Genomic DNA, 288,358 nt, shown 5'->3' with positions numbered 1-288,358 from the left:
ACCTGAATCCATTTTTAATTTTAGCAATTATTTAACAGGTGTCATTATAAATGATACTGAAAATCTCTTATTTAAAAAGAAGACAGAGAAAAGAAGACAACTTATTTTATGTAAGGCATATGAAATTGCCTGGCCATTGTTGCAAATAAGAACCTAGTCTGTACTAGGGTTGGGATAAGAATCTTGCTGTTGCCTCTGGAATTTGGAAAAAGTGATTAAGGGCAGTATAAACAGCTGAATTGTCACTTGATTTTTTTTATATAATATTTTTATTAGATTTTCAAATTATCACTTGATAGGTGTTTCTACAAATCCACAGGCTCCTTAATTAATCTAACCAAACAGTGGACAAATTGATTTACTTTAGAAATCCCTCCTCCAAGGGAATTCTGGGAATTGTAGCTTCCTGTGGGAAATAGGGGTCTCCTGAAAACTCTCAGCACCCTTAATTCCCAGCTGTTTAAAGTAGTATGATACTGATGTAAAGCTATATTGCAGATGGGGCCACAATCTGTAGAACTCTGACAAGCCTTCACTCTGTTAGTGCCCCCATTACAAGCAGTTGAGCTTACTCCCAAGTAACATGCTTAGGGTTGCATGGCATGAATATTATGCTTGCCATCTTTCTGTCCAGTCTTTTAAGTTCCCAAGCCCGTAACTTTGAGTGGAGATTATAAAATGTTGACATTCTGCGCTGTATATTGTGAAAAATCCCTTGAGAAAAGAAACTAAAATTTTAGAGGGGCAGAGGTAGATATTACAATAGATATTGCAGCAAAGTGTAGAGCTCTTCTTGGTGGTTAGAGTATGAGTTGGTGCACTGGGTCAGCCAAAGGTCTTTTTGATAGCTAGATTTATCTTATTTCTGAATAGCATGGTAGTCAGTTATAGCAATTACCCTTGAATCTTCCTGTCTGGCTGTATTTTAAAATAAATAAATAAGTTTTCATATCCAGCTTATGTATTGGTGTTTCACCCCAGAATTCCCTGATTAGCAAGATGCTATTTTGTAAAAGCAAGAGTCCTTTCACATTTACATGTCCCATCAATAAACCCAATCATTGTTTCCCTTAAAGATTTTTTCAAATAATTCTAGGGAAATAAATCAAGGTGGTTCAAGTTTAAGAGGATTTTCTGATGTATGAATAGCACATCAAGCATCGTATATTAGTGGTACTATTGTTTTCCACAGCTCCTTGGCCACATCAAGATTGATATCTCTAAACATTTGACTGTAATGTAAGAATTATGGGATATTATGCCTATTAAGACTGTCGCATGGAATTTCTCATCTGATGCTTTAGTGGTCTGTGGGGAAGACTTAGGGGTTCACTGCTATAGTGACTTTTAAAATATGCTACACACATGAAGCAGGATTAAATGACTAGTGGAAGAATGCTGTGACATAAGTTTAAAGCCGTCTTTTCAAAATGATTTGGCTAAATCAGCAGTGGCTGATTTGTTGAGTGCAGGCATCATCCTCAGCTCTTAACATTAAGTGTTCTGGATTTTGTTTTGTTTTTAATCATGTAAACCTACCACAACCACCATTGCAATATCAAGTAAGACAGTGCAGCAATGTTTTCACCATGTGATGAGCTGCTAGGTTGAAGTGCCCCTGAGTTCTTCACTGGACTTGGCATTGCCAAGCTGTAGTACAATGTATCTTTGTAGCAACTAATTTTATTTGGGGGTCAAATCCTGTCATGCAGATCATCTGATTCCCACTGGATGCAGACATAAGGGCTTACAGGGTCCCCCACTCCCATTTACTAACCGATACCAACTGTAAGAATCAAATGTTGGCTACAAGTCAAATAGCCAGCTGCCCAGCTGAGCATATGCTGGTTTCTTCGTAGATCCTGATATTTTTTGTCAACTTTCAAATCAAAAGGTTTCAAAGTTGCCACACAAATATCCCCAGAGTTTTTCATTTGATAAAAGGGCTATTTCAAGTTCTTGGGGAGTATTCCACTAAGTCTTACTACGAGTAGACCCATTAAAATTAATGAATATGGCTAAGCTCAATTTATTTCAGTGGGTCAACTCTGTGTTAGGGACACGGGTGGCACTGTGGTCTAAACCACTGAGCCTCTTGGGCTTGCCGATCAGAAGGTCAGCGGTTCGAATCCCCCCGATTGGGTGAGCTCCCATTGCTCAGTCCCAGCTCCTGCCAACCTAGCAGTTCGAAAGCATGCCAAAAAGTGCAAGTAGATAAATAGGTACCACTCCGGTGGGAAGGTAAACGCTGTTTCCGTGCGCTGCTCTGGTTTCAGTGTTCCGTTGAGCCAAAAGCAGCTTAGTCATGCTGGCCACATGACCTGGGAAAAGGCTCCCTCGGCCTGTAAAGCGGAGACGAGCGCCACAACCCCAGAGTCGTCTGCGACTGGACTTAACTGTCAGGGGTCCTTTACCTTTACTCTGTGTAAAGCTCTGGTGTTGTGGTGGTAGTTACTTATTTGGGACATTTAATGGCTGTCTGTACACACACACACACACACACACACACTATATTAATGATTTGCTCGCAAGGTCCACATCATCTTAAATTATATTTACATATTGTGGCTACCAGTCTTCAACAGAACAGAAGTCAGAATAAGATCTATCAAGTAAGACAAGAGACCACATAATACCGATCTTGAAATACCTACATTGGCTCCCAGTACGTTTGTGAGCACAATTCAAAGTGTTGGTGCTGACCTTTAAAGCCCTAAATGGCCTCTGTCCAGTATACCTGAAGGAGCGTCTCCACCCCCATCGTTCTGCCCGGACACTGAGATCCAGCGCCGAGGGCCTTCTGGCAGTTCCCTCGCTGCGAGAAGCAAAGCTACAGGGAACCAGGCAGAGGGCCTTCTCAGTGGTGGCACCCGCCCTGTGGAACGCCCTCCCATCAGAGGTCAGAGAGATAAACAACTACCTGACATTTAGAAAATACCTAAAGGCAGCCCTGTTTAGGGAAGTTTTTAATCTGTGATATTTGATGTATTTTAATGTTTGCTGGAAGCCGCCCAGAGTGACAGGGGAAGCCCAGCCAGATGGGCGGGGTATAAGTAATAAGTTGTTGTTGTTGTTGTTGTTGTTGTTGTTGTTATTGTTGTTGTTGTTTTGTGTTTTTTTGTTGTTAGAGGAAAAATAAAATGAAAGTGAGGATAGAAGGTGACAGCATTTTACAAGAAACAGCAGCAAAAGACTTAGACCAGTGAGCAGGCCTGACCTATAAGCCTCTATCTATCGAGTTCAGACAGAAATATGTTTTCTTCTGTGACCTATCACTGTTAAGAGGCTTCATTGCTGCAAGCCTAGCTAATACTTCCATGGCAGACCTTAGAACTGGCTCAAGGTTTAACTGCCCACCCAGTACTTTCATGTTCAAGGCTCACTTGAAACATTGGTGTGCTAATGGGCTTCAAAATTTAGGAACAAACTTATCAAGCAAATGTTTTCCTCTCTTTTTACCTTGAAAACTGCAGAACCAGGGAGGAAAGACTAGCATTATCCTGTCCTGATATTCTGAGCATTGGTAGAAAAAAATGATTTCAAATGGAATGGGGTATTGTGTTTGTTTGTTTTGGCGTAAAGGGAATCAACATGTTTATCTTCCGTTTAATTGCTTTTCAGTAATAGACAATGAACTGGTTTGCATTTAGATACAATTCAATATGGAAATAAACAGTCCCAAACCCAAGTACCCCACATATTTTAGCAGTTGTGGTCAAAAAGCTTAGATCTTATGAATAAATTGCATTAACTCTGCAAACTACTGACTAAATTATTTAAAAGAACAACATTTGAAGCAGTACTTAATTAGACATTGGTGCGTTCAAAAGGGCAATGTGCTCCAATAAATGAATGTCTCATATTCTATTGCAATTATTAATTTGAACTTGATTATCACAGGTTTATTCATGGAACCAATTATTATTGAATTTTTAGATATATATTTTTTATTTAAAAAAATCCAGAAAAGGAAATTTCTGGAGAAGAATGAAATCAAGACTAAGCTTAATTTGAATTAATAGCAGGCAACTCTAATTAGATTCTGCTAAAGCTGGCCAGTATGGGGTGGGGAGGAGAGAATTCAAAAGAGCTAACTCATCAGGAAGATTTTTGCTAAATACTCAATCATGTCCTTTTCAAGAGGAAATCTTATTAGTTTTTGCATTTAAAATAAGCAATAATCCTGAAAGGAAACATTTAAAAGCCAATTGATCTACTAAATATGTTATGGTTTCAGCGTAAGAAAATAATGAAAACAATAATTTCATGTATTTTAGTTCATAGACTACAATATTTGAAAGACTGTATTGGTCAAACGATCTGTTTCATTGTCAACAAATTACATTCTGTTCTGTATTCTTGAAGCCCTTCTCCCTTTTTCCTAATCGGTACTAATCAAACTTCCTTTTCACAAGAACTATTGTCTTCAGACCCAGTAAAAAATAGGGGGGAAAGTTATAGAGGTTCATTAACAACCTAAGTGCTCAGTCATTTCCTCACTGAAGTTGGCTGCTGAATTATATCCCAGTAAATTATATCTGCTCACCAGTTTTTCTATAGTTCAGTCTTTTATCTGTTGCTGACCAACTGCAATTTGAAGCTCTACTGAACATATATTGACAAAGGTAGAGTTAAGCAGATTTCTTGGAAGTTAAGAAAAGGCAGTGTGAAAGATTGATTTTTGTTGCTTCCTTCCTGTCCTGCAGAACTACTGGCAGGGAAAATACTAAATGCCTAATGTAATGATAATAGGTTTCTGAGTGTACTGTAGATTGGTGGAGGAAAACCAGTGGCCCTCCAGAAGTTGTTGGACTCCAATTCCCATTTGTCCCAGCCAGCATGGCCAATGGTTAGGGATTGTAAGAAATGAAGTCCAGCAACATCTGGGGGTTTCACCAGGATGCTTCACAGCACTGAATTAAGAAAGTTAAGCCTGTAATTCAGTGTCAACTGGATTACTAAAAGAGACAGCACTCTCTCTTCATTTTCCAGTAAAATAAAAAAAATTCCTTCAGTAGCACCTTAAAGACCAACTAAGTTTTTATTTTGGTATGAGCTTTCGTGTGCATGCACACTTCTTCAGATACCATTTTCCAGGCAACACAGAGTGGGGACATCACAGTTCAGGCCAACATGAAAAGCCTAAGTCCAAACACAAGGTTCAGAGGTCAACAGTGGCAAGGTTGGGCTAGGGGTGGTGCCCTGATCCCCTGCTTATTGGTGGTGGTGGACCATCATATAGTTCTTTTCCTAATTGCCCTTTCAGACTTAAAGATCTTGGCCACCATGGAATACAGTCAAGTTTGAACTCATAACTGGCATCTAGGTATTCACCCTGTCATGATTTATCAGAAGTTTGACAATGCACACACATACCAACAGAGGCCTTCCATAGTACCGGCAGGGTCCTTTCCCCGCCTCTCTCCGTAACCCCAACCTCAACCCCAACACCTGCTGACATTATATTTAAAAGAAGCATTCTATAATAGCATTTGACTGTGTCAACCACAGCAAACTATGGTAAGTTCTTAAAGAAATGGGAGTGCCTGATCACCTCATCTGTCTCCTGAGAAATCTCTATGTGGGACAAGAAGCTGCAGTTAAAACTGGATATGGAAAAACTGATTGGTTCAAAATTGGGAAAGGCGTACGACAAGGCTGTATATTGTCTCCCTGCTAATTTAAGTTATATGCAGAATTCATCATGTGAAAGGATGCACTGGATGAATTAAAGAACCTTTTAATGAGGGTGAAAGAGGAGAGCGCAAAATGTGGTCTGAAGCTCAACATCAAAAAAACCAAGATCATGGCCACTGGTCCCATCACCCCCTGGCAAATAGAAGGGGAAGAAATGGAGGCAGTGAGAGATTTTACTTTATTGGGATCCATGATCTCTGCAGATGGTGACAGCAGTCACGAAATTAAAGGACGCCTGCTTCTTGGGAGAAAAGCAATGACAAACCTAGACAGCATCTTAAAAAGCAGAGACATCACCTTGCCGACAAAGGTCCGTATAGTTAAAGCTATGGTTTTCCCAGTAGTGATGTATGGAAGTGAGAGCTGGACCATAAAGAAGGCTGATCACCGAAGAAATGATGCTTTTGAATTATGGTGCTGGAGGAGACTCATGAGAGTCCCAAGGACTGCAAGAAGATCAAACCTATCCATTCTTAAGGAAATCAGCCCTAAGTGCTCACTGCAAGGACAGATCCTGAAGCTGAGGCTCCAATACTTTGGCCACCTCATGAGAAGAGAAGACTCCCTGGAAAAGACCCTGATGTTGGGAAAGACAAGAGAAGGGGACAACAGAGGAGGAGATGGTTGGACAGTGTTCTCGAAGCCACCAACATGAGTCTGACCAAACTGCGGGTGGCCAGTGCCTAACGTGCTCTGGTCCATGGGGTCATGAAGAGTCAGACACGACTAAACGACTAAACAACAACATAGTAGCCACACGCTTGGTTATAGCTTGTGGGTAGTGCCGACAACAGTTTCTCGGGATTTCAAATATGCCTGTGGGCCTGAAGAGATTGGCGACTCCTGGTTTATGCAATGACCAAAGGAGAAAATATCCAAATTAGCAGTTCATAGTGCAGCACAAGAATCCACATAGCTACTGAAAACAATGGAGAAATACTAAGAGCAGCTGAGGAAAAAGCAAGCTGAGACCTGTGGCAAACTGTTAGCTAATAAATCATGGATTGAAGACCGACCTGAGGCAGCAAATATTTAGTGCCCTTCCAATAAGTCCAGGCTAGACACCAACCTCAGGAAGCTTACTTATTGGATAATGGTGCCCAGATGAAGTGGTCTTGATCTCCTGGGATGACTGAAGAGCAGTTGCTACCTACAGACACAGTTTCTGATTCTAATGTCAGGAGCATTTTACAAGTGAATGGAAGGGGGTGAAAAAAGAACTTTAACTGGGAAAAAGTGGTGGATCTGAGTAGTTAGAGGATGGTAATGTGGTTCCCAAAATAAATGAAATATTGCTAGGCAAACTTGAATGGACTGCATTCCAATTAAGATAGTTTGAATAGCAATCTTTCTACATTCCCAGAACAAACAGATAACAAGATACCAAATGCTTTTTCATGCAAAACCATTTGCAGTCGTTTGCGGTCATCAACAGCTATCAGTCAGTCAATCACCCATTTCCACCACCCTTCTGAGTGATCCCCCCTCCCCATCCCCACCCCTCCCCACCCCTTCTCTACATAAGTGCCTGGAAACTTCCATTTCACTGTATCTGAAGAAGTGTGCATGCACACGAAAGCTCATACCAAAATAAAAACTTAGTTGGTCTTTAAGGTGCTACTGAAGGAATTTTTTTTATTTTACTTCGATCCAGACCAACACGGCTACCTACCTGTAACAAGATACCAAACGTATTACAAGGAAACTATGCAAAATCTTCTGTTTCTGATTATCTTCGAAAAAGGTGTGGAACAGATTTGGGGAAGAAGAAGAAAAACAGCCAGCTTATTTTCATCCATTGAGTGTGCTCTTCTATGGTATTAAAATGACAATACTTCTCCAATACTGACTTGCAATGTGGCATTTAAATTTAAACAGGAAATCCAGCAGTAAAATGTACCTCAGAATCCACAGTGGAAACCTCTAAGAGGGACATGGAGAAAACACAAGAGATCACTGTCAAATTGAACAAATGTGATATGTGAAGATTCCCCAGTTTCCATACCATTCAATCTGCCACTTAGACATATTTTATTAGCTATAGTACTACCACACATGCCTGGCTTCTTTAGTGTAAATCCCTGTGAAGTGGGGCAGGGGAGACTTTGACTAAAGGTATGCTTAGTCAAAGTCTTGGTGGCCTTAAACAAGTCAAAATGTCCTGCCTATTACACAGTCACTAAACTGCTTGCTTCTAAAAGCAGTCATTTGGTTGTAAAATATAAGTGCAAATTTTGCAAGTGTACTTTTAGGCAGATGAAAAGATTATTTTCTCAAAACAGCAGCCTTTCCTTGTCCCGCTCCCAAATCAGGTCACAATCCTCATCCCATAGAGCACTGCAAACTCTTTCAAAATTTTACCAGGTTAAAAAAAAGCAATTGGTTATTTTTATTTTATTTTTGCATTATTTCCTTCTGAAGAATCTCCCATGTCATGCCTGGTCAGCCCTCAGAGGGAAGATCAAAGTATTACACTCATGTAATAGTGTAAAAAAGGTAAAGGGGCCCCTGACCATCAGGTCCAGTCGTGTCCGACTCTGGGGTTGCGGCGCTAATCTCGCTCTATAGGCCGAGGGAGCTGGCGTTTGTCCGCAGACAGCTTCCGGGTCATGTAGCCAGCATGACAAAGCTGCTTCTGGTGAACCAGAGCAGCGCACGGAAACGCCGTTTACCTTCCCGCCGGAGCGGTCCCTATTTATCTACTTGCACTTTGATGCGCTTTCGAACTGCTAGGTGGGCAGGAGCTGGGACCGAGCAACAGGAGCTTACCCCGTTGCAGGGATTCGAACTGCCGACCTTCTGATCAGCAAGCCCTAGATTCTGTGGTTTAACCCACAGCGCCACCTGGGTCCTCAATGTAATAGTGTACTCAGCAGCAATTCTAACTCCACTTTCATAGGATAAAGTCTCATTGAAATCTGTAGGAGTAAACATGGTTAGGATTGCTGCTTTAGACTTTAGCCCTGTTCAGGCATTATTATATTGTATCTCTGAAGAAGATGTGGTTACAATTCTCCCTGCGATCAGGATGCCCAATCGTGAGAATTGAAACCATGTTTGGCCGAAAAGGCTTACAATCCCCCCTGAAACCCTGTAGGAAGGGCAGGGGTATCTGAGGTTGTCAGTACACATGACAGCATATCCCCTTCCACAAATGCAGTTTAAAAACATCTGATTAGGGTTTTTTATTGTTACTTTAATGGGAAACACATAATCAAACATCACAACAATCCTTCATACAGCACATTCATTCTGGCCAAGTTTTTCTGTTTTCTTTTATATCATGCAAAACAAATTCACTGAGTTGACAGGGACCTCTATGTGACAATTGTTTGAATACTAGGAAATGATTTCTGGTTGTTTGATGACAATGAATGTAATCAGCTGAATTAAATAGGACAAAAAGAATCTTCCATTCCATGCCCTGCATAGCTTTGCTGTTTTCATATGCTGTATCTATCTAGTGTGTGGAATTATAAAAAGGATTTAATCTTCTTTAAAAAAAAAAGTTTCCTATTGCCTGGTTATTGCTAGCATTTGATTAGAAAATACTTCTGAATGCAGGTGTTGTACCTTGCATTTTAAATTAAGATTCCTAATGTAAAATGAATTTAGATTTTACCAATCATCATTATTTGGAATTATATTAAAGACATTTAAAACGATTATTTTAAAAGTGGAGTTGGTTTTTTTTTTTAAAAAAGGACAGAAATGTATGTAAAACCTCCCAAAAGAACACGATACTTTAGGTAAATTTACATAAAGTTAATGCCTCATGCAATATGCATGAGTTCCATGGCATATTGCTGTACCACGTTTACTAAGTGCCTAGTCTGTCATCTTACGGGGGGGGGGGAGGAATACGGTACTCACTTTTTGTTTCATAAAGAAACAAATGGATCCTGGATTTCTTTGGATGTACCCTGCTATGACAACTGCGGAACTCCCTCTCTTTGACAGTTTGATCATCTCAATCATTGGTAACCTTTTGACACCAGCTAAAAGTGCTTTTGAGGGATAATGGGAGCCATGCTGGACATCAGAATGTCATGGAGTTCAGTAGCAGACAGTAGAGGCGGGTGGCAATGCTTATCCCATACCTGCCAAGTCTCTCGCGAAGAAATCCGGGATCAGCAGCCGCGCGACACCGGAAGTTGCATAGACGCATGTCCAGAAGTGCGTAGACGCACTTCCGGTACTGGCGCCGGCCATTTTCAGTGCCCATAGATGGGCAAAGCAATGCCGTAAGTTGCGTCTACGCACTTCCATAGACACGACTTCCGGCGTCAGCCATTTTCTGGTGCCCATAGATGGGCAAAGCAACACCAGAAAAATGGCCGCCAACAGGAGCCAAAATAAGGGAGATTAACGGGAGAGGAGCTCAAACGGGAGACCAGCGGGAAAGGATTTTAAAAAATGGGGGTTTCCTGGGAAATACGGGGTACTTGGCAGCTATGGCTTATCCAACAGGATCACCGCTGAAGGAGAGCAAGGCAGTAGGAAGGTCCGTGCTGTGCAAAGGCACTGGTGGAGCCAATATGGCATTCCTGTCAGTGTGTTTGCACAACGGCTACGTCCCTGCCGCCTTACTCCTCCCAGCTAAGTGCCCCCCCCCAACTCATCTGCTACCGGTGGAGTTATTATGTGCTTTGCTTTGCTGTATATAATGTTCTAATTCCAGTTCTAGGTTTAATTGTCATCGTTGGGTATGTTTAGCCTGGAGTGGAAACAATGAAGAGGCAGTACGAGAGCTATCCTCAAATATCTGGAGGGCTGTCACATAGATGGTGGAGCATATTTGTTCTTTTGCTTCCAGGGGTGGGACCTGAGCCCAGGGCTTCTAATAACAAGAAAGGGGTTTCCGTTACACATCAGGAAGAACTTCCTGACATTATGAGCTTTTCAGCAGTGGAACAGACTGCCTCAGATGACGGTGGAGTCAGGTTTTTACATGGAGGCTAATTGCCCACATAGGAGATTTTCTGCATCATCCACTGGTTGGCCTTTGATATCTCCTCCAGCTCTATGATTCTTAGTACACATGCAAAATTGTGTGCTGCTGTTGTGAATTGTATTGTTTCATTGTGATATTGCAGTATTTCTTTTATGCTTTGATTATTGAAAATTGTGGATTTATTTTTATTTAAAAAATGAATTTGTTTACCAGTCATTGTTTAGGGAAGTTTTTTAATGTTTGATGTTTTACTGTATTTTTAATATTTTGTTGGAAGCCTCCTAGAGTGGCTGGGGAGGCCCAGCCAGATGCACGGGGTATACATAATAACTTCTTCCTTCCTTCCTTCCTTCCTTCCTTCCTTCCTTCCTTCCTTCCTTCCTTCTTCCTCCTCCTCTTTTTCTTCTTTGAAATGCTGCATTTTCAGATTTGATGTTGATTGAGAACTATGCTGGACACAATCTATTGTAGCAACTCAACATTAAAATATAATAAAATAGACAGTTGACTTAAGTTTAGATGTCAAAGCATTGGCTAACAAAATAGATCTGTGTCTAATAATTAAGAGGAGAGAGAATCAGGAAGCAACAATATCAATTACTAAAGTAATTGTGTTTTCCATTTCCACACAGATCTTTGTTCCCAAAGAAGAAAAAAGCCACAGCATGCGATGGACTCCTGACAAAATCTCCAATACATCCATTTGACCATTGATGACTTTCTACCCCCTTTTCCAAGGTGAGAAGCCCCCTTAACAGCAGGGGATCTTTCTCCTCAGGTCCTCTTCAAACCAAGTAGTTCAACCGGCAAAGAAGGGGAAGTAACTTATAAAGGAAAATAACTTCTAAAGATTTATTTTCCCCACCAAAGAATAAGAAAGGGACAGCTTAGAACAATATGCTGAATGAAACTGAGAAAGAAATATTTGTGTTTTGTAGTATAAAGTGATTGATTTTCACTGTCAGTAGAATGTTTAGACCATCTGTCCATTGATTCTAGTCATTAATCATGAAGCTGGTCATAAAATCCATGTATCTGCACATTCAGTATATGACAATCTGCAGGCAGAGGCTTTATTGTGGGGTTTAACAACAGCAGCATGTTTTTGCAGATGAATCCTGAATGTGGCAGCTATTATTTTCCTATTTTAAAATCGTAGAGTTGGAGGGGAAGCTGTGGGCCAACTAGTTCAACCCCCCCCCCCATGATTCTATGATTCAGTTCTATGATTCTATGATTCTTTACTTGAGGCAGGAGATCTAGAGGTAGAACAACCCTGTGAAAGGAAGCAGGCGCTGTTGCATCTCCAGAGGTTCTTTAAAAGGTGGAGCACCTGGAAGTGGAGCTGCATATCAGAAAACTAACAGGAAACAAACTGTCACAGACTGCGCAGGTCAGTAAATCACACAGTTCCAATTTGGAGTTAACTCTTTGTTAGCAAAACCATTATTTCTACAGACTTGGTGTCGGGCTTAATAAGCACAGCAACTCACTCTCTGTGGGCCTTACTCCATGAAATCAGTTGCCAAGACTAAAGGACCCCACCTCCCCAACAGCTGTCTATGACGTCTCCGCCTCTCCTGGGCTTTTCCCAAGCAATCGGAGACTGTGACTGTGTGTAGCCAGTCTCTCCTCTGCCCTCTTCATGCCTCTCCTGGTTCTGGGAGATGGTGGGGAAGATTTTCACTAGCCTGACTCATCTCTGCCTCTTGACCTCCCTCCTCCAACTTGCCAGCTTCTGATTCTGGACTTCTCTCTGCCACAGACTCTCCCAGCTCACTAATCACCTCCTCTTCCCAGTCTTCTCCTCAGACGACTCATCATCATCCCACCACCCATCATCTGAGCCTTCTTCCTTTGGTTCCTTGCACCTTTCCTCTGTGTCCAACCAGTCCATGACACAAACCTGACTTCCTCCCTCTCAGGAGAAGGGGGGACATGGCAACAGAACTCTGTGGCCCATAACTACTTCATATACTAACGAGTATTGTTAGGTTTCACTGCAAATCTCTCATATATGAGGTGCTGCAGAGTTCTGTGCCAGGTCCGGTGTTTAACATCATTAAAAACTGCTAAGGCAAAGGGGTAAAGGTAAAGGTAAAGGGACCCCTGACCATTAGGTCCAGTCGTGACCGACTCTGGGGTTGCGCACTCATCTCACATTATTGGCCGAGGGAGCCGGTGTATAGTTTCCAGGTCATGTGGCCAGCATGACAAAGCCGCTTCTGGCAAACCAGAGCAGCACATGGAAACACCGTTTACCTTCCCGCTGTAGCAGTTCCTATTTATCTACTTGCATTTTGACGTGCTTTCGAACTGCTAGGTTGGCAGGAGCTGGGACCAAGCAACGGGAGCTCACCCCATCACAGGGATTCAAACCGCCGACCTTCTGGTCAGCAAGCCCTAGGCTCAGTGGTTTAACCACAACGCAAAGGGGTAGAGGGATGCTAATCAAATTAGCAGGTGACACCAGACTGGATGAAGTAGTTAATAGAGAGAAACAGAGTTCAATATGATCTTGACAGAATGAAGAGCTGGGCCAAAACTATCAAAATGAATTTCAGCAGAGATGGACAAATCAGATGGACAAATACAGGATGATAGTAGGGTTGTTAAAATGATCTTGGGGTTTTAGTAGACCAAAACTAAATGTGAGTCAGCAGTATGATGCAACATCCAAATAGGCTAATGCGATTCCAGACTACTACAACAGGTGCATAATGCCCAGGTCTCTAGAACTAATGGTGCCACTCTATTTTGCTTTGGTGTGCTGTCCCCAGTTCTGGCACCATCTATTAGAGGTGCTTTTTAGGGTGGGAGTGAGACTGGACTAACATGAAGATTCTACGGTTTAAATATGACAGCACTGTATGCAACATTTTTTTCCCAAAAAAACCCCCACACATACACATTTTATATGTGTTTTGTTTTCACAGGCTAGTACTCCAAGAAGGAAGGAAATGACTACGGAACCTGCCCATCCTTATTTGTCTAGTTTTCCATGACTGCTTTTCCATGACTGTTTTCCACAAAGCAGTTATAAAGTTTCTTCTCAAAATAGTTTCTACACAAACAAGAATGAGTAGACTTGTCCAGCAACTCCGTTTATGGTTCTTATTAATAACCTTTCGGTAACACACTTCAGAATCATTATGTCATGCCAGTTTAGAAAACCAGCACGCTAGTTCCGGTTTTGGCATTTGATGAAAGAAAGCCTGTGAATAGTTTCAAATCTAAGTCACGATATGTGAGGATTTTCTTAAAGCAAACTCCAGAAGATCAGCACATAACTGTGAATGGGAACAAAAGGCACCAAATTGCTGCTGTATATCGGAGGGGGGTACCCAAAGCTCTGTTTAGACACGCTCAATATCATTCAGGTGATGAGCAAGGGTGTGGGTGAGCATGCTAAGTCCACTCTCTGGTCACTGTTACTGCCACCCTCCATAAACTGGAAGGATGACTTCTGAATTGAGGAGTTTTGCAGTTCTAAATCATACAGGAAGCCTATTCAAGTAGAGCAGGCTCTCCACTGTGGACAATTCCTAGCAACTTGTGGAGGCCAGTGAAAATGGTAATGTGGGGTGGGCAGAGCTACTACTATCTTTGTCCACACTTGATTCCAATTGCAAGGGGCATTTAAGCACCCAAATAGGACTCAAGTGCAGAGGCGTAGCAAGCCCAGGTGGCACCTGGTGCGGATTTTTCTTTTGTCACACACACACACCCATGCTGATTTGCCGAGGCCCTCCTGCAGGATGCAGCCACTCTCTTGCTACCTTCCACACTCTTGCTTCCTGGAGGAGGAAGGGGAGGAGAAGTTTCAGCTTCATTCGTTTGTTTTTCCCCCCGTCCCGTTTGCTTCTTTCCCCTTTGCTGCTAGCAAGCAAGCAAGCAAGCAGGTGATCTGGACATGGGATTTTGGGGCGATTTGCAAGAGAGGCAGAAACCTTTCCCTCCGCAGTTTTTGCGGAGCCTTCGCAACTGGACCAAAGTGCATGGGGCGTGGGGGGGGGGGAGGTGAGAGGGAGAGAGAGCTTTGCTCGGGGGTGCCATTGAATCAATTCCTTGAACTGCCCCGTGTGGGGGGCGCTGACAACAGTCCCGTGCAGTGCCGTGCACGCGCCATTGCTGTTAGTGTGGAGCAAAGAGGGCACCATCTCAGAGGGGGGAAGAGGAGGAGGTGCAATGTGGGTAATAAGGGGAGGTGGGGTGGGGTGGGGTAGGGGTCTGAGACTTGAGTGCATGTCCTCTTCGGTCGCTTGCATCCTCCACAGGGCCCCGGTCAGGCTGGCAGCCATGGCGGCACTCACCATGGCTTCTTCAGGGCGGCTCCAGGCTTGGCCACTCAGTGAGGCCGCACCAAAGGGAGGGAGGGCTGGCAGGGATGGAGGGACAGAGGGGGGAGCGGCTACGCAATGGATGCAGCACCCTGGCTCTAAAACGCTTTTCGCCCTCCCTGGCCCCTCTAGCAACTCGGCCTGCTCCCGGCGTGCGCACACAGCGCTCCGGCTCCTCCGCCCAGCAGGAAGCTTTGACCGGCGTATCTGCTGGGGGGGAGCACCATGTGTGCATGCGGGAGCCGAGTTGCTAGAGAGGGGAGGAACAAGGAAGGAAAGCAAGCCAGCTGCTGCGAGTGAACTTTTTAACCAGGCGCCGAGGCGAGGCTAGGCTCGGGGGCTTGGGGGGGCGCAAAGACTGTCACTCTCCCTTCAGGGTGTCACCCAGTGCGACCCACTCTTATTGCCCCCTCATACATTGAAAGCAAAGCAGTTATGGCTTCTCTCAAAGAATCCTGGGTACTGTCGTTTGTTAAGCTTGCTGAGAGTTGTTAGGAGATTCCTATCCCCCACACAGATGTACTATTCCACAAGTGATTTAACAGTCAATTCCTCTTCCTAGGGAACTCTGGTAATTCCTCTGTGAGACAAATAAAATGTCTCCTAAAAACACTCGGCACCCTTTACAAACAAGAGTTCCGAAGATTCTGGGGGAAGCCATGACGATTTAAAGTGGTGTGATGCTGCTTTCAATGTGTAATGCACAAAAGGCCTTAATCTCTGATGACCTTTTATACCAAAAGGTCAATGTGACACGGCCCAAATCTGGGACACTATCTTCCAGGTTCAAAATCCTGCACAAGTCATGTGACTTGTTTGAAACTGCAAACCAGGGGAAAGTGGTGGGTTTTCAGACACAGCACCCCAAAATGCAAGTTCTGAGTTGCCTTGGAAGATTGTGGACACAGAAAAAGATGTTTTTTTCTGGGCACTGTTCCAAAAAAATGTGCTTTTGGGAGCAGTGCGCAAGATCACCGCAGACCTGGAAAAACAACAATAGGGGGACAAGATCTCTTCCCCCTCCCCCGAAATCACGAGAGTAAAGCACCCAGAATGGCTGCCATGCTCTCATGGGGGGAAACAGGATGTTGATGGGTATGGGGTGATCACAATTTCTTGAAGGTTGAGAGACTGAAAAAATATTTTTAATTTATTCTCTCTACTTATAATCTTGTAACTCTCCATCAAATCTCCCTCAGACTATATAGCCATAACTATTTAAGTATTTATTCATATGAAAATTGATCCACTTCACTTAACTGTATTAATCACCTTGTTCTGCATCTTTTTTTTTTAATCAGGCTGCCATTTCTTTTTAAAGAACAGCAGTCCAAATTACACACATTATTCTAAATGCCATCACACCACAGACTCGGATAATAATATTGTACTGCAGTACTGGCCTTATTTCTGACACTTCTTTTAATTCATTAACAGTGGCAAATGGGCTAATCTGTGCAAGCAACGAGGGATAGACAAATCTGTCCGTTTTTGGTTTCTCTTGGCTTCCCCTTTTTAAAACTTTAAATTCACCACTTTTCTGTATCAGTTTGCAGGAAACATCCTCACGAAAAAAATCTTCAGCATTTTTAGTGTGCATTACTGGTTAAACCACTGAGCCTAGGGCTTGCCGATCAGAAGGTCGGCGGTTCGAATCCCTGTGATGGGGTGAGCTCCCGTTGCTTGGTCCCAGCTCCTGCCAACCTAGCAGTTTGAAAGCATGAAACATGGAGGGAGAGGAGGGTTGCGATTCTGTATTTCAATCCCCAGCTCTGTGCAAAGTAACCAAAAGGGTAGGGGTACAGCCAAGAAGACCCATTGATGATATATTCTGGGACATGATTTATGATGAAATTAAAAAAAATGATTAGACACACATTCTTTAAAAAACCCGAATTATTGTTATTAGGAATTTTCACAACAGACATCCCAAAGGGTAACAAGAGAGTCTTTTTATACACAATCATGGCCGCCAGGATCATGATAGCAAAACACTGGAATAGTAATATAATACCAACAAAGGAAGAATGGCTGTTAAAACTAAGTGAATACCTAGAATTGGCTAAACTTATAGACTCAATAAGAAATCATTCAAAGGAGAGAATAAGGAGAGAATGGGATGTTTTTATAAAATATATGAAAAATGGAGATTCCCAGACCATTACTTGGTTTAGCATAGATTAAAATCCCACTGGCAACCAGAATGTTTCTCCACAGACTTACCAACTGAATACAGAGATTTAGGAAAAGGAATTATCAAGTAACATTCATGGGTAGAGAGAAGTCATGTTAGGAATCAAGGAGTCAAGCTAGGAGTTGCAAAAAGACGGCTCGTACTCTCTACAAAGAATTGTATTTGAAAAGGCTTGTTTTTGAGACTTTTTTCATCTCTTTTTCTTTTTACTTTTTCGTTGCTGATATGCTTTTTTTACTTCTTTTTTAATATTCTGATTATTTGATGTGTGTGTGTATGTATGTATATGTAAAATCAAACTAAAAATTAAAAAAAAAGATGTTAATAAACATTCTTAGCATTGGTTCATTCATTTCAGTGGGTCCACTCTGAGTACAGCTTTGCTGAAAACAACCCTTGGCGTTTTCACTGATATTTGTAGATAAAATTATCTTTCTTCCAAAGTTTGCTGCTTTGCAGTTATTAATGTTGAATCCCATCTGCCATGCTGTTGTCCATTCATCACAATCTGCCTTCAGTTGTAACATTTGGTGTTGCCTGAAAATATGTGTGCATATTTATCATGTCTTCATAATGAGATAATTTATGGTCACCTCCCTGTGTGGGACAGGCTCAACACAGTCAGATCTAAAGCACCTGCTAGTGAACTAAGGTAGGGGTTTTGCACTAGATGATTTGTAGCATAATTTCCAAATCCACAATTCCATGAATATTTTTTCACTCACTAATTTTTCTCATCAGTTCCAACTACCCAGTCAATGGACTAGCGTTTATTCTTTAAGTTGCTTGAGATTCAGAATAGGTAAAAGGAAGTGCTTCACACCAGACATCATGAAACTATGACATTTCATACAAGATGTAGTGATGGCCACCTGCTTGGATGTCTTTAAAAAGGGAATAACAAATTCATGGAGGTGTCATAGACTGGCTGGATGCAGAGGAGTGGTAGGAGACATCAGCTGGGGAACCCCCAAGGGAATCCCCAGGAGAAGGAGGCTTGGAGCCAGGAGATTGGTGGTGGGATGACCAGGGTGGGATGAGTGGCCAGAGGGAGGAGGAGAAGAAGCATGGGAGGAGAAGGTTTCAGAAGCAGAAGAGGCAACAGGATTTAGTGAACAGGAAGAGGCTGAGACAGAGAACAGTTTAGACTCCAAGGCAGAAGCAGGAGCTAGAAAGGAGTGGGGCCAGGAGACAGAAAGACAAGCTGCTGAAAAAGACAGAGAGTCTCTCCCTCCAGCTGTGACCAGCTCCTCCCCATCTCCTAGAACTAGCAGAAGACTGTAAACGGGCAGAACACAAGGTGGTTGCATGCAGACGCAGCCTGAGGCTGCTTGGGAAAGGCCCTGGAGAGGAGGAGTCCTAGTGGGCACTGGGAAGGTGGGGACCTTTAGTCCTCACAACTGCTTTATCCGGACAAGACCTCCTAAAAAGATTTGCTGGGACCACTAGGCCTAAGCTGTGGTTGTTTCATTGAATAAAAAGTTAACCTCACTGTCTTGGGGGATCTTTTGATTTATTGCTGACCTATGTCTTCAGCAACTGACAGGAGGATAATTAAGGCAACCCATAGCCTCTAGACATGATGTTATCTATATATTATCTCCATTGTCAGAAACAGTGTGCCCCTAAATACCAGTTGCAAAGAAACACAAGAGGGGATAAGTGCTGTGATGCCCAGGTTCTTCCTGTTGGCCTCCCATGGGCATCTGCTTGGTCACTGGGAACACAATGTTGGACTAGCTAAGTTTTTGAGCCTTCCTTCCAGTCACCATTTGCCTCAATTCTATGCCAATTTACTTCAGCAGTCTGCTTTGTGTCATATGTTTTGACCTCCTAAATAATTGTTGTTGCAAGATTATAACAGCGGCACTTCTAGCTCCCAATAGGCATTTTAGAATTTTCTTAATTAGGTTTAACTATATTCAGAAACCTTGCTACTAGCTAACAATGACTTTTTAACATGTAAACAATTCTTGAAGTTTTCAGGCTTACATTCAACTGACTGACAAGACACAGAAGCATGCAAATTAGACAGGAAATCTGACATCACAAAGATCATAACATAGTTTCTCATTCCTTAGGAGCCTCTGGATATCAAATATTATTAATTGTCCCACATCCTCTGACACTGTCGTAGCCCGACATGAAACTCTCATCTTTTGAGGCTTAACCGTATTAATTCCATTATCTTTGGATTATATCTTTCCCATCTATTAACACTAAATTATTGTAAGGGTGGGGGGAGATGAGGCTTGATATGGATAATAAAGTAATATTAGTCTAGAGAACTTATGCAGCTCAAGGCCAGTTCTCATCACCATTATTTAAAGCAGGCTTCCTCAACCTCGGCCCTCCAGATGTTTTTGGCCTACAACTCCCATGATCCCTAGCTAGCAGGACCAGTGGTGAGGGATGCTGGAAATTGTAGTCTCAAAACATCTGGAGGGCTGAGGTTGAGGAAGCCTGATTTAAAGTGATTATCTGAAGTTATAACATGAGGACATGGTTGTGTGAAAGGGTTGCCATGGAACAGTTTTCATAGATCATTGATCAATGGAGGCACATTGCTTATCCACTCCATTATACCAATAAATGTGTTCATGCAAAATGGGTCTCAATGTATGCACAGACGCACAATGCAAATAGAAAAGAAGAATTTATGATAGATGCTGAACACGCCGGAATCACAGTGAGAAAGTACCAAATGATTTATATAAACATCTGGCATTTGACTGACTGGGCAGGTTTCCCATCAACTGCAGCCTTTCTATACTCAAAATGTAGCATTAATGGCAGCTCTGGCCAATCAACAACTGCAACTGAAGCAGTCCTTGAACATGCCAAGCAGAAAAGCGATCTAGCACTCTGCAGAATGAGCCAGCCCAGAACTTCTGTGCGGCTGACACTCAACGATAAAAATTACAATAATGTGTAGTCACATCGCACAACATGGTCAGTACCATTTAAAGGTAATGCTCATGTGAGCAGAGAGCGGTGCAGCACTGGCTATCCCTACCCCAGATATTGTGCACACTAACTTTCCCCATCTAGGCATTGGGAAAGCTGGTATGTGTGATATCGGGATGGAGCTAATCAGTGAATTTTGCTCCCAACTCAAATTGTGTTACTTCAAAATAGGCTACTGGCTCTTCAGTTTCAGTCAAAGCATTGACACAATTACCCATTGGGGTAAGGCAAGAAGCAGAGTGTAGTGCTCAGTAAGTCTGTATAAATATGTAGGGGAGAGGTACATGTCAGGATTGTAATTATAATCTTATTCTGGGACAGGGATCACCTGACATCCCTATCCTGACATCTCTGATTTAGAGGAAGCATTCAATTCCACAGGGAATTTCCTGAGCTAAGTTCTAATGGCCTTCACAGAGTAGACTGGATTTTCCACCTGACCCATTTGTTGATTTACTGCCAGTGCACCTTCTCACTCTACAATATAAAAGAAGACTTGTGTAATGAGAAGACATGTTATTACCAATCTAGAGTCTTCCCATTGTTCCATACAGTATTTCCCTTGCTAAATCAAATCATGTCCAGTTTTACCCAGTCTACACTGATGTGTTGAATAGATTATCGTAATATAGAGCAGTATAGTGTAGTTTATATGGTACAGTGGAAGCTCAGTCTAAAAAGTTCATGAATGCCAATTGAAGGTTGAAATGGCCTTCATTGACTTTTTTATTTTATTTTGGCCAGTTTGCTGTCCAGCCAAAGATGCAAGCCTGTGAATCTTGTTCACATAGCTCCTAAATGTCTGCAGCAGTAAATATCTACTGCTCCTCCTGACTGGTGGATTGAATAAGTGGAGGACCTGGGCACACAGAAGGATGCTAATATCATCATAATGCACTTATAAAATGGATTCTGGAACCTCTTGACCCTGTTAAGGCAATTACAATGTTTGATGGAGCAATCTGATTAGAGAACTGGTGATATTAGTGTTGACCAAAGACACGGTCAATATCTCCCACTTTACTTGGAGTATCCTGCTTTCATTGGCTATATTGGGCTTTTGAAAACAGATACATTACAGCAATTTCAATATGATTAAAATGTGCCAACGAAATACTGAGGTCACTATTGTCTTCATTGCTTGCTTTGTTTATTTGCTCTGTCATTCAGAACAAGCCAGCAGGAAAGCCAACAATTATTTTTGGTATATCATTATAATTACTGGAGCAGAAAGCAAATAAAGGCAGAGTTGTTGCCAAAAGTATTGTGACTAAAACCATTTTCATGCATTACTCACTTGTAGGGCACTCATGGGTACAACAGGTGCCCCTTTGCCCATGCTAAACACAGCTGCCATGTCCCATGGAATGTCTTGAGGGACCAAGGTGCAATTTACAGGCGGTACAAACCTTCACCAAAGCACTCAGAAATGAGGACAGGGTTGTTTCAAAACACAGAAATATGCAGGAGTTAAAAGCTCTACGAATCTAGAAGAGAAGCATGGTCTGGGTTCCAAAATTACAAATAATATGTAAAACAGGGGATTTAGAAAAAAGACTTTTTATTTTAGGAATAATATTTGCATTTACTAAAGAAGCTATGCATCTGTGAAAAGGTAAAGGTAAAGGGACCCCTGCTCATTAGGTCCAGTCGTGACCGACTCTGGGGCTGTGGCACTCATCCCGCATTATTGGCTTCCTGGTCATGTGGCAAGCCTGACAAAGCCGCTTCTGGTGAACCAGAGCAGCACACGGAAACGCTGTTTACCTTTCCGCTTGGAGCGGTGCCTATTTATCTACTTGCACTTTGACGTGCTTTTGAACTGCTAGGTTGGCAGGAGCAGGGACCGAGCAATGGGAGCTCACCCTGTTGCAGGGATTCGAACCACCGACCTTCTGATCAGCAAGCCCTAGGCTCTGTGGTTTAACCCACAGTGCCACCTGCATCCCGCATCTGTGTATGTAGACCAAATTCTTAACGTGATGTTTTTACAAAAAGTAAATATCTGGTAAATCTCAAACCGAACTGCTTTGTTAACATTACAGAAACCAATTGTACCAGATTACTCATTCCTGCCACACAAATAAAATTAAAATCCCCTACCTATTTCTGGTAAGCCTATCTGATAATTAACCACCCAAATCCAGGTGGGCATTGGGCTGTTGAAAAGTGACGTTTCATACATACTAGAGCATTTGGAGTATATTAAAAATGTTTTCTTTTCGAAAAGAAGAAAGAAAGCTTTAACAGCAGTACCTTCAGCTGTGTTAATCTAATTTTTTTTGCCTCTTGCTGCAACAAAATCCAGGATGGCAAACTCAACATCTCCAGAAGCAAGGAGAAAACTAAGAGTGCGAGCTAATCTTCTACACAATTTAAAAGCCTGTGGTTGTGTACATACCATACATTTAAAGCACATTCTTGCCACCCACCCGCAAAAATCCTGGGAACTGAGAGCTATGATTCCCAGCAACATTAACAAACTACAGCTCCCAGGATTCCCACCTTAGGGAACTTCCCTTCTTGGACTATATTTTGATTCAGCTTATTTTCTTCGGTTGTATGCAGATCCTCTATGTTGTTATATTTGAATAATTGTAACTTTCCCCACCGCAATTATGATTTCTTAAGCCTTCTTTAAGGGTGTGCTGGAGAAGATACTCACTTACCCTACTGACCTCTTTTTCCCTCTTTGCTGTCATAGCTCTTGCACAAAACCTCCAATGTATCGCTGAGCCGAAATGAATTCTAGCCGACACCAGGGAATTTAACAAGAACTCAAGAGACGTAAGGAAGTTTCTCAACACTGGATTAAGCTTTGAAGCAATTTATAGGTTCTTCATGGAAGACTATGTAACCAGACATAACATGATGGTGTAATGCTGTCTCAGGAATCGCCGTGTTTAAGAAGGGCCTGTTTATAAGCCTGAAGACACTTAATAAATTGGAATGATTTGGCAGCCTTTTTCAAAGGTGAGTCTGTAAAGGATATAAAACGATATCCGTGCGTTGTTCATGGTTCCGGTGTCTTGGAAAGGATCACTCATTTTCTTCACTTCTGATTATATATTCCCTTTGAACATCTGGAATTCTACTATCGTATGGTGAATTAATCTTCCCTTGCTATCCATCAGATCCCATTATCTCTGCCATGCCATGTATGTCTGCCCTCGTGTTTTCTGAACCCGTTTCTTGTTTATTTCATCCTGCCTGTAAGTCTGCTTCTGGTAAACTGGCATATGGCCATCCCTAGCTATAATCCCTTTCCAGAAGGTAATGCATTTACTCTACATCTGGAAGAAGGTTTAGGGCCTTTTTAGAAATGATATTAGAACATGGACAAGATGGATGTTAATTAGGTGCACTGGTTTCACTGTCTTGTAAAAACATAATAAAAAAATAATCTTGAGGAAGGAAGATGGGCAATTTCTCCCACTGGATGGCTTCTATTTATTTGTGTATGTCTCAGTCCAGAGACAATTAACTTTCCAGTCGGGTAAATAGCATCAAGCAGCAACAATGGGGCATTGCGGGTTCTCCTTCATGGAGAGCATGTGTTGCGGTGGGGCCTAGAAAACTACCCCTGAGTTGCTGGGGTGGGGGCTTTGAGTGGCTACTGTTCTGATTGGACCCAGGCTGTTGTTGGGGGGGGGGAGCATGTTGCCATTTCAGAGGGACAGCCCAGGAATATAAAAGGCAGGCACGTGGTTTATTCCTTTTCTTTGGCTGCGTACTTCGGATCACCCACCCTCCCTCCCTATGTTTAGGACTCTGTGTTGACCTTGCTGTGCCTGTCATGGGGTCGTCTGCTTGGCAGGGGCCCGGTAGGAATTTTGCCATCTGGCTGATTGGCTGGTGCCATCTGGTTTTTGCCTACTGCATAGCAAATAGTCACAACTTGTAAGGTTGGCGGTTAGGCATTGGTTATTTTGTTGGTTGTATGAGGGGTCTTGTTGACTGTGTTGGCCCCTCAAGTTAATGCCTGTGTGTAGGGGAAATTCCGTTCAGGAATACAGGGGCTCGATATGCAATGTCCGTAACTGTGAAGCCCCTGGGAGCCTGAAGGGAGAGGGGAGGGCTAGCACACCCGGCTCCCTGTCTCTCCCTGTAGAATTAAGGCTTGCTGACTTAAGGCTAGTTCTGTCCTTAGGGGACAGTTGGTGGAACCAATCCCTACGCAACCACTCACATATTTTGTATTTTAATAAAGCTGTGGCCAAATTCATGCCAAAAACCCAAAACAAAAATTCTGTCTGTGGTGTGAATTATTTGAGGGGTGGTTTGGGGACCTCGACACGCAAATGCACGAGCTATTTCAAATGGTCAATGGTACTCTGTCAATGTTTTCAGTAGAGTACATTCAATAGAAAGCCTTTGTGACTGGTCATTTTTCTCCTGTAACAATAATCAATAGCTGTACTTACTGGAAACACATGCTCAGTTCTCCTTTTCACAAAATGGAATATACATTGCATTTCCTAACAAAAGTCTTTCTCCCCACTCTCCCACACCCTTCCAATATATCTTGTTTTGATCTCTGTAGCTCAGCTGCATTAGCCACTGTATGGAAGCAGCCCCTGTAAGAACAGGAACAGTGTGTCTTGTTGACAGGCTAGACCCAAGCTCAGCATTAGCACCAGATCACCAGTGCCCATTCTTCAGTCCTGAGGCTAATGAATCATCATCATCCTACAGGCAATAGGCTAATAGGTTTGGCCTTGTTAACCAGGTGTCTATGGAAAGCTCACAAGCAGGATCTGGACACAACTGCACTCTTCCAACCTGTGAATCCCAGAAACACAAGGATGCAGCCATTGGGGTTAATAGCCACCTATAGCCTAATCTTCCCATGAATCTGTCTTTTAAAGCTATTCAGGTTGTTGTGGGTGTTATTAATGTTTAAAGAAGATAAGTGCCATTTAAATACGGTAAGCATGTGCCATTCTCAGCTGACATGTATTTGGTATATGAATACAAAATACAAAATATGAAGTTGGCTAGAAATCCCAGGTTGCCTCTGATATTTAGGGGGGATTCTTTAAGTCAACAGGGGATTACAGAAGGACCAACGAGGTGGTGGAAACACCCTCAAGATAGATAGCCATCTTCATTATTTCCTTCTCACATGAAGCCTAAAACCTGTTTATTCTCCAGGTACTCTTGCTCCTCTTAAGGTCTCTTCCCTTCTTTCTTTCTTTTAAATGTGGTGTAATGCATTTATATGTTTTATAGAAGCCGTGTGAGTGCGGGAGGTATGTTGTTTCTTTTTTCCTAAGGTCCCTCAAGTGCCAACTAGCAAGTGTTGAAGAAGCTGTAGAGATAAAAATGAAAAATATGTCTATTTTTGTGGCAGCAGAGCCAAAATGAATAGACACCAAATGTTCTGTTTGCTCTCTGTAATAAGCCTCGTCTCACTCTTTCTCCCCACCTCAAAATCTCCCAGTTCACTGACCCAATTCCTATCACACAGTCTTCTTTTACTTTTAGAAGTGAAAGCCATTCAATGCATTAAATTGCTAAAGATAGTTTCTCCTAAATCCTGTGATTTTACAGGATTTAGTGGTGCTGGTTGGGGAATGGAAGGATTAATAGTTACTGTGGGGGAAGAAGGAAGCATTTACTTCCTCACCACTATCCCCATGATGGAACCATGTAAAGAAATAACTAGCTCTCAGTTGTGCAGTCCTATGCATGTACGCTTGTAAGTTCTATTTTCTTGGTACAGTGGTACCTCAGGTTAAGAACTTAATTCGTTCTTTACCTGAAACCGTTCTTAACCTGAGGTACCACTTTAGCTAATGGGGCCTCCCGCTGCTACTGCGCTGCCGCCGCACAATTTCTATTCTATCCTGAAGCAAAGTTCTTAACCCGAGGTACTGTTTCTGGGTTAGTGGAGTCTGTAACCTGAAGTGTTGGTAACCCAAGGTACGGTAGCATTACATACAGTATCTTTCGGCACCAGGCAAAAAACATTTCTCTTTAACTAGGAGTTTGACTGATTAGCATTCTATGGCTTTTAAAATGTGTTTGTGGGAGGAAAGTAATTGGTTTGTTTTTGTTTTATTGTGATATTCTCATTTTGTATTTTTCTGTTGTGAACTGTCCTGGAATCTTCAATTGAAGGGTCATATACACATTTAATAATAATAAGGGTCAGGTCAGGCTATGTAGGTTCTGGACTAGTTTCTGTCTGCTGCAATGGACTAGGGCAGGCATCCCCAAACTTTGGCCCTCCAGATTTTTTGGACTACAGTTCCCATCTTCCCCAACCACTGGTCCTGTTATCTATGGGATCATGGGAATTGTAGGCCAAAACATCTGGAGGGCTGCAGTTTGGGGATGCCTGGACTAGGGTTAAAAGGTAAAGGTAAAGGGACCCCTGACCATTAGGTCCAGTCGTGACCGACTCTGGGGTTGCGCGCTCATCTCGCATTATTGGCCGAGGGAGCCGGCGTATAGCTTCCAGGTCATGTGGCCAGCATGACAAAGCCGCTTCTGGCAAACCAGAGCAGCACATGGAAACGCCGTTTACCTTCCTGCTGTAGCGGTTCCTATTTATCTACTTGCATTTTGACGTGCTTTCGAACTGCTAGGTTGGCAGGAGCTGGGACCAAGCAACGGGAGCTCACCCCGTCACAGGGATTCGAACCGCCGACCTTCTGATCAGCAAGCCCTAGGCTCAGTGGTTTAACCACAGCGCCACCTGGGTCCTAGGGTTAGGGATAATAAATTGAAACTGGAGCCTGATAAGTTCGGGCAGGTATATAATATGGAACTGCTCCTTGATTCCACCTTATCATTGGACATTGATTCCACCTTATCATTGGACATCCAGGTTTCTGGAAGTGGTACAGAGTGCCTTTCCCCACCTCTGTCTGTTTTCTCTAGCCAAGATCATTGTTGGGCAGGATAGCCTGGCAGCAGTTAGGCATTGAACTGTTTTGATACCCTTGATAATTTCCTACTCTATGCAGGGCTAAGAAACTGCACCTAGTACAAAATATGGCTAATACCAAATGCAGAGCATATTTTGTGAGCTTTTTCTGTTAAAGCATATTCCTCTTTGAGGGAAATTGTCCATGGCACTGTAAGAAAGGATGCAAAACTGTTCACAGGTGACATTTTGGGGGGAAGAAGGGCAGGTAGGTTCTCATTGTTGAAGCAGCCTGAATGATGCGCTCTCACATCAGGATTCACAATGGCCACTGCAAGTATCCCAAAGTGCCTCTAAATGCAGATATTGTTCCTTCTTTTCAATGAGATACACACTAGGGCTTGTATCCCATGCAAAGGGCTATCCATTGGTTGCTCATTCTCTCTGTGTTCAACCAGCAGTAGATTGAATAAGTGATGGCCTCAGACAGATGCAATAAATGTGCAAAAGAATGGAAGGATGGAGGATAGTTTTTTTATGAATATGCCTCCACTTCAAATGACAGCATTCACCAAGACAATTTAAACTTGACTCATGAAAATTCTGTGCCACACTAATTTCTAATTCTTGTCATATAAAAGACATTGTAAAGCAATTGGTAGTTCATGGTCCTTTAAATAGAGCAGTTTTGAAATAGGTTATTACTTTTGGGAGGAAATATATAATCTCCCGTGTGTGTGTGTGTGTGTGTGTGTGTGTGTCCCATTAGAGTTCTTCCCACTATCTGATCAGGGCAACATGTTCTGTCAACAGCTCTGCAATAAAATCCAGCAGTGGCAAACAGTGTTCAAAGCATACTAATCAGCACGGTATATAAATAAGTGTGTGCAGCACTCCACTTTCTGGCAGCTCATTGTCCAAACATTTTACTGACATACTAAGTGCTTTTTGAAGAAGGGGGCTGTGGGGAGACAAAGCTTCTCCAGCAGCAGAAAATATCAAAGGGGCCTCATAGTAAAATGATAAGATTGTGGTTTATCTTTTGTGGTGTGCTTTTTGCAACTCCTAGCTCCGCTGATGTTATCAGGTAATTGCTCAATTTGTACAGCTTCTCTCTTGCCACAGTCAGAATTCAAAGCTTTGTTGTAATTCCTAGCATTCCCAACACAGCTTATGGTAGAAGCATCCATTCTTCTGGATATGAGACAGTATTTTCCCCGTGCTTTGTTTTCATTTATTGCATCTTCTTCTTCTTTCTTCTTTGGCGATCACTCATAGCCGAGTAAGATTGTCTTCCATAAACACGGTTTTAACAATGGGTCCATAAGTGACTGTGGAGGCCAATTCTGGATCGACACGTCCTTCCACAGTGGGGACATTGGTTTCCGGGCGGGAGTTGATCACGGTGTGGATTTGCCAAGCGTGCCTTCCTCTTAGCACATTTCTCCCTTGCGTCTTGAGATCGAGTTTCTTCAAAGCCCATGACACCTTTGATATTAATTTGCATAGTATTTATTGCATAGAAATGTGTCTGTGTGTGGAATCAGATGTAGAAAGACACCCTATACTGAATCAGATCATTGGTCCATCTACTTCAGTGCCATCTTCATTAGGGCTGGTGAGACTGTGGTCCTCCAGCTGTGGTTGCACTTTAACTCCTACCAACCCTGAGCATTGGCAATGCAGGCTGGAGCTGAGGGAGTCCATATTGACGGCCATAGCTTCTGCATCTCTGGTCTACACTGTTAACGGAAATCTGAGGGCTTCCTTGGACAAAATAAGACTCCAGCCAAGAATATCAGAGCAAAACAGCAGCCAGTAGGCCTGGTCTTTATTAAAGAAAAATACTGTCACGACAGGGCCCCACCTGCAACAAGGTGAAGCAAGACGGAGACCCAGAACAAAAGAGAACCTCCACTTTTATCAGTTTTCCCATCACCAAGAAACACCCCAAAAATACATCATTCCTACATCACAGCTACGTAATCAATACCTCACAAAAAGGGAGGGTTCAAGGTAGAAATCTGAGCACCTTTGACACCTCTCCTAGTCCTCCTCTCACCCCTCCCAGGTGTGAATTCCTAAACACAAAGAGAAATTAACAGTTTCCTAAGAGTTGATCACTGTCTTTTGTTTGGAGTCTTCCATTGTGAATGAGATGGCTAGCAGTCTGGCACCATTGATGGGGAAATGTCCAGTTGGCAGAGCCTCCTGCCTACGTGTCATAAGGCTTAGAGGATTATGGCTCCCAACTCCCCCTTTCGATAGTCATGTGGAAATATGTGTGTGTGTGATTCAGTGGGGTGGGGGGAAATTCCTACAACAACACTGACTGCTGTGGCTCTTTCGAGTTTGAGACATGGGTCTTTCCAAACTCTAGGGGGTTGAGTAGGTGCTTATTACTGAGATCCTTCTTGAAAGCAGATCTTTTCAGAGGTCCACTGGACCTATTTCAGACTTGAACAAGAAAATTCAAGCTTCTCAGAAAGAACCAAACACATATTGTGCTACCATGATTTCTATTTTTTCAAACCAGGGCAATTTGAAAGGGTATGGAAACTTTTCATTTCCTGGTTGCCCAAGACTAATTCTAAGGCTAGCTATCACATCAGCATCATCAGCATCATCAGCATCATCATTCAAACAAAGGTGATTAGGTGTAGAGAAGATGTCTCATGCAGGAAGAAATTTTAAATTTTATTATTGAACTATTTTATTTTAATATGGTTCAATTATAAAAGAGCAATACATTAACTGATATTTCATTAACTTTTCAATCACTGCCAAAGCAAGTTTAGCTTACAAAAGAGGGGTAGCCAATGTGGTACCTTCCAGATGTTGTTGATTCCAACTCCCATCAGGTCCAGCCAGCATGGCCAATAATAAGAGCTTATAAGAGTTGGAGGCCAACAACATCTGGAAGGTATCACATTGGTTATTCTTGTGGCAGAGGAAAAGCAATTCCCAAGTAAAATTTGGCTACCAAATTTCTACCTGGAACAACAGAAAATTTTGAGGTAGGGCAAAAGTTTTCATTTGGTACTTCCTAGGTTCCTGTAAAGTTCTTCTAGTACAGTAGCAAACACTAAAGTGATGTTTTAAATATGGCCAAATTAAATAAAGCATTCTTGGCTATTCAGTCTTATGTATTTAATACCAAAGGCCAGTATTAAGACCTTGCTGATGATAAAAGGTATCTCTGCACATCATTTAATACTGAAACAGAACATAAATTGAGCGAGGGAGATAGTTGAAATTTATTTATAGGAAGCTGAAGATATATTTTACTGCATGAGTAAACTAGGATAGTTCTAATGGTTTCCATAACAAGAAGCAGCAATGACCTATGTATGTGCGTATAAGCTGCAAATTTGTAATATATTTATCTGAGTCTTGCAGGAGGGTTTATCTGTATCACTAGTTCAAAAGCACTCTTTGTTGTTCAGGACCAAAGTGTTTCTCTGCCCGTGATGCAACAGTAGGTTAGGTAAAGGAAAACATAGCTGAATGAGCATTCTGCGGTCAAATGAGTTGAATGAACATTAGAATGAAAATGCAAAGCTTTATGAAGGCATTAACCCATGCAAAGGTTAATCTTTATTTTTCTTTCTACCCTCTTTATTTTCATAACTGAAGAGAGCTGTAATCCCAAACACAGAGATTTCCTCCGCTACATTTTTACTGGTGGAAATATTAACAAATAATCAGTTTGAAATCATTTCTGAATACTTCAGGTTGCCATTATGATTAGCAGAAACAGAAGCAATGAATGCCTCCTCAACCAATACATCCTTGTGCATTTTGTAATCACAAAATGAATGGACAGTTGTCACCCACATCTTGAAGGCAATAAGACTAATTGTCTTGACAATTTCTTACCAGTATGAGAGGTTTATAATCCATTGCTGTGAAAAACCATGGGGGCGGGGGAATTAATGGCAATTCTAGTTAAATCCTTAGCACCAAACCCACTCATTTCTGCATAACAGCATTTTATCTGCATGATGAGTCAATGATCAAGCTGTCCTGGGTAAACCTCCCTTACCTGGATTGCTTGGTCATCTGTGCAATCCTGCTGTGTGGTAGCATGTATAGTGCAATTATCATTTCATAGGACCAAAGGAAGTTAACTTACACCCAGGGTGGATCTATGCACAAGGGGGTGAGGGACAAAAGAAAAAAAACACTATGGAAAATTGCTTAGAAATCCCCCCCCCTCTGGCACTATCTAGTGTTGCATGTTTATAACACATTCAAAACACTGTTTCTTGACTAACGTAGCTAAGTCCCAAGTCGAGCTACTGGTCCATCTAGATCCATATTGTCCACACTGACTAGCAATTTTCCAGGGATTAAGTAAAGAACCTCTTCCAGCCTGTACCTAGGACCTTTTGCATGCAAAGCAGATGTTCTGAGTTGGGGCCCCTCTCCAATTTACATATCCACCCAATGGTTCAGTTGGAATATTTGCACCAGGTTGTGTAAGCCATCATTCCCGAACCTGGACTAGAACTCTATGCTAGCTGGGACCAGTGCTTTTTTCCTTAAAAAAATGTTTAGGGGTACTCTAATTTTCCTACTCATATTGAAATACTGCCCCTCAATGAGGCCAGATTCACAAAATGTTTAGGGCTATGCGTACCCCTACATCCCCCCAGAAAAAAGCACTGGCTGGGACTGATGGGAATTATAGTCCAAACATCTGGAGGGCGCCAGGTTCGGGAAGGCTGGTGTAAACACTAGAGCCTGTTCCCAGCCGGACGCTTGCAGTTCTCTTAACTCTATATGCAGCTTCTTAAATTATGAGAAAAAGTTCACCTTTTAAGAGAAACGTAGGTGAGAAATGTATTCTCACTGTAAAGTCTACCTGCATATGCTCTGACAGCTGTATATTACAGGAAACATAACAGTGGCACCTGGCCATAAGTGGCAGTAATTATTTAACAACCCATTGCTAAACTTGGCAGTAAATGTGAATGTAGATGTACTGTTTATTTCCATAATTAACAACTGGGTGATAGATGTTTTAAAAGAGCAGTTATGGGGGAGCACAATTTGGATTGGGATCATGGTGTGGTCCAGTGTGATAGGAACTTTAACTCCCCCCCCCCCCACTCCAACATCAATCCAAAACACACGCCGCTATTTGCACTTTGTCAAACCAAAGAGCAGTGCAAATAAAATAATTTTATGTTGTTATCAGAACAGAGCCAGCGATGCCATTTTATCTTCTTTCATGGGTGGAACAGAAGAAATGAAATACATAGTAGAGAAACTCCTATTTTCACAGTCATCATTATCTGTTAAGAAGCCAACTTTTTTTTATGTCTCATGACATTTGTAACGGAACACAGCCTTTGTGCTTACTGGTTTTTTCCTCTTAATGAGACTAGAATCCATTCATTTACTACTTCTTCATTCTTCTTTTGTGGTTTTCACTTTTATTTCTATTGTAAACAGATGGATTCGCTACAAGGGATTTTCTTTCTTTCTTTTATCTGAACCTTGCTTCCGTTTAGAAGCAGATTTCCATTACCAGGAAAGCACTGTGCCCTAAGCCAGGTTCAGCCCCTTGAGGGAAGCAGCACTATAAAACGACAGGAAGTGTTAATGGCTTCACTAAAGGTGAAACGTATCCTGCTAGTAGAATCTTCCATTGTTACACAACGCAGATAGTCTTTCAGAAGTCAATGGGAGGTGTAATACACAGAGATTTCTCTTCATCCTCATTATGTTTTTATTGACTTTTTTTTCCCAATGCAGCCTTGAAAAGGAGGCTCAGTTTTGAAAGGGAAAAAGATGCCCCACTTCGCCCCACTTCCACTGAATAGCCAGTCAGTGCACTAAAAAAAGAGAGAAAAGCGGTCTTCCTTTGCATAAATAATTTAATTCCAGCGACTGTGGTAGCAACCACTCAGAATGCAAATGGCTAATTCCAGACCCTTATGCTCTCTGATTTCAATATTAAGGCTATTAAGATGTTACAGTAAGCAAACTGCAAGTAATACTCAGTTCCAAAAACCCCATACTGAACTGTATTTACCACTCTTCACCAAGAAACACTCACATCTTTTGCCTTGTCAAACCAACATCTCAATTTTTTTCAAACGGAAAATGAAACTGCCTTAAACCTGAAAGTTGTATAAAACTAAATGTGTTGCTATGTCCAGCGATTTGAATGTCCATGTGACTAGAATTCAGAATGAACCACCCCACCACCAACCCTTCCTACTTAGAATTCCACTACTCAAAAGAAGAAAACAAGACAGTTTAAGAAAAAACACAGGGGGTATAATATCTATGAATCAAAATCGAATGTCCGAAACCCTGCCAGTTCAATGCCTCACCTGCCTTGAAAATAGTATTTCACCAACAGCGCTGCATACCGATAAGAAAATAAGAAGAGTCTGTTGGGTTTGACGAGTCCACCATCCTGTCCCCAAAGCGGCCAATTAGATGCCTATGGAAGAGCCACAAGCAGGACCAGAGAACATCAGAATTCTTTGCACTTGTGATTGGCAGCAGCTGGCATTTAGGGAAATGCTGCCTGGAGGTGGAACACAGCCTTGCCCTCCATGAATTTGCCTCACCCTCTTTTAAAGCCATCCAAGTTGGTAGCCATCACTACTTCTTAAAGGTAAAGGTAAAGGGGCCCCTGACCATCAGGTCCAGTCGTGTCCGACTCTGGGGTTGCGGCGCTCATCTCGCTCTATAGGCCGAGGGAGCCGGCGTTTGTCCACAGACAGCTTCCAGGTCATGTAGCCAGCATGACAAAGCTGCTTCTGGCGAACCAGAGCAGCACACGGAAACGCTGTTTACCTTCCCGCCGGAGCGGTCCCTATTTATCTACTTGAACTTTGAGGTGCTTTCGAACTGCTAGGTGGGCAGGAGCTGGGACCGAACAACGGGAGCTCACCCCATTGCAGGGTTTCGAACCGCCGACCTTCTGATCAGCAAGCCCTAGACTCTGTGGTTTAACCCACAGCGCCACCTGGGTCCCTGGGCCATCCAAGTTGGTAGCCATCACTACTTCTTAACGCTCCCTTAAATCATATTCCTTATTGCCCTCCATTCTACAGGCTGAACATGGGCTGGCAGACATGATGGAAGCGTTATGTTCACTTTGCTTCCCTTTTCCCATTCTTTTTCCCTTTGTAGCCCTGGATATATGTCAGTAGAACCGAATATACAAGTGTCTTCACCCAGGTCAGAGAAGGGGGATCTGTGCCCTCCCCCGGCTGTTCTTGAACTCCCATCAATTTCATGCAGCATGACTAATGGTCAGGGGAGATGGGAGATGAAGTCCAGCAATATCTGGAGGGCCACTGGTTTGGTTGGGGGGGGTGGCATTTTTATGAGCCACAAAGCTTGGATACTATAGATCTATTCACCTGGCAAACACCTAAATAAACCCTTTTCATGCATTGGAAGTAGGACTGCCAATTTTGCAAACACTTACCACACGTCCCGTTGAACAGGACATATGTAAAGGACCATGTACCTATCTACAGTTGCATTATTTATTTATTATTATGTATTAAATTTGTATACACACATGCACTCTATACAGTCCTACTGTTGCATGTCTGAAAAGGACTGTGGTGATCAGGGAATCAGAATTGCGTCTGCTATCCCCATTCGTGGCAGCTCTAAACAGGCTACATGTATTGAGCTGTATGTATGTAGTAGGGTTAATAAATCTTAATTGATTAGATTTAGTTGATCAGTTCATTAAGTTTGCATTAATTGCACAGGATACATGTGACTCATTCTGAAGTCAAAGTGAACTCAAACACTTAACCATTTTTCTTTTTTTAAAAAAGTATCCTCGTCTAAAGAAAAGTGCATAATGCATTTTATAAGATAGTCAAATCCTGATTTAAATAAGTGCTTTATTCCTCCAACACACATTCATACTCATTGGGAGGTTCAAAGAAATCTGTAAACACTTGGCACATGGATGTTGTTATACTGAAAAACAAATCACTTTCCTACATTTCCCCTCTCTTTTTAATCCTGCTCGTTCAAAGTAAAATGCAGTTCAAAACAGGAAGATTGTGATTGATTGAAAAACATGTTCTGGATGTTTCTGGAATTCAAAGCTCAGAAAACAATCACCATTTTGTCTCTGTTTTAAATTCTCATCCCTTGTTCTATGCAGTGATATTCCAAGACCCAACCATTGGGGACCCTATAGTCATGGAAAATTAATCACAATGTGCATGGAGTTGTTTAGCAATTCGGGTGATGAAATGCCCTATAATGCAACCTGTCAAGTGGCTACCTGGATGGTAGCTTGGGCTGTTCCAGCAACACCTGTAGTATGTGATTGATAAATAGCTCTGCGAGGGAAACAGCCAAGCAACTCTGGCAAGTCAAGGTCCATGCCTGCTTGATTGTCTCTATGGCCAAGCATTGTACACCAACTGTATGCATCGCACTATTGAGGCAGTGTCCTGATCCCGCTTGACCTCCAGCTTCTCTGCAGGGTGGCCAGGGCTCAGGTAGTTCTCTTCCTTCCTCCTCCTGGCTCAGTGCCACACCCCTCCTAACAACAATCCACACAATCCAAAGGGAGCTCTCTTTTCTTCTACAAAGGAATGTCTCCTCTACCCAACGTAAAACTGGGATAAACTAATTCACATTTTCCAGAACACTGTTGCATTATTTTTTTATTATGTTGTTGTTTTGATGCTTTGCTAAAGATGCCCAACAATGTCCAATGTTCTTTTCCTGGCTCTTATGATTGTACTTGTACATAGGTATAATTAATGTAAAACCATTCTTCTAAAGAATATAGATAGAAACACAAGGGATGCGCATATTTCACCATGGTTTAAATCATGCATGGGGGACCTGTAGGACCTCCTATCATCCTTGACTATTGTCTATGCTGGCTAGGGATGATGGGAGCTGGGTGCCCACCCCACCCAGGGTGCCAGGCTAGGGAAGATTGCTCTGACCCCCTACATCACACCGGTTCTCCTGTTTTGCAATGAATACCTTTCTACCAATACCAAACATCAAAATCCACTTTTCTTTATCCATGAAACAATCACACTAGAGCTTAGATAAGGTCTGATCTGGGATACTTTTTATAAACAACAACAAACAACAACAACAACAACAACAGGGGATCTGAGTTGAAAGAATTAAAGAATTGCTGCTGTAAGAAACAAAAAGCACTGTACTAAACCTTTGGTGCTGAATGAGCCTGCTGGAAGTCAACAACATCTGGGAGGCCACAGCTTCTTCATTCCAAATCTGTTCCTCCATGGGCAGATTGCTGTGATCCCATGCTGCACGTTGAGAATGGGACAAAGAAAGGTGTAGAAATGCCTCAATCTGCCCATGGAGGAGGAAAGCAGCTCTCAATCTCCCACAGCTGATGAGTGAGAAGCTGATGAGCAGTAGAGGAAATGGGGTCAAGGAGTGGGTAGGAATTGCCGGCAGGCTGAAGGTTCTCCACTCCTGCCTTAAAGCTAAGGGTAGCTTTCTTCTTCTTTCTAAGCAGAAGGAATGGTCTTTACAAATCAATCCCTTGAGGTTAACTCATTTCACATCTCTCATATATCATCACTAGAGAAAGTCTCTATTTATAGCATAGCAGGTATTGAGGGGTGGGGGGACAGCACACCACCTGTAGCACTGAGTGGGCACCAAGAAAATCAATTCACCCACCCACAGGTTCGATGGATTCCTTGGTGTGTCATGATTCTCTGATTAGCGTAGGCAGTTTCTACAGTCTGATAGCGATCACAGCATTATTTACCAATATGGTGCTACCTGATTAACAAAGCATCCTTACATACATTTATACCTAAGACATTCTGCCTCTTCTTTCCTAAAATTTCAAGGCAGCTAATGAATTCCGAATACAGTATTGTCACCACTAATTAAATATTAGAAAGCTAATGACAATTAGGAAACAAAAAGAGGATAAGAAACATTAGCCACCTTAAGAAAAGCACCCTAAAAACTAAGGTCAAGCAAAACCATTTTAAAAAGAACTCTAGCAACATTATCAAGTAACAGCAACAGAAAATCAATCAGGGGGCGGAGCTGATATGAGCCAAAAGTTCCTATGAGGCATGACTGCTACTGTAAAGGGAAAAGAGTATAGAGAACCTCCCCCTATCATCAGAAGCAGTTCCTCCCCAAGCAGCAATGGCAGCGAGGACGCTGAGGAAAGCAGTCAGGAAGTGGGGAGAGAGGGCCATGGCTCTGGCAGCACGGGAGAGCCCCTGCGACACAGGAGGGAGGAAGAGAGAGGGGGGAAAGGGGGAGAAGGAAAACATGGAGCATAGACCCTTTCCTCCGGTTCCGGAATTACGCAGGAGAAGGCGGGGCAGGAGGTTTGCTGTCCCAAGACTCTTATGCTGGAAGAAGTCAAGGGGTGGTCCAGTGCCGGATTCTGCATAGGACTGAGCAGACATGTTGTACATACCCAGCTCACTGTAAATAGCCTGCACTAATAAAAAGCTGCTTAAAGACAAGCATGCGGGGCGTCGTTACTCTAGAGTAGTCGCAAGAACCCCTGACAGCTACATAGGAAGATAGAATGCTGCCTTACACTGAGTTTGAACATTGATCCAACTAGTTCAGTATTGTCTGTCCTGGGCTTCAGATAAGGGTCTCTCAGTCCCCTCCAGAGATGCAGGTGTTTGAATTTGGGACCGTTGACATGCATATCAGATGCTCTAAGCTACAGTGCTTCCTTCAATTGGTTTGGGTTTGACAGGGAGAAAAGAGTTGAATTGTCAAATTTATATTACATTAACATCTCATTTTAAGAAGGAGTGTGGGGTCACAGTGTCACCTGGCATTTGAAATGAACATTTCTACTTCAGTTTTCTATTTCTATGCAACTTTTGGAGACATCATGAATGTGGGTGGGTGCTTCTGGATCTCCTTAATTGGACAGATTCAAAGTGTGGGCAGAGACTGAACAGGGAGCGGGAAAAGAGGGGGACATATTATTTCACTTTGTCTTGTGTGCCTATTTCTAAAAATAAAAATAAAAATATTTATAGTTTTGATGAAACCAAAAGGGTAGGAGCAAAATATATATTTATAGTTTTGATGAAACCAAAAGGGTAGGAGCAAAATATGTGTGTGAATCTTTTCCACAGTGGTGCATTTCTTATGAGCAAGATGCATGCACAGACGCTTGTGTTAAAAAATAGAGCACCACATGTCACCTCGCCATTTCTGTTTACACAATGCAGTTATATATATGCCTGAACATCAGTGAGGCAGAGGCAGTGAAAACTGGCTTTAATATTAGGTGAAGAGCTTACATATGTGACTAAAAGCAGCCTTAGAACTATCGTATTTCTACCAAACAACAGCAATAACAATTTATTCCATTTGTTTCCTCTCCTTCTTCCAAGCGTTGTGGGCCGCGTTGGTTCTTTCCCAACCACTGCCCTATTTTATTCTCACATGAGCTCTGTGAAGTAGGTTAGACTGCAAAAGAATGACTAGTCCATTCCACCGTGAGCATTGTGGTTGAGTAAGGATTTGAACCTGGGCCTCCCTGGTCCGACACTTTAATTCAGATTTAGGGGCATCTTTGGGCTACCAGAGGGACACAGGTGGCGCTGTGGGTTAAACCACAGAGCCTAGGGCTTGCTGATCAGAAGGTCGGCGGTTCGAATCCCTGCAACGGGGTGAGCTCCCGTTGCTCGATCCCAGCTCCTGCCAACCTAGCAGTTTGAAAGCACATCAAACTGCAAGTAGATAAATAGGTACCACTCCAAGCCGGAAGGTAAACAGCGTTTCCATGTGCTGCTCTGGTTCACCAAAGTGGCTTTGTCATGCTGGCCACATGACCTGGAAGCTGTACGCCGGCTCCCTCGGCCAATAACACGAGATGAGCGCTGCAACCCCAGAGTCGATCATGACTGGACCTAATCGTCAGGGGTCCCTTTACCTTTACCTTTGGGCTACCAGATGTTGCTGAACAGCAACTCCCATTATCACTGTCCATTGGCCATGCATGCTAGGGCTGATCCGAGTTGTCATTCAGCAGCATCTGCATGCTCCTGAAATGCTTTTCTTCCCCAATCTCAGGCCCTCTGGATGTTGTTGGGACTACAGCTCCCATCATCCTTGGCCACTGGCCATGCTGGCTGAGGCTGATGGAAGCTGGAGTCCCACACCTTCTGGCAGGCACCAGGCTAGGGAAGATTGCCCTGACCCCCTACATCACACTGGTTCTCCACTCTTGCAACCAATACCTTTTTACCAATACCAGACATCAAAATCCACTTTTCCTTCCCCATTAAACAATCACACTAAATCTTAGATAAGGGCTGGTCTGGGATACTTTTTGTACACACACAAAACAAAAAACAACAACAGAAAGAATTTCTTTCAGAGTTGAAAGAATTAAAGAATTACTGCTGTAAAAAAACAGAACCTGTTTTTCCAACCATCAGTTTATACTTAACTGTTTCCAGAGTTGCATTTTTCCCAGTCACATTTTTTTATTTAGTTATTGATTCAGATTGTTTTAATTACATAAAAAATCATTATGCTTTCGACTGAAACCCCTGCCATTTCCTGCTGTGCTGTGGCTTCACCACACACTCCCGGGTTGGTCTGGCGCTCTCTGCATGTTTTTGTCCCATGTCAGCCACCATTCCCTTCCTCCGGTTTGATGGCAAAAGATCAAACCAGCTAAGCAAGAAAGGAGAACTCTTGCATCTCAATGCAATTACATGATGGAGAATGGTGAAGGCTCGTTTATCAGCACTAAATACTTCATAAATACTTTCTGCAGTCAGAGGCATTCATTTGTTGGCTAACAACAAAAATCCAGCCTGTCAGTTTTACTGCCTGTTAATAGAAAAGATAATAGAAACAAAATGGAAGGAACATTATCAGCTGCTTTTGACAGATGTTTTAGCATATTTTAACAAACTGAGTTGATATTTCATCGTGGGTTGCTTTAAGGAAACCCAGCTGAGATTATTCACCACTGGGAAAGCTCATACAGTAGATTCCACCCAGCCACCCCTTCATCAGAAGAAAGATATGAAATCCACAGATGGCAAAACTCCATATAAAAGGCCTTCCAGGTGGCTTCAAGAAATTTATCTTTTCAATGAGAATCCCAAAAGACACTGAGAATCTGGCTTACCAGTTAGTCAGCTCAAAGTTATTATTTATTTTTCATCTATGCTCTCTTAAGGTGAGATCAAATAAATATGAGAATGATGCCCAGGGCTTTGACGAGAACAAACAGGAAGACGATTCTGCCTCAATAAACAATGGAATGGGGGATCAGAATATCTTAGAATCACAGAATTGTAGAGTTGGAAGGGAACACAAGGGTCATCTAGTCCAACCCCTTGCAGTGGAGTAATCTTTTGCCCAACATAGGGCTCAGACACACAACACTGGGGTTAAGCATCTCATGCTCTACCAACTGATTACTCTGCATATTATGGGGCATCACCATAATATCTGTTATTGTGTGCTTCTAGTTTCTTTTTTTGTTATGAGTTTGTGGGTGCCAGATGTCTATAATTCCTGGATCCTGCAAGTGTTAGAATTTAATCAAGGCTTGAGGTGTTAAGCTAGTTGCCAGACTTCTAACCCCTGGATCCAGCAAGTGTTAAAAACTAATCAAAGAAAGGGGCTCTGTGGGAGACACAAATGGGTGAGGACCCTCCCTCAGCTCACAGTGAGAAGGAATAAAGCCAGAGTTCAGAGCTAGGAGTTAGGTGAGCTAGAAGCTGGAGACAAAAGTGGCAGGCTGGGAAAGCGAGATCTCTGTTTGAATCCAAGGCTGTGACTATGGGAGAAACAAGACCCTTTTGGGGTGTTAATGCTGTGAATTCCTCCATCGCAGGCTCAGGTTGAATATATGAGCAAATAAACCTGACAATCTCTGCAGAGACACCACAATCTCTGCTGTTTCTCATTTCCATAAGGAAACACGGACCCTCAATGGACATCTGGAACCCCTGGAATCTCACACCGCTCAGAGATTAGAGTGGCGTAACTCAGTGTGTTGTGTCTAAATAGGGCAGATGCGGATCCATGCATTCATTATCAATTTGACGGATGGTTATGCATTTGCAAACATCTGCTCTGTGCTGCTTAGCTGTGTTGTTGAATGCGCAACATGATATGCATGCTGTGATGTTTCTGTGTTATGGATCAGCCATTGCAGACATCACCTTTTGTGGGAGCAGTGGTCTGACAATGCAATGCAAAAATACTGGAGGTGAAAGGAAATGGGGGGGGGAGAAGGAGAGGCATACATCTTTCCTTTTATTTCCATATTTCCTTTTACCTCCAGTATTTTATGTATGCAACAACAGTGGCAAGAATTCTTTTAGCCCCAAAGCAGCATGATCAAGTATTCCAAAAGGGCTGGAATAAAAAAAAAAAAGATATTTGAAAGATTACTGTAAGCAATTAACATCACTAGCAGGGTTGTCTGAAGACTTGTAATGAGAAATTTTCTCCCTTTCTATATTTATTTAAATTTTAAGGTATTTTGTAAGGAATGTAACTAGAATTGGAAAATGCACAAAATGGAATGGAAACAAAGGTAAGCATTTGCTGAAACGACTGAACTAATTTAGTGGTTGGATGTTCTTGAGATCCTGCAGGAGTTTGGTTCTACTTAGTATGCAAAAAAATAGGGTTAACACTCAAAACCAGGATTGCATTTCCCTTACTTGACAAGCATGAGAATAAATGTTCTTTCTTCTGGTCACCCACCTCCAACAATGCCTGTACTTCTTCATCAGTTTTTTAGTTCATTCACCCCACTAATTTGCCTCAAGATCGCATATGTTTTTGGTGATTTTGTCCAGCATCCGTTCCCTTGCCACACCTCCATGGTCCATGAAGTATGGATGATGCTGTTCTTCCCATGATATACAGTATGGATAGATTCAGGCCCTCCACCATAGTTTTGGATGAGCTTTATTCCTTCCAGGCTGAAATTTGGGGGAATAGAGTCAAATACCAGAATAGAAGTCATTTTTTCCTTTGCATCCTACAGCCCTCTAGCTTTGGTCATCATGTCTTTTCCTATTTTCTGGATATGGCAAGCCTATACTTAAATTTCTTAGGAGTAACCCCACTTAACTTAATGGGAGTAGAGGCTTGCACTGCTAGGGAAACTATTGCAATAGGCAATTGTGTATTGTATTTCTTTGAAATATTTGCAATTGTAAGAGTTTTATTTATAAGATAGGCCTCTCCATATGGTCTTCCTCAAAGTCAGTTTTGAAGCAGATTATCTAAGTCACTCTTGCCCATTCCTAAATTAATGAGACTGCAGAGAGAGCTTTACTAATTTCAATAACATTGAATGTCTTGAGGCTTTCCATTGCTCAGCAAAGTGGCTTCATGTCAGCACATCTGTATAGATGTCAATCTCCCCTGAAGGAAACTGACTCTAGCCGGTTGCTGCCATTCGCTGCCTTGTTTGTGTGACACAACTTGCGCCTTTGTTGGGTTAGCAAAGTCTGTTTGCCTTCAAATATTAATATCCTGGCTGGCTGACTTCAGTCACTTCATAAGCTTTGAAAGTGGTCCAGCAACGGCTTCCTGGATTGCTTCAAAACAATTCAACTTTAATTTAAGACAGAACATTAGCATTACCAATGAACTCCAAAATAATGTCTTAAAGCTCTCAGCAGGTGGAGATTTGGGTGTTTCCACTTCATTCAGTGCTTCAAATGATATCAGCAGTGAGAGGAATATCCTGTCAACAGAGTCCTCTTACAGAATGCCAGTTCCAGCTGGAGTGTTCAAACGTGAAGCTCATTAAAGAGTTTAACGATCAGGATGAATGTCATACCCATTAATCTCCCCCTGAAATAGACAAAGTAAATAGCAATGAGTGAGTTAAATCTGATTTCCTCAGGAAGCTGGATGGTTGATAAAGATTAACGCTAGCTTTAATAGCGCTAAATAAAAAGAGGACCATTCCCTTTATTAATGAAGGCTGCAAGCTGGCATGAAGTTCAGTTTCCTTTTCCTTTTTTCTTTCCCGTGGCATTGGCCATTCTGGGTCACCCTAGAGCAGGGGTGTCAAACTCAAATTCATCGGGGGCCGCATCAGCAGTTTGGTCACCCTCAAAGGGCCGGTTGTATCTGTAGGACTATGTGTCCACTCTTTATTATCATAAATTATTGTCACTGCATTCAATTATTACTGTTTTTTTGTAATAATGTAAGTAATAACTAGCTCTGAAAGCAGAAACATAGTCAGAATAATGGCAAGTAGATATTCAAATGTACAATTATTGTACAATTTATTGAAAAATGATTTTTGGTAACTGCACTGGGTGGTGGAGGCTCGCTAGGGTTTCATGCAGGACCTTTGCAGAGCTACTGGTACCTGGAGATGCTGGGGTCCTTCTGCATGCAGGACAAATGTTCTGCCAGTCAGCCACCACCCTTCACCAAAGGGACTGGCTGAGGTTGACTCACTGGAGCTGCTCTCCTGGTTCCAGGGTTTAAGGGCCAGAAGTATAAAGTATCCTATGTTTCTGAGGAGAGGGAGAGGGAGGGGAGGGGAGGGGAGGGAGGAAGGAAGGAAGAAAAGAGGGAGTGGGAGGGAGAGAGGAAGGAAGGAAAGAGGGGAGAGAAAGAAGAGTAGGAAATAAGGAAGGGAATAAAGAAGGAAAGAAAAAGAAAGAGGGAGAAAAGACGGAAAGGGAGAAAGAAGGAAGGAAGTAGAGAGGGAAAGAAAGAATAAGAATGAGGGAGAGGAAGAAAGATGGGAAGGACGGACGGACGGACGGACGGAAGGAAGGAAGGAAGGAAGAAAGAAAGAAAGAAAAGAGGGAGCAGGAGGGAGAGAGGAAGGAAAGAGGGGGAGAGAAAGAAGAGTAGGAAAGAAGGAAGGGAATAAAGAAGGAAAGAAAAAGAAAGAGGGAGAGAAGACAGAGATAAAGAAGGAAGGAAGGAGAGGGAAAGAAAGAATAAGAACGAGAGAGAGGAAGAAAGAAAGGGAAGGGGGGGTCGCCGCCTTGATTCAGCGCCAGCGCGAAGGGACCCAGGGGCAAAAAGCATTTCCCGTGCAGCGTGAGGCAGCAGGTGTCCGTTTTAGCACACGTGCGTAAAGCCTCAGAATTGCACGTTTATGAGGCTGAGCCGCTGCTGAGCTCACGTTCATGAGGCTGAGCCGCGGCAGGAGGAGGAGGAGGTGAGGCAAGAGGAGGAGGAGGAGGCTTGTCGGGTCGGTGCCCGGCAGTGCCGTACGGAGAGTGCCGAGCCTCTGGGACGCAGCACTGCTCTGTAGCACTTTGAATCCTCCTCCTCCTCCACGCGGCGTTGCTGGGTGCTTTGTCTGTGATTCAGCAGCAGCAGCAGCAGCCATTTCCAGGCGCCGAGCCGTGGCAGGAGGAGGACCCGCTGCTGGGTCCCGCTGGCTGGGGCGCTCGGCGGGCCACATTACGAGGTCTGGTGGGCCGGATTTGGCCCCCGGGCCTTGAGTTTGACACCCGTGCCTTAGAGGCAAACGATTGAAAGGTTACTGTCAAAAAGGAGTGAGAAGAGATTCTGAAGGCAACATGGCTTATTCATGGGACTGGAGAAATTGAAAGATGGTCTCTTGAGGCTGTTAAGAGCATCAAAGGAATACACTAGAAAATATACTTGGCCTGTCTTCCTCAATGTGGTGAAATTATTTCATTTGTACCATCAACACCCAGTGCCTCTAACATCAACTTAGAAAATTCTATTTATTTATTTATTTCATAAAATTTATATACTGCTTGATTGTTAAAAACCTCAAAGAGGTTTAAAAAAACCTCCAAGGGGTTAATAATAATAATAATAATAGTACAGTCGTACCTCGGAAGTTGAACGCAATCCATTCCGGAAGTCCCTTCAACTTCCAAAACATTAGAAAACCAAGGCACGGCTTCCGATTGGCTGCAGAAAGCTCCTGCAGCCAATCGGAAGCCATGGAAGCCATGTCGGACATTTGGGTTCCGAAGAACATTCGCAAACCAGAACACTCACTTCCGGGTTTGCAACGTTTGGAAGCCAAAATGTTGAAGTTGCAAGGCATTTGTCAACCAATGTATAACTGTAATAATAATTTTAATATTTATACCCAACCCATCTTGCTGGATTTCCCCAGCCACTCTATGAATAGAGGGTTGCTTCAGATAATCATCATGCACGAGCTGAGGAAGATGTGGATGGTGGTGGAGGCAAAGCTGGTGCACTCATCCTGACAACCCCCCCCTTCCATGTTTTAATCCTAATGTGCATGCCTGAAAAGTACCCAGAATGTGCAACATCTCCACCTCCACACCATTACACACTGCTGAATTGTCTTCTCCACTTACTACATTAATTTACTCTGCAAATAGCTGACCTTGCCTTAGTTTTAATTATCTCTGTAGTTTATACCTCAACCCTTCATCCCATGCATCGTCTATGTTCTAAATAAACAAAGGAAGAAGTTACTATGAGAACTTTATAAGGCTATTTATAAACCATCTGTACATATAAAGTTATTTCTTTAACTTATGTTTAAGCCTATATTTACCACTGCAAAAGCGGTGGCTAAAAATCAAGGCTGGTTACTTCAACAAGTACAAGGAGAGGAGATCACCACCTGGGATATTGTCATGCCTGAAGATGAAGAACCAAATAACTATCAGGCCACAAGTGTTGGCTATAAATGAGTCTATTTGAAAGGAAGAAGTATTTGCTGAAAGGAAAGCATCTGGCTTAGGGATGGGGAACCAGTGGCCCTGCAGATGGTGGTGAAGTCCAACTCCATCGCCCCCAGCCATCATGGTCATTGCTCAGGGATGGTGGGAGCTGGAGAACAGCAACATTTGGAGAGTTTACAGATTCCCCATGCCTGTTCTAGCTAGAAAGAAGGAGCTGGTTTGAAGCATCAGGTGCTATTTCATTCACTATTGCGATCAGCAACCTGGGCCTGCCTAAGGGAAAGGGTCCCATGCAGACAAAATTTGCAGGTTACACCAGTGCAGGAGGGTATTGCAAAAAGATTGTGAAATTATGCAGGTCACATTTCTTATTCTCACAAAAGCAAATTATTGACAGATACTAATGTAATGAAAGAAGTCTGCTCATTATTTCTGTTTGTAATCTTTATTAGTTTTATTAGCACTAATTGCATTTGTGATAAATGCGAAGCAATATTCCTCACCCACATTAAAGCAGCCAGGCTTTTGATTGGTATTCTGTGCGATAGCAGCTTCATTGTGATAAATGAACCAGTCAACAACAAATCAACAACACAATACACCATAAAAGGCCTTTATTAACTATGGGAGAGTGGATTCTACCCCCCCCACACACACACACTTAATGCTATTCAAGAAGCATTGGATTTTCACCTTGGGCAAACATTTCGGGTCATAGAAAAAGCTTTTATTGCCTCTGCAGACCTTTTAGTATCACTTGCTTCCCACTAAATCAAAACCTTGCTCCTAATTGGTAAACCTTATAGACAATGATGCGTTTCCAGTGGGTTGCCGTTAGCAGTCGTTCATCTATCAAAGCAGACAGAGAGGCGGAACAATTCCTATCAAATACCTGCCTACTTTCTCACTTGTGAATCCACTTTCGGAGTTATTTACTCAGCACTTTAGTAGTAAACGTATGAGCTGGCCTGAAGGGAAAATGAGAGCTTTGCAGAATGTCAATTTTATTGCAGAGGAGGAGGAAGAGAGGAAGATAGCTATACTAGTAGCATCAAAGTTTTCGATCTGAGAGATGACAATACACATTTTTCTTTCTTTCTGAAGTCTTTATACAGTTCCCACACACATAACTCCTCCTCTACCTCTACGTTCTTAGAACATTGGGCCAACTTACCTAAGCTGCTTTTAATATTGTGTTTTAATTGTTGTGCCCCATTCCTGGACTTTGGGGTGAAGGGCAAGGCAGTAAACTGAAACAACAGCAACAACTCCTCTTGTGTAACAAATGTACTGTGTCTTCCAAAAAGATTTAGGCTACATTTTTTTACAACCACTCACCTGAGAGTAAGCCTGGCTGAATTCAGTGGGACGTACTTCTGGGGGTAAAAACTACAACCCAAGAGGCCTGGAATTAAAGGTTGAAAAATGTCATTTAGCAGAATGAGAAAAAGCTGGGTATTATAGCTAGAAGTTATCCTGGATTGCATAATTTCATTATTTTGAATAATTGTTATATACCTAATTGGCAGACAGAGAAGCGGAAAACACTTTCCCCCCTCCTTTATCTCTTTCCTTGTCTTGTTTTCTCTGTGCCTTTTAATTCTTGTCAATTTTATTTCTATGTACATTTTGGTTTTTGAAGTTTTATATTTTGGATAAATGAAAATACACGCAGGAAGGTGATGGGCAGGAGATGAAGGACCCTGCGTGAGAGGCAGGGTAGAGAAGACCTCTCAGGGTGGGAGGCCAAGGGAAGAGGGGGAAGGTCCCAGGGGAGAGCAGGGAGAGTTCATTCTTCTGTGTGTGGTTAAAGCAGGGGTCAGCAAACTTTTTCAGCAGGGGGCCGGTCCACTGTCCCTCAGACCTTGTGGATGGCTGGACTATATTTTGGAAAAAATATATGAACAAATTCCTATGCCCCACAAATAACCCAGAGATGCATTTTAAATAAAAGGTCACATTCTAATGTAAAAACACCAGAGAGGCCCCACAAATAACCCAAAGATGCATTTTAAATAAAATGACACATTCTACTCATGTAAAAATATGCTGATTCCCAGACCATTCGCGGGCCGGATTTAGAAGGTGATTGGGCTGCATCCGGCCCCCGGGCCTTAGTTTGGGGACCCCTGGGTTAAAGTATAACTATTATATTATTATTCTCTCTCCCCCTTTTTCTTTTTCTTCTTTTCTTTTTTGGCTTTTTACCCATTTTTCTCTCTTAGACTAGTCTAGCTTTTATTGTAGAAGCAGCTTTGTCATGCTGGCCACATGACCTGGAAGCTGCCTGCGGACAAATGCTGGCTCCCTCGGCCTATAGAGCGAGATGAGCGCTGCAACCCCAGAGTCGGACACGACTGGACCTGATGGTCAGGGGTCCCTTTACCCTTTACCTTTATGTTGAAAACTTTCAATAAAACATGATTATGAAATGAACTACATAGGATTGCATGGCACACTGACTTTTGAACTTTTAAAAGGAGATTAGACAAATTCTTAGAGACTAATGCTATGGATGGCTACTAACGAGGATGACTATGTTCTACCTACATTCCCAGCAGCAGTATGCTTTTGTATACCAGTTGCTGAGAATACTGTCGCATTCAGGTCCTGTTTGTAGGCTTCCTGTAGGCATTTTGGACTAGATGGGCCTTTCGCCTGATCCAGCAGAGCTCTTCATATACTCTTTGTAAACAATATTTCCTTCTATATATATAATAGAGTAACTGCCATTATTATCACTTCGAGTCCCAAGCCTAGACATTTTCCACTCTTCAACATTTTTCTTAAGTTTCTTTAACCTGAGGGAAAATAATTCTCAAGTGCTATGGCAAGCTTAAGGGTTTCTTATCGTTTCCTTTGTATTTTCTTTGGAAACTCTAAGGCTTATACTGGTTGAGTTTTAATTTTGCTCTTTGGTTTTTCCTCAAGGACAGGCTCATTTCTTTCTCAGCTCCCCACTGCTTCCATGTGCTCTGGGGGTAACCCCAAATGGTGTCCTTTTAAATTCCCTTTGATCCTTTCTCTTTATATCTCTCTCATTTCATTATATTAAGCCATCTTTCTTCTCACTGGCTTCAGGTAAAAGAAATGGCAATAAAAATATCACACTAAAGTATACGTGTAGAACCCCCAGTGGGACATTCCAGCTACAAATAAATGTTATTTTCCACGCTGTGCAAATAAATGTGTCAAAGTGGAAACAAATCATTAATTCCCACTGTAGGGCTATTGATTTAAGTAGCAACAGCATTATCATCTTCTCGGACCAAAAAAAAGGGAACAAGTCAGTCAGTAGCAATTGACAGATCCATTGGGCAATAATACTCTCACAAAAATAGACCATTTGACTCACATTGCAAAACACACTGAGCAGGGCAGAGGTTGACTATTGCATTCAGTATCAGAAAGCAAAAGACTGCAATGTCCTAAAGGTGTGGCATCACTATGGGTGTTCAGAATTGGTGCACAGACTGGAAATATGTTCCGCTGAAATCATATTCCCCATAACTGCAGCATATTCCCTGTTTCAAACAGAGGAAGTATTTTCCCAGCTACCGTGTTTCTCCAAAAATAAGACACCGTCTTATATTTATTTTTCCTAAAAACAAAAACACGGTGGCTTATTTTCAGGGGATGTCTTTTTTTTATTATTAAGTATGGTACAGTTTAACCTACAAGGTTAAACTGCCTATCACTATGGCTTATTTTCGGGGTATGGCTTATTTTCGGGGTATGGCTTATTTTTGGAGAAACACGGTAGGTGCCCCATGTGGCTGCTGCAGTTATGTGTCCATTGCATCCAAAATAATCTGCAACATGGAGGGTCCTCCCCACACGGTCTCATAAACTAGACAAATACTGTAAGTATTCTCCATCCACACATGACCAAGTCCCATTTAAGCAGTCAGCATAGCTCCAAGTGGAGTCCCTAAAACGGTTAGATGGCGCCTTGTGTGCCTCCTTCCAGCAACACCTACAGCCAAGCTTTGGACCACATCAGCAAAGCCAAGAGCGGGGTCTTGTCGTCTGGGCAGCATCTCCATACACACTGCCCAGGTTTGTGCCAGCAGAAACAACAAGGGAGGCAGCAGCTAAAACTTACAGGTCTCTGCAACCACAGCAGGCATTGTAATTCTCTAGCAATTTGATTTCACCCCCAAAGGCACACTCCATTGTGTCTTCAGACAGAAACCAACAACAACAAAAACACCCCAAACAGAGTTATTATATGTCAACATAATAAGAAGAAACTAATTCAACACACTCCAAAAGGAACTAATTCATGTTCATCCCTTTACAAAACAAACTAGTTTGGTTCATATTCAGCTCACCTTTCAATTCATGTTCGCCCAAATTTTATATCTATTTAACATCTATCTATCTATCATCTATCTATCTGTCTATCTATCTATATCTATAATCTATCTATCTATCTATCATCTATCATTTATAAAATCAGCATCCACAATGCTACAAGCCACTTTAAGGCAATGAACTCGAAAATAAATTAGAAATCATTTGAAGTTCTATTCTCAAATAAACTGAATTAACATTTGATTCATTGAGTATGGGACTAGTTTCATAGTACAATTCAGAATTTTAAAATCTAATTTAGTGAACTTTGTTAAACTAAACTAGTTCGTTCAAAGCACTGGTTAGATCCAAAGGGATTCTTAGGGCTGGGTTCAACTAACCTAGCATGCTAGCAGAAGGACCCCCACTAGCTCAATGGGGCTTCCCCCTCTTCTCTCCCACATGCCCAACTCAGCTCCCCAAATTGGCTCTGGGGGGTTGGGAAAAACCCCAGAACAAGTTGCAGGGGGAGGAGAAGGGAGGTTGTTTCATCTGGCAAGTATAAATGCTTGCACTGATGGAATGATTGTATTAGTACCTCATTGATTTCATTACATTGGGCCTTTCAACCAAGCAACTGTTCTATATTCAAAAGATGCAGCCAGTCTTCCACTGGGCTATGTTATTGTTGATTTAATTCTGCTGATAATGGTGGGACACTTTGATGTTCAGCTTAATTGTTTTTTCTTGCGACTCCCACCCAGCCAGGGGAGGCAGGGGGCAGAGAAGGGTTAGGAATCTCTTTAAGGACCAGGGTGTCTCACCAAGGTTAAAAAGGCAAGTTAAGATATTGTTCTACAGGCAAGGTTCCCGACATTAAAACACCAGTTGACATTTAAGGGGAGGGAACACCAAAGAAAACAGGAGGATCAGTGCTAAACCTGAGTCTTGTTATAATAAGCAATGAAGAAAGAAGATTAATTGTGCTGCCACAAGATTACTGAAGATTAATGCTAACACCATCACATTTGGGCCTTCCAAAGAACTGGATTATGACAAAGATTATGCAGAATTTCCATTCCTGATTATTTGTTCTTTTATTTATTTAAGATAATGCTGCTGCAATATTGCAAATGTTGGCTCAACTGTAGATGGATTCTGAATTTGTAAAAAAAAAGAATGTATTTTTATATGCATCAGTAATGCTGTATTTTTACTTTTGTACAAATAGCTGCTTTATTCCAACAGCTGTAAACCACAGAGCAACTGACATTTTTTAACTTAGACAGAGGGTTTTTACAAACAATTAAGCTGGATAATTCTAGATTAGCTTTAATTAAATCACTGTCTTTGCTTAATACCCTTTGTGATTCTTTGTAAATGAGTTTTAGATAATCTTGAGATGCAACAGTTAATCTTTCCTCCTGATTACCTCCTTATAATGCCCTAATTAAATCTGCCTGTTGACACTTTTTCACCTACTTCTACAACTGGTAACTCTGTGAATTTAGGTCATCTGCAACCTCTTGGCTGGTGCTCTCATTTACACTGCTTAAAAAAGAAACATTCATAAATATGGCAAAAAAATATGACCGTTTAGTAGCAAATCAAATGTTTAAATTGAACCTTCCCTTGGAGTAGAAGCCTATTGTTTAAAGATCTCTCAATGCAATTTGGCCGTTAGCTACCTATGTTGATGAGATGGACTGAATAAGTTTGTTAACAAGGAAGAGTCTCATAGCACCTTATAGTTTAACACATTTTAAATGGGCTACAACCCACTTCATCAAAAGCATGAAATGTTATCTCAATTTACAGGCAAATGTGTGTGTGTGACACACACACACAGAGAGAGAGAGAGTAGTTGGGAAGGTAAGCAGTAATTTCAGAAGGAAAGGAAATGCAGAAATTATTGATATCATTATAATTCGACCAGAGAGAGCTTTATTGTGGTCCATAGACCCAAAATTGTAATTTTAAATTAACCGTGGTCGCTTCACAAAATAGTTTGCTTGTGATAACACAGACATCCTGGCATTGGTCAGCTAGGTATCACATGAGATTAAAAACAAAATTTCAAACGATGGGTGGTACCACTGAACCTTTAGATTAGGGACGTCCAACTCCCAACAGACTGCGATCTACTCACAGAAAAACTGGCAGTGATCTACCCCTGGAAGGGGGGGGGGGTTCAGGTCAAAGTTGTTGAGCTTTTTATAGGAAAGAATGTCATGTTATGGAAAGGGAGATTTCAGAATTGAGGAAAGGGGAAAAGTCACTCACCAACAGATCACTAAGGAATCAATCTGCACCACAGTGAAAACTCAGTTTTCTGTTTCAGTGATCATGTGAAAATGGAGGGCGGGGCAAGGGGGTGGGTCTGGATGCTGTTATGCCACCGCAAAGGAAAAGGATCGACCAGAACATCCCAGGGATCGACCAGTCAAACGCGATTGACCTGTTGGACATCCCTGCTTTAGATGAATAGTACAGTTTTCCGTTGAAATTCTGTTGTTCTAGAACAGGTATGGAGAGTGTTTGGCTCTTAGGCATTGCTGAGCTACAACTTCCATCAGCCTCGGCAAGCATGGCCAACAGCCAGGGGTTGTGGGAGCTGCAGTTCAGCAACATCATTATTATTTATTAAATATGTATCTTGGAAGGCTAAAGGTTCCCCATGCCTGTTCTAGAATAACTACTTCAAGATTAATTACAGAGTGTCCAGGGAAGTTGAAATGTTCTCCTATTACTTTTAAAATAGTGCCATGTCTGATATCAAACTGTCAGACTGACAGTCAAACAAACTTAATTGACAAAAGGCTGTTTACACTCAAATACTGTCACAGGTCTTCTCAAATACCTTTTCCTGACAAATTCTGTTCAAGGGACACAGAAGGTTATTAATTAAACAAACTTGAGCAGTTTAATTAGGTATTCTCCATGTAATTTAATCTGACTTCACATTTCCTAAATGGAAAATGTGCTTGATGTCCCTTCAGCATCAGTGGAGGATGCCTTACATCTTCCCTGTCGCAGACATTCTATTAACTCTGCGGTTATGAATTGTCTTGTTGACAAATATAAAATCCTGCTGCAATTCTGTTGCATTTATATGGACAGAGGGATGGAAGGAAACAGCAGAAGAGGAGTCTGCTCAGAATTTCTACCCATAACATTCAGCAAGTCAAACATAACAAAAATCCATGATTACCACTACAACTGATCCTTGGATACATTGCTCCTAACCTTAGCCATGCTAGAAGGTCCAAGGACACAGTTAAAACTAAAGTAGTGTAGCTCAAGGCAGGACAATAACCCAGTCAGGCATCTATGATGAGCTCAGCCAAGGAGTGAATGTCCCTGTCAACAGAAGAACTAGGAGAGGTGACACTGCCTGAGCTAGGGAGAGAGCCCACAAGGGTAGAAATTCCGACACATTCATGTTCAGGTTTGTCAGCTATGTGAGCCTTGAAGGATCAAATTGCCAGGGTTCACAATTAACAAAGACTTCATCCTGCTTTTCTTTTACCTATATTCTGCAGAACATCAGAGGGCCTGCATCTGTGAGCTGACATCTGTCTCCAGCAGCCAATGTCTTAGTCCATTTGTTGCCCCCTCTGACCCCTCCTTCTGGAGCTAAGAACCTACACTATACAGCTGAAAGAGACCAGAGAGGACTGCCATAAAGCTGTCCACATGGACCTAACATACTTTAACCTTTGTAGATTGTACATTCTTCAGTCTAGTGTATATGTTTGTCAGTCTAGTTAAGTTCAGCGGAAGCTGCTCCCATAGTCTATTATCCCATGGGGGGGGGGTACCTGTTCTGGTACTGTAACATAAATAGATGAATAAAAACCAACTGATTCCACTTCACATCTGTATTAGGTTCTCTAAGCGCTACCTTAAATGATCTATAACCACCATACCTGTGCCTTAAGTACAGGAGGATTTTTAACACACAAATTGCCAGCATATGAAAGACTGATTCTGACTGGGACCCTACTGTAAGGAGTAGTAGACTTTAACCCAGGCAAAGGCAAACTCGGCCCTCCAGCTGTTTTGGGACTACAATTCCCATCAACCCTGACCACTGGTCCTGTTAGCTAGGGATGTTGGGAGTTGTAGTCCCAAAACATTTGGAGGGCTGAGTTTGCCTATGCCTGTTTTAACCCTTTGGCTCCTACTATGGTCCCAATCCAGGTCAGTTTGCATAGGGGGGAAAGCCTCCATTTTGCTTCAGTGGAAGATTTCTCCGTTATGTGAATTGCTATCCCAGTGGTCCTGTTACATAGCAGGGAGCAAAAGCCCATATTCCCCTTGCTATGATCCCAAAGCAAACAGCATTCCCACAAAGGCAATCTGTGGGTGTTTTTTTTAAGAAATACCTGCAACAACAATCCTGCACTTAAGGCCACAGCTACAAGCTAACATGCATGGTTTGGCCCTTATCTTCCTCTGCCATTCCATAGAAAACAGAGAGTAGCATTCACTTTTGCAAATTCAGAGGCTGTCAGATAGGGGTGGCATTTTCACTTCTTTTTGACATTTCAATAGGTCATCTTTGTCAAAATGTTCTTCTAGGAGCTTTCAGCCCAAGAGTTCTTACTTCCCTTCTACTAGATTAACATGTAGTATTTATCTCTCATGTTGACAGAAATGCTAGGGGAGTCTTGTCCTAGCACATCAGGTGCATAAACAGGGTGACATTTTGAGGTGGACTTTTGCGTCTTAAATACTATCTGTTTGGCATTCTTTATTTGCCTTTATGGTACTGACAGGAGACAGTAATTATTGTATCAGTGAACTTGACTCCTTACTGTTCCTTCCTCTTAGATTGAATAAAAATGTTTAAAACTAAAAAAGAGACTGTCGTCATATTCACGGTGGTTTCAACTCATCTTCTCAACTGAGCTCTCAGTGAACATAGTGAGGAACCAATCACCTGAGCGGGCCACTCACTGCTTTAGCCTTCTCCATGCTTTTTAGCTGTTTGCAAAGTTTTCAGGTAGTGAAAAGACCAAGGTTAAGGATGATGAGCTAGAAGAGCAGAGATGGAGGGAGCTGCTAATTTCAGCACTCTCAGTTTCTCACTTTTCCCAATCTTATATTCAGTTCTTCACATTTCTGCAGCAATGTACTATAAAAAAAAACCTTCCTGAAAATTCATATGTATTTTAGTGCCGTTTGACTTACACACATATTTTTGCAAGCTGTATCCCCTAATATAATGCACCTTTAAGGTTATTTGGACTAATATATTCATTTTTACTCTCTCTCTCACACACATATGCATTTTTGTAAATACTGGTTAGTTGGGGAACTGCATCGCAAAATTCAAAGAAGTGTGAATTTTGAAGGTTGGCCAAGATTTGGTTCTCATCTTGTTTCAGAAACTTCAGATAAAGTGGTTTTCGTCTTTCAATGCAAACTGAATTGAATTTCTCTCTCGTCCCTAGGAAGGGGATATCAGGTCATTAACTTAAGGTCAAATCACACAATATTCTTGAGAGAAATGCCTAGCACTTGAAGTGCTAGTCTCATTCTGTATTCATTCACAGTGGACTTTGCCTTCTGTTCACTTCATTAATGGAATTTTTTCCCCAACAAGCATATTTGAAAAAGAAAGCCTTTGCCTGAATAATAATACTTACTACATCCCTTCCCTGTAAGTATACATGTTTTCATTAGCGTCTTGAATTTGCTTCAGTTACAGATGTGAATGGGTACATTGATCTCTCCTGTCAAATTAGAAAGAAACAGCAAGGCCCTGTTACAATTACACAACATCCATTTACTGCAATGGAATGTGAATGGGAGTGACTATATAGAGGCAATCGTATTCATAACCACCTATGAAGATTATTTGAATGCAAGGTAGTCTGCTGTTAGTCAAGGCAGCCGGGAGAGCAGTGACACTGGCTGGCTGGCTTAAGATATTCAATACATAGCATACTAGGAAAAATCGAGGCAGTTAGGTCCCAAGCATAATTGACAACTATTCTTTCCTAGAGCATCTGGAAGGAGAGATAGGATAGGGATTGTTTCATTTTTGTTGCTTTAAAGCATTCTCGCATGACATTCCCTGCCCTTGATATATCCCATCCCTTCTATTAGCGATGAAATTGCACCACACACTGCTTGCTCCCCTTGACTGGGTTTCAGCAGATATTTTATTCAAAAGACATTTTCTCATTACCTATTCCCTTGTCTCCCCACCCCACCCAAAAATGTCAATTTGTTTTCATTTGGCTTACATCAGGGAAGCTTGTGTTCAAAGGGGACTTCCATCCTCATTCTCCTTGATTCTTTTCAGCATTTTAATGTTGGAATTTGAAGGGTGCCTCCCATAGGAATGATGTGAAGTGGTTAGAAAAGGCACTGGCTTCTTCCACGTGCCTTTCAGTAGAGGCTGTTTGTGAGTATTTTTTGGGACAGCAATCAAAATATTATCTTCATCCACCAAGCTAACATTGTAGAGTTCAACTGTTGTCAACACTTCTCTTCCGGGCTTTCTTTCTTTCTTTCTTTCTTTCTTTCTTTCTTTCTTTCTTTCTTTCTTTCTTTCTTTCATCTTGGAAGTCCACACTCTTTTAGAAACTGTAAAGCACATAATAGCACTTGGTGATCCTGGAATATATTTGGTCTGCCTGGCTTCAGACCACTGGAAGACCAACCAACATGGTGGTCTTTGCACTGCTCAACAAGGTAATTATTTTTTTAAAAAGAAACTCAGTTTAGTCATGCCATGCCATATCCATTTGCTAGTGACACAGAGGCAGCCTTCTTTCGTTGGTGGCACCTGTGTTATGGAATGCCCTCCCCACTGAAACACAAGAGGACCCAACTGTACTGACAATCCCACAGGTGTTTTTTTTTTTTTGAAGCCACACCTGCTCACATAGGCATACCCTTGATTTCTCAGTATCCTGTTTTAATTACAGTGGTAGTTCCGGTTATGGACGGGATCCGTATCCCAAAAAGTCTGCAACTGGCGGTGCCCTTCTGCACATGCACGCTGCACACAGACCACTTCTGCGCATGTGCACGCAGCAAAACCCGGAAGTATACACTTCCGGGTTTGCCGCATTCACAACCCAAAGTTTACGTATCCAGAGGGATACGTAAGCAGAGGTATGACTGTACTGTGTTTTAATAGGACTGCTTTATTGCATATTTTAATAATGGATTTTTATATTTTAATTTTTAATGGCATTGTGTATTTAATTGTAGGACTTTATATTTTAATGCTTGCATAGGTGGTTTTTATAGCTTCAAACTGCTTGGAAGGCTATTTTGGTATTAAGCAGATGATCATCACCACCATCACTTTTAATTTGTACACCATCTTTCTATCTTACAATACCCAAGGCAGTTTACAAGCTGAAGAAACAAATGATGTACACCTTATAACAATCTAATCCAGGGGTAGGCAACCTAAGACCCGTGGGCCGGATGCGGCCCAATCGCCTTCTCAATCCGGCCCACGGACGGTCCAGGGATCAGCGTGTTTTTACATGAGTAGAATGTGTGCTTTTCTTTAAAATGCATCTCTGGGTTATTTGTGGGGCATAGAAATTCGTTCACCCCCCCCCCCAAAAAAAATATAGTCCGGCCCACCACATGGTCTGAAAAAGGTTGCTGAGCCCTGATCTAATCCAATACAAAAATATGATAATAAAACATAACCATATCTATATTTTCTATCACAGGGGTTCTTTCTGTTTTTTTGGGTTTTTTGTAGTAGGTACCCACAGACTCTTGGGAAAGACGATGGGCAAGATCCAACATTGCTGCTCCTTTAATAGATGGAGTATGGCACCCAAAGAAGCAACTCTCCAGAAGCACAACTCTTCTTCTGAGAACAAAAGTGCCTTCCACATGGAGCAACAACATTAGATCCTAACCAATGATCCTAGCATTCTATTCTTCACCTTATTAAAATTTCTCTCAGTGGCCAGAACAGGGCAGCCATCAGCTTTCCCTCTCTCTCTCTCTCTCTCTCTCTCTCTCTCTCTCTCTTCCCTGCAACTACAATCATACGTTTACAATTAAGTTATTTGAAATAGCTGGCGGAAGCTTATCAATGGCAAGACAGTATTTTAGAAAACTGCAGTGGAATACACTTAAGAGGCTGAATTTGTGCGTGCCAATCTGATACAAGAAAACCCTCCTGTTCTCAGATGGAAGATGGAGTGCAATTGCCAATGACACAGCTTGGAAAGAGATCCTGTAGAAAGTGATAAGGGCTATTTGCGTTGGAAGCAAAGGCATATTCCCAGCTCTGCTCACCAATTCAAATTAGAGCTTCCCATGAAACCTTTCTCTTGAAAGGTTCCAGGCTGATGGTCCTGAAATGTTACAGAGCAATTATATTTATAATATACAAAGAAATCACTGGTGGACTCTGAACACTAAACTCTGGCAAGGGGTAGAGATCTGTGCCCTGGCTCACTATGAAGAACGATACCAAGGGCATTTTGAACCCTGGTAGGGCACATGCATTGTGTCAAATGGTCCCAACTTTAAACCCTGACATCTTCTGTTAAAATGTTACCTAGTAAAAGGATTGGCAAGGCAGCTCCTTGCAGTTCGTGCTAACAAGGAGACTAACAATGGAAGTGACTGGGGCTTAAATATGATTATTATAGTTATGTAAAAGGGTAAAGGTAAAGGGACCCCTGACCATTAGGTCCAGTCGTGACTGACTCTAGGGTTGCGGCGCTCATCTCGCGTTATTGGCCGAGAGAGCTGGCGTACAGCTTCCAGGTCATTTGGCCAGCATGATAGGTAGCGGTACCTATTTACCTACTTGCACTTTGATGTGCTTTCGAACTGCTAGGTGGGCAGGAGCTGGGACCGAGCAACGGGAGCTCACCCTGTCACAGGGATTTGAACTGCCGACCTTCTGATCGGCAAGCTCTGTGGTTTAAGCCAAATCACTCTTCCCCCTCCCCCATTAGTTACAATGCTGGTAAAGTTCTATACAAATCATGATTCAATTAAAAGATGGGATGAACAGTCAAAAATGTGAGCCTCCTTGCTACCTTAGTCAAATAAAACAGACTTAATTTCACCATTTACATCCCCCTTTAAGTAGAGCCCAAGTCAAACTGGAGCTCACACAACTTTATTTCTACCACTTTCCTTTTCCCTCCCCTAAGAGGAAAAATGGTTTTACTCGGCAATAAGCAATGTCTGGAGCATCTTTTTTTCTACTAGGGTTGATAGGACTTTCCTATAAGCTCTGCTGGCCCACTGCCAACCATTTCTCCCCTGCTTTCCCTTTACAACCAATGTTTATTTGAAATCAATTCAAAGTCTCGTGGAGTCTTCTCCTTGGCAGCAAATGACCCACGTCCCATCATTTCCTGTTGGAATCATTAAGTTTCTGGCAGTGATTAGATTCTTCAGATGCCCACTACTTCATCCCATTTCTCCAGGTAAAGCATCATTCTTTAATTGGGAAAGAGGAAGGAGAAGCAGTGGCTGAAGAGTATCAAACACAATGCAATTTATTTGGGTGGTGATGAGGGGCAAGCAACATCCTTAGCCTTGGTCATTTGAATCCCGTATTGGGACTAGCCAACCATGCTAGCTAGCATCATACGATCCCAGAGAGAGGCCCACATTAGTAGGAAACAAACCCTAGGTATAACAAATTACCTGACAGTTCTCTGTTAGATATCACTGCACAACAATTTCCAGAACATGAAAGTTTGGGGTGCTATTGAAACAATAACATCAGTTCGGACGATATGGCACCACATGTCCAAAAATTTGGATCACGACAAAATGACTGTGGGGAAACCCATATTTAAAAATCGGGAATGAAACTGCTGTATGGAAGAGGTCGGTGAATTTGAGTATATTAACGTTAGACCAGCTGATAAACAATGAGGATGAATTTTGTACATATTCCGTTTGAAGAGACAAATACAGATTACCTACAAATGCTCAATGGCAATATTTCCAGATAAAAACTTGGCAACCACCATCTATGGACAGCAGCTTTTACAGCCTCAGATACCGCAGAGATATTGAAGCAGTTGATTAATTCTTACGCAACAACAACAACAAAACACCGACCATCAACACGTATAAATCTTTGCTACTAGCCAACTAGCAAAGGGAGAAATGGAATAAAGAATTAGAGATCTCGATTTCGACCACATAGTGAGAAACTGTTTTAAGTTTCTATAACAAGAGTGTCTCTGGACCTTAAATTGAGGCTCATATGACAAATATATATATATATTTAAAATATACCAGACCCCGTTACGTTTGTTTAAAAAAGGGTTGTCTAAGGTATCTAATGGTTGGATATGCAATAGGAATGCTTCTCTAAAACATATGAGTTTTCATTGTCCTATATTGAAAGATTTTTGGCAGAAGGTAACTGAAACTATCAACAGAACTGTATGGAATAATCTTACATTTAGAGAGCAAAATATCCTTTTGAATTATATACCCAGCACATGGAATCCTGCAAAAGGACAATATGAGTGGACTCTCTGTGCTCTTTCCACAGCAAAAAGACTGACACTGATGAATTGGAAAAATAAAAATGCGGCTCCCTTCCATGATTGGATTGAAGACTTATACAAACTCACAACATTTAATAACTTGCATATAAATGCAGACATGCCATGGACAATGATCCAATGATATTTGGAATCCATTCTTACAAATACCCTAATAGGTTAAGATCCGGTGAATTACAATAACAACTTTGTAAAGTATACAGTTTTGGGTGGTCCCCCCTTTACTTTCCCTTCTACATGGGTGCTGTTTCATTTTCCCCCTTTTCTTTCTTTCTTTATGTCTCACCATGTTCAGTGCACATATAAGTATGTACTTTTTAACTTTCAATAAAGACGTAAAAAGGGAAAAGAACATGAAAGTTTACAGCTTTTCTTCTTTTATGTTTGATGTTGATGTCCTATTTGTATCTTTGCAAGGGATGAAATCCCTGCTTCATTGTTCCTTACAATTTGCACATTGTGCTTGTAAAACCTCCTTAAACATGAAAAACAGAATGGAGTGAAGAGGCTCACAGACTTCAGGCCATTTGAGACACTACCTAGCATCAAAGTCTCCCTCTTTAGGTCCCTAGGATCCTCAGAACCCCAGGTGGTCTCAGAGACTGCTTGGTAGGACCCTTACCTAGGGCTTGGAAATCCCCTCTTCATCACAGAATCCCTTCTTAATTCCCTAGGGCTGCTCAACAACTTCCGGGTTTTCCTAAAAAAAAAGAAAGAAAGAAAAGATGTCCTGGTTTTTTACTTTTTGAAATATGGCAACCCTAAATTTCCTACCTAAACCAAAAGAGAATCGCTAAGAGTTTACTAAAACTCTTTTCTCTCTGGCTCTAATTGCAGCCAGTCAAGTTTCGTTCCTAGTCTTTTCCTTTCCCCTCTTCTAGCATCTTTTGCATCCCAGTCCTGAATTTCCAAGTGCCTCTTCTCCAACACTCCTGCATCTTGCCTTTTATATAGTCACTCTGGGCATCTGATTCATGATTCACATCTGCTACCATCCAGCTGCTCCTTCTCCAGCTCACCTGTGTTTTCATTTGAATGAACTGGGAGAGGAATGCTATGGAATGTAGCCAGAACCACAGCTCCTGCATCTTAGTGACACCCAGCAACAAACCTGCAGATTTTTACCTCAGAAGCCTTTTTTCATGCACTATTCTTGTGCACACAAAATGACAATCACAGAAGGGAGAGTTCCGAGGCATGTTGCCAGTTCCTGTCTCCCTGGCCCTTTGTTACATCCTTTAATTTTCCCCAGCCATCAACAAAATTCAAAGCCTCCTGTACCTGTGAAGAATCCCCACACAATCCAAAACTTGTCCTCAATCACGCAGGAATCCTCCTCTCCCCTTCATACTTCCAGCCTCCAATTCGTGGAGGGCTTTAAAAGATGGAAGAAGTGATGTGTCAAGAGATGGAAGGGTTTTGCAGGATGTTATCACCCACCCCTTGTGTGATTGGGCAAGCAGAACGCCCAAATAGGGCAACACTGAACATGCAACAGGAAGCCATTTTCAATCCTTGCTCTCCAAGGAGTGTAGCAGCATAATGCATGGCTCTTAAATGCCTATTTTGTTCACACACAGCATTCTTTTAAGATGTAAACTTTTAAAAGACATCTCCAGTTTTCACCTAAAAGATGCAAAGTGTGGTTTCCCTTATACTCTGCAATTTGCAACATTATTGTGAGTAGGAATGAACTTATATGATGTACTAGCGAAATATTGCCCCGTTCTGGAAAAATATTGCCATAGAGCTTGGAATTCCAGAATAAAATTATAGTTCAGGGGAAGGGGAATCTGACTTCAGGTATTTTCTTACCTAGCAGCAGAAAATTTGAAACACATTGGAAGTGGTACTGTTTTTTTCTTCTATTAAAATCAGTGGAGACTGCGCTTCTTCACTGCTATATACTGCATGCAACAACCTAGGTTTATTGCGATAAGGTTAATTCTAAAAGAAAAGCCGGTCATCCCCCCTCCCCTTATAGTCAAAGTCATTTACTATCAAGAGATCTCAGATGTGATACTGTTAGCAGGCCGCCAACAAAATCACCCCTGTACAAAGAGACTTGCTAATTACTGTCTTCAGTGAGAAAGGTAAATATGGAAATCTAGTCTCATAAATAGAAAGGAAGCAGAAAAAATATGAAGCCATTGCCCACTTTAAAGATTCCAAGGGCATTTCACGCCACTCCCCAGAGTTCTCAGCTGTAGATTTTGCTACACATTCCCCAGTTCCCAAAACAATGAGAAGTCCAGTGGCAGTATGGCAAGGTTTAGCTGTGTTTTGAATACAGAACGCTGGAGATTTATGTTGTGTGCATAGTATTTGTTAGTAGATGTACAAGCTGGTCCACTGGAAGCAAAACAGATGTTTATTAAACAGGCAGCAAAACCACTGATCCTGCATCAGATTCCTAGAGAGCCTCTATTTGCACCGGCCAAACCTGCACTCGGAATTAGCTAATCCAGGCTAAACCTCTTCACTCAATGGCAGCCTCTCTCTGAATTAAAGCTACAACCTACCTCTAAAATTTTGGTTTCCTCCTGCCTTTAGCTGGCAGGTGTCTCCTTCACAAACTGTGCAGCGCATTGTTTTCCAAAACCTGAAGTGCGTATTGTAGCAATCACCATTGTTCTTTTGTCTAAGTGCAACAAAAGAACTCATGCACTTAAACAAAAAAAGAAGATAAATAATCCCATTCAGATCAAACTACCATTAAAATAAAATAAAAATGCCAGCCAGCCAGCCAACCAACCAACCAACCAACCTCCCTTTTTTCTTTTCTTTTTGGATTCTAAAGTGTGTAATTTAAAATGAAGAGGCTTCCCCCCACAAATTATGTTTGAATTCCCCCCCCAGACTACAGAACATTTTGAGAACAGTTTCTCTCTCCTGATTGCTACTCTTTGTCCTATCAATCATTATTATAGTCCTGTTACAATAATTAGGGTTTTTAATCAATTTTTGAACTGTGCTGTTCAGTAGACTGTGAAGTATAGCTTGTGTGTGTCAGGAGAGAGGTTTGTCTGGAAATTACTAGGCATAATGCCTTTTGCAAATGGTGGATATGTTTGCTGAACAGAAAGAGTGAGATCACCTCCTTATCAGACTTTACCACCTTCGTATTGGGCTTTTGAATACTTTTGGAGAATGACACTACAATAATTATGAGCAAACACTGGACGAACAAACACAAATTAATGCTCAGCCAGAAATGGTAGCGTAACACTAACAGAAATTCTCTTGGCATTTCAGAATGGAACTATCCCCCAGTAAATGGGGTTTCTCTTAAACAAATGGAATAAAATTTCATTTTTATAAAGTCTGTTGTTATTTGATAATGCGACCTTCCTCTGTAAAACACAACACGTTGACTGCAAATCATCACAAAGGCTGAATTGACTTCAGCAAATATTCTTTCAAAAAGCTTTGTTGTTGTCTTTTGTACATTTGCGGTGCTCAACTCCAAGGCAGCAAGCCCACTACAACAAGTTTGCCTCACACTTCACAAAGTCAGCCATGATCTAACAGTTACCCAATATGGCTTCACAGTTGTCCTTTCAGATACAAAGGTGATGGCAAGCTATCAGTGGAACCAAAGCTCTAACCTGGTCAGTAAAAGTCACCCATAATAAGTTGGCATCTTTGTTTGCAGTAGTGCCCACTTTGAGAGGTTTAGACACCTGTAGGCCTCAAAGTCTGTAGCACCTCTATGTCGAGACAAAAATGGTGACACAGCTTCTCTGGAAAATTTCCCCATTACTCCAAACTATTAATTCCTATCATAGGAGCCAACTCCAGGGGGGGTGCTTGGGCACCCACAATAATATAATTGTGGGGGCCAAGCACTCACAAAATCAATGAGAAAATCCGGCAGGCGACAGCAGCGCTGCCTTCAGGAGAGAAACAGTCACGAGCTCAGTAGAGCAAAGAATTTATTTGTTTTGTTATTGGTATGCTGAAATATTGTGTTTAAAAAGAAGTTTAAAAAATTATGTTAAAAAAACAAGAGAGAAACAGTTCAGCTCCACCCTCCGCTGCCAGAGAGTGAGACACCCTTTTGCGGGGTGAGGGTTCGGACGCAGAGGCAGAATCTGAGCACCCTCCCCACAGAAAAGGGTGTCTAGCTGGCTGTGGAGAGGAAGAGGAAGAAGAGCTGCTGGCTGCTGCAACTTCCATGTTGTGGCGATGGGCAGCCACAATCCTGAGGACGAGAGGGCACCTATGAATATTACTGATGGATGAATAGAATAGAATAGAATAGATCTTTATTGTCATTGTCCCCTTGTGGGAACAATGAAATTCCTCGATTGCTGTATCAACTCAGTTAAGACACTCCACATGAATTAAAATACCAATAAGCACAATATGAAAGGCTGGACTAGATGAATCCCAAGCCGGAAGAAATATCAACAATCTCAGATATGCAGATGACACAACCTTGATTGCAGAAAGTGAGGAGGAATTAAAGAACCTTTTAATGAGGGTGAAAGAGGAGAGCGCAAAATATGGTCTGAAGCTCAACATCAAGATCATGGCCACTGGTCCCATCACCACCTGGCAAATAGAAAGGGAAGAAATGGAGGCAGTGAGAGATTTTACTTTCTTGGGCTCCTTGATCACTACAGATGGTGACAGCAGTCACGAAATTAAAAGACGCCTGCTTCTTGGGAGAAAAGCAATGACAAACCTAGACAGCATCTTAAAAAGCAGAGACATCACCTTGCCAACAAAGGTCCGTATAGTTAAAGCTATGGTTTTCCCAGTAGTGATGTATGAAAGTGAGAGCTGGACCATAAAGATGGCTGATCGCCGAAGAATTGATGCTTTTGAATTATGGTGCTGGAGGAGACTCTTGAGAGTCCCATGAACTGCAAGAAGATCAAACCTATCAATTCTGAAGGAAATCAGCCCTGAGTGCTCACTGGAAGGACAGATCCTGAAGCTGAGGCTCCAATACTTTGGCCACCTCATGAGAAGAGAAGACTCCCTGGATAAGACCCTGATGTTGGGAAAGATTGAGGGCACAAGGAGAAGGGGACGACAGAGGACGAGATGGTTGGACCAGCGTTTCTCAACCGCTGTTCCGCGGCACACTAGTGTGCCGCGAGATGCTGGCTGGTGTGCCGCGACGTGCGGCGACGAGAAGGGTGATTTGCATTGTCACGTGCCTGGCGGCCGCCAATAATCTCCACTGACCCGCCGGAAAGGAAGCCGGCCGGGTCACGACGCGGGGCGAGCACAGCTCTCAACAGCCACCACCACGGCCTCGGACGTGAGAGGCGGCCGGCGGGTGCTGCTGCTGCTGTTTGTGTCGCTCTCGCTGCTCTTGCTGGCGGCGCCCGGGGCTTGGTCGGCGCGAGGCCGCGGGCCGACAAGCAGAACAGCCTCCGGAGGGCAGCCAGCAGCGTCTACGAGGGAGTGAGCGGCCTCTTCGGCGAGGAGCACGTGCGCGCCCTGCAGAAGGTGAGGCGCCTGGCCTGGACTGAGGAGGGGCAGGCCCGTTGCTCCCGGGGGGTCGCGCGGGTTCCAATGGATATTTTTACAGGACACATCTTTATGGCAATATTTCTCCTCCTCTTTCCCAAAGCTCAGTGCAAACGACTGGAGGGTGGTTTTACTTTATATATAGTCAATATAGGCACAGAGTTAAATTTTTTAACTTTTTTAATGGTGGTGTGCCTCGTGATTTTTTTCATGGAATAAGTGTGCCTTGGCCCAAAAAAGGTTGAGAAACGCTGGGTTGGACAGTGTTCTTGAAGCTACGAACATGAGTTTGACCAAACTGCAGGAGGCAGTGGAAGACAGTAGTGCCTGGCGTGCTCTGGTCCATGGGGTCACGAAGAGTCAGACACGACTAAACGACTAAACAACAACAACAACATGTTCACAGACTTTTTGGAGACTCCATGAAAATGAACATGTTCTATTAAACCTTAATTGCATTTTTTTAAAGCAATATTGTTTTCCCATGTCCCATGTTTACTTCAATGCTAATCATGTACATTGTCACTGCTGGAATAATTGTTTTCTCATCTATTGTTTATGCCAGGGTGGGTGGGAAGTGAAAGGGAAATAAGCAAATTTAGTCACCAAGATTGTAGCCTATGGCAGTTCTGGTGAAGGAGGGGCCAAATAGTACTTGGTCCTCACCAGCCTGATGGAAGGGCGTCATCTACTTCCCAGGTGTACACATATGATCATAGAATTGTAGAGTTGGAAGGAACCCCAAGAGTCATCTCGTCCAATCCCTTGCAATGCAGGAATCTCAGCTAAAGCATCCAAGTAGAACAGCTGCTGATGAATAGACTTCTAGAAGGGATGGAACTAAATGCAGTTGATTCTGGCCAGGCTGAGTGAAGCCATTTATGCTAACATCTCTCTCTCTCTCTCTCTCTCTCTCTCTCTCTCTCTCTCTCTCTTTAAAATAAAGCAGTTTGTTGCCTACTGAGTGTTTCAGTCTCTCTGCAGTCCCCACTACAACAACAGAGGATGTCCTTTGGAAAGGAGATCATCATGCCTTATAGCTATGCCAATGTTATGGCTACACAATCTGCAGAATGAGTGTTGTGTTGTGTACAACACAATGCTTTGAGCTAACAGATGGCCTAGCATATGCTGCTACTGAATTTGAGTATAGCACAGCAGTTGGTTGACTATTTTTAACCAAAGTGATTGAAATATGAAACAAATATTCAGGTCTTTAATCTATAGTCTACTCCTTAATAGAAGGTATGGGGAAATATGTTTAAATTTGGTTTTGCTATAATCAGTTGTTTATTCTGATTCCATCTAATGAGGGTAACACAATATGTTGGGTCTCCGATTATTACAGCTGGCGTTTAAATAATACGGGTCTTTTTGTGTTAAAGAATCCGTATATTGCCTCTGGTTCTTTTTCACTATTTTTATCTCAACATTATGGGAGTCTTCGGATATTCACTTCTCTGAAAACTCACATCAAAGCTCACTGTGACAAACTAGATCACCTACTATATTTTGGCAAAGCAGATGTCTGCATGCTGCTTTCTTGAAAATCTGTGCACATGCCCAACTCATAGAGTCCTCCACTTCTAAGAGGAAGAATCACAATGAAAAATTTGTAACACTACAAATACTACAAGCAAAAAACAGGTGCCCCACCCTTAATTTATCAGAAATGTTAATAATAAAGATGTATGTTGCATTAATCACAGCAGTGCTTTTAGCACTGTGCACAAACTTGGCTGAAATGGTACCTTATCAGATGAATGAGACAAATCTCTGCCTATCTTCAGGTGAGAAGAGTTAGGCACATAAGCAAGGTACCCAATTGTCATGCCACAATGCTAATGCAAAGCTGTTGGGGGGCCTCCATCCCTCAAATATTGTCAAAAGGGGGATGAGCTCTTGCCTCTGTAGAAATGCAAAAAAAGGATGCTGAGTTTAATTGAGGCATGATATGTGGACTGCCTGGCTATTCATTCCCAAGAGGAGATTAATGACCAAGTTAAAGGTGTTGCTTGCAATAGAGATGGCACAGGGTTCCAGAGAATCAGTTAAGCAATCACAACCTACTGTTAATGTGGCTGGGTTGTGCTGTGAACACCACTTATTTAAAGCATAAGGGCATTCCTTGATCTACTGCCAGAAGGTTCTCATTGCTCACACAAACACACACAGAGTTCCTGGGGCATGTAGAGAGTTCCACTTGGTAACAACAGGATCAACAGGAAGTTGCCTCCCAGCAGCTGGCAATCAGACACGTTAATGAACCTTCTGGCAACAGGAAAGCCCAGAGTTGCATACAGAAATCATGATTAATGATTTCTGACAGATGGATTCTCCATCAATCCATTGAATTCATTTTAAAGTTTTTTAAGCAAGTGACACCTCAACACATCTCATGGCGATGAAATCCATAATTAATTTTACACCGTGGTCACATGCACACCATACACTTAAAGCGCATTTATAACAGTCACAGCTTCCACCAAAGAATCCTGGGAACTTCAGTTTACCCCTCATTCTTAACAAGCTACAATTCCCAGGATTCTTTGGGAGAAGCCATGTAGTAGTTACCTGCCTGTTAGGAATCTCTTGCTAATCAGGGTTGGTTTTTTATGAGTTCAAGTATTGTGAGAGAGAAACCCTTCTTTTCCCACTTTCTCAATGTCCTTTATCATATTCTAAACCTCTATAAAGAACCCCCCACCTTCCTAATAATTTCCAGCACAGAATTTGCCTTCACATCATTTTCATTGACCGATCCACAATGACCAAGATGTCTTTCCTGGATACATGTAGATAGCCGTGTTGGTCTGCCGTAGTCAAAACAAAATAAAAAAATTCCTTCCAGTAGCACCTTAGAGACCAACTAAGTTTGTTATTGGTATGAGCTTTCATGTGCATGCACGAAAACTGAAGAAGTGTGCGTGCACACGAAAGCTCATGCCAATGGCAAACTTTGTTGGTCTCTAAGGTGCTACTGGAAGGATTTTTTTATTTTGTTTCCTGGATAGTTCAGATCTTAGATCAGGCATCCCCAAACTGCGGCCCTCCAGATGTTTTGGCCTACAACTCCCATGAGCCCTAGCTAACAGGACCAGTGGTCGGGGAAGATGGGAATTGTAGTCCAAAACATCTGGAGGGCCGAAGTTTGGGGATGCCTGCCTTAGATACAACTGACATCTTCAGTGCTTTAGAAAAACCTTCACAACTAGAAGACTGCCAAACATGACTACTTCCTTGCGGAATAAAAAGGTTCTTGATATATAAGCGACTCCTTGAGTATTTGTTGTTAATTAAACCTGCTGGCAAAAAGGTAAATGCCAACAATTCTGAACAAATTAAACACTCAAGTGAATGAATAATTATGAGGACAGGCAAGCAAACAAACCAAAGTGTTTTTGTTTTTTTAAAAAATCTCTCTCTCTCTCTCTCTCTCACACGCACACACACACACACACACACACACACACAATAATATCAAATATATTTGAGCTTTCAAACTGGCATAAAGACCCAGATGAAAAGCATTTAACATGGCCAATGTTAGTCCATTGACGAATTAAGCAAGTGTTAAGGCAAAGGACAGCACTTTCCCCCTTTTATTTTAGCCCTCCAAAGTCAGCAAACTTGAAACAAATCACACTCGTATAAGGTCACAAAGTATTGACAACCACATATTACTGGCACTGAGACGGCAAAAGCTTTGAGAAGAATATGTGTGGTGTTAATGACTTGCCCTTTCTGTCATGCTCAGGGTCATTTGGATTAAGCCAACCCCTTCTCAGTCAGAACTACTGATTGCTGTTTATGCTAATATAACACAGGATGATGATAGTGAGACAGCTAAAGGTTGAGCATAGCTTGGTTATAGAGAAATTGGGTGGTGGTCAGAAACCAAAGTCTAATGCAGCATGATAAATACAGTAGCAAAAATATTGATTTAGTATGGCTGATCACAGGCAGAACTATTGTGTATTCTATTCATAACCTGCACTGATAAAATAACCCTAATTATTTTCAAATTATTCACAGCTCATGTTGATCTTGCACTTATTAAAGGCAATTTTATGCATTTCTTAGTGAGAACAATTGCATGCTTACATTAATTTGGCGGATGTTTTATGCAGATGTCTCAACCATTTTGTTACAAAGTAATCCTACTGAGACAAGTGTGTTTTGAATTTTAGTCATATTGGTATTTCCACTAAGTCATCAGTGGCTTTCATAAATTCACTGCAGAGTTTTGTCCCAACATAATTTGGGGTCTAGAATCACTTTCTTGCAAGCTTTTTCCCCTCCTGGGGAATGATAGCTGTCAGTAAAGATTTGGTTCTATGCTTTGTCTTTGGCTATAGATACATGGAGCCCTAAACGGTATGGGAACATGGTATCTTAAGAGAATGCCTTCTAAATGTAAGGTCTTCAGTACAAGATGTGCATTATAGCCACATAGAATCTTTGCTTGCTTGCCCTCTTTTATGAGGGATAAAGCTGACATCTATCTGGGGCAGGTCTTTTTCAGCACTGATACCTTCTTTTGACTACAGTTTCTGCTCAGCTCCTGTGCCAGATTCAAACTTGGTTAGATAACTCTGGGGAAAGTTGTGCATGGTGCCACCTTTAGGACAGCAAATTATTTCTGCAGTAAGTGTTGGTTTGCTCACAGCCAATCCCATGTAAGTTAGTCACCTGCATAGAGTAATAGCTGGAAAATAGTAAGACGGAGCCTTACAGGGAAGTTATATGAACAAAATAGAGCTTTCAATATATGCATCTCATTCATTCGCCTTCCTTTTGAATAATGATACAGATAACATATTTTGTTGGATCTTTTCACTCGTGTTGAAAGAGCAAGCATTCAAATTAAAGGCTAGAAGATGGATCAAATAAAGAAACAAGGAAGACAAAGATGTTGCATGCATTTTCTCCAGATATTAATGAGTTTTGTTGTAAATTCCAGACCAATGATAACTCAGTCTTGCTGGCACCATATGCTCCCCATCACTTAATACAGAACATACAACCACAGCACAAAGGGGAACTTGAATTCCTGCATTTGTGGGAGTTGAAGGAGAATATGCTTTAGTATTTGCTGGAATTGTGCCTTCTCTAGGAGGATGTAAACCAGAAAAAGGAAAGAACAGTTTTGCATTAAGGCGAGAAACAATAGATTGCATTGTATTAATTTTATTGTATACTTCAGGAAATTTCAGAATACCACGGCAACCACTACCATACCATACTAATAGAAAATGCATTGCATTTCAAATTTGTCATTATAATGAAGTTTTGAAAAAGAACTCATTTTGTCCCCTTAGATTATTATACACATTATTACTATTCCTTCCTAAGCTCAAGATAATATTCAGTGCATCCAGACACCTCGTATGCATGATTGCAAAAGCATTTTTTAAAAGATAGTAATGCTCTCTTCTTTCTCTCTCTCTCTCTCTCTCTCTCTCTCTCTCTCTCTCTCTCTCTCTCTCTCTCACACACACACACACACACACACACACACATTTTACATATATATAATGTGGCTTAAGATTACTCTGATAAATCAAAGCATGTATAGTGCCAAAGTCTGAGCTTCTCTCCACTTCTTGGGCAAGCGCATATATTGCTCTTGGGTCAGTGATATGTACTTAATAAAAGGAAAATACTGCAAATAGTTGTGGGGATGAGATACGGTCTTCAGGAGCAAAGCAAGACATTTGTGCAACTTCTTAATTTGCACTGCAATTGGCTTCCCATGAAAAACTCAATACCTTTCACAGACAGAAAGGGGGAGACTCCTGTGTGCCAGTAGGCAGCTGATTTTTGCTTATCCAGTGGAACTTCCCCTCCTTCTCTCACATTACTCCCCCACCCAAGTATATGCAAAGTATATGTAAAGTATGGAGGGAGTTAAAGAGAGAGAGAGAGAAAAGTTCCGTTGCAAAAGGAGAAGTCGTTCTATGAGAGCAATGACTTCGTTGGATACAACCCTGTTTGAAAGGAGTAGTTAATGAATGTTGGTCAATGTAATAAGAAAAGGTAAAGGGACCCCTGACCATTAGGTCCAGTCGTGACCGATTCTGGGGTTGTGCGCTCATCTCGCATTATTGGCCAAGGGAGCCGGCATACAGCTTCCAGGTCATGTAGCCAGCATGACTAAGCCACTTCTGGTGAACCAGAGCAGCACACGCTGTAGCGGTCCCTATTTATCTACCAGCACTTTGACATGCTTTCAAACAGCTAGGTTGGCAGGAGCTGGGACCGAGCAACGGGAGCTCACCCCGTCGCAGGGATTCGAACCGCCGACCTTCTGATCAGCAAGCCCTAGGCTCAGTGGTTTAACCCACAGCGACACCTGTGTCCCTGGTCAATGTAATATTAAGGCTTAAAAGGACTGAGAGCCAGTGCGCTGAGGATGCTGCAATCCCATTTTCTTGAGGGAATGTTTGGCACTAGAGTAGTGCCAGTGGTCCCTGCTGCCTTTTCACACTGACTTCCTCCTGGTAGACTGACTGACTAAGATATGCAGTAGGCTAAGTGCTACTTCTTAGCTGATGTCAAAACATATTTATATGTGCTTTATGTACTAATGGGACTTCTGCATCAGTCACCTAAGTGCTTAATAGCTCTAATGTGGTTGCTTAATGTACTTTACTGAGAAGACAAACCAAGCACCCAAGCCACTTGCTTTCATCCCATCCAAGAGACTCTTGTACAAGTCTACTCAAAGTACCCTTTGAGTTCACGGGAGCATATTCCCAGGTGGGTGTGTATAGGTTAGAAGCCCAAATTGGCCAGAGAATGAGCTGCTTGCAGTGAGATTTGTTCCCTCTTCCTAACAATAAATAAACAAAAAAATTCCAACATTAAGCTGCCCCGAGAGAGGAAAAAGTAAAGGGAAGAGCTCCACACTAAGAGGAAGCCAGCCTGTCTGCAGACTATGGCTAGAGGACCAACGGGAAGTCAAGCTGTGTCTATCACAGAAAGATTATCGGTTTGGAGGATAATCCAAACCCCTAGTAAGACCTAATATCTGTTGACCTTCATTTCTTTGTTCTGGCATGGTGAAGCTGGCCTCATTTGACCACCGTTTCTCTCTGCTCATTTCTGGGTTGAGCAGAGCAAGTCTCATAAGGGAGATTCATCACTGCATCCATGCTGCATAGCTGCCAAGTTTTCCCTTTTCTCGTGAGGAAGCCTATTCAGCATAAGGGAAAATCCCTTAAAAAAAGGGATAACTTGGCAGCTATGTCCATGCTGGCCTTCTTGGTATGTCAACTCCAGGCTGGTACAGCTGATGAACCAGAGGACTGAGCTCTTAGAGGAATTTATGGGCTTCAGATGTAAAGCTGCTCGGATTACAACCCATATAAAACATTCCAGGACTTTCCACTACTCCTGTGGTGGAAGCTTAGGAATAGCTCAAAAACTCCATGATGGCAGACCCCAACCCCCAGTGGTGTACCTCTCTCTGGCAAAGGTCAGTGGGGGAAAAATCTATGCAGCATCCTAGCCAACAACAATGGGTGTTGGCTGGGACTGTGCTCTTAAAACTAAGTTCTCAGGTTTGCAAACTATTGAGTCTTTCAGTATCATTGTTTTTGAATTTACAGTGGTACCTCTAGTTACGAACTTAATTCGTTCCGGAGGGCCATTCTTAACCTGAAACTGTTCTTAACTAGAGGCGTGCTTTCGCTAATGGGGCCTCTTGCTGCCACTGCGGCGCCGGCACACGATTTCTGTTCTCAACCCAAGGTAACTCTTCCATGTTAGCAGAGTATGTTACCTGAAGCGTTTGTATCCTGAGGTGTTTGTAACTCAAGGTACCACTGCAGTTGCTGAGAGGCCACTTTTGGAGACACCTCCCCCCCTTTTTTTTTTTACAAAAATAAATAAATAAAGCTGAATAAGAAATACAATACCTAAGTAAAATTTTTATGATTTTGGCTCTCTTTGTAAAATCCAGCTCCTTTGTACTTCTCCGTGGACTGTCTTTGATGTCTCTATCATTGACACATGGCAAGCCACAGAATCAATTTTCTGAAATGGCCTACTAGGGTAGGTACTCATACTGAGCAGTATTCTGACACGCTGTGTACAGTCCCTTTCTAAACAGCCATCACAACATTCTGACTGGCAGACAAAATGATGATATGCTTGATAGATTATGACAGTAGCCTGGAAGGGGGTGGGGAGAAACCAAACCAAAAACCTATATATGCATTCATGCCATCAGCACAGAAAACTGCTTGCTATGCCTGACTTGTAGCACCCAGTCATCAAATGAAATTTTTGAGTGATTGATTATCGTTTGAAGATTGCTGATGAGCTCTACACTCTGAAAAATATGCTTGCAGATAATTGGCTTTATTTGTGATCCGTGTAGGATGCTGAGTCATTAATGAGACAGATTCTACTAGCAACTTAATTTGATCAAATGTTATGAGTGACATACACTGTCCTTCCAAATATTTCATCCAGATAAAGTTAGCCCTCTTCCATCACTGGTGGCTTTCCTGAATATGTCAGAGCTAGACCAGGTATCAGCAGATTTCAAAATATGTGACCGTTGTTTACCAGATGACCTTTTCGCCTCACTGTATCAAAATGTACCACTAAGTACAAAGACTTTATTAAAGTCTGGGGGGATGGTGTTGTGCAATCTTATGTGTGTCTACACTTACACAGAACTATTCCCTGCTGGATTCAATAGTGGCATAAAGTGAGACTCCATAAAATACAAAACATGACCCTAAAATTATAAACTTGATCGACCAAAAACCAGGTAGGGGGTTGAAAAGTTCACACGGCATGAATTAAAGAGATCAAGCTTCATACAGCTTACCCAGGTGATGGAATCACTGAAAAACAAGGTTTTCTGCTTCCACTTAATTCAAAAGTGAGCAATTTGTGGCCTGCAGCCTAATTCAATGCAGGTAACGAGGAGAGAGAAAATGGTGTAGCAATGTCCTGGTATCTCTATTCCACCAAGGGAATGCAGCCACAACAAGGGGGGGGGACCAGCTGTCCACTCCTGGTATAAATTATACTTCGCACTGTTCCAGTGTCAGATTAATTTCCAATATGTTCTAGAAGATAAACTACCATTGGATGCTTGTGGCCATTCCATATCCTTATCAATCGTATCTGAATGGTAGGGCGTGGTCAATTGCCTTCCTTGCTGATCCCAGGAAAAGGAGAGAAGACGAGGTATTGGGAGAACAACTCTAGAATATTGGATTCATGGAATGCTCAGGTTTGATGTTATCTAACACAGACATCCCCTTTCTATTATTTCCTTTTGCCCTTGCTTCAGAATGTTCCAGTTTGTACATAAAGGTTGCTTATTAAAAGAACCGACAAAAACCTGCTCTGAGTCTTCTGTCAAATAACAACCTGATATAAAGAATCAGGAAGTAGGATGCAAATACAAGGTCTTAAAATAGATGAGCTTTAGTGTCCCAAACACGTTAGTGAAAATAAGTGAAGCACTTCCCAAAATAATCAAGGACTGCACACATATTCACATTAAAATAGAACTGCATAAAAATGGCTAAATTAAGTAAGCCTGGCCCTGTTCAAACATTACAATACCAGCATTACAAATGGTAGCTGCTGATAAACCCAAGGTACATTTAAATTAGGCCTTTGATGCCCTAACAGTACATGTTTAAAGACTTATGAATCCATACAGGATAATCAATGAATTATTTACATTAGTACCAAGTGTTAAAAATGAAGTGAAACTTCAGACTTCATGGGTTGTATTTGAAGGATGTTTTCTTATGTAATAAGAATAATCACAGACTGTATTATGACAATCCTTCATGGGAATGAGGGTGTCTTAACTGCTAGCAGTAGGTAGTGGCAGTGCTTTTTTCCCCCTGGGGGGTACACATACCACTAAACATTTTGCGAACCTAAGTTTGGGCTCATTGAGGGGCAGTAGGAAAATGAGAGTACCCCTCAACATTTTTTAAAAAGAAAAAAAGCACTGGGTACGGCCTTTGAAAAAAATGAAAGTTTTCCCCCCTTTGAAGCCAGAGACATTGTAGTCAGAAAGTCTTAAATCAAACCAAAATTCAGACCTCTAGAATTATCATCCCATCTCACTGTTGTGGAGTCCTGAAGCCTGAAGTTCTTTCCCCACGTGCTTCTTTCTGCTGCGTTTTCCTAAGATTCTTTTGCCTCTGCCAGGAATATGATGTTCTTGTCATACCACTGTTGGAGTAAAGAACTACTAACAGTGCAAGCATGTTTACTCTGTAGTAGGCCCTACTGTGTGTATGGGATTGCAACCTCACTCCCATTCTCTACAAGAGTGGTGGCTAATGTGTGGCCTTCCGATGTTCCCATGAGGCCCATGTCCAGTGGTCAGGTATGACAGGACCTGTGGTCTAACAATATCTAGAAGGTCACAGGGAAGCTACCCCTGCTCTGTAACTACTGCTATTGGTTGGGCTTGGCTTGCCAATGGAAACAGTGGTTGCTGTTAAGGTGATATGACTTCTCTTGTTCCTATGTAAAGCCCAGGGCCGTCTTTACCTGGGGGTGCAAGGGGTGCGGTGCACCCGGACACCAAATTCTTAGAGCTGCCTAAGCTCTTAACTCTCTACCTCTGGGGTGTCCAACTGGTCGACCGCGAGCACTGGGTCATTTCCGTTCTCTTTTGCAGAAGAGCTGCAGAATCAATGTATCAAGCAGCGCCTCCTAGTGGTGTCTTTCATTTCCGAATGACCGCAAAAACGGAAGACGGAGTTTTCGCTGCCGCTTTTTATTTTTTCATGTTAGTAGTTTTTGCTGCTCCCCTCCTTAAAAGCTCAACAACTTAAACTTGTGCCCCTAAAAAAAGCTCAACAACTTTGACCTTGGTGGATCTCTAGACCCTGGCGGCACATATGCTAAAGACGGCCCTGGTAAAGCCTAACAGTGAAAGAAGGAAAACATTGATCTTCCCAATTTAAATTGGGTACAGAGTTCTTGCATACAAAGCATAGGGATGAATCGCTTTTAGAATACAGTGGTACCTCTACTTACGAATTTAATGCGTTCCGAATGCACATTCGTAAGTCGAAAAAATTGTATCTAAAAATTCGTAAGTAGAAAAAATCCCATCTAAACCGCATCCAAGATGGCGGACGGAGTTCCGTTCGTAAGTAGAAACATTCGTAAGTAGAGTTATTCGTAAGTAGAGGTACCACTGTAACTGTAGTACACACACTTACACACTCACAAGCAAAGACTGACACGTACCTATTTTAAATATACATGAAAATGTACTATCTGAAGTTCTGGCAAGTGATTTACATCCCAAATGTTGGCTTCTTTAAATGGAGTATGGGTAGAATCATTCGTTTTGTGATAATATCGAGTGTAATAGATGACAGCATGTGCAAAGTATTTGTTATCAATCATTTATTACTGAAAACAAAAAGGATTTTCTTATCTGGCACATAAACAATCATGTCTACAAAAAAGGAAAGCCTACAAATCTTGATAATTTATACAAATAACAGTTCTCAAAAAAATAAAAATTTAATTTAGTAAACTTGTGCTCTTTTTCTTAAGCACTGTCTGCAATATCCACCACAAATCCCTGAGCAGAGACAACAATTTAAACTTATTCCAAAATTGAAAAGTTACAAATCCCAGCCCCATAGTGAAAATGTATGGAGGAACATGGAACAATCTTCTTATTTTTTTTTTAAAAAAACTTCCACCTGTCGTGGTTTGAAATGAGACAGACAATGCCACCATAAAAGTGTGAACTGCTTTTGTGCAATTAATGTGAAAAAAAAGAATAAAACACAAGAAATGGAGAAGCTAGAGCAACAGTTAAATGTTACAACCAGGAAGTTGTGCTTGCATCTGAAAGCTGAAATTTGAGCCATTTGGGGATACCAATTAGGCTGCAATCCGACACACAAGTACATAGGAGTAAGCCCATTGAAATCAATGGAATTTACTTCTACGTAGATCATATGATTACAATGTAAAAAAGAAGAACCAGTTTTAGATGTTAATTTAGCATTTATTTTTATAGCTGCTCAGAAATATGGTGTGGAATGATGGCTATAGTACTAAAGACTGTAATATGTTATCATATGACTCAACCTGAAATGTAGAAATGTTGAATTTCGAACTTGTAAGATTTTAGTTTCCTCCTTCCTACTATGTTATAACAGCAGTGTTTAGGCTTTCACCTTGAGCCAAGTCCAAAGGTCATTGATTCTGCAGAAGGTCAAAAAGTCAGAATTGAGGAGAGGGTTGTAAGACGCTTGTAACTGATGGTCTATGATTACCAAGCTTGCTAATAGAAAAACAAAGTGCATCTAATGCAAAATGCTATTACAAATAGTGACAAATAGTAGTTATGCCGATAGAGAAATACTGCAAGATTCCTTAACATGTATACATTAAGATAGCTGAAGTGATTAAACAGCACAGAATAAATGTGTTCTCATTTCCTTCTAAGCACCAATACACACCTCAAAACATTTAAAAACACAGCGTGAAAAGCAAACTAGAAGGCTAACAACAGTTGTGAAACACTAGGTAATGACTTTATTTTTTGCTGCAGTTGAGAAATAAAGAGCGTCAACAATGTATTAATCCAGAAGTAGGCAGCAATGGATACTCAATCAAAGGAAACTTTCACATAATGGATTATATTAGTTCCCTTAATAATCTTCAGTTCAAGGGTATTCCATGATATAAGGCCAGGATGCAAAAAAACACATAATGATTAACTCTTCATTTCACAAACTGCAGCCCCACCTTTCATTGAAAATGGCCACTGAAACAACAACAAAAGTTTCAGTAGCAGCTTGTGATATGGCATGGAAGTAAAAAAAAAAAAAGCCCTCAGACATGCCTAAAATTGTTTTTTGGAACCTGGCCTCAATTTATGCCCACTTGTGTCGAAATGAATGTTGAAATAGATCTTATTAGGTCATTTAAAAACCTGCCTACCCAAATAAAAGAAGTTGGTAAATGGCTGAAAGAGCGCAGATCAGTCTAATATGTTTTAAATTATCATTTAAAAAAAATACAGATTGTAATAACTATGCCAAATAAACTGAAATGTAAAGGAAAATGAATGGTGCCACTTTATTGTGATAAAGAAAAAAAAGAGATGCAAAATTGAGTTGGAAAGTCTGCACAAATGTCCCCCCCCCCAAATGTAAAATGTTAAGCATATGCAAAAATAATTGGCAACCATTGTCAGTCACATAATCCCTTTCGGTCTAACACCCTGTGAATTCGCTAGATGCTAAAAGCATTAAATCCTTTTAGTTTCTTGCTGCCTGTAGCAAAATATTTCCCTTCCCACAAACTGCTGATAAATCTCATTGCTAACATTTCACAAACATATTCACCAACTGCACACGTCTTCAAATTGTCCTAGTAACATGTAGCTGCTCCGTAGGCAGAGATGCAAGTAAAAGGTTAGCATTCTGTTTTGACAGTAGTAACAGGAACACAGCTGCACTGCGCTTCGGCACAAGGTATCAAGCGTATCAGCTTGATGCTTACGACTGTCCTGCGTGAGCCACAAGGCATGGAATATTCAAGCTAAAGGACCTATACTGTGTGGATGGATGCAGTTGTTGTCAGCATACTTTCAAGAGCAGTGCCACGGCCAGCTGGTCCTACACAGTCCCTTGCTCTCAAGCTAAATGTGACAGCTCCTCTGTGTTTCTTTTTCATGCACCTGCCCTATTTGCGTCTAAAGAGTGGTGTGTGTGTGTGTGTGCGCGCGCGTGTGGGACTCTTTTCTTTTTCAAAAGTTGCATGCTAGTAGAAGAAACAGAGCCCTCTTCCTGCAAGGCATGGGCAAATCTAACAATTTTGGCTTTTCTCCATTATTCATCTTTCACTTCTCCACATCAGATTGTGGATTTTTTTTTTTTTAAAAAAACTGCCCTCCTGAAAATTCACCAGAATTTCAGTGCAAATGTCTCCTAATATTCCCTATCTGTACGCAATTTTACCTCATGGACACTTGTTGCACATCACTTCCCCTCAGTTATATCCATTTTTGTGCTCATTGCTTGGTTGGGGAACTGCGTTGCAAAATTCGGAAAAGTGCCGACTTCGAAGAATGGCTATGTTTTGGATCTGATTGTTCTGGAAAGTGTGAATTGTTTAAGATTTCCCTCCATCTGTACTTCCTGCCTTACATCCTGTTTCTGCATCACTTGGGGTACTTTTTTTTTTTTTTTGCAACCTGATTCCGGTCCCAGAAATGAGCTAAACTGGTATAACTGTGCCTGAATCTATAAAGCACAATAAAGAAAGTTGGCGGAGGAAAGCTCTCTGAGAAATGTTCAGCTCTCTTCTTCAATGCACACTTTTCATTTCAACATTTTTCAGACGACTCCCACTTTAGACAGGAACAAAGCAGCTATACAAGAAAACAAACATGGTTGTTTATCACATCTACGGCCTGCCTTAATTCTTCCTGCTTGGGGACATTTCTGTTGGGTGAGTGTATTGCTGCCCCCTGCTTACTCCCCTCAAAACACAGCTAACAAGGTATTTGTTAATGTCTTCAAATAATGTTCTTAACAACAGGCTGAAACAAAATGTGCCCTTGTCAAGATAGATTGCAAATTGTGTTTCATCTTTCAAATGGTTGCACTCATCTGTGAAACAGATAAGCAGGCAGCCCTAAGGAGATACACAATATTAAGACAAATTGCAAACACATTGGGTTTTAGTATACATTTTAATGAATTACAGCCTCAGAAAATAACTTAAGCCAGCCTATATCCTTTACTAAAATCCCATGTTGACTGGATGGATGTTATATAGGCCAGCATGATTTTTCTACCAGAAACCACATGGAAATGAGCAATGTGAAAATGACTACGATGGCCTGGCAAATATGCTCGAAAGGGCCCCCCTTTCAAGTGCTCCAGTTTCAAATCTAATTCATTTTTATGCTTTTGGGAGTAACTATCAAGTCCTTCATGAAACTCCTGAGAGAGTTTCCACCTTTCTCTCATTATTATCAAAATGTCACACCAAGAAGCAGCCGTGTAGGTTCTCCTAGCAGCAATTACAACCTTCGACACTTGCAGTGCAGTCCAACAAGAGCACTCAACAAAATAGCACCCTGGAAGTTGTTCTGGAGTTGACTTCTTTCACCCTTTGCAAAGAAAGGTTCCGGGTTTCCCCCCTTCCAACTCATGTCAGGTCATGTTTTAGATGTTCTTAAGCCTTGTTTTTCCATAATATTCCAGAGTTTGCGTAGATTTGACTGTGTGATGACATCATCTGGTTTAAACTGAAGGGCATGGAGATAGTTTGATTCTGCCTCCAGAAGTTTGCCGTTGAGATGAAGAATCGCCCCCAGATTCATTAGGGCAGCTGGATACTGGAGCAAGAAAAGGGGAAGCAAACGTGATTAAAAGTTTATTTTGTATTTTCTTTCTTTAGATAACACTCACCAAAGTCACAAAAATTAGTCCTTCATGTTTTTGTAGTCTACAAAAGCATGTAAAGGTAAGAACGGCAAGGACTGATTGACTGCTTACTGCATTTTTATTTATTTATTACATTTGTACCCATACTCCCAAAGGAGTTCAAGACAGCAAATAACAAACGATAAAACAATGAAACATATTTAAAACATTTACAGTTCAGATACAGACAGGGAAAGATCTCAGGTCAAAAGGCTTGTTGGATGGGGAAGGATTTCAGTAGGTCCCAAAAATACATCAGAGATGGTGTTTGACTAATATTTATGGGCAGGGCATTCCAAAGGGAAGATGCCACAACTCTGAAGACCCACTTCCCATATCATGCGGAACAGACCTCCTGAGAAGATGGTATCTGCAGGAGGCCGTCATCTGCAGAGCAACTGGGTATATAAGGAGTGGGACAATCTTTCAGGTATCCTGGTCCTGAGCTATATAGGACTTTGTGCATCAGACATGGCCCACTGTAGTGTAGACATGGGAGAGTTTTCTTCCCACTCCCATCCCAAACTAATGACCAAACCACAGGTATTACATGTAGTAATGCAGGTTGGGCAGTGCCAGTCTGATGGCTGACGTGAGAGGTAATTAATTTTAAATCAACCTAAATATTTCATAAATTATGGTAATAGTTAAGGGCTTGCTTACTTTGGTCTTTTTCAAAGTGCAAAGCTGATGATCATATTATTCTGATTAGTGTTAAGAGAAGTGGCGAAAAAAAATTCAGGCGTTTACCTGAATTCTGGCAATCAAAATTAATTATAGACAAACATTTACAAGAGGCATCCACAAAACCGTCTGGCATCCTACTCCATAAAATGGGTAGGAAATAACAGCAAAATTATGCATCAGGCAAGGGAGTTGTTCTAGCTGAAATCTCATTAAAAGCTTGCTACCAAATAATAGGCTAGCAATATTGAATTGCTGCAGCTGGCCAAGTTGTGACCTAAATGCGTTTTTGGATCCATAGAGCTGAGTCCAACCAATGTCCTGTTCCCTCTTTATGGTGTTAGAGACTAAAATAAAGGCACTATTGCATATACACTGGAAGATATAATGAATAAGGCTAATTATCATTACACCACCACACGCTACTACCCAGAACATATCATAGACAAATCAACTGGTTGCCACTGAGATTCATGGCGAAACTGTAACTAAAGTTCAAGATGCACGTATTTCTTCTCTGCAGCTCAAATCCCACATGTACTTTCCAGGGAATGTCAAAGGAATTAGGAATGCCAAAGGAAATATCCAAGTTATAATAATTGGCATAGCGCTATAAACAACATAGTGTTATTTCATGACAGTTAAAATACTGAAATAGTGCTTCCCTTTCCAGATGTTTATTGGATTATTTGCTACTCTCCCCGCAATGTGTACAAAATGCAAAGCTCCAATTGAGACAGGCATATGTATCCTCAGAAATCAATGGGTGCCACCCAATGATGTTCACCCGCTTGCAGAGCCAAAATCCATTTACGCAATGGAACATCAGGATTCTCTTTCTACCCTTCCAGAACTCCCCTCTCCCCCCCCCCCAAATTACACTTTGGATGTTCTCCAAATCCTTTAGAGCAGGGTTTTTTTTGGGGGGGAGGGTAAGTGACTGGTTTGCAGGGGGAGGACAGGAAGGAGATTTTACCCAATGTATTTATATAAATGGTACAGTCCTCTTTAATCCTGTTTTCTTCTTATTGGAAAATGAGGTGTGGAAGAGGAAATAAAGGGGTAAAGGAAAAGAATTTACCCTTTGCAAACCAAACCAGGTAACACGGGGCATATAAAATATAGACTACCATTTGCAGATTTTGATTTTGCAACGTAAGCCTAAATCCCCCCCCCCTCTGTTAGGGAATGAGAGTTCAACAGTAATATTACCTGCCATACGTGCACTATTTCTCAGTACAGCCAGCATGTCATTCTACTCAAACATTGTAAACAAGGAGAACTAATAAATGAATTCATAAAGTACCTTTATTTCCATGCAGTACACAACACCCTGATTACCATACTGCTAGCTCTGAAAGCAATCTTGTTTACATGTATCAAAAGTATCATGCTTTTTCATTCTCAGCTCATGAAAGCAGGTTAAATATCAAATAAAGTGAAAACTCGTTTTAGATGTTATTTCAGATTATATTTAGACGCTATCCTAGTTGACATTTGCAACCTGTTTTCTCTATAAATATAGCTAATAAACCAGCTGCTTTTGTCAAATTCTAAGTTCTGAAGCTGACACAAATATCATCTGGCCCAGCTTTCTGCCCCAGCATAGATACTTCAGAGAGCAAGTCGTATCCACAATGCATGAGTAACTCACGTAAAGTAGATAATACTACGAACAGAAAACACTTCATCTATGACACACAGATGAAAACAAAGCAAGACTTAACAAATCAGATACCTTCCATGAACTGTCTGGAAATATGTGAAAGCACACCATTCTACTGGACAGGGGCTGAGGAAAAAAGAAACACACCTCCAGAGTTGACAGCTAATTTCTTTTGGGTGGAAATCTCTTTCTCAGCCTAAATGTGAAAATCTAGGAGGGATGAATCCTGTCCATTCTTATCTGATGAAATCAACAGATTGGATTTTCAAGCAATCTTTTGCATGTGAGACCAATTTTGGGATTGGCTCCATTTTTCTGGAGCGGTAACAGTTTTGACAGTGGGATGTCACAAAAACAGGACACTCTCCTTGCAGTCACATTACATAGGTGGGAAAGTTCATTTTGTGCTTGTTTCACTTCCTTTTCGTAAGGCATATCCTACGTTGAACAGAACCAATTCTAAGAATTTCCCACAGAGAAAATACATTTCCCCTGTCAAGTAATTCTCCAGAGGAACATGGCACTCCGAACCTCTGAGGGATGCCTTGCTGGAAAATGAGAAACAACTCCTTCTCAATGTCAACATATTGTCAAGAGATGGGCAGACGTGAGGAGAAGTCCCTAACTCCAAGAGGCCTGTATTGGGGCACCAGATTAAAAGAAGTGTGAGAAACCTTTTAAAGATAAGAATTCTACTTGGTTTTTAAATACGGACGTTCCTCATTTGTCTCTCTGCATGTGTCACTTCAACCGAGAATGTAATAGGGTTGCCATGCGTCCAGAATTTCCCAGACATATCCTGAATATTGCATTCACCAGTAGTGTCCGGACAGAAATTGGCTAAATGTCCGGGAAAATCTGGACGTACAGTAACTCATGTTGCCAGTGCTGATTTTTGCCAGTTTCCCCTTAAAATAGTTCAAAAGCAGAAAATGTTTTTGTGATCTTGCAAAAAACCCACAACTTTTCTGTCTGAATTTTCACTGTTTGAAATATGGCAACCCTAGAATGTAATACATTAATTACCTAGCTTTAGTTGATATCTTTCTGGGGGGGGGAGGAAGGTGGTAGTCATGTTTAACATTAGAAATGGGGAACTATGCGAATTGCTTACTACCTATATCTCTGCAGACTCTGTGCTTGCCTGTTTGAAATATTATTTATTTAGCATTTTCACCCAGCTTAGACGTTTTCACCTCCGAAGGAAACAGTCATTCCTCTCCCACAGATGACACATAAAGTTGAAAGCATCCACACAGCACCACCACCTCCTGGCCAAGCAACTCTTCCACATTGCTTTGTGGTGTGTGAGATTTGGCAATGGCACACTCTCTCTCTGTGGCTCACGGATAACAGAAGAATGGATGGCACCTGTCTGCTTAGGCCAGTGTTATCGCATTCTGCCAGCTGAACGCAATGAAGCCTCCGCCACAATTGCTGGGGCTTTTCTCCAAACACATAATCTTTGATTTAAGATAGATGAAGAAGCTTTACGACACATGAGTGGTGCCAGTCAGCAGCTACCAGCGCAATAGTGTGGAACTCGCTGCAACCGCAGAACAAATGACCCCACACACCACATGAAAGGAAACCCGACTCCTTCATTCATTTCCTTTTGGAGACGGAGGCTTTGCATCGAACGGAGCCAGCTGGAAGTCCTATTAGAGTTTTAATGGAAGTCTCTTTATGGCATTCTAGGAATTATTCCATTATTAGAGAATTCCCAACTAATCATTTGCTTAGGCTTTGGAAACTTGTTGCCTTACTCCTCAGACTTTGCTGTGCTAGTAAAAAAGAAAACTGTTTGCCAGCAAGTGCGTGAGCTCAGTCACCTTGGTACTGTGGCAAACGCACATGATAAGGGTGCAACTGGTTCAGCCTAAGAGGTGAAATGTCCTTTACGCAACAGAATTTTAACAAGCAATAGGTTAAGGCGTGAACTAAAAGGTGAAATATAGCATTTGCAAGTACAGACAACTTCTCATTTGTGTGCGTGCACATGGGCACAAACCCAGAAGTGGCACGAATGGGGAGAAACAGCGCTAAAAGAGGGGGAAAGGGGGGGAAATAGTGCAAAAATAGTGTCTAGCAATCCCATGAGCCTTCGCAAGTGCAATCCTAGGAGTCTTTGCACTGATGTCTGAGACGTGTAGAGAGTTGGATTTTGAGCAATTAGGTTTGGAGGGAGCAATTGTGGTGGAGTTGGTGGGGTGTTTTTTTTCCCCCAAGGATTTTTAGAGGTTTAGAGGGTGTTTGCAGCCTTTTTCAATGGTGTTTCCAATATACGCAATTGCATTTAAGCATGCGGTGCCTCAGAACGTAACCTCTGCATAAATGGGGAGTGGCCTATAGAGGCTAAAGAGTGGAAGGACCACCTTTCCAGAATCAGATTTGTGTGCTGCGACAAGCATTATAGTCTCCTAGGGATAGTTGATAGTGCCATGCTCTGTTCCGCTACAGCAGGGGTGGGGAATTTAATTTGTTGGGCTCTAACTCCCATCAACCCTGGCATTTTGGCTTTGCTTGCCGGGGCTGATGGGAGTGCAGCAACATCTGGAGGGCTTCAATCTTGCTGCTTCTCCTGTTCTGCCTTTTCTCACACAGTTTGGTCTCCCCACTTCACTGGCTGATTTTTATGTATTTCTCTTTTCAGCATATATGACCACATCCTGCATTCTCCATTCACTCCTACACAGCTCCTCTTCTGAACAATCCCTCATTTGCCTTTATACTGTCAGCCAACAGAACTCCATCTCTTCATTCTGTCTCCCTGCTAAGTTCAAGTCATATACTCTATCACTCCAATATGCAATCTTCTTTCCCATTGCCTCTGCTGTTCTCCATCTCGAACAGGGCCAGGGAAGGTCTTAATTTGTATGCTAACTCAGACTACCCCCGGGCCATTGACAATTATTTGAAATTGCTGCCTGAATTAGCTCCCTGCTTATAGGTAGACAATTAGAGACACCACCACATACAAGGCCAAACTACCTGCACACCTCTGTTAAACGCAGAGCATGTTCTGAATAGGAAGACAAACATGCATTGCTAGTCTGCTGCTCATGTGACAATTGCTAACACAGAGAAAAATTTCAAGAGGCTGCCATCAGACTAATGGTCCAGACATTCAGTCCTTTGTCATTTCCTGACAGGGGAGGCCATGCACCACAAAATAAATGCACTAGGTGGCTAATGTTTTGTCCAAGATCCATTCATGGTACCTGAGGTTTGAGCGAACCTGAGCTTGAGCAAAAAGCTAAGAGACTGCTCATCAGCAGGAGCTGGGATGGGAACTCAGACGCAATCTGGACATAAATTCGGAGACCCCAAAACAGGGATACCTAAAGGAGACCTATAGGGAGCTGCTATCCAACCTTTATAGATAACCCGTCCTCTACCTGATTACCTGCTGGGTTATAAGGTACATTTGGTCCAAATCTTGGCTTTTCCATGTTTCTGAGGATTGCCCTTCCTGAACAGACCCCTGGCCAGGGCTGTCTTAAGCCTATCCAGCGCCGTGGTTCAGAGATCCCTCCGGCGCCCCGCCCCCCCTTTCCCAGCCGGAAAACCTCTGAGGTGCCGCTCCCCCCCGACACCGCCATGCCGTGACTTCTGCTTTTCACCCACCGCGAGCAGGACCGGCAACGGCGACGCTGGACTCGCGCTCTGCCGGGCAGGGCAGGGGGCAGCCTGACGGGCGGGGACACTGCCAGCTGTGATCTGCCTCCGCTTCTTCGGCCAAAGCAGTTGTGCGGCACTGCCGTCCAGGCAGCCCTGGCTGCAGCGCCGACGGGAGGCTTGCGGACGGCTCCCCTGCAACGGCGCCCGCAGCCCAAGAAGAGGTGGGCGAGGGCGGTGCTGCCGGCGGGGCTTGAGTGCTGCTCCTCTGGCAAGGAGGAGCCTCCGGGCACAGCATGGCATGGCGGGGGCGCCCTCCAAACGCCTCCTACCCACCTCACAGGGTGTCTGTTGTGGGGGAGGAAGGGAAAGGAGATTGTTAGCCGCTTTGAGACTCCTTCGGGTGGTGATAAAGCGGGATATCAAATCCAAACTACTACTACTACTACTCTTCTTCTTCTTCTTCTTCTTCTTCTTCTTCTTCTTCTTCTTCTTCTTCTTCTTCTTCTTCTTCTTCTTCTTCTCCACCAGAACATGGTGCCGTGCCGCCGTGCACCAGTAGCCTCTATGGCTAAGACGCCCCTGCCCCTGGCAGCAAGATGTGAATCTCTTGAGTATTCAGCATCATTTGGAATGGCTTGATGTCCATTTTTCATGGATGCACCTTATGCCTTGGAATCCATGAGTTTAAATATAGATTTAATTTAAGAACTAGTTAAGGGGGCTCACTGTTGAACTTTACTGAAGTGAAAAATCTCCAGGACACAGAAATGACTTTAATATTTGAATAGTGAAAATTCACTTCAAAAAACATGAAATGCAGAGCTTTTGAATACAAAAGAATTAAAAATAACATATTGTTGTTAAATTGTGTGTGTGCGCGTGTGTGTACTTGTAGGCATGCCTTGGTAGGTGGGATGGCCATTGAATGGAAAGTCAGGATTTCTCACTGGCGAGGGAGGGAGGGAAGGAGGGAGGGAGGGATTTCCGCATTCCAGTGCAGAATATGTGATTAAAATATGCTGGCAAGACATCCAACTTCCTCTCGCTCACCTTCCCCATTTCTAACAAGTTTCTCTCTGGTAAACAAAACACCCTTGTTTGCTGGGTGAAACAAACAACATGGTTTAGTGAAAAAAATAAAAAATAAAATAGAGGTCAAATCTCCTGACCCTCCAAAACTGATTGAAGTGTCATTAGTTCACATCAGGCATGCTCAGTCAGGTGGTTTTCTTTTCTTTTTAAAGAACAAACAGTTGCAAGGCCTTTGCAGCTGAATGAGATTTAATGCTCTGCAAAGCACGCTTCCCAAATATTTTAGCCGTGTCATTAGACAGCTCCCTCTTCTAAATATAAAGAGCAACTGATCTCCATTTGGAGGTTTCAGCTTGCTAATTGAAAACATGCACAGTGGCTTGATAAAGCGCAATGGAGTAATAAAAGGAGAAAATGAAAAAGATTTATCTGCAGGCAGCATCACGGAGCATGAAAGCTCCTCATGGTGGCCCTGCTTCATCTTGCCGATGACCAAGTTATAATGTGCTGTCAGGCCTTTTAATCCCCCTGTGGTGACGGCAAGAATTTTCACTTGAACTTTTATTACTGATGTCACTGTCATGCTGCAGTGTGCTATTTTCCAAAGTAATCAAAATGTCAACAGCTTCTTTTTATTGCTAAAGAGAACTGTGCACAGCTGAATCATTTCGGATGTGGCATTTATTTTTTGACAAACCCCAAAGTGTTACCTTCAGAGTTAGACTGGGACAAAGAGGCTGCCCTTGAGGTTCTTGGTGATGCTACTTTATAGAAAGAAGGTGCTGATCCCCAAAAAGGAACTACAACACACAAATCCTGACCAGGAAAGCTGTCTGCAAACAGACACCGGCTCCCTTGGCCTGAAATGCATGAGCACCATAGTCTAGTTTAGAATCATAGAATCATAGAGTTGGAAGAGACCAAAAGGGCCATCCAGTCCAACCCCCCCCCCCTGCCAAGCAGGAAACACCATCAAAGCGTTCCTGACAGATGGCTGTCAAGCCTCTGCTTAAAGACCTCCAAAGAAGGAGACTCCACCACACTCCTTGGCAGCAAATTCCACTGTCGAACAGCTCTTACTGTCAGGAAGTTCTTCCTAATGTTTAAGTGGAATCTTCTTTCTTGTAGCTTGAATCCATTGCTTCGTGTCCGCTTCTCTGGAGCAGCAGAAAACAACATTTCACCCTCTTCTATATGACATCCTTTTATATATTTGAACTTATCACCCCTTAACCTTCTCTTCTCCAGGCTAAACATACCCAGCTCCTTTAGCCGTTCCTCATAAGGCATTCTTTCTAGGCCTTTGACCATTTTGGTTGCCCTCCTCTGGACACGTTCCAGCTTGTCAGTATCCTTCTTGAACTGTGGTGCCCAGAACTGGACACAGTATTCCAGGTGAGGTCTGACCAGAGCGGAAAACAGTGGTACTATTACTTCCCTTGATCTAGATGCTATACTCCTATTGATGCAGCCCAGAATTGCCTTTTTTAGCTGCTGCATCACACTGTTGACTCATGTCAAGTTTGTCGTCTACCAAGACTCCTAGATCCTTTTCACATGTACTGCTCTCAAGCCAGGTGTCTCCCACCCTGTATTTGTGCCTTTAATTCCCCCCCCAAGTGTAGTACTTTACATTTCTCCCTGTTAAAATTCATCTTGTTTGCTTTGGCCCAGTTGTCTAATCTGTTAAGGTCATTTTGAAGTGTGATCTTGTCCTCTGGGGTATTAGCCACCCCTCCCAATTTGGTGTCATCTGCAAACTTGATCAGGATGCCCTCAAGCCCATCATCCAAGTCGTTTATAAAGATGTTGAATAAGACTGGGCCCAAGACAGAACCCTGTGGCACCCCACTAGTCACTTCTCTCCAGGATGAAGAGGAGCCATTGATGAGCATCCTTTGGGTTTGGTCAGTCAGCCAGTTACAAATCCACTGAATAGTAGCATTGTCTAGCCCGCATTTTACCAGCATCTTTACAAGAAGTTTGACTGGACTTAACTGTCCAGGGGTCCTTTACCTGCCTCCGGGTGGGAATCTGAATTTTAAACAACAGGAAACTACAGAAAGAAATACTCTGTACATGATGGAACTGTTTGTAACAGTCTCTACCTTTGGACCATCTCCTTTCAACAGATAATGGATAGTTGACATGCAACCCTAACAGGGAGAAGCATCTTAGAACTGGTTTAGTCTACTTTACTTTTTCAAGTTACCATATCCAAAGAGAACAGTTTCTTAGCACCATGCTAAGAAATGAACACCATGCTGTTTGGGTTCTGATCCTCCTAACTTTTCTTCCAACTTGGATTTTTTTTTAAAAAAAAATAATTCTTAAATTTATTTTATTTTATTTTTTGCAGGGGCGACTGTTGTTCAAATATACTCAACTGGTGAAAGTTATTTGTCATTTACATTTGTACAAATTTCTTATGTAATGGATTACATACTGGCAAAGTATGAATACAAAACTTTAAACTACTATGTATTACATGGTAGCCTAGAAATCCCCAGGGAACATTTACAGTAAAAGTAGGTCTACAGTTTTTGCAATAGCTATGCACCGAGAGCTCTAATACACAGTTAAATATGCTCTCCACAACTATTCATTCAAGCCATATGGAAACCAAGCTGCATATTTAAAAATATTATTTCATTAGTATAATAAAACTTGCCAAACACTGATAAAAACTATAATTTTTTAAAAATACTGCAGCTATATATATATTTTATGCTGCAGCTATATTATGTTTTTTAAGTAAAACTCTAACGTATGTGTTATGGACCTCACAAAGTGCTTATAATTAAACTCCTCTGGCTTTCTAAACCAAATACAGGATTATACAGCCCATAATTATTGCATGCAATTGTCAAACCATTTGGCGTTAAATGCAAACATATTCAAATCACTGAATTTTTGTTTATAGGTCTCAAGCTGTGCTTTCATTCCCAAAACCTGCAATTCAATCATTTTCACATCTAGCAATTTGTTGGATTTATCAGACAGTAGCTTTTTCCCCCCTACTAGCAGTTGGGAGTTCTATCAAATGAAAGATGTGATTCAGATCAATGGCAACCTTGCAACTTCTGCAATATCTGACATTTGATGTCATAAGCTGTAATAGCTTGGCAAAACAAATACCAGAGGTACAACAGAATGACTGCAAGGAAGTATGATCAGAGACACATTGATCCAGGGAAGTACACTAACTGCAAGATCATTTCTATTTGTATTATAGAGTTCTGTACTCTCACTTACACAATTTCAAGTTGTTATCATACTTCTGATGTTTTGAATATGGTTCAAATAAAATAAGCCACTGAGAAAGGAGTTAGGTTTATGAATTATTATTGCTCTTGTTATTTATTAATTTATGTACCACTTATAGGCCAAAATGGCTTCTACGCAGTTTACAGATTTAAAATCAATTATTCAATCCGTACGTAATTAAATTCTACAATAACAACTCCATAAGCACATGAAGAAGAAGAAGAAGAAGAAGAAGAAGAAGAAGAAGAAGAAGAAGAAGAAGAAGAAGAAGAAGAAGAAGAAGAGGAAGAAGAAGAAGAGGAAGAAGAAGTGTGACTGGCCCAAGGTCACCCAGCAGCTGCATGTGGAGGAGCGGAGATGCGAACCTGGTTCCCCAGATTACGAGTCTACAGCTCTTAACCACTACACCACACTGGCTCTCAGTTGAGTATCCTCAATTAAAACAGACAAGCCCATTTTAAAAAGTGACAATGAAAACTTTTTTTTAAAAAAGTAACATTTTAAGATCAAATGCAACCTGCCAATAATCAAGAACTTCCACAAATCCTGTGAGTACAACTAGCAGTCTAGTCCATGGGTAGGCAAACTAAGGCCTGGGGGTCGGATCCAGCCCAATCGCCTTCTAAATCCGGCCTGCGGACAGTCTGGAAATCAGTGTGTTTTTACATGAGTAGAATGTGTCCTTTTATTTAAAATGGATCTCTGGGTTATTTGTGAGGCCTGCCTGGTGTTTTTACATGAGTACAATGTGTGCTTTTATTTAAAATGCATCTCTGGGCATAGGAATTCTCATATAATAATATAGTCCGGCCCCCCACAAGGTCTGAGGGACAGTGGACCAGCTCCCTGCTGAAAAAGTTTGCTGACCCCTGGTCTAGTCCATCAAAAACCGTTTCTGTCAATGAACATGATAGCTTCATTGCAAGATTCCCCTCCAAGCTCTACTTTCATTGATACGTTCTCATAATAATAATAATAATAATAATAATAATAATAATAATAATAATAATATTTATTTATTTATTTATACTCCACCCATCTGGCCGGGTCTCCCCCGCCACTCTGGGCGGCTTACACATCAAAATACATTAAAATATCAGAGACTAAAAACTTCCCTAAATAATAATAATAATAATAATAATAATAATAATAATAATAACAACAATTTATTATTCACTTGAGGCTATGAGGAGAAAATAGCTGAATACACACAGAGGAACAGATGAAGCTGCCTTGTGCTATGCCAAACCATTGGCCCATCTAGTTCTGTACTGTGGCTCTCCAGGGTTTCAGGTAAGGAGCCTCTCCTAGTCGTACCTGGAGATGTTGAGGCTTACACCTGTGACCTTCTGCATGCAGAGCTGATGCTCTGCTACTGAGCTACAGCCCAAATCTTTGTAACATGCTAATGGCCAAAAACGTCAGAGGCACTGGCCCAACAGTGCTCTGCCATTCACATCACCCAAATTTCCACCTGACACTCCCAACCTTTCACTTCTGTGTGGAGAGCAATTCCCTGTTCCTGTCACTCTCTGCAGGAGAGAAAAAATGTGGTGTGAGAAAATGCTCTCTGTGTTCTCCAACCAGGGCATTGAGCAGAGCTCTCCAGAGCGCATCTGACCACTTTAAGCAATGCAACTGACTGCACGGCAGGAAAACTTGGGCAGAGATGATTAATTGAGAGCTGAGAGTACATGACAGGTGCATCTTTTGTGATTCAGGAAAAGCTTTGTGAAGAAAGGCACCAGGATTGGGAAAGGGACAGGGACCTTAGACGGAATCACAATGATTGTCAACATGAATATTCAAGAACGCCATGAATGGACCTCTATTTGCATTTCCAAATGCAAACTACAAAACAGAACATGGCAGTGATATTTATCAAATGAAACAATTAGTAGTAATGTGACACCTGAGGTCACAGCCTTTAAACAGACCCCAAAGATTTCTCCCTCCCCCCTCCCCCAACCTTTTTACTTATTTTACTGCTGGCCCCCTTCACAAAAATTTTTATCTGATGCTGCTTTTATTATGTTATCTGTTCCATTGGGTTTTTTTTTTACTACTGTTATCATAAGATGAGCTGGGAGAACTTAGTATAAAGGGCCGGGAGGGGGGGGGAGGAATAAAAAGAAATTGAAACAAACCAAACATGCATATACATCAGTTCACTTTATGTATTTTTAAAATTTAGGCCAATGAAGCTAGAAACGGTCCTAGGTTTTGATTTAAGTTAAGCTGCAACCTTGATCTTCGTACTCTCTGCCCATTAAGTTAAAGTCTATTGTAGTTATTTCAACAGAAAAGTACTATTAGCTTCATTTTGCCCTGATAAAGAATGTACAAGAATTCCATGAATCTGACAAAAATTGGAAGACATTTAAGATTTTGAGGTTAGGTATTTTTTAAAGGAGGAGGAGGAGGAGGAGGAGGAGGAGGAGGAGGAGGAGGAGGAGGAGGAGGAGGAGGAGGAGGAGGAGAAGAAGGAGAAGGAGAAGGAGAAGGAGAAGGAGAAGGAGAAGGAGAAGGAGAAGAAGAAGAAGAAGAAGAAGAAGAAGAAGAAGAAGAAGAAGAAGAAGAAGAAGAAGAAGAAGAAGAAGTCAATTTGCAAGATAAATTTGAGCCCCAAGGCAAGCATAGAGAGTTAACCCAATAATTCCCAACCAAACAGACTAGTAAAATACACACTCCCATATAGTATGCAACAAGCCATAAAAGCAGAAGCTATGAAAAAAGTCAATTTCCTTCACATCACATAATATATTGCTCTTTTTAAAAAAAAAAAGAAAAGAAAAGTAGTTGTGAAATATTAAATATAAAAGGCAGGTGGGATAGCTCAGTCGGTAGAGCACGAGACTAATCATCTCAGGGTCATGGGTTTGAGCCCCACACTGGGAAAAAAAGATTCCTGCATCGCAGGCGTGTTGGGACTGGATGACCCTCGGGGTCCCTTCCAACTCTACAAGCCTATGATATCAACTATGCTCCAGCTCTAAACAGTGTTCTCCAGATATACCAGAGATGCTTGCCAGCAACCAAGCCTTCAAAACATAAAGGTGAGAAAGACTGAAGAGCTACTGAACAGGATAATTTCCAACCATAACACTGGAACATTTCAATGCTACTTAAAGGATGTGTGTTTTGTATGCAATTCCAGTACACACAGGTGGAGCTGAGCTCCTGGTCAGCAGCTTTTGAACTAGCTGCTAATTTCTTTTCCATGTAATAAGATCACAGGGAGAGACTCATAGTATCTGCATGTGGTTTTCCAATTAAATTTTTCAATCGTGGCCTGTTTTTCATGTGCCCTTGCTCTGTTTAGTGTAGTAATTATTTTTTAATTTGGCCAGTTGCCTAATGCCAGAGCAGCGGGGTCCATTATGAAAAATTGTGACACACAGCAAAAACAAAACAAAACTTAACTGTTTCAGTTCTGAAGACGTTTACACCAGTGGGGGGGGGGAAGCAGATGTGTAGCACTGTACTGTAAGGAAAAGGTATTGGGGAAAAGAAAAGTGAAGTGTGGAGTTAAATATATGACTAGGATAGCCATATTTCTTTGGACCAAGTTCTCAAAAACAGAAAATGAAGAAGTAAATTGTTTCTAGGCTGTACCTCTCATAGAATTAGAAGGTACCCCTAGGGTCATCTAGCTCAACCCTCTGCAGTGCTGGGATCATTGCAGAATGGTGGGTGGGCATTCACAAAATTGAGTAATACCACCTACAGTATGAGACTATACAGGCGAGATTTGTTCATTACAACTAGGCTTTAGAGGGAGTGGATCAGGATGTCCTTTGAAATCAGACTGGTGTAAATAGAATACAGTGGAACCTCGGTTTATGAACGCGATCTGTTTCACGGCGTTCGTAAACGGAGGCGTTCGCTCCCCGAAGGCACGCTTTTGCACGTGCGCGAAGCGCCGATAGAGCGCTTCTGCACACACACACACGCTGCGCAGATCGCGTCTGCGCATCCGACGCCGCGGAACCCGGATGTAAACACTTCCGGGTCTGCGGCGTTCGTAAACGGAGGCGTTTGTAAACGGGACTGTTTGTAAACTGCGGTACCACTGTATTTATGTATTTAGAAGACCTCTGTACCACTATTTAGAGCAATCACCTCACAAAATGGTATCTAGTTCATAAAAAGTCATCAAAACATTTAATATGACAATAAAAACCCATAGCATTTTAATAACAACAACAACAGATTAAAACCAACCGTAAACAATAGTCTCCGCTATCCTGCATAGCCAGTGTGGTGGTCAGAGTGCCAGACTAGGCCCCAAGGGCTCAGGGTTCAAATATGAACTCATTAAACTCAATGGGTGACATCACAGCCACACAGCCTAACCGACCCAATGGTGCTGTTGTAAATGAGGAAGGGGTGAATCATGTTTACCGCCCTGAGCTGTTTGAAGAAAAAGGTGGGATATAAATTCAATAAATAAATAGACTCCATCAGATTCAACTACACTAAACATTTGTCTCTTATCAAACACATTGGTTTATTTATTAAATTTCTATGCCACCCTTCATTCTAGGGTCACAGGGCGGTTTACAATATAAAAACACAAAAATACATATACTATAATTTAGAAGAAAGGGTTTAGAATATTATCACAAAAGAACACTAATGAACGAGCAGTCAGATGAAGCTTTGCTTTAAAAGAAATCCCTCCACCATCTAATCAATTAATGGGGCAGTTTTCGAAATAAGACTTACAATACTATACAAGGGGTGAAAATCTTGCTGGATTCTTTTTAGCAGTAATTCAAATAGGTGGTTTTATTTCTGAAATGCTCATGTACTGCTGTGACCTCTATATTTCGCTGCACTTTATTTTGATTGACACTGAGGGGTACATTCAAAAGGCACAGACCACGGCTCTGGAGAGAAAATTATGTGGGCATAATTGTTATAGGATTATGAGTAATTAGTGAGGAATAAAAAGCACAGGCATGTGCCCAATTCAGTATATGCTTCTTATTCAAGCACGACTACATAGCCATCACATTTTAAAAGTTGTAACCTCCTTAGCCTAATGACTACTCATAACTTTGTATGTGTATTATCCCATAACTTTCAAATGTATTATCAAATAAGGTGCAAAACAAGGCAAGAGGAACTCTGCTATCTGAGATGAAAAGTATATCTAGTCTAGAATCCTGCTTCCTACAGCAGCCAACCATGAATGACTAAGAAATCTGGAAGAGGTCCTGCAGAGCAAAAGCCTTCTCCTGCTGTTGGACCGCAGCACCTTGTACTCATAGAATCACAGAATTGCAGAGTTGGAAGGGGTCACAAGGGTCATCTAGTCCAACCCCTTGCAATGCAGGAATATTTTGCCCAATGCAGGGCTCAAACCCACAACCTTCTGATTAAGTTTCATGCTCTACCAACTGAGCTATTGGTAGTTGGCATATTGCCTAGGTAGGAGATCCATACAGCTATCATGATGAATAGTCACTGACTGATCACACCAAGAAAACGAAGGCAACATACATAATTATTTCAGCAATAACTATGAAGTAGATCCGGCTGAGAGGCAAGGGCTGATGGCTCATGGTCACCAATAAGCTTCACAGATGAGTGGAGATCTGAACCTGGGTCTCCGCAGTCCAGATTCTGATATGCTAACAGTTACACACACTGGGCTCCCTTTCAAAATGGTTGAAGTAAATTTTGCATGATCAATATTTCTCCGCAAAGCACCCTCCCATGACGAGGGCTGCTTGATTCAGGTTGGAAAAAAGCACTGCGGACTTTTAATTAGTCGGACGCGTAATAAAACAGAAAGTGCCATCAGTTATGAAGACAGCACATGATAATCATTATTAGGAGGCACCGCAATCCGTTTCTTATTAAAAGGGTTATTAACATAGCATAGTTTGCTGGTAATAGAAACCAGAAAGCTAGGCAAAAAGTTGCTTTTCACTGCTGGGAAATTCCACGCATGGCAGAGACCTTTTATTCTTCCGCAAGACTTCCTTTGTGCAATACAGCTTGACTGCTTTACTTGCTAGACCTTTGAACAAAAAACACATTTCAAGGTGCTCAAGATGTACTGGCCATTTACATACATGGAACCCTCAAGCTGTAATTACTTTCCATCTCCCAATAAAGCTATATAGTGTAGGCTGGATTTGTTTTGCCCAAAGCTAATCCCAAGCCTCTCATTTGGGTGGGTGGGTGCACACTTGTGTGCGTTGCTACAGTAAGATATTCAATCAAAGCTTTTTGAAGTGGTAGAGTAGAAACAGCTGTATCTGACAAGGTGTGAAGACATAAGTTTAAAGCTGTCAAAAGTTGAAGTTTGCAAGCTGGACTGATATGAGACCAGGAGGTTGATAGCTTGTAGGCTGTGGCATCTTCATAAGGAACACACCAAGGTTGTGGGCTAAAAAGCCTATGATCTAGTAGCTTTTATTTGATATTCTAGAGGCCAGACTTCAAAGTGCCTTGTTAAGAGCAGATGTGGGGGTAGCTTCAGTAACCTTCTTTTGAAGGTTTTTTTTTTTAGTTCATACATAAACAGACACTGAGTGTTCCACCTTTATAGAAGTACTGCTCCATGCAACAAAGACATAGGGTTTACTTTGAAGATGCAAGTTACAGAATCACAGAGTTGGAAGGGATCACAAATGTCATCTAGTCCAACTGCCTGCAATGCAGGAATCTTTTACCCAACGTGGGGCTTGAGCCCATGAACCTGAGATTAAGAGTGTCATGCTCTACCAACTGAGCTATCTGTGTTTTTGAAAAGGTCATTAGAATGAAGGAAGTTAGATTTTTAATATATACTTCCAACAATTTATCGTATTACTGTAATAAATGAGTTGCGAAGAAAAGGCACTTCCTTTCTTCCCTTCCACGTCTCAATTTAGCCAGAAGGAATCAGTTTCACTGACAAAAGCTCTGGGCAGAACTTCTGAAGCATGGCATTATAAACCAGTAATATCCTATTATTAGAGTGCCTATTTCTGACATCTAACACCAAGTATCCTTTCTTCCCGCTCTGTAAAGCTTTGTAGCATTTTATGGCAACTATTTCAGTCAAAACAAGTTAGCTGAATAGGATCAATCATTCCATCTATTTCTGATGTTCAACCCAAGAGTGCTGTTGCTTATGTAGCAAAAATGGGATGACATACAAGGAGGACATATGAGCTGGCTTGGGGGAACCCTAAGGTTTCCAGAAGTACTAGAAAAAGTAAAATATGTGGGGGGATGGGACGTCCCATCGCACCAAAACACCTCAGCTAGTACTAAGCATGCTGAATGGCTACAGAATGAACAATTTTTCATTCTGAGGCTGGGGCAGGAAACCTCAATAGCAGCATCCCAAACTACTATTATTAAACAATGATGCCTAAAACTTAATCCAGGAATGAAGCACTTCTTCAATAACAAATACATTTTTTAAAGACATTGTTTCTTTGTTTCTTTTTCCTTTTAGAAGTGATTCTAAACATTTTAATGTTACTTACAAAAAACAACAGGAAAAGCAATTCATACATATGAAGCATGAATTCCCCCCCTTCAACCTGAATTCTCAGATTTTTCTATAGTCAAGCTTCCTCACGCAGTTTGGAACTTCCCTGCCTTTTCCTTAAGTGGGTGGTATTAAAACCCTGGCAAAAGGTACATTAGCACAGTGTAAAATAATGATTAATTGAACAACCTGTAGCTATCCACAGAGTCATGTCCACTCAAGTAAAACTGGACTGAGAGAATATGGTAAAATGGAAGAGGTTGTTCCATCCCTAGCAAATGGGGTGGGGGTGGATTTTTTATTTTATTTTATTTTTCAATTTGTTTTGTTTTTTAGTTTCATAGATCTCATAGATAATTTACCCGAATCACATGTTCAGAAACATTTCTGTTTCTATTCATCTGAATTGCATTCATTCACTAGTTTTTTCCATTGGTTTCCAGTGAAAACACCAAAGTTACAGGCAGCAGAAGAGAAGGCCCAGTCAATCTTCTGAAACTATGCCATTTTCTTTTTAAATGGTACTGATTTTCAATAATAACACCCCCTATACAACACACATCAAATTTCAAATAGATGGGGCAAAGGGGAGCCTCTTATATAGGCAATTATATAAAAATGTACCCTATAATCTATCCATTAATTTCAGTTGGAGATAGCTGATTATATATTTTTGATCCTATTGCCTATTTTCAAACATACTAGTACCCACTCCCTCACCAGCACATCAGAATTGCCACATGTCAATTATGTATGAAAAAGGATCCTCGTGTTATCTGCAATCTTAAAAAAGAGGCAAACAATCCTTTTCTATGTAAAATAAATAGTGCTTTCCATTATGTCAATTTCACTGCTTTCCCTTTCACCCTTCCCTCTGACCTCTCTATGAACTGTAGATAGCGCTGCAGTTTATTTTTTCAGTGCAAAATAATGCCTCTGGTGTAAAGCAATTTAATAAAATTATCAATTTTTCAATCCATTCCCTTTCATTTCCCCTCCAAAAACTAATGAATACATTGGCGTTCATGCATGTTGTTTTTCATTTGTTTTCAGCAACTACCTATGCTTTTTAAGATACAAATCAAGGCCAAGAAGCTGAATTTAAAACATACAAATAGTAAGCAGAAAATTGAGCATTTCTAAACACTACATCAAGATTTCTGTCTGCAGCAATTGATTTGACAAATGTCAAAGGTTTCATCAGAATATTAATAATGAATAAATTATCTCTTAAATTATCATTTGCAACATACGCTTAGAAATCAAACAGTCACAAAATTAAATTCTCAGGATAGCATGTTTTCTTGCACTACTATAAGCATAGCAGGCTTGAACTGTACATCCCTCTCTAAGGAAGTACTTACGTGAGGTCTCAGCTCAGCTGCCATTTTATAATACTTCTCAGCTGCTTCATTGAGGCTAGCTTGTCTATTGGAACAGAAGGGGAGAAAATTAAAGTTCAGTTGAAATCACATTGGGAACCTACAATTCTTCAGAGGGGATATAAAAAACAATTTATTTTTACAATTAATCAACATTAATGATATTATTTAAAAAATAGGCATTAATAACTACCACAAACAATTAATGCAGATTCATGGTTTACATCTCTACACCTTAGAATTAAATATATATAGAGAAACTTAACATATTTTTCAAACAAGCTGAAATTGCTTTGTCATGTAACTATTTACTAAGTAGATTTACAAGCAGAGCAAACCAAATTCTGGTTGGCGGGTAGCAGGGTGGAGCAACAGATTGATCGTGGCATCGCAAGGCTTGCTGGAAGGCACGTGAGTAGAACTTTTAAAAAAAAATCAGCTGCACTAGTCCCAAGGTGGTTCCAACTGGGCCATTCTGAGAAGGCTGTATCAGCTTTGGATACAGCAGTTCCAAAATTGGTTCTGCTCTACCCAGCCCTCATAATGCCCTGTTTCAGGATCCAACACTTGCCTAGCTTCGCAAAACAGCTTGTGGTTTCAGCTTGTGGATAACTCAGATAAGACACACCCCTTTCCAGCAGCACAAATCAGGGGTTAGGTTTGCTCTGTAAGGAGATTTGGCTATTTACTACTGCCCACTAGTTGGCTTGAGTGGTCTCAATGACTGGACTGTTTAAAGGCAAATTCACCCATTTAAAAAGTAACTTCTTTCTCAGAGACAAATTGCATAGTTTAACAAGAGAATTGATTTCCAAAACTTGGTAACTGGCAACTAAGAGAAAACAGGATGACAAATTGATTACTCAAAAGTTAATAATAAAAAAGACCCGCCCTCAGGGAAGCAGGTTTGGAAGATACCATTTTCCTAAGGCATAGTGTGCTGAAAAAAGGGACAGCATTTGATTTCCCCCACCTTTGTCATGCATTTGTTTACCATTTACACAAATGGAATTTAAGAGACACCTACAGCAAAATGAATGTTAAGCAACTTGCTAAAACTATTTTAAATAGTTTTAAACTATTTAAACTTAAATTTAAACTATTTAAACTTAAATATTTTAAAACTATTTTAGCAATGCAAACAAACCACACAAGCTTGAAGCCAGCTGAGCACTAGAGCAAAGCTTCCTGAATTAGTCCCATGGGTAATTCCTGCCAATCAGGAATCACACAGTAGATTGTACAGACAATGTTTCTGGCTCAGTAAACCATAGTTTATGAAGGATCAGATCAGTGTGGTCCTCATTTCTCTTATCTCAACATGTGTATGTTTTTGCTACATTAAAACTCTGTTCCTCCTTAGGTCCAGGATGAAGAACTGTGGTTTAATATCAATTTACAAACCAGGATCTGAAACCAGGGTCAAACTGACATTTCGTCACACTTCCTCGTTTCAGAAAGAATGATAAACTGTGGTTTAATGTAATCTAAGATTTGAGCATTAAAGCCAGTACGCAAGCAGAAGAGACAAAGAGAGGAATGAAGGTAGATTCATGGCCCCAGTACTTCTTCCCAGCTTGGCGGAATCTCCTTGCTTGATAAAGGATATATGGACTTGCCCTTAAGCAGAGGGCATGACTTTGGCTGGCACTGGGACATTCCAGCTATGTTATCATGTTAATGAAATGTAATCATGGATGCAGCAGCAAGATTGTAAAAGCAAGATAAATTAATGGTGAATGAAAGAAACGAAACCTGGGAGACCTGTGACCTGCTCTTCACTTTATTTGAGAGCTATCTGTGTGGAATAGATCAGACAGATCTTCTATAGGGTGAAAGGCAGCTCCTTTTAAGTATGTGTGAAGGCTCTGGAGACCTCAGAATAAGGACTTTGGCAGCGATGGCAAAGAACATCGCTTCTGAGTCACTGGGTCAAACCTAAGGCAGGCAGAGTTATTCTTCTTTCTGCTGTGCTAAAGCCTCACCATATAATGACCAAAGATGCTGATGCAGGGGTCCCGAGGGAGCAGATCTATGGCTGGTTCACCAGTCTAAGGAACTTGTCACTCAAGTAGTCCAAATACTGCCCTAAATCCTTCTCTACCTGCTCCAGAACATGACCGCTGTCTTGTCTTCAGCCATTTTGCTAATCTCTGGTCCCTTCGGTCTTGATCTGTGCTTGGATTTTAACACTTGGCTCTGACCCCACCAGGTCTTGATGCTATATAAAACACTAATACTGTAAAGTAGGACAATATCTAATTTAGAGAATAAAGAAGGGAAATCATCTTAACACGGAAATCAATTGTCTTGAATGCATGTATTTCATGTTATTTGTTCAAAACATGTTACCAAGCACGGAAATTTATATAATGAAAGGACAGGTTTCAAAACCTAAAAATGAAAGGATGACAATAAGTAAGGGACAAATACAAACAAACCTGAGCATGTGAGCTGCATTGAAGACAACATCAAACTCTGTGTTATCCAATTCAGCTGCTTTCTTTGCCATCTCTGCTGCTTCTATCAGGCGAGAATCTTCTAAGAGAAACTGGCCTGAAATATATGTAGCACTGATATGAGCTCAAAAGGAAAGGCACACACTTAAGTATGGGAAAGAAAGGACTATTCCCTTACATGTTACATTACAGCCCTGAGTTACCTTATCATATTAACTTCAGATGAACTATTACAGAATAATTTGGCAAATATTTATTTACATTTGTATCCCAACCTTTTCTCCAAGGAACTGAAGGGGACTTAAATCAATGGACAAGTCAGTTATCAACTGATTTCAACAGGTTCACTCAAGTATTATTTAAGCTAACGAAAGCCTATGTATTTCACAATTTATCATTTGTGTGGATTGCCTAGATCAGCTGCTGACTACACCACCTTTTATGAATGATAAGAGGCTACAACAATCCCAAGCACATAACATTCAAAGATTACTACAGAAAAATAAAAACAGTTTTAACTTTTTTAAAATGGTGACAATGTACTTTTAGAGGCTAGCCAATGATTCCCCCCAATTATTATTATTCATTCTAAGTGTTGTACTTTAAAGCATACAAAAATCTGCTGCCAAAAATACTTTTAGCACTCCAGGGTCTTTGTGATCCAGTCCTACTTACAATAATGGACTGATACATGTAATTTATTAACTGCATGCTACGTTAACCAGACTGAACCAAGAACAAAAATTAGAAACATTAACCAACAAAAACTCTGCAGGTTCAGCTACAAAGAACAGCACACTACATGATCAATTGTACATTACATCAAGTGAGTGCATAATTACAGTAATTTAATGTGAATAATCAATTTTATTATAACACAGAATCATTAAGTGATTTACAATTATTAGGAAAATGTATTATTCAACGGAAATTAACTTCAAATCTCAGTGGTTATTAATAAAAGGGGTGCTATTTAGCAGAACATCTCTGTTGTTTCGTAGCTATTATAATATAAATCAAGCCTTTTTTCTATCTGTGTCAGTGGGATTTTGGAAACCCTCCTCATTTTTCACCTTTATCCTTCCGTGCGTTTAAGTACCTCACAGGCAAATCATTCTTTCATGAACCATAGACAGTTGCCAGGTACTCTAAATAAAACCATCATTTTAACTATTATGTTTCCAAAAAGAAATAAACTTATGGAAGGGCAGGTCTGGTCAGGGACAGTAGGAGTTGCCCAACAAAACGAAGGGGCCCTATGCTGGCTACCCTCATGCAGGAGGTGTCAACTGTCAATCTTTAAAGAATCCTCTGCACATTATTTTAGCATATCAAGGGACTCATACATATTTGGCAAGGAGACCCTGGGGATTCTGAAGTGGCACACACAGTGTAAAGAGGCCAAATCAAGTGACTGCACAAAAACAGCAACCTAACTTGAATAACCAAGAAAAGGTTACAACCCCAAACTACTTGAAGATCAGGATGAATATCTCTGATCCAGAAAATGCTCTGTATATATGGGTCACTGCATGGGGCAATTCTTTTTTGGAAAATCCTTTTCAGTTAACAGTACTTGATTATTTCCTGAAGCCTTGAAGGGGGTTACTTGATGTTTAAGTGTTGCTATTCTGTCCTGGACCTGCAGCATGCACCATGTCAACACCTAAAATACCACCACCATGTGTTTGCTACACAACCCTTTAATGCTTGAGTAGGAAACTGGAAAACATTGGAGACATTCCTCAAAGACTTACATTTTTTTAATAGTGAGGATTCCTAAATAAATGGGGAAGGAGTCATGTGATATACTTGACACTGCAGAAATATCAATGTTGATACAGGTATTGCCTGTTCCAGCAACTTGTGTGAAATCAACTGCCAATGGATGTCTATGACATGATGGTTTAGTGGGATAACAGAGACCTTCTCCGCACCCCCATATAGAAATCTAAACATGTGACTCCGAATTACAATTAAAAATGTGTGTTTAATTACTGAGCAACCCTTTGAAAATTTCACCCAACAACAAACGAGTGAATAGTTACGGATTTCCTTCCATGGGACAGAACAAAAGACCCTAAGCATCTTATTTTCTGCCATTTTGATGTTTTATTTATTCAGCCCTTCTCTATCCTTAGCTGTATTAACCACAATTTAGAATATAAGACAAAATTCATATTCCTATACAGTTGCACCTCGATTTTCATACGTAATCTGTTCCGGAAGTCTGTTCAAGTTCTGAAACATTCGAAAACCGAAAACACAATAGCCGACAGCTAGGCCTCAGGATCTTGCGCTCAGCGGAAGCTGCATTGCCTGTTCAACTTCCGAGGCATGTTCGAAAACCGAAGCATTTACTTCCAGGTTCATGGCAATTGAAAACCGAAATGTTTGTTCAAAAACCGAGGTACCACTGTACATCCTATATACTATAGGGAAAATCCAGTGCTGTGGGAGCAGACTTCCACTCACACAACATGATTTTCCCCTCTTCTCTTCCTTCTTGTGGTTTTCCAGCCTTCCAGAATAGATTGTGGGTGCACACAGGGGACTGTAACGAGGGGCAGAGAAAGCTCAAGTTCTATTATGTGAGTGGAATTCTGTTCTGCTTGCACATGAACGTCAGTGGATTTCATTCTATTTCAATTTACAGTGGTACCTCTACTTACGAATAACTCTACTTACAAATGGAGCTCCGTCCACCATCTTGGATGCGGTTTAGATAGGATTTTTTCTACTTACGAATTTTTAGATAGGGTTGCTTCTACTTACGAATTTTTTCTCCCAATGCATTCCTATGGGATTCGACTTACAATTTTTTTCTACTTACGAATGTGCATTCGGAATGCATTAAATTCGTAAGTAGAGGTACCACTGTACATAAAACCTATATGGTGTTACAAAGGAACCATAAAAAGAGCTTCCTTATGCTGACCTTCCTTATGCTGACCAAAAACCACATTTCCTATAAATGAGGTGATCCAGAAATAAAAAATTGTGGGTATGTATTGTGAAGACTCATCAGTCCCTCTTGTACTTCATGGATGGGCTATTAGTAACATGCAGCTAAAAGCTGAATCAAGCCTCACAAGTTATAAATCTTACACCAAAATGAGATAAGATAAAATAACCAACTTTTGCTTTGTACTGTTTCCATTTGCGTACCATGCCTGCTGTTCATTTAATTGTGCCAGTTGGAATGAGAAGGTAAATTAAAATAACTGCACAAAAAGCACATCCTGCAGCGGCTGTTGTTGCTCATTATCAATTCAACTTACTCAGTTTCCTTGCAGTTTTACAATTCCAGGTTTCATGATCAGTGAATTTATCCTCATCAAATTAGAAGCAGTATAAAAAGCTAACCGCGATGTATCTTTGACTGTGTAGAACCAACATAATCTAAAAAAGACATTCTAAATCCAAATTAGCAATGTACTCCATGCTCATTATATATCTTTGGTCTTAACTAAAACAGTTTTTTTTTAATAAAGGGAGTTGCGAACCAACAGTGTGATTTTTTCTGTGCAAACTGAACATTTCTGTACATCCGCCACATGCATAAGAAGCTGCTGGAAGGTGTAAAGGAGCCAAGCTCCCTCTCCTTCACAACCCAGCTCTGTGTGTATGATTTCATATCTGTTCATAAAGCCTTTAAGTGCAGTTGCTGGCTGCATTTCTGGAACTATGCACACAGAATCCCACAACTCAATCCATATCTGCCCTCATTCCTCCACACAGGTGGTCAACACTGTCAAAGCTGAAAGCACAAAGCAACTGCTTGATGGTGGGAGGGGGGCGGCGGCTTTGTGACCTGTGCATTGGGGCCAGTCTAATCTTGTAAGGCAGAATAAGGTTAGATTTATAATTTTCAAATTCTTGAAGTAGAAATCTGGTTGTCCTGCACTGATGTTCACTATCGGATAATACTGATCTGCCCACCCAAAATCAAGAAGGGCCTGATGCCATTATTTCAATGATAACAAATATGTCTATTAATCTTTCAGCACTTAATAACTATGAATTTTCCTCTCATGCCAACTGAGACGACCAGGAATTTTGAAGTGAGCTTCATCTTCATATCATGTACAGTAATTCGCAAAGGAAAGGGGACTTTCTATTTTGACTGTGGTTTACACATCGGAAGGATAAATCGTTTTAACTGGCATGGTTATTATTTGTCCTGCCAGTAGCAGTTTTAAAATCCTTGATCACTCAGGAGTGCAACAGAAATGTGAGAAAACACTATCTATTGAAAACTTACCATAATGCATATAACAGTTTCCCTTGGTGGGATCCAGCTGAATTGCCTTTAAGAAATACTTTTCTGCTTCACTCTTGCGGCCCTTAAGGAAAAGAGAAGAAAACATACACAGATGGATCATTTGGGCACTGTGTCATTGCAACTTTGTCATGCTTTAAAACTACCATACGAATAGGCAAGATAAGCATCTACAACTGGAAAAATTTTTTATAATGGTCTTAATTTCATTTAATGATAGCTTAGACCTCCATGAATTTCACTCCACTTCTCTGTTAAGATTCATAAATACATATATATATTCTCTAAACATCCATGCCATGGTGTGTTTCTTCTTTGCTAATGCAAAGTTTGTGTCCAGGGCATGTCCAAATTGAGATGGTTCATTCTACTGCCTTCCATCATTTGAAGAGATGCATACTGTTCTTCCATCACATACCCTTTTGGTGTCTCTTCCTAGGGACTGCAAACCCTGCAATTAAAGGAGATAAAGGGATTGCCTGTGGGAGTTTCCATGCCTTCTGGCAAGTTCAGCTCAGCTTACTGCTGTCTGCGTCTGGGTAGGCATGGGAGGGTCAGGTGAATTTTCCTCAACAAGGACTCATTCGTGTCCCAAAGGTAAGACCATCCTGTTCCAACCCTGGTAACATGCAGTCATGTAGAAAGTTTTCCGCAGAAAGTTAGGTGCTTTCCCATAGGGCACCCATGAGGTGAGAGCTTGAAGTTAACTTCAATCTTACAGTGGTGCCACATGTTTTATTGTTAACCTTGTGAGTTGAACAGGAGAACAGGAGAGGTGAAATCGTGAACAAAGGAATAAAAGGGTCTTTCAAAGTACAGCTAAAATAGAAAATATGCACTGGTCTGCCCCACATAGACCAGACATTCCTTGCAGCAACAGACAACTCATTCCAAGTGGAGTCCCAGACCTCCAAAGGACTGCTGGCCAAATCTGCATTAAAAACACCCAACCATTACCCCCAGCTTCAGAAATCTACCTGGATTCATCTGTATTTTAAACAATGCCCTAGGAAGGAATACAATAATGAGTAAGAAAGAAGAACTGGTGCCTCCTGGCACAACTGTAAGGCAAATTTGGATTATAGGAGAAATGCAACATATTAAAAATCACAACAGGGCTTTAAAGTTATTATCCTCCTTTGGCAAAACATTTAAAGTAACAAAGCATTCATCTGCAGGTCTCCCAAATAACAGGATGAAACTGGAACACATTGCTAATGCTGACTGAATTAACATTTACATCTCTTGTGTCATTGCCCTGAAATAGGCAAATACTCTTAGCCTGGCTAATTATAATGTTTCATTGCATGCTCAGATTTCTATTCCTAAGAAAAAATGAACAATTCTCTGGATCCCCTGCTTTTTTCTGTTAAGCTTCAGCCTACAGAATTATCTCCATGAAACCAAAAGGAATGCCAGATAGTTTCCCCATTCATTCAGCTCTTCATAATATGTCACAATAATACCATGGTTAGCTTCCCGAAATTACTACTAAATTCAGTTTGAATGCACTGGTGGGCAGCAATGCGAGGGGACTAGAATTCAAGATGGCACCAAGTATAATAAATGGGTGTTTTCTGAATAGCTGAAATAAAGGGGGGGATCATTAGCAGAAAATGTTTTCAGATTTCTTTGCTTAGCCATAGGTGGAGTAAATGAAAAAGACTAATTATTCATCCTGAATATATCTAAATTTTGTTAAATAATACCAGAGACCTTGCATACTCTCTTCTCCAACTCTTAAAAAACAAGAACACATTAACAATGTATTTTTCAAACTTCCTCCACACCTCTTCTTTCCTGTCAAACAGTGTAACATCTATCATTTGACAGAATCAGGCTATTTTACTACTAATTTGCGGCATTTATCAAACTTTCATCTTCTGCCAGGCAACAACTTATTTTTTTTAGTCTAATGACGTGAATTTTCCTTTTCTTAATACGATTTACTAGGAGCACACATAAAGTTAAATAAGAGCATACATATGCTGTGGCAGTTAGACATGCACTCTGAAGTTTATAGCTCCAACATTGCAGGAATTTAACCCAAGGAAGGATTAGAACTTTAGAAAATGGCAGATGGAGGAATCTTTTCTCATTCTAAGGCAAAAACCTGATGTGACTGTTAAAGTGGCTTAAGTAATTTACACCATATTTTATTGCCTGCAAATTCTCCCCTTCCCCTTTATGTGTGTTGAACGTCTATTAGTATTCTATGTTATTTATAAATGGAATGATTTCTGAATATTAGGGTACTATGAAATGCCATTCTCCCACAAATCACTAACTTCCTCTTGACACAAAATAGACACAAGCACAAAGATGCTATTTATCAGCTAAATGCCTCCAAGAAGTGAACATTTGGGTAGGCTACAGACTGTTTTACACACAGCGTGTGAATGTATGTTTCCCTATATATGATTGGTTGATTTTGGAGTAGGTGATTTTTAAAAACATTTGGGCCAGAGCCATTTAGTACCTACACCTTTGTAAATAAAGCAAATAATACACTTATAGGCTTCAGTCTTTGAACTGCCTTCATACAAAGGAAACTAAACCCTGTATGATTGCTCCTGAAACTATTCACCATTCAGGGTAGCTGGCGAGAGGATAACAATATCCTAGTGGCCTTAGGCTAATCCAGTAAGCAATGCTAGATATATGCCACTGAGGATTCTGATTGAAAACATTTTTGAAATAATAGAACCCAGGGAATAATTGAAAGGAAGGAAATCCAATTATTCAATAAAATGTGGCATTTTATTCAAATAGACTGACATTATTCTTTGATTAAGAAGCTATAAAATTTGCATGCAAGGAAGGAAGAAATCTGTATCAACATGTCTCTCTCTATTACTGGACGTTTTGGTTTCCCCATTAATACCAGAATCTTCTGACAGCTGGTAGAATGTTCTGCAACCAGGTAAGGCAGCTGGCACACTTTAAGCTACTGGAGAATTTGAAATCCTAAGAAGCTAATAGGAGGGAGATTAATGCAGTCAAGCAGTTCTGAATAATGCACATGTAGAGAATCATATTCACTGCCAGGTAACAATTAGTTTACTCTCTCAATCTAATTCATTTTCTACGTTTCCCACACAAAAAAAGTATTAAGACTCCCTCCTTTCAGTTAAACAAGGTGTGTATGAGCAGACAGAAACTTAACTGTGGCAGCTTAATCCACACTTCAATGGCTGGGGAAACCCAGCCAGATGGACAGGGTATAAATAATAACTTCTTCTTCTTCTTCTTCTTCTTCTTCTTCTTCTTCTTCTTCTTCTTCTTCTTCTTCTTCTTCTTCTTCTTCTTCTTCCAACTACTATGAAGCTTTGCAATAATTATATGTCCAGATAGGTCCAGTGGCTCCAAAACATCTATTGAGGGGAACTCAGGGAACTCACTAATAGAATTAACTCACCTGGGGTCAGGTGAACTGTCTGATCTGAAGGTGAAATCCTTAGATGCCTATGAAGTGCTGCCTGGTGTCCACTACTAAAATCATCTGTCTACAAGGCTGCTGTGATCCTTAGTTCCGAGGTGGGTGAATATGTGTAAGACCTCTAAATACAGCCAGTTGGAAGGTTAAAAGGGATGAGGCTGAAAAGTGCCAATTACAACCTTCCCTCTCACCATCAAGAAATGAATATCATAGTGTCACCACTGGATGCTATTAAGTATTTATTTTAAAATGTAAACTGCCTTCTGTTTCATAATTAGAGTTACAAAATTTTGGCAAGCAGACAAATCTGCTGTAATTGGACGGCAAAGTCAATGCAAATATAAACCAAAACGTAATTTTTTGGCATGTGGCCAAATTCAAAAGGAAGCAAAGTTGGCAGATGCCAGTATACAAAAGTAACTACATTTTGGAACTGCTCTCATTTGCCACAGTCATGCTAATGTTTTAAGTTTTGGGATAAAAACACTCAGCAAAACATGTTGGTAAAATGATTGAAAAGTTACGCAGAAGACATATGGAGACAAGGAGTGAGGCATGAAATAAAGGTGTACACATGAAACAGTGTTCACCAAGACCGCACACTTAGCTAACTTTACTCTGAACTACTATTTCCTTTCCATAGTAATCCATGACCTAGTAACATTCAGCTTTGACTGTGTATTCAGTGGTGGTGGCTTTTAAGAGCTTTTGGAATTTCAGCTGGTTCCACAGGCTCTATGGTTCCACATATATCTGGTTCCACATATATCTCAACTGGTTCCACATATATCTGGTTCCACATATATCTCAAGAGTGTTGAAACAACTTCAGTGGTTTCCTGAACTTTTCCAAGTGAGATTCAAGGTCCCTTCAAATTCTATAATTCCATGACTCCATGAAAATGCTGGATTAAAACTCTACATGGCTTGTGACAATATACACTAGGTCTCAAGGACTGCCTACTCCTGCATGAACTCCCCTTAAAAGCATCTGGTGATGCTTCCACTTGCTAAGGTTTTGGTGGGCTGAAATCAGGGGGTTGCAGGGACGAGAGGAGGAAAGCACCAGTTGCAGGTAATAGGCAGGAAGGAAGCCTAGGTCCACAAGAGTAAGTTGAAGCATATTGGAGAAAATAACATTTGACTTCTTTCTCAGGGAACTATGACTACTGAATAAAAATTCAAACCATTACACAAATAATAATGAAAAATAAACACATTGGATTTAACCTTATGTTATTCATACTCAAGAGTAAACCCATTGGTATTCAGCTATGTTTTACTCTCAATAGACCAATGAAATTCATAAACAACTCAGTAATTTCAACAGATCTACTCTTGAATAAAACTTAGTTGCATGCCACCCATTGAAATCAACAAACTTAATTTAAGCCCTTTGAGCTCAATGGGCCCGAGTTTGATAGCTGGCTATCATCCAAAACTTGTGAAATGAAACTGGCCATTTATGTGGAGGCACTAAATCTGTGGAACACTGTCCTAAAAGCACTCAAGTCTTTCAGATGCCAGTAATATTATTTGCCTAAGCATTTAGCTCAGTGTGGTAAGTAAGTGCTCTGCTGCGGGTTAGGGAATGAGTTAGTCCCCAAAGTACCAGGCTCAGAATGGGAACTCTTCCCCTCAAGGAAGGGAAACCCAGTTGGACTTTGACAAACCTCCTTCAGGTTTGGCTGACTCAAATGGGGGTTCACAGCCCTTTGAAGGTGCCACCTGCAGCCAGGTATTGAGGAGGCTGGCAAGCCCCAACATTTCTAGTTGCAGATAGATGGCAGCTGTGCATGACTGGGTGAGAGCTGTCATTTCAGCCAGAAACTGTAGAACTATATAACTCACAATTTCCCAATTTCGGGGGGGGGGGATAGTAACATCAATCCCCTGCCACCTGCAGGCATCCCCAAACTCGGCCCTCCAGATGTTTTGGGACTATAATTCCCATCACCCCTGACCACTGGTCCTGTGGTCCCAAAACATCTGGAGGGCCGAGTTTGGGGATGCCTGTATTAGAGTCTCTCCCTTCCCCAAAAACATAGGGAAAGGGGGAGGGGTCAGGGGGAAGGAGAAATGGTGGCTAAAGAAATTACCACCAGGAGCTCCTTGGGGAGGAAGAGCAGTATCTAAGTTTAATTTAAAAAAAATAAAAATAAATTGGGCTGTTCTCACTGTTCTTGATATTTTCTGGGTGTTCAGGTGGAACACAGGATTTATTTACAGGCTTCCCTTCCATTGCTCATGAATTTCTATCTAGCATTTTTTTGGGGAGGATTTATTGGGATTCTTTTTTCCAGCTAGGAGATGCTGTTCTATCAGTATGCAGAACAGAACAAGGTCCTCAGCATTTCAAAACAAGTGAAAACTAACAAATAAGTAAGTAATTACGGTGAGTAAATGTGAAACATTTTTATAAAGTACGTTTTCTGAGAGATGATGATGATAATGATGATGATTAACAACAACAACAATAATAAATTTATTTGCACCCCGCCCTCCCTGGCTGGAGCCGGGCTCAAAGCGGCTAACATCATACTAATAAAACAGTATGCATAAAAACAGGCATCAATTAATTAAAATACATCTTAAAATTAATTCAGACAAATTAAAATCTGGACCAATGGCAGTTATCAGGTTAAGATTGAGAGCGGCTAATACTTGCCAGGACCAACTGTTTTCACTGATCATATAAGGACCTGTGAATAGTCTGGGAGGCCTCCTTCATGCTTGTTCTTATACAAAGGAAAATAGGTCAGACTGTACCCTGGCATAAGCAGGAAGCATTTGTGGAAAGAGGCTTTCTGTTCATAAACCCTGAAACTACTCAACCAATATGTAGCAACAACATGTTATCCCAAAGCCCATGGGGCACGCAGGCAATACAGAGGAAAATGCAGCATGATTCCTGTTAATAGTTGCCTACAAACTTCATAGTCCCGAGGGTAAAAGTCTCCAAGCCCACCTGAGCACATAGCTACTTTGGCCAAGACTTTGGCCAAGCTGTTGTGATGCCACAGAGTAGAAGCCAATAAGGGCTCTCCTGCCAAGGCCTCTGTGACATCAGAGGAGATCAACTTTACCAATTATAACCGTCTGCTGCCTGTAGGCTGTGAATATGCTCGTTAGATTATAACTGCATTCAAGCAAGATTGCGGTACAGCGTAGAGAGAGATATGCAATCTGGGATAAGTACATTTGAGAACTCAAACCCAGCATTATGTGATAAACATCACAGCAGACACACCAGTATAGATAAAATGCCTCTCAAGCTGCAGTCAAAAGCCTAGCCAACATTATGAGACCCTCAACCTCCAATTTTTGTACAAAAATTTGCCTTCACATTAGATTACTGACACTTTTTTTGTGTACCTTCAGGTCTTGATCAAATGATAATTAACTATTCTAAATACTCTGGGTTCCCCCTTTCCTGTTATTTTAGTCAGAAGCACAATTACATATATTACAGGAATGCTGTAATGTTAGAGCTTTTTCTAAAATAAACATGTTTATATTCAGAAAATACCTATACAGTACTGTAAATGATCACAATCAGGGAAGGACTCCAGTGCTCTGGCAATACCAGTCAACCAGCTCTAGAATAAGAAGGAAGTTAGCTTCAACAGCGTCTTCCCTTAAGTAACTCGTTTCGACAATGGGGAGTTTATAACAGCACCATCATGGTGCTATGTACCTTCAAAAAGCTAAATACCATTTCTGGAAAAATAAATAAAACGAGAACAGGGGTTTTATCTCAGGGTTGGCCGCCTTCCAGTTATTCAACTAGCTGAGCCACTACTCATATGCCTTAACCACTAAATTTTCCTCTTCTTATGCTTTCTGGTAAAATACACCCTGGTGAGTTATAATTTTAACATATGAATTTATAATATTACCTGATATGCGGGTTGTGAAAAAATTTCTTCCAGTTGACTGTAGGCAGGGAGATCATAATCTCACTAGCCAGTCTGTTACGAATATAGATTCGGGTTTGATTTATATTGTAAAAAGTGTTTCATGTTCCCATTCTGTGCCACCCAAACTAAGACATAAAATGCTTTTCATAAAATAGTTGAGGTACATAAAATACTATCTCCTACTAAGCCTTTACTAATCGAACAAATTAGCATAGGAAACATAATAGAACACAGATAAAATTTGCCCTTAAAATGTGAAAACATAAACAAGGTTAAGCAGAAAACCTAGAGCAGTGCTATGCAAAACTGGCATAGCTTTATCTACATATTGACACGGGCAAGAAAAATGAGTTTCAAATGAATGACTTGAAGTCACATTATTTGTCTTCTACACCAATTCATGATTCTTTGAGCAGCAAAAATTTAGTGCACTTCATTAATTAATAAGAACACAAACATTTTATATGGCACCATATTATATGCTACACACACACAAGAATATATGCCTTAAAATTATAACAATTGCAGGCAGTATAAAGTCATCATCAGCTTTATTGTATTAGCCATTGGCCTTGACAGTTTTCAGGTAAAATTTCAAAATAAAAATAAATAAATAAAAAGAATTTTTTTCTAAACCCAATACAATAAAATTCTCAGTTAAGTTAAACTAAAAACATCCATTATCTAAAAAAATATCTATTATCTTCTTAGAACTCCTTAGTTGCCCTAATCCTTTACTCTTCTTTCACTTGAAGTTTGCTTGCAGTTAAAACATACAGTGCTGTTCTACGTGTCACAATGGATGTAATTTTTCTAATAGATGATTTCTCGGTCAGAACAGGATGTCAATCTAGCCCCCCCCCCCCGCCGCCCCATTTCCCCTTGGCCCATCATATAAGGGACATGAACAGAACTGATTACATTCTCCGGCTTGATTCAGGTTACAAATACAAATCCACTGGGAGACAGGAGCTTGTTTCAACCTGCCATTCAACATGGCAGAAGGCATAACCTGTAAGCAGAGTGTGAGAAAAGCATTCTGCAGGGTGAAGAATGTTAAATCCTCAAGGTATCTAAAACTATGATGGTCCTTTTAAAAGAGACAAAACCATTGATAGGCTTTAAATTGTTGCAACAACCTCATATACCCCCCCACCTGCCCCTGGACTTCATATATCCTGTCGCTTTGTTTTTTTGTGTTTTAGCTAGGTGATCCCATAATACTTCAGGCAAATTATACATTTGAGACAGCACTTTGGTGTGTGTGTGTTTTTTAAATTCTACTTGAGGAAAGATATGTCTGTTTTACTAATCATGTACTGTACACACATCTATGAAATCTCAATAACGTCACATGTATCCTTGTTCTAACCACTGGCCACCCTCCCTTTGCTGGGTTTGGTCAAAGTTCTCTCTCATCTATATAGGTGAAAACCTGAAGTGATGACCTGCTCCAAACCAGTTTTCACAATTCATTTCAAACACTGATCTCACCAGGGATGCAGGCAGGATTTAGCATCAACTGAAGTGGTGTCTCTGGGAGAATTGTCTTGTTCATGGACATGTTCTCATTCATGGACATGGGGGGAAGGCAAATGCTTCACTTGGCAACAAGCTGCAGTCCCACCATTCCTGACAATGGACCATCTAGCCGTCAGCAGCAGAGACTTCCACAGGGATGGGAATAAACACCACCTCCTCCTGAAAGGAGCCCCATGGTTTGGAACAGAAGGTAATAGGTTTATAATACCCCAGCATAACTACGAGCTGGGTTGAGGATGAACAACAAAGTTTGTCTGTTGTGGAGGAGCTCATCTTCCTGTCTTGTGGTCTGATTCTTCCTATTCAGGTCTCACCAGCCATGTTTAGCTTTGGGACACGGGGCACACTGTGTCTTCTCTCTCCAGATTCAGTGATGGTTGGGAAATTAAGGAATGAGTTGGGAAGAGAGCAGAGCTGGGAAGAGGGAGCCTATTAGGGTTGTTGTTGTTGTTGTTGTTGTTGTTGTTGTTGTTGTTGTTGTTGTTGTTTTAAAAAAAACCTTGCTGAATTAAAAGCAAACTTTGGGAAGTCCAGCTATTCAGTATTTGCTTTTGTCTGTTCTTTAGAAACAAACACTAGAATTTTAGCCAAAATTAACATATTCTTTCCTGATAGTTATGTATTTATGTTTTTTTATACTGTTAATCACCCTGTGATCTTTTGATGAAGGTGGTATAGAAATTTAATAAAATAATAATGATAATCACAACTTACCGTTAAAGCCAGGAGTTTCCCATATGTAAGATGAGCTGGGATGTGGTCTGTTTTGGCCCGCAGTGATTCAACATACCAGTGTTCTGCTTCAGGTAATCTGCTGAGCCTCATGTAGGCTTCCCCTGCACAGCAGAACGGGAAACCAATTAGAGGACATGGAGAGAGAGGGGGGAGAGAAAAGTGAGTTAATTTAATGGGATATAACCATTTAACTTAGTTCACAAGGCAGTCCTATCTGGAGATGTTGGGGATTGAACCTGGGACCTTCTGCATGCAAAGCAGGTGCTCTATCCTTGAGCTCCAACCTTTCTCTAGCATCACCACTGGAAACAGGATAGGATATAGACTTTGCTTCCAGTGTATTAAGGTATCAGGCTAGTTAACATGTAGCTGGCCTGGATAGTCCTGGGGCTTAGGGAGAAAAGCCTATGGGAAGAAAAGACTCTGCTGCTGCCTGAGGCTATTGTCTCTCTTCTTAACTGGAAAGGACTATCCAGGCCAGATTGTAATTCAAAACAAAGACAGGTGACCTTGGAAGCTACAGCTGGGTGTCACCCTTTGCCACATGACCTTGGGGTGTATTACAATATTGAAACTTAAACCAATCATGAAAAAACAAAAACAAAGCAGGGGTTCATTAAAACTCAACTGTCTGTTAATAGCACCAGATAGTTAATCAGGTCAATCAGAAAGCCCGATGAAAAAGAAAAGTCTACAGCTGTCATCTAAAAATTGATGTTATTGTCAGTGGGACCTCCTGAGGCAGCATTTTTCATAACTGGTGAACATTTTGCCAGTGAGCAACATCAAATAATTCCCTCTCAGTTTCCAGAAGAAGTTCATCAATAAAGGGTTACTAGTGCTATCACAGTCATGCAAACAGGTCAAAATCCCTGACAGCAATGGGGCATGTAAGGAAGCTTCATCCAGATATACCTGTCCTTGTTCTACTACCGTATGTTCAACAATATTTGATGTGCTGCCTTCTATATGAGAGTACACCAATTAAGAGGGAAAAGAAATACAGGACACCATGGGCTAGATTTCATACAATCATCTCAGAACAACTAAATCGTTGTAGATTGTCTACTAAAATTAGCTGCTCTCTGGAAGTTATCTTAGACTGTGCTGCCAGAAATTCCATTACTGATCCCTGAATGTCAAGCAGTATTAAAATGCATCACCATAAATATGCTCAACGATTATTTATATAGAACTTTCAGTTTGCAATATACATCTGTCTATAGCTGATAGTAACAGCTGCGGTGAGTTGGTTAAAAGTTTAGGCAATAAGATACTTGGAGCTTTATGGTGAAAAATAAGGGTTTCAAACACAAGAGTGTGGTGAACTTTAATGTGTTTCCCCTTTATATGAATTCATACACATAGCTGAACACAGGATGTTAAATTTCCAAGTATGTACTACACAGTAGCTTCTAAACATGTGAATATGGCTGAGTATACAGCAGAATTTTCTCCTGCAGCATCATATTTGTGAAAGACAAACAAATTATAGTTAAAAGCAGAAATAAGGATCAGCCAAAAGATTTCAGCAAAGTAAATTATTCATTTTTGTTGAAATAAATCAATTTTTATAGCTCCAGATGCTTCTTGGCAACCTGAATATGCAGTTTTGGGGGGGGGGAGCAAAAGGAGGCTTAAAATATTAAGGCCTGTAAAATGCTACTGTTTGTTACAAAAAAAATGACAGACACAAGCAAATCCTCTTTGCTTACACTGTCCCTTTATATGGGATGCATGCATTTGCTGAATGTGTTTTAAGGGTCCAATTTACTTTAGAACTAGGAGCCTTTAGAGCTCACTTGTTTGAAAATACAAGGGATGTGTACAATTTGTACCTTTTGCAAACACATGAGGACAGACCAGTTAACCTGTGGCAAAGCAGATGTTGCTGAATTACAACTCCCATCAGACCCAGCAAAGCCCAGTACTCAGAGATGATGCGATCTGTAGTTCAAGCAACATCTGGAAGGCTACAGGTTAGCCATCCTGATGGACTAACAGATTTAAACCTCTTGAAACAGGTCTCTAAAGTCTATGCTACATGCAACAGCATTTTTGGTACATTTCAATTGCTGCATAGCACATGTTGATTTACAGAATGGCGAACGAAGCTCTGCAAAGCATTTGTTAAGGAGTTACCATGCAAATATATTGGTTTGCTTTGTTTAAAATATTTCTTAATCGCCCATCATTAAAATATACCAGCGTGAATAAAAATTCACAGGTACCGAATAAAGGACACATCTCCTCCCAGGCACATATCCCCAATAACGAACACTACCGCCGCCACCAACAAACCCCACACAAATTAAAAACAGTTAAAAGATTTTTAAAACAATGGTAGCAGTGGCCTTGTCTCTGCTTTGTAGCTGGTGCTGCAGCTAGGAGATGCAGATTGATTGCAGATGCAGAGGTCACAAGACTACAGCTGTGCTCAGCTGCTGGGGCTGGCTTGCCTAATGGTGAGAGGCTCAGCAGGTAGAAGGCTACTAGGAGAAAAGAGATAGATGTACCATAGATGGCAAAAAGACTGAATAGTAGAGAAAGGGCAGTGGGTATACTGAATCAAAAGCCTTGCTTCCCCTTGTAGCTTTTTTTGGGGGGGGGGAGACCCCCAAAGAGAAAGAATAATGGCAGATGAAACTGATGGAGTATGTGGAGATGGAGAAACTGATGGGGAAGATCCATAACCAGGAATATCAAGTATTTACTAAAGACTCGAGTAAATTTGTAATGTACACACATTGTAATTGTACAGTGTAAAAGAACACTGTAAACAGTTAAAATCTTTGGCAGAGATATAAGGACACTTGTAATGTGGAATTATTTATGATAATTATGGTTAAGTAATAGATAGATAATGGTAAAAGATGAGGCAAACTTAAATTTAAATGTGGAATCCAAGGAGGGAGGGAGGGAGGAGGTCTGAAGGTTCAAAAGAACCTTGTATTTGAATGTTTGAAAAGGTTATGTTTTATATGTATAAAATTATCAAAAACCTAATAATTTTTATTTATTTTTTAAAAAAAGACACCCGAGGCTTCCAGTTTGGTGTCCCGCGGGCTGGAAATGTGGCTGGGCTGGAAATTTGGCTGGAGGCTTGAAGAAACAGGGGTTTTTGGCTCTGTTCCCCCCTCGGTACCCCAGGGAGGATGTCCCTGGGGGCAAAGATGAACCGCGGCACAAGGGGAGTCTGGGTGCCGGAAAAGAAATTCGAACAGCACGGAGGACCCCATAACCAAACGCCGGTTCACCACAACAAGCCAACAGCGAGCTTGGAACCGTGGTGAGCTCAAGGAACAGATTTCCTTCTAAAGAAGCTCCAAATGCTATTAAACAGATGGGAACCCATCTGTTTATTGGAGTGGTGGAGATCTCGGAGGCTAAGAAAATTGAATTTATGGAGTTTCGGGTATCTCCCTTTTCCAACAATTATGGAACGTATGAAAGACTCTCGTACATAGCAACAAATGTTATATTTTCATGCGGACATTTTTTGCCCTGTATTGTGATGTGTTAGTGCTCACAATTTAATACAAAGATAGGAAACGTATATGCAGTGTAGAACTTTGAGCTGGCCTTGCATCAACAAAAATATTGTGATTAATGACAGCTTTGCTCTTTAAGTGATGATACATGTAACAGAGAAAGATCAATTGTGAGACTTCTAGTACAGTCCCAAGAGAAATCTGATGACTTTTTATAATGCATCCATAGAGTCTGTGTGATAGAAATACAACTGTACGTACATTACTTAAATCATAGCATAAAAAGGGAAAGGTAGGGAAAGATTCATTAATTGCCCAAGAGAATACCAAAGTCTTAATTATGCCAGACAAAAATTGTTATATGAAGTGAAAGATTAGGAACTGTTTAATATATGCAGGCTGTGAGGCACCTTGTTTAGCATAGTAATTGAATGTCATCTTAGTATTTAAGGGACAAGGGGGAAAGAGGCAATTATATTTTACTTTATTTCTCAGTGGGGGCAAATTGTAACAAAATCTGGATTTACATAATCTGAATAGAGGAGGTACGCATTCTGTTCCAGATTTAAAAGACTATGCCTGTAGGGTCTTCCCTTTGGTTTATTCCCAGTTAATAAAAATGTCTCACGATTCAACGTTGGCTTCAAGTACAGAAAAATAAAAATGAAAACATTCCACAAATATTGGTGCAAAGGAACATGTGCTACAATGCCCAGAACACTTAAATCAATTCACTTCCACTTAAAACTCTCCTTGTTTTATTAAATACAATAAGTGTAAGACAAGGGGTGTCAGCTTGAATACAGACTGAACTGAAGCACTCTGGGCAAGTAAGAGAGGTGAAGAACACATTGTTAAGGCTTCCGAAAAGCTGCTCACCTTGCCATCTGTGGCAAGTAAGAACTATTTTCAAGTGAACAGGCAAACTTTCACAAGGTAGGGGTTTTGTTTCTTTCATTCTGTCAGTAACTAACACATGTGTGTGCTGTGTGGTTTTATCTGCAAGGCTGTGTTAATATGACATTCACTGAATACTGGAGCAAATATGACCTTCGCTGAATACTGGAAACAAATTATGGGATGGTGAAGCTAACTACGTGCACTTTCATTTCAATTCCTGATTGAATTTGAGGAAGCAATAGAGGAAGCAATAGATTGAAATAGAGAGCAAAAAGAAACAAAAAATTGTCAAGACTGGTAGTGATGGTGGTCTTTTGCAGAATAATTTGGAGGTCCAATGACACCTTTTGTTACTAGTGAAGCGCATAGCTTCCTATGACTGTTATGTGGAATTTGTTTTGTTCTGTTTCTTTTCCTTTTTTTTTATAATAATTTTTATTAATTTTCAAACAAAACTAAACAAACTACACAACTACACAGACATACAATACAACACTGTCCCTTCGTTTTCCCTCCACCCACTGGTCCACCTCTGCCACCAGTGAAACCCGTGCGCTTTGAGAATCAAAGGGGGTCCATTGTGAGCTGGGTTTGACCTCCCCCCTCCCTCCTCCCCCCTCTTCCCCCCCCTGCCACTGAAGGGACAGGAATGGAGGAGCTCTGAGGATTGGTTTCCCCCAGCTCTTTCATAAACATACTTAAACAAATAAACACATAACAATAGTAGGGGAGAATTTTAACTCCCCAATTCTTATTATCTTAACCTTATAATTGTGACTTCCTCGATAGTCTTCCTCCTGGTTTTCCCTAAACCAAATCTAAAAGCTTATGGCGGGTTTTCTATTTCAGTTTAAAATCCTTTTCTTATAATATTAACTCAATCCTCCTCCTTTTCCATGCTGCCCTCCCACAGGCCCCCTCCTGCCACAAGAGGAACCTGTAGGGCACAGCATTTCCAAGGTTCCATTATATCCCCTCCTCACCCCTCCTAGCACTCCCTGCCACTGAGTAGCTCAGAGTAAGGAGAGGAGAGTAGGCAGCTTTCTGCCTAAAAACCTAACTTAACTTAAAAAAATTTACATTAACTTAAATACTTTCCTAAGCCGTTCTTATGTCTCCCTCCAGAAAACCCAGCTTATTTTCTTTCATTTTTACACTCCATCTCCTCTCCCTAAGTCTTTTCCCCCAATTGGATCAGCATTTCCGTTAACAGGCCAAAATTTCGAAAACCGTCTTTCAAAAACTAAAAGTAAAACTTTTAACTAGATTTTCATCCCACACCCATTCTTTCCCATGTCCGTCTCCAGGCCCTTGTCCCCCTCTGCCCCTGTCTTTCCCATTCCTCACTGACATCACCCCACATTCCAACCCCTCCAGGATCTTCAAGTCCATTAAACCTCAAGTTCCTTTGCTTCTCATTTTCTTGCTCTGCTTGTTTTTCTTCCTTTTGAAGTCCATGCTTTGCTTCATCCCAATCATATTTTTTATAGTCCAAGTCCTCTTTAAAATTTTCATCAAATTGTTTCTCCTGGCAACCAGTCTCAATCTCCACAGTCTCCAAATTCAAATTTTCCTCTAAGTCACGGGTGTCAAACACAAGGCCCGGGGGCCAAATCCGGCCCGCCAGACCTCGTCATGTGGCCCGCCGAGCGCCACAGCCAGCGGAACCCAGCAGCGGGACCTTGCTGCTGAAGCGCAGCGCCAACAAACAGCTGGGGCCGGGGGGGTAGAAAGGCGGCCGGAGCAGCGCTGCGTGGAGCGCCCCGAGCCACAGCAGGAGAAGGAGGAGGCAGCTTGCCGGGTCAGCTGCACGGAGAGTCCCGCGCCTCTGCGACGCAGCAGTGCCCTGTAGCACTTTGAATCCTCCTCCTCCTGCCACGGCTCGGCGCCTGGAAACGGCTGCTGCTACTGAAGCACAGACAAAGCACCCAGCAGCGCCGTGTGGAGGAGGAGGATTCAAAGTGCTACAGAGCACTGCTGCGTCCCAGAGGCTCGGGACTCTCCGCACGGCGCTGCTGGGCACCGACCCGGCAAGCCGCCTCCTCCGCCTCCTCTTGCCTCACCTCCTCCTCCTCCTGCCGCGTCTCAGCCTCATGAATGTGAGCTCAGCAGCGGCTCAGCCTCACGAACGTGCAACTCTGAGGTTTTACGCACTTCTCCTAAAACGGACACCCGCTGCCTCATGCTGCACGGAAAATGCTTTTTGCCCCTGGGTCCTTTCGCGCTCTTTTCTGGCGCTGAATCAAGGCGGCGACCCCCCCTTCCCTTTCTTTCTTCCCCTCTCTCGTTCTTATTCTTTCTTTCCCTCTCCTTCCTTCCTTCTTTATCTCTGTCTTCTCTCCCTCTTTCTTTTTCTTTCCTTCTTTATTCCTTCTTTCCTACTCTTCTTTCTCTCACCTCTTTCCTTCCTCTCTCCCTCCTGCTCCCTCTTTTCTTCCTTCCTTCCTTCTGTCCTTCCCATCTTTCTTCCTCTCCCTCATTCTTATTCTTTCTTTCCCTCTACTTCCTTCTTTCTAAACCCTTTCCGTCTTCTCTCCCTCTTTCTTTTTCTTTCCTTCTTTATTCCCTTCCTCATTTCCTACTCTTCTTTCTCTCCCCTCTTTCCTTCCTTCCTCTCTCCCTCCCACTCCCTCTTTTCTTCCTTCCTTCCTTCCTTCCTTCCCTCCCATCCCCTCCCTCTCCTTCTCCCTCTCCTCAGAAACATAGGATGCTGCTTTATACTTCTGGCCCTTAAACCCTGGAACCAGGAGAGCAGCTCCAGTGAGTCAACCTCAGCCAGTCCCTTTGGTGAAGGGTGGTGGCTCACTGGAAGAACATCTGTCCTGCATGCAGAAGGACCCCAGCATCTCCAGGTACTAGTAGCTCTGCAAAGGTCCTGCATGAAACCCTAGCGAGCCTCCACCACCCATTGCAGTTACCAAAAATCATTTTTCAATAAATTGTACAATAATTGTACATTTGAATATCTACTTGCCATTATTCTGACTATGTTTCTGCTTTCAGAGCTAGTTATTACTTACATTATTACAAAAAACAGTAATAATTGAATGCAGTGACAATAATTTATGATAATAAAGAGTGGACACATAGTCCTACAGATACAACCGGCCCTTTGAGGGTGACCAAACTGCTGATGCGGCCCCCGATGAATTTGAGTTTGACACCCCTGCTCTAAGTCCTGGACTTGGACTTCAACCTCAGCTTCTGGTAAATTGGGATGTTGCCGTTCCTTGTAAATGTCCTCCCATGTTTGTAGATAGTTTAGCACAGCCTCCTGGAAGGCTCGAGAGTACTTTGTTTTCATACTTTTCCTAACCGCAGACAAACAGGAGGTGGAGAGCAAAGGGTGCTGGAAAATTCCTTCCTTAGACGATCGACTCCATTTTGGCTGCTCTTTTCCTTTGTCTTTTGATTCAATCACAAATCCATTCTTAGTTCCAATGTTACATAGTTCTAACACATTTTCAGTCAATTTTTACTGATCACAACAGTACAATAAATCCACCCGGTCTTTTGACAGTTTGACAGCTTTTGACAGCTGTCAAAACACTCTCCCCCTTTTTAATGCTGTACCTCAAGGGGTGCCGGACTCGGGAGTTGAGAGGGTTCGAAAAAGTCTTTCTTTCTTTCGGGTCCACAATTCCAAATGCTTTTCGTCGTTCGGCTTAAGATTTTTTAAAGTGCCTCCCAGTTTTCCATTAGGAAGAGACCGACTTCCGTTACTTTAAAGTCTCTCCTATTTTTCCAATTGTTAAATTTAGAGTCCGTAATCAAAATTCCACTTACTTTATGGAAACCTTTAACTTTGTTCGGAAGAATCCGCCGCTTGCCGGGTCAGGACTCGGAGCTTCACTTCTCGGAGGTAAGATTAAGCCCAAAATGGCTCCCGCGGTTCCACCCCACCGGCTCTCGATCGCTCTACTGAGCTCTCGGGCAGCGGGGGATCCGCAAAACGGAGCAGCCGCTGGGCGCGTGAGTCACCGGGACTCTCTACCCGGTGCTTTTACGGGGAGTCCGCTCGCTCTGCAGACTCCCCCCCCCTCCGCGAAGCCAGGGACTTCGGCGCGCGAAGTCCCTGCGTCCTTCTCTCCGCCGCGACAGACCGGAAGTCTGTTTTGTTCTGTTTCTATGGTATCACTTGTTTAGGTTCTTAAAGGTGTTACACTTTGTGTAACAATTAATTAACAAGCTGAAATAATGATGATGGTGATAATTTCAAAGCAAATGTTTATCTGAGTGTACATTTATATCTATAAAAAACCATATCTATATACAAAACTCAGTCTCATGAGTTCCCTATCTTCTCTGGCACCACCGCAAAGAAGAGATTGGATGCTTCTGTTTCTGTTTCTATCTATCCACTCTTTGCCATTGTGTCCAAACCCTGACAAACTGTGGTCATTCTTAACTATGGTTTATGTAAACAAAGCCAGCTTCAAGCAGTAGTATGGAAGTATGGCCCTAAGACTCGTATACATTACACAAAACTATAGTTTAGCATTATCTTGTAACTTGCGTAGCTCATGTCTGGGTTCCATCATTCAGTCTCATTGTCAGCTACTGTGAAAGAGAAATACCTACATGGGAAATAACTCTGCAGTTCCCTTTAATCTTATCATTCACCCTTAATACCAGTAAACCCCCATCTGTTTACAGATGTTAACACTGTGGATATAGGACTGGTCCATGTGTAAGTGATCTTATGTCAAAATGTCAATGAATTAACTACCGTAGATCTCTCGTGTATTTAAGTGAGAGGATAAAAAAAGAGAGAGAGATAGCATATTGTTGTTGGGTACACATATAAATCATACTATAAATGTTTTTGTGTCAGAACTATGACATGAAATGCAACTTTTTAGACCAGGTGTGGGGAAACCTTTGGCCCTCCAGATGTTGCTGAAGTACAACGTCCATCAGCATCCACAAGCATGGCTAATTCCCAGGGATTATGGGAGTTGTAGGCCAGCAACATTTGGAAAGCCAAAGGTTTCCCGCAGCTGATTTAAACAATGACCTAAATATTTTATAGCCTAACTTATGCATGAATAAATCCAACTGTACAAGAAATCCAAATGTAAAGAGATAAGATGTATTTTATAATACAGTGGTTCCTCGGGTTAAGAACTTAATTCATCCTGGAGATCTGTTCTTAACCTGAAACTGTTCTTAACCTGAGGTACCACTTTAGCTAATGGGGCCTCCCGCTGCCACCGCACGATTTCTGTTCTCATCCTGAAGCAAAGTTCTTAACCCGAGGTACTATTTCTGGGTTAGCGGAGTCTGTAACCTGAAGCATCTAACCTGAAGCATCTGTAACCCGAGGTACCACTGTATATCTATGTATATAAATGAAGAGTGCTCCTTCAACATGCATCTGGGCCAGGCATCCCCAACCTTTGGCCTTCCAGATGTTTTAGACTACAATTCCCATCATCCCTGACCACTGGTCCTGTTAGCTAGGGATCATGGGAGTTGTAGGCCAAAACATCTGGAGGGCTGCAGGTTGGGGATGCCTGGTCTGGGCAGAGCAAGAACACCTTTCATTTCTGTATCAAAAGCCTCTGGAGAGCTCAAGCACCTTGATCTAATTTGTAAGTGTTTGTTAACACAGTTGATTTCTATTTATTTCGCTTGAATGGTTCCTTATGGACCCAGACATCCAATAAATACTGAGCTTAGTTAATTGGCTTCACTCGAATATTAAAAAAAGTAATTTAGCAGAATCAACAGCTAAAACGGAGATGCAAAATGAAATCCAAAGTTAATCAATTTCAACAAGGAAGAGAGAAATCGTTTAGACCGTAAGAGTTCTGCAATCCTATAACCTCCAGAGCATGAACAAATCATGATCGAAATGAGGGCCCTGAACTCAGCTTGGAAACACCAGATTGTCTTTTATAAAGGTATTCACATTCATCAGATAAAGAAGAACACGTTGTTACTAAGATTTTGCATAAACTAACATTTATTCTGATACCTATTTTGGTATATAGAGTACATATTAGATAAATGAGCCATTGCATATGGCATGACAAAACGGAAACAACAATTAGAATACCAGACTTTTTTTTCTAGATTTCCTAGATAGAAATTATATGCACTGGCCCTTTTCACATGACATGGTAAGTCATAAACTATGTCTTACCATGAATGAACAGCGTGCTAGTGCATGCTGTTGAATTGTTCCCATTTCACTCTTTACTCCCTATAGCCAGGAGAAACCACAAACCTTGACTTATCATGATGTGTGAACCAACATTAATGGTTTCTACCAAATCAACCATGACTGGTAAGCCAGGGACAAACCTTGGATTAATATCATGGTTTGCAGAGAAACAAGTTGTGAGTGCTGATATACTCATCATGGTGACTCCAGCCTGATGGCTTGTTTCTCTTGGCTCCAAGAAGAATGGAGCAATACAGGAATCATTCACCAGCATGAATTTATGCCTTAACTGTGCTGTGTCAACGCGGGGACACACACACACACACACACACACACACACACACACACACACAGTCTTTGGCTTGGATCCAAAGATGTCTTGCCCAAGTGGTATTTTGCTTCTATAAGGCAGCCTAGTCAAATTCTACAAATTCCCTTGACCTGCTGCAGTCTCCCATGTCCCATCACATTGCATTCCAAAGGGTCCAACAGCTGTCAGGAATGGCTTCTCAGAGACAGGAGGCTGTAGCAGGGGAATGATGATGAACTGTCACAACCACATGGCAACCTGGTGCATATTCATGTGTTCTTTTCAAGTAGGGCAGCCACCCATACAATATGGTAGGTTGGTTATTATAGACTCCCCCAAATTATATTCAACTGGTTTGCAACTAGACCTATTTTTTGAGTTTCAGGAATATCTACCAATCAGACAAGCTTCTTAGGTATCGTGTTTTTCTTTCTGAAGCAACCCCCCCCCCCCAAAAGAAAAGGCCCTGCTGAAACCAATTCACTCTGAACGACACTAAAGTTACACAGTTTAAGAAATATTTTGTATACATTAATCTATCAATTTGCAAATGTGGTAAATTAGTATTGACTAGGGTGAATCAGACTATTACTGTTTTTTAGACCCATTGCTTATGTTTGTTTTAAAGCTATCGGATTGTTTAATATTGCATTGGCTTTGACTATATAGAAAACAACACATGCAATCCTTCGCTGACAAAAGGAACCACCAACCAGTTTCACAAGTAATGCTAAGCCATAGTTAACCTAAACCAAGATTTATAAAACAACAATCCACGGCTTACAAGTTTAGGGTGTTTGTGATTAACAAACTATTTAAGATGCTGGGTTGGGTTTGGACAATTGAATTAAACCGTGGCTTGGTTTTTATGCAAACCAGGCCACTGTGTCACCATTGGCATGTCTAAAGCAGCCCTTCTTTTTATACCACAGCTCAAAATTTGTGTCGACCACCCCGTGATCAACTTATACAACTACACTGTAAGTGCCAGAAACCACACTGCTGTTACTATGGATTTCCAAGTCTTCACACTCGGCACATGCTTACAAGACGGAAGTTGACAGAATGTATTATTAAGTTGTTCAGGGGCATCTTCATGAATTCTTGTGCATCTTGTATGCCCTCCTTCTAGCAACATCTGCAGAAAAACGTCTGCCAAGTGTATTGCTCTGCTTTCCTTTGGTCCACATCAGCAAGACCAAGTGGGTGGTCTTGTCATCTGAGCAGCCTATACACACTACCCAGGCTTGTGTCCCAGAGAGCTCACTTTTGTGCTGCTAATGCAGCAAAAACAATACAGGTGGCAGCAGTTACCAGTTTCTGCAGCCACAGCAGGCGCTGTGAATCTCCAGCGGTTTGACTTCACTCCCAGAGGCACACTCCATTGTCACCTGAGACAGACAGATGCCAAAAACAGCTGCAACAACTACCTGTACATATGCCACACCTGAATTTCCGAGTTTGGCACCTAATATTTACAATAAGCAAGGAAAACCATGTGTATTTGAAGAGGGATACCTAATTGTGACCAGTAATTGTAGGCACAAATGATGAAGAAAGTGTGAACATACCACCTAGATGATTTATCAAAATTACACCTGAAGGACAGGCACTCAGCTGCACTTAGAGGAATGAAGTTACAGGGGGAAAATGTGTGTAACCAATGATCTGAAACCTGAGTATATCAGCCTTGCTCTCTTTCCTATTACCTTTTAATATTAAAATTAAGCCCCTATGCTCCAACTTACATTTATACCATTAAGCTGACTAACATATGAATTATTCTAGCAGGTGGGCTTGTGTGGTTTTAAGAGCAATGCAACACAATCAACTGCATAATATCATATTTCCAGGACAGAAAAGGACCAAGCAAGCCTAATTTTAACATTAAACTACTCAAGTTCCCATAGGGACCATTATTTCTTTTGACCCCAAGAATTAATTGAAGCCTTAAAACAAAATAGATTACCTATTTAATGCAGCTGAGCTGGACTTTAGCCTTTGTATGGCATGTCCGAATGCCAAGCCAATTAATCTGTGTTACCCTTATACTTTCTTCTTAAAATGAAGTGCCAAAAAAGGAAAACATACACCAAACACTTCATGCAATCTTAAAAAATTAGTCTGATAATCATTTTAAATCATACCAATTCTCCCTTTTGAAAGTGAAATGAAAAGACTGATAAATTGTTTTCCTTTGGTAAAGGGCCAAACATATGGTTTCCTTAGTTTGATTCAAGACCACCTGGCCAAATAAATCACACCAATACTGCAAACCAAATTTATTTCACAATTTCATATACGATGCACATTCTGGGTAGACAATGCAAGAATGACCATGATACCAATAAGTAGAAGAGAGAACTAAACAGTTAAACTTTAAACCTGAAGGCTAAAAATGTCAATCTACAGTAAAAGTAGCAAAAAAATTAAAGTAGGAACCAGCTGGCCAGACCAGTGAGGCAAAAGCCACTGGGCATATTCCTTGAAAATCATGGAAAACAGATGGTATAAGTGACTTAATATTAACCGTTTAACACTAAATAGTTAATAATAGGTCTAACTGGAGTTCTTGTTCTTTGAAAGCACCATTACATATTGTAATGAAAGAGTTAAACAGACCCACTTTTATTTTTGCAATAAACCTTAGTTCAAATAAAACACAACACCCATGAGCATTTATCTTCTCAAGCTTAGAATGTCCAAAGCTTTCTACAGGGAGTTAGTTCGGCTATCTTACTGTGTGGTGAGCAAGGAAGAAGAAGAAGAGATATGCAGGGCTATGTGCAAGACTAGTTTCAGTCCTTTTCAATAATTATGGTAAGTGGAAGTACAAATAATTTGTTTGTCCCTTTCCCAGTTTGTTCAGAAGAAGTCAGTTCAGGGAATCTAGTCAATGTACAATGGCAGCTACCTAGAACATTAAATCTCAAGTCCTGAAGATCACACCTGGCTCAGAATATCCTTGCTATATTAAAATACTGTATATAATTATTTAAGTTCTTTGTCATAAGAAAATAAAATGAATGTCCAACTTGCATAATACAAACTCTTTTCAGACATTCAGCTGAATGCAGGTTGTGGGCAGTATGGGATCCTGGTCACAAGCTGTTTGCTGACTAAACACACACATTTGCAGATATAAACAGAGCCATATGGTGGCCAGAAGATTATGATGGTTTTATATCAACTAGTTGCCCATCCGTGTGCTAATCCTGACAAACTCTTTACTAGTCTAGGTCAGGATCAAGTGAAAGACAGCAGTTGAAAGACAGCAGGTGATTTAAGCCCTTAAATCACCTTTGGATGCTCTGATTCCATGGGCTGTAGACTGGAAGAAAGGTCTTGGGCCAGGAGCAAACTATTAAATGCAAGCTCGCTCTCCTGAGACAATTATGGAGATTCCCTCTTGGGAAGGTCCGACAGGCCCTCTTTTTTAATCACTTCTAGATATGCTCTTAAGGTTATTTTATTCCAACAGGCATTCAGAGTTTGAAATTTGTCTTGCCTGATTCATCTGCTACTGCTTTTTTACTGTGAGTTTTATGTATTGATCTTTTGTTGCTTTAAATTGGTTTTATTGACTGTACAGCACTTTGGATACACAAATGTAGGAAAGTGGTTCATACATAATCTAAACCACAAACCAAAAACCAGTGCAGACATCTAGGCTTCTCACTGTCTGATCAAGGAGTCTGGTACCACCCCCCCCCAAAAAAAACTTCTGTGGAAGACATTACACAAAAACATTTGTACACATGTATGGTTCTAGTTGCCCATGTGAATGTACATTCATGGGTGACCGGGGATGAGGTCTGTTTCCACAATCCTCATCAAACTTTGAAAGTATGAAGAGGGAATAATACATTCTCTAAAAAAATTAATTTACCAGAAAAACAGAAATATGTACCATGGGCAGAACAATAAGGTCTCAGTGTCTCATATATAATGGCCAATATAAATAATCCTGATTGAAACTGCAGGAATCGAATGGGGAGCTACAAATAATCTAATCACCTTGATGGTGAATATGCTGAATTTTCTTTTCAAATGTTTGCTTTGTACTCACCCATCATGTTATATAAACTTTGTGGTGCAAACTGCCTTGGCATTTTCTGTATTGCTTCTTTGTAAACTGTAAGGGCATCCTGTGGGGTGGGGGCAGGGGGAAAGAAAGAAAGAAATTTTCTTATTAGAGCACGGATTTCAGAAGCAATTTTTACATGCAAATTTAATACAAGAAAGATGCAATTGTCTTCATTAATCATGAAGAGGGTCACATTCCCCACTTATAAAAAAGTCAACAAAAAAGATGAATCTCTTCAACGCAATGCAGAATAATTTTCATCATTTCCCATCTCATTTGAAGAAGGGGAAATGGAATATTTAAGAACTTCCAAAGGCTCATTAGCTTACATTTAAAATTCTGTAGAATGACACAATATACAAATTAGGATTTAACTACAGACGAATATTTTTATTATGTGATTCAAATGCTCACAATGATAGCTCTCGATTACTATAAACACAAATCACTATTACAATCTGTATTGTTTCATACAAAAGGCTGGCAGAATATGAAGGACAACTGATTTTATGCAGAATGCATAAAATACAAGCAGCTCTGCACTGAGGCTTATTCAGCTGGGCTACTTTAGCCCAAGCATAAACATATAAAAACCACAGGACAAGGGCCAAAGCTCACTAGGGAGCTTAGCGATAGAGAAACTCCTCTGCATGCAGAAAGTCCCCAGTTCCTGGCATCTCCACATGGGGCTTGGAAAGACTCCTGTCCAAAACGCTGGAGAACTGCTGTCAGTCAGTGCAAAGAGTACTGAAATAGATGCAGGACCTGCCTGCTCATGAGGCTCAATGAGGCACTCACCTCAAATAGCAACAGGGACAACAGGGGACAACAGGGAAGGCAGATCCAGGGCCCTCAGGAGGGTGCTGTTTGCTGCCTCCTGCACTTGTCACCCGCTGCCGCCTTCTTCACCACCACTCCTCCTGCTCCTCATTGGCCTCCTTTATTCTTCCCCGCTGCATTTAGCATGCCAGGGCTTCCCTGGCCACCTCCAGTAACATCAGGTATTGGCGGAGGTGGAGGGATGGAGTAGTGTGTGTGTGTGTGTGTGTGTGTGTGTGTGTTTTCTAGCCCTGGATGGATGGACCCATGAGTATAAGGGTATAAGGCAGCTTCCTATGTTCCGATATTTGTTCATAGTTTATTTATTGCAATTGCTTGAAATTTATTTTCGTTCTCGCTGAATGGCACCCTCCCATACCCTTTGCAGATCTCTAGAAGTATCATGCTGGGCCCAAAGCCATGTTCTCGCAAATAAAAATGCCCAAGAACAATTTCCTCTCAATGTAAGGACAAAGATACTGATATTCAAAACACAAAGAACACAGTGAGTGCTAGTGGTAGATCATACTTTATTGTTTCAGCCATCTTTGATTCTGCCTTCCCTGTGCTGCCTCACATACCTTCAGGAAATGCAAAGGGTTAGGGAAGATAAGGATGAGCAAAAATCACCCACTGGCCCAGCAAGGGTGGAACGCTGCTAAGCACAACACTGGACTCAACCAATTGGTTTTAAGCAACTATTATAATGAAGTTTGTGAAGGCATCTAACATGGTTGTGGAAGGAAAAAGGTCTCACCTCATACTGTCCTTGTTCATGGTAGAGTTTCCCCAAATTATAAAGGCAGCTAGTAACCGAGCTCTTGTGAGCATGTGGATCTTTTAAATTTTCATCAGGAATTTCTGAACACTTCAGGAATGTCTTCCTGGCTTCGTCAGCCTTGCCTTGGTTCATTAAGATGATACCAGTATTTAAATAGGCAGCTGTGTGAGAGAAAAATAAAAGATATCACACATTCATATGAGACCCCACTATAGCCAGGCTTGCTTAAAACCATCAAAGCCATGATGACTACAGTTGCTAGTACTTATTTCTAAAACTAGACTGATCTTTACAATCTCCAACATGGTCCAATTCTTTATTGTCATAACCGTATGTTATAAAGGAACCTGCAGCCCTCCAGATGTTGCTGAACTTGTCCCATCATGACTGACAATGGTCATGCTATAGATTAAAAGTCTCTTGCCACAACCCACTCCTCTAGAGAAGATTATGTACGATAAAATGCCACATTCTACTACTGCAACAAGAAAAACATTTGAGCCCCAACCAGGTAGGTATGTGAATCTGAAGAGCAAACAAAGCTTCTGTCATAAAATTCAGCAGGAATGGTAGCTATTCTCCAAATAAATAAGGAAGGCTGGTAATGAGCAACCTTTGCATGTAGGGGGGCTTAGGAGGTATTATGAAAAATACCTATGCGCAAGCAGAATCCCTCCCTTGCGCACAATTAATTCTTTACAGATAAAATGTATTTTTCGGCTCTCTCTTCCAAAAGTGGTATTTATACCACAGCACGAGAGAAAAGCATCTTTTAAAAATAAATGAACATGCAGCTTTACTTACAGGCTAAAGTAGGTCTGCTTCCAATGGCCAATTTATAGTAATGTAGTGCTTCTGAAAGCCTGCTGTTCTCCTGTAGCAACAACCCTCTGCATTTAGAAGAAAAATGGAGGGGAAAAATATAATTGTATAGAGAGTGAGAATTTAATTAAAGTAACAAGAGTCAAATTTATTGGTCTATGTACTGGCAATATACTGTAAAACAAAAACGTTTAACCACAAGCAAGGAAGAAACTAAAAAGAGGTGAATTTCTAAGTACAAAAGCTTAAGCAGTTCACTAAAACATTTATATTTATATATGCAGGAAAAGGCCGTTTAAGGCAAGCATTTTTATAGCTGTTTATGTTATTTAGGATAATTTGTTCTGTTTAGCTCTCTTGATTAAGGAATCTGAATGCTAAGAAAATGGGATTTTATAAATATGCATTTTTGTAACCTCCAAAGCCTTGATGCAAAACCTCAAAGATTTTTTTAAAAAAAATGGTTACGCCATTTGTGCTGATGCAAATGATAGCCTATGTTTGCATGGGACTGGTCCTCTGCATGGTTGAATACTGTTATGAATAGTCAATAGCAATGTCTGCACACATTCTAGTAGTGTGTTTTTGGTTGGAAATGATTGAAGCTTTTGAAAACTGAATTATTTGTTCTTTCAAGAAAAAATGGTATCAAACCCAGGCCTTTGTATTAAATACAACAAAACATCTGCAGAATGCTTTCAGGAAGTGGCTGCGTGGGTACATCCAAATAACACAGAAAAAGTTTGAGAGGGGTGTCTTCTTAAACAGCACATATCTTTCAGAGGAAATGCATGCAGTCCACAAAGAGTAATCTCTTTGCTACAAAAACTGAACCCCACAAATTTTTGGTTCAGCTCCCACTTAAAATAAATTTCAGTGTTTGGAATTTCCATCAATGGCATGTTAAATCTAGAGGGAGAATACTACAAAAGAACAAAAAGACAGCTGCACAGACTGGTAGCGTTCCTGCTGAAATGTTTTTGGGAAATGTTTCTTTATCAAGGAGATGTTTGGCTGCTGAAAACGAAGTCGAATACTGTGAAGACAGTACCAGTGGATGGACAGAACATAGTGTCAATCTCCTGGATACTCTCAAACCAATCATGGCTGGGATGGGAAGCATTCAATCAGGAAGGAGAGAGGTTGGAAAAGGTTGAATTTATAAGTGTAACTGCAAGATAGGGCCTTGCTAGTGATTTGTTTAGTACCGTAGATTTAACCTGATAAATTCCTCAGGGATAGGTTATAGAAAGTGGCTAGAGTTGTTTCACAGGCAGTGTAAAGCAGATTGCTCCCTAGAATGGCTATCTACTATATATTTCAGAAAGTGGTCTGACTGTCTCTCCATCTGTTCTCCATAGGTTCGACTATCTCTTGAGATATCATCACCAAACCTAGCACGAGGGTTCCCAAGCTGGGAACAGTGGTCATTGTCAATATTTGGATGCCAGTCATCATTTTTAACCAATATGGCAGACCAAAATGTCACTTTGGCATGACTTTCCCCATTTGGGGGAGGGGGTATCTTCAGCTGCCCCTCAATATATTTTCTACAATCAGCCAATCAGAATCACACATACATCAATTATGTCATATAGGTATTGCTTTTTCTGAATCTGTGTACTGTAGATAATTTTATCCCTAGCTCACAACTCTCGGCGGGGGCGGGGGGCAAGAGAGAGAGGGTGGAAGGCAGGCAAGAAATAATTTTATTTCATTTTTTGAACACAAGGCATAGGGCAGGAAATTAATTCTCCACAGTTTTCTGAGTTGATGTTATAGTATAATTACTTTGATACACTCCAACAAAACTTGTAGAGTGTTACATGCTTATATCAGTCACATATAAGAAAAAAAAGATTGAGTGAATCATTGAATAACTGAATCCCTGAATACCAAAGGCTTCAACTCCCCATGGCATGGCCTCTCTATAAGCATGGCAGAAGGTCTTACATTAATGCCAACTACTATTTACATAGGTTTTTTGGGACCATACATTAACAGATGGATTGTGTTGTGTAGATGCTTGGAGAGTCAGATTCTGCACTTTCCCTTGCCATCCTCTCAGGGATGGTCGATTGGAATCTTTGCAATACCGTGTTTCTTTGAAAATAAGAAACATAAATTATATTTATTTTTCTTCAAAAAACACACACTATGGCTTATTTTCAGGGGATGTCTTACTTTCCCCCCCCCCACTCCTCCTCCTGCCGCGGCCAGCATTGCTGCTGCGCCTATCACTATGTCTTATTTTCGAGCTATGGCTTATATTCCTTGAATGCTTAAAAATCCTGCTATGGCTTATTTTATGACTACGTCTTAAATTAGGGAAAACAGGGTAGAAGGCAACATCTGAACAGTCAGCCCTTAGTTTTCCATTTACAACAGGTTAGACACGGAAGAGCATACAATAACAGCATGACACAAGCTAGTGCGCTGTTAATGTGTTGCACTAGGATCTCAAAGACCAGAGTTCAAATCCCCACTCAGAAATAAAGTGACATAGGGGTAATTGCTATTATTTTATTTTGGTGAATGATACATGCTGCCTGCAATCTTCTGTCCTCTTACAAGGAGTAAGTTGCATGGAGCTCTTCATTTCATTGAACAGAGAAACAAGCCACAGAGTGGTTGGCTTAATATTACAACAGATCACTCACTAGTTGGTGGTTTTTCTTTTTATTATTTTATAGGATTGAGAGAGCACTGCTGAACAAAGATCTAAGTTTGTGTACACCACTGAGGATGTATGACTTGTAGCAAGAGGCTAAACAGTTAAATATAGTAACTCAAATAATAATAGATCCCAAGTTCAGGCCTGCTGCCCACAGCTGTTGTATTTCTCTCTCTCTCCTGGCGATAAGTCACTAGAATGATACTGTGCTAAGCCACAATGAAAGACAGAGACAAGAATAAAGCTCAAAAACTTTTTCTGGATAAAGATAGAAAATTGGATAACTATAGCAAAATTATATGATTGCATAGGATGCAAAATTGTAGTGATTATATTTGAAGAGGATGCAAGATATAAGACTGGAAAAACTCCCTGAAAAAAATGCAATACTTACTCTCAGAGAGAAAATGAAGAAGAAAATCAGGTTTTTCCAACTATCTGAATAAAGACAGGATAGTTATCAAAGGCCTGGAAAGTTACTGCCCTGTGGTCGATATATATGAGTAGTATATTACATACACAAAAACCTGCATGCATGTTCCACAGAAACTATGCCTAAATCCTGAAATTTTCCCCATCTTCTAAAATACATTAAGTCCACAGAAGGAGGACAAAGCATTTGTAGGCCAAGCTATGCTCTAGAAATGCTCCCAAACCCACCATTACTTCCTTGGCCTGTTCCTTTCTGTCTGTGTTGATGCCCAAATATTGGGTGCAATCCCAGAGAATTGGCACTCCTCCTTTGGTCTGTTAAAGGAAAACTGCACACCACTTTCCTTCCCTATTGTGCCATGCTGAAATAGTATGGGTAGGGGTGAAGGGATGTCTATCTGCAACTTTTCTCATCATGCTTCCAATACAGCAGAAACAGCGGCTAACATCGCCATGCAAAGGCTGTTGCACTACACTTGCAAGGAGCAAGATTCAATGCTGCAAGGATTGTAGAGTGACCTGAATGTACCATCATTTGCAGAGTTCTAAGACAAAAGCAAACTGAGGTTGACTCTTAACAAGAAACAGAAGCTTTCAATCTCATCTTGCAGTATGAAGAGGAGAGGGGAAGCCACAAGATTCATGCAAGAACAACAAACGGTGTTCTGTTATTATGTTGGAACCATGCCACTGTAGTGGCCTTTTCTTCATCCATAACAATCACAAAGTTCGAGACAAAGCAGTGATGGGCATACTGAAAATAAGATAGATGTAGAAGAACACTTCAGTCACAGCAACACGTCACAACTTTGGGATACTAAGGCAAGCACAGAGGTTGAATTAATTTTCCAGTTGCTCTCTGCTTTGCCTATAGGCAGTTACTCTTTGATATATTCACTCCACAATCCCCTTGTTTTGGAAAGGCTCTATTGTTATGAACTTTAGATGAGATGCTTGCACATACTGAAACAATTAACTATTGTTTTTGTAGTGCTCAGTATATAGCATCACTTTTGTATTATGTTTATGCCACTTGGATATTCTGCTCTCTTCATTAGAGGACCTCAGAACTAATTTTCTGCTTTTATTAGCAGCTTTAATATTGGCATCCACTGAGGCAATACAGATTTATTTTTCCCTTCTGTTTCAAAATACAGACTGTTTTACAGCTGTTTTACTAGCTATTTAAAATTCATATAGATGCAAAATGAAGAGCAGATGCAAGAGTGAATATTGAATTCTGGTAAATAATTAGCCTTGCTTAATACTGTTTATAAACTTTGGTGGAACATAGTCTTGCACATGACCTAGAGATTCTTCATCAGGCAAAAAAATAAGGAAATGAAAATCTTTTTCCAAAAGTGAAATTGCCTCTGGATGGGTGTTTGATACCCTATCCCTTTTGCTGCAGTGTCCAAAAGAAAATGTTGGGTGGGCTTCTGCAGTTTTATTTCCACCTTTAAAAGGAAAATATTTAACGAAGACACATATATGATACACACACAAAGGAAGAGAGAAGAATAATAAAATTTTACAATTGAAAGCAACTTTGGAAGTAATCTTGTTAAATCTTAGAACCACATTGCTCAATTAGGAAATACAATACAGGGTGCATTTGCATCATTTTACTCTGACAGATGGCTATCTAGCTGCCACGAAGAAGAGCCATCAGTTTTTGACATTTTCTGTTCCATCGTCAAACAGTTTTTACCCTTAAGATGGTTCTCCTAATGTTAGGTAACTTCTTAAGGGTAAAAACTGTTCCACAATGGAACAGAAATCTCTCTGTGAAACTGGAAGACAAGCATCAAATCTCCTCTTAATCGTCTAAACACTAAAGATACCCAGTTCTTTCAACCATTTGTCACAGAACTTGGTTTCCAGACCCCTCACAGCCCTGGCTGAGCCTCTGGAACCACTCTACTGTATCAATGTCCTTCTTAAACTGTAATTCCAGAAACTGGCAACTTTGTGAAAGCAAACAAGTACAGTCATACCTCAGTTCTCAAATGCCCCGGACCTTGTAAGTTTCAGCTCCCCGGCGATCGAAAACCAGAAGTGAGTGTTCCAGTTTATGAGCGTTCTTTTGGAAGCTGAACATCCAACAGGGCTTCCGCAGCTTCTGATTGGCTGCAGGAGCATCCTGCAGCCAATCAGAAGCCGTGCTTCGGAAGTCGCACACACTTCCGGTGTGGATTCCATTCGACTTCCGAGGTACAACTGTAGCAGCATTTATGGGGCAGGAAATAATGTCTAACAACAACAGCAGCAACAGCAATTTTATATGCCGCCCATCTGACTGGGTTGCCCCAGCCACTCTGGTTGGCTTCCAACAAATTAAAACATCAAGCACAGTAAAATGAAACCTCCAGTTTAAAAGTGAAGAAATTCTGCTGGGTATTTTTGCGAAGTATCTTGAACCAAAAACATGTGTTTCTCCTAACTGATACTTTGAAACTAATCTAGCTTTTTAATAGATTTTCAAAAAAGACTCCCCCCCCCCAATAAAACAGCTGAAATGTTCAGTCAGTTACCAAAAAAATCAGTATAAAATGCTTGTAGAACCTGCTGCAAAATTTCACCCTTGAGAAACAATTCCCACCCACACAAATTGTCTTAGATTGAAAAAACAGCAACATTTTGCTTTGGGCTCTTATGTCAAAGTTAAATAAGGAAGCAGGAGACTGAAAACATATCTACATTGCTAACAATTCAACGTACTAAAAAAAATGTTTCAGAGAAAATTATTTTGCATCTCTCTAGTTTATACATTCTATCCTTAAATATATTTTAAAAGCATGGCACATCAACGATAATAAGGATTAATTTCAAGTGAACTATCAAGGCATTCTGAGTCTAAGTAAGGTAGAATTAGTGCTAGACACAGACTTTTTGCAACATACAGATTTCCTACAGTTAACCTTTTTAAACTTGTAAAACGACAAAAGATGTAATTATCAGGTGGTTAAAATAATTTGTTCCGATGTTTCCCAGGCAGTTTCTACTCCCTACTCTGCTTTTGAACTTTACACTCTATAACTTCAGCCTTGAAAAGCCTCACATAATACAGATGTTGTGCTATAATAAGGCATGCACAGGCCTAATATCCTTCTTTTCTCACATCTTATCATCTCCCCTCCTTCTGCAAAGCTGGGAGGAGTTGCTCAGAAGCTTCTGCCTTTGATGAACCACAACTTACCATAATGCCTGAACTCATTGATTGTGATTAACTGTGGTTGTTTTAAGCCAGTCAGTGTTGGAAACCAAGCTTTGAAGTTGTTCTGTTTAAAATCAACTAAAGTTAATGTTAGTTTATGTTATCCACAGTTTGTTGATTCAGGTGACATGACAAACCGTAGTAAACCAAAAGTAGAAACTTCCAAAATCTTCATCCTGGATTTAGCATGCTGCCCAAGCTTAGCTAATAAGTCAAGTTTAGGCATATACTATATGCTGTATCTGCATGATAAGATAATATGCTAAACTTTTAATTTTAAAAATGATGCAAATGTGTTAGGCTGATGTCACTGAACCGACAGCAAGGCTGCATTCAGTGGAATGGAAATATAAGCAATTTTGGCACTCCCCCCTCCCCCTGAATCCCTGCCAAATTTGTTCCAGATGACTGGGGATCCCTGCATAAAAAATTTAGGGGAGCAGAGACTCAGAGGGAAACTGTTGAAAATTGATTCCTTCCTCATTTCACTGAAGGAAGCCTTACCATCAGCTGAGAAAAACCAGTTGATACAATCCTAAATCTCTATTCATGTAGAGATACTTTTCGAAATAATTTTGCCTGTGTGTCACATTGATAAAATATCACTTTTAACTAGGGGCGCATTGAATATTCATGATTTTTGCTTGCAATAGCAAACATGACAGCAAGCTATTTGGCTCTTTAATTTAGAATAGTGATAAGCAACAGCCAAGAACCAAGGGGGGAGCAGGCTAGTTGACATTTTGGCTGTGAAACAATGTGCACTAATCACAGACAAAACTCCATCCTTGTGTACTTGTTTTTGCATATGAATGCCACAAGCATGCAATATCACTCTGCAAGGCAAGAATATAGTTTTCCATAACAGGGAAGATTTTGCATCTACCTGTATTTAATATGATTCTAAAGAACCAGTTAATGCTATCACAAATGATTTACTGCTCTGACATTTCCCTTTCTTAAAGCCATCTTGGTTGGGACTTTTTGAACTCTTTCAGAAAATTCTCTGAAAGCTCAAAAGGACTATTCTGAGTGCTTTCTTGGCAGCCATTTATTCTCTCCAACCTTCCCTACACTTGCCTTCATTACTCTAACCATGTTCAAGGATTTGCCTGAACCATACCTATGTTGAAATGTGGGGACGGGGCATGGACCAAACACAAAAGCCCTGCTCCTAGCAGCCCCATGTGCATCAGGCTGGTGTGTTCAGGCTCCAGCCTTCTGCTTTGAACAGGGAAGACCTGCAACACATTTTTACTTGTATTCACTTAAACCCTAGTAGAACCCTCTTAGCAACTGGGGACACTAATCAAGCAACATCACCCATCATCCAAGGTGTTCCATTCCCATTCAAGAGAATAACCACCACCACCCCTACGTATGTTGCCCGCTCAACAGCAGAAGCTCAAAGGGAACTCATACAGGGGTGTTTGGGCGAGGCTTGTGTGAGTGCCACACCCTCATCCTCACATTTAAACATTGCACGTTCTGGCAAATATTAGAACATGGCTGCTTTTAGCAAACTTACCAAGCAAGAGGGGAAAAGAGGTAAACCATCTGCAAGGAAAGCTCTCTCCCTGGTGGCCTCTCCTCCATCCCTTTCTAAGGGCCCAGAACCCCTGATGATCTATAGCCCTTTACACCCTGTTGGTATGGTTTTATGACCTAACAGTGACCCAAGAAACAGCTTCCCTCCTTCTGGCTGCTGCTTCTAGAATATAAGAGGGCAGAGGTAGCCTGGAATAAGGCTGAGTGTATTTACAGACCAAGCCAAAATTAAAAGGCATTTTTGGTTCACCTCGTAAAAAGACCATTGTTTTCAAACCGGGGGAGGGTCACTTCAAAATCCATTCAGTTCAGAAACTTGGCAACAACGCTATATGAGCATGGTCAGTGGTAGTTAAGGCTGGCAGGAGGATGCAGAAGGGGGTGGGAATCATGCTTTGAAGGAGCAGGGATGGGGGAGATAATATATGTTCCCATGCCTGCCCCCCAACCCCTTAACTATGGTTAAAGATTGGTTGTGTTTTATTTGCACTGGTGATGAATTTGCTGTGGCCTGCTTTGTATCCTGCGCAACACAATATGGGTATGATTATTTTTCCTCTTTCATCCACTTTTCTTTCTATAAAAGTAGTATTAAACCCAAGTAGGCCCACTATATATTCCAAATTTGCAAAAGCCTCTGGAGGTAGATAAGCCAATAATTATAATCCAAAGCTAACAGGCTGGCTCAGACTGTTTTCAAATCAAAGGGTCAATTTTGTGACAGATCATCATTGCTAGATATCTGTAAAAAAATATGCTTGGTTTGCAGCTTGCTATAACCATGCACTTTGAGTTTCCAGTTGAGAATACACAGTTTGTAGGGAAATAAATGGTGTGTATACAAATTTAGAAAATTGAGGCACAGCTACTTGCCAGAGCATTCCAAACTGAGAAGTCTATCATCTTCTAGCATTAAGGTGGCCACTTTGCACAAGTTACATGACTATGCAGGGAAGCACTGCACACACAGCAGGAAGTTTACTGAAACTTTTTCCTGTACCCACTCACCTGGCTACACTTGAAAATATACTTGTATTTCGTTTCAAAATTGCCTTGCCCATTCATTGTGTGCAAGCTGCTGTAGTAGAAAATTCAAGGATACCTTTGGCTGCACATTGCTCACTAAGATGGAAGGCAAGTCAGACACAACAGAATTTAAAATCTTAATTTCATGAAGTGTGTCCACAATTTTCCCTGAAGATTTAGTTTCTGTAGTTTGTGTAGTTCCTGATAAACATAAACACTGAAGTTACATATATTAGCAAGATGTGTTTCCTTTTTCCTGTGGCTGCTTGCCAGCTAACTATTGCCCATGGCAATTGTACTATTGTTTTTATAAACCACAGGTTTCTGTTGCACCTTTGGAAACAGCGAGTTGCCCCAAGACACAAATGAAGACAGAGTGAGACCGAGAGCTGATGTTAATAAAAACAAATCCTTTAGAAACAATAGAAGTGTAATTTACACAAGGTAAATTGAAGAGCACATAAAACTTGGCTCAGGAATGCCAAAGAACATCTTCAACAGCTGAAGATGCAAATACATTTTGAAAAATATTAAAAGTAAAAGGTCTTGCTGTGATATTATTAAGGCACATCAAGGCTAAAAAAATTGCTCCCACCAGTCATGGAATGCTACATCCAGGAGCATTGTTGCGGCCAGCTCTGGAAGATGGGAGACAAGGTTACTTGGCATGCACACACATGCCAGCACCAAGGTTGGGGGCAGAGTTTAGTAGCCTTGGTCACACCCCTAAGGGACTCTCTAGTCTAGGCCATTCTTCACATCTCTCCCCACCCCTTCTGTTTTAATATAGGTCTGCCAGTTGTTTCAGGGCTGCGTAGGAATTTTTTGCTTGCCTGCACATTTGGAACAGCAGAGTTTTTTTTCTTTCTTTCTTTGCCTACTGGATTCAGAGAAGATTGGTTTTTAGGAGTTGGTGCTGTTCAATAGGTAGATATGGTCAATATGATTTCATGGTTAAGCTGGGAGCCAGCGTATAGCTTCCAGGTCATGTGGCCAGCATGACAAAGCCGCTTCTGGCAAACCAGAGCAGCACATGGAAACGCTGTTTACCTTCCCGCTGTAGCAGTTCCTATTTATCTACTTGCATTTTGACATGCTTTCGAACTGCTAGGTTGGCAGGAGCTGGGACCAAGCAACGGGAGCTCACCCCGTCACAGGGATTCGAACCGCCAACCTTCTAATCAGCAAGCCCTAGGCTCAGTGGTTTAACCACAGTGCCACCTGGGTCCCTATTCCCTATGCATATGTAGTTTAAATAAAATGTGGTTGTAGTTCAACCCATCACTTGTGTTTCACCTCTTAATTCCTGGATCCAGTCACAAATATGCAGGATTCAGATATTGTAGAAAGCCACTTCTCTTCTGTCTTTTCAAAAAGAGATACTGAAGAGCTAGGCATATCTTAACGGCACTTGCCAAGATAACAAATGAGGGCACTGTCCCTCATTTATAAAACTTAAATGACAGATTAAGCTGAAAATCATTGATTCCTGCATCAATGGCATTTGGCAAAGAATTCAGGGTTTAGCCATCCTCTAACATCAGCCAAAGAACTTAAAGGTAGGTAGTAACTCACCATCTATAAATCTCTGGAAGTGTCGGTTGAAAACAAGGGTTCATTCAGTATAAGGCAAATTAGCTAATGCTCTGAGAAATATGTACTAGGAATAAATTTGGGATGGGAAAACAATTAAAAACACACTGAAATTTGAAGGTATCAGTTGACAGATACAACTGATAGAGCATATAACCTGATTCCCAAAAAAGTATTTTATTTAAAAGATTTATCTTCTGTCTGTCCATCGACTACCAAACAGCAGCAGCAGCAACAACAACAACTCAGTGTAATTTATAACAATTTGATAATGGTCAGCATGCTAATGACCTTGTCACATTCTATATCCATATACATACTGGTATATAAAGCGCCATATAAACAATACCATCAAAAAGTAGCATTCATGACCAAATCAGTATATTCAAACTTGGGTTCATGCATCTGGAGGCTGGCATATGTACAGGCTTCTCAGCATACATGGATGGAAACTAACAGAAATCATGATGACTGTTGTGGGCAGTAGATGGAAGTAATGTTATCTTCATTGGAAGATATGAAGACCACAACGTGTGTGTGTGTGTGCGCGCGCGCGCGTGCGCTGTACTTCTACACTGAAGAAGGCAAACATTTATGCATCATTACAATTCTTCTTGCAGTTCTGCATTATGCCTGGCTTCAGAAAAGAGAGCACAAACAATTGCTTCAACAAGCCTACTTTTAGAAGTGTTCATGTTTGGTCTTATGCTTTTTAATTGCAAAACTTACTCTTTATTACACATTTCTTGATCTCTACAGCATATTAGAGAATGAGCTTCCAATACCTAAACAGGTGTTATTATGAAGATTAATTTATCAATTACACATTACCGCCAAACAATTTTTTTGTAAAGCAATGGTTGCTATGGAGAAAGGTATATTGTAAAGCTGTATTCTAATTTCATTTCACATTAATTCATATGTACCACAACGAAGAAGATAGGAAGGTGCCATATGGTACAACTTAAGTGGCCTGACTAAGCAAGTGGTAACTTTTGGGACAGGCAAGGCAGACTAGGGGGCTGGCTGTATCTAGCTAATTAAGGCTGCAGTGATTATAAATAATCCTAGCACCAATATATATATATATATAGCACTGCACACACCACACACATTGTTTACAAACTTTTACTCAGAATAGTCCTATTGAAAGGAATGATCATGACTAAGTTAGGTCCATTAATTCCAATGGGTCTGCTCTGAATGAAAATTGAATACCACCCTTTGTATTTACCAATAGCTTTCCTATCCAGAGGTACAGTTCTCAAAGATCCCTTCAAAAAGTCTTCACATAATACAAACTGATTAAGGAGGTTGACGGGTTCTTCCAGGAATGAATTTCATCATATCGATGCAACAAGGGAGAAAACTCTCCTTAACCTCAACAACTTCACTGTACAGCATATAGAACGCAAAACAGGAGATTCCCAACATATATCACACAGCAGGGATAAATGATGGAGGAATGTATTCCCAAAGGTTCTGGGAACCACTTTTAGTACAAATATATTTGTGGAAACACGACTCTGATCCAGGCCATTTTGGGCTTTAAAGTTAAGCACTAGTAGGGCTTAGGCAAGTATTTCAGATGAACTAAATATGGTATTGTATTCTCTCTGAATTCCCCCACTGTTAGAAGGCTCACTACAGGAATACTGCATTAACCTTGAACTTCCAAGTCATTTTCTAAAGATAGCTCCATGCAGATTGCAACACAGTGGTCTAAACAGGAGATCCCCAGAACATGGAGGATGGGTGTCAAAGAGAAATGGCTATAATTGTTGATTCCCTAACTCAAGCTGACAGGCAAAGTTGCACTGCTTCAGTATTTTGGGCATGCCGAGAAATACTAGTGAACGGTGTCTTTGTTGGGGAGGGGCTGGGACACAGGCAAGCGCCTATTCAGAGACACAGCAGCACACCAGATCTTTAGGGAAATCAACTTCTACCACTCACCGCAGAACAGAGTTGAAATACATGATGATCTGATAAATGTGGAGAACAGAAGGAACCCTGTCTATCTGAGTTTGAAGTATGATGAATGAAAGGGCAAGGGGGCAGGGGCAGAAAAAACAACAGCTAAATATCATCTCCATTTCCAGAAGCCATATAAATGGCCTCATTCACAACCAGGCTTTGCAGATGAAAATAGCATAAGGAAAGCCATGCATACTTACAAATTATAAAGCATATCAGCCATGTTGCTGCGGTAGTACAAGGCATTTCTATAGGCGCTTTCAGCTTCAGAAATCTTGCTCTGACTCTTCAGAACATTTCCAAGGTTACCCCATGCTGCCAAGAGAAAAAAAAAGCAGTATTCAGAGAGAGACACAATCCAATTATATGGAATGTAGTACCTGAAGATCAAGAAGGACCTCAGGGAGAAAAGCCCACACAACTCCCTCTTTTCTTTTCTCCAACCTGGAGCAGCAGAAGAAAACATCCCCTCTTTTTATTATACTGCATTGTTTCTTCTGTTAGCAACAACTATATGCATGCTCTACGGTTTAATCCCCAGAGTACATATATATTGGAAAAAAGTCATCTGTTGGTAGGATCAGGAGCAACACTGGAATGCTGAAAGTTGGGAGGAAACAAACAAGTGAGGCACAGCAATTGTATCATGCAGCCTGCACAGGACTCGGATAACACAAGAGGAAATTCCCCTTGAGGTAGCACACTTCAAGAGCATCAGCTTTGTAGCATGGGCACTTTTATACTGTTTTATTTATAAATGACTTCTATTCAACAAAACTCACCTTCAGAGGCAGGACATAAACAATCAGGATTTCAATGGGACATAAAAGCAATTACCGTATCATAGGTATGCTTGAAATCAATAGACAAGTAGATGGATCAGGGAGCATTACCATGTGAACAACTGAAGTACACTGGTATGCAAGAATAGACAAGTGAAACATAGATTTGTGAACAAGTGTATAGATGTCCCTACAACATTTGTGTTACGGTGTGAAACGGGAAAGTTCAAGCTATCGGATCTGGGCAACAGAAAACAAGAACATTATTGATTCTGGCCAACTCCCTAGGAAGTAAAGAAATAGAAGACGGAGGGAGGGGAATTATAGGGATATCCATGGCTTGGTCAAAACCAAGGGATTCTCCTTTACAGAATGCAATATTCTCTACAACATTTTCCTATATACTTTTAGACTAACTGAAGCAAAGTATGGATAACTCTCAACATTCTGTGTAGTTTCATATACTGTAGTTCAGCTCCAACATTTATATCCTCCAAGTCAGGCAGGTGCATCAAAGTCTTAAGAGCACTAGGCTAGTAACTGGCTGGCAGAGGCAGTATTAAATAATGGAGGATAGATACACTCACACGTATCACAAACATGCTACACTTTGAAAATTAAAATTGTTAAGGTGCAAGTATGGGACGAGCGTCTTTAGACCACAGAAGTATTTAATATTTCCTTTCATTAGTGCATTTAAATGAAAAAGAAAGCCTTCACAACCAAAACTACATGGGAAAGTATGCTTCCTATGATACCATATACACAATAAAGTTAAACAAACACAACTGTGGCATTCTCTAAAATGTTTAAGATTGAAAGAACAGCACGTTTGGCTTCAAATACCTGAAGGGGGCATTTGGTCTTCTATTTTGTGAATGGCAGGCCCTCATAACAAGTGTCAAGCTGTTTTTGAAACTTACATTTTCAACCACTGTTTCCAATACAGCCTGGGAATCTGCTGTTGAAAGAGGGAAATCCCACTGGCCATAAGCAACGCCTTGGGCTTGTCTAAGGTAGCTGTTTGGATCCCAGGCAATAGGTGTAAGAACTACAATAGATTTCTGTCAACGTACACATCTCAGAGTACTCAAAGCACTCAATAAGTGTACTTTTGAAATATTCGGATGTGGAGAAAATGTGGAGATAGTCACTAAGATGTCAATTTCAATCTATTGGAGGAAATGAATCCCCCCTCATTTTATCTGAACAGTTTTTCAGAAAATGAGACATGGCAATAAAGTCCAAATTAGCACATTATGTTTGGGCAAGAGAATATGTGATGTATTGAAAAATGAACACTTTTTAAGTCTCTTTGGAATGAGTAATTTGGCAATGTTGTGAGACCTTATCCATTGCTTTTGCTAAATAGTGGATTGTAATATTTGATTGTATCTGAGACACATCAAATCTGGCAGGCCCAGACATGTGAAATAGTAGCTTTCACTATATGCACTCAACAAGTGGCCAAAAGCAAATTATAGTCAATGGGTTCCAAATCGAAGTCAAAATGTACAATGAGGATGAGACTATAGGCAGGGTGGGGAACCTGTAGCCGTAGCCTTCCAGATGTTGCTCCCATTTTTCATCACCTCTAGGCAGCAATGGGAATGGGTCTGGAAACTGGAATCCAACAGCATCTGGGGAGCAATAGGCTCCCCACTCTCTGGATTACAGGAATGGGAGCTATGTGTGTACGTAATACACATTGGGAAAGAAACGTTTAAAAAAATGTAATGAGCATTGTTGGATTTCCTGTGTTACGCTCTATATGCTCCTATTTCACAAACACACTTTCCTCATGGAGTTGAGAAATGGAATACTGGCTGGAGTTGAATTACGCCTGGGCAGGAGATGGTGGTACTTTTTCCCTGTGTTACAGATGCATTTAGGGACAAACACAACAAATGCAATCTGGATGACTGCCTAAAGAAGACACTGATGAAACCACTTCCAAAGGTGCTCAGCTAATTAAACCACAGTATCAGATTATAAGTTTTCTTCGTTTGATGGAAGGAAATGCGTACTAAGCAAGACAAGCTCTAAAACGTTTAGGTCTTGGTGATATATTGTTATTAATGTGTGCTTTAGGGTTAGGATATTGCTGGGTTTTATTCCTTATGTTCTTCCTATATCACTCAGCACTAACTCGATGGTTGCCATAAATTAGCAAGTTTAAAATAATACAAATACCTCTGTGACAAAGCAAATTTCCTCTTTAAAAGACTTCCATTTATGAAAACATGCCTCCAGCATTAGAGAACAGTTTTGGCTCTTGTTTCATATTCACTGACCATCTAAAGACTGGGACAGTTCAATTCTTTGTTTCCATTGTTTGCAGAAGCTGTCTTTACTGGCTTGGCTCCTTTTCAATTCATTTTTGTTCAGAGTGAACACTTAGTTGCAGCATAGTTCCTTCAAAATCGACTTCATACATAACTGTGAAACACTGTGGTATGTTAAAAGAAAACTGAAAATTGATTTCAGAACAAATGTCAGTAGACCTAGTTCAGAGATCACGGTGAAATCATGAGCTTCAAGCTTATGCATTTTTTCCTTCCCATGCAAACTCTGTTCTCTCCTCTCTCTCTTCTCTAGTGTGAGCAAACCACAGTTTTCCAAACTGTCCAAACTGGGCAAACAATGGTTTTGGAGAAACAACAGTTTGTTTCCAATCCAAACTTGAAAACTCAACTCAAGCCATAGTTTCAAATTATGATTTGGAAATCAAAGCATACACTCCCTTTATGCCTCCCACCACCACCTCCAACACAAATGGTTTGTGCACCAAGGCTGGACCAGGTTTTTGTCCAAATTCTAATGAGAATTATGGCAGTCACCTATGGCCTGATTGCCACATTACAATGGTTAGGAGGGCACTCCCACTGCTATTGTTTCTTGGTTACAGCCAACCCATGTTTAAAAACCAAAATGGCTTATTTATTTATTAAAATTTATATACCGATTGATTTCAAAAGATCAAATTATCAGCCAAAAATTATAAATAGTTAAAAGCAACTACCTGAAACATTCAAAAACTAGGCAAAATCAGCGCTGAATTAAAAGAAAAACAGATTAAAACACACACCAACATTCTACATATCTGATAACACCAATGTTACTTCACCCTGAATCTCCTAATGGCATTTCCCAGCGGCTTCATATATGCAGCACTGGGAACTAGATGGAACCCTGTGGCTGCCTATTATACAGATATCTACTAAGGGTACCAGCCAAAATCAGCAACCAGAAGCACCAAACGCAATAGCCAGTGGAACAGCTTATTCTGCCACTGGGGCAGAGACTGTTCAATATAAAGGGGCTCTCAGCTGAACAGTTTTGATGAGCACCATTCACCTATAAGTTTTAGAAGATTAGAAATAAATCCAATATGACCACTAAATCTCATCTTTTTTGTTTGTTATTAAACTTTTATGGGCATCCAATTCCTAGACCATGACAGATTAGGTCTGGTGCTGTTATACATCATCCTGCACCACCTTTTCCTAAACAACTTTTCATCGCATGCTATAAATTACAGTGGCAAAACATGAATAAAGATGTACAACACACATCAACTAGGTTCAGTTGCGCTGCAACATCCGCTATTTTCATTAGGGTTTGTGTCAATTCCCCTGAAGCCAACAGCTAAAGCATCTCTTTTCTCACGTCTCACGTCCAAACGAAAGACAGTCTAATATTGTAGATAGTTTTCAAGGTGAATCACACCACTTGGTTCTGTTCTCTGTCAAAAGTACTTGAAAACCTCTTATCTTCCCTTGAGCACTTGACTGATATTAATAATAATCAACACTTCTGCGATGCACTGAAGAAGTACCTGCACTTCTCAAAGTAATTTTCAATAAATCACCATGGGGAGGTTCCTCAAAAGCCAGGATGTGATTGTGTGAGCCTGAATTCACTGCCTTCAAGTTGCAAAATCTTCTCCTGGGGTGGGGTGAGGGAATCAGTGCAGAGCCGAATCATCATTTCAAATTTGCATATCACAGTGAACTGTTATTTGTGTTGCTCTGGCCTTCTGGAACGTACTGTTCAGCATTCTGAGTTCTAGTACCATCAAGTGTAGGAAACATTTTTTTAAAAAAACCTAGTTGAAAGCATCATTATTTCAAGGTGCTCAGGAAACAAAGCCCTTGGAATATCTTGTGCTCTGCAAAGCAAAAGGTATAAAATTGTATACACTTTTCTGAAATACACATCTGTGTCTGGAATTCTATGTAATATGAGAAATCTGTCAGTATCCCTTAGATTAATTCTGTTACTGCAAGCCAAGGTTTTAAGTTGCCAAAATAAATGCTCTTATAACTCATTTCTTAATAAATAAATGTTTTCTACAAGCTCAACTTTCAAAATTAATCTGTTTTATGCATTCATTTTACATACAAGCAAATATCTGCAATTGCTCATGCTAGCTCAAGTCTGACAACCAATATTTCTTATAACGTCCATATGGTATCCTTTTTTTTTTTGCATTAGCAATGTCATGAATATAGTTTGTTCAATGTCACTGTTCAATTTATTTCAAGAATTTCGGAATCACTACCAATGGGAGTTGGTATACACTAGTCAATTGTTCCACAAGTCTGAAATTCATTTTAGTAATGCAAAAATAGATTTTACAAGAACTTTGACAATGTGGTTATAACAGCTTTCTTCAATCAAATGCAGCATATATAGTTGACACCAAAATGTATTGCCATGACATAGCTGCCAAGTTATCCCTTTTTTTAAGGGATTTTCCCTTATGCTGAATAGGCTTCCTCGCGAGAAAAGGGAAAACTTGGCAGCTATGTGCCATGATCCTTATGATTTCTTCCTAGATTCATTGGTTCATATATGATATACACAAAAAAGGACATGAAGGTGTTGACAAAATGTATTTCAAAATCTGAGAGGCGTTTGAGAGCACCTGGCCAAAGAGACTAGAATGTGTTTATTTAATTGGAACCAATGGCCTGATCCTACAACTTACTACACCAGGAAAAAAGCAATTAGAATATATCATTATAACATCACAGCATAAGCTGTGCACGGGTCTTGCTGTGCAAATGACAACTGATGTATGTATGTAAATAAAAATGGTTCTCCCAGGAGAAGCAAGTGAAGCCTGGCCAAGTGTTTAGAATTTGCTTACTTATAGGATGTAAGTTATCCATCTGAAATAAGACAAACAATGAAATTTAGGGGTATGTACAGCCAATACAGACAGTGGGACACGGGTGGCGCTGTGGTGTAAACCACTGAGCCTAGGGCTTGCCGATCAGAAGGTCGGCGGTTCGAATCCCTGCGACGGGGTGAGCTCCCATTGTTCGGTCCCAGCTCCTGCCAACCTAGCAGTTCGAAAGCACGTCAAAGTGCAAATAGATAAATAGGTACCGCTTCTGGCGGGGAGGTAAACGGCGTTTCCGTGCGCTGCTCTGGTTTCACCAGAAGCGGCTTAGTCATGCTGGCCACATGACCCAGAAAAACTGTTCAAAAAAAAGTTGCAGGCAGGGAAACCCAGCCAGATGGGTGGAGTCTAAACACTACAATTATTATTACTATTACTAATAATTTTACTTAAGGAAGAGTTCACCTTAATTAACCACAGCCACTCTTCTCCTGATTCTTTTAAAAACAAAAACAAAGAAAGCCACTATTAAGCGGCATGGCTCAACTAGTTTGGAGCTATTTAAATATAACATTAACCAACCCCCCAAACCCTGAGTATATCAGGAAAAGCAAATGGGCAGACATGCAGAGGTGATCTTCCCAATCTTTACTCTGCAGCTTCCCCTCAGTTAATGACTGGCAGATTCACTGCCAACTTGGGGTCAAACAGACTGGCCTTTGCATATGAGAATTTTAGGCAGCAGTACAACATTCCATGCAGCTGGTACTCTTGGGGATCCTTTCCGTCCCTGAAAGTGAGCAAAACTGTGTGTTGTGCATTTTGGAGTAGCTCATTTTCACTTTGCTCACGAACTACATAAATATGAAATGGTGCTCTACCTGCACTGTCGATCGGAAGGGCTATGATCCTATTTTATTTCTCTTTCTCAAGTAATCCTGAACCTACCAGTTTTCTGCAGAACTTCTCCAATTGTTCTCAAAGTTCACTTTCAAAAACGTCTTCAGTTTATTTAACGAGAACTCCTAGAAAATTAAGTTCTAAAAATAACATCTGTTGATAGCTCGGCCAGTAAAGCATGAGACTCTTAGCCTCAGGTGCATGGGTTCGAGCCCCATGTTCGGCAAAATATCCCTGCACTGCCTGGACTTGGAGGAGATTTTCCTCAGGGTACCTTCCAACCCTACAGTTCTATGATTCTATGAATAATCTCACCCCATATATGCCAAACCAATCACTGTGTTTTGCAGAAGAGGGCCTTCTGCAGTTTCCACTTTATTAGGAGGTCCATTTTATAAGATGTAAAAGGGACCCAGGTGGCGCTGTGGTTAAACCACTGAGCCTAGGGCTTGCTGATCAGAAGGTCAGCGGTTCGAATCCCTGTGACGGGGTGAGCTCCCGTTGCTTGGTCCCAGCTCCTGCCAACCTAGCAGTTCGAAAGCACCTCAAAATGCAAGTAGATAAATAGGAACCGCTACAGCGGGAAGGTAAACGGCGTTTCCATGTGCTGCTCTGGTTTGCCAGAAGCGGCTTTGTCATGCTGGCCACATGACCTGGAAGCTATACGCCGGCTCCCTCGGCCAATAATGCGAGATGAGCGCGCAACCCCAGAGTCGGTCACGACTGGACCTAATGGTCAGGGGTCCCTTTACCTTTGCCTTTTACTTTATAAGATGTAGGCAAACAGCTTTTGGTGTGGCAGCTTCGGTACTTCCTCCTGTTGCCATCATTCTCTACTGTTTTCTTCAGTGCCTTCCTTTTTTAACAAGCCTTTTAAAGCGAAGATTTTTATCCCAGTCCCTATGGGAGGCAAAATTGTTTTTTTCTATTGGTTTTCATAAGAACACAACGAGAGCCTGCTGGATCAGACCCAGTCCACCATCCTGCTCTCACAGTGGCCAACCAGATGCCTTTGGGAAACCTGCAAGCAGGACCCGAGCCCAAGGGAACTCTCCCCTTTTGTGGTTTCCAGCAACTGGTACCAAGAACATTGCTGCCTCCAACCGTGGAGGCACAGCATTGCTATCATGGCTAGCTGCCACTCATAGACTTTCATTGTTAAATTACTTTGGGGGGGGGGGAGTTCATGGTAAGCAATTCATAAAATGTGTCCAGTTCTGGACACATCCAGTTCTGTGTCCAGTTCTGGGCACCACAGTTCAAGAAGGATACTGACAAGCTGGAACGTGTCCAGAAGAGGGCAACGAAAATGGTCAAAGGCCTGGAAACGATGCCTTATGAGGAACGGCTTAGGGAGCTGGGTATGTTTAGCCTGGAGAAGAGAAGGTTAAGGGGTGATATGATGGCCGTGTTCAAATATATAAAAGGATGTCATATAGAGGAGGGAGAAAGGTTGTTTTCTGCTGCTCCAGAGAAGCGGACACGGAGCAATGGATTCAAACTACAAGAAAGAAGATTCCACCTAAACATTAGGAAGAACTTCCTGACAGTAAGAGCTGTTCGGCAGTGGAATTTGCTACCAAGGAGTGTGGTGGAGTCTCCTTCTTTGGAGGTCTTTAAGCAGAGGCTTGACAGGCATATGTCAAGAATGCTTTGATGGTGTTTCCTGCTCGGCAGGGGGTTGGACTGGATGGCCCTTGTGGTCTCTTCCAACTCTATGATTCTATGATTAAAATGAGATGAAGTTGAATAAATGAATAATTCTTTAAGCTTTGTTCAGGCATCCCTACATATGAGAGTGGGAGCATGGTCATTAGCCCCAGCTAGTGCTCCCAAGGGCCGGCCTTCACCGCTTCTCATTTTCTGGGGCTGAGTTTCTGCAGCACATTGGCTGATCTAATCATGTAGGCAACCTTGCATATTATCCTGCTAAGCAGAAAGTGGTACACACCCTGTGGAACAATAGTAAACCCTAACATTTAAACAAACTATTCAACAGCTATCAAATGTGATGAGTAATGTTGCCAGAAAACTGTAATGTTACAGAGGTCTGAAGTCCTTCTAAAGGGGGATAAACTTTCTAAACATTATGGGTTGAACCCAAAGGTTCCAACAGAAAGCCTCTTCCCATCAAAGGAAGGTAACCTTTGGTCCCCACCCTATAGCCCTATTTGAAATACTGGACAGCTATTTACAACAGGATAATACTACTATGCACCTCAGCACCCATTTCCCCGTCCCTAATCTGCATTTTTAAGCTGCAATTTATAAAGCTTTATTGCTAAATGAAGCTTGCTTCACAATCAGCAGATCCAAGTCCTGCAGCATGCTTGAAAATAATACTGTTTCTTACATACAAGCCATTTTGAATTTGCTTAAATCTAACCTAAATTTCCCAGGTGCACTGCTGCGGCCACACACCATGTGAAACAAAGACAGGCTGTTCATTCAGATATGCAGCTATTAACAGGTTAGATTTTCCAACATTTCAAATACCTGGAAAATGCAACAGAGAGATGTTTCATCAGGGAAGCGGAGAATAAATCACACTGTTTATGTAGCAATATCGATGTTTCATTATAAATGTCAAAAGGACAGTACAACTAACATTAAATTTCTGTATCGGCTGTCTTTTTCAAGTTTCAAGTTTGGCCATAACCAAAGGAAAACAAGAAAAAGGGGGGAAGTTGATCTGATCCACAGGTTTTAGACACCCCACTAATTACCAAACTTTTCTTCACTTGTGGAAACAGATTCAAATATCTGAATCAGAGTTAAGTTAAAGCATGTTCATACAAGCAGGGGCTTATGGGGGTTATGTTCCAAGGAACCATTTGCATCAGTGAAATTGTATATAATCAAAACCCATTGAAAAAGCCTACAAACACCCTGTTCTGTCCCCATTCTGCCCAACCCTATCCGGCCCTGCCCCACCCTTTTAGTGATGTTTCAGTGATTTCTTTTTGATGTTTCCGGGTCACTTCCAGGTTCGGTGCAATGCAGATACACATGATCTTGCGCATATTGAAAGTGTGTAAACTGGGGGCTGTCTGCACTGGCAGAGGAAGAGGAGTGGGGGCGAGCACACCACCCCCGGCAGCATGATCCTGGTAGGGTGCCATTGCGGCTGCCCCCCCCCGTGCTAGGCACCACGCCCCTGCAGGTAGCGTGCCCTGCCCCAGGACCCGCCATGGCCCTCCGGGCTGCGCCCCTGCCCCCGGGATGCGCATCACACCCCCGGGAAGCACCTCAGGTCCCTGCAGGCGGCGCCCCCGCCCCGTCTGCTCTCCGGCCCCTGGTGTCGGAGCATGAAGCTCCGCCACTGGCTGGCTGTATTGCTTATTATGTAACAATTCATTATAGCATAGTTTGTTAGATGTGTGAAATGTTTACAAAACATTTTTGTGGTTCTCATGTGGTTGTTTTTACTGCATGCTAAAATGATTTCTCTTAATATGGAATCAAAACAAATTTATATTCTATATGACTGTACTATTTGTATGGTATACACTAGTTTATAAATGCACATGTAGGATCCATATCCTAAGTGTTCAATCCAGAAAAAGAAAACAGAATTATAGACAGTGGATTTTTTTTTAACAAAACAAAACAAAATAGAGAACATTACCTTTAGCTGGATTTACTTTTATCCCTGACTTATACAGCATCTCTTCATTCTGCCAGTCCCCATTCCTGACAAAAGTCTTGAGTCCATAGAAAAATATTAATGCAGCAGTGGCAAAAAAAATCAAGTTCTTCAGAAAGCGCTTTTGGGCTTTGATGTAGAGGGCCCTGGTGCCCACAGTGATTAGCAGGCAGAAGCCCATACTAGGTATATACAAGACACGCTCTGCTATCACAAAGCCTACATAGAAAAAAAAGTTTGTGGCCGGAATAAAGGGCACAATTAATAAGGACAGAGACAGAACTACAATATTCTCAGTTGAGGGGAGTTGCGGTCTCTGCGGCAAGTGTTTGTTAATGCCGTTTTCTTCTTTAGGTACAAAGCTGGGCTTCAACTCCAAGCTTTTATACTCCATTTCTGATAGGCAGTTATGGCCATTGGTGTTCTGCTTGCCATTTGTTACGCTTTTCCCATTGCATTCTCTCTCTTTGCTGGAGCTTTTCAAACCGGTGTAAGCAAGGAGGAGAAGTCCAGCATAAAAGGCCACTGTGTGTAGGTTCCTCCAGTCACTGACTGTTTTGAGAAGAGGCACAGCATCCATGGACCAATCAAAGCTAAGAGTGTCCGGGCACAGCAATAGCCAAAGATTTTTGGTTGGCAGGTAAAAAAAGGTCAAGGTTCGTGTTAGAAAACTCTCCGAGTCAGCTGCTGGGTTGTCAGAGTTGGAAAAGCTGGGAGGTTTGTTCCCCATCCAATAAAAGCGAAGACCTAGTAGCAAAGCTCCCCAGAAGATCAATAAACCAATGCTCAAAAGAAGGGGTAAATTCTTCCGCTGAAAGGGAAAAAAGAAGAATAAATAAAATTACATTCATATTTTGGTTTTTGGGATTCTGAAGTTGCTTCTGTGAGCTTTTAAAAAACTTACCTAAAGAAACTATAAAGCCCTACAAGCTTTTCTAGTACAATCTATTATGTCTAAATGCTTTTATAGAATTGCTTGTCCATCACTAAGGTTTTGTTGTAAGCCAGAAGCTACACTGTTATAAAAATAGAAATACTGTCTTATCTTGCAAATTTCCCACCTTTGTTGCGGTGTGTGTGTGTGTGTGTGTGCGTGCACGCAATTAGGCCACTTACATGATTTGATTCTGCATGTGAGCATCAGGCACATGCATGAGATGGTCATGTGATTTCATCACACTTTGTTTAATCTGCTTTTTGCCTTACACAAAGAAGCTACCAGAATTTCAATTGCACAAGCAGCAATCTAATCTCACACCTGTAAGAATACAGTTGCAATCAGCATACTGAAAATCTGTCGCTCTTTCCCCTTTCATTAACTCCACTCTCTGCTTTGGCCTGGACATCAAATACACTTTTTTTCAAAGGGCAGGTAAAAAAATTTCTCTCCAGAATCCTCCCCATAGTGCGCTCTCTCGCTCTCTCTCTCTCTCTCTCTCTCTCTCTCTCTCTCTCTCTCTCTCTCTCTCCCATTTCTTTTTCCCTCGAGGGACGATCTGGAGCGCCATTCAAAATAGCAATTTCAGCTATACTGAGCTGCTATGCGGGGTCCAAGGGTCAAAGACATGAGCAAACTAGCTACAACAAGTGCACTTTAAAGCATGCCTTTAGTTTATTTATGGTAGGCAGTAATAGCTTGACATTTGCTTGAACTGCTCATCATATTCATGCTGTATATCATGGTCAATTATTTGGTTCCTATGTGTGGTTTTTCTGGCATCTGAAATCGCAGAAATTGCTTTAGCATCCCCCCTCCCCTTATCATCCTCAGTGCTTACGTCTTGCTTAGGTGTTCACTGAGCTTTCTATAGTTTTAGATTGGAAGCCTTCCTAACAATCTCCAGCATGCCAACCATAACACAAGATAATGTTATGAGCCACAAAGTATGCATAAATACACCAGGCTTAAGAATTTCTGCTTGTCTCCCAAGATTCTTAAATGAAGACTGTGAAAGAGAAAACCTTGACAATCAGCATATTTTAGAATATGCTGCTACAGTTTATCTTGTGGAATCAATACAGAGTACAATTAGCAAAAATTACCAAGGAACCAGCGTTGGTAACCCTGATGCCAGCACTAGCACAGGTTACACGTGCATCTGTGACTGACCATTTTATGCAATACTGAAACTAGGAATATCACAGTCTCCAGCATGCACGTACTGTAGAACTGTAGCAAAACTAGAGAGAAGCATTTTCAAGTCCAACATTGTAAGCGTGAAGGTGGCAGGAAGCAGGTGACAAAGTTGCCTTCCCTAACAGCAGGGCATACGGTATGTTGATTGACAAAAGCTCTTCTAAAAGTCAGGAAAGTGCAGAAAGTTGTGAGTTTGGGGAGCGGGGGTGGAGAATTCTGAACATACCAAGGAGCTATTGGAACCAATACAAGTAATAATAATAATAGTAATATTCATATGCCGCCCATCTGACTGGGCTGCCTTAGCCACTCTGGGAGGCTCCCAACAAAATATTAAAAACATAATAAAACATAAACCATTAAAAAACTTCCTGATAATGTGCTGCCTTCAAAGGTCTTCTCGAAGTTATACAGTTATTTATCTGTATTACATTTGATGGGAGGGCATTCCACAGGGCAGGTGCCACCACCGAGAAGCCACTTCGCCTGGTTCCCTGTAACGTCACTTCTTGCAGTGGGGGGAACTACCGGAAGGCCCCCAGAGCTGGGCCTCAGTGTGTGGGCTGGACGATGGGGGTGGAAACACTCCTTCAGGTATGCAGGGCTTGGTTCTGAGGGTCCAGATGTATACTCAAAAAGTGGAAAGCCTGGAACCCCTGGAACCAGACCCCCATAAAGTGGAGGGCTGCTTACTTGGCTTTGGGAAGGAGGCGGGAGGGCTCTGGCAGGGTCCTAGAACCCTCTCACCTACTTCCCAAAGACCTGCAAGCACTTGCCCAGCTTTGGGAAGGAGGCGTAAGGGCTCTAGAACCCTGCCAAAATTAAGGGCATTGCCATTCAAATGATGTTTATGTGTGCCAAGTCATGTGATTGATTATATGGGGCAGGGCTTAACTCCCCCCCCCCCAAAAAAAAAGTTTTTATTCAAGTTGGCACCCTTGACTAATGCTTATGTTGAATCCCTTTATTACATGCCTTTCCCTGATGCTTCACAATATAGGATTGTAGATTTGTTGGACTGTTTCCAGCCAAATGGACCGAGGAAGCAAATTCCATCCACTTTGGAAGTCATAGCCTTAGAAAAAATTCCAATGGTGATTTCAGGGTGGAGATGGAACAGAGAATGATGCAGACTCAGGTAGACACTGATCTCAATCAGACAGCCTATGAATCACTTCACATCAAAACAAGCTGCTTTATGAAGTGTCAAATCAGGGCCCAAACCTACCGGTAATATTGTGGGCAGTACGTATCTCAAACCATTTCCAAACACAACCTACAAACACATCAGCACTCTTAGCAGCTCATAACATGGTGCTTTGTAATAAATTTCATTGAGGGTAGGATAATGCCTGGAGTGGAAAAGCCAAAAGAGTTGTTTATCTAGACATTAATTTAGGGAACAGCTCTGCAAACAGTACTTTTATTTTCGGTATCTGCAGCCCTTGCTTTTTAGGCTATAAATTTAGAAGAACCCAGCAGGAGGCAGAGTTCTTTATAATACTTGGCAACAAGGATTTGGATTACTGTACTCCTGAGTCCTAATCCAGCCCATCTGCCATATGCTTTGGCACCCTCATAAATCCTCTAACCCTTCATCAGCTGTAATTTTCCTCTGGGAAAGAAAATGAATGTGCACAGGGTTTTCTTCTTCCAAAGATCTGATTAAAAGCACAGCAATAATGTGTGGCATTTCAATCAGTGAATCGTCTTGTACATTTACCAATCCCAACCAATCCATATATTGCACATGATACAACACTTTTGCTCAGATTCCGATTGCACACCTCTACCATAAATACTGCTGAATTAAATTCCGCAGCAGATTATCCCACACTGTAGCCCTTGTCAATGTGAAGTCCTCATTTATCCAGTGGCATATGGTGTTTCCAGAAGGCAAGCATTATTTCTCTTTGCCCTTTCCTTATCCTTTTAGGAACAAACATCAAAGAACCATACTCTGAAGATCTGAAAGCATGGCACGAAGCATTCAAAAACGCACAAGACTATTCTCACATTACAAAGAGGTGTATATGCCAGCATTTATAAATAAATATAACCTCCCACACATCTCAAAAGAACATACAGTAAATGCCTTCAGCCAATATAAATTGGGCTGCATTACACAAATGTTCAGATTTTTTTTGTTTGCACAGACTATAGAAGGTAAGCCACTTCCTGAAGAGCTGGAAGAGCATCTACAGTGGCTCTTTATGCAGTCCTACCTCGGTTTAAGTATGTTTCGGTTTGAGGACTTTCAGTTTAAGTACTCCGCGGACCCAGAAGTGTTTACTTCCGGGTTCCGCCAAATGTGCATGCACAGAAGCAATCTGCGCAGTTTGCGCATGTGCAGAAGCGCTCTATCGGCGCTTCACACAGGTGCGCTATCGCCGCTCCGATTAAGTACTTTTCGGGGAGCGAATGGCACCCCGGAACCAATTAAGTACTTAACCCGAGGTACCACTGTAGTTTCTAAAGTTCTCAGCAACTCAGCTTCATGCATCTAAAGGTGACTGCATACAATATCCATTTGACATCTGGTGGTGGAGAGAGCCATGGACATCAAGGATCGTTCTCCAGTTGTTATCCATACTAAAGAGGTGTTTGAAAATGTGTTCTTCAGCAACATCTTGACATTTTTGTCATATAAATTCTAAGGGGTCTTCATATATTACTACTGTGTACACAAAAAAGTATAAATCGAAAGGGTGTTGAAGAGACCCTAGATATTTGTTTTTAGTTTTTCTGTTTTTAGATTTATAACCACACCCTAACAAAGCTTAGGGTAGGTGCCAATAAAATTATACAAAATTAAACTTAAAATATTTTAAAAGCCATCAGATCACAGTTTTAGTATCATGTCTCTACATTTCCAGCACAAATAGAGCAGCTGGAGGAAGAGGAGAGGACAAAGGGGGAAGAAAAAGCTGTAAGTGCACAAGGGGGTTTCCCATCCTTTGGACCCCCTGGGAAACTCAACTTGCTGTACCTGGAACAATGTGTGGAGAGTACAGCAGATTATGACCTTGTGCCTGCCCATAAAAAGAAAGTCTAGACAGCTCAGTCAGTAGAGCACGAGACACTTAATCTCAGGGTCATGGGTTTGAGCTCCTCATTGGGCAAAAAGTTTTCTGCATTGCAGGGAGGTAGGCTTAGGGTTGCCAGACTCAATAGAGGACAGGACTTCTGTGCCTTTAATTGCCCTGCTCTCTTTTGAGTCTGGAAATCTTAAAGAGAAACAAAGCAGACCCTTTGTTTAATTTCCAAGCAAACGGTCTGCTGGTTTCTCTTTAAGGTTTCCAGACTCAAAAGAGAGCAGGGCAATTAAAGGCACAGAAGTCCTGTCCTCTATTGAGTCTGGCAACCCTAGATAGACTAGATGACCATCATGGTCCCCTCCAACTCTAAAATGCTATGGTTCTAGTGAGAGACTAGGGCAGGCATCCCCAAACTTCGGCCCTCCAGATGTTTTGGACTACAATTCCCATCATCCCTGACCACTGATCCTCTTAGCTAGGGATCATGGGAGTTGTAGGCCAAAACATCTGGAGGGCCGCAATTTGGGGATGCCTGGACTAGGGTGACATCTGCTGAGCTCTTCTTTTTTGTGGGTGAGCTGAGTTTGTTTGAAGGCTGAGAGTGGGGGTGGTCCAAAAGAGAATGAACTGATATTGATTTACAAACTGGTATGTATATTAGTAACTTTGTATGCATCTAACATTTTTATATGTTACTGTGCATTTTTGTAATATTTTGTTTAAGTTGTCTATTGTTGCTTGTATTTTGTACACTGCTTAGATTTTTTTTTAATAATCAACCAAGAAATACATTGTCTCTGGAAGATACCACGCCCTTTCACAATAAGTTCAAACAAAAGCATTATACAGTGGTACCTCCACTTACGAATTTAATTCGTTCCGAACGCACATTTGTAAGTTGAATAAATTTGTAAGTCGAATCCCATAGGAATGCATTGGGAGAAAAAATTCGTAAGTCGAAGCAACCCTATCTAAAAATTCATAAGTAGAAAAAATCCTATCTAAACTGCATCCAAGATGGCAGACGGAGCTCCATTCGTAAGTAGAAACATTCGTAAGTAGAGTTATTCGTAAGTAGAGGTACCACTGTACTGGTATATCTATATGCCTTGGGCAAACAGCATAGGCAAACGGAGACACATTGCAAGCTGTGCTTCCATAAAAGTAGAATTAATGAGTCTCCAAACCAAAATGCAGCTAGTATTTTTAAGAACGGTGAGAGACGTTGTTACATGGGCTGCTTTTCGAAGGCACTAAGATATCAGCACAGCTATATTTTGTTTGATGAATATGTTGCTTTGTTCAGTAGGTTTTTAAATGTGCCAAACCACTTGAGGCCTTTCCGATGTGTTAGCCTATAGCTTACATAATTCCTGACCATTTGCCATGCTGGCTGGGGCTTAAGGGAATTTGAATCCAATAACTTCTGGAGGGCACAAGATTGGGGAAAGGCTATGTTAAACATCCGATGGCATGCTAAACCTTTGGACAAAGCCAAATTTCAAAGTTGGGCACAGAAGGAGGGGGTGGGTAAATAGAAGAACTTGACCGGATCTTGTGAACAGGCCATGCCAGTTGCTGCTTCTTCCAGGCAAAGCCAAGGAGAAAACTTCAAGTGTTCATACATGCCTTCTGCATATACCAGGCCTTGTAACAGCAGATGTTATATGCTGGGGCTATACTTCAGACTTTTGGGTGGACTACGGCAGCAGTAGACTATTGTCTGCCATTTTCTGTAGTACAGAAAACGTACAAATGAGGCAGAAATATTCAAATGTTGCTAAAAGAGTTGCAGCAGTTACAAAATGTGCTCAAATGATTATGCCAAGTCTTTCATTTGTTTGCAGTATTATGAATACCTAATAGTGCCTTGTTAAAGCAAACCTAAAGCCAAGAAGCATGTTTTATTTCAAACAGAAGAAGAAAAAATAAGTAGTACATTAAAACTGCAGGAGGGGACACACTTTGCAAGCGAATTAACTAAATGGATTTTATGAGCAAAATGTCATTTAATCCCAAATTAAGCCTCTGGAAGGTCTAAGCAGCTTTAACAATCCAGCAGTGGAAAACCATCCAATACTGAATTCTATTTGTAGTATAAATAGCAAGCTGGCTCTGGGATTGACAGAAAAAACTATCCAGATGTAACTGGAATCCAATCAGTTGAAGTACCTGCCAGTCATCAACTGAGTCAGCATTATCTATATTTCCTCTTTTTATGTGCTGCTGCCTATGGATTTCTCTCCTTTTATGTTTGAATTGAGGAGATGAGGAAGAGGGAGGGAATGACATGATAAACTGTTTCATACGGCTGGCCTACACATTACTTTCATCGCATAGAGGAAGCTGGAAATAGTTTCCACATGATAGATTTTGATGGCAGCATAATATGTTATAGTGATCTCCCTTTCGTTTGCCTGGTATGGAGACTGGCTGTTTCCAGTCTCTAGGAACCATACAAACCAAATCTTAGGCTCCATGGTGCCTAGTCAGCAATGGGATGTAGGTTAGGAACCATGTTGATTCTGGTAGCTCACTTGCACATGGTTTTCAGCCCACATTGCTTTTTATCTCATCTAGAGTGTACTTCTTGCAACTACTTGCACTATTCATATTAACTAGGGACAGACTAGGGTTTTATTACAAGCCAATAATATATATATTTTTAACTCTGGCTGAGTTTGGACTTCGGCTGCAAACAAATGTAAATTTACCTAGGAGTAAGCACCACTGAACACTGATTTAGGTACTTTCAAGTACATGCACATAGGACTGCACTTACTATAGAAAGGTACCCTGAACATGCTGTTAACTCTCTTTATATTTAATGCCCGTCCCGTGCAAACCAAAAGAAGGAAACCTTGCAGTTGTAGATTGCCGTCACCTATAACTAAAATCAATACTGCGCCTGTCTATATAACCTTACATTGCAACAGTTGTTGTTCACTACAGCAACCACTATGTCATAAGACCCATAATCTTGATATACTACATACAGTATGTACCCCTATGGTACAATTGTTTATATTATTCTAATTTGTTAAAGTATGTTGAAATATAATATTGTATTCATTTATACTATTTAGAACATGCACAACTGATGAAGCCCAGGAGGGCGAAACAAGGCATTATTCTGGAAATCCTTGTCAAGATTCTGTGGAACTGTAGTGGAAGAAGAAGAGGAGGAGTTTGGATTTGATATCCCACTTTATCACTACCCGAAGGAGTCTCAAAGTGGCTAACAATCTCCTTTCCCCTCCTCCCATTTGGATTTTATGAATATACAAAGACATATGTGAAACAGAAAATGGCAAAAATTTGGACTCTATGAATGAACTGATCTATTGGGACTGTTTACTTTGTTGAACTTTATGTGTTGATTTTAATGTATGATGAATTGTTTGTTTTTGTTTTTCTGTTTTGTTTTTGATATGGGCCAATGGCCGCAATAAAAACTAATTACAATTACAATTACAGTTATGTGTTGATTATGTACAAGAGAAATGCTTGATAGTGTGAAAAATACAGAAGAGGATTGTTTATGTGAATGCACAGCTGGTTACGTTTTGTGTGTTTGTTGCATCCCATGCAAATCAGCCAATTTAACTCCAACAAGTTATTGTAGCACTGCCACATTCATTTGCCTATGGTGCAACTGTGGGATGCTTGATTTCCTGCTTGGAACTACAGCCTGCTTTGGTTACCTGCAGTATTCAAGTTTTGTCTAGTAAACCTTTCCCATGTAAAAGAAATGTTTTCAAAAACCATTGGGAACATTACCAATTTGTCTGACTGGCCTTTTGTTTCTTTGGTGTCTTTCTCGTGGCTGTATTGGAGCCCTTGTTTTGTCTGTGCTTGGCTTCCCAGTGATAAAGATGCATAAGCAATGTATTAGTGGTATATTAGAGACTGCAGTTTGCTACTCGAAGAGTTCCATGCATTTACAAATGTGTGTGTTCGTTTCCTTTGTTAAGCATCTCTTCCACCTTTGTAGTTTCTGAATTCTTGACATGGCACAGTTTGTGAAAGCGCATTGCTACAGATGCTGATCAACCCCCATATTAGCATATGTTTGATGCCTTGTCATAGCTTCTTTCTTTGAGGCTTATCATTCGTCTCAGTCTCGTAAAACAGTGTTATCCTCAATGCGCTCTTTAAAAAATTGCTGCTTCTAGGATTAACTTTTTCTGGCTTATTTTTTTTTACATTAATATTATTGGCAGCCTGAAGCCCCCACGACTGCAGCTTCACGGAATCATAAATTTCACGTTGTTGGTGAACACTTCTACTCCCCTGAGACAATCTAGGGTAAGGATAAGGCAGTTTATATTACACATCGATAAATGTGAGAATTCGCTGTGGAAAAGGCTTTTCCCCAACCACTGACAGAACCCTGAGTTAAACAATGCATAGTGGTTGCAGCTAAAGGATAAGCCAATAGCAGACGGCAGCTTTTTAGAATAGCCAGTCTTACCTCCCTAGCTCAAAATGTGTGTGCGCACGCACGCGCGCACGCGCGCACACACACACACACAAGCTTCAAAGAAGCATAAGTCTCCATGTTGATGCCAAATTCTCAGGGAGCCTCAACTACTGAGATTTCACCTTCCTTTTTGAGGCACAAAACTTGAATGATAAGTTTCAGAGAGAGAGGGTATCCCAAGTGAAATGTTACTTCTCCCATGTGGAAGCAATCATGTGCCCACTCCATGTGTAAGAAAAACCAAGGGTTAGCCTTATTAATCATGTAAATTACATGTGTTGGTCTCACCCCGCCCTTCTCTCTGACTCTCCTGTTTTGGAATTTGGCTTTTTCATTAATTTCCTATGTATTCTACTAAGTGGAAATTGGAATGGAGCACTATTAGAAGAAGAATGAAAGGAACAAATTAAAATTATGTGCAGGAAGTACCATTTTCTTGCTATGGGTAATGAGTATCTGACAATCCATTTATCAGCCAGCTCAATATTAAAAGGTGCAAAACCTTCAAGCAACAGTAAATTACCGCAAATGTTATACAATAATTTGATGGGCTGGACATGGGGTAGGAAGAGTCCTCCCAAAGCTGAAGATTTGTTAAATGCATGTTGTTTTAAGATTTAAGAAATAATAAAATGACATAATTATGTAATTATGACAGAATTATGGTGCTGGAAGAGACTCTTGAGAGTCCCATGGACTGCAAGAAGATCAAACCTATCCACTCTGAAGGAAATCAGCTCTGAGTGCTCACTGGAAGGACAGATTCTGAAGCTGAGGCTCCAATACTTTGGCCACCTCATGAGAAGAGAAGACTCCCTGGAAAAGACCCTGATGTTGGGAAAGACGGAGGGCACAAGGAGATGGTTGGACAGTGTTCTTGAAGCTATGAACATGAGTCTGACCAAACTGCAAGAGGCACTGGAAGACAGTAGTGCCTGGCGTGCTCTGGTCCAGCGTTTCTCAACCGCTGTTCCGCGGCACACTAGTGTGCTGCGAGACTCTGGCTGGTGTGCCGCGACGTGCGGCGACGAGAAGGGTGATTTGCATTGTCACGTGCCTGGCGGCCGCCAATGATCAGCACTGACCCGCCGGAAAGCAATATTTCTCCTCCTCTTTCCCAAAGCTCAGTGCAAACGAGCCTGGCGGCCGCCAACATACAACACTAACCCGCCGGAAAGCAATATTTGGCAGGTGTTTCTTACAGTCATAATTATAATATAGGGCGGCACAGAGTTAAATTTTTAAACTTTTTTAATGGTGGTGTGCCTCGTGATTTTTTTCACGGAAAAAGTGTGCCGTGGCCCAAAAAAGGTTGAGAAACACTGCTCTGGTCCATGGAGTGACGAAGAGTCGGACACGACTAAACGACTAAACGACAACAACAAAATGACATAAAATTATTTTGATATACTTCTGAATCTATATAGGTCAAAACATTTTAACATTCTTAATATAGCTGTTTGATCCTCAGCATACAAATCTATCACAAACTTAACAATTGATAAATGGTAGCCTCAATCAAGTGAAAGGAAGGGGTGGAGGGACAGAGATCCTTGTGGAGAGAATGGAACAGGAAATGCTTATTCCATTTCATGGTATTATAGCTGACATGGTGACTTCTTTGTTAAACTAATGTCAGGAAATCAAATACTTAGCAATCTTTTGCCTTCTGAAGGCAAGCTAATTCTAAAGTAAACTTCTAGAATGTTAAGCACCTAAAGAGTTCAATTGTTGATTCTGCACTGGAGACTGTAGGAACCCCATACCTACTATGCCATTCTGCAAAAAGCTATTTGAATGCCAGCTTTTGGAGTAATCTTGTTTAGCTTTAAATAAGAGATTTAGCCATTCCCACCAGGGAACAGACTATGGCTGAACCAGTTTTAGCTGTGAAGCAATTTGGTCTTTGTGGCTGAAAGCATTCTTTTTCCCTTCTGTTTGAAAAACAGCATATTCTTCAAAGAAAGTTGAGTTTCACTGGGTGTTTTGGTAATAATTCCTATGTATTTTGTCAAAGGGAAACTTTTTTAAAAACGTAGATATACAGATGAAACACAGGAAAAACAAAAGAAAGTGAATTTCATTTTTGGAGGGGGGAGAGTTGGAATCAATCTTCATCACGTTCTCTTTAGCAGGCTTGCTGAAGTGCAAATGTGTTTCCAGCACCAATGAATTAAATTGCAACATTCTTTTTTCCTCTGTGTGGTTCTGGTGCAACAAGCCAGCCATTATGAAATACATTCCTGTCTCATTAATGAGCTAAGCTTGGGAACCCAGCATTTTGGAAACATAAAGAGACAATTTATAATGAGACTTCAACTCAGTGGGAAGGCTGAGGACGGCAGCCTCCTCTCAAAGTTATCATAATAGAAACTCCTTAATGAGTGAAAGACCTTCTTGAAGAGACTAAAAGCACCCTACATATGAAGAGGATATATTATGTTACATGTATGCCCACCTTGCTGAGTTTCAGCTGAAGTAAAGGCCCTTTTGTGTCTTAGAAAAGCAGGCTGGTGCCAGATTTACATATATCAGAAGAAACAGGGCAAAGTTTACTGAACAGAATACCTCAAGCTCACACCTTCAAAGTGTTAAGGAACCTGCAGTGCTCCAAGGCAAAATGGAGGCTGGCAACTGACAACAATTGGGCAGAGTCTAATCATGGGGAGGCAAACTAAGGCCCGGGGGCTGGATCCGGCCCAATCGCCTTCTAAATCTGGCCCGCTGACGGTCCGGGAATCAGTGTGTTTTTACATGAGTAGAATGTGTCCTTTTATTTAAAATGCATTTCTGGGTTATTTGTGGGGCATAGGAATTCGTTCATCCCCCCCCCCAAAAAATAGTCTGGCCCCCCAGAAGGTCTGAGGGACAGTGGACCGGCCCCTGCTGAAAAAGTTTGCTGACCCCTGGTCTAGATATTTTCAATGGGCAGAAAAAAATGGAAGCCAGCATTGTTGATCCCCAGTTCTAACCTTCAGGCTTACAGAAGCCTCCTTATAAAATATGCTGTCACTCACCCCTTGAATTGCTTACTTGTCAGGGTTGTAAATGACATGGGACTGCAAAGCCTCTGTCATGTGCCAAGAGGCCAAGTGCTACTGTGAGGCTGCCTCCAAAGAAGATTATGGTGAGTGGGTGGGGAGACCACGCTAGTCCCATCATTTGGTCAGAGCAGGAGCAACAGCATGGAGCTTCCTTCTCCTCTCCCTGCTGGAAGGGGAGGTTGGTTTGCACCCTGATTCCTCCCAAATCCTTCTCCTATTGTGTCATGTCTTTTCGTCTGTGTATTTTATTGATTGCTTTAAGCTTCTGGGGAGGGATTATTTTTTTTTAGATGAACAGTGGAGTAAACATTATTTTAAAAACAATAGTTCAGCAAGAGATCTCAAGGGCACTTCTGTTCAGAATCCTCCATTTCAGGATCAATTCATATTGGTCCTTATGAGGATAAATGCCAAGGAATCTATTCTTAACTGAGGATAAGCGGTGCCCAAGGCACTTTTCAGGATATTTGCTAATGTGTGATTCAGCTCTCCTCCAGGAGCTGTTTAAGTCCTGCAGATCTGGAACACCCAACTGCCTGCCTACCTGGCTTCACCTTTACTAAATCTTGCCAAAGAAAGATGAATGGCAATCTCTGGCTTCAGTTGCCACTGCCTGCAGCTTCAGTCTTTATTGTGGCAAACCTTACACCATGAATTTCAACCCACTAAGACAACACATCATTACAGTAATACAAATATACTCCCAGATTTATTCATTTTTAATGTGCGAATTGAAATATTGAACCTTTGTCACTTTTTCAGTTGTCTGCTATGTAAATGCCTCCCCGCAAAGACAAGCAATGCTAGTGCCTCTGTTGCTTTGATGAAGACCAAATATATTTAAGGGTTGCATAATACTAATTATGGGGCAGTAGCTTGCTTTCCATGCATGTTTTGCATATATCCGGCACCAAGTTCAATTCAATGCCTCTCCACTTCAAAGGATCAGGTAGCTGGAACAGAAAAGCTTCTGTTCCAGATTCTGAAAACTTGCTGCCAGTTATGGTTCACCATAAGGGGCTGGATCAAGTGTGGAGAACCTTTGGCCCTCCAGATCTTGCTGAACTACAGCTTCCGCATTCTCATCAGTACTGTAGTGCCCATTAGCAAAGTGCAACCATATGACTTGCACATGCATGAAGACATAGAAGGATCTTCTTATGAAAACAGAGGCCTCAAATGAATTTTGCATGATTGATTGATTGATTGATTGAATTTATATACTGCCCTATACCCCGAGGTCTCAGGGTGGTTCACTATTTCAAAGTATGAGAGGCAATATAAAAGATGCTGTGAAAATCTCCTCCACAGCTAGTCACCCACTACAGATGCATGATTTGTCCCAAGCTTTTGCACTCTCTAAATTCCTAAAGGCAGCAAAGAGAAATAAACATTCAAAAGTGAGAAATGTATGTTACAGCTATCTCATTTCCAGTAGCAAAAACACCCTCGTTTTTATTTTAATGAAACCATGCTACTTACTGTTGAAAAGCTGTTGAAGCAAAATTTCCCCCAAAAAGAAAAGGGTAGCGCCTTACAGAAATGTTGAAATATACTTTCATGTAATTAAGCTTATGCCTTTAGGTGTATTCATATCAGAAGCAAAATTTTGAACACAAATGTCAGCCCATGAAGTCAACAACAGGAAGTTATGCTTTGTAATAACCCTGAATCAGGACTGGTTCCAGCAGAATGAGCTGGTTAAAGTCCTGAAGTGTACATGTTTCAGGACATATGGTGATGATAGCAGTGCTGGGGACGTTGAGATGCCTTTCCCATCTTAAAAGCAAAGATAATTAGTGCAGTGGGGAGAAAGGTTCTGTCCCAACCTTATCACTGAGGTGCTAGGTTTCTACCCGAGTTTGCGTTTCAAAAGTAAAATGCGAAGGAGTTTTCAAAAGTTACGTTCTCTCTCATCTGCAATCTGAAGTGGCACCGTTCATTCTACCACCTGTATTTAGATGTGCAGCTTCAGACTAAGTTCATGCAGAGGGATAGGCCAAAAGCTTTTAACCTTGGTTGTGAAGATCAGTGCTATCTTGGCTTTGAGAATTTGACACACATACCATTCCTCATTTAAAACTCACACCAACACTACCCTTAAAAAAACAAAAACAAAACTGTGACCAAAATATCATTTTCATTATGCACAAGTTAGTTTTGAGTCTTCCATTGCTCTGAGTGCCTACACTGTATACTTACTACCTCATACCAGTGTAATGTCCTAATTTAGGATAGTTCAGGAATAGATCGAAATATGTTGGCTCTAGAGGAAAGGAAAGGCTGAAAAGATGGCTGCTAGGTTGCCAGCAGTCAGCCTGAGGGCAGATAAGTAGCTCTACAGTTCATTAAAAATGCCAGCATCCTTCATTCCTTCACCCAGGAGGGGTTCCCAGAAAAATAAAATGCAGAGACAACATTCTAAACACTGGCATTTATATTTCCCTAGAAAAAACAATAATTTTATAGTACATATTTACTTTGGACTGGTTGTTCTTTTGCAGATATATAAAGCACATTCAGGATCCAATAAAGCAGGGGGAATTGAGAGAAAAAACATAGGAAGGAAAAGCTACTAACCCCAGTTTAAGCAGACAATCAAAATCCCACATCACCACCACTCAGAGTGGCCTGGCCAATGACACTAACGACCTGAAATGTGTTTGGTTCAAAAAAGTGAACTCCAAGGGACAGACAGCACTATGTTGCACTGTCTCGTGTTCCCAAGGGGGGGGGGGCTAAGGTACAACAAGAGTGTAATTGGCCAACTAAATGGAAAGCAGCACTCTGAGTAGTTTGGTGCTTTGACTTTTATGACGAAGAAGTCTTGTATGTATACACAAACATGGGACTGAGCTGGAAAGCTTGCATAGGAAGCAAAAGGTTGTAAGGGCAAGCTGAGAAGCAGAGGGGAGAAGAGAAGGTCTTTTCCAATACTTGTGATGCTAAAAATCAGTTAGCAGCCCAAGCTGCTAGGAAGGTCATGGCATCTGACCTAGGAGAGGGCACTCCTCATGTTTTCATTTTGAAACTACAGAATGCAACCATTTTTAAAATGCCTGCATGAGATCATATTGACTCGAAAACATATCCACCTCTCAAAACATGTGCTTTGGCTCCCTTCCAAGAGAATTTTCTCATGCTGTCTGACCCATGGGACATAGCTGGGGTCACCCATGCACTCTTCCTCGGGGGGAGCTGAGAAGAAATTTCCCAGGAGGCACTTTTCTGAGAAATATTCCAAGGTTTTTCTTTTTCTCACCCACCTTAAAAAAAAAAAAGTTTCATAGAATTTCCCCCCCTTATATCCACTCCCTGTTTTGTGGCAAAAATCATTGCCCTCGCTCCAAATGCCTTGAAACAACTCCAGGCCACTGTGGAGGCTGCAAAATGGCAGCCAAGTTGCCAATACAATTCCTACTAATAAAGATATTGCCTTAATAAAAGGTAAACTCGGAAAGTTGTCTGCAGACAAACGCCGGCTCCCTCAGCCTGAAAGCGAGATGAGCGCCAAACCCCATAGTCACCTTTGACTGGACTTAACCGTCCAGGGGTCCTGTACCTTGCCTTTACCTTTTTTATTGCCCTAATATGTATTTTGAAGCATTATCCACCAGCCCAGATGAAGCAGAAAGAACACTCTGGATGTTGTAAAATATTGGCATCTAGAAGAACACAGTTTCAGTCATGATTTATGGTGCTGGGTGGAAAACAGGGCAGTGGGGAAACACACCTTGACAGAGAAAGTTCTGTCTGTGCCCCAGGATATCCTAATGATATTCTCTGTGATTTTTGCTTTGCCTCATTTATAGTGAATTTTCTATGTGTGAACCACTGCTTCTTCTATTGCTACAGCTTAGAAGCATTCTCTTCTCTTCCCAAGGCCAAAATATAACAGGAAATTGTTTATTTTGATTCAACAACCTGGTTTAATAAATCCTGCAACCTACTGCAGACAGCATTACATAGCTTCAAAACCTACATGAGGGGCAGAGAGAACCCAATAATGAGAGAGGCCCTCCAAATTTAGAATTTATCCATGTAAACAAAAAAATGTGAGCAGTGCACAAGTATTTCTACTGTAAAATCACACTGCATGTCAACATTAAACAGCAACAATACAAACAAAAATAGCTACTACCAAGAATTTCAAGAGGGGAAACTCTCACAATCATAACTGGGTGTGATTGAAGACCACTGTGTCCCCATCTTACATGGCTTCCCAACGCTGGTGATTACTTTGTTTTTGGAGTGAAGGTGTTCCCATGGAGGTGGAGCCACAATGGAAAAAGCCCTCCCTCCAGTTGCTACAATGTTGACCTTAGCAGACCAGACAGGCTTCATCTGAAAGCCTTAACATACAGGCAGGAGTATATTGGGGGAAAGTATATCCAGGTTCCAAGTTTTGTAAACTTCAGAATCAGATATAAGTACCTTAAGATTGGGCTCAAAAGCAAATTAACAGCCTGTTCTTTCAAAAGAAAAATCATATGTGCATGCTAGGTCACTCCTGTCAGTGCCCCTAGCCACTGCGTTGTGCACTGAAACAACCAACTGTGATGTGCTCTATCTGGCAGCCACACACAGGACACCTTATGATAATTAAATATTCAGGTTACCTATGCCTGGAACAAGGTGGCCATCCTATGCCTGTCCAGAAATGGTCTTACCTGGAACACTAGTCAAAGATGGGGAAAGGTTTGAACCTTTGGCGACAAAGACTATGAACCTGTTTCTTCAGAGGGTATGCAGACCTGACCAGATCAGGCAGCTATCCTAACTCCTGGAATTAGAAACCATCCATCCACAGCCACTCCATCTTATTGAACTTCAGTTACTAATTTTAACTTATTGGCTCTCATCCAGTCCACCACCCATAGAAGCACCAATTCAGAACATGCACAGCCATGCTCAGTTCAACTCAGGGCCGTCCTAAGCACATCTAGTGCCGTGGTGCAAAGGTTCCTCCAGCGCTCACTCCCTAAGCAGTAGCAGCGCGGAAGCAGGAGGGCTGCGCTTGCCTCCGGTCCCGAACCTCCAGGGGCGCCTCCGCAAGTCCCGTCAGGGGTGCTTCTTCCTGCCACGGCCCTGGGAGCCCCCCAGGCGCCACAGAGGGGAACCTTGAAGGCGTTTTCAGGCTACTGCCTCCTCCTCCCTCCCTTTCCCAAATGACTGCTGTTCTCCACCTCACCGCGGAGCAGAGAGGGAAGCGCTCGCCAGCCCTGCTGGGGAAGCGAAAGAAAGGGCGGAGCCAGTGCGCCGTGAAGCCAGCCAGGGACGCGTGGAAGAGGCTTTTTAGTTTGCCGAGGTGCCGGCACTGGGAACTGCCGCTCTTGAGCGCTTGACTCACCCGCCGCCAGGGAGAAGTGAGAGTGGCTGGAGGTGCACGGTAGCTGGGTAAGCGCGCAGCGGCGGTCCGCCAAAGCTGGGCGCCCCCTGGTGGCCAGGCGCCCTGGCGCATTGCGCCACCCAGCCCAGGCCTAGAGACGGCCCTGGTTCAACTGTAACATACTAATGACACTCCATCCCAAATCCATTCCCTATCACTTCATATAGATGTTAAACAACAATGGGGAAAAGAAGATGGAGCCTTGTGACACCTTACAGCATAACTTCCAGGGGGTCAAAATGCAGTCACCCAATGATACTCTCGGATACAAGATACTCTCATAGGTAGGAATGGACTTCCTGCCTCTTGTTCCAAACCTGCAGAGACAGTCCAGCATGATACCATGGTTGATGGTATCAAAAGCCATGGAGAGAACCAGGTAAAGCAAGAAGGATCACATTCCCTCTGACCCACCCCATACAAACGGTCATCCAATTTGTATAACCTTCCTCTTGCCAATCAAAGCAAAGCCACTATATCAGGCATCCCCAAACTGCGGCCCTCCATATGTTTTTGCCTACAACTCCCATGATCCCTAGCTAACAGGACCAGCAGTTGGGGAAGATGGGAAGCTAACAGGACCAGCAGTTGGGGAAGATGGGAATTGTAGTCCAAAACATCTGAATGGCCAAAGTTTGGGGATGCCTGCACTATATACTCCCTTTCAGAATGCGATTTTCTGATATCCTGTTCCAATTTCCCATCATACCAGATGGCTTGGTTCAAATTATTTCTTTAAAAATCTATAAATGCATTGCAATCAGCATGTTTCCTGTCAGCATTAAAGGAGACAATCCAGAATTCTAGGGGGAAGGTATAGATCAGGCTTCCTCAAACTCGGCCCTCCAGATGTTTTGAGACTACAATTCCCGTCATCCTTGACCACTGGTCCTGCTAGCTAGGGATGATGGGAGTTGTAGGCCAAAAACGTCTGGAGGGCTGAGTTTGAGGAAGCCTGATTAGATAGATAGATAGATAGATAGATAGATAGATAGATAGATAGATAGATAATCGATAGAGAGAAAGATAAAGGTAAAGGTAAAGGTAATGATATAGATATGTGGAATAAAGTTAGAAAAAAGGGAGGGTCAGAAGTTACTTGAAATAAGAAAGAGAGAGGCACACAAAATTACTACCTAGGAACCATCTAAATGCTAATTAGTAGTGTTAGAGTCTTGAATACCCAAGTATAATAAATGTAAATTGTGGTATATTTAGATTTTCAGCTTGCACAGGTGGCAGCACATTCTTCTCAAAATAAAAGTGGGCATCTTAAGACTTAAACCATAGCACTTAATACTAGGTCTGCACTTAATTAAAATGTACACAAACATCTGTGTTTCTCTATTTAGAGAACAGACAAAGGAGACCCACAAGGGGAAAGGGTAATTAACAGGTGGAGTGGGCTTCCAACTGACACCTTACTAAAGTTATAGCACTGACCAGCTGCCTCTCACACAGCACAGGTGGCTACTCATGGTAATTACATCCACTATCTATCTAGTGAAGTGTGCAGCAATGACATTCCTGTATATGCACACTAAGAATATCTTTATCTCTTGTGAATGAAGCTGGGAGATTTCCAAGATTCCCAGGATTCCAGGCAATAATTGGTGTCCTGCCCTTGAAAATTATCAGGAAAGCATTTCTAATTTTCACATTGAATAAGACTAGTTTTGGGAAAACTCTTATTTAAGGAAATATTCCAACTGAAAAGCCAAGTGCATGTGAACAATAGTTTGTTTTGGTTTTCTGGGAATCACCAATGTTTTTCTCCTGATAACTTACACTAGCAGTCAATCCCTGCTCACTCTCAGCTTCAGGTAGAATGGGCATAAGTAGACATATGGATAGGATTATGAAGATATGCAAAAGGGGTTGCAAATGACAGAGAGGAAGTACATTTGTTCATACTTTTATTTCCTATCTAATAACATGGTAGATTTTCATTATATTTAATGACATGAGATACATTAGTTGACTTATGCAGTGATTTCCATTGCTATCCCAACATTATCTTACCCTGTGTTTAAATTCATCCACAGACAGATTCCTTTTAGCATTTGGCAATTTGCTAATCTGAATGATGCATGTATTGCAATAAATTCATTATAACCATATTAAACTTGCTTATAAGGGTCCCCTTTTATCAGTTTGTTCAAATTATCATACCATTCCAGGAACGCAAAAAACACCTTTCAAATATGGTGTCTCTTCAAACACTGATCTTAAAAGGATATTGTAATTCCCAAAGTTACTTCCCCAGCATTTTTTTAAAAAAAATACTAGTCACACCTGTAAGCCACAACTGACTGATATTATAGATTCATAGATTTTTCTATTCATCTTCTAGGATCAGCTTAAGACACAAACCCACAATCTGAATAAAGCATGCATCATTTACTCCAGACAATATATGCCAAAAGATTATACACTAATGTTACCAGCGTATAATAAATCACATGGAATATATTGTCAGATTGACATCTTGAGCTAATCAATAAAAGCAAGACAATGACTAACAGCTAAATCTATTTTCATGCAACCTACAACCCTTAACATAGTTCATCTTGTTAGGTGTGCCTCAGCACGATAGGGATGGAAGATAATTTAACCTTGCATCAATTCGCCAGTTAAATTCTGTAGTGATGTCAGAACCACTACATCTGCCTATGTTTCAGCTTTTTGTAATAATTATATGCTGTAATCAGTTAACGGATGGCTAGTGTAAAACCAACTCACTTTAATGATCTAGAGCAATGACTCTGACCTGACATGGTCTTTTGCAATTACTGCAGCTCATCGGTGTGTGCTAAATTACGCTGACGATGCTGCCACTCTTAAGGACATTGTGCATCCACCCCTCTTTGCTAATAGCCAAACTCATGAGATTAGACAACTTGCGCCACAAACTGCAGTAATTGTATTAGCTCCTAAAGGTATGTGCCTAATGGGAATTCTGCCTCATTTAAGCATCATGCTCTAGCTGAAGTACTTTCATCAAGCTGTCCATCATTCCCTGGGTAGGTTTTCAACATTTGCGAGCCTGCTGGGAAGAGATGTGTGGTGTTTTATCAGATGTTCCAACTTCCACAGGTCAAGTTCTGAAAATGCCAGCAAGGAAAGAGCTAGCAGCATCAATGAAACCTGAATTGCTGCTGGATATTAATCTGAATATAAACTTTCCTGCTTGTGCAATACAGTGGTACCTCTGGTTAAGAACTTAATTCGTTCTGGAGGTCCGTTCTTAACATGAAACTGTTCTTAACCTGAAGCACCACTTTAGCTAATGGGGGCCTCCTGCCGCCACCGCGCCGCCAGAGCACGATTTCTGTTCTCATCCTGAAGCAAAGTTCTTAACCCGAGGTACTATTTCTGGGTTAGCGGAGTCCGTAACCTGAAGTGTCTGTAACCTGAAGTGTTTGTAACCCGAGGTACCACTGTAGTAAATAATAATAATAAGTTTGCACACGTAGCACGGATCCTAATACAAACACATATAGGATATTAACAGGTAAAAAAATATCGCTAAGACTCAGAAACTGAATAGATCGCTACAATAAACTTCACAGCCAGCAATCATACTTGCTTGGCATGGATTCAGTGCTCCCATTACTGGCTAAGGGATGAAGATGAGCATAAATTCGCAGGAATCACCATAACCTATGGAGAGGCCGCCATATGTTGCTGGAAGACAACTCCCATCATTCCTGACCACTGCTGGGGGTAGTAAGTGCAGGTGTCCGGCAACATTCTAAGAGCACCACATTGGTTACCTCCATCATAGCCAACATAATGGAACACCTGCTATGCATGCTGTCAGGGGGACGCCCTACAGAGAGCCGCCCCCTGACATCCTAACAAGCTCCTCACCCAGTGTCAGCACGAGCAGCGAGTCAGGAGAAAGGAATGAGGAAGTGAGCGGGGAGGAGAGAGGGCTCTGTCAGGTATCAGAGCCTCAGCGCCGCTGTGAGAGATGGCCAGGGGAGGAGGAGTCTGGAGAGATGTCGGACACAGGGCCGCCAGAAAGGAGACCGTTCCCTCCGACGTCAGAATTGAGGCGCACGCCCACCCGTAGGGCCAGGGGGCGGCACTTTGGAGTGCCCAGGCTTTTATGCTGGGTGAAAACCTGGAAGAAGCCATTGTGGGGTTCTGACACGGACTAAGCAGTCATGTTTGCTGGTATCTTTGCACTGAAAATAATATGCACAATAAAACTCTGAAAGACAAGATGGAATGAAGCGTCTTTACTCAAGAGTAGCCGCAACCACCTCTGACACATGCCATGACAGATTTGCTGATTTTTGACCTCTAGTACAATTAAGGGATTAACAAAAAATAGATATTGCACTGGACTTTTTTTTTTTTTAAGATCACCACATCTCAGAACATTGAGGAAGACAATTGGCTTAATTATATTTAAGTGGGTGTAGGCCTGCAGCATTGCAGCAACCTGACTGTTCTGTATAAGCTGTTCATTTGAAGGCAGACCGGAAGCAGGCATGAGTGGAAACCATACAGCCATTCAAGAGAAGTGGTAAACAGGCTAAATCAGAAACACAAATAGGTATTAGTGCAAGAACTCCGTAGCATTCCTGTCCTTTCTCTTCATCGCAGGGCTTAGAAACCCAGCAGAGCATAGAGAAACCATCTGGTGCTCTTTAAGAGCCATAGAGATTAACTTTAGAAAGCAAGGTCACAGGAACCTTCCAGGCCACTATGCAACTACAAACTGCTGACACAAAATTCCTTACAATGCACACACTGAAACCGCACCACAAAATCCGCAAAAGTGCAGAATACAACTGGGAGTTGCATGCTAACCCAAAATCAAGCTTAGAAGTGTCAGATGGGGTCAGACTGTTGAGAAAGGTCAAGATTTATTTATTTTTTTAAAAGATCACCCACCATCTAGTCTAACACACACTAACACCACTTAAAATAATCCAGAGTCTAGCAATGAAGATTTTTCTGTGAATTATATAAACTGGTTGCCAAATATCGCTAGAAAGGATCTTCCAAATATACTTTGGACTAATTTGTGTCAAATGCAAGCTCTTTGAAAATTTGGGTTTCCTTAAGGTTGTCCTTTCATGCAACATTTTGTGTCAGTCATCTAAAAGGCAACATACATTGAGAAGGGGATAAATTCATCTGAATGCATGTGACAAGTCCACCACTACCCTGGAGAATAGATGTGCCTTAGAATAAGCCATACTGTTCTTGAAGTTGGCAATTGGCATGTAAAGTCAACATGACAAGCAACCTTTAACACCATCTGTACAAATCCCCATGAAAACTTATATTCTCCCCTCATGCCTCAAAGAATAATTGCACCCCAGGGAAACTCTAGAGGACATTCAAATGATTTTGCTTCTTTTCTGTTACTTAAGGTTTGAGTTTCTGACAACATTATGCTTATGCCTTGTCATAAAGGGCAAATGTGTAATAGAAAATATTAATATACCCTTCACAGAATAAGCTGATTACCTTACCAGTGAACTCATTTCAAGATTTGATTACTATTGTATATGATAAACTATGTACTAATTCTTGTTAACTTAATAATGAGAAAGGATTTTTGTCAGTTCTAAAACCCTATCTAAAACTAAGAGAGGGTGGGTTAGAAACAGCTTACATAAAATGTCAATAAAATACACAGAACAGAAAAAATGAAATGTAAATGTAAAAGAAAAACCTAACTACGGGGGGGGGGGGATGAAAGGCTTTCTTCAAAACAAAGAAACTCATAGAGCACTGAAATACAGCAAAAATACAAAAAATGAACAAGCTAAAATCAAAGTATAAAATGAACAGCATAACAATTAAATCGCAACTAAGTTTATATTTTGGTATGAGCTTTCGTGTGCATGCACACTTCTTCAGATACACTATTAAATTAAATCGCAAACGCAAATTAAAATTAAAATTAAATCGCAAAATTAAATCGCAAACGCAGTGCTAAAATAAGCTTCACTGCTCATTTAAACTATATAAAACAGATGTCGGGTAAGATGTTGGGTGCAGATGTTTCGCAATTGGGGCAGCCACAACAGAACATGCCCACTTTCTAGTAATCATCAGAACCAACTCTGTGTGGACAGAGCATGAAATACATGGTTCAGGGTGGCATTTCATACCATCTCCACTACCAAAAAGAGTGGTCTTCTGCATCAGTTCTGTGACTAATTTCGAAACTGAAACCCAGTGATGGGGAAACTTTCTTCCCAGGCAAAGTGGTAAGAAGGGCAAGAGACAAACAGTGGGTGGAGCAATGGGTCTTGTAAAGTAGGTAACATTCTTGCCATTCAAAAAGCAGTTTCTATACACAATCTATTCTAGGCAAGCAACAGGCATTATGTTTCAGGAGTATGTTCCAGCAAGCCAAAGCACTAGAGGAAAGTTCAGGTGTGGATTTGAGAGAGTGGTGTTGGCCAGATAAAAAGGTATAGAGTGCTTGGGGGATTGAAGTTCTCCACCCCTTTTCAACTATGGACCTCCTTCTTCACTAAGATATTATGCCACACAACCTTCAGAGCTTTGTCTGGCATTTCAGCACAGTGGCTCCAAAGCTATGCAATGAGCTTCCCACTGAAATTCATCAGACACTTAAGCTGGTGAGTCTTCACCAGTTGTTAAAACATTTCTATTTGCTCCAGCTTTCCCTGCTCTTTAATATCAGTTGAGTGGTCAGTTATTACCATTTTGATATGGTGCATTGAATTGTTGCTTTGCATTTGATGGCTTTATTCTTCACCACCTTAGGAAGTGGTATTTAAATATTTTAGACAAATAATATAATAACAGGGGAATAATCATCACAGCTCTGTACAGAGTTATTCCTTCCAGTTGTGTAATACCTGCCTTCTATAAATCAACCATCTACAGTAATTGCAATTTGTATCACTATAACTATACTACAGTAGTATATCATGCATAACAACCCGAAACACTGAAAGCTATGATGGCTTACGCTCTGGCTCCACAGTTGGTGGCAATAAAGCTTCTGAATACTAGTTGCAGGAAATCAAAGGAGGGGAGAGTACTCATATCCTGCTTAAGGGGTTAATCCAAGGGCATTTGGTTGAATACTGTGAGAACAGGATGCTAGACTAGATGGGCCATTGGCCTGATCCAGCAGGCTCTTCTTAACTACAATTCCAATGTATTCAGAAGCCAACTCGAGTAACATTTGACTTGACATGCTGAACTGGATTTGTCAAGCCAAAACTATTCCTGGTTTCTGCTGAACTTCCCCTCGCCTTACAACAACAGAATAGTTTCCCCCAGAAAGTCTTGCCAAAACTTTCTTCTTATGTCCTTAATGCCCAGAACTGTAACAATAAAGAGCTGAGACTTCCCATATGGCTTAAAAAGAATCCTGAAAATTCTCCATTGCTCCATTTTTCACAAGAAGTTTCCAAGCCAAATGGCAATGATTGTGAATGAGAAGCCCATGTCTAATCTATGTCCCAAAGTTGGAAAGCAATTTCTTAACTTCCCTCTTTCCTAACCATGTCATATTTAGCCACGGTGTAGTATTGCAGCATTGCCAACATTAACCATAGCTAATGTGAACCAGGTTCCTGCAAACCCGATTCACTTGGTTAAATTAGGGCCCTCTTGTGTTAATCATGTTTAGTAGTGCAGACACAATGCTAAGATATTTAACTGAGAGGGAGGGGACCACAGCAGCCTACAACCCTTCTACCTACTTTAGCATGATTAAGAAATTGCACTGCTAGATTTGTACTGAGACTATAGATACCAATTCTTTATCACTCCCTTTCTCTATCCTTGCTTTCTTTTCCTATCGAACGTTTGGTTTACTGAGTAGAGAACTGCCACTTATGCTATGTAGCAAAGCACCAGCTGCTGGTGTAAGCCGCCCAGAGTGGCTGGGGAAACCCAGTCAGATGGGTGGGGTATAAATAATAAAATTTATTAGTAGCAGCAGCAGCAGCAGTAGTAGTATTCAAAAGATGAATAATCATGAAAGAACCTGCTCCAGACATTTGACCTAAGTACCAACCATGGTTTTGTTTTTTAGAGAGCACCTGTTGTTCTCTAAAAGAAAGGAAGCTGCAGGCCACAAACAAATGCAAATATTTGTTCAGACTTTCACACGTTTATAATGAGATATAAATGGTGGATAAATTAATTCTCAGCTGAATAACCCTGAATGAAGGGACTCCACAAGGGAGTAATCGGTTGTGGTCCCGATCTTTTATTTAGCCCTTCAAAGTGTAAGAATCCACAAGACAAACAAAGGCCAAGTTTAACAGTTTAGTGCACTTGTGTGCGCACAGTTGTCTCCAATCACTTATGCGTAGATAGCAAAATTGGCAAGAGCTCAGGCCACATTCTAAATCTAACAATCATTTACTACAGAGCAGGTTGTTAGGAACTAATTTTTGCTAGGACACAGTCGTTTTCTAATTATGATTACAGAGTGTTGTGTTGTGTTGCATAGGAACCCCTTGAGCTCAGGAGCATCGATGGGTAGTGTCACAAATGAAGACTGAAAAATCCCCAATGTCATTCTTAAAAAGCTAATTTACCCAAATGCTATGGGGATTTTATACAACAGTGCTTGATCTTTAATGATTATTGTGTTGTTAATGTTTGTGTTTAAAAAAAAACAGCCAGAAAAGCTATATGGTGTGATGTGTAAAAAAAAAAAGTGAATGAATAAGGTTAAACATTTCATTTATCATATTGTGATATACTATCCTAAATATCTGAGTTGAGCACGTTGTTCCACTCTAGCCAATTTGCTGCAGCTGCAACAAATCTTACAACTCAACTAGGCATTCCAAAATTGCAATGATATTTCTAGATTATTTTTCTGATACCACCTTGCAGAGTTTCATTAGGCAAGGTTGATTCTATACTTTTAAACACACCCTTTCCTTTGAGAAATGTAACTTCTGGAGTAGCAGAAAAAAGAAGGAAACTGTGGACTTGAAGTAATCTTTAGTTCAAAGTGAATGTGTGATTCTCACCCCCCCAGTTCAAACTTAAGGTGAAATTTTAGCCGTGTCACTCTTAGAGCATTAGGTTTCCACAACTAAAATTAGCTGCCATATAATTTCATTAAATATGCTATGACACTGAGGGTATAACACCAGATTCAATAACAGACTGCATGATCACATTTGTGACACATTTAATGCTACAGATAACTGGAAACGTATTCCGTATGAATTACACATTTACCATTTAAAATAATAATAAGGAAAGAAACTTTTTCAATTCACATTTTGGAAAGCATGGTTCCTGACCTAACGGTACTCATAATAATGGCATGTTGTTTGGTAGCATTTCCTAACACTACGTGGTGTGCATTCAGATCAGATAATTTCTACAACAGTGACTTGAACATATAACACTAGGCATTTAGCACTACTGAATTAATAACATATCCAATAAAGAGCTAGTTTCAATGCATTTTAAATCAAAATATTGCCATGGCCTCTGCCCCATTCCCCCACCTTTTTCAAAGGCAAAGCACAAAGGCTTAAATTAGCTTTGTAGTACTAATTGGACAGAATAGTGCAATCTGCAAAGTTGATTAATGGCCCTGTTCTCAGGCTGGGAATTGCAACTGCAAAAGAATTAGGCCTCTGAATTTGCATAGTTTCTATAATTACAACCCTCTTCAAATCTCATTTCCTGGCTGAATTTTGGCTCCACATTAATGTTTTAGTATAATTTGTACAGATCTCGCTGCTGACATGCAGAATGATGGGATACACAAGTTACATGTACCTGGCAAATCAATCTAACTACAAGCAATCTACTTAACACACTAGTAGAAATTGTGGGAAGCTATTGAAGAAAGCTTCAATATAGAGTATTTTCCTCAGTCCAGTCAACACACTCTTCAAGCCAATCTTGCACAATATTGAGGTGCAAACACAGTTCTTTTCAATTTATATTTAAAAATAAAAATGAAAGTAAGAAAAACATTTTAAAAACATTTTGTATCTCTTTTAAGAGTGTTACATCTTGAGATAACCCCACATTAGGTTGAAGATCAGTTCATATCACCTTTAGGCACAAGGCCAGCTGCCTATTTTTCTGGCCAGCTTAACATTTTTCATCATAGTGAGTGGCTTCAAGCATACCCACTGCAAAGCGGCTCTGTGAGAGCTCCATTGTATATACACAATTCAAGATTAAATATGCCACCCCACAACACACATTAAAGTTAAAGAGACCCCTGACCTTTAGGTCCAGTCCTGCTCCAGTTGCAGGAGCTGGGACTGAGCAACGGGAGCTCAACCCATCGCAGGGATTCAAACTGCTGACCTTCTGATCGGCAAGCCCTAGGCTCTGTGGTTTACACCATACGTTAGGGTTGATTAAATTACTGTGCAGAACCATGGTTCTTGCTCACATTCAAGTTGCCGTGAACAAGTAAACGCAATCTGGGTCAGTCATCTGATTAAAATCAAACAGGAACATGCAAAGACACTATGAGAGAGAGAGGGCATATGTTTATACCCCAGCGGGTCCATGTAACCCACCCAGGGGGACCGTGGCATCTTTCACATGACAAAAACTACCATAGAGATATCAACATTTTCAAAAGTAGGAGATCCAAGGTTTGGCTTTCGAAAACAGAGGGTCTGCGGTACTAAGCTAACTGGGAACCAGTGCTATATAGAATCAGTGATTAATAAAGTCAATTATTACAGGACAAAAATGTGCACACACCCCCAATCATTGGAAAGCAAACTGTTAGAGCAAGTCAACAATAATACTTGCCCAAGAAGCATTTAGTGGGCAACACCAAGCACAGCAAGGTGGAAATGTCAGGTGCCAGCTTTAAGAAGAACCACTGTGGAATGAATTGAATTATATTTCGACCATAAGGCACCTGTGTTTTGTTTTTTAAATATGGCAGGATTGAAGTGATTCTTTATTCTTTTAGATAAACGCACTTCGTCAATATGGTGCAGAAATTGATACATCCGAGCCACAGTTCTTACCTTATAGACAGCAGGAATGATTTGGTGCATTTTTAGCCTATGAAATACAAAGACGTCGTAAATGGCCGAAACTGCTAGAACAGTCACTCCTTGCTCCTTCCACAACATGCTGCAAGTGGCACATAGCCCTGCACCCAAGATCCAGCCCCAGGTTCCTTCTGAGTAGTTCCTTGTGCAGCAGTGTTTAGTGTAACAGACTAGGGAAAGCAGGAAGAAAAGGCAAGCTCCAATATCAGCCCTTCCTACAATTCCTGCCACCGCTTCAGTGTGGATGGGATGCGAAGCAAACAGCAAGCCAGCCAGTAAGGTCCAATATCCATCACCAAACAATATTCGGGAAAAATTTGTGAAAAGACCTGTGACTGCAGCATGTAAGAGGACATTTACAAGGTGGTAGCTCCAAGGGTCCATTCCTCCAATAGCATGGTTAATTCGAAAAGAGAGCGTACAGAGAGGTCGATACGACTTGTGACTCCCACTGTGAGTAAGGAGAGTGCCCCAGAAGTCATTGTAGAATATCTGAGTCCATGGCGTTTCAGGAAGAAGATCCTGGTTTGTCTTGATAGCTCGGCTAAAAAATAAGAGCAAACACAGAAAGAATCAGACTACATGACCACTACAGTCGAGATTAGTAAATTAAATGCACATTCTCTCTTCTTCTTTTTCCAAATTAGCACAAAAAATATGTAATATCAGAGCTATTCCACTTCTTAAAATTTCATACTTTGCAGTACAAGCAGTGTTAGAAGTATCTCTTCTATTGACTTTTTGCTACAATAAATTTCCATATAAATTGGCTTTTAAAACCTTAGAAACAGATGTTGTGCTGGATCCATTAAATTAAAACACCCTTCAATGACATTCATCTGAGTCTAACCCAGAAGCAATCACTTATGAGTTGATGGGTTATAATTAAAATGTAAAAGAAATATGAGTAACTGACAAAAAAAAAGTGTGGCTTAAACTAGCAGTTCCTTACCAGTTCCAAACTAAAACCCCAATTGGCCTTTTGCACACCTATTTTAATTTACATGATGGAATTAAATTTGCTGACATGAACTAGCAATACCTACACAAAGTTACCAGATATATGCAAATTTTTAATCCACAGAGAAATTCCTTGACAGACACAACAAATCTGTCTAATAAAGATAATTCTGCAGCCCATGTTTGACCAAGTATAGGTGGCTAAAAGTCTGTGCATTTCACAGGGACCTGAAGTTAAGTTTTGCTGGTAGCCAGTTCCATAAATTCAAAGTGACTGTTTTATTTTGTCCCTTCTAACCCCATATTTTCCATAGCAGCTTCCGAACAGGTAATGACATAGGTATAAACTCAGTTTCCTCAGCTACTGTATTATACCAGCTGAAATGAAACAGAAATGGAATCTCTCTGTGCATGTGTTTATTTTCGCATAAAAGAAATCTGTTCCTGGTGTGAGCTTATACACATACATGTAACATTTTACACACTGGTTTGGATGCAAAGTTGTTAAACTTGGGTTCCCTTCCCAATTGTTAGTTGCAAATATCTCTCTATTAGCAGGTCTATAGGTAAATCACTAAAAGGATATGTATCAATTAAGCACAAACACATACACAATACAGCCATGTGTTTCACTGGACAACTTTATCTTACAAATGGGGTGGCTGATATAGGGCTTAGGTTGGCAAAGAAGATACAAAAGGGATGTTATCCCACTTTTTGCAAACTGAATTAATGGGAAAACAGATTTATTCAAAATTTCAGATGTAGCTATACATTTTATGACCAGAGTTCATTCCTGCAGTGATGCAACAGAAACTGAAAGAAAGAAAACATCAGAGATCCTCAGACACATTACTACCAATCCTTTTTGCCTTTTTAAAAAAAGAGCATTACATATAAATGGATTGCTTTCAGCAGGTTTGCTCCAAATAGAAAAAAATGCGGCCATTGTTGAATTTGCTGACATTGCAAATACACCACTGTTCTGCAAAAACATACTAATACAAATCTTGGCAGTTCCATTGTCTAAAGTACATTGCTGTAACATTTTAAGAAACTTTTGTTATATGTAGATCCTTTTGGTTTGCATATACTGTAGATTGAGGTCAGTAAAATATTTATTTTGATTTTTGCTGAGGATGTTTATGAACTTTGCCTCCATTTCTAGTTCCACTTAACTATTATTAGAAATGGAAATGGGGGGGGCAAACAAAATCTTCATTTCTAGTATGTTTATTGCCCCATCATTATTTAATTTGACATCAGAATCTTCTGTTTGTGATCTCATATCCTGAAACACAAGTTTCCAGACTGAGAGACAATGAATGGGATGCTGAAAACAATCAAGGGCTGCCTCCAATCCACTACCACAGCCAAACAAGAGTGGCCTTTAATGATGGAAGACTTCACTTTCCAGAAAGTCTACACTGAGGCAACATAGTTCATTATGCTAATGAACTTCACAGGACTAGAAAATATAACCAGGAGAATTAAAAGGATTCATTTCCGAAGTTTCGCAAAATTAGGCAAACATTTCCAACAGACTTAAAAAAAAAAATGCAAGTGGCGCTGTGGTCTAAATCACTGGGCTTGCCAATCAGAAGATCAGTGGTTCAAATCCCCGCAACGGGGTGAGCTCTCATTGCTCTGTCCCAGCTCCTGCCAACCTAGCAATTTGAAAGCATGCCAGCAAAAAACATCCCCTGACACATCCCACTCCCTTCTTCTCTTCTACCTATTTGATTGCCCACATGGTAGGGCCCATTTGCTGGTATCCTAGAAGAGAGACCCTACCATGGGCAGATTTCCTCAAGGTCTCGCTGAGGGAAGAGAATGCTGCTTTGTTACAACTGGGAATTGTGACTTGGCAGCTGGTCTCTTCTCCACAATTCACCAACGCATAGGTCCTTTTGGACCCGGGATGAGGGCAGAATCTCCTCATAGCAGGACGAGGCAAGCTAATGCATGCTCCGCGAACACGTGCAAGGAACATGAAATGGTCGCCACCTGTACACAGGTTTACTGCACTGCAGCACCACACAAATAATGGCCAGATATAGGTATTGCAGCTGGTTGGCTAGAGTTCATTTAGGTGCCTCAGTGGCTTTCCTGGTTTGATTGATCTTCCTCCATCTAAGAAAAAACATCAAATAAGAGTAGCTTCTCCAGAGAGATTCCTATGCCTTGTTTTACTTCCCCTCCCCTGGATGAAGGTTGCACAGGAATTTGTTTCATAAGGCTGAGATACCTTGTAGAAGAAAATAGGTTTTGCATTAAGTCTGTTGAGGCTCTTCAGTTTTACGGTGATGGCTGGCGGAAACTTCATGAAAATTCCATTCCACTTAAAACTATGCAACGGGTCACAGCTCAGTAGCAGAAAGCATGCTTTTGCATGTAGAAGGAACCACATTCAACCAATATGTAATTGATGGGCTTGCACATAGTATAACTGTGTATCGGTACTAAGCAGATTCAATTGTTTTACTATTCAAACAGTTACTTAGTTTCCTACTCTAAACTTTATTGAAGCTACATTTAAGAAGGAAAACATTTACAGTATTCTAAACCATGTATCCAAACTTTTGAACAAAAGTGGATGTTTGTCTACAAAAATACATTTGTTGTTAGATTCTGGGAATGGTGTACTCTAGTGGCTGCTCTCTAGGTCTGAGGCAGTACACAGGAGCATACTTTTTAGAGACTTAATATCCATGTCCTAGAACAGGGTCAGCAACCTAAGGCCCATGGGCCGGAAGCGGCCCATGGAGGTCGTTTGACCAGCCCACGAGCCACCCCTGAACTGAGTTGCCCACTCGCGTGCTGCACTAAACTGGTACAGTGTGGCATGGGGACTCTCTTCCTCAGTGCAGGAAATTGCATCTACGCATGCACAGATGCTGAAAATAAAATCAAATGCACGGTTGCTCATGCGCACGCATGATTCAGCCCACGGAGGGATCTCCACGGGACCGATCCGGCCCAGGCAAGATAAACCTTGCCGACTCCTGCCCTAGAACAAGATTAGCATCTATATGGGGTTTCTGTTTTGTGGTAACTAGCAGTCATTTCATTGGGAACAAAGTCATTTTATTGGGAACAATACTACTCTATTACTCCTTTTAAAAAAGAAAAAAGTGGGGAGGGGAGTAAAGAAGAGAGAAATACCTGGAACTACTTTTAAAAAGACAATAAATGAACAAGGAAATGTTATAAAAATGCAGTGATTGCTTACAGTTAGGTGTCTAGAAAGTAAAACACCCCCTACACACACCTGTATTAGAAGAGAATTGGGGGAAGTCACAATACTAAATCAATTCCAACTAAAAATAAAAAGGTACCAACTTATTTAGGCTTTAAAGCAGGTGAGACTAACCTGACACCCTCCAGTTGTTGTTGTTGGGCTCCAACTCCCATCACCTCCAGCCAACAGGGCCAATGGTCAGGGATAATGCGAGTTTCAGTCCAAGAACATATGGAGCTCCACAGTTTCGTCATATCTCCTTTAGAATGATGCATGCGAGGGAAGTTATTCCTTGGAGCAGTTACCAGAAAAGCCTTGGAGACTGAACAACTACAGCATCGAACGGTAAACGCTGCTATCTCAATTAAGAGGGTGCTTGCAACACCTGAACCTTACTACTTTCAGCTGTGCTGGTGTGATCAAGTGTCCCCCCCCCTTCCTCCCCAAATAAAAAGAAAAATTCAAGAAGAAACTAAGAACAAATCGTGGGAAGGTTTATTTCACCTATTAAATGTTCGTTGGCCAAATCAAAAGCAATGTTTGAAGCAGTTTCCTTAACACCTTAGCAAGTGCTACAAACACTATCTGCACAATATTTCAGGTGGTTAACTGCTGCAGGAAGAATCCGGGTTAAAGGAACCAGCAAACATTAGATCACTACTATCACCTAGTTTTCTCACGAAGATTTTATCTTCAGATTCCAGTCATTATTCCAGCATTACTAATGGGCATTTAAAACAAAAATCTGAAAGGCAAAAGTGTCACAAGGAGAGCCATTTGTCATAGTTCCAGCACAACTGGCACTTTTCTGTCAGCCACAGATAACATTTGCAGGCTCAATAAAGGAGTCTACCCCTTTATGTTTTAATGCCTGCCCATTCTGCGCATCCCAGGGGGAATCTGTGGCTTACTCATAATATCACTAATGGCTTGTATTTTTAAACATATCTTGTATTGTCAAAATGGCTAAAGGAAAGATTGGGGAAAGATTGAAAGTCAAGGCAAAGGACTTCCTTATTTCCCTACCAAAATAAGAAATCTATTTATGGAATACTGAAGTGACGATATTTGTGCATAGTGCATGTAGCTGGCTCACATTTTTTTCAAAAAATAACACTTCATAGAGATTAGGAATAATTTTGTAGTCTTTGGCCTACTTCTGTGGGCAAAACAGAAAACCAGGGCAAGCCCATAGGAAATTTTACCTGAAGTTGTGGATATCCTGAGAATTTCCTCACCTCACTTTCTACAATAGCCAATATTGGGGGGTGGGGAGGGAAAGCTTCCAAAAATGCAAGAACAACATTGCAGCAGTACAGCATCCTTAGGAAGAAAGGCGCCAGGTGACACCAGGGCAAGTTTCAGAGTAAGGTCAAGCAGACATCTACCACTGGAGATACAGGTATGTTGCGACTAGAATAGATTATCCACTTTCAGTTCTGCGATTCCGTGGACCAATTATCTGCTGAAAGTGTCAAGAGGGGGAAAAATGCTGCATTCCCACTCCAGCCTTCATCCCTTGCTTGCCTTGAGACAGATCTTCATTTACGACTCAGATGTTAGAGTTAATTCAACTTGTGCATAACAGCAGTCTGTGCCTCCTATTAACCAGAGGGGTAAGTGCAATCCGCTCTCTATAAAACTGTCTACCGAAATTGATGAGAGAAAGTGTATGTTTCAATGATGCAGGACAAAGTTGCTTGAAAGGAGAGAGATGATGATACCCACTTACTAAACCTATAACCCTAAACTGATCCAAATTATATCACTAGAGTGGTCCAATCTCTCTCTCTCTCTCTCTCTCTCTCTCTCTCTCTCTCTCTCTCTCTCTCTCAAAAGTGGCATTGCTGGTATCAAAAGTTCCACAAGTAGTTTCAGGGTTTCTTTCAGATGCTGCATGAGCAAGAAACTATGTCATTAGTACAGTTGGGTCTGATCATACTTGAGTTTAATGCTGCTGCCCAGCATAGATGCATGACAAAAGAGTCATCAAACTTAATTTATTGCTCTCCCAAAAACAAATAACGGTTTACTTACCTTGCTGTAATGGTGTAACATTTATGTTAGTTCAATTAACTCCTAATCACTACAGGGTACATAAAATGGGATACAGCTCAGATATATGACATTGAAAAATAATTTCCACCGCACCTTTCTAAACATATGTTTAAGCATCCACCAGGAGACTCAACTGCAATTATCTTACTTTTTACAGTAAACTATATGTAAAGGGGGGGGGGGGAGCTAAATACATTAACCTTGGCAGGGAAGTGTTATTAGAATCTGATGTTTAGAAGTCAATGAAAGCCCCTAGAAACATAATAATGCTGCCCATAAGCTCAGCAATGTTGAACTTTCAGCATTCTTAATATTGTAAGAGCTTCTAGTAGCATTTTACAATTTTTTTAAAAGTCCAAACAAGCAAACAATCAAGCACAAAGTAATAACAAAAACAGGAAGAATAAAATTACAAGATAATAAAAAGGAATGAATGGCATAAAATATATTCCATAGTGGAATACAAGATGTGTATTTGTACCAAACGTACAAAATATTCTTGAATGTTGCCAAATAAATTCATTTCTAATGGGAATGTGCCAACCAAGAGATTGCTTGGTCATATAAACCACAAAGAAACTATGTCAGAGGGGTCCCACATCACTCCTGGTGGCACATATTTTATGAGTCAGTTTTTTGGAAATGGCAATGAACATGACTTTTTTTAAACCACAGATCCACAGAATAAACAGATGTGCCCCTCCACCCTTGAAATATAGAATCAATTGTTAAGAAGTAAGGTCAGCACTGGCATCATCAAAAAATGGATAGGAGATATAACTTGGCATCCAAGGTGACCTGTTTGCCAAAAATACTGCCAATCATCTCTACAACCTGTTTCTGTACATAGCTATATCCCCACCACATATGCCAAAATGTTCCTCGATCTTTACAACTCCACCAGCATAAGGGGGAACCAGATCTTATAATATGGGCGGGGTTAAAACTAGTAGTGGACCACCTTCAAAGAATTTTCCCTAGTGTTAGCAGACACATATCTAAAGGGACAAGTGGACCAGCTCTTAAGCCATTGAGAATCTTTCATTTCTCCATTATTATTATTATTATTATTATTATTATTATTATTATTATTATTATTATTATTTGGTCCGTCTCTTACACTAGCGGAGAGAACTGGGATTGTATCAGTAGGGAGTAGCAAGCGGAGAGAACTGGGATTGTATCAGTAGGGAACTTACCATTTCAGGGCTCTAACAAAGTATTTACTGACTCTCAGTGCTCTTGCCATGCTAAGATTTGAAACTAAGCCACAATTCTACTTTAGGCTTTACTTTCTTTAAATCAATGTAAAATGATATTTGCAATCTCTCAGATTCTGTCATCAAGATTATTCTAGGAAGAACTATGTGGCAGAAGCAGTTCCGATTTCCTGACCTGGATATTATTACCAATGGAGGGGGCCCAGATTTGAAGACACCTGGAACCCAAGTAGAAAATATACATAGGGTGAGGGCATCTGTTGCTTTGTTCTAGGGTGAAAGACCTACGTATGGAGGCAACTCCTGCTGATACTGCAAACAATTTTATTCAAACGTGTTTCTAAGGAGACCTGCAGATCTAAGTCAGAGATAGCTAACATAATGCCTTCCAGATGTTATTGGCCTACAACTCCCATCATCCTGACCATTGGCCATGCCAGCTGGAGCCAAAGGGAATTGTACTCCAATGATTTTCAAAGAACAAATACCATTAAAAATTCAGAGAAACGTAGTTTCTAGAGAGCCCAAGTGAACAGTATAACGAATCAATATCAGCCTTCCAGGAATGCTTCAGTAAAAAGAAATCTTTTTAGCCTGCTCAAAACCATAAAATAGTTGCCGCATGCTATTTCTAGAGAGATGCAGTTTCAAATGGTAGGTGCTACTCCAGGTAACCATAGGCATGTGTGTGATGTTGCATGTCTACGCTGCAGCAGCAGGCACCCACAATCCTGAGGGAGTGTTCCCTGAGAAGTGGAACACCACTGGATGTCCACATACTATGCAATGGCCCCGATTCACAAGTTGGATGTTTTAAGTAGAAACTTCACTATGGAGATTCTGTTTTCAGCACCTTTTGATTTATGATTGTCAGAGGGTCATCGTGGCTACTCTAGAGTAACTCCACTTGAGTCCAGTTTGTCTTCAAAGACATTTATTGTGCTAATTATTTACCGTGTAGAGATTGATTGACTGATATTTAATACGGCCATTGGCCCATCACACAACAATTTCCCATACCAACATATATGTACTTAAACCTCCAAATTTAAAACAGCCATAAACTACAAAAAACAAACAAAACAAAAAACCAACAACATACAATACAATAAATTTGCAACATAAACATCGCCCTCTGCTCATAAATTAATAAAAGACATCAATGGTGATATCAATCGTGTAGAGACAGCTTAAAACACGACCTCTCATCCCGAATCAGAATCCAGCAATGACGTACGTCTCTTTGTACGCCAGCAAAGTAGTCGGGGCACCCCAAAACACTGCCCCCTTGACCGGCATTGTGGCGCTCTCCTTACCTCTTGTGCCGGAAGGAGCGATGCCCTTTCAGTTTCCTCCCTGAGCAGTTGGGGCCCTGGCTCTCCAACATCCCTAAGCCCCTGTCTGCATCTCTCCACCCCCAAACTTTCCCATTGTTCCTCACTCTGATTTCCCCCCCCCCCTCCGAGTCTCTTCCTCCCCCTCTGGCTGCTTCAGAACCACTGGTGCTCTCTGTACTTGAGGTGGACGTCAGGATGATGGGGCCTGGCTCCCTGTAGGGAGTCACCCTTACAATGATCAATGCCTAATCTAGTCTTAGAATCAAAAGCCTGGAATGCCAGGATTTAAATGCCAGTGCTGAATGTCTGGATGAGATTGTGAAAGTATTTGGGGTGCCATGTGCATAAGAACATGAGCCAAGGAGTACCGGTAGTTCTCCTTTCTTTTCATTACTTGAGTTCAGAGAGAGCATTAACATTAACATGCAGTAGAAGACTGGGACATAAATCATCTACAGAACTATTTATATTATGTACAATTTTGGATCTGCAAAAGGAAAATAATAATAATCATGTTCTTACATCAGAGGACAGCTAATGAAATTCACCCGCTGACTGCACTGCTTGCACACAGCTCTAGAATTTGACAAACTAGTTATGGATAATCAATGTTATGGTTTTGCCATGAAATGTACCATGCTATGCATAGTAAATGAGGAAATATTAACATCTGTTTGGTCTTCAAGAGCAAGCCTAAATAGCATACAACTTCCATTTAAGGGATTGTTCCAAGGATCCACATCACTTTAGAACATGGGTAGGCAAACTAAGGCCAGATCTGACCCAATCGCCTTCTAATTCCAGCCCACGGACGGTCCAGGAATCAGCATTAAGTAGAATGTGTCCTTTTATTTAAAATGCATCTCTGGGTTATTTGTGGGGCATAGGACTTCGTTCATTCCTCCCCCCCAAAAAAAGTCCGGCCCCCACAAGGTCTGAGGGACACTGGACCGGCACCCTGCTGAAAAAGTTTGCTGACCCCTGCTTTAGAATCTGCATTATAAGGTGTGTTTTGGAAATACAGAAAGGAGCAAAATAATATTGCTCCCATTCATCCTTTGCTTAAGGCCAAAAATAAAAAATAAAAGAATCTATAGCACCAAGGTTATATTGCTAGCTGTGCCATTTCCCCTCAGGTTACTAAGCACCAAGTGTCTTTAAAAGCATTTTGAGTTCTCAGCAATATGACTCAATTAGTTTATACAAATTATATAAATATAAATAGAATGGAAGAACAAGTAACACAAACCTTTTTTTTATTTTTTAAAAATGGGGTGTGTCTACATGCCAGCAAAAATCATCTATTCTTTATAATACTGCCAGTCTTGTTAGTGGCTATAAATGAATTAACAGATGAAAGCTATCACTGGGAATCAAGGTCCCACTATAAAAATGCAAAATCGAAAACCTATTATCAGCTAGTCTCAGTTCTCACACCACTATTTGAAAGGCTGTCTATATCCTGTCATACCAAAAACTAAGAGAATGATAAATGTATTGGAGGTGGGGCAGAAAGGGGGAGGTTAAGCACTCAAGCATACAGAACTGAAAAGCTGCATCAGCTCCTCAAAGCAAAAGCAAAAATAATAATAATGAACCTTTTATCCCCCAATACTGATAAAGCTGCAGAAACAATAGCATGCAGTGGCAACATAGCAAGGTTGCAAAGACCCAAGCCATCTGAGGTTGAGCATTACATAGTTAGCAATACAGTATAAGTTGTTGCAACTTCTGTTAGGATGTTTTAAAGCACCATTATTTTATTAACCCTATGTCGGCCATTCTTATTAAATACAATATTAAATGTTGGATCCGGATTAATTATGGCTGCAAAGCATTGTGCAACTGTGCAGAAAGCAACTTAAATACACTTATGAGAAGCATTACTCGTCCTGATTTAATACTTCGTTTACCACTGAGAAGGAACACAGAGAAACAGGCATTGTAGTCATACAATGGAATGATATGTGATAAAATATATTGTGGGATTAGAATGATAAAAACTGTTTTTTATAAGTGTCCTACTTAGCCTGATGACAGTAGGCACCAAGGGTGGAAGTCCTTTTTCACCACACTGTTGAATTGCGTCTCGGGCAAATGTACAAGTTTTGGTGAGTGCTAGTAGTGGGTATGGACAGCAGTAAAGGTATGTGGAGCAACAGCTCTGAATCTTTAACTACACACAATAGGCTATAGTTACAGGTAGGTAGCCGTGTTGGTCTGAGTCGAAGCAGAAGTATCTGAAGAAGTATCTGAAGAAGTGTGCATGCACACGAAAGCTCATACCAAAATATAAACTTAGTTGGTCTTTAAGGTGCTACTGAAGGAATTTTTTTACAATAGGCTATGTTACAGTCACATAAAAGAAAGGTTTCTGCCCACACATCTCTCCATCCTGTCAAGCAACAGGCACCGCCACATCACAAAGGGACTTTCTAGGCAGGCAAATGCAGTCAAAGAGGGCACCGATTATTGCCAGTGAGAGGGAGGGCCTGGGAAGAGGAAGTGGGGTTTATGGAGAATAACAAGGGGCAGATAAAAGAGGCCATAGGCCTGAGTTTTCCCAGAGGGTAATTGGGTTGGTTGGTTTATTTATTTTTATTGTGTATATTGTGATTGGTTTGTTTTTATTCTGTGAACCACCCTGAGACCTCCAGGTATAGGGTGGTATATAAATTCAATTGATGATAATAATAACAACAATAACAATAGGGTTGAAACAGACATTGGCCATATACATGCCAGGCAAATTCTTTTCTCTTCTGCAGACCAAGTGGGGCTTGCTGTAGAGACCTGTGTCAAAATCAATTAGAAACTTTTTCTCATGAATATTGCTGTCATATGTAAAATATTCTGTGGTCCTCCGTGGATGAACAATGATTTTAAGGGAACTGGGGAAATGTTCTGCATAATTATGGGCTTTATGGATTTCAGCTTGGTTCCAACCTCATCACCATAGCCTTTCATTGGGAAAGACTATAAATCAGAAAGTGAAAAATGTATTCTGGTGACACAGAAAAATCTGATTTATCTGTAAGTATTATCATGCAAAGAAGCTTAAAAGACCTGAGCAAATATAATCATAAGAAATAGGCAACAAAGTTTTAACAGGATGATTTAATTTATTGGGTTACTAAATTTCTGGAGTAAGCTAGCTCAGCAATTCTCTTAAGAGAACCAGTCTCCTGGCCAAAGTTTGAAACATGTGTATTGTTTGCTATTTAACACTCGACTTTAGGAACTATGAAGGAATCAAGAGAAATGGCAGTCCCATGTGCCTTCTTTTCCCATTTCAGATAACTCAATAGCAGGGGAGGGGAATCTTTTTAAATCCACAAGCCTTATCGCGATTGTCCTCATTGGCCAAATTTGACTTGTGTGTGGCCCTATCCACCTCTCAGGATCCCAAATGTGGGTTTTCCAAGTCCTGGATAGTCAGCTGGTGGAGAAGAAACCTGCATTGTACGGGCTCCTTTTTTCCTCTTTCCCACCCACCTGTGCCATTGAATGCTGTGCAATCCTGCTCCTGCCAATACAGGATTAAATCCTGCCCTCCCATCCATCAGCCAACATTGCAAGTGATATCAGCTGATAGGAAGGTGGGTGTGGTTTGAGGAAGATTGGCCCGTGAGCCTGTTGTTCCCCACTGCTGCTCCAGAAGAACATAAAAACCTAAGTAGAGTCCTGCTGGAACAAATCAAAGATCATCCTTTTTTCACTGGTGCCAACCAGGTGCCTATTGGGACAGGACCTGAATACAATAGCCTCCTCCTCACTTGTGATTCCCAGAAACTACTATTCAGAGAACACCATCCTTCATGCCACATAATGAGCAAAAGAAAAATAGAATTGCCTGGATAGACGCCTAAGAGAGAGGGTACAAGCCTCTTCACATCATTGAACTCACATAGCAGATAATCGTCTTCCCACATTTTCCTCTCTTCTAACCACATTCTGATCCCAATGCAACCCAACAGTGTTTAAATTATTTGACTGCTGGCAGAGACACATGTTTGAGGATCATGGTAGGCAACATACGCTTTGGTTCATTTCTTTGCCCAAAACGGTGATCTTTGCGATGTGAAACTAATTGCACCCATCTTCCCTCTCCTCCATGAACTTTATAACCCCAAGTTATTAATGCCATGGAAGGACCAAGCTACATCTGCTCTCCCTTGTATCTTTTCTTGATTCTGAACTTCTGCAAGCCTTGACTATTCTGGACTCACAAAAACACACTGTTGTGTATGCCAGCAAGCTGGTGGCAGATTCACCGCATCTTGACAATTTTAGGATGTATTCACTTTTGAATATGCTAGCTGCTGATCTGCCAACAGATGGCTGACATAAACATCAAAGCATTCTAGTGAGTGTCAATACTGCATCACATTTGCATGTCTATGTCCTATATAAAGCAAAGAGGGACGGAACCACAACACTGGAAACAGACACATAAAGGTATCCCTCAATTGCTGCAATTTAAAAACATGGGAGACTGACCCATAAAATGAAAAACAATTCAACTGATTGAATACTATAGTTTCCGTGATTCAGGTAGTCAAATGAGAAATTGCTTTAGAAGAGGTAAAATGAACACAATGAGCTTGGGGCAGTGCAATTTTGGGTAATACTCCCCATGAACAGAATAAAAATGTGAGCCATATGAAAAATCTGTTCACATGAGAGGATTTGCAATAAAGTTCCCATTCCTTCCTACTACATTTGCAACAATAAGTGCGCTGCGATTTCAATACCTTCGACTGAATTTGGCTGGTGGCGTTCGCGAAAACATAACTCTATTCTCAGTATTCTTCCTACCTGGTGCCCCTAACAACTTAAGGGCCAAGCTTCAGTTAGCAGTTATCACCTTCTCACTGGTACTAACTTGGATGCCGAGCAAAAATTAACAGCTATTTTCCAGGAGGTTTAGCTTTCCTAAGGATCATGTGGGTGAAACACGAAGCTCTTTTACAATCCTACTAAAAAACCAAAGTCACTGGTAAACCACTTTCCTCAGCTCCCTAGCGCAACATTAAAAGGCCATCCACTTCTCATACAGCAGCAGCGACTGTTTCCATCTCCAGCTGTAAAAGCATCCAAATATCACAAAAGGCTGCGCTGGATTAAGACAATGATTAGCTCTCTCAACACTCGACCATAAATTTTCATCGTAGAGTAGCACGGCGACATGACAAGAAGTGAGAAACAAAATCTTACAAAATTAATGTTACATTGTGGGGGTGGGAAGAGAAAGGAAACTTGGAAGCTTCTGCCTGAGATATACATTTCTGGGTTGATTCCATGCAGCTACTGAAGCCAGAGCCACCCCTGTAAGTAATAGGATAATAAAAAAAAAGCTTTGAAGAGTTACATGGGCTTCCCACTAAAGGTCAATATTTATTTTAATGTGCATAATTAAGCTGAGCAGCAGGCAACCTGTTTTTGTTTTAAAGGGATAACTGTCAACTTGCATCTCCCCCACAGTCAACTTTGATACAGGTGAATATGAAACTTACAGATTCAGAAAAGGTGCTTCTGAGGAGGTCTGTGTATCCTAAGCTATGGTCTCTTGACATTGCAACCCATAAGAATTTAACAGAAACACACTTATATCTACACAGGCAGCTCAGATACCAAATATCATATATTTCAGTACAACCCAGCCAGAACTTTCATACACCTTTTTCTCCCAATCTAGTAGTTTTTTTTCTCAGTTTGTAAGCCATTCGCCAGGTCACACTAATATTAGAATATATCCATCATCTCTGGTTAACATTTAGTTTATTTGAGCACAAAAAGCTTCATGCTGCAATGAAACTGATATATGTGTAGATTTTCTTCATCTTATTTAAAAATAATGTGCTGAAAGGTAAACTAACTACTGAATATAAACTATTTCTCATTTGCCTACAGTTATACTTACTAATGGGGGGGGGGGGGACATGAGAACACAGATTGCCAGATATCTGCTCTGAATACTGTTGCAACAACACTGGCAGCCATGCAAAAATTCACCATTCAGTTGTCAAATCAGTTCACGTCACCTAAGACAAAGAAAGTTCAAACCTTGAAGGGTTTCTTTTCCCCTCCAAAGATGTCCCTTACAGTATTTTAAGATAATCCTTTTGCACTAGACGTTTTCCTGGAATCTTGCTGAATACCTTAACAGGCATAACCAAGAGTGAAAAATGTATGCAAGAAGAGCAAAGCATTAACACAGCTTCGAGAAAATAAGAGCCAAGATCCATAGCACTCACAAGTGAAGGTGTGTGTATCTTAGGTAACCGGAATGTTGAAGGCAAGTAGACGAATGATGAAGCACAGAATGAACAGATTAAGAGGTATATAAATATGGTCACCAGTAGTGACTAGAAATTTAAGATGCAGCCTTGATTGTACTCTTACATGCCAACACCAACAGTAATTGCACCTGTTCAACCAGAGAAGCCATGTCTACCAATGGTTAATATAATTACCGGTAATGTCATGCAGTTCTATGCCAGCTATAATATGGGACTCTGCAAGCATTAATACAAAGATACTGTGTTTCTCACCACACCTCTCCACATTACCTAGCATCTCCAGTTTACAAGTGAAACACAATACTGTATAGATGTATGATTCACACCAGCACCAATCATGTGGCAACTTTTCTTTCTTTTTTTTTCCCAACAGAAAAAAGTTTGTCAGGGTGTCACATCAAAATCTAATGTATGCAAATACCATTTGCACAGTTTGTAAGGTAGTTTCCACACCTGCAGCCATGGATGCAATGAATGGTATTAGCATAGGAATGATCCATGCAAGCTGATGAAGCACCTGAGTGGCATTTCAACACATTGCACAACTATGATGTGAAAGACAAAGCCAGGTAGAAGATTCCCCACCCCCCTGTCAGTCACTACCACATCACCAAAGTACCATACTTTGAGGTGCAACCACCTACCACCTTTTGTAAAACACAGTACAGTGTGGAATGCTTAAATAGAACAGTTGAGCACAGCTATTCATAAAAACAGAAGTATTTTATACCATAGCGAAAGACGGGGCATGATTTCTCAGACAGGCATCATTAAAGAGGATATCTTTACTGGGGCCTAGGGGTGGAAGTGGCTGTTCCTAAAAAGAGGCAGCTCCACTAAGCCTGTAATTTTTGGGAATTATGGCTTCCTTGTAGCATTGAAATAGGCAACCGAAAACAGAGAAGCCAAGGACTGCAGAATCTTTGGAGCTCTTCTGAACACTAAGTTTAGCACAACATAGAAAACAGAGGACTAAATAAGTATCTGCAAGGCCAAAGCTATATGAATTACTTCTAGGTGGACTAGCTCTCAAAAGGGAAATGTCTTTTTACTGCACAATGCAGCATTTGTGTGATACATAGAATGTCCTATCCAAAGAATTCAAAGGAAGGTCATGCTAACTGTAAATTAAAGGAAAATATTTCACCTTTAAACGGATTCATGGACCATGTTTAAACACTAACTACAGTCAGTTTCAAAACAAGCCTACTTCAAACCATGGGTTACGAAAATGCCTTTGTTTTAAAACTATGCTTAGTGTTAAATCATAATCCTGGATTCAAACAAAACATGAAAACATGTTTAAGGAAAACAAAGTAAAAGCTTCCAAGTCATGCTTGGCTGCAAGCAAGAGGCTGTGGGGAGTAGGCCCGAGGCTCATTACAACCTGCACACATCATGTCAAATTATGGTTTACTGTGATGGGCAAATGTGGGCATTAAATGCAAGAGATAGACATACCATAAGTAAAGGGAAACAATGGCTTGTTTGACCCAGTGAGCCAAACTATGGCTTGCTGCGACTGCATAAACGTGGGCTCCCAGAAATGAGATGGCAGTCACTTTGCTCCTCCCTACTCATTTTGACTCCTACACCCCACTGAGCTAAGGTTGGTTCTTGACTACAGTTCATGGTTAGCATGTCAAGCCTAGGTTTGGGCAACCTGTGAAACTAAATCTTGGCTTAGCTGATAAGGGATAAGGGAACGATAAGGGAACAAAGAAAACCAGGAGGAAGCAAAGTTGTTGCATGCTCTGCTTCAGGAGCCTGCACAGTCATGGTAAGCCATAGCTTGTCTTGCTATGTTGTATGAATAGCTGATGCCCATTAAAGGGGGTGAGGGACAATAAAAAGCTAGAATGCACATTATTTAAATTTATAGGCTTTTTTAAAAAAGTACTGTATTAGAAAAGTGTATGCATGGACACGTTCTTTAGACAAACACAAAAATCTTAACATTTTGTTGGTGTTTCCTTTGAAAAGTTGAACACAGAAATTTTGCGCACATTACCCCAATTTTCTGCACATCTTCCTTGAGAAACTTGAAACAAACTTAGTTCTTTGTGCTGAAGTATGGCATAACAAGGCACCTTGTTACAAGGTACTATAACTCTTAGAAATTAGTCCTTGTGTCTCAGAGGGGTATTTATACACAGGTACGTCAAACAGAGGTTACCTGAGGGTTTGTTTTTTACAGCTCTTGGAAATACAATGGAAGAGGTCATCCTTTGCACCCATCTGTAAGTGCGGGGGTCAGCAACCTTTTCCAGCCATGGGCCGGTCCACCATCTCTCAGACCATGTGGTGGGCCGGACTATATTTGGGAGTGGGGGATGAACAAATTCCTATGCCCCACAAATAACCCAGAGATGCATTTTAAATAAAAGCACACATTCTACTCATGTAAAAACACGCTGATTCCCAAACCGTCCGTGGGCCGATTGAGAAGGCAATTGGGCCGCTTCTGGCCCATCGGCCTTAGGTTACCTACCCCTGTGTAAGTGTATAGTTTGTATCCAATTTCTCCTGTTCGGTTAAATTAGCCCCATTTTTTTTTACATTATTCTGCCATCTTTGAATCCATTCTTTTGCCTCAAAGATTGAATGCCTTGTTAAACATACGGCACTCCACAAGCAAAACTGCACAAGACAGCATTCATCTCTATTTGCCCCCAACTGCAAGGATCATGCTAACGAACTGATGTATCATTTTTATTGCAACCAAATCAAGGCCCATAACAGGTTCCCATTACTTAAGTTTCCTCCAGCTATACCCACGGCCATTTGGCTTAGTCTACCTATAAATCACGGCCTAGCTGGATGATGGCACAGTAGTATGCCATTGAGGGTAGCATAACTCTCTCTTTATCCAGCTACTGGGATGTATTTCAACCATGAGCTGAATCCAACAAGGAAGATCCACCTCCAACACCTGGATGTATTTGTTTACACAGCATCTTTGCTTGAAGGATGCAGTTGTCTCCTGCATGTGTTCACATAATCCTTCAAAAACCTATTTCAGGTACTGTATAATAATGACCTGACAACTGAAGTTTCATGGTAGTGTTTTTCAAGCTCAGCTAACTAAAGCTTGTTTAATGGGACTTGAAGAAAATATATTATCCGCCTTAATGAGAATTTATGTAAATCACTGGCAGTGGCTTGTGCAGGATACAGTTACCATTAATTATCATTAGCCTTCTTTTGGTTTCCTGCCTAATTGTTCCTTTTTCCTAAACCTATTTTCCCTTTAATTTCTATTTTTGCAATTCCCCCCAAAAACACCATCCTTCCAAAAGAGGAATTTCACTTGAAACTATGCCCCTTGAAGTAAATTTAAATCGTCAGATGTGAATGAAGTTATTTCAGTTTTCCAGTTTGATAATTTTTTCATTAACACACACAAGTAAATTAAGAGAGAAGCTGAAATGTCTATGTGTCTCTAGAAGAAAACTAATTTGCAGAAATAGGTATGGAGAGGAGATGGATCTAGAAACTATGCCCTGTGCTTTTTTCTGCTTAAGTTTTATCTTCTAATAAAAATTAGAACCCTGGAGTTTTATTGGTTGAATAGGCTCCTAAGCAGTTGCTTGCCTGATCATCTACTACAAAAGCAAAGTTGTATATCCCTCTGTTTTCTTCAAACCCCCATTTGTCTCTTCTCTGCAAAACAGCATCATAGTGGGGTGGAAGATGCAGGAGGATAAACACACAATGGTGAGGAGGGGGTGGGTGCTTTTCTTTTGCAACTCCCCCCCTCCTTGCTTCCAATCCATTCCCCCACCCACCCACCCAAGATGGGCTAACAGATCAATGTTCCCATTGCATTTTCCAACAAAAAAACAAAACCCTCCAAAAACACCCACAAGACACTTTCTGTAAAGAGGAACAGAGTTGTCCCCTTTATCTCCTCTACACTTAACTGTGTGCACTGAACAGTAAAATATTTGTGGGCTGTCCACTTCTTTGGACATAGTGCACACAGTAGAAATGGGATACAGTTTGCTTTACACAGAATATTTTAAGGGTATATTTTGAGAGGGGGAAACGGCTAGCATGATTAACTCTGTGCCTCTGTGTGCAAATTCGGGGATAGATGCAGCTTCACAGTTTTTCTCTTCATAAAAGCCAGACACAGGGCCACAGGAGGGGGGGGGATAGTTGTATGGAATGCTAGAAGACTTAAGTCATTGTAGTGCAATAACAGAGAATGAGGAATAGGGAAGTAGAAGGCTTGTGAAGGGATAACAGGCTGACTCTGAAATATATCCTGACACTAATTTCATAAAATTGCTTGATTTAATTGATGCATCATTAACTGACTGCAAGGTATCCTCTAACTGCAGTAAGATAAACTAAAAAGAATAATTACATCTTCAGTGGGACTCTAGTATTAAGTAATTTTTCCCCCTATTATAAATTGTCATTCCATATACAACATTCAATACCGTAATAGCGAGGACTGGCTTTCAGCACTGTAATTTAGTAAATTTAGTAAATTACAGTTTCTGATTCCTAAAATGCAGATGTATTGCTGCTTAAAGTGGCCCTTTTATTTTAGCTTTTTCAAGAACATACAATTATAAGGTCCCCACAACCCATCCTACTTTTTGAACCTCCAGTGTTCTATCAGTTTAAAGTATCTAGGATTTTTTTAAAAAGAAGTTTGCGCATTGGACGTGCAATAGCTCTAGAAAGTTTCTGACAGGAGAAAATCATCCCACAAGCCTAAGAACATTTGCTTGCAAGTAAATCCCATTCATTATGAAAGTTATTTCCACATCACTGTACTCATAATTTTAACCTCAGGGGTTTCCTACATATATAAGGGTACGCTTTGACAGCAGTTTGGTAGTGCAGTAGAAGTGTAGTTGTTCCCAACTTCTCTTTCTCGGGGTTCAGTTTCTTTTGTAGCAATGCCATTTTCTCGATATTAGATGTCTTCTGTATGTAGCTGGGAATTTCCTTCCCACTCCCAAACAGCATCCATTGTTATTGTAGTTCCTGGTAAGTACAGAGAAATGAGATCCCTACTCTTCTAAGAGCTGTGTGATTAGTGTTGTTTTATTAATGCCTTAGACCAGGAATGAGGAGCCTGTGCTGGACTACAGCTCCCATCATCCCTGATCACTGCCCATGTCGCCTTAGGCCAACAACATCTGGAGGCTATACCATAGGTCCCCCATCCCTGCTTTAGACAAAGAGCATCCTCAGCTCTCCAAGAGTCCCATAATTTATGGTACTTTTATAGAAAAGCATGCTGCATTTCCATAATTGTCATTCACATCTATCATCAATTATTTTTAAACAATTTATCTCAACTATTATATGTGGCTGAATATGACATTGCTGGCTTTGAGAGGAGTCACAGGTGACTATTTTCTGAGGGTTAAAATGTGTCTCAGGCACATAAATTCTTTTATCTTATGGGAGCACCATTATTCATGGACCTCTACATTTAGGTGCTAAGTAAGCAGTTCTAATCTATTACATTTCTTACTGAACTACCAAACTCATTCTGAGGATGTAGCTTAAAATAGCGAATCCCCAGTTACTATTTATGAGCTCTTTGAAATACTAAAGTAGTAGCCTTGAAGTAAATGTTACTTCCACTTCAGGCTGATTCTAGGTTAAGGTCTTTAGATGTCCCGTCTACACACACACACACAACCTTGGATAAGCAGATATGGAAAAAACAAAGGAAATCTGTCATGTCCTTTCAGTTGAATTTGCTTACTTTCCTGTCTGAAAGCATTATTTGGAAAATAATTAGGCCTGTCAGTTGTAAACTTCCTTCAAGTCAGTCAAATGATGTCATTTCATATATTTAAACAGATGTGGGAATTTCAAAAATCAGGAGCTGGCAAAGAATGGGTGGGAGAGACAGACAGACAGGAAGCAACCAAAATTGTTCTTTTGGAAATCCTTCTGAGAAAAATACAACAGTGACTTCCCCTTATCTCAGCCCAAAGAAAAGCAAATTTAATGTCAGAAACATAGGGCTACCTTATCTGTGCATCATGAGGACTATGAAGTTGCCCAGTACCAAAATAGAACATATTGTTCAGTTTTGTGTATGTTGACTGGCAATACGGTTTCTTTAGGAAGAAATGCTGTAACTCACTGAGGATTGAATTTGAGGCCTTATGCATGCAGGTACTATACACAAAGGCACAGCTCTTTTATTATGAACCCTTTGTCTTGGTTACTCTGTGAGGTTTATTTTTAAAATGCATTGTAAAAGGTAAAGGGACCCCTGACCATTAGGTCCAGTCGCGGGTGACTCTGGGGTTGCGGCGCTCATGTTGCATTATTGGCCGAGGGAGCCGGCGTACAGCTTCAGGGTCATGTGGCCAGCATGACAAAGCCGCTTCTGGCGAACCAGAGCAGTGCACGGAAATGTCGTTTACCTTCCCTCCAGAGCAGTACCTATTTATTTACAGTACTTGCACTTTGAGGTGCTTTCGAACTGCTAGGTTGGCAGGAGCAGGAACCGAGCAACAGGAGCCCACCCCGTCACAGGGATTTGAACCGCCGACCTTCTGATCAACAAGCCCTAGGCTCTGTGGTTTAACCCACAGCGCCACCTGCATCCCAGGTGTATTGTAGGATGCATCAAAATAATTACACTTCTTGGTTTGAGGGCAATATTGGCAAGGCAGTTAATGTGTTATGATCATGTGTTACCGGAGAAATAATAGCTGGGTCACTAAATTGTCCTCTTGTAGATTTTAAAAAGGAGATGCACTGTTGCATTATACACCTATGACCAGGGAACATCTACAGATAAAGGGACCATCTGGCTTCCATGAAAATTAATAGCACTTGCTGGAACTTGCCAGCACATACATCAAAGCATCCCAAAAATAAATGTTTGTCTTGTCTCTTCCCTTTTCTAAATTACTCCCCTGCTTTCACCTTTTATATTTAGCCACGAAGCAGGTTTACATCATGCAGAGTCTACGAAACCATTTCAAGTTCTAGTTCCAAATTAGTTTACAGCACATTGATGACATCAACTTCAGTGGAGACATAATGCTAGGGTTAGCATCAGAAGAAGAAAAAAAGAGGATAATCCACAGGGAGGGGGAAGGGGGACTGTGAGTCCACAACTAACTCTCAATATATTAAGAGAGAGAAAATACATTTTATTCTCATTACTTTCTTTTTAAAAAATGAAAAATATTCTGGTTTTACTGCTTTTTCATACCATACAATATCAAACACCTTTTACATGGTTGTAACAGGGATCAAAAGGTAGAGATTCAGATGAATTCAAATATCAAACCACTTTGGACAAATTCAGGGACAAATTCTGCTTTACAGGACTAAAAGGGAAGCTTTTAATGTTTCATAGATTATTGTATTTTAATATCCTTCTGGAAGCGGCCCAGAGTGGCTGGGGAAACCCAGCCAGATGGGCCTATAAATAATAAATTTATTATTATTATTATTATTATTATTATTATTATTATTATTATTATTATTATATAACTCCTGCATTTTTTCAAAAAGAAACTTAGCAAATCTAGATGAACAGTTTCTTAGTTTTCTTTAAATATCATCCTAATTCTGAGGGTTTTGAACAACACTGAGGAAGTCTTTGGGCTAATACAAAATCAGTTTTCAGTAAGGAACGAAACATTGTTTCTGAAATCTCCTAAGGTGAGCTTGTTTCTTTAAGGCAAATCTATTTTCAAAATTATATTATACACAGAAGGTGTAATTGCTTCAACAGTAACTTAGGGTTAATTAATTAATATAGAAAGTAAACAAAAAACATGATTTTGCATTTCTTAATCCATTCTTTGGTTAGACTTCTGTTATGGAAAATACCGTAGTACAAAACTTAGTAAAAAAGCCATTAAAATAGGTGTGTTCAAATGTGATTTTAAAAATCACAGTGCTGGGCATCCACAATTTACCAACAACTGGGGGGGGGGAATCAAAGCATGGATAAGTCCTCTCTTTCTGTGAATTGGTTGGTGCACTGTTCTGTGCTGAGAATTACTCAAACATTTTCACACACTTTGCACTTTTAAAAACATGTTGGGCACTTAAAACACTCAAAAAAGGAAAGACAAATCTTTTCTTTAATCAGATGTAGATTGTTATACTGAAGGCATTTTGCAACTAAGGATAATTCTCTCAGCGCATCAGCTTTTTAGCACTGAGATAGAATCCACATAATAAAGCCCACAGCTCCCAATTAAAAAGGAAAATATGAGGGTTTTTGACTATTCCTGGTGTGTAGTTTCATGTGCACTCAAATTTCATCAGTAAAAGCACCTGGGCCTCAGTGTGAATGCCATGACATCCAAATTCATGCATGATTTACTTCCTCAGCTAAAGCACTTTCTGTCCAACAAATAATTGGTATACAACGTTGACATGGGTGTAAGTAATTTGAAACCTGTTCATGTATAGCCGCTTGCAAACCAAAGTCCATTTTCATCATATCCTTCCCTACTTTTCTGAGATTTAAAAGAAGGAAAACGCAACTCCCACAGAAACTCTCTTCTCCATCTTTTAAAATGTAACAAAGCAGCATTTTATTATTACAGCAGAACTTGGCTATATACATCTTTTGAAAGGTTACAAGGGGAAAACGGGAATCGAGAAAGATATAGCAAGAAATAAAATACATGACAATTTGACACGTGTTGTAAGAAGCCTGCATAGCAGTTGAAAACATGCATTTCTGTAGGCAAGAACTAGTTTTAGTTAACTACCTAAACCATGGCCAACCATCTAAGCACACAACATTATTATTCTATTCTGCATCCACTCAGTCCAATATTATATGTTAATATCTCGGAAATTGTAATGGAGATGAAGGAAGCCCATCAAAGCTAAAAGGAAAGGGCGCTAAAGAAAACCTTATTTTTCAAGACCACCAGTGTAGTCTTTGGGTTGGGACCTGATTTCAAAAAGGCACACACTGGTCAACAGTGCCCTAATTAGCATTCCATGTGTGAACAAAGAAACAAGGGTCAGGAGATCCAGTATAGGGTCAAGTTATCAAAACGCTATGGGACAATACAGAGCCTCTCTCCAAAAGAAGTGGTTCATCCCATGAAACCACACTAAGGTCCCTTAACCTTTTTCTCCCTCCTTCTCCCCCCATTCTCATTTCTAAGAGGAAGAAAAACAAATCACTTCAATGCAGTGCTATTACTAATTGGTAATTATTCTGCTATGAAGACAGCAAGGAAAAAAGGCCAAGCTCCACTCACAGGCTACCCAACAAAAAAAAATTAAAAGGACACAATTAGCATACTTAGTTAGGTTGGGCTTCCTTGCTTTCAACAAAAAGCATGCAAACACTGTCTTACTTTGAATATTGATTATATTGATTCCTGAATTATGCACATCTGAATCGGACAGGATCTATAGAATAAAAAAATTAATCATTTGAAAAACAAAAGCAAGTTTTCATGGTGAACAGAACAGCTACAAAATAGTGTTGCGTGTACCCCAGTTATCTGAACCGTGAGAATTTCCAGGGGTGTAGAACTAACTAGGATTTGATTTCTCTTGTGGAAGGTTACAGGAAGCTTGTGACATTTTTGAATTGTTGTGTTTATTTAGAAATATGCAGGATGAGCAAAGATGCGATGCTCACTCCAACTGACGCCTACCCAACATTTTCTGCTCCCACATAAGATCTTCTAGGATCTCTAAGTTGCTTCTAGAACTCCAAAGAGCTTTCAACCCGACTCTCTTCAGTATCACTCCAACCGCTCTTTACACTCAAGCAGGGGATCTGGATGACTTCTTAAACCATTCAATGGGCAGTTAGCAATATCAGTCAGTGAGTGTATCCAAACACATGGTTTGACCTTCTCTCCATCCCTGGAATCAATAATCACAGATAGTGAGGTGAGGTGAGAATATTCTCCGGAGAATATTGTCCACAAACTGTACATTCTAATGTAAGAACCAGTTTTACAACCCACATTTAAAAAATCTAGTAAAAAATAAGCCAAGCTGTGATATTGCCAGTGTAAGTAATGAATAATAGGTTTGTTTGTTTTTATTCAGTGATTGGCACTTCTGAAATGTGAGCTAGAGAAAACATTATATTTTCTTTAGTTTTAAAAATGCTATTCATTTAATTTGATGAACATTTGAATTTGTATGTATTTCAACTATATGTAATAACCTTGCTTTCTATTTTGGTGTGACCTTATTCTTAGCAATTCTATATCCTTGGTCATACAGTATGATTTTTTTTATTTTTTACAGAAAGTAGCTTTAATGCTTTATACACTTAAAGTATCTAAGCCTATACAATTATGTGTAACAGCATGTGAGGTGGCCTTGATTTAAACAGTTGACATTTCTATATTTTTATTTAGTGCCAGTAACTGGTTTTTGCAGTGCCATTCAATAGTACAAGGTGCCATTTACCAGAGATTGACATACTCAAATATATTATAATATAACTAGTATCTTGAAGCCCGTTAAATAACGGGTGCTAGAGCGCGTGTTTCAGCAGCGGCAGCAGCAAGGCCGGATCGCAACCCCGGCACTCGGCTATAGGAGAAGCCGGGGCCACGGTGGCGCCTCCTCGTCCAGTCTCCCCCTCACACACACGCACAGGCATTAATCCCATGCCACTGGCGGCAGCGGCGCAGCTTCCCCGTCACGGAGCGAGGGAGCCCAGAGAGGCGCCCGGCGGGGCTCCGCCCCCACAAAGAAGCACAACGGCGGCAGCAACGGCCGCCAGAGCCCTCAGCCCAGGGGAAAGGCGGGAGAGATAAAGGGGCGCGAGCGCCTCCCTCCACGTCCCCCCTCCCTCTCACACACATGCACATACCTCCCCCCATTCACCTCCACCGGCCTCCACCCTCGCTTCCCCGATGCGCCCTGCCTCCCTCAGCCGGCGCCAAGTGTAAATCTGGACAGTCCCAGATTTACAGAAGCTGTCCTGGTTTCTGATTTGACCCTGGAATGGCCCACTTTTCCTTAGGACATCCCTTTTTTTTATTAAAGAAATCTTGGAGAATATGGTAGGATGCCCCTATTTTCATTCAATAAATATTGGAAGGTATGGAGTTATGTGACCCCCGAGTCAAGGAGATAGACACTTTTAGAAGACATCTGAATTATCATTATAATAATTATTATTTTATTTGTATTAAAAACACAATTGAAACATTTCTCTCCTGTTGTTGTTTTTTAAAGAAAAACTCAAAGTGGCTTATAAAAATACACAAAATAAAAACTATCAACAGGAAATACAAACAAAAACTTTTTTTACTGCAAAAGTTGAGGTGAGCACTAATAAAACAGATAAGGATTTTAAAAATCATTCACCAAAATGCTTAATGAAGGTGCCAGGAAGATTGTTAGGCTGCTGCCACAAATATATTAGGGAAAGGAATTCCATAGACAAAGCTCTGTCATTGGTCTCCAGGCATCTCCCCTCAAAGCAGTCTGAGCACTCAGACAAGCCTCCAGTCATCCAATTCAAAAGGTACTATAAAATTCCCTTTTACAACAACAAGGAACAGTGAATCTGAGATGACACCTTCGCGGTGGGGGGAAAACCTGTGCATGTCTGATGACATTTGTCTGCACTAATTCATTCAAAACTGCAAGGATTAGGTGGCCCTAGTTATTCACTGAGGCACAAAAATGGTAAAACCCAATACCTGCTACTATTTCTTTTGTTAAATCGCTTTAAGAAATGCTAGATAAATATTGCCCACGTCTTAACTGCAGATAGTTCACCTTAATCCATAAACTCTAATGTACACAAAGGGACTACAATGTTTTCTGGAACAATGAGCAAACAAGAGCTGCTCCATTCTTCTTACTGTTAGAGAATGCTTCATGTATCCAATGGAGAATTTACAATCTCCAACACACATACACACCAAAGAACATAAAGCAAACCCCCTTTATGCGCTGAAGTCCTGCTCAACCGAAATATTGTTAAAGAAAAAATAGAGGTACTGTACAAAATACATTGGCTTCCTATTAGTATCTTATGTGTTCCTTAAGTAATGTTTTCCAACATTTTATTTCTAATTCAGCGATTTCAGGGTGGGTAACAATAAAATTTAATAAAATGCATTCAGCTTCGATAAAATCACAGCTACATTAAATAATTAAATTTGCATCATAAAAGGCAGTTTTGTGCTGTTGCAGGGTAGGGGTAAAAGGTAAAGGTAAAGGGGCCCCTGACCATTAGGTCCAGTCGTGACCGATTCTGGGGTTGCACGCTCATCTCGCATTATTGGCCGAGGGAGCCGGCGTACAGCTTCCAGGTCATGTGGCCAGCATGACAAAACCGCTTCTGGCAAACCAGAGCAGCACACGGAAATACCATTTATCTTCCCGCTGTAGCGGTTCCTATTTATCTACTTGCATTTTGACGTTCTTTCGAACTGCTAGGTTGGCAGGAGCAGGGACCGAGCAACGGGAGCTCACCCCGTCACAGGGATTTGAACCGCCGACCTTCTGATCAGCAAGCCCTAGGCTCAGTGGTTTAACCCACAGCGCCACCTGGGTCATCACAGGGTAGGGGTACATTTCCTGAAAAGGGTTTCATGTAGCACCCAAGTCAACATACCATTGTATCAAACTCCATCTATACGGTTAAAACAAATTGCTGAGTTGCAGAGTGCACCCTTTGTACTCAGAGGCAACATAAAGCAGCAAGGTGCCTATAATATAAGGCCTGTCCTTTGTACCACTATAAACATGCTGCCATAGTGACAACAGAAAAATGTAAAGATTTAGCAAAGTCTTAAATGCACTGAGATCTGCTTCAGCTTGCTAAGAAGTGTCTTTTGTATCATTCAGGGTTTAGGTTTATTAGCTATCAACCAGCTATTATGAACATTAACTGATTTATAAGAGGTCAATGGCTTGGATCCTCTGGTAAGCTAACTTAAGGAAATTAATGGAAGGAGAGTTGTCTGCTCACTCTTTCACCTGCAACTGAGAGTCCCAAAAAGCCTTTCAGAATGATGCAGAGCCCTGCCTAAATCATTTGGAGGGACTGCTGGGGAAGAGAGAGAATTGTCTAAAGTGGCTTGGAGTTAACGTAAGGAAATTCACAAAAGTAAAAAGTTATCAGTGCCTCATGTTCCATCCAACATTGTACGGGAGGGTCCTCAAACATTGCAGAGAGCCTTTGGGGTGGGAGGCTTCATTGGAGAAATGGGGACAGGAAACCTTACTTCTGTGGATTTTGTTAAATTATGTAGAAGCCATACTGAATTCTACACAAGGCAGCTTACTAACAGTTAGCAAAGTCCTCATTTGATACCAAACCTATAATGCTCCCACTTTCAAATTTAGTCACAGAAAAGCAAGAATGCTGCTGAACTACAGAGTTAGTATAGTGACAGAGATACCCCCGTGTGGAAATCCTGTGGGGCTGAGATACATCAGACAAACTGTGGACAAAGGCCGGTTCCCTCGGACTGAAGACAGATGAGCACCTCACCCCATAGTCTCCTTTGACTGGATTTAACAATCCAGGGGTCCTTTATCTTTACCCCCATGTGAGCAATTATTCTGAAATTCTAGAAGTATTTGACTCCACCACACACACACACCAATTGCACCAAGTGAAATATTTCTTGTCCGATTTTTTTTGCAGGTCAAAAAGAACCTAACATCTACACAGTGGGTCATGCAACAAGTTAAAATTGATATCTGATACAGAGTAGTGTTATGGTAGTGGCATACATTTAGCAATTCTAAGCACCCGGATTCATTCTCCAGGGCAGTTGGTTTGGATCAGCCTCTGGTTGAAGTTTAAACAAATTTGTTGGCCTCTGTTCAGACTCTATAAAATAAAGTGTTCCACACCACAAAACCACAAAATGGTTCTGCAAAATCTACCAACGTACAAGAGACTAGCAAGTCAAGAGTCAAGTGAATGATAAATATCCAACTGCCAACACTCAAATGGAGCGGCAGGGATCTATCGCGTGTGTTTTGAAATGCATTGTAAGTACAAACTTAAATATCAACATAGACTTTGGGAATCAAACAAAACATTATTTCCTAGCTCTCTTCTGCTTTACTTTCTTTCTCTTCAGCCATACCTTCCAAAACCACCACCCCTCCATTTACATCTCTCAAGAAGCTGGCTTGCGGAATGGGAGAGTCAGTTTAATTGCTGTAGTTAGTCTCTTTGTGTAAGTATGCACATTGTGCAATAGACTAATATTGACTGCAGTAGTTAAAAAAAATCAAGAGCATTTTTAAAAAATTATTTTACCATGCCTGTTTTGCTGGCAGTATATTACTTTGTGCAAAGCTTCATGAGCCTGAAAGGTTTATTGCTTCCTAGGCGAACAGAAGTTAAAGTCACAGTTGGACTTTTAATGGTGCATTTTATTAACAGTCAAATAATAAATTACCCGGAGCCACTTAAAAAAAATAGATTCACATACATATGGAGAAAGAGAACTTTGAAGCTTTGGACAAAACTCTCTGAAAATGTCAAATCAAGTTTGGGATTCCCACGGATGAAACTGCAACTGAGGTTTCCCAGGTAGAAACTAACACTCTTTTCTCTACCCCCCCCCCTTGCATATTTGAGAAATCTGCAATAGAAACAATTTTAATAATATTTCTGAAAGGAATACTAACACAGTGTATCAATTTGACATCATATACCAAGTTGTATTAAAAATGAGCTTAAAATTTACTTATGGCCGAAAATTTATTTCAACCCATCTCTTTACATATAAGAATTTTATAGGACTGAACATATGCAGGAAACAGACTAAACTCACATAGTGAGTCAATAATTACCCATCAACCCCAACACAAGAGAAAACCAGGAAAGGTGGAGAAATGCTCTACCACTGAGCATTTCTATGTCTTGCAGGCAGAAGGGCTCCAGATTTATTTAAACTCCAGGGAAGTTTAAACCCCTTTCTGAAACCCTGGAGAACCACTGCCAGCAAAACTGATCAATATGGTCAGTTCTAACTCAGTATAAGGAAACTTCCTATATTCCTAAAGCTAGTTTGTGAAACAGTTGTTTTACCTGGTTCCTACAAACATGTGTTTTCCCCCCCACTCTGTAGCTTTTAAAACCAGTCACTTCATAATTAGTTTTCATCAGTTTTGTCTCATCATCACTTGAAGCATGAAAACAACATGAAAGTATCCCTCCAAATGGATGCTCATAAGGGTTGAAATGGACCATAGCGAAGTTGGTAATTTGGGATTTTTATGGGGGAGGAAATGGATGGAAGAGTCTGTTTGTTGAAACAGGAACTACACTAGAGAGATTGTTAGTCATCCTAAAGCCACCATCACATTCTTAGATTTTTTTCATCATCTACTGTACCCATAGCTCAGGTAGCTTCACAATGCCAATTGGCTTGATGATATAAAAACTAAGAGTCTGCAAGGTTTAGAGTGGGCTAACGGCACACAGTAAAGACTGTTTAATTAGTATTTGATCAAGACTATTAGCAATGACTTGCTTAGACCAAGGAACTCTACTGGAGCCAGACATTTTATGGGACCTATCTTGATCAAGCACCCTCTGGCCATCTACCTTGGTAATATAGACTATGGTGCTTCCACAGGCATTATCCTCAGTTTAAGATCCCAGACGGCAACTAAAGAGGCATGGGCATTATTGTTACTGTCTCTCCTAAGGCTAATTCAGCAGTGGAAAGATTATTATTAGTATTACTTTCTTTTTTAAAAAAAATCTTTATTTATTAAAATTAAATTTGAATTACAAATCAATCCAATACAAATCAGTACAAATCATAAATTTCTGAAATGAAAGATATATCCGAACAAAATTATATGGCATTATTAATCCCACCACCTCCCCTCCACCCTTTACACCACCCTTCCCTCCACCCCTGCTAGATTTCCTTATATTTAACTGAACCTATTTCATTGCTTGCATTCCGTATTCTCAATTCTTACTGAATTTTCATTTTTAACCTTCTATTTTGTAATCTACCTCACACTCCACATTTTAATCTAGACATATCAGCGTGTGTTTTTTCTGAGCAATGTTTTACCATATAAGCATCAAAACATTTTCATTCGTTTTTCAATTTTTGGTTAGATTGGTTTCTTATTATTGCGGTTAATTTTGCCAATAATAGGTATTCATTTACTTTACAGATCCACTCCTCTTTTGCTGGTAATTTTTCTTGTTTCCATTTTGCCACTATCACTATTCTCGCAGCTGTACTCGCATATAAAAAGATTGCAGTGGAAAGATAATTAAAATATAGGAGATTATGGGCTGTATCCAACTAAGTCATACTCAGAGTGGACCTACTCAAATCAGGTCTAACTTGTTCACTAATTTTCATGGGTCAACCCAGAGTATAACTTAGTTGGATACCACCTAAAATGAGTACATTTCCTCTTCTCTGGTTCTGCAGTGCAACAGAGAATATATTTTTCATCTTTTAATGCTTGCAACAGATGTATGTATATTCATTTCAAATCAAAAGTGGTCAAAGATTAAGGTACTTTGAAATAGCATAGAATCAGCTCCGCTTGCTGTCTTCAGTTACTGAGCCTGGATCACATGCAAGGCTGTTTCAAATTCTACAGCAGGTGGCTCTGTAGAGAGAGATGCATACAGCTAAGGGCTGTTTGGATCAACTTCGTTATATTCTTTTCTTTTTACCAAGAGGGGAGTAGTTTCAGAATGTGTAACATTGACCCACATGAGCTTTAATTTGAAGGGAAAAAATACAGTATCTGAAAAAACCCATAGAATAAAATAGTGGCACGTGAGATTTATGAAAATCACTAAATTTGGTTAAATAGATTCTACTTTTCCAGCTACTATCAGGAACATAATGCAAATACAAGGCTGACTGTCAGTGGAATCTCAATCTGCGATGCAGAGACAGAAGCCAAAGTTGAGCTGTCACCATCCCTGAGGTTTGCTTAGAGCAGTCTTTGCAGACCTGATGCTCTCAAGATATTTGGGGCATTAAATCCCATTAGCACCAGCTAGCATGGTCATAAGGTCCGTATAGTTAAAGCTATAGTTTTCCCAGTAGTGATGTGTGGAAGTGAGAGCTGGACCATAAAGAAGGCTGATCACCAAAGAATTGATGCTTTTGAATTATGGTGCTGGAGGAGACTCTTGAGAGTCCCATGGACTGCAAGAAGATCAAACCTATCCATTCTTAAGGAAATCAGCCTTGAGTGCTCCCTGGAAGGACAGATCCTGAAGCTGAGTCTCCAATACTTTGGCCACCTTATGAGAAGACAAGACTCCCTGGAAAAGACCCTGATGTTGGGAAAGATTGAGGGCACAAGGAGAAGGGGATGACAGAAGACGAGATGGCTGGACAGTATTCTCAAAGCTACCAACATGAGTTTGGCCAAACTGCGGGAGGCAGTAGAAGACAGGAGTGCCTGGCGTGCTCTGGTCCATGGGGTTATGAAGAGTCAGACACGACTAAACGACTGAACAACAACAGCATGGTCATGCTGGCTGGGCCTGATGGGATTGTAGTTCAAAACATTTGGATGACACCAGTTAGGAAGCAGGTGGCGTCCAGTTAGCCCAAGCTATGCATCATGATGTAACCATTCTGGCCAGGGTAACCATGTGCAAAGGAAAGCGCTTCTGTACATCTAGTGGCTACAAGAGGAAATTATGCCAAGTTGTGACAAAAGGGGGGGGGAACTGTTTCTGAAATAATTTCCCTTCCAAAGATGCAAAGAGGCAAAGATGCCTCCCCCCCGCCCCCCTTCCAAAATCACACTCAATTTCAACAGCTATTTTCCTTCAGGATGCTTGGCCACAATGTGCCAAGAGTTTTCAGGGGGTAGGGGAAATTTAACATGTACCCCAATTTTGGCACTATAGTTACCGTATCATTCTTCCAAGGGAAAGCGCCATGAGAACTCTGATTGTACGATAGCTGCCATCTTATAATTGCTTACTGGCGAGAGACGTAGGATAACAAAATCTCCTTCTTTCTTATAACTTCTTGAAAGCTGAAAGAGAATCTTTCTTTCTTTCTTTCTTTCTTTCTTTCTTTCTTTCTTTCTTTCTTTCTTTCTTTCTTTCCTTCTCTCTCTCTCTCTCTCTTGCTTATTCAAGGACTAGAAAGCCCAGCAGATTCCAGCATCAGAATTGGTACCACTTGATGCCAGCTGCCTTTTCCTGCCCATTTCATGCCACAAAAAGCACACAGCTCTGAACAAGCAAATTCAGCAAGCTTATCAATGCCAGCATTTTGTTACTGTTAATAAATGGACATGTGAAGAAAGACTGGGTCTAGTAATTTTCCCAGCTGTTAATGAAAGCACTAGAAGTCACTCAGAATAACTAAGAAGAAGAACATTCTGTGCATGGCACATCCTTTTCCTTGCAAGTGTTAGAAGACAGTACATATCAACAGGTCTCACACCTCTGCAATCTTTTCCATACAAACTCTCAACAGGAGGACGGTAACAAGGAACAAGCCCATTTCACATTTTAGAGGGTTGCTGTTAAAAGTGAAATACATTCCTCCGGACTTTATTTCGTCAAAGAAGATTTTTTAAAAAAAGAAAATCTCTCAACTGTGTACTGATTGGCCTTCATCATACCCTTTTCTATTACTGAACTCTTTTTTAAAAATGCAGTACACAAACACCTCATTATAGCATGCAAATTCTCTCCTTGCCAACCTCATTAGAGATGGTGAGCTGTATTAAAATAAAGCTCTTCTCCCTGCTTCCTAAATGAAGAGGATTAAAATAATCCAACAAAGAAAGGGAACAGCATTAGAACTAGAGACTCAACCATCTAGAATCGCTTTTGCCATACATCAAACTTAAGACCACATTTTGCCACGCTACGAACACTTCTTAATAAGACTGTTTTGCAAATCAAAGATAGACAGAAATATTCTAAGTCTATTTTACATCTTAATGTTCCCACAGTCAGACTAAATGCCTACGGTTTTTTAGAATTAAAAATGAAGTGGTATCATGAATATACAACCAGTTATTCCTCAATTTGGAAAGTACTGATTATTGTGCAAATGACACTCTTATCTGACTTCATAGATCAGATGAGTGGAAAATCATCAATTGTGCATGACAGGAATTGTTGCCATATGACAGCACTTTTAAGCAAAGTTTACCTACCTATTCTGTTCTGCTCCTTTCATAATCTAAGAGGCATATGCACAGCAAACCTGGAGATAACTTTACAATTTATACAATTTTATACATATACAATTTATTATTTATTTTATTATCACATTTCTATCCCAACTTTTCTCCAAGGCGCTCAATGCAATGTATCCACTTCTCTTCCTTTCCCACTTTCTCCTTACAACAAACCTGTGAGGTAGGTGTATGAGCAGGAGAATGAATACCAAAAGGCTCCGTGCCTACATAAACTCAAAATTGGGAAACTGGCATCATTGGACCCAATCAATTGCTAAAACTAGATATGTATCTTCTAGCTCAGGCATACCCAAACTTCGGCCCTCCAGATGTTTTGGACTACAATTCCCATCTTCCCCGACCACTGGTCTTGTTAGTTAGGGATCATGGGAGTTGTAGGCCAAAACATCTGGAGGGCCACAGTTTGGGGATGCCTGTTCTAACTATTACATCCCCATTGCAAAGTAAGACACCCACACTTTAAATAGGTTGTTCCAAGTTTTTTTCTGAACAAGCAGAGTCGCCAACTTGAATCTTCACTAAGATATTCTACAGCAGGCTTCCTCAACCTTGGCCCTTCAGAGGTTTTGAGACTACAATTCCAATCATCCCTGACCACTGGTCCTGCTAGCTAGGGATCATGGGAGTTGTAGGCCAAAAACATCTGGAGGGCCGAGGTTAAGGAAGCCTGTCCTACAGTCATGGAGCAACATGAGAAGCTGCCTCACAGAGCTACAATTCCCAGTGCCCTTAGCAAACTACAGCACACATAATTATTTGGGGGGAGTCCTGTGCTTTAAATGCACATCAGGTGTGCTTTAAATGTATGCCATGGCTCTGCCCTTATCCCGAGTCAGACAACTGCTCCAACTAGCTCAGTACTGTCTATTCAATTTCATTGTACTATTTAAAGTACAATGACAATAAAGTATCTATCTATCAGTAGCTCTCCAGAGTTTCAGGCAGGGAATATTTCCCAGCTCTACCTGGAGGTGCCGGGATTTGAGCCTACGAGCTTCTGCATACAAAGCAGATGCTCCACCACTGAGCTACAGCCCTTCCCAAATGATTGATTACTGGAGGACCATGGATTAATAGCAACATCAAAAGCATCCCTGAGCTGCTCCAGGAAAACAGCCAACAGACTGCGATGCTATTTCCCCACCACTCTTTTCAAACAAGGTATTCTGGAATTCTGTAGGAGTGCTAGTGGCCTCTCTGGATTCTAAGGCACAGAAATCAGAGTAGAAAACATCTGCAGTGGAACTGTTATGTAGGCTGTAGGCATAGCTACGGAGCATGGCTTTTCTTCAAAGTATGAGTGTGGATAAATCTGTTCTTTGCATGCTTGGCATTAGGGCTAAGCGAAATTGATATATTGTCTAAAGCCGGTTTGAAGTCCGTATTGTGATACCGGAGAGAGGAAAGGGAGGGAAGTTCTGTTTTGTTGCATAAGTGGAAATTCTTGCACTAACAGAACTCCTTCATTGGATGACCCCCACTATAATTAGTGTGTGCAAGCTCACTTTGTAAGTCAAACACAACACGCATGTCTGATACTGCTTAGGAGGCTTTTTCTGCATAACAGGTGGTTCATATGGCATGTGGGACTCACTGGTCTTCTGCACTGCATGAAGAGCCCCCACCAGTTCCCAACAATGGCAACAGAGGATGGTGTGAAGAGCTGGTCTCTGTTGCTCCAGATGGAAAGCATCTTTCACAAGTTATGGGCACAGCATGCAGCAGCTGCCACTCAGATACTTTCAGTGTGGCTTTCGTTATGCCCTCACAGTGTTCACAGTGGCCCTTCCCGGTTTCCCTTACCCTAAGCATTCAATCAAAACAAAACAGAAACCTCTCTTTGGAAGTTTGGGACAGACACGTGGGCATTTCACATCAATTATGATTCCTCTTCAGAGCCAAGCCAAACCAAAGGCCACCTTTAAAATTATGCACATGATCACCCCCTTATTTCTGTTCACACCACAGAAGCAGGAAGCAGTGCTAGGCTTTCTGCTACATTTAGAAGTGGTTAAGCTTCAATTCTTCACTAGTGACAAGACAAAATAAAATGTCCCCACCAAGACTATTTGAGGTTTCGCGTAGTGTGTGCCAAACATCCAGTTTGTAGCTGCATCTGAAAAGCCCAGAAAAGCCCTGAGAGAGAGAAGCTAAGCCAAGTCTCTTTGCACCAAAGCAAACAAAAGGCCAACTAAGCCAAAACATTATAAAAGATTAACTTCTGGTTTTATTGTTACTGAATCATATCACCCTCATGAGCAGCCCAAAACACTATTTTACTATTGCTATTTTATCAAGGTGGCATTGAAATATAGGAAACTTATTTTCTAGCTTTTAGTCTATTAATTGCTAATTATTATCACTGAAGCTGGATTTTTTTTAAAAAAAGGTACATGCAATTCCTCCAACGAACCTATTCAGACCATACATCTTATCGCATCTCTTGCCAAAAATCAACCCCCAAAAATGTACTTTTATACAAAAGGAAACAAGAGAAGATTTGTCTCTGGCCTCCTGATACTGAACAAACAGCTGTGAAATGCTAATTGTTCAAAGTCTAACACACAGCTTCTATTACAGTTAGTGGAAAAGAGCATTAGATAATGTGAACTCCATACAAACTCTTGCAGATAATGGGAAACTGTTTACAGTTATGAAATTTATCCAGTGGTCAAACGTTAAAGACTTCATTTAGTTTTTGTATCAGTTCTTTTACCAGCTATTAGGGCTCATAAGTTTTAAACAAAAGTGCTGTAGCAGAAAGGCGAAGCTGCAGAGAGCAAACTTTAAACAGAGGAACTTTACCAAAAGCTTACTAGAATTACAAACAGCTTAAAATAGTATCAGCACATAACCACAGAGTAGTTTAAAGTAGATCTGCAGTTGATCCATAATGTGCAGTCTTAAACCCTTTCATTCAGAAGTCGTTCTGAGTTCAAATGGAACTCAGCACACAGTAAGGCTGTGTGTCTCCACTATACCTTTAAAGCACATTTGAAGCACACTCTTTCCCTAAAAGAATTCTGGGTACTGCAGTTAAATGTTGCTCAGAATTGTAACTCTGCGAGAGGTGAACTACAGTGCCCAGAATTCTTTGCAGGAAAGGAGGTGTATTGAATGTGTTTTTGAATTACAGTGTGTACAAATCTTGAAACAGAATGCTGGGAAGTTTCAATAGCACCATCTATTCAGCAAATCCAGAAATAATTTTCACAGGAAGAAGCTACGGGACAAAAACTGGAGAATGTCTCGAAAGAGAAACAGTCCTAAGGAACTTGTGCAAATGCAAAGGGGGTGACTTAATTTATTTCATTTAAAAATATTTATACACCACTTTTCTGGGCAAAACAGCTTACAATAAAAACTAAAAATATAAAACCATCACTATGAATAAAAGCAGAGACTATAAATAAAACCCAATTTCTAAAATCCCTTCTCCTCCCCCACACATTTGGCCTGTTCTTCCCCTCAAAACGTAATATGTAATAAAATGAACTATTTAAAGCTAAGGAACCACATATAATGCAATTATATTTCTTTGCAAACCAACCAGTTTTACAAGCTTTTGTTTCCAGTTTCCAGGATTTCACATCTCTAGACACGCCACTCTATTTCTTCATAACATCTAAATCAGGCCAGGCCAGGCCAGGCAGGACATAGCCCAGTGCCTGGATGCAACAGGAATTGATAACGGAAATTAAGTTGAGCTTGAATCCTGGCAAGATGGAGACACTGTGGGTAAGTGTGTCTGAGAAATTGGTCCATTTCCTGTCCTGGGCGAAGTAGGTATGGAGTCTGGGGTTGCTTCTGGACATAGCTCTGTCACTGGAGGATGTGGTAGCATTGGAGTCTAGAAGCACTGTTTTACCAGCTGCAATTGGTGAGAGAGCTATAACTTTTACGGAACCAGGAGAGCGTGGCTACAGTAGTTCAGACACTGGTGACTTCAAGGTTGGATCACTGCAATGCGTTCTGTGTGGGGCTTCCTTTGAGCTTGAACCAGAGGCAGGAATGAGACTCTGTCAGCATAGAACACTTTGGCTCAGAGATGTTCACTGGTTGCCTATTTGCTACTGAGCCAAGTTCAAGTTGCTACTATTAGTATTTGTTGTTTAGTCGTTTAGTCGTGTCCGACTCTTCATGACCCCATGGACCAGAGCACACCAGGCACTCCTGTCCTCCACTACAACCCACAGTTTGTCAAACTATTAGTATATAAAGCCATTAAAAGCTTGGGACCAGTTTAGTTGTGGGATCGCCACAAGCACTGGTACTGTTCAGTTGTCACATAGTTCTCATTCTGCACTTGTAAGAAAACCATTTTTTAAATGCCAAAGCATCTCTCAACCAATTGACATTAGGAAGGCGCCTTCACAGCACTCTTTTTGCTGCCTGATTAAAACATTTTTGTTTCACAAACCTACCCAGACACATAGGTGTTTTAATATTTTAGTTTTAAAAAACTACTATTGACTTTAATCATATTTTCAATATTTTAATACCCTGTTCCATGAACAATTTCAAACGTTCTGTTTTATAAACTGCTTAGAGTTTGTCTTTCACAATCAGGTGGTATCTGAAATTTTGCTAAATAATAATAAACAAATAATGTCAAAGCAACTTTTTAAGTTCCCTGTCACTGCCAATTATTAGCCGCTCTGAGCTACACTTTGTAAGAGCCATCTTGCAGAAACGCCCTCAGAAGACATGCACCCTGCCCTTTTTCTTCCCAACATGTGAAGCGTTTTCAAGATGAGCAGCGGCAAAACTGAAATAAAATCTGAGCGCAGAGTTTTAAAATGTCACAAAAAGAAACTGAGCAGTCAATCTTCACTTTTCCTCTGGAAAACTTTTGAGCATGCAGTTCACCATAACTCTTTAAGTGTGAACCCTATAAAGTTACCAGCCTCTGGGAATGCTGGTAATGAAGGCTATTCCATGCTGGGAGGAAATTGCATCACAGGGTTGCACCTCCACTCCAGCCCCACTTTGGCATACCCTCCCTCCTCAGCCTTGTAGAAGCCTCATCAGATCAGCTTTTGCAGGCTCTCCTCATCTTCGAGTCCAAAGACAGGGGAACATGCCCATTTTCCCCGCTCACCTATTATTTTTCATTTTAAGAGGCATATCAAAGACTACTCTCTGACACTTAATCACTTAGGGAAGGGAGGAGAGAATGAAATATGGCAGTGTAGAAAAAGAATCCCTTTGGAAGGCTCCAAAAGGTACAAGAAGAATTGCTGATACAGGCCAACTGTCAGACAACCGCAATGCAGAAGATGTGGAACATTCATAATTTTATCTCTTTTCTGTAATTACTACACAACAAACCAACTCTCTCATTCAGTTAATACCTCAGAAAAATATATATCAAAGTCAGGAATTCTGCTGGCCGGCAATATACAGTTCAGTGGTTTCAGTTATTTCCCAAAATATTGCCGTGTTTTGTAGCAAGTGATTAAACGTTCACCCTTCAATAGACAAGAGTTTACATATTCAAACTAGTATTCATGAGAAACATATAGCTGCAATTAATTCTTTGTTAGACAAGCCATTTTGAAGCTGTTGGGTAAACAAAAGCAATTTATACTTGTTGCTTCTGAAACTGCATATTACTCAAATGGTAGCAGGGAAATAGTGATTCTTAATTCTGTTGTATTGGAACAAAATGGAAACTTAGGTTGGAAAGTCTGTGAGAAGAGCTGAGTTTGGTTTGGAAAGGGGGCGGGAAGGGGATTAATTTCTGTTTGTCACACAGAATGTTAAAAAGCATGGGAGGTTTTAAGAGAAGCAAGTTGGTAATACACTTAACAACATACTACAGGTAGATCTGTTAGGAGGGCCGGTCCTAGGGTTTTTTGCGCCCTAGGCGAGATCACCTTCTGGCGCCCCCCGATATAATTAAATAAATAAATAAATAAATAAATAAATAAATAAATAAAAATAGAAAAATAAAAAATAAAATAAAATAAATAAAAATAGGAAATAGAAATAGAAAAAATAAAAATAAAAAACAGCTGAGAGGCGCGGTCCTGAGGCCGCGGCTGTCAGCTGTTGAGTGGCTTCAGGTCGCTCTCCAGAGGCACACGCGTGCCTCGGGAGAGCGACCTGAAGCCGCTCAACAGGTGACAGGCGCAGTGGAGGCGGCCCCAGGCAGCACCGTTGGGCAGGCTGGCCAGCGCCCCCTCCAATTTGGCGCCCTAGGCATTTGCCTAGTTTGCCTAAATGGATGCGCTGGCCCTGTCTGTTAGCAGCCTTTAGGCACAGAATTATATTTGAATGCATGATACTGGGTACTCAGATAGGCAGTTATGAGTAAAAGCCATGCGCTTTTAAATTACTACCTAGAATTCCCACAAAGGAGATGCCAAGATGACTACTTTATCATAATGGGCTCTTGGTCATACAAACTATACCATTTTGAAAATAGCAAATTAGTTAAGGCAATGGTTTGCTCATAGCACTGGCAATCAAGTTATTATTTGTACCAGGAGCAGAGCATTAGGCACAAATATTTAGAGCTAACAAGAATGAGAACAATGAGAGGCTACTATACTCTTGTACTAATCCTACATCTTCCTTTCCATGAGTCAGATAATAATAATAAAAAAGATACGCAGCTTCAACACCATAAAAATAAGCTGCGGGTGTCAAAAATATTGAAGATCAATATTTTCCTCCTTGAAACTGTCAAAGTATACTAAAACACGTTGTTCTAAACATATGTTTTGCCCAGTATATAGCACTGTCAAAGTGTCTAGACTGCGGTTTCTCAGTAACCCAAATTTAGATTAGATTCATATCATCATTTAGCACTTTTTTCTGCCAGGAATAGAAATGAAACTCCACTTGAGTTTTTGCTCTTATCCTGTCAGTGTACTACTAAGCATTGATTCCAAGTTTCTCTTCATCACAAGCCATTCCAGACTTATCCTTCTGCATGAAAGAATAACCTGCTCCTTTATAGATTATGTCAAAGGATCTCCTGATATGGTAGCAGATAGTTGGTTATTTTCATTTTCAGTTTTACAAAGCCAGAGACATACAACATTCGTTTATCTTTCCAATCAAGGCCACTTAGCACTTTTAAAAGCTTAGAAGAGTAGAAATGTGGCACATTGTAATCAGAAACGCACTAATCAGATCACTAAATCTACTGACTATTCTATTTCCTCAAGCATGTGATTATCTTAGCTTTCTGGTCAAGAAAACATTCTTTTTTTAAGTCTAAGAATATGTTACTTATTTATTGTCACACGTATTTCAGAAAACAATATATTGCATTTTAGGGTGACTCTCTTAAAAGTCTGCTTACAGCAATTAATATTTATAAGATTTCTTACCCACCTTCCACCCTAATGTCCCAGGGTGGGTTACAACAAGAGAATATACCATTATAAAAACAAGTAATACCATTATCATTTAAAGCACATAAATAAGATAGCGAACTTAAAATTAAACACAGAACTAGTAAATTAACAGAAGTATTAACAACTAAGTCAAATAATTTCATCAGTAAAAAGTTACGAATAATTTTAAATGTTTTTAAAGAACTGCTGTATGTACTACCTGGGTTAAGGGAGTCCAAACATGTGGGGCCACCATTGAAAAGCCCCTGATACCTACCAATCTGACGGTTCTTCCTTAATGGTGGGTAAAATAGAATCACAGAATTGTAAAGTTGGAAGGGACCCCAGGGTCATCTCTAGTCCAACCCCCTGCAAAGTGGGAATCCTGTCCACAGTCATCCCAGGGTGGGCTCGAACCACCATGCACCTCTGAAGCTGAACTTAGAGCCTGGCAACTCTACAAGTAGCATAGACCCAAACCATCTGAAGTTTTCAAAAGTCAAAATCAGCACTTTAAATTAAGAGGGGATCCTACCGTGTAAGAGCTCCGATGAAGGGAGAAAGAGGAACTAGTAAAAATAGCTTTTGCACTTTCAAGGCCTAGTAGTTAGTCTGACTGCTACTTCAGGGTTGCCACTCCCAGTAAAAAGGAAGCCTACCACCCTCTACTAAAGAGCACATGTAAATTGGGGGCAGAGAGCTCAAAGGAAAAATATTGTTTAAGATCATTTTAGCAAAAGATGGGAGTCAAGTTGGGAGCCCCTCATCCCTTAGACCAGGCATAGGCAAACTCGGCCCTCCAGATGTTTTGGGACTACAACTCCCATCATTCCTAGCTCACAGGACCAGTGGTCAGGGATGATGGGAGTTGTAGTCCGAAAACATCTGGAGGGCTGAGTTTGCCTACGCCTCCCTTAGACAGAGCTTCTAGACAGACTGTCTCCTGAAACCCTTCCTGGCGCTTTGTATGAAAATATATTTCCCAGCTTTCCTACTGATTCAATCAAGAATGTAGTTAGCAACCTTGTCCCCTTGCCACAATCCATTAACGTGGCGAACAGAAGACACCTAACTGATGTAATCAATTCAAAACTATAAACTTTAAAAAAGAGAACCTAAATATTATTATTTTTAATCATACAACAGAATCACTCACACATAATTCCACGACATCAGAAGCAGAGAATCCCATGCTTCTTTGAAATATTACAAAACAAAACAGAAATAAAAAGCCTTGAAGCAATATACAGAGTTGAGAATTCATCATTACAAAGTCATTACTATAAAGCATTTAGATAGACAGTCTCTGGGGCAAGGAGCCGTTTATAGTTTCTGTAATTCATCTAGTGAATATATCTCTTCTTAGGCACAATAATAATTTGTTAGAAGGCAAAAATGTTCCTACGTTGGGTGACCATGGCCTTCCAAATGTGGGGAAAAAATGTAAAAGTATTACCAACACTGGAACATCAACTCCACTGTATCCACAGATGTAAAATATGGATTGAAGATGCACCAGCCAGCAAATCTTCTAGTAGTTGGTAGAGCTATTGCTCTATACATATCATTTATCAGCACATTAGGCAGCACTTATCACAGTGCAGAGGTGGAGATTTCCCGCCTTTAAATACAAGAAAGCACCGCTGTCAGTTTTACTATTTGTGGCAATAAATTCCTGAAACATTACTGCAGCTGTTTCTATAGAAAGTGGGTACAGTGGTACCTTGGTTTACAACCATAATCCATTCCGGAGGTCCGTCTGTAAACCAAAACAGATTGTAACCCAAGGTGCGCTTTTGCCAATGGGGCCTCAAAAAAAAAATTGTTTGTCGTCCAAACAAAATGGGTTGTAATCCAAAAAAAGTTGCAAACTGGGACACACACTTCCGAGTTTGACATGTTTGTAATCCAAATCGTATGCAAACCAAAATGTATGCAAACCAAGGTACCACTGTATATACATCTTAAGTAAACCATTGGTCTTCACTTGTACTTGAGAGTAACTGGCTCTGTCTAGATGTGTCCCCGCTCCCCCCCCCCAAAAAAAGCTTCCAGTGGGAGAATCCTTGGAAACAGGGCAAGACCCCACAGGCAGCTCCAGCCTCAAAGATTGGTGCAAAGGCTCTTGGGATTGCTAGATGCCATTTTTGCCCTTTTTCTAGTTACTTCCAGGTTCGTGGCAACGCCTGTGTTCGCAGTTACTGAACGTGCATTTTTTTTAAAAAGGTTGTTTTCTCTTGTCCTCCGAATGTTTTTAATTTTTTTAAAAAAAGTAACTTTGCTCTCAGTGACAGCAGCTAACATCCAAGAGCTGTCAGTTTCAAAGACCCGACAGTGTCTTCTAAGGCAGAAGACAACTGGCAGCCTGCGTTGTTCCAATGAACCAAAAACCTGCTGAAATGAAGGGGGAAATCTGGAGCTCTCGAAATTTATGACAGTGAGAGATGAGGAGTTTTCGTAATGCCATCATGCTAGAGATGGTGGAACACCACGAGAGCATATGAGAGAGAGAGAGAAAGAGAGAGAAATATATTAACTTAAGTAGTTCTCCAAGGAGTACAATGTATTAATTGCATCTCAAATGCTGATCTGGCTCATCAAAAATGCTTACAACCAAGATGAGGAAAGTGTGAGATTAGCGATAAAAAGTAAAAGGACACCTAGGAGAACAGAAAGTTACAGAAAGCAGTAGCAGGCTCTTGCTCTGAGCACAGGATATTGAGGCACACAATTTTATCAATGTTATCAAGGAGCATATGAAGCAATGGGGTGTCATCATATATCTGCCTGCTGCTTCCAGCCTCCCGATTCCTTCCTTGCAAGACCAGACACCAGTAAAACAAACCACCCTGGAAAGAAACCTGGGGAGTAATTTGCTGCCACCACATTTTCCACTAGCTGAGACAAGGCCCAAGAGCTCCTCCATCCATCCCTTTGGCTGTGCAGTCAGAAGTTCAGAAACTTTCAGCTCCACTTTAAACTAACTGCTAGTCTACTTAAGCATTATGTTCAAATGCCAGACAAACAGCAGTTAACTATGTAAGTTGAAACAAGTCAAGCTCAAACCATAGTTTATGGAGATGGCTTGTTTCAACTAACCATGATTAAGATTAACCACAGCTTAGGGTTCAGGTGCAACACAAAAAACTGTGGTGACTTAGAATTGGAAGCAAAAGCTAGCAATCTTCTCTTTATAGGTCTGTTGGAGGGTAAGAGGCAAGGGGCATAGCAATAAATTGTTTCTCACTGTATTCAAACAAGGCCTTGGCCTTCACTCTTCTCTGTCTTAATTCTCAAGGTATAAATCAAGGATTTTGGTTCCCGATACTGTATGTGAATTTTTTTGCATAGGGTGACACGAACACACAAAAACAGATTAGGAAATTAACAAAATTAACAAAAGCAGATCAGAGCAAAATTTCCATGAGAATTTACTTATTACAGAAATGAAAATGGTAAAAAGATTCCATATCTAGATTTTGGTAAAGTAATGCAGCCTTTTATGGTAAAATATTGATTTTCAAGGTCGCCCATTGCAGGTCCAAAACAGCTGTGACCATTAATCTCCTAATGACTGATCGGAATAGCATCCATTTCATGACGCATATAATTGGATGCTAGAATTGAAGCATATATAAGCATCCTACAAAGTCAACAGAACAACTCTGAGTCCTTCCAGTCATCTCAAGTGAGGCCTGTAGTTTAATTTGCTCATTTGGCTTTCTGTTTGTTGTGAATGTAATAACACTGTAGGGTACTGGAATTAAAGTTGGTACACATGTTGAGGACACAGATTGTTATTTAAAACATTTATATCTTGACTTTAGCAAAGTTTCCAAGGTAACCAGGTAAAACAGTAAAAACAAAGCATTAAAAAAAATCTATTCTCAAAGGCCAGCTTGACTTCTATCCAAGATTTCAAAGGGAGAAGAAAAACAAGAAAATACAATGTGAATTATTTTTTTAAAGACTGAAACAGTGGAATTGAAATTGGTACATGCTGAACATTCTATGTTTCAAGTACAGACCCATCTCAAATCCTGCAGTAATTTTCAACAATGACAGAAAAGATGAGGCAGGCCACAGTGGGATACTGGGACTGAGGTAGAGGAGTGAAAGCTGGTAGGAACACTGAGCAAGGCAACAGGGTGCTCCATTATTGCCTGACGCCTGCACCCTGACCTCTCTCTCTTGTTTTCAGAGGTACACTGGGTTCATTTCCAGCTACTCCACATTGCCTTAGTTTTCTATACACACAAGCAGCATCCAAGTTTGAACACAGTATTTTTGTATACAATGCAGCCAACATGACCTGCATCTCTGAAGTTAAATTTGATTCCTTAAACTATACTGTTTAAGGAATCATTTAAACTTCAGAGATGCAGGTCATAAAGACATTGCTTAGAACACAGATGACATTTTAAAATAGGGCAAGAGAAAAATAAGTGTAGGAAGTAGTGAGGGACAGGTGCCTGTTAACCTAGTAGAGCTGAACTTTTCAGAATCACAGCATTCTGAGCAGTCATTACTGCAACTAGACATGGCCCATCCTGACCTACAATTCAGGCCAGCTGCTGTGATTTAGAGATAGAAAACTGCCTTAGCCCTGTGCAGCATATACTCAATACCAGTACATTGCAAACACAGGAGTTCTATAGCTTACAGTGCACTTTATATGAACAGTGTTGTGCTGCCTCACCTGTTTTTGCATGTGCCTGTGGGAATGCCCCTCCATTTGAATCATATATTGCTACTAATTATGAACATCTTCTGCAAATTATCAGCATCCTACCCCCCCCCTTAGAGAAACCTAAAGTGGCTTAATGCTTGACACATGAACTTTCCCATGATGTTGCTTGGTGATTGTAGTGAAGGGACCAACAGCAAGTTCTACAACTTGCTATGTGCAAAGCTCCCCCAACTCCTTGACCCTTGAATGGCTGTTGCAGTTCTCACCTGCCATCTGGCTTTCATTGTGTACCAAAGTTGCACATGCTCCATTTCCATCTAACTTCCATCTAACTTCCCCTTCCTATGTGAAAGCAGAGCTTAGTGCTGGGAAGCAATAGAAATGACTCTTAGTAAGCAAGAATCCTGAAGGTAAGTGGTGGGACTTGAACAGGAAAGCCAACCTCCCCACCTGGGATACTAAAAGACAAAGAGAACCAGGTTTTTCACACAGTGCAACAGCAGCAACCAGCCTTACTGGCCTGACCTCTCAATACCGATCAGTTGTGTATGTTCAATTACGTAAGTATTTGATACCTTTGCCAGCACCTTCCTGCTCTTTCTCCAAAGGAGATCAAATGGACTATACCTTAAAAAAAAAAAGCTTCAAAATTCCAGAAATCCTCGCTCTGGATAATTAGGGGCATGAATTTCATACATTGTGCTCAAACAAATATTAGCTTTGTATTTATTTATGCGTTCATAAAACCTGATAAATCGGATTACCTCTATTTCACACGCAAGCAAAACTGTTAACAAACAGTAAGGTCAGTGTCACATACCCGAAATATTTGTTCTATCTGCCCATCTGTGAGGTAGTTTAATAAAAGTTTCAATGTATCAAGCCTAGCAGAGTATACATAGCAACTGAAACAAACAGTTGCCGACCTAGGTCACTGTTGCAATTTTATGGGTTCACAGCAGTAGAAGACTTTTCGTTTTCATTGCATAACAAAGGCATCCTCGAGAAAATGGAGGAAAAGAATCCTTACTATCCTTACTTTATGAAAGGCAGGAAGATATTACCAAGTTCCTTGCCAAAAATTTAATCCTTTAGTTTAGATGACCTATTATACGTTTTATTATGTAACCTATTTCTAGTTAAATAATCACAGCAACTTTTTATTTTCAATCGGTTGGCTGCTAAATTTGTGTCCTATCTGCGTACTAAATGATGCCTTAGGCAACTACCAGTAATACAAATTCAAAAGAATAAAATACAGGCAGTGACCATTTTAGGCCCGTTCAATGCACATGCAACTGTGCACATGCACATCACAGCAACGCAATAGGGGCCAGAAAGGGGAGCGGGGCAGGGGGGCCTTACATGTACTCTGCTGGTGTGCATGGGGGTCAGGAATGCAACCCACACACAAAACCGGCATTGACTGTAAAAGTAAAAAGGCATAAGGGTATTAAAAAAAAAAAACCTTGCTATTAACTTCTTTAAGCCCACACAACTTCATACAGGAAAGTGATGTATTTCAGGCAACCTGGTCCCATCATGTAGGGCTTTTTTAAAAATCATAATAAGCACTCTGAATTATGCATGAAACAGACCCACATCTGCTGAAGCTGCTGTGACATATGGGTCACATGTTCCATATAAGGATTCCTGGTCAATTTTTCTGGCTGCAGCATTACCAAGCGCCATTCCTGTTCTTCAAAGCCAAGTGCAGTCAATTACAATTCCAAACAAATTTCAGGATATCTCAAGAATGGCAAAATTTTCCAGGAGGTGTGAGCTGGTGAAGTATTCAGCACCACATGCCGAAATCAGACATGCTCTGTGGTTCTCCTACCCACTCCATCCAGCAATCTTGTGCAAAACCTTGTATCAGGTATCGGCAAACTCGGTCCTCCAGATGTTTCTGGTCTACAATTCCCATGATCCCTAGCTAACAGGACCAGTGGTCAGGGATGATGGGAAGTGCAGTCCCAAAACGTCTGGAAGGCCAAGTTTGCTTGTGCCTGCCTTGTATCTTGATAGAGAGGTAAACATTGCCTGCCCAATTGGTCTGAACAGAACACATATCAGGGGTTGTAGTTCAAAACATCTATAGGGCACCACATAAGTCTAGAAGGAAGTATAGATGGATCTGTAGTTCAAAGCATACTGGTATGAAGCCACCAGGTCAGGGCAATCTGACTAGGAGAACATATGGGTGGATTTGTTCCAAGTCAGGGGGCAAAACAGCTGGAATAAGTTGTGACAGGATGACTGATCTGGGGAGCTTCTACCATGGCACTTTCAAATACCGTAGTCTGGTATACCACACTACTGCAAAAGAATAGGAAAACAAATGTTACATTTGCTTTCTGGCAAACACCTGAGTAGATGGTTAGCTTCCAACCAGTTTTTCCCTAGAGAAGCAAGGGTCAGAAATCAAGCAATACAGATTTTTCCAGCTCCCAAGAACTATTCATCTAAAAAAATATAAACATTTTTTAATAATCAGCCAAAAGAGGCATTAAGACAGGAAAAATCTGAATAAAAAGCAGATTCCCTCCCACCTGTTTTGGTGCTCTGCCCAAGGGCATTTCTTCAGTAAGCTATCTACACAACAGGAGGAAGGGGAGGCAAAAAGTCTGTGTGCTTTTTCATCCTCAAATCTCCAGTATTAAGCACCTTCCAACTGCTCTTCAGCCATGTGAGAAATCCACACACAGTTCCAAAAAAACCATTAGGCTCACACAGACTCTGCTGAATTTGCGTGCAAATTCAGCAAACTCGATATAAAACGGATCATGTTTACAGGGAGAAAAATGATTAAATTACTTAGCAGAAGCACTAGCATGGGAGCCTGGTTTTATAAAGATAACAATGAGGTTATCTGGAAGCATTAGTATAGTACTGCAGTAAGGGAAGAAAGAAACCATGCACAGCACAAGGAAGACATTTGCAAGTATTACTGTGTTCCTGGTTGGGGCTGAGTATTCAATAGTTGCATCCTTTTTCTCAATTTGAAACAGAAGAAGGTTACAAAATATGTTAAATAACTTGAATCTATGTTCCAGTAATATTTCTCAGGCTCTTCACTCCCCCCACTAACCTTTTTTCTTGTTCAAAATCCACAGATTAGGTCCCACCCCCCATTTCACAAAATTTTCAAGCTACCGCAGAAAACAGAATGGGAAACAAGAGGAATTAAGAAATGAATCTAATTGTGCTACTACACACCACACCTAGCCCAGTGAAAATGAAAGAACACAGACCCGCAAGATTCACCTCCTCATCCATGTGCTCCTTTGCTGGCAGTCTACTGTTTTAACCAACATGGGCTGCAACCCTATACCAAATTACCTAGGAGTAAATCCCATGGAACTGAATGGGTCTTTCTTATGAGTAGACCTGCACAGAGTTGCCCTGTTGAGCCCCACCCCACATGTGCTCAGTGCAACCTCCAAAGTATGGCTACTGTTTTCGCCAATTAGTGCATCACTCAACACACAAGTAAAGTAAGCGCTTCTTTGGTTTTTTTCCAAGCCACGTGTATTTTTCTTGTTTGTAGGGCATCTTAACAGAACTTTGTAGGTTAGTTTTTTCCCCAGGTACTGAAAAGAGTGGGTACACAACTTGGAGGTCCTTCTGGATCCACTGCTGTTGCTTGAGGCTCAGGTGGCCTTGGTGGCACAGAGTGCCTTCCATCAGTACCCGGCTGCAACCCTATCTGGACAGGTATACTCTAATTTCTGTTGTTTATGCTTTGGTAACCTATAGGCAAGGTTGCCTCTGAAGATGGTTCAGAAACTTCAGCAGGTTTCTTCAGCTAATTTCTCTATGGATTTCTTTTTACAAAAAAAGTTTGCATATTAATACAGGGCTGGACAGACTTAGGGATAACTTATATGATAAAGTGGCGAAGATTAAAAACAGATTCTTTCACCCACTCCTACCTTTGAGTTACATTCAATAGAGATCTGCATTGCTCTTAACCATTTAACCATTTACTTCAGTGCTTCTGTTTTAGACTTCCCGACAACCACCATGCCTTGGCAATTGTGCAGCACCATAGTAATCCAATTTGATTATTAAAATTTGAGCTCTTCACTGCACACAAGCCAAGGTACTTTCATCAATATTCTGTTTGAGAGGTCAAGTTGGAAATCCCAATCAAATTGATGACAATAATCACCTTGACCTATGGACGTTTTTCCAAAGAAATGACAGAAGACAGACCTGCTAGCAAACAGGCATGAACTGAAATAGCACCAGAGTGCAGAGCATATTAGCTAGTCCAACAGCACCACCTTTGAAATTGCTCTTTGCATTTTTAAACAGACTTCCTCCTTCCCATCCCTAAGCAAACTGTTTTCCGAAAGATGAGAGGAGAGAGGCAGGAGAGGAAGATGGCTCATGAGAAAATGCATGAAAAGGATGAGCATCAAGTTGCAATGCAAGTTATTTTACAAAGCACATCACACTTCAAAGAGAAAGGCCACTTTGCAATTATTATTGCTGGTGTGCTGCATTTTCCCTACTGGGAGAAAATTAGGGACACACTTTAACAAACTCACGATTGTAAAAGCTATCCATCTGAATGAGTTTTGTTTCAAAGCACTAGGAGCAGGAAACAACACCGAGCAAACCAGAGTAAAATGAAGCTGTTCTTACTCACTTTAACAAGTGGAGCATCAGGTTGTAACCACATCCATCTGCATCCACTCTGTAGCGACACTAATCTTTTACAGGCAGACAAGTTACAGGCACTCAGCTACAGTTTAGCTGTACTGTATGGCAAATACAGCTTAAGTTGCAAAGATTCCTGTCCTTCATAAACAACAATTCTTCAGACTATGAAGAATTTCCTCTGGGATTTTATCCAAAACAAGAAACAAAAAAATTCAATGGAACATTGCAAAAAGTTAACACTTTATTTAGGGAGGGCAGCACAAGCAATGTGGGATGATGAGCACCAATTATTTCAAGAAAACAAATGTGGTGGTATTCTAACATGTTATCCTGCTCTAGGGTAATCAGATTCAACTCAAAATTATTCACAAAGGGATGACTCAATTTGCTACTAACAAATCTTATTCACAAGCTTCCCACCCAAGTATTTTCTCTCACTCTTACAAGTATTATAATTGCTTATTTCATTACAGTGCTTAATTTGTTTTTCAAGAGGATGTTTCAGAGGCTTCAAGCAATCTTCCAGAGTAACACTTCACTGCTAGAGTTTAATGTCCCACTGTCTATACCAAAGTTTCCCAAACAAGCCAGATGAAAAAGGCTTGTTATAAAATTCCTTCCCATGACTCTCATTTCTTTGGCACCCTCCGTATGCTAGACTAGACAATATAAGACTATGTTCCATGGGCGGGGGGGGGGTCATCTCTCAAAGAACATAAGAGTTTTCAACAATTTATCAAAGTCAACTATTTGATCAAATCTTCCCAAAAATGACTTGAGAATTGTATTGCCAATGTTATTCATGTTTAATCATCTTTTCGTCTTTGACCATTGCCTAACCCAAATCAATGAACACTATTACATTGTTTAAAGTGGGAAATATATTGCAATATATTGAAGCTCTCATGTTCAATACCAAACTCTACAATTATTTTGTCAGCACATACCACAGGTGAAGCCTTTTGTCAAAAGTACAGACAACTCTCCACTTGGGCAGAATCACACACACTAGGAATCCGGAAATGGGGAGCACCCTAGAGCAGTGATGGCGAACCTATGACACGCGTGTCAGCACTGACACGCATAGCCATTTTTGGTGACACGCGGCCGCATGTCGAGACCTTACTTCTGGCCACTGGCGGAATGCCACTGGCCCATAACTTTAATAAATTTCCCCCTCTCCTTTTTCCTTTTTTTAAAGGGGAAACAATTATACATTTTTGTTACCGGTATTTAAACTATAAATATCGCGAAATTATGGTTTTTTTCCTCTAAGTGACACACCACCCGAGTTATGCTTGGTTTTTTGGTGAATTTTGACACATCAAGCCCAAAAGGTTGCCCATCACTGCCCTAAAGAGTCCTAATGGCTCGCAAGGAGATGCTCTCCAAAGCCCAAAGAGGCTGGTCTGGTTGGTTATCATAGGCTAATCTCAGGAATTTCCATGTTTTGTGCAGTTTAATCAAACCTTCATTAATTCTAACCCGATAATTCTTCAAAAGGGACACGGGTGGCACTGTGGTCTAAACCACAGAGTCTAGGGCTTGCCGATCAGAAAGTCGGCGGTTTGAATCCCCGTGACGGGGTGAGCTCCTGTTGCTCAGTCCCTGCTCCTGCCAACCTAGCATTCGAAAGCACATCAAAGTGCAAGTAAATAAATAGGTACTGCTCCAGCGGAAAGGTAGACGGTGTTTCCGTGCTCTGCTCTGGTTCGCCAGAAGCGGCTTAGTCATGCTGGCCACATGACCCAGAAGCTGTATGCCGGCTCCCTTGGCCAACAAATTGAGATGAGCGCCGCAACCCCAATGGTCAGGGGTCCCTTTACCTTTAATTCTTCAAAAATCTATAACATTATGTTAATTTTAATATGGGAAATATGGGCAAGTTGCAAACTACTGACTTTATTGTGTAAAAATGGATTAAAATTTCAGACGAGGTTCATGCTAGTTCTCCCTTCCCCTCCTCTTATGTTTCCCAAGTTGCATGAAATCCTAGAGCTAATCTAGTTTGCTAGAATAATCAGATACACAAGTATTATTGACTTTCGGAGCACTGAAGCAACAAATCAAAGTAGGCCAAGCAAATTATCAGCTGCCTTGCCGAGAAAGATTTACAAAGTATGCAATGTATGCAAACCTTATTTTGAAGGTATAGCTAGGACAAACCCATGGAAAATATGATTTGGCAAATGTTCCACTTTTACAATATTCTCATCTAGTAGACCACCAACAGCTTTGTTTCATGAAAACTATTCGCATGCAAATTTCTTGGGTGCAACTGTGATGGAACAGAAATCTGCTTGTGATGGGGACCACTCCTTCCTGGTACAAAGGTCCTTCCTCCAAGTTCTCCATTCAGTGCTGATAACACAGAGTTTCTCTGTGCTGGGCGTGTGAGAACAACCCGCCTTCTCTCCAACTTCCCTAGCCAGGCTGGAACTTGTACTTTGGAGAGGGGTGGCAAGATGGTAGTGCTGGTTGGCAGGGGGGGTTGCTATTTCATGTTATTTTGAAAAATCAACAAAATGTTGTTTTGAAGAAGAAGAAGAAGAAGAAGAAGAAGAAGAAGAAGAAGAAGAAGAAGAAGAAGAAGAAGAAGAAGAAGAAGAAAAAAAGGAGAACAGCAAAGCATGTCTCTCTCAATGCTTCTGCCCTGTCCAAAAACTAGCACAAAGTGAGAGACCATATTCACACCTTTCAGTGTGTCAGGTAACTCATGGAAGTTGTCAGTATCAACCACAAACAGCTTATTATAACCAAATTTACAGTGCACCCTGGTGTGAATGGGCAATTCACAGAGCTTCATAAGCCATACGAACCCACACTGGGTGTCTAAAGTTCCTTCCCACCAAGCTCTCAGCTAGTCACCCAGTGCCTAAGCAGTATTCAGAATAGGAGGTTCTTATAAGCTTCACATAAAGGTTTGTGTTGTCCCCCGGGGCTACTCTCACAAAGAATGCACAAAAGGTGCATACTACAGACCTAGAGGGGAGTAGGACCACTTCATACCCTATTCTAGTGAGACCGAAATATTTCTCCCTTTAAAGGTAATGGTTGGGCATTAAGAGGTGATAGGAGGGGAGGAGCAAGAGCTCTATAACCAACCCTATGCGGATCCTTTCCAGTATTAACAGAACTGCCTAAACAGGAACAAGATTGACAATGCTTATTTTGAATTATCAAATCTCACCAGGGTGAGCTACAGCAAAATGTTGCAGTGTGGAATACAGTACTCCTGTTCAGTCATCCAGTCAATCGTAATTACAGGATACTGCATTTCTCTCTCTCTCTCTCTCTCTCTCTCACACACACACACACACACACACACACACACACCAGCCAGCATTCTGTATGCCCAGAGCATGCTCAGTCCTCAATGGGTCATTGGGGAGATGGGAATCTCTGCTTAAGTGCTTCTACCTTAAAATGTTTGTACTTGTGTAACTCTCGCCACCAGCACTCCAAGCATGCTGATGCTGCCCCGTCTTGTTCATTTGTGGTACCATTTTGCCTACATAAGGAGCAACACTCAGAGAAGCAGGTTTGCTGTTCATTAATACTGCACAGCCTTTGCCAACCTGGTGCTGTGTTGACTGGGGCTGGTGGACGCAATTCTCCAAATCATCTGGAGGGCAGATATGATGGCAGCAGTCATAAAACAAGAACAAAAAAGGCCTCAATTAAACCTTTAGCTCTGGAGGAATTTGGGGGTTACAATTAAGCATACTTCTTTAAGTGTACTTTCTGTAAGAAACATCATAGGATTCCCAAAGTGTCTCCAATGACTGGCACAGATCTAGTGAAGTTCAGCGATTTAACAACACGGGACATCTTCAAACAGCTGATGTGTGCATATATATCCCTTGTTCTTAAATATTGCACTTTAATCGCATGTTACACAGCTCGTTTCATCACATAAAGTAACTCTCTTACTGACATGATAGGTTCCCTCTTGGCAGCATTTTTACATTAGGAAACATTTAGACTTCCATATATCTGACCTGTGTTCTGCAATGTCAGAGGGATGCATCACACTTCCTATTATAGTCCCATTAACACTGGCGATGTTTGAGAAGTACAAGACGACAGATTCATACCCTGGCAGGATTGCAGTCTAAAATTTTACACAGTCAATCAGCAGAGGAAGGAAAAGGAAAAGGAAATGAGGTGAAACAGAGACAAAATAGACTTGGTAACAGTAAGTCAAAGAGTTGGAGGTGTTGCCACCTTCATAGAAAAGGTGAGTTTCGAGGAGTGATTTGAAGGAAGTAAAACAGGTAGATACTATTTGTTTTAATGTAGATACTAATTGTTTTAAAATGTGAAGCATCAGGAGAAGCAGTGGTAGAAGTGATGCAAAGGATACTAAAGCTCTCCCTGTGAGTTTCCATATTTCACAAATGCAAGGCATCCCATGGCTTTACAGTCAAGTGGGAAAGCATCATCTCTTTTCACAGACTTCTAAAGGATCAAATGTCCTAGTTTCCTATCCAGTGCTTAGGAAGCACAAGAATGACAGTTAAATTACAGTGTGATCTTATACATGTCTGCTTAGAGACGTAAGTCTTGTCGAGCTCAAATGGTTCCTTACTCCAAGGTAAGAGTGTACAAGCAACCCTAGGAACCCTAGAACTTTAACAACTTGTTAAAACTATTATATTTCAGCTTTCCTTATAGGGCTACTATCCTCAGGGATAGTAGAGCACATTCACTATAATTATAATCCATAGCTTTTAAAAGTGACTTCCTGGCTTCCCCTAAGGCCTAATACAGTTATCCAACAATCCTCTATCTTCATGCCTGGAGAAACAGCATGCCACCTATACCACCCAATGGGAGCGATATAAAATGCTCTTAGAAGCAGGCTTCAGTGGTGATTGAAATATGTCGTGTGTACAACTTTGCTAATGTCCTTGAGATGCCGTGGCAAAAGCTTCACTTTGTTTTATTTCCAACTCTTCTTAGAAATGTGCTGAACACTATATAAAACTTATGGCCAGCCTTCCCTCTCCCAAAGTGAATGCCAACACAGATACGGAGTCCCCGGTTAGAAACATTTTAAAAAGCCCTCAAGTGCTGTAGTGTAAACTACACTTCGCTGCAAATTTTTGCAAATAAACACGCTTGAAATAGAGAAACCTATACTTCCCTAAAGCTTCCCATGAATGTATTATGTCATTATGTTTATTTATACAAATTATTTTTGAAGATATCAAATGCACCAAGCCAACCCACTCTTCTACCACTTGATTACATTTGTTAAATACGGTTGCAACAATTCGCAGCCTTACTTTCCTATAACTGACCATGGCAATGAGATCCCAAAGCCAGATTTTGCTGGGCTTGCTTTGTCACAAGCCCTGGCTGTGGTGTGGTATACCCCAGAAGAGATTCCCTGAATCCAGACAGACTTTTTGTTCTTCCGCAAAAAGAAACTGCTTAAATAAAACTGGCCAAGGGTTAGCTCCCTGTATTCAAGTGCAGCACAGTAAATTCTATTCTACGCCCCAGTTTGCTGCTGCCTTTTGTCCCCATCCCCCAACACATGTTCAGCTAATGCAGTTTTCACTATGACCCAAACAAGCCTAGGCTTATCTCTACCTGAAGGTCAGCACCAGCTTTATGAGTCACTACAGGAACTGGGGCTACTAACAGCAATTGCTGCCAAAATGCTGGTGTGGACCCAATACCTAACACTCACACACCCCAAAGTGTATAACTTGTTGCACTACCTCTATAATTTGTACCTCTATGATTCTAAGAGCCATATGGAAGTTATTTGATATTCAAGAACCAATGCAACAAAAATTATGGGCTTCCTGGGTAGCCGAAATGAGAAATACACCTATTGTCACCTATTAATTCCACAGGTGTTGCTAATCTCTCGCTGATATTCATAGAATCTTCAGCCCACAAAAGTGTGGTTCTATCACTTGAAAATTCTTATGGTGCAATGTTGTCAATGCTGTTGCTGCCTAGTCAGAAGCGAGTCTTGTTGAGTTCAGTAGGGCTCAGCCCAATTAGTTATAAGGCTTCTATGATTCTTAGTGGGTCTATGTAGCAGAAGGAAGGTGGGAATGAGCAGTTCGTCCTGTTAACACCTCAGAGTGCAAGCGGCGGCCAAGGCATACCATTTTTAATGTCTTTCCTCATTAAAAAATAAAGACGTAATTTTTTAAAAAACTGGCTCTATATGGAGTGCCAGTTGGAGATACCAACTTTTCAACCAGCCATTTAGCTGTTCCTTCTAAAACAGCTTGGGTGAGTAAATATTATTAGCAGGTGGTAATTTTTTTCCTCTATGCTGTCAAGACCTGTCCCTAGTGACTTCTGGTTTAAAAAGGCTAAAGTGGGAAATTTAGGCCGCACACTTCCTGGTCAGATAAGGAGCCCTGGTTAAAGGGCAACAAAAACTCTTGAAAAAAAGTTTTGTCCTGTGGTAGCTGCCTGGGATAATACTGCCATTTATGAAAGTAGAAAATGTGTGATATTAGAATCACACCCACCCTAGAGGCCTGCCTGGCACAAGAGCAGGATATCTAGAGATCTTTACTGATGTCTGTGTTAATACTGGCAGCAATCCCAGGATATCTGCAGTATAACATAGGGAGGTCTTCTTGTACGGGCTTAAGGGCTTCCTGTGCTGGCATCAAGAAGACTTATAAATTACTCAGCACTTATTATGCACTGTCAAGAAATTAGACTAGGACAAAGCATGCCTAACCATAGGCTGCCGTCTAAATTGTTACAGTTTGCAAATGAAGGGACTTGTTTGCATCAGAGCCTTTGTAACACTTTCCCTTTAGACGCTGCTGGATACCAGCTTTCAGCCTTTTAAAAGAAACCCTAGCAACTAGCATTTTAGGAATCAGTAAGGAGGAGGGCAAGCATTAAAGAAAGCGTAATTTACAAGAAACTGCAACTGTAGCATTTTAAGCATTTATTTTTTTCCAAGCCATTATTTGCATGTAACAATTTGCATTGTCACACAAATATTGTCAAACTGCAGCAGGGCTGGTTGCTAACCACTACAAATGCAATGTTAATTTACATTTCACATAGCCTTTCAAATACTGAAAGCCCTGCTTATCTAAATCTCGGTGGGATTAAGCAAGCTTTAATTTACACTGTTCTTTCTAGCCAAGATATATGAAACCATAAGATGACTTTCAGACACTTTATATGCTTTAAAAAAATGTGCATGTTCAGTGTGAAGGAGACTGGGAAATGCTAAGTGCGACAATGATATCTTTACGGGGGAGGGAGATTTAAATGGGTGTAAGAAAATGTGGCTAGAATTTCACTTTATCTGATAGGGAACTAAACTATACAAGCTAGTGCAGAGCTTTCCAAACTGAGTGTGTCGAATGAAGTGTAGGTGTGTTGCACAAGTGCTCCCTACACGCCTCCCGGCGCTGGAAAGAGGTTACTGGTAGATTTTTTGCTAGTATAACTGAATTACTGTGTTGGCAAAATGATGCATGTCTAAAAAGTGTGTCCCCAACATGAAAAGTTTGGAAAGCTCTGAACTAGTATATAAAAACCAAGAATCAATATAAAGACAAAGCATACATTCAGACTTCAGTGGTCTGTGCCTATGTCTATATGTACACAGCTCAACTCTTCATTTGTGAAACATAATGGTATGAGAGGTGTTCGCACATTACTATTCAACAAGTGTACAATCTGTGTAGCCAGGTAACCAAGTATTTGAGTTGCACGCTCATACAGTTATTTACATGTAACAATCAGTGAGCATACAGCCCCCAGCATATACACATTTGATGCCAGCAAAAAAGAAAATGGCCTCAATGACACAAATTTTGCTGTTTGAAGCAATCCTCTTTTACAGCAGCAAGGCAAGGAATGCTGGGTCTTAACTATTCAAGCATTGTGAATGGTGTTGGTGTAGCCTGTTTGTCGGTTACCCATGACAGGACCTTCTCAGCAGTGGCTCCCCATTTATGGAATGCTTTCCCATTTGAGCTGCACCTGTCTCCCATGTATGTTCCCATTCATGTTCACCCAGGCATTTGGTGGCAGAAATATACTGGTCCTAACAACAATATATCTATGAGGAAATGTTATTGTTTTTTACTTAATTAGATTTCAGGCCTTCCAATAAAAGGAGCCCAGATTGGCAAACCAAAGCAGCAAACTAATGCAAATATTAGAAAAACAAGCATGAAAAGAGTTCCACCTGGCCTGTTGCCTGACAGTCGTACCTTGGTTTAAGTACGCCTCAGTTTGAGTATTTTCAGTTTAAGTACTCCGCGGACCTGTCTGGAACGGATTAATCCACTTTCCATTACTTTCAATGGGAAAGTTCGCTTCAGGTTAAGTACGGACTTCCGGATCCAATTACACTCATACCTCGGGTTAAGTACGCTTCGGGTTGAGTACTCCATGGACCCGTCTGGAACAGATTAATCCACTTCCCATTACTTTCAATGGGAAAGTTCGCTTCAGTTTAAGTACGCTTCAGGTTAAGTACAGACTTCCAGAACCAATTGTGTTTGTAAATCGAGGTACCACTGTACTAGCATTCTATCTGTAGGATTTTCTCCCCTATGAAACGAACAGGATGAAGTTTACACCACCCCCCAAAAATAGCTGTTCCAGTCATTTTTGCTAAACATATATCCTGAATTCAAACTTTTTCTACCAATGCACACGCCAAGCAATTTTGACAACAGGACTGTGCATATAAACAAACAGAAATATTAATCTACATACTTCGTTCACACCACGTTCCAAGAAAGCAAACTAAAGATATTCCCTTTTTTTCTGCAGATTGAAGTCAGCCGCTTCATCCTCAATGATTCTGTGAACTTTAAAAGAGATGAATAATGTATGAATGTGCCTTAAATCACAATCTGAGTCAGGTATATGTGCCTGAGTATATAAACATGTTGCCCAATAAGTCCTTATCAACAGAAACATGTTATGCCAGCAGTGAAATGATGCTACTACATGGGCACAGATTCAAGGTTGTGTGTGAAAATTTCAAAATGATCTTAAAGAATTTCATCATAAAATCATACGGTACCTTTACGCAGCTATTACAGCACAGGTACCCTCCATAATGTAGGATTCCAACTCCCATCCGTCCCAGCCAGCATGGCCAATGGTTAGGGATTATGGGAGTTGTATTAGAACAATATTTGGAAGTCCCTTGTATTACAGGGACATTTTAATGACACAATGCTCACATGGGTGTAACCAGGATTTATGTTGGGGATTGCAGTACCTTAGTTAGTTATTTTTATTGATTTACTTGATTAGGGGGGCGGGACAGATACCCCCTGGCCCCACCCCCGGCTACGCCCATGGTTTGATATCCCTCAGATAGGTAGGAATAGAAAGAGCAACAGCACCAAATGGACACGATGAAACATTCAGCTTCCATTCTCTGTGTTGCTCCTAAATATTCAAACTCTTCAGCATTTTATCTTGAAGATTCCTTAAATAGATTATGTCTTAGGTCAAACTTTATCACCTCACCTCACATAACCTTAAGAAGACCCTTCAAAGACAGAAATTAAGCCTGAACTAATAAAGTACTCAAACCCCAAAGTAATGTCACTGCAAGTTCAATGGGGCCAGAATTTATAAGGCCTTGAGGAAGCCATTATTTCCAGTTTTCACAGCTGTACAGGTACTGATTTTTCCATGTCCAAAACCATCTACTGCACCAGACACAATTATACACACGTGGGATACTTTTTAGTGAACGGAGGTTCTTATGCTGCACCTCTTCACAGAGATGATTAAAAGATAAATTTGTAAGAGACACTCACAAAGTTACCTTTGAAATAAGCAAAATTTAAAATCACTCAACAAGATTAATTTAATCCCATTTAAGATCAAAGCCTATTTCATATTTTCAAAGTGGCGAGGGGGGGACTTAGCAAATCAGTGGAGATGGGCAGAATATTGCACAAGAATTGCATGCACTTAGTTCTGTATAGATTTTGTTTGGAGAGCAGGGAGGAAAGTCATTTTACCTTTGAAGGATAATATTTGGAATTAAAATATTTCTCCTACAAGTCCCCTTTGCTATTACACAAGTATGTTTCAGTCAACGCCGTATATAGAGCAGACATTCTCACCAAGCGGCTATCAGTTCAATCATTTCCAAGTGGTGCCTGCCGATAAATGGGTGGCACTGTGGTCTAAACCACTGAGCCTAGAGCTTGCCGATCGGAAGGTCGGTGGTTCAAACCCCCACAATGGGGTGAGCTACTGTTGCTCAGTCCCTCCTGCTGCCCACCTAGCAGTTCGAAAGCATGTCAAAGTGCAAGTACAGTAGTACCTCGGTTTATGAACACAATTGGTTCCGGAAGTCTGTTCATAAACTGAAGCGTTCATAAACTGAAGCGAACTTTCCCATTGAAAGTAATGGAAAGTGGATTAATCCGTTCCAGACGGTCCGCAGAGTAACCGTTCATAAACTGAAGCGAACTTTCCCATTGAAAGTAATGGAAAGTGGATTAATCCGTTCCAGACGGGTCCGCGGAGTACTTAAACTGAAGCGTTCATAAACTGAAACATGGGTGTAATTGGTTCCGGAAGTCTGTTCATAAACTGAAGCGTTCATAAACTGAAGCGAACTTTCCCATTAAAAGTAATGGAAAGTGAATTAATCCGTTCCAGATGGGTCCGCGGCGTTCATAAACCGAAAATTCATAAACCGAGGTGTTCATAAACTGAGGTTCCACTGTAGATACAGTAAATAGGTACCGGGAAGGTAAACGGTGTTCCTGTGCGCTGCTCTGGTTTCGCCAGAAGCAGCTTAGTCATGCTGGCCACATGACCTGAAAAAACTGTCTGCGGACAAACGCCGGCTCCCTTGGCCAGTAAAGCGAGACGAGCTCCACAACCCCAGAGTCGTTCGCGACTAGACTTAACTGTCAGGGGTCCTTTACCTTTACAGGTCTGCAAACATGCACCATCAACATGTGAAAGAGAATACAAATGGCATGTACAATTCTGGAAAAGATGAGTGTACCTGTGAATGCTATTGAAGCAGCAGAGATCTTTTCCACTCCTCAAAATAACCTCCTCGGATCTCCTTCAGCAAATATTTTCTACATGGCCCAAGCTGCATTTCTCTGTCTGTCTTTATCTATCTCCGATTCACTTTCACCCTGACACACACCATCTTCAGTTCTGCCTTTTCTTAGCTTCTAAGTGCTCTCTGAGCAACGGAGAATGTTACTTAAATATTACGTGCAACATCTGTTCCACTACTGCTAGACTAGGTTTGAAATTGTAATACAATAATAGTAATGGCTACAAATGCTTTCCCTCCCTTTAACAAAACGTATTTTCCAATGAACCAATCCTAGTATTTATCAGGCTATATAGCTCACTGTGGGGTTGAAAAGAAACTCAATTATCTCACATCTCTCCACCACAGGGTAAGCCTTTGACAAAACTACTACTAAGGAAGTACCCTGCAAAGGCACGCAACATTTCTATGTACTTAATCTCATTAAAAGCCTTACTTCTTCGCACTTTCTTTGCCTAAAAATATCATTTAGAATCCACAATTGATGACGTGATACAAAATTATGAACATACCTACATTGAGAGTCACTGTCAAAGTAAGGTCTTTATCAGGAGTTGGGAACAGGTTCTATCCAGTGGGCTGAATCCTGAGGTGCACCACTCAGTCCAGGCCATTCTGACAGGTTAGTAAGGTGACTCAATTGTCAATCCACTTGCAATACTTTCATTTCTTCCTTTCCAGCTGCACTTGAACTCAATCTGGGCTGCAAAGGAAGATGAAAGCAGGAATCGGCCGCACTAGAAAAGCCCTAAGTATTATTATTAATTATAGATATCATAGTCAGGAATGAGAATGAAAAGACTATCATATTTATTGGCTGGGTTTTGGGCAGTGCCTATATCAAGCTTTCCACATGGGGGGGGGGAGTTTCAGAATAAGAAGTACAATATGTCCATCAACTGTAGTTGGCATGACAATACTACATAACTCCAAGTTACAAAGCTATTTTAAAAAGCAACTGAAGTCCTAGTAGTGCAGTAATAAAACCGTTAACACATTTGCAAAGCTAAGCAGGGTCAGGTCCAGTTTCAAATTGTATGTTGAGATACAACACAGGAACATTGAAGGGTTTTGGACTAGATGACCCTCAAGGTCCCTTCCAACTCTACAATTCTATCAATTATTATAAATTTGTGTATCGCCCTTAATCCAAAGATCTGAGGGCAGTTCAAAACAGAAAAATACAAAAGGAAAATACAAACCAATGCCCCCCCCCAAACAACATATTTAAAAAAACATAGAGCATTAATCCGCTGGTTGGTTGAAAAGAAACAGGGTTAAAGGACAGGATAATAAGAAAATAAACAAAAAGAACACAGATTGCAGTATGTAATTTGATGTACAGGGTTAACCAGGTGAGGAAAGTTTAGCCCTCACCACAATGACAATCCTGAATACAATAAAGTAATGTAGGAACATTATATTACAATAAAGCGAAACTCCATCCTCAATGCTGGGGGACTGGTCCTCAAATCACAGGATTCCTCCAGGAGAGGTTTGAAGAAGAGCTTGTGAATTACGTTCCTGTCTAGGGCCCTTAAATATCACTACAAGAATAGGGGGGGGGGTGTATACATACATAATGTAACCATGCAGAACTTCAATGAAGGAGTATCAGATTTGTTGGAAAAGAAAACACCTGCTTCAACTAAACATTGCAGAAACAGGAAAATCTTGGACAGCAACATTTAAAACTTTAGTCCTCATCTACATGCTCGACCAGTGGATTTAACTTTTTAAAATGCAAAACAGTATAAATAATTATATCCATCCACACAGAAAGGGGGGAAATGTGTGTCCTGTCAGTTGATTTAACACACAACCAGCTTTATTAGCAGACTTTTTTTTAACCCAATCTCATTTTTCTTAAACCTAAAGTTTCCTCTGTTAAAAAGAACACAACAGAACAATGTCCCACCCCCCAATCCCACATTCAGATCTTCAGAAATCTTTAAAACCACTGAAACCCGTTAACGTCAAAGGAGCTTGGATAAGAATGCAAAATGAGGCAAGCATTTCAGGCAAAGCAGATAGTAAGAGAATTGCAATTATATGGTGGGAAAGGCCATGAAAGCCTAGTGTGAATCTACTGAAAGGCAAGTGCACTTGCACTTTGAACAAAACAACCTCTGTGTCCTATTCTTACTAATGCATTTCTTTCCATCAAAAGCAAAAAGCATCAGTAATGCCGGAGTCAAGCATTCCAAAGCTACAAATCCTAAACAACTGACCAATGGATAGTGAAATTCTCTTCCACGGGAAGAGAAAAGGAAGTGCAATGTTACAAAACAAGTTCCTGAACTTTGTGCTAAAATCTTCAGAGAACCAAAATTCCACAAACTCCCTTCTCCACTCCTCTTCACTACTGTCAAGGGACGACTCTCCCAAGTGTTTGTTGCCTAGTTGTTGGTCAATAAGCCAAACAGCAGTAGCAAGGCAGGTAGCCTTGATTCTTGACCAAGAATGGTGTCTTACCAACCTCACGGTTCAGGCAAGAGCTCAGAGCACCCAACATTCACTTTTTTTATTCATTTACTTAACACACCAGCAGTTACAGTGGTTACATGTCTATTCATGCTCCCCCTAATCATATCTACCCAGCAAGAGCAGTTTTAACTTTGCCATAGTTTCAAGCTTCTCCCATTTCCATTGCCTCCAAACTACAGGTGTTCCCACTGACTTCACCCCTCTGAAAACAACTTCCATGGAAATCAAGAACAAAAATGAGTCTAGCAGCTGCTTGATGTCTTAACATTTTTATTGTTGTATGGACTATATAAATAAATATTTGGGTTTTGCTATAAGGCTACCCCTCTGGAATTTAACTCACTAGTCCTATCACAAGCCAACTCAGCTTCACTAGATTAACTCCCTTACACTATGGGCAGCGTTTGAAACCCCCACTATTCTAGGTGCATTTTGCAACAAGGAATTTCATTAACACGAGCAGTTTCTGAGCTCTGGGAGCAGTACTGCGCCTAAGATTTCAGATTAAAACTGCAGAGTGGCTCCACTCCCTGTCACATGTGGCCTCCAACTGATTTTCCCTGTGAGTAACTAGCCTTTCACAAGAAAAAAAGGTTTGCTACCCCTGATCTAGGCGACATTTGGAAAAGGTTGGCAATCTCCTCAGAGGGCAGCCACCAGATTTCAGTGGTTGTTAGTGGACTGAGAGCAAGTGCTCACAAACCCTCAACTGAAATATTTAGTATCCCAGGAAGCTGCTATAAAACTGAACCTTCCCCCCCCCTCCAAGATGTCTGGTGTCCTTTAAAGGGTGAGGGACCCTTAAGTGGCAAAGAGGTACACAAACCTTCTCTCTCATACATGCCTTAAGAACACCAAGAGCTTGATGTACAGAAATCAGGAGGAGACCGAATAGTGAGAAAAGCATCACTACCTGCTAATATATTTGCCCACTGACCAACAAGCTGTCAGAAAGAACAGCTCAATTTGCTCCTTAAAAATGGGAATACATGTATAAGCAAGGATGGGGGAAATATAGCCCTCCAGGTATTCCTCACCATTGGCTAGCTCCCAACATTTGTGGCCACTGGCCATGCAGGATTTCAGCTGGTAGAAGCTGAAGCCCAACCACATCTAGAGAACCACAAGTTCCCTACTCCTAGCATATATAGGATCTCCTGTTAGTAGAGACACAAACTGCCATGGTTAATATAACATTAGCCTCCTTAGTTACAGAAGATATTAACGTTCAGGTAGTGTTCACACATCACACACCATAGGTAATTATTTGGTGTGAAAGAGCAGCCTCCTCCTTTGCTCCAAGCCTAGCACAGGCAACAAACCTTGATCCATTATTCAGCCTTATTTCTGAACCAGAAACTGTGGTATGATTGGGGGGAAAGAAGCAAATCATGATTCCCAAGTCAAATCTAATGCTGCCAGGGATTGTGGTTTATTGCTCCTTATCACTGAAGGAAAGGAACAAAACATGACTGATGTCCACATTCACTGTAAACCATTAAATATGAAATACTTAATATATAAGCACGTCTCTAGCAGGCAGCAAATATGGAAATCAAGGTCATTGGTAAAACAAAGGCAAGTGATGTGCTGCTCAAAAGTACCATTCAAGTCCTTGCTTTGAAAATTCAGCCCTGGATAGAAGAAAACAGGCCTTGATCAGCTAAACCAATTTCAATTGCTTTATATACTATTTAAATAAAAAGAAGAAGACAGGAGGGTCCTAATCTCCAAGCAACTAACTGCTACTGTATTTAAAATTGGCAGTACATTTCTAAAAAGCTAGCATCAAGTGCGCCAGATAACCATGTTAATTTTTGCAACGTCAATTTACATATGCTTCCATAAGCATATGATTATCTCCACTCAAATTGAAAAAGATGGTCCAGGCAGAGATAATTCAGTATTATCTAGATACGTAAACTAGAACAGAAGTCATAAGCATAGGTCGTCCTAACCACAACCACAAAGATCTATGCTAGGATTTAAGCATCACTGGCCACTCATAAGCCTGAAATGCATCCTAGCTAACCAGAGAGTCAAAGTTCAACATCTCCTTTGCCTAACACCAGCTCCATGAATAGAGAAGGAATCTTGCAGGCCAGCCCAGTTGTCTGTTATTAACGTTTTGTACTCCCAAGTGGAAAATCCTGGTTCAATTACCTGTCAGTCTTTGCTTCAAGGACCAGCTGGGTTTGGGAGCCTTTCTGATGCAGCCTTCGTGGTTCTTGGGAAGAGGAGGGTTGCAAGCAATTCAGCAATTACTTTACAGAAGTCTTAGAGGAGTTCTACCAAGAGAATTCAACATCTGATTCACTCTCGTCTGACAGAAGGAAAGGCAAAAATATTGACCTTCAGAGTTTACGGTAAGTAGTGTGTCCTGTGATTCATTAACATTATGGCTGGTACTTAAACAAACATTCTAAGTCATAATGCTGATTTGCAAGGCATCTTGCTGCATGAAAACATGTCATTATTATGATGAACATTTGACAAGACAAAAAATATTGTCATATGGCACTCTGCCAAAATGAATAGCTTACCTGATGTAAAGTAACACATTTATGGCAAGAAAAGACTGCTTGTCTTGAAAAGAGAATCAGAAACATCATACTGCATTAATTTGGAATTCCATATTCAAAATCCATTTCCTCTATTTTTTTCAGAGTTCCTCAGCAACAACAACAAAAAAAGCACTACAAGTACCATCTTCCAAGGAAGAATACATTAAAAACTATGTGAGCACAATATCTAGCAAACTATATAAAATGACAACAATTCTATTTAAATTCCCCTTCCACTCTTTAGACCACCATCAAAGCAACGTTATCTGTAAAATATCACTCGGGTACAAAAGTTACCATGTTGAACCAAACTTTTAGCAATGTGCTGAAAGGCAAGAGCCTTGCATGGCTTTCTGTCAACATGACAACCTGCCTACACAATCTGTTCAGCCCTTTTGAAAAGAGATACGAAGAATCCACACAGTCAGTCATGCGAAAGAGGAGACACAAAGAGTTCAAAGGTTGCTAAACCATAATGGTCAGCAAGACCACCATAAACAGTCAAGGCGTGTTGCAAATTAGCTTGTGGATCCAGAAGGTTAGTGACCAAGAATTGTGCACATCTAGTTAAAATTTAAATTCAAAGTTGTGTATTTCATGGTTTTTCAAGGAAATAGTAGTTTTATAGTTAAAAATACAGAAGTTCGTGACTAACCATAACAAAGCCACTTGTTTCAGTTACAAACCCTTGCTCAGAGAGACCCATAGCTGCCAAGTTTTCCCTTTTCCCACGAGGAAGCCTATTCAGCATAAGGGAAAATCCCTTAAAATAAGGGATAACTTGGCAGCTATGGAGAGACCGGCTACTTCAGCCACCAGTAACTGTTAGACAGCACATTGGAACATTTAAAAGAAGAAGAAAAGCTAGGTAACAAGGAAATGATGAAGTAATGAAGCACACAACTCCAATCCATATGTGGAGAGGCTATTTCCAGTGACCATTCTTGGGAAATTCATGCACTCAAATAAAGGTTAATACACTAGCAACTCTATCAATATGAGAGCATAAATCGTATATAGTAAATACAAATGCTTTGGTGCATTGCTTCAACCAGCTTATCAAGCGATAAAGTCTACAAGATATTCAAGTCTGCAATTCTAACGCATTTACTAAGACCTAAGCCCTACTGAAGACAGGTCTCTAATAATGCCTCACATCACAGCTATTTAAAATACATGCTGGTAAAGATAGAGATGCAGAACATGTGTACCTCGATACTGAATACAATTGCTGCAATTCAGAGCCCTCTCCTTCTTGCTGAGCAACACTTTGCTTTTTAAACTGTGAAGAGTTTAAAGCAGGGGTCAGCAAACTTTTTCAGCAGGGGGCCGGTCCACTGTCCCTCAGACCTTGTGAGGGGGCTGGACTATATTTTGGAAAAAAAAATATGAACGAATTCCTATGCCCCACAAATAAGCCAGAGATGCATTTTAAATAAAAGGACACATTCTACTCATATAAAAACACCAGGCAGGCCCCACAAATAACCCAGAGATGCATCTTAAATAAAAGAACACATTCTACTCATGTAAATACACCCTGATTCCCAGACCGTCCGCGGGCCGGATTTAGAAGGCGATTGGGCTGCATCCGGCCCCCGGGCCTTAGTTTGGGGACCCAGGTTTAAAGAGCTGTTTGGGGACTCACCGTGACAATACTGTTAGCAAAGCCAGCTGCACATATTTGTCCGACTCTGCAATCAGCATTGCTTATTATGATCAGCTGAGCATGGTCTGGGTACAATAGCAGCTCACACTTTGAGAAGGGTGCAGCTAGCACACTAGGCTCACCTGAACTACAGTTTGGCTTAAGGCAAACTTCATTTGAATGTGCATTTCACACACAACTCATCAGCAGATATACTTCCGGGTTTGCAGTATTTGCAGTGTTTGTGAGTTGATTTGTTTGGGAGCCAAGCCGTTCGAGTACCAAGATGTACTGTAATGTCTTTTGTGGCACAACAAACAGAGGAACTGATCAATAACCTACTAAGCTTACAAAATTTTAATTGAGACGATCACGGCATATAATGCACCATTTTTTAATTTTAGTAAGAATTGTTTCTTAAATCTGTAGAACCAAGCTCAGGTGACAGATTAATAGATTTCTTTACACTTTTTTTAAAAAAATTATGAGGTTCTATGCAAACTGTATCATTAAACTGATCTAATAAAAATGTGCTTCAGAATTATTTGATAAGCCATTAAGAAAGTTATGATGTGAGGTGTCACCAAACTTTGTGATAACAGCAATATATACCTTTTCATGCGAGTCACCTTGAAGCTGCTTCAATTAGCACTACAAAAATAATGTTTAGCTGGTCTCTTCTAACCGATGAATTAGTTGACTAAATTTAAATGTATCTACATCTCACCTAAACCTCAGTGTGTCTTCTGATGAAACAGGATAAAATGAAATAATTTATACCCTAGTAAAACAAACACTGTTAAAAGAAATATTTTTCTTTCTTCAAACTCCACTACAGATTAAAATTTGGTCCCAACTGAATACTAACTTAACTGGCCAATTTATAAAGCCAATAAATCACTTGAGCAACTTAAAAATAGCATCTGATACATATTTGCCTGCAGAGAAGTGCTTTCACACATTTCAAAAGGCAGCAAAATAGAAAAACAATGCCTCATACTTTTCTCTCTCTCTCTTTCTTTTCCTAACTTGTTAAAAGGAAAATACAAGCATTTCTTTAAAAGTGGGGAGCATGCATGAGATCCCTTTGAAAGATTACAGAAGCAGTGAAAAAATGGCACACCATCCCTGGGAACCTGTGAAAGCACTCAGAAATGGTGTAAGTGAAGTTGTAGAATGAAAAATCAATGCCCATGATTGTAGAAAGTTTCAAAGGCATTAGTTTTGTAAGAAAAGTTTCTCATGCAAGGTTAAACGGTAACATAAGGCTTTCCTTAGTGTGTGCAACTTGTTGAGCATTTGAGTGTATACTGCAATCCAGGACTTCAAGGGATTTGCATGGGCGTTTTTAGATTATCACTGCAATTATGTAGGATTGCCAGTATCCTAAGACACCAAATCTTACACACCAACAATCACTTTCCCTCTTTATACAAATCACCCCTATATCTCAACTTAAATAATGACCTGCAAACATGCCAAACACTATTTCAAATTTTAAAAAAGTTTTCAAAGTATGGTCGTTCAACTGATGCAGTAGGCATCTTTAACAACCATGATGAACACAAAATTCTAAGAGAATGTACACTAAATTTTCCCTTGCCATTTTGCTTCCAAGTGGGAACAAACTCACCCCTTGCCAGACCTCACTTTCCCTTTCTCCCATATATCAAGCCTTTGAAAATACTGCCACATTTCCCCCCTCTCTGTATTTAATATGTCACAATATCTTTGGTCACTCCTTTAATCTTTGCAGACGACTCAGAATATGTGGAATTTTAGAACTACAGAAGGCAGCATGGGGAGCGGGGCACTTGCTATGAAATGATTACTAAACCCCACATGCATTTTTCAGGAACTGGGAGAGGTGCTTTTCTCTCTATCATATCTTTGAATTGGCAATCCTTGGTTTCATGTTTCAGCAGCTGGACCAGTCATGTGGATACCAGCAAGTATTTATTTTCCCCTCTTGCCATGCCTTCATCCACTCTTCCCACATACATTGTGTATGTCAGATCTTTTCAAACTCCTCTTTAAACTCAATAATGAGTTGACTTCGTTTTCCTTAAAATGAGATTTGGCCTCAGAATAAATGATTGTTTTGAGACGGTAAGTAACTTCATTCCAGGCGAGTAATGCACATTGTTTTCCATTACTTTTTATCATTAAGAAATTGATCTTGCTGTAAAGAAGGTTTTATGACACCATTTAATCTTTGCCAACCTACTAAAACACAAAATGCAATTACAGACACCTTTTATATAGCAATCTTGGTCACTGTATCAAGAAAAACAGTCTAAATCAATGTCACATCTGATAGAACAGAAAACCTGAAGGATTTGGCACTGCTCTTACAAGTGATCATCAGCTTCAAAGTTTATATGCACAATTTTGATTCAATTTAACTTGGATGTATGATCCATATCCCACCTGGAAGGCAGTATCCCACAGCTTCTACTCAGTTCACATTTCATCAAGTTAGATTCTAAGAAAGCTCCTGATGGTCCACACAACCCTGTGATTGTAGTTAAAATATTTTAGGTCTGGGGGATTTGCAGTGGTGAACTAGAAAAGCATTTGCTAGTTTGCAGTTTTCAACTCTCCTTCCTTCCCAATGCTGTAATTAACTGACCTACTCTACAGCATAATCAATAATTTCAGTTCACAGATGCCAATGAATTTCTAAATCCAAGAGGTGTTTATGTCTTTAGCTTTTAGACAAATTAAACAAACCTGCAGTTTAAATGTCATTTATCCAACGCAAGATTAATGCTAAACTGGTACTGTTGGGATTAACATAAAGAAAGAAAAAAAAGAGAGATTGGCCTGCAATTAAATTACCACTAACATTCTGTAAGAGCAATCATGTAAAAATCAACAAAGAGCTTGACCTCTACATCCATGATGTTCAGCAATACTTCAATCTGCAATACAATATTAGGAGATTTAAACCGGCAAAGAGCACTAAATTCCCAATCAGTGTCCTCAAGCAACCTTGATAATGCAGCCCCTAGATAGAGTAATGCAGAAGGCAGGGCTGCAAAAAAATATCCACATTCTTAGGTTCCATCATCACATATTTAGGCAAGCCAACAACCAGGTGCATAGGGTTTTTCCAACTCCGACGATGTATGTTTACTTATGGCCATACTACTGTAATCCTCCATACATCCTCCAACTACTGTAATACTGCATATTAATACCTGTAAATTTCTGCCAGTATTGGCAGAGTTATATCAGGTCTTATTTGAAAAGCTTTTATGCTGCTTTTCCATAAAACTGCACAAAGCAGCGTATAATCATTAAACAACTTTATACACCCATTAAAAGACCACTAACACACTAGAATGCAGTTAATGGTTTTCTTAAATACTTGGAAATAGAAAAGATCGTGATCTGTAAAACTGGGAAATCCTTTAGGGTTAAGTTGCTGAACTGCTATTCTGCAATGGCTAAGAAAGAAACACACAAATTGCATTCAATTTTTGTAGAAGGAAAAAGAGCAAATTGTGCCTTTATCCTACTAGTAACTCCCAAACTGTGACAGGTGCCACAGTGCCCTGCAAAGCAGACCAAAATTCAGGATTAAGCAAATTAATTGACTTTACAACCAGTTTATGTCCCAATGCAAATGATCCTTCAAAGCTAGAGTAGATCATTTCCCTTACTACTTGCCTGAAAGTTTGAGGCATGTTTTCTGGCAACAGTTATGCTGCTCTAGCTCTTATGTCTGTGTTTATGCATCATCTCTGAACACACACACACACACACACACACACACACACACACACAACTGAATAATATATTTGTAGTCACAGTAGAACTCTGTTGACAACAGTGTAACAGAATGAATATATGAAGGCAGAACTATCAATATACCATTTGTAAGATCCACTTAGTTTGGACTTTTCCGGCACTGTGGTGCTTGATTACTCCCATATATGAGAATTCAAGGGGCATCCCCTCAATACAAAGGCACTCTGCTGAAAGGCAGTTCACCCTAACCCAGGGGATCTATTCAGTTTCCAAACAGAGAGGGACTGATGAAAAGCTGTCAAAGTAAATCTATGCTCACTTTTTGGATGGTTTAACGTCAATGGAGCATGCAAACACCCCAAGATGGCTCATAAATTCAGCCAGGCGTGCTGCTCTCCCTAATATATTTTAATTATGCATCTGTTTTAATTGTAATCAGAGTAAGTCACCGGAAAAGGCGCAAATTGGAATTTTCTCTCATTGCTAATACAGCTTCTCAGCAGTGCCTAAGCACTTGTCCATTTTAAGGGGAGGGAGAAGCACCCAGAACAACTGTGACATTTTCTAGAACTCGACGCAGTTTTCTTCAACCACACGGTTCACTTCTCATTAGCTGCCCAAACTCAAAAGAGCCAAATTCAAGTCCGGGGGGGGGGGGGGACTTCATCTTTGCTAATTAGCATAAAGGAATGTTGAACATACAGTCTGGGGAGCAGAACAGAAGAGCTTTCAGGAAGAAACGCTGCTCAGCAGATCTTCAGAGGGCAAATGCGCACACGAACACAAACATGCAAACACAGCCACACTGATGATTTTCAAGTAAGCACTGCCCCTGTGAGCAAAGTTAAAGCAGAGGTTCCTATTCCAAGACTCAGTTTCAGGCAGGGATCAATGCACTTTAGCTCCAGAACACGCATTTTCAATGACAGTGCAGCTACCTTCCCCTTCACTACTCATTAACTACAAATAAATTTGGGCACATCGGTGGGCTTTAAAGAGAAGGGGTTCCTATTTAGAAAGCCTAATTTCCATTCAGGCAGCAGCTTGGACACTTCTCCCTTTAAAAAGTCAGAGCATCCCTGTCCCTTTAATACACTTACAAGCGCAAGGGAGTTTAAGTGTCAAATGCTCCAGAAACAAGAGCATCAAGAGAAACAAGTTGAATCCACCCCCCTCAAAAAGCAATCGCTTTGTGGATGAAAGGGGGAAAGGGTTTGTTTCTAACCCAAACTTAACACCATTTAATGATCCAATTGATTGCAGGGCAAGGGCAGATGGAGAATGTTTTCCTTTTTGAAAACCACACGTGTGTGTATGGAATTATTCGCCAAAGAACAAAGATTTCCCTTCACCCAAACTTCCAAAAAGTGACGAGAAAGGGTGATCTTGGCAAAGGCATAATGAGAGAAAGAATTAAGAGATTTAGGATGGAAGGAGTTTGCCTGCACTCCTCGCCTGCTCAGCTGTACCAGGGGAACTATGTTCCCCGACCCCTTCCAGCAAACTAACTTGACAGCCAGTCCTGCAAACTGCGTCTCTCCACTAGGGTGGGCAGATGTTAGATCGGGATCTTCTGGCATATCGTTGCTAACCAGGAGTGGAACGGATTGCAAGTTCAGCTCAGGTACCGGGAACAAATCCGTAGCCGGAGAATGTCCTCAAAGGCACCCAAGCTAACTAACTGCGTGCCTTTGTTGTTGTTGTTGCACCTGCCTCTGATTGGTAGATTCAAGCGCAAAGCGAAGTCGATCAGGGAAGCTCTGAACTCTCTTCCCACCCCTGCGGAGCTGAAATTACCCAGGGGGAAGGCAGGCGCGCGAGAGAAATACAGAGAGAATGCGCAAAGGAAGAAAAGGTGCGATGAAATCCGTCAAGCGTTAAACCGGGGAGAGATAATCGGATTAACCCTTCCTCCGCAGGTGAGAGCGCGGATTAAAGGAGGAGGCGGCAGACCAGGCAAGGAAAGTGAGGACACCAAGTTGCGTGTTATGTTTTCGCAGCCTCGCGCAAAACCCAACGGGGGAAGAAAGCGCGCTCCCTTTGGCGCTGCCGGCGAGCGCAACCGAGCCGGACGCACCCCGCGAGCAGGCAGCCCCGAGTCCGCCTCTTCTTCCTCCGCCACCACCTACCTGTCATCGTAGCAGAAATCCGCGCCGAGGGTGTTGAGATAGAGGGCGAGCCCCAGGGCGCTGCTCACCAACTCCGCGATCATCTCTCCTCTGCCGCCGCCGCCGCCCTCCGTCTTCTCCCTCTTCGCCGCCGCCGCCTCCCGCCAGCCGCGCAAAGCATCCGCCGCGCGCGCTTCCCCTGACGCCCGCTGCTCCGCCGCCTCGCTCCACTTTCGCCGCCGCCGCCGAGTGCGCCGCTCGGTCCGCTCAGCGAGCGCCCGGCATCCCCCGCTTCCTCTCGCTCGCTCGCCCAGCCAGCCAGTCAGTCAGCGCCGCCGCCGCCTCGCCGCTTTTATTGTTCCATGCCGCTCGCTCGCTCCCCCTTTTTACCCCATGACTGGTCGGGGCTGGGCAACCGCCGGAGAGCAAAGCTGGCCGCTCCGCCCCTGCGCACGCCGCGGGAAACAGAGAAAGAGAGCGCGCTGCCTGCTCGCCCGCCCGGCTCCGCTCTTCTTCCCCGGCTCCTCCGCGCGCCTCGCCGCCCTGAGGCCCCTTCGCGGCTCAACTGGAAGCGCCGCTGCCGAGGCTCTGAGAGCGCCCGCGTGGGGCTTTGCGAGGCTCCCATCGCGCTTGCGTGCCGCCCCGCCCTCCTCGCGCTCGGCCCGCCTCCGCCCCCGCCCCTCGGCCTCCCCCGGACCGCTTCCCTCACCCCCACCCCGCTCGCGCTCCGTGCCCCGCCCACTCCCTCCCCACCTCCTTTTCTTTTCTGTTAGTTTCACGCTGGAAGCGGCGGGAGGCAAATACTGTAGGTTGCTTCCAAAGGGGAGCCCAGTGCTGGGTTGAGGGTGTAGAGGAGGGGCGAGGGGCTGGCTGGCTGCGTCTGCGACTGGCACAGGCTCCCGACCTCTCCCCGCTAGTTCCGGAGCAAGCCAGGTGGAAACTCGTCTCGCCATAACGAGGAAGGATGCTGCTGAGGCATCCTGTGGGGGTGGCATTGTTCTGCACTGGCTGCTTTGTCGCACCTCTCTGGCCGGGTTGTGTTTCTTAAAAGTGTCCTGAAGTCCAAGCTGAGTTGGATGCAGAAGTGGGGAAATACCTCCCAGACAATTTTTCTTTTAAAAAGCCACAACGATTCATTTTTTAATTATTGAAAAGATTCTATACTGTATTGTTGTTGTTTTTTTGCTTTCTTTTAAACTTTGCCAACCGTCCATTTATTCGAGTTGGGTCTTTCTGAGAAAGGCATCTGAAATCCTTTACTATAGTTATCACCATCATCGTTACCCTTTATTAATTTATGTGCTGCTTAGTGCTAAATAGGCTTCTAAGTGGATTGCAGATATATAAACCAATCAGAGTAGCATTACAATATAACCATCTGTAATTAAAACAAGCAATAAAACAATCGCATTCATTGCAGCATGACAATAATGCTGTAATGTCAATAGGATAATTTATTATGCCAATGCAATCCGTGTTGTCAATAGCGGGGGAGGGGCATAAAACAAGACAAACTTTTTTTAAAAGAAAGCACTGTAAAACAAAAATGCAGACTAAATGCAAATGCAACCTCTGGACAAACAGGAACATTTTAACCTAGACCCTGAGTCTGTTTGTTTGTGTCTAGAATGAAAACTACATTGACATACATGATTGGGGGTTTCCAGAGGGTGTGAAAACAACATATTAGTCCTTTTACCAGTGTCAAGTTATTGTGCTGCTAATATTTTAAAGAGCTTGATCTCCCCAAAGAAGCCACAATGTGGGAAGTGTCCTTCCGGCAGGTATACAAATATAAAAAATAAAAATGATACAATAATAATGCCTGCCCCCTGCCTTTCCTCCATGTTTTATGCCAGCCATCTGCAATGAAAGTGTTTCTTCAAGTGGCACAGGAAGCGGTGCAGCAATTCGCAAGAGCACTACATGCCCAGCTGCAGGATGAGAAACCCTTTTGACTTTTAACAAATCTCTTTTCTCCACCATCAAACCCTCCTCCCATTATTATTTAACACAATCCTCTCCAGACAAGCCAGGCATTAAGCACATTTGGGCCTTTTCCCTGGCAGTGCTAAAGTGCTCTTGTGAAGCCTGTCTTTGAATGTCACCATTCCACCCCCTGCTGATCTCAGTTAGTTCCAATGGCTTCAATGTGTCATCACCAATCCTCGTAATTTCGGAACTGGGGGCGTGATGCATTATGTGTGAAATATTAAAGCACTGAGAGAGCCCTTAGCCAACCTTCAATGGAGTGTGCTGATTTCTAGGAAGCCACTGTGTGCTAAATCTATACAGCTTTCCACTTCAAGGATATTAATTTAGGTCGGCGTCATCTAGCTTTAGGTTTGAAGCTAAAGGAAACTTTTTCAGCCTAAGGGCCACATTTGCTTCTTGGCAACCTCTCAGGGACCACCTGCCAGTGGTAATCAGGGCTATGAGCCAATGTTTATGTACATACCTCACACTGTTCTCCAACCAAACAAGGAAGAAGAATAACCAGAGTTCAAGGATATGTTTTATCCAGGCAAAAAACTCAGAGGGTACAAAACAGGGCTGGAGAGGAATGTGGTCTGGAGAGAGGTATCACCCGGGAAGTGAGATGGGCTAGGAAGAGTTATGAGGGCCAGATAGAGACTTCTGAGGGCCATCCCTGTTTTACACCTTTTCCTCTCTGCTCTGCACAGCTAAAAAGAAGACCAGATTTCGCCCCCTCCACAAATCAACTATGAATATAATTTGTGTTTATTGACTGATTTCAAGCACATGCTCGTCCCTTTTCTGTAGAGTTTTCGAGGTGCTTCACAAGAGATAAAATTACAGCGGCAAAAAAACAACAACATAGAAATCAATTGCAATTACACGCAGCAAAGTTGCAAATGATGAAAATGAAAGCATTCTTTGTGCAAATCTTGTATTAGGATGGTTGGGATAACACGTCGCCTGTCTGAAGACACGCAAGACTTTTAGCGACACTAGTAGGTCGCTCCCACTCCCTTTGATTCTGGTGTTCATTCGACTGAACTTTGGCTCGTGTTTGTGCTCACACAATGGCGTGACACAGCCAGCCACTGCTTTCTTTTGCACTCCTTACCCTCACTATGTAATTTGTTCCTTTAAAATGTCTGCACCTATAAATTCAGTGTGTGTGTGTGTGTGTGTGTGTGTGTCCATGTATCAGACAACATGCAATCTGGCTAACGTAGATTTATGCCACAATCTAGGTGTTAGTTTTGAAAGTGCCGCAAGATTCTGTTGTTTTGGATGGAATGGATTGACGCAGCTACCTCCCTGGAATTTGCAGCTCCACTAATGAATCATTTACCATAGTCAGGTGTCCAAACCTTATTTTTGAAAACATAGTCATAACTTCTAAGCAACAACAACAGGAGGAAGCATCATCTAGTTATACTCCAGCTATAAATTAGATTTTGCCATTAAACAACAAGGAACCTGGTACCCCCCCCCAAAAAAAAATGTTTTAGAGGGCAAACCTCCATATTGATCTGCTTTACATGCATACATTAGTTGTAACATTGGTGCAGCCCTCAAGATGCTATTGGGCTCCAATTCCAACCAATCCCAACAAACGTGACCAATGATCAGGATGAGGAGACTAGCAGCCCACAGGTTCCCAGCTATTTCAGCTATTTAAATTCATCAAAGAAAATATCCAGCTGCCTTCGCCAACCTGGTACCCCCCAGATGCTTTGGGCTATAACTCCCATCAGCTACAACCAGCATAGCCAACAGTCGGAGATAATGGGAACTGTAGTTCAGCAACATTTGAAGAGCCTTTCACATTTTGGCTGGCTTAACCCAGTATGAACATTTTGTGTCATACCACCAACCCCACACCAAGTTTCTCCTCTGTGCTAATAATAACATTGACTTTGTCATTAACTTGGCATTAAGACAAGGATTTCACTTCAGTCAATAGTTTCTGAGAAATGGCAATGTATGAAAGTATAAAGCAGGGTTCAACACAGCTGAATTTCTGTCGGGTTTTTAATCTGCAGAACGTAGGTGAAATAGGTCTGCTTCACCTGCTGTTCCAGAGTTTCTCTGACCAACAGAGGAAATAATTCCATATGACAGAGAGAACAAATATATATTCAAGAGAGTAAAGGCTTGAGAAAATGTGCCCCTTTTTTCATTTAGCTTGTTAAAATAGATGAATGGCATGCTATGTGCTAAATTGTGAAATACTTTAGCAGATCTTCCAAAGATTGCAAGTTCCTCAGTAGGCTGAGTGTTTGACATGTTCGATAATTACCAAGTATAAGGAGAGGTAATTTAGGAGTTCACGTATATCACCAAGTAGTCATTTTCAAAATAACTTTTCATTCTATGAAATGAACATTGTCACAGTCTCTCAGAGGAAGGGGAGAGTGGGAGGGTTGTAACAACACATACTAATAACAGTAATTGTGGAGATGAGATGAGCCACATAACCTGAAAGCTATTCAAGAGGTGCTGAAATTGTGTCTAATTTGCTATTTCAAAGGCGCATCTGCATGTGGTGTTGTGAAAGTCCCTATTCATTGGACAAACAGATGCAGCATATAGGAGCAAAATATCCATTCACCTAATAAAATACACAACGCCGTGTTTGGAGGATAACAGTTGTGGTACCACAGTAGCAGCAGTGCTGTCAGGGGAGGACTTTTTGGGGGGGGGGGGTGGGAGTCCAGTGTCCCACTCAGCTGAAAGGGTTCCCAAATGAAGCAACATTGTCTTATCACTTTTTCAAGTAACTGAAGTATTGCACATTGCCATCTAAAGAGGGTGTCTCCCATAAGACAGAGTCCAGAGTCTAAAATGACTACTGTACAGTTCAAACAACTTATCATACAGGCATGCCCAAAGTCCATTTCCGGGATGCCAGTCAGTTTAATCTGGCCCCTGTGGCAGTTTATTTCCTGGGGTAAAGGTAAAGGGCCCCTGACCATCAGGTCCAGTCGTGTCTGACTCTGGGATTGCGGCGCTCATCTCGCTCTATAGGCCAAGGGAGCCAGCGTTTGTCTGCAGACAGCTTCCGGGTCATGTGGCCAGTATGACAAAGCTGCTTCTGGCAAACCAGAGCAGCGCACAGAAATGCCGTTTACCTTCCCGCCGGAGCGGTCCCTATTTATCTACTTGCACTTTGATGTGCTTTCGAACTGCTAGGTGGGCAGGAGCTGGGACCGAGCAACGGGAGCTCACCCTGTTGCAGGGATTCGAACCGCCGACCTTCTGATCAGCAAGCCCTAGACTCTGTGATTTAACCCACAGCGCCACCTGGGTCCCATTTTCCTGGGGTAAAATCCTGAAAAAAAAAACCTCAACAACTCCAACCCTAAAAAAAAAAGCTCAACAACTTCAATCCTAAAAAAAGGTCAGTCGCCCCTTTGGTTGGCCCCCGCAGCTCTTCACGTCATCAAATCTGTCCATCTTTGAAAAAAGTTTGGACACAACTGTTATAGTAGGACACTGTCAGTTTCATTAGCATGGGCAAAACTGCAGTGTCCTTCTGATAAGGATGGTGAACCCCTCCATGGAATAATGTCTTCTTCTTCTTTTCTTTTTTTTAAATATTAAAACACTTTTATTTAAATTCATTTTTTTACAAAACATTTAAAAAAACATAACACACACAAAAACCAAAACACACAAACAAAAACCCCAAACCCCAAAATACATAATAATTACAAATCATATTTAAATCATATATAAATCATAAATATAAATAATGGATATAACACACACAAAACATATATAGATATCCACATAAAAGGAATTACAAACAAAACCCCACTTCCACCCCCATTCACCAAAAGTGACTTCCAGTCTACCCTCTACTCTGGTCTGTATATATTTCTAAATCCAACGCATACTTTTCCCCTTAATTTTTCCTTCTTCCCTTTTTTGTGCCTTTTATAAGTCTGCTAAAAGGTTGGTTTTTTTCTACCTGCTTTTTCAAATATTGTTTAAACATAATCCAACTTCTTCTTTTAAACCTTTCACCCTCCCCGCTTTTATTGTCAGATTCTGATAATTCGTCAATTTAACAACCCATTCCTCTTTATTTGGTATCCTATCACTCTTCCCATTCTTTGCGATGAGTAGTCTGCTGGCCACTGTCGCATGCATCATCATCACTCTATCTTTTATTTCTTCATTTAATAATCCTAATAGAAATATTTCCGGTTCTTTCTTAAAGGAATATTTTAATATCTTCTTCAATTCACTCTATATATATCATCCCAATTTTTTTTTCTTACATTGCCACCAAATATGCAAATAGGAATAATGTCTTCTGTCAGGTGCAGCTGAGCTTGCTTTAGGAACCCTGTGGATAGACATTGCTTTCCTGAGCAGCCATCGCGGCTGGTTAGAGGAAGAAATTATAGACAGTTGAAGCTGCAGCGTTCAAGCCACACCGTATCATCCTGCTGACCTGAGCCGGCAAACCAGGTGACACCAGGTGGCCAATGTGGTGCTACTGGCTGATATAAACATCCCAAATCTGCTGCCTCCTTTCAGCCTGGACAGCTTGCTGGCAATGATGCCACCGGGTTCTTCCTCTCTGCCACCCAAATGGCAACTTGCTTACTTTACTTCAAGTCTAAGACTTGACAAAGCAGCTTCGTATCACCTATCATATACTACCCTATGCCTTTCTAGAAAGTGTGCCAACTTCATAAGGTTGTCCAAAGAATAAATCCTCAGCAAACTGAATATAAGAACTTCTAAGGAATAAGAGGGAAATGTGCTAATACGCTTTGGAAGCAGTAATGTAGAAGAATGTGCTTTGGAAGCATACTTCATATTTAACACCTAAATATAGAAGGTTAAGGGGTGATATGATAGCCATGTTCAAATATATAAAAGGATGTCATATAGAGGAGGGTGAAAGGTTGTTTTCTGCTGCTCCAGAGAAGTGGACACGGAGCAATGGATTCAAACTTCAAGAAAGAAGATTCCACCTAAACATTAGGAAGAACTTCCTGACAGTAAGAGCTGTGACAGTGGAATTTGCTGCCAAGAAGTGGAGTCTCCTTCTTTTGAGGTCTTTAAGCAGAGGCTTGACAGCCATATGTCAAGAATGCTTTGATGGTGTTTCCTGCTTGGCAGGGGGTTGGACTGGATGACCCTTGTGGTCTCTTCCAACTCTATGATTCTATGAAATAATAGAAGGAACTTGGAGAAGAGCATGAAAATGCCATTGCTGTTGTCAATCCACAACATACATGAATATTGCAATGAGCTGTGTATAATGTTACGGAGTTCAATATATTCTCCATTGTAATATGCTTAAGTGCAAGTATTAGGAAGAGACTTTTAAAACAAAGTATAACTAGCACCCTAATGCTTAGCTCATTGCTTGGGTTCGTAGTGGAATAGCTCAGTCAGTAGAGCATGAAACTCAATCTCAGGGTCGTAGGTTTGAGCCCCACTTTGGGCAAAAGATTCCTGCATTGCTGGGGGTTGAACTAGATGACCTTCACGGTCCTTTCCAACTCGTAGATTCTACATTTCTATGAAACAAGTGTCTAAAATCAGTGGATCATGGGAACAAATAATGTGTTTGACAGCCACAACTGGCACCAAACTAAGGCTGCAATCCTGTGCACACTTCTCTAGATGTAAGCGCCACTGAACAGAATGGAACTTACTTCTGAGTAATCATGCATAAGGACTGCATTGCAGTCTTCATTATACAAGTGCAGCTATCCGAAAGAAAAAAAACATGTCTTCCTTGGTCCACGTTAACTAAACTTATATTTGAAAATGTGTTTCTCTTGTGAACTATTTGTTTATATGGCTCAAATTAAATCCAGTATTTATGAGCTGCATTTGGGTTTTAAAGCCACAATTTTACATGTTCACTCTTCTGAAATTTCATCAAACAATTCAAGAGATGCTAGAGATTTGCCTCTGGGACTTTATGCATTCAAAGCATGTGCTCAAGTATGCTTTGGTAGCTACTCCCAATGATGAGTTATAGATCTACAAGCTACCCATTTATTTAGAGGAAAATATCAGGTGAGAGAGGGGAGGGGGAAATCCATGTTTCATTCCTAGAGTCTCTTTTTAAACCACAAAGGGATTCACAGGAGCAGGGGTTGCTTAAAAGCAATAATTTGTGGACATCTTCAGAGGTTTAGCTGCTAGCCTCCTGCCACGGTGTCATATATGTAAAGATCCGTTTTGTCTCAAGGGAGATCACCATCACAGCATTCCTTCATTTCTGCATGATTTACTCTGAAATTGGAAACCATTGTATTCAAAGCAAATCCATTTCACAATAATAAAACCTATGCTGTCCCATTTGACTTCCTTGTTTCCCAGGGCCCCAAGCAGAAAATGGGTTGTGTAAGCCGTTATTTCCACAAGGAAAATACTTACAGTGAAAAAGAAGTTCAGAAAGAATCTCTGCAGAGCAATTAATGTAAAGTTTCGTTTCTAGGAAGGGCTAGCTCCTAATTTTGATCAGTCAGTGGAGCTAGAGCAGCAGTTCTCAAGGGGTATGGCATGCCACACTGGTGTGGCAGGAGAGGATGGCAATGTGCAGGATTCAAGGGCAATCAATTTAAACATTTCAGTATAGTATAGTATCGTATCGTATCTATTTCTTTTAGTGTACTGTTTTATATTTTCTGAATGCCCCATGATCCTATAATAAAGCACTTGTGTTCTATGCTATAAAATCAAGCACTGCTAGGAGTTGTTTATTTTTGTTTTCTGGTGCATTTCTTAACAACAACAAAAATCAGTGTGTCACGAGCCAATTTTCATTCTGAAAGCGTGGTCCAGAGGAAAAAGTTTGAGAGCCACTGATCTAGAGTATAGCAGCAGGACAGAAGCACCTAAGGAGAAAAAGAAAGGATGTGTTAAGGTGTAGGGATTTGTTTATTCTCCTGTGTGATGCCTGTAGGCCTTAATGTGGGAAACACCATAGCTCAGTGGTACAGCACACTCTTTGCACACACATATGGCCCCAGCAGGGCCGTCTTAAGCATATCTGGTGCTCTGGCGCCGTGGTGCGAAGATCCCTGCGCCACCCAGCCTTGCCGTAGGGCCGGCCCTGGGCCCCAGAAACAATCCCTGGCATCTCTAAATTTAAAAGGACTCAGTACTCATAGAGCAGAACTAGTAAATACCTCTGCCTTAAATCCTAGAATGCCATTGCCAGAATAGGTCAAATTTGGGGAACCCACCCAGATGCTATTAGACTCCAGCTCCCATCAACATAGGCAATATTCAGGGATGATGGGAGTTGTAGGGTCAACATCTGGTTGCCCACACCCGAAATAGACAATACTTAGCTAGATGGACCTGATATATAGGGCACCTTCAAAGGACTATGCTGATCTTTGAGATTCTAAACTACAGAGTGAGAACTAGCAAGATAAATGCAAATGGCAGCCCCAGATTCAACAGTTCTACCAAAATCCCATGGGAACTGATATTTGCTACATGCTCTAAACCACTAAGCCTCTTGGGTTTGCCAATCAGAAAGTTGGCAGTTCGAATCCCTGCGACGGGGGTGAGCTCCTGTTGCTCTGTCTGAGCTCCTGCTAATCTAGCAGTTCGAAAGCACGCCAGTGCAAGTAGATAAATAGGTACTGATGTGGTTTGAAGGAAAATGGCATTTCTGTGCACTCTGCACCAGAAGCAGTTTAGTCCTGCTGACCAAATGACCCGGAAAGCTGCCCGTGGACAAATGCCGGCTCCCTCAGCCTGAAGCGAGATGAGCGCCACAACCCCATAGTCACCTTTGACTGGACTTAACCATCCAGGGGTCCTTTATCTTTATCTTTTTTTGCATGCAGTTATACCCCCTCTAATTAAGTACAGCAGTATAAAGACAACCATGGGGGAAGCATCTGTCTGGAAAAGCCCTATAGTGCTATTATCCATAATCTCATGGCCAACAGACATGGGATTATCAGTAAAATAATGGAGTTTATCTTGGAAAATAGAGGTCACTTGTTTTGCATTCCTTCTTAACATCTGTAAGTGCTATTACAATCAGGCTATTTGTTTTCCATAATAAAGAAAGTTAAGGCGCATGCAAATGCTTCCAAAGACAAGCACACTTCTGGAATCCAAATCCTAACTATTTGATGTGTCTGTTAATAATCCCAAAGTAACGTCCCTACAAAATGAGCACAACATAATTGTTTGTGACACCATGAGTGGTAAAACCAATATAATTTTCTTTTGCTACGTGAAAATGTACTTGCTTCCTATTTTTTAGCTTTTCCAGTGAGACTGCTCAAACCTTGTTTTATGTCATGTTTATTACATTTGATGTAAATAACTTCAACCCACTCGCTCTTGATATTTTAATAGAAAAGGATATTATGAAAGGTAGCAGTCTGAGTGTAACCAATTGAGAAAGTGTGGATTGAAATCTGGATCTTGATTTAAGACTCAGTTTAGATATCAGTTTTCATTGGACCAGCTCATTATGCTTAAGTAGTGCATAGGAATCAAGGAAGAACCTTTACATGAAATAGGAGTTCCTGGGAGGTTTTGGATTTCTTAGGTTGAAATAATGGCTTGGTTTGAGTGGCTGCAACTGCCCTCTTTGATCACAACTGCAGGCAGAGAAGAGAGGAAGCAGTAGATGTATCTGGTATTTTTCTATGTCTCAAGTAGATTGGCAGGCTAGGGTGTGGCAAAGCCAAAATTAAAATAGTATGGTGGGTAGACTTGTTTTCTCCTTGTCTAAGTGACTTTCATATTGTGCCTCTGGAGATCAAGTCAGAAGTGGAAAAATCACATCCGTTTTCAAATTATATGTATGTGATGCAGTTTGTATGTGATCCCAATGCTCACAGTCAAGCTTCTAGCATACCTTCCTCTAGTATGCAACCTGAACATTTACTATTTACACCAACCATGCTCACCGGGACCACAGTTTTTTTTAGTAATCTTTTGAAGGCCTGTTGTGCTGGATATTTCAGGATCCCTACGTCTAGGAAGCGCAAGGTAAAATACATATCACAAGAAAGCAAATAATTGAGAAAGTAAGATGCTCTTAATTTTGTGTGTGTGTGTGTGTGTGTGTGTGTGTGTGTGTGTGTGTGTAAGAGCACAGTACGCAGCCTGAACGGCTTGTCCAATGCCCTTCTGATAAGAACAGCCAGATCAGAGCCAGCAGGCTAACTTACCAATTGGTGAAATGCAGAAAGAACCACCAGAAGGTTGCCAGAGAACTAGCAATGTGCCCCTGCAATGCCCATCACCAAGTTCCAAAGCTGGAGTTAAAATTGCATATTGCAACTTGTGTGAACAAAGTTTCTCCAGAGGTCTTGGAGGTCACTGCAAGCAGAGGCGATCCAAATAACAGAATCAAAGAGGTGACAGCCTGGCAGTGCCCCACTCCAGAAGAAGACTGGGATGCTGATGCTGAAGAATCTTCTGCTCCTGCTTTTGTTTTTGGCACCTACATTTCATCACCTTTGGGAAATGCTACTGCAAACGTCCTAAGCTACTCTGGCCAGGTTACCAGTGGTAAAAATATATATATAAATGCTCAAAATGTCATTGCAAGATCACCTAACCACAGGGATTCTCCAGAAGGAGCAACAGAAAACAAACTTTCTTTAAAACTCAACTTGTTAAAGAAATGCTTTTAAAATGTTTGAAAAGAATACTTTTCCAATAAAATTTCTGTAAAGGAAAAAAAGAATGCAAATAATTCACAGGTAATGAATGAAATAAGCATTAATCAGGTTGTGGTTGTTGTTGTTTAGTCGTTTAGTCATGTCCGACTCTTCGTGACCCCATGGACCAGAGCACGCCAGGCACTCCTGTCTAGCACTGCCTCCCGCAGTTTGGTCAAACTCATGTTCGTAGCTTCGAGAACACTGTCCAACCATCTCGTCCACTGTCGTCCCCTTCTCCTAGTGCCCTCAATCTTTCCCAACGTCAGGGTCTTTCCCAAGGATTCTTCTCTTCTCACGAGGTGGCCAAAGTATTGGAGCCTCAGCTTCATGATCTGTCCTTCCAGTGAGCACTCAGGGCTGATTTCCTTCAGAATGGATAGGTTTGATCAAACCTATCCATTAATCAGGTATTCCTGAGTAATTATCTATAGAGCTGAGATGGAGAACCTGTGTCGTCCTGTCCTGTCCCCGTCCCCCAGGCCATCTTTAGCAGATGCGGCACCGGGGTGCAGATATCTGCCCAGCGCCACCAAATTACCACGGATAGTGGGGGTGGGTGGGTAAAGCTGCACACTGCCAGCCATGGGAGGGGGTGCAACTCCCTCAATCCCCGCAGAGGCTTGGGAGGGAAGCTGCGCGCTCACCAGTCTGCAGGAAAGGGGAGGCCACTCGCTGGGGTGCCCCTGAGAGGCTGGCACCCTGGTGTGATGCACCACTAAGCCCTATGGGAAAGACGGCTTTGATTGGTGTTGAACTCCAACTTCCACCAGTTCACAGAAGGTAGAACCAATGGACAGGGGTTATGAGAGTTGTAGTCCGAGAATAGTATCTGGAAGACCACAGGTTCCCCAGCAGTGCCATTTATGGCAATACATGTCATTAACTATAAAGCAGGGGTTCACAGGCTGTGAACCACCAGTAGTTCCTGAGCTTTGTTCAGTGGGGTCCACCAAGTGTCTGTGGATTTGTGGTTGAAGATGTGAGGTGGCACATCTATTGCATTAAACATCCAAACAGATCACTGGCACCAAACATTAGCCAACTAAAGATACATGCATGAATGTTCAATCACACAGTTACTGCCATTGTACTATGCACATGTGCATGCAATTTATGCTTACAAGCCTAATGCTAGTGCAATAAATCGCAATTTAATTTTTTAAAACACTCTCAAGGCCAAACTGGATGATATACATATTAGTGTTATGCATTAATGAAAAGCAGCCTTGCAAGGTTTGAGCAAGGGGAGGAGATGCCTAATTCTTTCCCAAGCTTCCTTTTTTTTAACCCTTCGGGGGTAACTTTGTAACTTTTCCCCTTCAATTTGACAAACAAACAAACAAACAAAAACCAAATTGCTGGCAGTGAAAGGGTTAAGCACTCCTTACAGCCTCATCATTCCATATTTAAGAATATTTATTACAAATAATCTAAATTAAAACAACCCTCCCTCCCCAAAAGTCCTGCTTTTTATTTTTTTAAAAAAACCTAGTAATGTCTAGTTCAGTACCTCCACAAAGCAGAATATATTTGCCTGGGAATGGAATCAAATAAGATAATTTGAAATGAAGCTCTGCATGTCAAATGTCTACAGAGGTACAAGGAAATTGTAGCCTGTGGCCTGGATTTTCTGCAGGTGGGGAGGGAAGGAGGTTACATTCACAGTGTGTGTATCATATCCTGTCTTTCATCATTTCTTGGCAGATACATTGTCCAGTAAATGAAAAGGCTTTGGCAACAACCGAAATCTGTTTCTTGTCATCTCAATTCCCACTGAAAGTAGTGAGTTATCATGTTTTGTCCATCAGTCATATATTTTCACTGGAACTGGACTGGCAAAATTACCCGGGTGAGACAGATGTTAAAAGATGGCTTTGTTCCATAGTGAATTTGTATCCGGATTTGCACATTTTGCTACTTTCTTCCATCTCTTGAACGTTAGCCCAGGAGATGGAATATGGGGAAACCATGACATAATAGCTAATTTTCATAGCTGTACTTATCTCTTAAAAATATAATCTAAGCACAGTTTTCAAATAGCTCCCTGGACTCTCCACCCACCCACTAAAAACCTAATGAAGTGTTTGTAAATGGGAGCTCTACAGTCTATTTCCACTCAGTATGAAATTGTCATATTCCTTTACTTAATGGGCATGAAACAATGGTTTTGGTTGTGTGCAGCATCATATCATTTACACACAAGGCTGAGTTGTAAACCGACTGTGTCTTTTCACAGAATGGTTCATTGTTGAAAAACGGGGCTATTGTAGCACTGGGAACTCATGTCCAAAAGCAAATACGATGTGCAGGTCGAGCAGGTCGCGCGCCCTGGCGCTGAGGAGCGGAGATCACTCTGGTGCCCTCACCGGGCGCAGCATAGCTTCTTGTGCGGCTTTGCCACGCAGCGCCCTGCCTACCGGCCCGGCGCCACCAGGACTCTACCTAGAGCCGGCCCTGTGTAGTAGTCAGTTCTGGAATTTCAGTGGTTGGCTCTGGGGACCAAAGTAGCCATGAGACTGGGCAAAATTGGATGAACTGCAAATCCAGCTTTCTTGACAGGAAGGAACAGGGAGTGTTGTTGACTGTATGTATAGCTCCCATCATCCCTGAATAATAGCTGTGCTGGCTGGAATTGATGGAAGCTGGAGTCCAGCAACATCTGCAGGGCTACAGATTCCCTTCCCCTGCTGTAAACAGAATAGCTGAGGTAGAAGGGGTAGAGCTTGGGGCCACATAGCGCCCCACAGTGGATGCAACATAGATCCAGTAAGAAGAAAGACATGGGCCCATTTTCCCTTTCTCAGTACAGTACAGTTGTACCTTGGTTGCCGAACGTCTTGGAGCTCGTACGTTTCGGCTCCCGGGTGTTCCGGTTTTCAAACAGTTTTCGAAAAGCCGAACATCCGACGCGGCTTCCGCTTAGCTGCAGGACACTCTTTCAGTCAATCAGAAGCCACGCCTTGGTTTTCGAACAGTTCTGAGAGCATTCTGTTCAAGAACCAAGAACGTGTTCTGTTTGAGAACCAAGGTACGACTGTAAATGATTTGAACACCCAGAGAGACACTATCTATTTGTGGTCTGCTGATTTTCTATACTTTGGCCCCCCTAATTAACAGTTGCATTCCCCTATATCTTGCAATTATGGGATTTCCCCCACTGTTTCTGAACCTGGCATTTTTCCTGCTCTCTTCTCTTGGCAGTGCAAAGGACCATAATTTATCATTTATTAGATTAGTATAAGCTAAACAAGCTATACCTTAGGGCCCCTCTCTCTTGGGACCCCCCAAAAAATTAAAGGAAAAAAAACACCTGGATGTACATTTCCAAAATATAAGATAAAAAACAAATAAAATAAAACCTACATACAGCAACACTGTTTTGTGTTGTGTAGGCTCCTATGATGTTAGTAATGGGCCCCACCGGCTAGCCTGCTCCCTAAAATATCACTGGTTTGCTCATTTCTACATTTGCAAATGGCTTTAAATACCTATTAGGTCCATAAATTACCATATAACATATATTGAACACACAAAAACAGTGACAATTTGTTGTTGACAAAGGACAGCTGGATCACAACATAAAACTACAAAATGAGAATGCATAATGCATGATAAAACAAAAACAAACCAAGAAGGCACCCCCCCTCAACACATTTAAAAGGCCACAGGATGTTAATCAGCCCAAGGCCTGGTGTTACAGTTGTGGCTTTTTTTATATATTTAAACAAAGCTGACAGCTAGGTCTGCTTAATCATTCTCCTCCCCACCCACTCCCGCCCCTCGCTCAGTGTTGTGATATTCTTTGTGTGCCTCTGAGCAGTGCCAGCCCAGAGTACAAAAGCCATTTTGTATGAGCTACCCAGGTGAACACTTGTGGCATGAATGTGCTCGATTGTGCATGAACACCCAGTTTCCTATGAATAACAACAGCTTCTCAAACACTCATTCAGACAGGACTCTGGCACACAAAATATTTGATATATGGCAACAAAGATGATGATGATGGCAGAGCTATCAGAAACTGCAATCACTCTTTGGTTCAAATTAGAGCAATGCAGTGCACAAAAATGGCCCATCCCACCTGCAAATATTGTTTTGCCAACATGGTCCTCCAACATTTGCCCAGTTTTCGTAGGCAGCATTGCTTTGTAATTATTATTTCAAGAATGGAATGTCCTTTTTTAAAAAAAGCAGTTTGCGGGCATATTCTCTCAGAACCTAGGGAAACATTCTCATATTTTTTTTAATGAAGTGCAGTTTAAATGCAAACATTTGGAACAAAGTAGATGCAAAAATAAATGCTTCTCAGACAAAAAAACAAACGGTGCCACTAATCAAAGAGACATGCCTGTCTGGCTCACATTCATTTCACAGCAATTGCTTTCATTGAAGTTTTTTGTTTAATGGCAAGTTGTCGTAGAAGCTTAAAGAATTATCTGGAGTGGCTTTTGACCCGGCGATTTTCTGATCAATAGGCATATTGAGACACAGAAATATAGAAGGCGTATCTGACAACCCATCTAGTAGGAAAATTATAACTTGGAAGTCACAGAGGAATAAAAATTGGGAAGAACCATGCCAACAATGTTAAGTAACTGTTTTAGCCAGTGTGTTACCTTATGGGTTACATTACAGTTAATTGTAGCTTTAGTTTTGCTCTACTGTACACACAATCTGAGCTGAACCAATATATAGTTGAAGTGCTTCAGAACTTTGCTTCTCATGCAACCATTATGGTTAATTTAAGCAGGGTCACCTGAGAAGCTGGAGGCCTTTGTTAAGGGAAGAAATATCAAGATTCCATGCTTTGCAATGCAGTTATAGATCCTCTAATGTAGGGTGAAAGACATCAGGGGTCATGTTGGTTTCTATGTAGCACATTCTTTATGCCAATGTTAAGCAGTAACAGTAGTGGTAATGGCACCAGTCTTGTCTCCCCGGAATGAAGACTATTCCCACTTGCAGGAGTGGGGTACCAATGTGAATGGTCTACCCTCAGAGATTGATGAACTCTGATGGATTTGTGGAGACTGTGGAAGATTTCCTGGTGGACAGAGAAAGTGATCCTGTCAAGGCTCTTGTTTTTGTGGTATCTCATGTTTCATTTTACCTGCATAAATTGTCCACACTGCCTCAATTTTACATCAGCAGGAGGTTTATCAGTATCTGTATGCATAAATAAAATGAATACAAAGTATGAATTTTGGAGTGAAATCATTTGAACCATGAAAATTGTTGAATGAGGAGATGGTGCTGCCCTTTGCCAGGTACAGAATTATTACTATTTCTACATTTCTCTAGAGCAGTGTTTCCCAACCAGTGTGCCTCCAGATGTTTTGGGACTACAACTCCCATCATCCCTAGCTAGCAAGACCAGTGGTCAGGAATGATGGGAGTTGTAGTCCCAAAACATCTGGAGGCACACTGGTTGGGAAACACTGCTCTAGAGTCTATATTTTAAATCTGTCCTGGAGGTTATGTATGGGATTAAATTATCCTAATGCAAAGATTTAGGAGGCTTTAGAAAGATATCCACAGACTGTAGACTGTATCTTGTATGCTGCTCTTTCTAGGGCTGTCTAAAAGTGGACATGGCCCTCCAATTTATTCAGTTTTGCACTTTTATCTTGTTCTTAATCACCATTGATTTCTTGCTATAAACAGGAAAAAATCAATTTTCCATTATATTTGTTAATCAGTCATGGTTGAAGTTAAAGTGTACTTGGTATTCCAAGTAAAACAGTTAATAATTATTTAGCATTTGAAATGCTGGCGCTACACACTCACAGTGATGGACTACAGACAAGGCTTTTTGCACCTGATAATTACTGCAAACACATCCCAAAATAATGTGTCTCACTTTGATCTATCTTGAAAAGGATTAGAGTGTACCCCTTCCTTTCCATACATCAGTGCACACAGAAACCTAAACTGTAGAACTCTGTCATATAAGGAAGATAATGTGTCCAGCCTTACTAATTATCTGACCAGATATCAGCACAAGAGCCATTCTCCCCAAAGATCACAGCGCTTGCCCCTCTTATTTATGTGATTGATAATAATGATTCACATCGATACAAATGAGAATGGAACTAGAATATTGTCATATATTTGTGTAACTGTCTATGCTACCTATGATCTAGAAAACCTGACAGGTTAGTCCTAATGCTTTAAAGGTAAATGGTAAAAAGGTGAAGGACCCATAGACAGTTACCTTTACCTTAATGCTTTTAAAACTCCCCTATACTATAGCTTCTAGAAGGACGAGATGAGTAGGTATAGATCTAATTAGGTAAAAGAGATATCTTCTGTGCAGAAGCCCATACTTCTGCCTCTACATATTTGAGTAAGTCAGTCTCAATGGTATAAGGTAAAGGTAAAAGACCGCTGGACGGTTAAGTCCAGTCAAAGGTGACTATGAGGTTGTGGCGCTCATCTCGCTTCAGGCTGAGAGAACTGGTGTTTGTCCACAGACAGCTTTCTGGGTCATGTGGCTAGCATGACTAAACCACTTCTGGCACAACGGGACACCGTGACGGAAGCCAGAGCGCATGGAAACATTGTTTACCTTCCTGCCACAGCGGTACCTATTTATCTACTTGCGCTTGCATGCTTTTGAACTGCTAGGTTGGCAGGAGCTGGGACAGAGCAACAGGCGCTCACCCCATCACAGGGATTTGAACCGCCGACCTTCCAAATGGCAAGCCCAAGAGGCTCAGTGGTATAGACCACAGCGCCACCCGCGTCCCTCCCAATGGTATACTCCCAGCTAAGTGGGTATAGAATTGCAGGCTAAATGGCTAGGTTTTTGTTTTTATTCTTTGTATATATCTGATCTTGAAAAAATGAGGTTTGCAGTGCATCTATAGATATATATTTACTCATTGTTTTTGGTAGGATTTATACTCCCAGGTGGGCTTAAGGTTGTAGTCACAGTCTTTTGTCCCCAGTGTGTTGTTAATGACTTCACCATTGCAAGAAGAGTAGAAAGCCACTGATCTTCAAAGACGTGGAACAAATCTGCCACAAGATCTTGGGTGGGGGAAGGAAGATAGTCACAAGGTTAACGAAAGATGATAATCTAGCAGTTTTGCCCGTGACGTAAATCACAGCAAAAGCAGTGCAGAAAGTTAACATAACTTTTCACTGCATAAAAGGTTAATATAGCAAAACAGCAGCTCCACATCCCCATGAGAAGCAAAAGAATGTGATTGCCCCATTAATCACACTTTTACACTTCATCACATTCCAGTATAAAATATTGATCGATGGCACTCTCAATCACTCATGCTCCATGGTGCTAGTCAAGGGACCATACAAATCTCTCGTAGACTAAATGACCTCCATGCTCTCACTCAGTGCTAGAAGTAACCCCTCTAAGTCATTGTCGAAGTGCACATTCTCAGGGCAACGCGAAGACAGTTTTAGTGCTGCTGTGCCTGTTGTGTACACAGAGACAATCAGAGGCCTGGAATGTCAATCTGTCACATGTCACAAGGAGGACATCTATTATGCATATTTTCAGAAGTCTTGAAGGGAATGTTATGGCAAGGAGAAACCAGCTTTTTCATCGCTCTTCATTCCGATTCAAAGACAGAAAACCAGCATCTCAACCTAACATAGGAATGTTTGGACAAAAAAGAGAAAGTCACCCATTCCAAAATAGCCTGGCTATTCTAGGAATTTGAACCCTTGTTTATACAGTGGTACCTCTACTTACGAATAACTCTACTTACGAATGTTTCTACTTACGAATGGAGCTCCATCCGCCATCTTGGATGTGGTTTAGATAGGGTTGCTTCTACTTACAATTTTTTTCTCCCAATGCATTCCTATGGGATTCGACTTACAATTTTTTTCGACTTACAAATGTGCGTCTGGAACGCATTAAATTTGTATTTCAATACTTGCTGGATTAGAAGGGTCTCAACATACAGTCTATTCTTCACCTCCCAAACTCATAACAATATCCTTCAAGCAGAAATCTTACACATGATCATTTGCTTATGCATTTTGAAAAATAATAAAAAGGTGCTGGTGCATATCATGCGAAAAAAGCACCAGTGTCTCCTGATATAAACTGGGCATCTCTCTTTTACATTTGGAAAAAGACAGACCCATGGGCTCTGAGCAAGTCGGGAGTGGTGGGTGTGATCCAGGAAGAAGGAAGTAGAAACAACAGGTGCAAGAAACTGATGGAATGATTCAAGATACGCATCATCCTTAATGGGACCTACTTCTTTAGCAACAGGCACACTTAGGCCTTGTTTTCATGACTTGGTGAAACCAAATAATGTTCAGGCTCTGTGGACCTGGATTAATTTTAGCTGGAGAATACAGCTTGGAAACAGATTCATTTTACCAAATCAAGATGATTTTGTTATGGGCTATCCCATATGGGGAAAAGAGGGGGAGGGAGAGAAATGCTTTAGAGTTTGGGGTGGGGGAGAGAGAAGCTATAAAACCTGACAAGGAAATAAGAGGGGGAGATTTCCCCTTATTGTTCCTCAAGCTCTGTCAATAAAGCATTTCAGAGGGAGGCAAAACAGCATTCTCAGCAGCAGGGTGGATTCAAAGGCCAAGAGAGCAGATGTTCTGTCCTGAACCATGAAAACTCACAAGCTATTGTTTTTCATTTTCTCCCGATGTAACCTCATCCCCTTTGCTCCATCCTGTGAAAGCACTCCTATACTCTTTCTTGGCTCTGCCACCACACTTGGCAATGCCACTACCAGGATGGGTCAGGTGCCCTTCGTGGGCCATCTGGTAGCTTGCAGATGGTCTCTGCCCAGAGGGCTGCTGGAGAAGGAGAGAGAACAGTCTGCAGCAGGTTGCAATCCAGAGCATGTCTCAGCATGGGACTAGATAGGAAAGCAGAATGCAAGTGGAGACTTTTGAATATTTCTAGGGATGGAATTTCTGATTTCAGGGACGCAGAGATTTCACTGGGAGGAGCAGCAGGATTTAAAGGCCTGTTCTTAGGTATATTCAACACCAAAATGCAAAATAACAGTGTGTTTCAAGGGTATTTTCTGTAGTTGCTTAGTTATACTTCATAATAGCTGTGACAATGTAATCAACACAGGCCTGAAAATTCAAAATAACTAAAGAAATGTAATCAATAGAGGTCAGAGACTCACTGCTTTTTTTTCTTTTCATTTTACAGATTTGTACTTTTGATACTCAGTACGCAAGCCTAATGCATTGTTGATACTGTCATTCAAAAATGGAATTGGCTAGATATAAGGTGCGCCTGAGGAGAAATAAGATGGTCTAGATGGGGAGGGTGAGCAGGCATCCCTAGTTTCCCTAACTGGCGTCCCTCTACACCCCTAGAAACATGGCATTCTCCCTTTTTTCCCTAAAACTGAACAATTCCAATAAAAAGGAGAACTACAACATCATTGGGAAGGTAATGTGAGACACTGACTCCTTGGAAGAGTATTTTGATTCCTTATAGGAAAGCTACATGTTATTCATTTACTCACTTAAAGCCATCTCACGTTGAAATCTAAACCAAGGATAACACCACTAGGAAGGAAGGCTAAAGTTCAAGCTATGTTTTAAAAATTTACAGTGCCATACTATGTACATAGGTTTCCTTGGAAGTAAAACCCATTGAACTCAATTACGGTATATTCCTCGATAATTTCAGCCAAAGTGTACCTTTTGCGTCCCACAGATTAGCTGTACATTTGGTCTACAGCAGTAGGATTTTTGTTCTTTCAAAGCAGGTATTACTAAAACTCTTATAGGCTTTAAGCTTAATCAAAATTCACAGTGCAAAATGAGTGTAGAGTCAGTTTTCAGATCTGGATTTAGCTCTTAAAATTCTTAACATCAGTTAAGCTGGATAAAAGCATTTGGAAGACTGGATGTTCCAAAGTACTGAAGTTTTAGAATAGCTAAGTTTTAAAACAATTTGTAGACTTAAACTGAGTTTTCATTTAGTTTTCAGACGAAGTTTGAAATGTAAGCTGCAAATTAAACTAAGACTAAAAGGGTCAGATTACTACTACTACTACTACTACTACTACTAATATTTTATTTATACCCCGCCCTCCCCAGTCAAAACCGGGCTCAGGGCAGCTCACACCAATAAAATTACAATAAAACATAAAAAGCAATTAATTAAAATACAGATTAAAATACAGTATTAAAATTTAAAATGCAGCCTCATTTTAAGTAATCCATAAATCCAAGCCATGAGGGAGGAAAAACACAGGGGTCAGACTAAGTCCAACCCAAAGGCCAGGCGGAACAGCTCTGTCTTGCAGGCCCTGCGGAAAGATGACAAATCCTGCATGGCCCTGGTCTCCTGTGAAAGAGCGTTCCACCAAGTTGGGGCCAATACTAAAAAGGCCCTGGCCCTAGTAGAGGCCAATCTAGCCACCTTATGGCTCAGGATCTCCAGAATATTGTTGTTTGTGGAATATTGTTGATCTAGGCGTAGCATCTGGTCTAAATGAACAGACCCAGAATTTCAAAGTGTCATGTTTTTTCTTGGAATGAGGCTTGATTATCTAAAGTATTCCTATACTGCTTTTCAAGTGCCCATCCCAAATGAATAAAATTGGCTAGAACAGTAACTATAGAGTAGTCACAGGTATATTTAGAAAATGCTTACAAAAGCTCTTCTTTAAACAGAGAGCTCAAATTACAGAGAATGCTAAGAAGGTAACATGAACTAAGTTTTTTATTTTGGTATGAGCTTTCATGTGCATGCACACTTCTTCAGAAGGAAGGAATTTTTTTTATTTTGTTTCGACTACGTCAGACCAACACGGCTACCTACCTGTAAGGTAACATGAGTGCTTGACTCCTTGGGAGATCTTTACTGTATGGAGATGGAGACTAAGAGAGGAAAGCATAATACCAAATGATTCAGGATGGTGAAATACAAAGGAAAGTATGAAGGACTTCAGACTCCCCACCCCCCACCCCCCAAAAAAGAGTTATGAATGGGCAACATAATGGCAAATGAGATTCAATATAAATAAGATGAAAGGGATATATTATGTCATGATTTATTTATATGCCACCTTTGTGCCAAAGATGTTCCCCAAGGCAGCACACTAACAAGAGAAGAAAACGCCTAAATTTAAAGATGGAGTCTGGACTGGTGGTCCATGCCTAACCAAGAAAAAGATGGGGGAGTGGGATAGCTCACTGAAAATAAAAGTGAAAAAAGCCAACACATCCTCATTCAAAGCTGGGAATAATTAGAGGAAAGCACAAAAACAAAACTGCAAATGCAATAGCGTCCATATAAATTTGGGGTGCAGCTGGATTTGGATTAATGTGCACAGTTTTAGTTATTCCATGTCAAAAGGTCATAGCACTGGTGGGTGGAGAAGGGGATAATCAAAGGGTTGGAAAACTTTGCCTACTTCTTCGTGTATCTGAAGAAGTGTGCATGCACACGAAAGCTCATACCAAAATATAAACTTAGTTGCTCTTTAAGGTGCTACTGAAGGAATATTTTTATTTTGCCTATGAGGAATGGCTAAAGCATTTGGGGGGGGGATGACTACAGCACAAGTTTATAAAATTAGGGAATGAAAAGAGAGAGGATTCTCTCATCTCATAATATAGTAATAACTCATGCTATGAAATTCATTAGAATTATATTCAGAGCAAAGGAAAGGAAATATTATTTCACACAACACATTGCGTGAATTACCTGCCATAGGATGTAGTTGGACAATAACAGGTCTATTAATGGCTGCTAGCAATAATAGCTAGGTGTCTCCATGCTCCAGCTATTATAAAGTATGAATAAAGTTGTCTTATGTCAGGTGTATAGAAGGATCTGACTTGATGCTTCAGAGAATAGGATAGACAGCCTTTAATACTTGTGTAGAAGAAGGCACCTCTGCAGCCTGCTGAAATCCCCTCTTCTACACAACTATTAACCTTTCAGGAGCCCTATTCTCTTGTTCATCTGGTCACTCCATGGTATTCTGGTGTGGTTAGAGTCAAACAAGATCTGTACCACTTGACCATCCCCTCTGGAATGGATTATTCCGATCTGGCAAGGTTCTTCCTATCCAGGGGAACACATAGACAAGGAAACAACCCCACTGAAACGATTTTTATTTTGTATTTGAGGCAATGCAGCTCAGACACATCACCTGAGCTATAACAGCTGGAGGTGCTGGCCTTAATCAATTGGCCCTCCTGCTGAAATCTGCAAGAGCTTTTAACCATAGCTGCCAAGTTATCCCTTTTTTACAGGGATTTTCCCTTATGCTGAATAGGCTTCCTCGCGAGAAAAGGGAAAACTTGGCAGCTATGCTTTTAATCCGTCATCATGACGGGAGGCGGTTGTCAAGTTGCACCTGGTGTGAACATCTTATTTAGGTATCACATCACTTAACTGTTGTCAAGTGTAAAAGTTGGGTTCAATTAGCTTTGGAACAGATTGTGAACCAAAGCTTTATTAATTACAAAATACCACTATGTATTATTTATTTTGCAGTTCGCATCTGGAATGCTTTCTTAGGTTCTTTGTGCATGGGTGTTTCCAAACAATGATGTAATTATGTTCCCAGCAAATAGAATAAATTGGATCTTTAAATCTGCTCCACTGACACAGTATTCTGCACATACACCAAGGATGTGCACTGACCACAAGAAGTCACATCAGAGGCCCAACAATGTGGGTGCCAAGCACCCACAACAAAAAAATTGTGGGTGCTCAGGCAGCCAGGCCCCCACTATAGGGACATGCCAATTTTTGGCATCGCACAGGGCATGGCTGAAATTTGAGACCCTTAAGGTCCACCACTGTTCCTGGCACTACAGCCCTAAGAACTGCAAAGAAATGATATAAGGAGCTGCATTTGAAGGCATTAGGACCAGTTTACAAAACTAGCTCACCAGGACCTTAGGCACATGTTTTTTACACTCTCTGATTCTTGCTGTAAAGATGATAAGGAGCCTAGCTGCGAGCCTCACTGATACACACTCTACCCCTTACCTAGGCATCATAACATACTATTTATGAAATATATGGTTGTTAGAACAAATAGTACCAACAGAAACCTTCCGATAGTCAGGTTCTTAATGTCTGGATAAAAGCTATTATATACCTAGTTCAGAAATAAGAATGTACAAGCATTAAAATAAGCATTATTATAACCTTCCTAGGCTGCTATTAATTTGTTCTGTGAGAAGATAGCTAATGGACAGATGTCTTTGTCTTTCAGCAGAGATATATGATCTCCAAGTGGCTGGAGTGGAAATCAGAAAGCTGCTGAGGCCACAGTGAAGTGTACAATTTTATTATTATTTAAGTGACGTAGATGATTGATATGCAGCAGTTAACTAGTCATCTCCATAGCCTATAAGGAGCATGCATCATTGGGGGGGGGGATGAAACAAACTTGTACAAATTTAGTGTACAATCTTAGACTCATATGATGCCGGGGGGGGGTGGCTTCTGGATTTTGAAGAAGCCCTCATTTGCCAATGAAACACAAGATAGAAAACAGATCAGCAGAACATTCCAGATATACCAAAAGAATGGCTAAAATGAGGTAGAATTTTGGGTGGGAAGCAGGAGGGCTACACTTATACAAGTACCATATCCCAGAGGTTTTCAACCTTTTTGAGTCCACTGCTCCCTTGACCAACTACATTCTTTCTGCGGCACCCCTGTGGGGCTCAGGAGCCCAGTTATGGCACCCCTTGCCTGCAGAGCTGCCAGCCTCTCACCCTTTCTCGAAAACCCTTCCTTGTGGAGTGTTCCCTCAGTCTCCAGTGTTCCCTCAGTTTCCTCTCTGCTCTTGTCTCCTTGCGAGTCCTTTGGGCCCCTGCTGCCGCCCCCCCCAGTCTTTAAGCTGCCCCCCAGTACCCCAAAGAGATATGCCTCCTCATACTGCCTCACAGGGGCCTGGAACATGTCTGTCCATTCCCAACAGCAAGGACTGGCTGGCGGACTGGCTGGCTGGGCTCCCTCGCCCACTTGCTTGCTTACTCCGAGGCCACTTCAGCTCCTGGCAACCAGCACCCCCTGGCCAGCTCCTGAGGCACCGTCCACCTGGGAGCTTGTAGCCAGGGCTGCTGCAACCGACAGCTGTGCAAGCCTTTGGGAGGCAGAGACTCATCAGAGGGGGGAGGGAAGGAAAGAGGAACAGTGGCCAATGTTGCCTGCAGCACCCCTGGTTGAAAACAACTGCCATATCCTATAACACATTAAGGCTTTATAGTGCCATATATATATATGACTTTATAATGTCTTATATGTTAGTGCCAACACCTTGAACTTGGTAGCAGATTGGCAGCCAGTACAAATCTCACAAGCATCTCTTCCTCCCCCCCCCCCGCCGCCCAAGTAATTAACTGTTGCATTTGGCACTAGCTGCAGCCTCCACACCAACCTCAAGGGCAGCCCCACACAGAGTTCATTGCAGTTCTCCAGCCTTGAGGTTTACCAGTGCATGGACAGCTGTGGCTAAGCTATCCCGATTTACGTCCACTTACATGGGAATAAACCCCACTGAATGAGACTTACTTCCAATAAATCCAAGGTATTTATTGACTTATTTTAACCATTTATATATAATTGTGGTGTGTAGGGCAATACAGAATATATATGGAGGGGGAGAGGGAGGGGGAGAACGAGAGAGAGAGCTGGGCTATGAATCTCCAATGTTATTTCCCTTCTCTTGTCTCCCATTCCCCCCCCCCCCGCCTCCTTTCCAAGCACTCATTTGAACTGAAGGACAAGTCATTTCTATAATATCCTCATGGGAACTGAGCTTAGAGGGTCAGAAGGACAAAAGGACAATTTCAGACTAATTTTCTTCTTTTCTTTTAACCGTTTGTTCCTTTTCAGGAAACTTTTGTACCAACCTATAGTTTCCTTTTATTTCAGATTTGTCGTTATATGCTAAAATCAAGAAAAATACTTTTTAAAAAACGAACCTTCCAGTGATCCAGTCCTCAAAGTTTCTGCTTCATCATTTTATAGAAAGCAAGTGTTCTGATGCCTGTGACAGAGCAATCCTATAGGTATCTATTCAGAAATAAGCCCCATTGAGTTCAAGAGGACTTGCAGAGAATTGTGGTCTAGGCATTCCATTTGATTCTTTACCTTAAGCATCATTGGCATGTGCCTGTCCATTAAAAAACATACAAAGATGATTTCACATCAGGCTTTAGTTAAACTGGAAATTGAAAGTGCAACTGAGAATATTCTGTGGATGTTTCTGGGATATGCCCAGTTTCTAGTTCACTAATAAACCGCAAAATGTGGGGAACACATACTGATATGTTGCCACATGTCTATTTTATTCTGGATCATAAATTCATTTTGAAACTCTCTTTTTGTAAACTCAAAGTCATGTTTAGGCTGTAAATATATGCTGATCACATGCACTGATATGCCATTCATATGAAGGGGAGTTGTGCATTTCAGCCCTGCTTAAACAGCCCTAGCTGTACAAGAAAGGTTCAATGGTTTCAAGAATATCTATTCTAATAATTCCCCTTCAAATTTATGAGCACAAATGGATCAGCAGTATGTAATAGCACTGTTGAGCAACACACACATCTGAGTGACATAATAAAAAAGGGGAGTAAGTCAACAGCAAAATGATCTAACCACCTTTATACATAAT

General features: G+C 41.1%; 1 protein-coding gene across 1 annotated transcript; it reads right to left on the bottom strand.

Annotated features, from left to right (window-relative positions):
• Positions 1–77,422: 77,422 nt before the first annotated feature.
• Positions 77,423–261,700, bottom strand: TMTC2 (transmembrane O-mannosyltransferase targeting cadherins 2). Its single transcript, XM_035126826.3, has 12 exons — positions 261,094–261,700; positions 186,414–186,984; positions 157,308–158,136; positions 147,067–147,181; positions 134,382–134,467; positions 133,554–133,738; positions 131,960–132,038; positions 117,000–117,121; positions 107,368–107,449; positions 103,086–103,200; positions 100,627–100,690; positions 77,423–81,406 (listed from the first exon to the last, which is right to left on the bottom strand). Exons 1-12 carry the CDS (start codon positions 261,174–261,176, stop codon positions 81,227–81,229), a joined length of 2,511 nt encoding a protein of 836 aa, XP_034982717.3. The 5' UTR covers positions 261,177–261,700; the 3' UTR covers positions 77,423–81,226.
• Between the last annotated feature and the right edge of the window lie 26,658 nt (positions 261,701–288,358).

Source organism: Zootoca vivipara, chromosome 9, assembly GCF_965207765.1.
Source record: "Zootoca vivipara chromosome 9, rZooViv2.hap1.1, whole genome shotgun sequence".
NCBI classification, from domain to species: Eukaryota; Metazoa; Chordata; class Lepidosauria; order Squamata; family Lacertidae; genus Zootoca; species Zootoca vivipara.
Note: the sequence above shows the minus strand (reverse complement) of the source record. Positions and strands in the feature narration are given on the sequence as shown.

Excerpts from the sequence above, each read along its gene's own strand:
- TMTC2 (XM_035126826.3), bottom strand. The coding sequence starts at position 261,176 with ATGATCGCGGAGTTGGTGAGCAGCGCCCTGGGGCTCGCCCTCTATCTC. Across the intron at positions 158,137-186,413 it reads TCATTCCTGCTGTCTATAAG|CGGAAGAATTTACCCCTTCT; the intron begins GTAAGAACTGTG and ends TTTCCCTTTCAG. Across the intron at positions 103,201-107,367 it reads AAACTGTTATATGCATTATG|GCCAGTTTCTCTTAGAAGAT; the intron begins GTAAGTTTTCAA and ends CATATATTTCAG.